Genomic DNA, 215,662 nt, shown 5'->3' with positions numbered 1-215,662 from the left:
TGTTATTTTAACTCGTTTTTATTGTCCCTAACGAAATTCATATTACCTAAATTCATCGCCATGGCGCAGCAGTCAAATCTTAGTTTTGTCTCATGTAGGTGCTAGTGATGCGGATGAGTAAACAGGGTGTAGTTAGACATATGTCATATACCAGTGTTTAGGCTTAGAATTAAATGAAAATAAGTTATAGCACCCTCTGTTTCATATCTTTCAAACGCGAAATAATATACATATTCCTTCGATCCAAAGAAGATGTATTTTTAGAGTGTTCTGCTATCTGCAGAGAAAAATATCATTAGTTCATTCTGTATTAAAAATGTCAAATCCAAAGACAGGTAAAGAAGTTTGCACTTTATAGATATATAATCGTTTATAGATAGAGTGTTTCCGTGCGTGTTTATAAATGAAAATTAGAGTGGCAAAAAATGTTTGTGTTAAATTAGTATTTCATAAAGAAAAGAACCCAGGTATGTTTTTAAAGAAAGTAAGCTTATTCCAGATCAGCTTATGAATTGGACATTTAATGGCTTACATTACATTACATTATATTACATGTTTATAATATCAAAAATGAAATTAACGTGTGTTGCTCTAATTTTAAAATGTTGCTTAGTTAAATAAGACGTTTCTGGTTGAGATTATACGTATTTGAAGTTTAATAATCGAACCCGTTTATTATTATTATTTTTTTAATTCAGTGTACTTTATGATGCCGTTGCAATATCTGAAATGGATTCTTAAGCTGAAACATGAAAAGATATGTTAGCAGATGGAAATTTTATTCTGCTATCAAAATATGTACTTTAAGATTTCCAAGCAGGTGGATTGCTGTCAGGTTTAAAAAAAAAAAAAAAAAAAGAAAAAACGTGTGTGTGAATTTATATATTATATGTATATCGTTTTGTACAAATATATTCCGAATTATGTTAAATTTGAGTGAAGATATAACTTCTATGCTGTGTTGAGATTTATTCTATATATTTGTTGTTTTTTAAAAATAAGTCTATAACCAGCGAACCTGAATAGTAATATAAATACTCCATCTTACTACCAGATTTTTTGGGCCCATTAACTCTTTCCTAGAACTTCATTGCTAAATGGGAAATTTTAGAAAGACATAATTTAATCTTTAATTTCTTGACTTTCTAAATAGAACAATCCATTTAAAAGATTATGACATTTGCCATTTTTTAAATCAAAATTTAACTGTTCTGTTGAGTTTAAAATGGTATTTTGTTAATTAGAATTTAGATAATTTATCTGACTTTTGTTAGAAATTTCTTTTAACACTACATTTTTTCATTCGTCTTATTTACCACCCCACGCTCATTTTTCAGCCTTACATCTGGCAACCTCCCTCCCCTCCTTCCAAAAAAAAAAAAAAAAAAAAAAAGTAGTTTTCAGTAAAAATACACAGAATGAACTTCTAATGTGCCATTGGTACTTATTTCACAAACAAAATACATTTGCTTGTGTGGAGTTTGTCAGATGCCTGTAGTTAACCTCTTGTAACCTTAGTAAATTAAAGTTATAATAGAAAATATTGTATAATTATTTAGAAAATATTAGCAGAGAAAGATACACTGGGAGATTTAATTTTATTCTGGAAATTAAAGCAAGAATTTTTAAAAGTAGTGTCCGACTTACACAAGCACCCCATAGGTTAAGGTAGCAAAACTTTGGAAATATTCAAAATTGCAAAGTGTGTAGTACTTTTTTTATGTGATGTTAACATCTTCATCAGCCTTTTTAACATCAAACTCCCCGATGCTGTCAAGGCAGTGTTTTGGATTGGGGACTCTGCTAGTTTGGGAATACACAGACTAATAGTTTAATGACAGCCATAAGTAGAGATGAAACTGATTCTTTCAGTGTGTGTATTCATACATGCAGTAGCTTGGAAAGCAAGGAGGGGAGAGATTACAGTGGACGCTTGGGGATCCACTTGATTGGGGATGCTCTCGTACAAGCAATTATATGGGCCATGTAAGGGTTATTTCAAAAACAGGCATACATATACTTGCTTGTGTGCTAATGTAGGGAGCACAATAAATACATTCCATGAATTTGAGGTACAGTACGATCTTGATTTTCCAAGGTGGCCAGCCAAAACAAAAAAAAAAAAAAAAAAAGGGAGAGCGAAAGAAAAAGGTGGTAGAGTACAAATTTCATTTTAATAGCAAAATTAATTATGTATCTATTCAAACTTGCAATTTGTGATAACCCACTTAATCTTTTGAAAAACTTTTCTGGGAAGTATTAACATCCAGAATACTTCGTGCATAAATAGCAGCAGAATATAATGTTTATGTCCAATAAAAACAATAACAACAGCATAACATAAAAAGTAAACATACCAGCTGGTGCATTTAGAACTTTGTTTTTAAGCAGTTTTATTAAATACGTTAAAAGAATAACATATAAGGCATATAATTCTTACTGTGATAAAAGCACATTATATATATAATATACTCCCAGGGGCTCACATCTGGTGAGTATGGGCTTGGCACACCCAGGGCCCTGAGCTGGATATCATCATTCTTCTCTTTCTTGGTGATTCAGGGTAATTCAGAATTTTTTTTTGCCTGGTGCAGCATAAGCCTCAGGCTTCCTTGCATCATATGGCTAATAATAATAATAATACAATTATAATGCACCTTTTAAAAGTTACACAGGAGGTTAGGTATGCTAAGGCAGATTATGAGAGCTTTTGGTTAAGAGTGTAAAGAAAAATACCAAGGAAATCTTTGTGTATGTTACTAGAAGGTAAGGGATGAATCACATTATTTCACTGGATATGAATGACATAGCTATTGATGAACCTGGTTGTTGGCAAACTGAATAAATGCTTATGAGAGTATCCATCGATTTAGGGATTCATACCTTACATTCACATCCTTGCAATCATATATTTGGATTCTTGGGTTCATATTGTCATAATTGGATTTATGGATTCATATCTATAAACAGGAAATGAGCTGATATCTGTGTTATACACAAAGGGAGATCTAAGGCAAAGGTAATAATTACAGACCTGTGCTGGAGAGATAGAATTGGTGATTAAAGAAGTAATGCAGTATCATATTTACAGGAATGCAGTTATACAGAAATCATATTATGGATTTGTTAAAGGGAATCATGCTAAACAATCAGATTAAGCATTATGAGGTAAAGGAACTAGATGAAAAAAATAATTATATTGTGTACAGTAAACTCTTAAAAATCCATCACCTTTGGAGATTGTGGTGCCAGATTTTGGAGTGGTTTACCTAATGGTAGAGCAGTTTTGGAGAAGCATATTTCAATAAATATTAACACTAACAACTGTTGAACTTATTTACATCTGTATTATAAAGGTTAAAAGATAGTACCAGTAGTTAAAATGTAAAATAACAGTTCAGTTTATTAACTGTGAACAAATTACATGTAGTCAATACATGTAGTCACACTAAACGTTGTCACAATGTAAGTGCATGTGCTTCAGAGAAAAAAAATATACTTTTTCAATGGAGAATAAGAAAAAAATTAACTATTCTTAAGGAATAATTATAATGAGGCAAAGTTTTATTAGTTTACATGGCATTTTGCTTTTATTAATACATTGATTTTATTAATTTATTAATTGATAAGAGAAATTCCATCAATTTCTCATGTAATAAGTTTTTTTGTAATAAGTTCTCTTATAATAAGTTTTGTAATAAGTTTTGTAATAATTTCTCATGTAATAAGTTTTCTCATGTAATAAGTTTTTTGCTGCCATTATAGAAGGTATAGCAGAGCCAAAAATAGCACACTGCTCAAGGTCACTCATTAGGACTTCTCCATCATGTTAGTAAGTAGTGAGAAGCTAACCTTGAGCCACCTGTTGTTTTAGTCCTTGCTTTACTCATGAGCCATATCAGGTTGTAATGGCAAAATGAGCTATATTACAAGTTGTAATGATAAAAACCCCCTCTATTTTTGTGGAGTGGAATTAAATCTATTGTTTGTGTATGTCAATAAGCTCGTGGAAGAGCTTTACCATGGATTTAATGAAGCATATATTTTTCAATTGTATGCACCCTGGGCATTTTCTAACCCACTCTTTTTTCTCAGCTGCCCCAAAGTGACATCAAACTAGTCACCAGCTCACGCAAACACTGTATGACCAGTAGGGCAGCTGAACTGGATATAATCGGAATTGGTTAACCAGTTTTTTCTTTGAATTTTCTGCTAATTGAAAACCAGTCAATTGTCTGCAGTTAATTAGTTTTCAATACTTTCTTAATTTTTTAATGTTAACAGTAAAAACCTAAAAAAAATCGGATTTCATTATCAATATTTATATACTGCATGTGTGTGTACGCGCCCGCATGCATGCACAGGTGTAATGTACTTAATCTGTGCGCAGTTGCCATATGCACAGTTCTGTCCAGTGCATTCAGAAGATGATTAGTATCTTTAAAGAAACATGTCTTCCATAATGAAATATTTTGAAAACACTTTATTATGTTTCTGATATACTGTGATTTTAGTTTCTGCTCAAGTAACTTCCACTGTTGTTACCTAGAACCAAGGAGTTCTGGCTCCTTAGATAAATTTAAATCACAAACTAAGCCATTCATCTTTTTAATTAAGTGTTTTATTATTAAGTGATTATTAATAAATTTCTTGTTGGCAGTTCAAATATGTTGAAGTGGATGGTCCAGCAATACAAGAATCATAGCTATATTCATCACTGCTTCCTTTATCCCATGATTTTGGAGGATCTTGTATTGGCAGGTCTTCATTACATGGAACAGGCTGTATTGAAGATGATATGTTGGGATATTTGATGCTGTGCTTGCTTTTTCTGGTCATTCTTGATATTTTTATCATGTAGTAATAGCAATCATCAATATGGTTGTGCCATTCTTGCCACACCACAGGAAAGGCATACTTTTAATTTTCCCAGTTATCCACATCTTCAGGCTGTATTGCAGTTGATATGTTGGGATATTTGATGCTGTGCTTGCTTGCTTTTTCTGGTCATTCTTGATATGTTTATCCTGTAGTAATAGCAATCATCAATATGGTTGTGCCATTCTTGCTACACCATAGAAAAGGCATACTTTTAATTTTCCCAGTTATCCCCATCTTCAGTTTGTGGTGCAGATAATAGAGTACATATGTGGAATCCAAGTTTTGTCCTGATAACCAGCCTTTCAATCAAAGTACAAAGAATAAGCCTGTTTAGTAATACTGTAAATTTTCTTTCTCAGAGTTTTTGTTGTAAACTGGCCACACACATGTAGCAGAAATTGTCATAATGATTCAGATATTTCCTTTACTTTTTAAACATTTTAACAATAAAATACAATAACAATTACAAAATAAACAAACAATATGCAATAGATGTACAGATACTGTACACATTCTCACCCTCTTTCCATTACTGAAAGGGAGGGAGTGGGACAGGCAAAAGACAGATGAGTTTGAATATTTTAAACCTCCCGCTTACGTTTTTGCGACGTGTGATATTCATCGAAGGTAATACAACGGATTAGTCATATTTGCTTCCCTAATTTATAGTATGATATATATGTATTATGGGTAAATAGACACCTGTATATGTGGAAATTATGATGTGATATGAAATTTTAAGAATTATATCCAAAATATCTATGCATAAAAATTGACTGCAAACAACTGATATATTGGTGGGGTAAAAAACATGTTAGCCAGTATAACTTATCCAATCTTTCCTTAAATTTATTTGTATAGTCTACTTTCACAACACCAGATGGAAGTTTGTTCCAACATTGAAGTATTTATTCTCTCTGCCTGATAGCATATTTTTGTACATCTGCTCTGTAGCTGTTTTTTTTTTTTTTTTTCCAATTTAAATTAGGTCTCCCCTGTGTTTTGTTCAAGTAAGAGTAAGCATGCCATCAGCATTTAGTTTACCCAATTCATTGTAAAGCCGAAATACTTCAGTCAGGTCTCAGGTATGTAGTTTACAGTTGCTGCAGTTTAGTGAACTCAAGTCCTTCTTGGTAAGAATTCTCCCTGATGTTGTTGCCCCTCTTTGCATTTGTTCCACCTGTTCACATTCTTCTTAAAATCAGACTTTAAGCTGTGTATGCAGTACTCAAGATGTGACCTAATCATTGTCTTATTCAATGGGATACTTGCCTCCTTGTCTCTGCTGCCAAAATTTCTGTATGTAATAGACAGAACCCCATGGGCTGCCCTATCAGCTCATCTGCACTGTTCAAAGAACTTCATGTTGGACTGTACAATTACTCTTAGGTTTTTCATCCTCTACCACCTACCTGTTGTTATTCTGGAATTACTGTTACCTATGCATATGCAGTATCTTGCATATGCATAGGTAACAGTATGCATATGCAAGATCAATTGCATTTATCAATTTAAAGTACCATTGCCACTTCTGAGCCCATGTCCCTAATTTCTTTAGGTCTTTTCAGCAGAATACTCTGATTCCTGCCATTAATGTTTAATTGCAGAAATTAGAGTATTCTGCTGAAAAGTTTAATGTTTCTTGCTGGATCTCCTTAATGTTTTAAAACATATTGAAAAAGAATAAGGAGAGCTGGCATAGAACTCTGAAAGATTCCATTAATAATCACTCATTTCAACCATGCATGCAGTTATGTCCTTATTCACCAAGGTCTCTATGTTGACAAGTGCCTAATTTTGTATACGGGTTGTCTCAAAAATATTGGTACAAACGTTTAGGGGAGGTAGGTAACATCTAAAGGAATGTGAATCGCATAGGAACCCATAACTGGAAACGTCATGGGAAAGTAGTAGCAGAGGCACAAGAAGCAGAAATGACACAAGACAGTAATTAGTGGCAAACATTTATTTGACATAATATTAACAATGGAGTACGAGATGGATGCATTTCATTTATGTTACAACAGATGCTCGAAGGTTCCACCATGAGATGCGATGCATGCATGACACCGATGCAGCATGGATTGGTGAACACCGAACACACCTGAATTTCTTTGACAGTAGAAGCAGCGCAGACGAGTCTCGCCACAAGATCTATTTCCGTCTCCATTCATACACGATAGACTTGAGGGCCTCACAGAAAGAAATCAAGGCTTGATAAATCAGGTGAGCGTAGGGGCCAGGCAACGGGTCCACCACGGCTAATCCATCAACGCCCAAAATGCCTGTCCAAATGGTCACGAACACACCTTCTATAATGGGCAGGCGCCCCGTCATGTTGAAACCAAATGTTGCATCTCACATTTGCTGGAACATCGTCAAGTAACCCTGGTAGAACTTGTTCAAGAAAGATCCAATATTTAGCGGAGTTCATGGGGGGTGGTAACAGGTATGGGCCGACTAAACAGTCACTGACCATACCTGCCCACACATTTATTGCGAAGCGATGTTGTGCCGCATGGGGGCATACACCATGTGGGTTGTTGTGAGCCCACACATGAGCATTGTGCTGATTGAATAAGCCTTCTCGAGTGAAATAAGCCTCATTCGTGACCAAAACATAGGCTGGAAAATTCAAGTCCTGAACACTTTCTTGGAGAAACCACTGCGCAAAAGCCACATGTGTAGGATGATCTTGGGGGAGCAGTAACTGAACACTTTGGAGATGAAAGAGGTGTAAGGAATCGTCGTGCCAGACACGCTGTACACTGCAACGAGACACTCCTAAGGCAGAGGCAATGGCACGTGTGCTGGTAGTAGGATTATTCTGGACGCATTCAACACACTTTCTTCCATGGCTGGAGTTCGCGTCGAACGTGGTCTGCCCGCACTACTGTTGTTTGTTACCTCTAAATGACCCATAATCACACAAATTTTGATGCACATGCGCAAACAAACGTTGGTCCGGTACATGTCTGGAAAGCGTTCTCCATAAATTTGTTGAGCGGCTTGTCCATTGCCCTCTGCTAATCCATACACTAGGTGCATGTCTGCCAGCTCACAGTTCGTATATCAATGCATTCTCTTCGTGCGGCGACTTTTGCTTGAATGAATAAACCAAAAATTTTCCCTCTCTTGAACTGATGAACAATTCTGTCTAACGACTTACAGTGACGTTTCTGGTTATGGGTTCCTATGCGATTCACATTCCTTTAGATGTTACCTACTTCCCCTAAACATTTACCAATATTTTTGAGACACCCTGTATAGTTCATTAAGTTTTTATATCAGTTTTTATTCTTTATAATCCTTTGTAACTAGGTAATTTTGAATTTTTTTTTTTTTGATTCTTGAAGTTTTACGTGTTAATCTATACTTCACTCACACCAGTTAATTATCTGTGCCTGATAAAATCAACTGTTCCAGTTATTGCTAATGGGAAAATAAGTTCGGTACTTGGATTCATCATGTTGATTCTTTTAGCAGTGAGTTATTAATTTCTGGAATAAGTTAAGGCTTGACAGTTTGGAAAATTCATTGCTCAGCTAGCAGGAGTGAAACACTTTTTTTGTTTGTAAAAGCCTATGGCTGCATGTGAAATTAAACATAAGAAATAAAACATTTGTGAAAAAAAAAAATGTATACTACATGTTAATTTAGAGTTTTATGAAACATAACCACCTTATTCCATACCAAAAATCATACTAAGAAATACAACTTTTAGTAACCCTTATAAAATAGTTTTTGTTTATTGTATGTTATTAATAGATATTTAAAAATATACAATTAACAGTATGCAAATATAAACAGGAAACCACCTAGGAACTTCAATAGAGATGCAATGCATATAAAGTATCAACTGAAATTTACCCACTGAAAGCATAATATTTAATATTATTAGTAACAAATTTCATTTTAATAGTTGATTATAAGCGCAGCATAAGCCTCATGCTTCCTTGCACCATATGGCTGATAATAATAATAACATCACTGGAACAGTTGGTAATTATTTTTCTAAACTACATTTTTTTGTATCAAATTATTGTCAGTCTTCAAGTTTTGTTAATGGAAATAGTAGGTCTCTTTTTATTTTTTATTAATTTTTAGGAGATACAAAGACTAATAGATTAACTAGAGCTGCAGGCAGAGATGAAAGTGATCCTTGCACTGCTTCTTTTGGAATATGCAGCAGCCTGGAAAGAAAAGTATTGAGGATTTTAAGTGCTGCTATGGGTCATCATGGAATGAGTAATTTTTTGTGAGCTTTAGCATAAGTAAGAATAAGAACAGGTGCATATATACTTGCATGTACACTAATACTAGGAGCATTATAAATAAATTTGATGGATTTGTAGTACTGATCAAATCATCAAATGCAGACATTGTAGGGTTAACAGAGTATGAACACTTAGTACAGTGTACAGAAAGGAAAGCCAGGACAGGTAGTGGGGAAAGGTTATGCCCTAAGTTAAGAAGCATATTAAATCTTAGGCGGCCCATCCAGTTGACATGGGTGACCAGTGCAATGTTGAGTCTGTTTGGTGTGACAAAACTGGCTGAACATTGGGAATATAAAAATGAGAGCAGTAGTGTTTTATAGGCCTAATGCTTGTGATAAATATAACAAACATCTATACAGAGAAATAGAATGGTCCAGTAAATCAGAATGTCTTATAATGAGGGATTTTAACTTTCCTGGAACTTGTAGGTTGGTTACTCATGCTACCAAGATTTTGTGGATTTATTCAATGACTGTTTTCTACAACACTATGTTGGAGAGACAAAAAGAGGTAGTAATACTCTTGATCTGATTATCAGCAGTGATCCTTCTTTCATTAAGAATCTGCAGGTTAAAGACCCACTGGGTGGCAGTGATCACGTACTGATGTGGGATTTACTTAAGACAACTATCAAGGGTAAAAGGAAGTTTTTGATTTTCTAAGGTTGAATACAGTGGGCTCAGACAGATTTTAAATTTTGTGCAGTGGGACCAACTGATGGTGTTACCAGCAGAAAATTCTTAATGGGAAGCATTCAAGGAAGTAATCATACAAGCTGTTAGGCTTTTCATACAAACTAAGCAATATTGTTCAGGGCTTAGACCTAAATGGATGTCAGATGAACTGATGAGACTTGTAACAGAAGAATAATGCATGAGATGCAATGCATATAAAGTATCAAGTGATACAGAAGCCTTTGGTAGATATACACTAGTCGGCAATGAAGTCACAGAAGAGCTTAGGCAAGTCAAGGTATGTTACAAAAAAGTTTTTGGCAAAGAAAAGCAGCAAAGACTGCTTTACTTATATTAAAAGTAGAAGGAAGGGTTTGAATCGTATTGATCCCCTTGATGTGATGATCCTGCTCGGGTTGTTGACAAACTGAATAGGTATTTTGCATCTACATTCACACATGAAGCATTCTTTAGGGAAGGGAATGTCAAAAAGTTTATCAAACTCTGACAGTGAGCTAAATGACGAATGACATTGTGATAACTGAAGGGAAAGTGGAGGAGAAATTGTTTTTATGTGCAACGGTGAAAATAAAAAGGCACCTGGGGCAGATAGGATCTGTCCAGTTATATTAAGAGAGGTAGCAAAGGGGTTAAGAAAACCTTTAGCCATAATTACATCTTTAGATTCAGGGGAAGACTACAGAGATGTGTAATTATATCCCCAATTCACGAAGTGGGATCAAAAGTTGATATGAGTAATTACAGACCTGTTAGCTTAAATTATGTTCCACAGAAAATAATGGAGTAACTAGTTAAAGAAGTAATACAGGACCATCTAGACAGGAATGCTATTATACTGCAGTTGCAGCATGGATTTATTAAGGACAATATTGTCTGACTAATATGATTTGATACAATGTAGTAGCAAATGAATTGGATGCAGGAAATAAATTTGATATCATATACTTGATTTCAGGAATGCTTTTGATACTGTTGTGCATAAAAAACTGCTATATAAATTGGAGCAATATGGCATCAAGGGCAAGTTACTGCTAACTTTCCATTAAAAGGGATGGGATAGAGGGATGGTTGAGTGGGAAAGACAGATTGGTTATTAAAGGACACTGCTGTTTATGGGCTAATGTTATTAGTGGAGTACTACTTGGGGTAGTACTCCACTAATAACATTGCTGAGTCCATTTTTGTTTTCTGTATTTATTAATGATATTAATAAAGGTATATCACACTTAATGTCTAAGTTTGCTATAATACAAATGTTGGCAGAGTGTTTAATCAAGGTATGCCACTGCATCAAGATCTAGTAAAATTAGGGAGATGGGCTGAGAAATGGCAGTTGAAGTTTAATATTAACCATTACAAAGTGCTGTATATGGGTAGCAGATTAATGATCAGCTGGGTAGTACTATAGTCAGGGTAATGGAAAATGAAAAAGACTTGGGGTAATTGTTTAATCACATATGAAATTCTCTGACTAATGCAGACAGGTTGCCAGGCGAGCCCATGGGATTTTGTCAATGATATACAGAAACTTTGCCAGCAGGGATAAGGAGGTGATTATCCCATTTGTACAAGACAGTGGTTAGGCCAAATCTTGAATACTGCATATAGGTCTGGAGGCATAATTTCAGGAAGGATGTAGATCTGCTAGAACAGTGAAGGGAACAAAAGGATAGTTTTACCAAGAAAGGTTTTAGTTCTGTAAATTGCTGCATCTGGAGACTGGGTGCCCACATGGTGATCTGATTTGAGGTGTTTAAGGCTTTGAATGGATTGCACAAGCTTAATAGGACTGAATGGCATTCTTCCTCTTGTTCAGACTACATTCACGAGGGGACATAAATTCAGATTGAGGAAGGAGATGGTTATAGAATTGACGCACAGAGATTTTCCTTCAGCCAGCAGATAGTTGATTGTTTGAAAATTTCTATATGTTGTAAAAGTTTGAATAAATTCAAGGTTGTGGGTAAGTGTGGGATTTTTTATTATTTTTTATTTTTTTTTGCTGATGCTTTATAAAGTTGCTTTCTTTCTTCATATGCCACTACTAACACACAGCTTAACAAAATTAACAGAAAACTTAGAAAACATGGTGTAACTTGTGCAGCTTGCGATGAAGCATGACAAAATTTGGTATGGTGGTGTACCATAGAATAATGATGAAATTAGGAGACTGAGAAATTTCAGACAGGTATATGAAACGTTTATAAAGACTGTATAAGAATTCCCAAAAAGATCACATTACAGAAGTCGTTATAAGATGTTCTAAAATATAGTCATATGACATCATGTGTGATCCCCTCCAATAGCTGAACAGGCCTGACAGCAGTGATCCATGCTCGATATTAGCATTAGTTGAGGCATATAATGCAAGAAAGCAAGCTTATACGGCATCAGCCAAAAAAAAAAAAAAAAACCCTTCCCATTTCACCCATCCAAATGTTTGTCTAGTTCAGCCTTAAATTTATTTAAGCTATCAGCTTCCACGACAACAGATGGAAGTTTGTTCCAGCAATCAACTACCCACTAGCTAAAGGCAAACTTCCACACATCTATTCTACAACTGTCTTTCCTCAATTTCAATCTATGCCTCCTCTGGTTCTTAATCTGATTAAGTGGAAGTATCCTGTCAGCATTGAGCATGCTGAAACCATCAAGGCCTTACACACCTCGATCAGATCATTTCACAGGTGCCTACTCTCCAGGCGCCACAATTTGCAGAACTTAAGCCTTTCTTTGTAAGCGCACCCCTTTGTTCCTCTCACCAATCTTGTTGCCCTTCTCTGTACTCGTTCTAGCAACTCTACATCCTTCCTAAAATGAGGCTTCCAGACCTGTATACAGAACTCAAGGTGTGGCCTGACCATTGCCTTGTACAAAGGGATAATCACCTCCTTGTCTCTGCTAGCAAAATTCCTATATATCATTGACAAAACTACATGATCCAGTTCCTTTGTGGCCACATCGTAGTATTCAATCAAATTGGTCAGACAAGACTTCACCTTAACAATCCCATGCTATGTCTGAACGGTTACTGCCGTCTTGTCTAGGTGATCCTGTACCTCTTTAACCAGTAACTCCATTATTTTCCATGGAATAGAAGTTAAACTAACAGGTCTGTAATTACTTGTCGCCCTTTGACCCTCATTTGTGAATTGGGGTCACATTTGCACATCTTCAGTCCATGGGGACCTCCCCTGACTCCAAGGATGCTCTCATAATTATGGCTAAGGGTTTGCTTACTTCCCTTGCTGCCTCCATTATAACTGGATAGATTCCATCTGCTTTTTTTATGTTTAATTTCTTGGTGCATTATAGCCTTAGTTGCTAATGCACCAATAAAACCCAACAACCAACCAACCATGTTTAATTTCAACAATTTCTCCTCCATTTTGCTTTTAGTTATTACAAAATCACTTAGCTCCCTGTTAGAGTTTGATAAACATCTGGCATTCCCCTCATTGAATAACTCCTAATGTGTGAATGTAGATGCAAAATGCTCATTCAGTTTATCAGCTACTTGAGCAGGATCATCCCATATATGTTAAGTGGACCAATCTGATTCTTCCCCCTTCCTTCTAGAGTTTACATAAGTAAAGAACTCTTTGCTGTTTTTCTTTGCATCCTTTGCCAAAGATTTTTCGTAATCTCCCTTCGCTTGCCTAACCTCCTTTGTGACTTGATTACAGACCAACTTATATCTGTCGTAGGCTTCTGTGTCACCTGATAATTTATATGCATCCCATGCATTTTTCTTTTCTGCCATGAGCCTCATTAATTCATCCGACATCCATTTAGGCGTGAACCTTGAACAATATTTTTTAGTCGGTATGAAAAACCTAGTAGCCTCCAAGATTAAGACCCCGAAGGCTTCCCATTTAGAATTCACTGTTGGTAACATCATCAGTTGATCCCACCATATATAATTTAAAAACTGTCTGAGACCACTGTAGTTCACTTTTACGAAAACAAAAACAAACCCTTCCCTTTATCTTTGATGGTAGTTACACTGTGATCACTGTCACCTAGTGGTTCCTTTATCTGCAAATTCTTAATGCGTGAATATAAGGGTGTCTATATGATTCTGTGGCAACAAATGCCATTCTTCCACCAGTGCAGATCTTAGCTTGCCAAGTGGCTTAAAATGCGATGCGAAACCTTAATTAAGTTTGGTGATCGTGCTGGCCAAGTCAGTCCTCCACCACTTGAGCTTTATGTGTCGTGGCAAGTGACATTGTGCATGAAAAGAAAATCTGGGCCAACATCCTTACCCCTTTTCACAATTATGCTACTCCTATCAAAAACATGACGAGGGGTGTGGCTTGGGTGTTGTTCATTATCTGCTCCCACCACATGGGAACATTTCCTCCATTGTAAGTGTCCCTTTTCAAATGTTGGAGGGATGGTATACTGCATTCCTCGCCTCCAGATGAAAAAACAGCCAGAATCTTGTTTGTAGATTAAAACGGGACTCATCAGAGAACAGAACTGTACCTTGTTTGTCAGGGCTCCAAGTGACATGTTCATGCCACCAGTTTTGTCGTGCTCTGCAGTGATTTTGGGTTAATGGGATACAAACCACTGGCTTCTTTGCGTGTAGAGTCAATTTGAATCGAGCCTTCTTAACTCAGTCCGGTTGGAAATGTTTTCACCTGTGGCTGCAGCAACCTCGAGATAGTTGATGACAGGACATTGTAGAGTTCTGTCTTGCTGTTAGATCCAGATAGCTGCCTGTTCTGGTTGATGTAACCTTCAGGCGACCTTGGCCAGCTCATCTTGTAATGGTTTCTGTCTCCTGAAACTGCTTCCATAGCGCCAAGATGATAGTGTGACACATTAAGAGAAGAATGATGATGCCAAGCTCATACTCACCAGATGCGAGCCCCTGAGGTTATGTTACCCATCTGTGGACAAATTCAGTGGAAAAGTTTGGTGAAACTCAGGCAGTTGCTCTTGACATTTTAAAGAGTTTTGATCGTGTTTGGCATAAAGGTCTTCTAAATAAGCTTCCATCCTATGGTTTGCCAATTGTTTTTCTAATTGGATATCCAGTTTTCTCTCTGACTGCTCACTGCAGGTGATGGTAGATGGATCTCTGTCGTCAAACCCTTCCACTAATGCTGGTGTTCCCCAAGGTTCAGTTTTTACTCCCACCATTTTCCTCTTGTATATTAATGACCTTCTTCCATTGACTAAAAATTCTATCCATAGTTTTCTCATGATAGCACATTGCATTTTAGCTTTCAGCTTTCTCAAATATCCACTACAAATTCCTCAAATGCTGCATCTCCAGATAATTCTCCAGTGGGGCAAAGATAACGTAGTTGATTTCAGTTCTTCTAAAACTGTCCTGTCATATCTTGCAAAAAGGATTCTTTTGCTTCTGTGCTTATCTTCGATATCTAGGCAAGATCATATATTTCTATTGGGAATTATCCTGACTTCTAATCTATTTTGGGGCGCCTCCGTAGCCAGGTGGGCAGGAGCAGCAGTGCGTAGCACACGCTTCTTGATTAGACCGGGGTTCGAGCCCGTGACCACCAAATACGGAGGATGCGGAAAGGTCAGGGAATGACCACCGCATATCCCCGGAGCAATATGGCCTTAGTTGCTAATGCTCCTAAAATCCAAATAACAAACAAACAAATCTATTTTGGCATTAGCACATTACAAATGTTGCTTCCTCTGCATCTAAAAAACTTGTTTTCTCTTTTGCTCTCGGCTTTACTTTTCTTGCAAACAGCTATTCACTCTGTACAAATCACAATCCACCCTATCCCTCTGCCAATGTTCCCACATCTGGGGCTGTGCCTTCCCTCTCAGGCTTCTAGATTACATTCAAAAGAGGGCGTTAGATTAATTAATGACTCATTTCTAATAGAATCTCTCAACTCTGTATCATAGACTTTGTTTCTGTTGCTTGCCTTTTCTATAGATATTTCCATGGACACTGTTCTTCTGAATTGGCTTCTATAATTCCCCTGTCGCTATTTCAAAGCAGTCCAAACACATTCCACAACCAGTGAACATCCTTTTACCATCCAACTTCAAACTCACAGAACCAACTTTTTTTCTTCCTCATTTATTCATTCAACTTGTTTTCTAGAACAACCTTCATTCATACGTATTTCTTGAAAAATACAATTTACAGAAGTTCAAGTTTAATGTCAATAAATATCTTCTTTTATCTTTACAACCTCCAACCCATGCATGGTACTGAGTAGTATAGATTCTAATACCTCACTTGTTTGGGGTTTTCATAAAAAAAAAAAAAAAAAAAAAGTGGGATTATGACCTCCCTATCTCTACAGGATAATGTACATGTTGGACAGAAAACTTGTGTAATTGAGACCCACTAATATTCATAATATTCATCGGTGAAGACAGGATATTAGAGCTGGAAAAGGAATTAAAAAATGTGAATTGGAATATCATCGGTTTGGCTGAAACAAGAAGAAGAAATGAATCACTTATAAGTTTATCAAGTGGAAATCTTCTGTACACCAATGGAAACAGTGAAAGGAGTGAAGGTGGAGTTGGGTTTCTGATCCATAAAGATTTTAAAAACAACATTTTGGAATTCAAAAGTACATCACCAAGGGTGTCAAGACTAATACTCAAGATTTCTAAGAGGTACAAGCTAAAGGTTATAATGATTTATGCACCAACATCGAGCCATGATGGTGAAGGGGTTGAAGAAATGTACACCGAAATTGAAAGTCTTCTAGATGAGCAGAAAACCCACTACACTATTATTATGGGGGACTTCAATGCTAAGGTTGGAAAAAGACAAACCCGCGCAGAAAGGGAACTATAGGAAATTTTGGAATTGGTGAAATGAAAGAGGTGAAAGACTTGTGGAATTTGCAGAATCTCAAGGACTGTCAGTAATGAACACTTTTTTTCAGGAAAAGGGTGAACAGAAAGTGGACATGGAAGAGTCCAAATGGATTAACTACTAATGAAATCGACTTCATCCTCACTCACAGTAGATATATTGTGAAAGATGTTACCGTCCTGAATAAGGTAAATGTTGGAAGTGATCACAGAATGGTAAGATGTACACTTGATGTAGGAAAGGAAAAAAACTGACTAGTAAATAATACAAAGGTCTTTGAGATAACAGAAGAGGAGAAAAAGCAGTATGTACTGGAACTTAAGAACACGTTTGAGCTTCTGCAGACTGCTCAGGACCAAGATATCGATGAGGAATATTACAACTTTCTGAAAGTGATAAAGCCCAAGAAACCTATAGGGAAAAATAAATCCAAAAAAGAAAAAATTAGTCAAGAAACACTTGTCATGATGAACCGAAGACGACAAATGAAAAACAAGAAAAACACTGACAGGGAGAAAATTGAGTATACTGAGTTATGCAAAGCCATTAGAAAGAGACTCAGAGAGGACATAAGAAGATTTAACACAAGAAAAGTAGAACCAGCATTAAGGGAAAACAAAGGATTTAAATCAGCAGCCATGAGCAGTAATACAGAAACACAAATGATACTGAAACTGAAGAATAGCGATGGTGTACTTATAAACAGCAGAGAAGACATAATTCAAATAGCAGAAGACTACTGGAGAGAATTATACAAGGAGCAGGGGAATGATACCAGCAGTGGGGAAGATGGATTGCAAAGTGGCAACACATACGACATACCCGATGAGGTAGAACATGCATTGAAGAAAATGAAGAATCAGAAACGGCAAGGCTCTTCACAAAGTGCATTAGAAAAGGTGTGTGACGCCTAAGCAGTGGAATAATGCAATCATAGTTTTGCTGCATAAGAAAGGAGATAAATCATAAATTGGAAATTATAGACCAATTAGCTTGTTATCCCACATCTACAAGTTGTTCACAAGGGTCATTACTAACAGATTAGAAAGAATACTTGATGAGAATCAACCGAAAGAGCAAGCTGGCTTTAGGACAGGATTCTCAACTATGTATCACCTTCACGTAATATCACAGCTAATGGAGAAAGCAAATGAATATAAAACACCATTATGCCTGGCATTTGTGGATTATGAAAAGGCATTTGACTCCATACAGCATAAAGCAATGTTTCAGGCACTGGAAAGACAAGGCATAGATACCACTTATATTATGATTTTGAAGAAAATATATGAGAGTGCTACCTCCTTTATTAGACCAGACAAAGACAGTAGGAAACAAAAGCCGAGAATTAGGGTTGAATTTGAAAGTGTCTGCAATTCTGCCCAGACACGATAGGAGGGAGTATATGATGAGAGCCTTGTCGATCAATTCGGCCCTGGAAAGATTGTGCAAGGCTCAAGGGGTAGAATTTTTTTCAGCCTGGACGGAACTTGTTAACAGGAGAGATTGCTTCTACAGGGATGGGATACACTTAAATAGAAAGAGTGCAAGAATATTTGCTGATGCTATCGAGGCAGTGTTAGGTGGGTCGGAAAACTGCTGGTTGGGGGGAGACAAAGACCAATAGATTGACAGTGGCCACTGGCAGAGGTGAAAGAGATTCTTGCACTGCTTCTATTAGAATGAACAGAAGCCTGAAAAACAAGATGCATGGTATTTCAGAGACTGCTGGGAGCCATTGCGGTACTAGTAAACACATGGGTTGTGTTAGGGTAGCTAAGAATAGAAACAGGTGCAGGTATACTTGCATGTACATCAATGCTAGGAGTTTAGTAAATAAATTTGATGAATTTGAGGTATTGCTCAAAACATCAAAGGCAGATATTGTTGGGATATCAGAGACGTGGTGTCACACAGATATATCATCATCATCATCAGCCATTTTCAATCCACTGCAGGATGAAGGCCTCTCCAGCAACTTTCCAGTTCCTTCTGTTTTGAGCACTGGCCATCCATTTACTACTCAAAAACTCATGAATTTCATCTATCCATCTCCGCCTTTGTCTTCCAGGTTTTCTTCTATCTCCTCTTGGGTACCATTCTGTTATTTTCTTAGTCCATCTGTCATCATGTCTTCGAGCTATGTGTCCTGCCCAAGACCATTTTAGTTCTTTAGTTTTGATAAGAATGTCCTTTACTTGAGTTTGCTGCCTAATCCATGTGTTTCTCTTCTTATCTAACAGTCTGATTCCCAATATAATTCGTTCCATTCTTCGCTGTGTAGTTCTTAGCTTCTCTTCCATTCTTTTGGTGAGTGCCCAAGTTTCACTTCCATAAGTCATGGTGGGGAGTGTACATTGATTCATTATTTTACGTTTCAGACAAACTGGGATATTGCTCTTCAGTATGTGACTATATTTCCTGAATGCTATCCATCCAAAATTTATTCTTCTCTTGACTTCCAGCCATTTATCATTATTACAGCTAATAACTTGTCCCAGATAAGTATATGACTCCACCTTTTCAATTACTGCTCGTTCAATCATTATTTCCCTTTCCGTGGCATACTTGTTCATCATTACATTTGTTTTAGCCATATTCATCTTTAGTCCAAAATCCTTACTAACTGTGCATAACTGATTAAGATTTTCCTCTAATTCTTTGGGATCGTGGCTTATGACCACAATGTTATCCTCAAATCGTAAATGGTTTAGGTACTCTCCGTTCACATTGACTCCTTTCTGCGACCAGTCTAATCTTCTGAAAGCTTCCTCAAGGGCAGCAGTAAACAGCTTCGGAGATATTGTGTCTCCTTGTCGAACTCCTTTCTCGATTTTAAATTTGCTACTGTCTTTGTCTAGTCTAATAAAGGATGTAGCACTCTCATATATTTTCTTCAAAATCATAATATATGGAGTATCTATGCCTTGTCTTTCCAGTGCCCGAAACATTGCCTTATGCTGTATGGAGTCAAATGCCTTTTCATAATCCACAAATGCCAGGCATAATGGTGTTTTATATTCATTTGCTTTCTCCATTAGCTGTGATATTACGTGAAGGTGATCCATAGTTGAGAATCCTGTCCTAAAGCCAGCTTGCTCTTTCGGTTGATTCTCATCAAGTATTCTTTCTAATCTGTTAGTAATGACCCTTGTGAACAACTTGTAGATATGGGATAACAAGCTAATTGGTCTATAATTTCCAATTTCTGATTTATCTCCTTTCTTATGCAGCAAAACTATGATTGTATTATTCTACTGCTTAGGCATCACACCTTTTCTAATGCATTTTGCGAAGAGCCTTGCCAGTTTTTGTGTTGTCTCTTCCTCCCAATTTTAACAACTCTACAGTAACTTCATCTTCCCCCGGGGCTTTCCGATTCTTCATTTTCTTCAATGCATGTTCTACCTCATCAGGAAGAATATCGGGTATGTCGTATGTGTTGCTACTTTGCAATCCATCTTCCCCACTGCTGGTATCATTCCCTTGCTCCTTGTATAATTCTCTATAGTAGTCTTCTGCTATTTGAATTATGCCTTCTCTGCTGTTTATAAGTACACCATCGTTATTCTTCAGTTTCAGTATCATTTGCCTTTCTGTATTACTGCTCATGTCTGCTGATTTAAATCCTTTGTTTTCCCTTAATGCTTGTTCTACTTTTCTTGTGTTAAATCTTCTTATGTCCTCTCTGAGTCTCTTTCTAATGGCTTTGCATAACTCAGTATACTCAATTTTCTCCCTGTCAGTGTTTTTCTTGCTCTTCATTTGTCGTCTTTGGTTCATCATGACAAGTGTTTCTTGACTAATTTTTTCTTCTTTGGATTTCTGTTTCCCTATAGGTTTCTTGGGCTTTATCACTTTCAGAAAGTTGTAATATTCCTCGTCGATATCTTGGTTCTGAGCAGTCTGCAGAAGCTCAAACTTGTTCTTAAGTTCCAGTATATACTGCTTTTTCTCCTCCTCTGTTATTTCAAAGACCTTTGTATTATTTACTCGAGTCAGTTTTTTCCTTTCCTTTCCTACATCTATATCAAGTGTACATCTTACCATTCTGTGATCACTTCCAACGTTTACCTTATTCAGGACGGTAACATCATTCACAATATATCTTCTATTAGTGAGGATGAAGTCGATTTCATTAGTTGTTAATCCATTTGGACTCTTCCATGTCCACTTTCTGTTCACCCTTTTCTTGAAAAAAGTGTTCATTACTGACATTCCTTGAGATTCTGCAAATTCCACAAGTCTTTCACCTCTTTTATTTCTTTCACAAATTCCAAAATTTCCTATAGTTCCTCTTTCTGCACTGTTTTGCCTTTTTCCAACCTTAGCATTGAAGTCCCCCATAATAATAGTGTAGTGGGTTTTCTGCTCATCTAGAAGACTCTCAATTTCAATGTACATTTCTTCAACCTCTTCATCATCATGGCTCGATGGTGGTGCATAAATCATTATAATCGTTAGCTTGTACCTCTTAGAAATCTTGAGTATTAGTCTTGACACCCTTGGTAATGTACTTTTGAATTCCAAAATGTTGTTTTTAAAATCTTTATGGACCAGAAACCCAACTCCACCTTCACTCCTTTCACTGTTTCCATTGGTGTACAGCAGATTTCCACTTGATAAACTTATAAGTGATTCATTTCTTCTTCTTGTTTCAGCCAAACCGATGATATTCCAATTCACATTTTCTAATTCCTTTTCCAGCTCTAATATCCTGTCTTCACCAATGAGTGATCGTACGTTATAACAGGCCAAGTTCAATTTCCGTGCATGGCAGCCTGGTCGTACCCAGAGATTCTTAGCACCCTCTGCTTCCACTCTGATCCTCTCGCTGCCGTAAGAGGGAGAGTGAAAGCTGCTGGGGACTGAGGGCCATTTGTATTGTTGTGCTCTCATTGCTGGAGGGTTTGGTCTTTTCCTCTTCACGCTGACCAGGCGTCTTGAAGAGAACCACTTTACACGTTCGTTGCCACCTAAGTGACGTAACAGGGCTTACCATCGAGAAGGTGTGCATGAGTGGATTTTAGGGAGGCAGGCCAACCGGACTTCTCCTAAATCTTCCGTAATAGAGAGATATTGGATCCATCAGTGTTTTAGGCTGAGTGTTTGATAACACACAGGATACCTGTTCCCCTCTAAGCCCCTTAGACACAGATATAAGGGATGCAGAACTGCAATTTGTGGAGTACAACGTCTACAGAAAGGATAGACAGGATAGGAAGGGGGGAGGGGTTATGCTATTAGTTAAGAAACACATAAAAACCAAGGAAGTGAAGCCAGTCGACATCGCTGGACAGTGCAGTGTTGAGTCAGTTTGGTGTGACATAAGCATTGGGAGATCAAAATTGGGAGTAGGAGTGTGCTATAGGCCTAATGACTCTGATGAGTATAATAAGGAACTGTACAAGGAAATAGAGTGGGCCAGTAAATCACAGAGTCTTATAATGGGAGATTTTAATTTCCCAGATATTGACTGGAATTTGGGGGCTGGTTACTCACACACTAGCAGGGATTTTGTGGATTTATTGGATGATTGTTTTCTACATCAGCATGTTCGGGAGGCAACTAGAGGGCGTAATACTCTTGATTTGATTATCAGCAGTGATTCTTCATGCATTAAGAATCTGCAGATAAATGAACCACTAGGTGGCAGTGATCACAGTGTGCTGAAGTGGGATTTACTCAAAGAGGTAACTACCATTAGGGGTAAAGGGAAGGGTTATTGCTTCCGTAAAGGCGACTACGATAGACTGAGACAGTATTTAAATTCTATACAGTGGGACCAACTGATGATGTTACCAACAGCAAATTCAAAATAGGAAGCATTCAAAGAACTTATCTTGGAAGCTACTAGGCTTTACATACAACTAAGAAATATTGTTCAAGGTTCAGGCCAAAATGGACGTCAGATGAACTAATGAGGCATATGGCAGAGAAGAAAAATGCATGGGATACTTACAAATTAACACATGACACAGAAGCCTATGATAGATGCAAGTTCATATGCAACCAAGTTACAAAGGAGGTTAGGCAAGCGAAGGCAGATTACGAGAAATCTTTGGCAAGGGATGCAAAGAAAAACAGCAAAGAGTTCTTTACTTATGTAAACTCTAGAAGGAACGGGATGAATCAGATTGGTCCACTTGATATTGATGGGTCAACTGTTGATGATCCTGCTCAGGTAGCTAACAAACTAAATGAATATTTTGCATCGACATTCACACATGAGGAGTTATTCAGCAAGGGGAATGCCAGAGGTGTATTCAACTCTAGCAGTAAGCTACAGAATCTTGAAATAACTGGGAGTAAAGTGGAGGAGAAACTGTTGAAGATAAACACAAGAAAGGCACCCGGGGTGGATGGGATCTATCCAGTTATATTAAAGGAGGCAGCAAAGGAAGTAAGCAAACCCTTAGCCATAATTATGAGAGCTTCCTTGGACTCAGGGGAGGTACCCATAGACTGGAAATGTGCAAATGTGACCCCAATTCACAAAGGAGGATCAAAGGCTGACACAAGTAATTATAGACCTGTGAGCTTAACTTCTGTTCCAGGAAAATTAATGGAGGCACTGGTTAAAGAAGCACTGCAGGATCATTTAGACAAGACTTCAGTTATAGCTCAGACACAGCATGGTTTTGTTAAGGGGAAGTCTTGCCTGACCAACTTGATTGGATACTATGATGCAGTCACAAAAGAACTGGATGCAGGGAATATCTTTGATATTATATACTTGGATCTTAGAAAGGCTTTTGATACTGTTGCACATGGAAGACTGCTACACAAATTGGAGCAGTGTGACATTGGAGGCAAATTGCTGCTATGGATAAAGGGGTGGTTGAGGGGGAGAAGACAGAGAGTGGTAATCAATGGACACTGCTCATCGTGGACTAATGTTATTAGTGGAGTCCCTCAGGGCTCAGTGTTGGGTCCATTATTGTTTTCTGTATTTATAAATGATATTGATGATGGTATATCAAGCTTAATGTCCAAGTTTGCAGATGATACAAAGGTTGGCAGGGTTGTCAAGGACACTACTGACACTATGCTGCTGCAACAGGATCTGGAAAGGTTGAGCAGATGGGCTGAGAGGTGGCAAATGAAGTTTAACATTGACAAATGTAAAGTACTACACATGGGAAACAGCAACCCCAGAGCAACGTATCAACTCTGTGGTACTACACTGACAGTGGTAGAGAATGAAAGGGACTTGGGGGTGGTTGTGCAGGCAAATATGAAGTTCTCTGTGCAGTGCGTAGCTCATGGTGTATTGTCAATGATATATAGGAATTTTTCTAGCAGGGATAAGGAGGTGATAATTCCCTTGTATAAGGCAATGGTCCGGCCACACCTAGAGTACTGTATACAGGTCTGGAGGCTTCATTTCAAGAAGGATGTAGAGCTGCTGGAATGAGTACAGAGAAGGGCAACAAGATTAGTGAATGGAACAAAGGGGTGCTCTTATGAAGAAAGGCTTAAGTTTTGCAAATTACAGTGTCTGGAGGCTAGGCACCAGCGAGGTGATCTGATAGAGGTGTATAAAGTCTTGAATGGTTTGAGCATGCTCAATGCTGATGGGATTCTTCCTCTCGCTCAGAATAATCACCTGAGAGGGCATAAATTCAAATTGAGGAAAGACAGATGTAGGATAGACGTGCGGAAATTTGCCTTTAGCCAGCGGGTGGTTGGTTGGTGGAACAGACTTCCATCCCTTGTCGTGGAAGTTGATAGCCTAAATAAGTTTAAGGCTCAGCTGGACAGATATTTTGAATGAACAGAGGGGTGAAGTAGTTTTTTTTTTTTTTTTTTTCCTTTGGCTGATGCTGCATAAGCTTGCTTTCTTGCATCAAATGCCTCTACTAATGCTAATGCTAAAATATAATATTTCTGTGATATTTCTTAATAACCTATATATTCTATTTTTATTTGATTAAAATTCAAAATGAGGACACAGACTCTCTACAAGAGAAAATCACAATAAGTTAGCATTTGTTCAATTTTAAGAATATAGCGGGGTCTCGATTACACAAGTGTTTTGTCCAACATGTCTAGTATCAGGTTTTGAGACAATAGGATTCCCATAATCTTTGTTATACAGAATAATGATTGATAAATTATTGAAAGGACACCATGAGTTTTCGTGGCTTCTTGTTTACACTGCTTAGAAAATGTCATATCTGTCTGTATCATAACTCCCAGATCCTTTTCTTCTTCACTTGTTTTTAATTCAGCTCCACCAGGTGTATAATTTATTTTTGGGTTGCTGTTCCCATAGTGTAAGACATTGCATTTTGGTTCATTAAAGCATAACTGCCACTTTTCTGACTATTTTTGAAGGTTGTTCAAGGCACTGATTATTAACGGCTCTACCAATTTTTTCGTCAACTGCAAATTTTGATATCATGTCTTCTAACCCTTCATCGATGTCGTTTATGAAAATCAGAAACAACAGTATTTCAAGAACCAATCCGTGGGGAACCCCACTCCTAAATATTACACCAAACTGAAGAATATCCATTAATCACAACTCTCTGCCATCTGCCGCACAGCCTCCCAGAAATTCATCTTACAATCTTTCCAGTAATCCCAACACATTCCAGCCTATACCATAACCTTTCACACAGGACTGAGCCATTTGCCTTGCTAAAATCCATATAAACTATTTAGAAATTGTTCCCTATATCTAGTTCATACATAACTGTGTCAAAATAGCTTATCAGGTTAGTTAAATGTGATTTTAACAAAACCTGTGTGTTGTTCAGAATTGTTATGCAAAAAAAATTATTGGGAAATCCCTGTGTTAGGTTCCGTGTCATTGAACTTGTGCTTGTTTGAGATCATAAAAAATTGACTTTGACGCAACCACTTCTCATTGCATAACATAAGAATTCAAGGGGAAAGTGCATCAGCTGATAATGAAGCTGCCGAGAAGTATGCTGAGGAATTTCAAAAAATTATTGAAGAGCTTGGATACACACCACATCAAGTTTTCAATCAATGCAGATGAGACAAGTATTTGGTGGAAAAAAATGCCCAACAGAAAGTTTATTTCAAAAAAGAAAACTGCACCAGGTTTTGAGGCATCAAAAGATTGTGTAATGTTATTTATGTGCAGTAATGCATCAAGAGATTACACTATAAAACCTATGCTAGTTTATAGATCCTCTAATCCTCGTGCAATGAAAGGTGAAAACACGTTACTGGTATATTGGAAAGAAAAAAAAAAAAAAGCTTGGATAACTGCCGATTTATTTAAAGAATGGTTTCTAAATTGTTTTGTGCTGGCTGTGGAAAACTAAAGCAGAAAAATTTTTCAAAGTTTTATTACTATTGGATAATGCTTCAGGTATAATGGTCCTGTATAACATGGTTTTACACTACACGAAATTTTATAGGAACCTAACTACTGTGTTATATGAGTGTTACCTGTAATTATTTACAGACACGAGTAATTCTTGATCTAGATGGTATTTTTTGTAGTTGTTTCATTAAATATTCTCTGTTTTCAGAGTCAAATGCCTGCTTGAAATCAATGAAGCACAGATAAAGAAGTTTTTTCTGGTTCTAATATTTTTCTGCAATGATGCTTAGCATGAATATTTGGTCTTTTATTGATCTGTCTTTTCTAAATCTTGCTTATTTTTCCCATATTGTTTTTTCATATATTTTAAGTATCCTATTTTGTAAGATCCTTATTAAAATTTTATATACAGTCCGACCTCTCTTTAACGAACTTCCATATAGCTAATTTTTCTATGTAGTGAACTTTTTTGATTTCCCTTTGGTCATTACATTAAAAACGGTTTCTGTATAACGAAGAAAATTTCCATATAACGATATTTGTTATATGGAAATGCACCTAAAGTGCATTGTTCGCACCTCTGGCCTTTAGGCAGTAAAGCTGATGCTGTAGAAAGCACGAATTAAGAGCTAAAAGGATTAAGCATTAATCCTGTTAGCTTTTGATAGCTAAAGGCTTTAATTCCATGAATTAAGAGCTAAAACATTTTACAATTTAATAGTGCCTGTAAAACCCTGCAGGAGGAAACTGGCTAACCATGGCAAGGGATAGAAAAAGATGGAAGTTTGGGAGAGGTCTTTGCCCAGCAGTTGATCAGCAATGGCTAGAAAGAAGTAAAACCTATACAATTTATACACTACTATGCCAAGAAGTCCTGCTGGTTACTGTCCACAGCCATTAGCAAAGATTAAGGCATATTTCTGACATGGGCATTCACTCTGGTCAACCTATTTTCTACCATAAGCATCCTATTAGAGAATTAGGGAGAGAGAGAGAGATTTTCCTTTATCTTGGAAATTCATCTGTTGTTTCAAAGAAATGAGTCATCCACACTTTCACTAAATTTCTCCTGTCTCTGTTTACATAGTAGCTACAATTGGTCCCTAATTTCAGCTTTGTTTTAACTGCTGTGCAAGTAATGTTATAGTGTCTAAGAGGAAATCCTTGAGTGTAGTGTGAAAAAGTAGAAGTGCTTAATGGTGTAGATCGCAGCATTAAAAAAAAGAAATCGCTTTAAAATTTGATGTCCCTGCCAGTAGTGTGTCACCATTCTGAAAAACCCTGTTTTGATTTTCAAACCGTTTGAGGAAACGGGACCCAGTTGGAAGCGTGCAAAATTATGCCTTTGGGAAGATGTAGATGAAGCAGTTTTTAAGTGGATGAAGTTGATTCAAGGCCAAAACATGCCGATATCAATTCTGTTAATAAATGAAAAGGCTATGGAGTATGCATCTTTTCTGGTGCACAAAACATTCCAAGCCAGTTCTGGTTGGCTGGGCAAATGTAAAGAGCGTCATGGCTTACTCGAAAAAGTTGTTTCTGATGAAAGTGGAATTGCAATCGAAGAAGACTACTGTAAACCCATTGGAAAGAAACAGTTTTTTAAAAAATTATGGACTACGAGTCCAAAGACATATTCAACGTTGATGAAACGTCTATTTTTAAATGTTTGAGAATAAGACACTGACTTTTAAAGGTGATAAATATTTAGGTGGTAAAAATAGTAAGGAGGGAATTACACTCTTGGTTGCAAATATGACTGGCAATGAAAAACTGAAGCTTTTGGTATTAGGCAAAAGTAAATAACCCCAATGTTTCAAAGGAATGAAGTTTTTAGAGTTGGACTACAACAAAAACCGTGAATGACAAGTGAAAATTTTTAGCACTGGATTTTAAATTTCAATAGAAAGATGATGAAAGAAAACAGAAAAATCGCATTGATTATTGACAACTGCCCTGCCCGCCTTCACTCAATAATTTTGAAACTTAACTGCGGCCATTGGACTAATGCATTATCAAGAATTTGAAAATGCACTACCGAAGGCGCATACTGAAAAAAATTATACTGAGAATAGAAATCAACAAACCTATAGATTCTGTTATAGATTTGCGAATGTACATATCAGAGTTGGCGAAAGTGTGAAGTCAAGATGTGACGGAAACAATGATTAAGAATTGTTTTGCCAAAACAGGTTTTGCTAAAATGCTAATTAACAGAGATGAGAGGGATGAACTACTAGAAGGCATTGAGCAATCTTGGGAAGAGCTCCATTTTACTTAAAGAATTTTTAGGAGTCGATAATGATGTCATAGTAGCTGAATATCTGAGTGATGCCAACATTTTGGAGCGTATTTAAAGAACTAGTGACAATATCGAAGAAAAGTTGGATGAAAATGAGGGAAATATTAAACCTTCCAAACAAACATTGGCTGCATTTGAAACTTTGCATTGAGGCCTTCAGTGGGAAGAAAATGTAACAGAAAATATATCTGAGTGTTTAAAGTTTAAACAAATACGAACATTTTTACGAACATTGATAGTAGAATCCAGTGTACAACAAAAAATAACCAAATATTTTACGACATAATTCTTAAAAGTGTACTAATAAATTGTGGGCATCACGTAAGTAGTCATTTCTTAATATGCATGTTTTAATAAATTGTTTTAAAATGTTAGAAAATTTATTCATTCTCACTTCTTTCCCATCTTTTACTATAGTTCTGAATTTACAATATTTTTCATTGTTGAAATGGTCATATTTCTTTATAACGAAATTTCTGTATAACGAATTTTTTCATGGGAACAATCGATTTTGTTATATTCAGGTCTGGCTGTATATAGTTTAAAAGGGTAATGGGTCTATAACTCTGACAATTTTCGTTATCTTCTTTTTTTGTGTATACGATTTTGTGTTTATTCCACTTTTCCAGTGTTCTGGTATATCCTCTGTAAATAGAAGTAGATTAAAGAATTGTGCGAGATGTTTTTCACCTCATTGCTTCACCTTCAGATTTTCAAAGTTCTGCTTAGATACCATCATTTCCAAGTACCTTGTCATTCTTCATTTGGCTAATTGCTTTCCAAACTTTTTTTGTTATGGGGATGCTTTATCTCTCCTATTATCTAAGGCAGGGATTCTCAGTGGGGGTGATATCGCCCCCCCCAAGTGGGCAAAAAATGGTTTTTGGGGGACAAAAAAATCATGGGTATTACAATGATTTGTGGCCCTCAAGTTAACATTACCCAACAACATCTTATTCCTTAATATTTAATTGCTCTCATTGGGTTTTCTTTTCCCCCCTGAGACAACTGATTTTTAACATATGGTTTAACATAACAGATTTTCAACTCTGTCAGTAAGCTAGAGAATCTTGTAATAACTGAAAGTAAAGTGGAGGAGAAATTGTTGAAGATAAAGACAAGAAAGGCACCTGGGGTAGATGGGATCTATTCAGTTATATTAAAGGAGGCAGCAAAGGAAGTAAGCAAACCCTTAGCCATAATTATCCCTTTGACTCAGGGGAGGTACCCATAGACTGGAGATGTGCAAATGTGACCCCAATTCACAAAGAAGGATCAAAGGCTGACACAAGTAATTATAGACCTGTGAGTTTAACTTCTGTTCCAGGAAAATTAATGGAGGCACTGGTTAAAGAAGCACTGCAGGATCATCTAGACAAGACTTCAGTTATAGCTCAGACACAGCATTGTTTTGTTAAGGGAAAGTCTTGCCTGACCAATTTGATTGGATACTATGATGCACTCACAAAAGAACTGGATGCAGGGAATAACTTTGATATTATATACTTGGGTCTTAGAAAGGCTTTTGATACTGCACATGGAAGACTGCTGCACAAATTGGAGCAGTGTGGCATTGGAGGCAAATTGCTGCTATGGATAAAGGGTGGTTGAGGAAGAGAAGACAGAGCGTGGTAATCAATAGACACTGCTCATCGTGGACTAATGTTATTAGTAGAGTCCCTCAGGGTTCAGTATTGGGTCCATTATTGTTTTCTGTATTTATAAATGATATTGATGATGGTATATCAAGCTTAATGTCCAAGTTTGCAGACGATACGAAGGTTGGCAGGGTTGTCAAGGACACTACTGACACTATGCTGCTGCAACAGGATCTGGAAAGGTTGAACAGTAGGGCTGAGAGGTGGCAAATGAAGTTTAACATTGACAAATGTAAAGTACTACATATGGGAAACAGCAACCCTAGAGCAACGTATCAACCCTGCGGTACTACACTAACAGTGGTAGAGAATGAAAGGGACCTGGGGGGGGTGGTCGTGCAGGCAGATATGAAGTTCTCTGAGCAGTGCAGACGGACTGCAAGAATAGTTCATGGTGTATTGTCAATGATATATAGGAATTTTTCTAGCAGGGATAAGGAGGTGATTATTCCCTTGTATAAGACAATGGTCAGGCCATACCTAGAGTACTGTATACAGGTCTGGAGGCCTCATTTCAAGAAGGATGTAGAGCTGCTGGAACGAGTACAGAGAAGGGCAACAAGATTAGTGAATGAAACAAAGGGTTGCTCTTATGAAGAAAGGCTTAAGTTTGCAAATACAGTGTCTGGAGACTAGGCACCGGCGAGGTGATCTGATAGAGGTGTATAAAGCCTTGAATAGTTTGAGCATGCTCAATGCTGATGGGATTCTTCCCCTTGTTCAGAATAATCAACTGAGAGAGCATAAATTCAAATTGAGGAAAGACAGATGTAGGATAGACGTGTGTAAATTTGCCTCTAGCCAGTGGGTTGTTGGTTAGTGGAACAGACTTCCATCCCTTGTCGTGGAAGTTGATAGCCTAAATAAGTTTAAGGCTCAGCTGGACAGGTATTTCAAACGAACAGAGGGGTTGAAGTGGGGTTTTTTTTTTTTTTGGCTGATGCTGCATAAGCTTGCTTTCTTGCATTAAATGCCTCTACTAATGCTAATATGTATATTATTATTATTAGCCATATGGTACAAGGATGTCTGAGGCTATGGTACAAGGATGCTGCACCAGCTAAATTTCCACATTACCCTGAGAGAGAGAGAAAAAAAAATCATAAATATAAGGGAAACACCAAGAAAGCGAAGAATGATGATATTAGGAGTTAGTGAGAAAATTTGATAAAAAGAAAATTATTTTGGTTTTTCTTTTCCCCCTGAGACAACTGATTTTTAACATATATGTATATTATATTAGGAGTTAGTGAGAAATTTTAATAAAAGGAAAATAGTGGGTCTGGTTTAATTCAACCACCTTTGCTTTTCATAGACATTAAATGCTTAAGTGCTTTCATAGGTAATGTCTTCGAAATCCTTGCCGTTTGTGCCTTTCCAACATCTGTGAACTTGGGGGCGGCATGGTTGGTGTGGTTATTTATTTATTCTTTTGTTTCATTTGGTCAATCAATATATGAGGCATGGATGGGAAGAGGAAACGTTTCAGTCTATTGCTTCTACTTTTTAAGTGACAATTAGTATTGATTTATTGTTTCCTTGTGGAAGTTGTTTATTTTTGATCCACAGTGCTTTGAGTGACCTGGGTTATGAGAGTTAAATAAAAATAGTTTATATTTTATTATTTAATTCTTTGTAGTTATTCAACCCATCATCAATCATGTCAAGTGCTGGAAAGAAAAAGTGTCAACAGTATCTGGATCTAGCTTACGGTTTTATTGAAAGCCCATTCTACTCAAGACAGCCTATGTGTTTTATGTGTAATAGTTCTTTTTCAAATGAGGCTATGAAACCATCAAGACTTTTAGATCACGTAAAAAGGAAACATCCTGATAAAGTTGGTAAATATATCCAATATTTTAAAAATGTAAAACAAAATTTTGAGCAATGTAACACTGTTACTTATTTAATAACACACAAACAAATGATGATTGAATGATTGCATCTTATAAAATTGCAGAAATCATTGCAAAAACTGGTAGTGCTCATTAGCATTAGTAGAGGCATATGATGCAAGAAAGCAAGCTTATGCAGCATCAGCCAAAAAAAAAAAAAAAAAAAAAAAAAAATTCCACTTCACCCCTCCGTTCGTTCGAAATACCTGTCTAGCTGAGCCTTAAATTTATTTAGGCTATCAACTTCCACAACAAGGGATGGAAGTCTGTTCCACCAATCAACTACCCGCTGGCTAAAGGCAAATTTCTGCACATCTATCCTACATCTGTCTTTCCTTAATTTGAATTTATGCCCTCTCAGGTGATTATTTTGAGCAAGAGGCAGAATCCCGTCAGCATTGAGCATGCTCAAACTATTCAAGGCTTTATACCCCTCTATCAGATCACCTCGCCGGTCCCTGGTCTCCAGACACTGTAATTTGCAAAACTTAAGCCTTTCTTCGTAAGAGCAACCCTTTGTTCCATTCATTAATCTTGTTGCCCTTCTCTGTACTCGTTCCAGCATCTCTACATCGTTCTTGAAATGAGGCCTCCAGACCTGTATACAGTACTCTAGGTGCGGTCTGACCATTGCCTTATACAAGGGAATAATCACCTTATCCCTGCTAGAAAAATTCCTGTATATCATTGATAAGACACCATGAGCTACTCTTGCTGCCCGTTTGCACTGCTCAGAGAACTTCATATCTACCTGCACAATTACCCCCAGGTCCTTTTCTGCACTGTCAGTGTAGTACCACAGAGTTGGTATGCTGCTCTGGAGTTGCTGTTTCCCATATGTAGTACTTTACATTTGTCAATGTTAAACTTCATTTGCCACCTCTCAGCCCATCTGGTCAACCTTTCCAGATCCTGTTGCAGCAGCATAGCGTCAGTAGTGCCCTTAACAACCCTGCCAACCTTTGTATCGTCTGCAAAATTTGGACATTAAGCTTGATATACCATCATCAATATTATTTATAACTACAGAAAACAATAATGGACCCAACACTGAACCCTGAGGGACTCCACTAATAACATTAGTCCACGATGAGCATTGTCCATCGATTACCACTCTCTGTCTTCTCCCCCTCAACCACCCCTTTATCCATAGTAGCAATTTGTCTCCAATGCCACACTGCTCCATTTTGTGCAGCAGTCTTCCCATGTGCAACAGTATCAAAAGCCTTTCTAAGATACAAGTATATAATATCAAAGTTATTCTTTGCATCCAGTTCCTTTGTGACTGCATCATAGTATCCAATCAAATTGGTCAGGCAAGACTTTCCCTTAACAAAACAATGCTGTGTCTGAGCTATAACTGAAGTCTTGTCTAGATGATTCTGCAGTGCTTCTTTAACCAGTGCCTCCATTAATTTTCCTGGAACAGAAGTTAAACTTACAGGTCTATAATTACTTGTGTCAGCCTTTGATCCTTCTTTGTGAATTGGGGTCACATTTGCACATCTCCAGTCCATGGGTATCTCCCCTGAGTCCAGGGAAGCTCTCATAATTATGGCTAAGGATTTGCTTACTTCATTTGCTGCCTCCTTTAATAAAACTGGATAGATCCCATCCACCCCAGATGCCTTTCTTGTGTTTATCTTCAACAATTTCTCCTCCACTTTACTCTCAGTTATTTCAAGATTATCTAGCTTACTACCAGAGTTGAATGCACCTCTGGCATTCCCCTCTCCGAATAACTCCTCATGTGTGAATGTCGATGCAAAATATTCATTTAGTTTGTTAGCTACCTGAGCAGGATCATCAACAATTGAACTATCGATATCAAGTGGACCAATCTGATTCATCCCCTTCCTTCTAGAGTTTACATAAGTAAAGAACCCTTTGCTGTTTTTCTTTGCATCCTTTGCCAAAGATTTCTCGTAATCTCATACAGTTGCTGAGACTGTTATATGACCTGCATTAGAGACTGTAATTTCAACATCAAAATCCTTCCAGTTTTAAAAGCATTGCCATTGAGCAACGATTCAATTTGAAAATGAATTGACGAGATGTTAGTTAAAATTGAAGAGCAGCTAATTGACAAACTAAAAATGAGAAAATTTTCTATTCAGATTGACAAATTTACAATTACTGACAATAAGGCCCTTTAATGGCACATGTTCGTTATTTCAATGATGACTGTAAATTGCAAGAAGAGATGTTGTTTGTAAAATCTATAGAAACTGACTGTACTGGAGCATCCTTATTTGCTGCTGTAAAAACATGGTTTTATGAAAAACAAGTACCATTGGAAAATTTTGATGGTGCTACCTCCACGGTTGTAAGACAAATGTTTTATATCTCACCTAAAGGAAGTATGTCCCGAAAAGAAATGAAATTCTTGCATTTTGCAATACACTGCATCATCTGGTTGCAAAAATATGTCAATTTAGCATTAGCAGATGCATACGATGCAAAGCAAGCTAACGCAGCATCAGCCAAAAAAAAAAAAACCCTCCCATTTTACTCCTTCACTCATTCCAAATGCTTGTCCAGCTCAGCCTTAAATTTATTCAGGCTATAAACTTCCACAACAAGAGATTGAAGTCTGTTCCACTAATCAACTACCCTCTGGCTAAAGACAAATTTCCGCACATCTATTCTACAACTATCTTTCCTCAATTTGAATCTGTGCCCCCTCAGGTTCTTAATTTGAGCAAGAGGAAGAATCCCATCAGCATTCAGCTTGCTCAACCCGTTCAAGGGCTTACACAGCTCAATCAGATAACCTCACATGTGATTAGTCTCCAGGCACAGCAGTTTTCAGAACTTAAGCTTTTCTTGTTAAGAGCACCCCTTTGTTCCCCTCACCAATCTTGTTGCCCTTTTTTGTACTCGTTCTAGCAAATCTATATCCTTCCTAAAATGAGGCCTCCAGACCGGTACACTTCTTAAGGTGTGGCCTGACCATATGCCTTGTAAAACGGGATAATCACCTCCCTGTCTCTACTAGCAAAATTCCTATATATCATTGACAAGACTCCATGATCAGCGAAATTCATATCTGAAGGCACAATTACACCCAGATCTTTTTCACTTTCCACTTCCCTGAGTGTAGTACCAAACAGTTGGTATGTTTGTCGTGGGTTAATGCTACCGATATGTAGTACTTTACATTTGTCAATATTAAACTTCAGTTGCTACTTCTCAGCCCGTTTGCCCAACTGATCTATATCCATTTGGAGTAGCGTACTGTCTTTACTGTCATTAACAACCCTGCCAACCTTTGCATCATTTGCAAACTTGGATATTAAGCCTGATATACCTTCATCAATATCATTGATGAATACACAAAACAACAATGGGCCCAGCACCGAACCCTGGGGAACTCCACTAATAACATTTGTCCACGAAGAGCAGTGTCCATTGATTACCACTCACTGTTGTCTCCCACTCAACCATCCCTTTATCCATTGTAGCAACTTACCCTTAATGCCATACTCTCCAGTTTGTATAGCAGGCTTCCATGTGCAACAGTATCAAAAGCTTTCCTGAATTCCAAGTATATGATATCAAAATTATTTTTTGCATCCAGTTCCTTTGTGACCACATCATAGTATCCAGTCAAATTTGTGAGACAAACCTCCCTTTAACAAACCCATTCTGTGTCTTAACTATTACTGCATTCTTGTCTAAATGATCCTGCAATGCTTCTTTAACCAGTGACTCCATTATTTTCCTCAGAATACAAGTTAAACTAATAGGTCTATAGTTACTTGTCACCTTTTGAACCCCCATAGTGAATTGGTGATACATTTGCGCACCTCCAGTCCATGGGGACCTCCCCTGAGAGTAAGGAAACTCTCATGATTATAGCGAAGGGTTTGCTTAATTTCTTTGCAGCCTCCTTTAATATAACTGTATAGATCCCATCCACCCCTGGTCGCTTCCTAATTTCAACAGTTTCTCCTCCACTTTGCTCTCAGTTATTACAAAATCACTTAGCTCCCTCTTAGAGTTTGATAAACTTCTGGCATTCTCCTCCTTGAATAACTCATGTGTGAATGTTGATGCAAAATACTGGTTCAGTTTATCAGCTATCTGGGCATGATCATCAACAGTCAACACATCTAAGTTTAGTAGTTCAATCTGATTCATCCCTTTCCTTCTAGAGTTCACAAGTAAAGATCTCTTTGCTGTTTTTCTTTGCATCTTTTGCCAAAGATTTCTCCTAATCTGTCTTCTCCTGCCTAACTTCATTTGTGACTTGATTACAGACATATTTTATATGTGCCATAGGCTTCTGTGTCACCTGATAATTTATATACATCCTATACATTTTGCTTCTCTGCCACGAGCCTCATGAATTCATCTGACATCCATTTAGGCCAAAGCCTTGAACCGTATTTCTTAGTTGGTATGAAAAGCTTAGTAGCCTCCAAGATTAAGTTCTAGAAGGCTTCCCAGTTAGAATTCAATGAAGCCCTTCCCTTTACCCTTGATGGTAGTTACATCTTTAAGTAAATCCAAGATCACTACATTGTGATCTCTTTCACCCAGTGGTTCCTTTTTCTGCAATTTCTTAATGCTGATTATCAGATCAAGAGTACAGTATTACGTACTCTGGTTGCCTCTCGAACATGTTGCTATAGAAAACAGTCATCCAATAAATCCACAAAAGTCTTGCTAGTGTGCAAGTGACCAATCCACAAGTTCCAGTCAATATATGGAAAGTTAAAATCCACTATTATAAGACATTCTGATTTACTGGTCCACTCTGTTTCTCTACACAATTGCTCGTTATACTCATCAGATTCATTAGGCCTATAACATACCCCTATTTTCTCATTTTCCCTTTCCCAGTGCTTATATCACACCAAACTGACTCAACATTGTAATATCCACCAGTGTCAATTGGATGCACTTCCTTAGATTTTGTGTTTCTTAAATAATAGCATAATTCCTCCTCCCTTCCTGTCCTGTCTATCCTTTCTGTACACATTGTACTCCCTAGATTTCAATTCTGCAACTGCTCATATCTGTGTGACACCACGTGTCTGATATCCCAACAATATCTGCCTTTGTTGTCTTCACCAGCACTTAAAACTCCATTTATTTATTATTTATACTCCTAGCATTGGTGTATATGCAAGTATACATGCACCTGTTTCTACTCTGCTGACCGGGCTAGCCAGGTGGGTAAAGTGCCTGCCTGGCACTTTACCCACCTGGTCAAAGGTCAGCGGGTTCGAATTCTGCTTGGATCAGAGTAAAATGCAAAAACTTTGGGAGGTGCATTATGGCCACAGAAGCCGATGTACCAACAACTAACAAAAAAAAAAAAAAAGTTTCTACTCTTAGTTACTCTAACACAGCCTAGGTATTCATTTGTTCCACTACCACTTTCAGCAGTCCTTCAAATCTCCAGCACCTTGCTTTCCATCTCCTGCTCATTCTAATAGTAGCAGTGCAAGAATCACTTTTGCCTCTGCCTGGGGCCACTGTTAATCTTTTAGTCTGTGTATCCCCCAAACTGGCAGTTTTCCGACCCACCTAACACTGCCTTGATAGCATCAGCAAATATTCTTGCACCCTTTCTATTCAAATGTACCCCATTCCTGTAGAAGCAGTTCTTTATCAATCTCTCAGTAGAGTTATTAAAACCATCAATAAAAGAAAGTCACATAGCAAATATGATCTTCTTTTCAGAAAATTTTCTGTTGATAATGAAGAACAGTATTTGAGGCTTCTTTTCCCTACAGAAGTCAGATGGCTTTCTGAAGGTAACTGTGAAACAAGATTTGTAAACCTTTTTGATGCGATAATTAGTTTTTAGAAAATGAAGGGGGAGACAGATTTTGCAAAGGAGATCAGCAAACACAAAAGCAACATGTACTATATGGCTTGGATGTTTTGAAAACTTAATGAAGTATCACTTCAACTTCAAGGGAAATTAATTACAATGATAGACTACAAACGCTTATTAAAAGCCTTCACTGAAAAACTGGAAATATTTGAAAGCAATTTAATGTGAAAACAATTTCATGGTATGCAAGAGTTAGCTGAAATCAATAAATCTCTCACCGAGAAGGACTTAAGAATTTTTCAGATCATTTGTGTTCTTTAAAAGGTGAAATGAAAATTAGATTTTCAGAATTATTTTGGCATTGTGGCAATCAAAAACAACTAAACATTCTTTATCCAACAATGTGGTCTGAATTGGCCAAAGTACTTTGTTTTTCATTGTCTTATAAGGTTGAAAGTGGTTTTAGTTCAGTAAATAAAATATTGTCAAAGGAAAGAAACAAATTGATATGTTCAAGAGGAGACTTTAGAATTAAACTTACTAACATCATTCCGAACATTGAACTTTTAGCTAAGAAGCATCAGGCTCAAGGATTCCATTGGATAAAAGTAGTAAGTATAAAGTATTTTCTTGTTTAAAATTTCATGGGAGGCGATTAGAAAAAAAAATTGTCTAAAAAAGCCCTTTAGGGGGCGATAATTAAAAAAGGTTGAGAAACACTGATCTAAGGCAAGAACAAATTTTCTTTCCCCTTTAAACAGAAGTTTGATAATATTTTTTCCATATTTTTTTAATTGCTTGTATGTTTCCTGTTTTTATATGTTTTTTTATTGTCATTGTCATTGACTATTTAAGAGATTTCCTTTATAACATGGTAAGTTGTTTTAGAGTCATGGCATTTATTTGCTTCTTCACACAACTTTGCTTTATCTTCCAACCATTTACTTTTAGCTGCTTTATATAGGTTGTCTATTTTATTTTTTAGGGTTTTATATTTTTTCTTATTTTCTTTAGTGTTTTATTTGTTTAGGAGGTTTTTCATTTGCTCTTTTTCTGTCCATACGTCTTAAGATTTCCGTTGTAACCCAAGGATTATTTGATTTTAGTTCCTAAGGTTTCTAGAGCTGCACCTTTAATCATTTGTTTAGTGTTTTCCCCTATATTATCCGTAGATGATGTATAGTTTGTATTTTAATTTTTCTTGTAGTGTTTCCCCATAAATTTCCTTTATTTTATCTTCAAATCTTGATATATTTAATGTTGCCCCATTGTTCTTTTGCTTCGTATTTTTAAATTTCTATTTATTTGTTGCTGCTAGCAGTTCGTGGTCAGTGTCAGTATCTGTACTTCTTAAAGTTTTAACATTTTGAATAGATGATTTCCAATTGTTAATTTTTAAGATGCAGGCAATGCAGGGTTTTGTATTTCCATCTGGTGATGTCCATGTACATTTATGTTGAAATCTGTGGTAGCACAGTGCGTTGGTGATGAATAGTTTTTCTTTGCAAAAATTCAAAAGTTCTTCTCCTTCATTTCTATCTCCTATCCTGAATTTTCCTAATATATTGCTCAAATCTGTCGAATAGCCTCCAACTTTTTCTTTAAAGTCTCCCATTATTATTACATATCTTTTTTATGTTATCTGTGATTTATTGTAGGTGTGAATAAAAGGAAGCTGTTTCTATGTCATCATGTGAAGAGTCGGGGGGGCATATACCTGGATTATTTTTTATGAAGATTCCTTTTTACATTTTTATTTTTATTTACCTTTTATTCTTAAGCTTATCATTCTTGAGCTGTTTGGGAGAATTTCTATTATTGAATATAATAGATATTTCTTATGATTAAAGAGGCCTGTGCGCTCTGGATTCATTATTATTATTGCATTACTGCGGACACAGAGCGCAGTTGTTGTAAATTATGACAAGTTTAATAATAGGAAAAACATATATTAAATTAGATACATACAAAAGCTTTCGGTTAGTTTGTTAACCTTTCTCAGTCAAACTGACAGTTAAGAGTGGAACATGAGGGCGTGTACTGCCACTCATGTACATGAACTGCGTGATTAATTGTTGGATGTTGAAGCCTGTGGCTGTGATGCATGTGGACGTTGCCAACGTTTGTCATTGATGAAAATGGTTGCTTTGATGATAGGGTGGACATGACATCCACTGCTCCTGTTGACCGAGGTATTAGAGCATGTGATGTTCAACGACTCCAACCAGGCACATTTTCGGTAGTGGTGGGACCTATCTATGATCACGACATCGTGGTGTGGGCCATTGTCGTGGTGGGTTGACCAAACATGTTCGGCAATGGCCAAGTGTTCTATGTCCGCTAAACGGATTGCTCTTTCGTCTTCCGAAAGACGTTTTCCGAGCCATCTCTCAGTTTCCCCAATGTAGCAGCTAGTGCAGTCACTGCAAGAGATGTGGTAAACTAGACCACTTTGTAGTAAGGTGGGAACCGATGTTTTCACTTTAGAGATGAGGGATCGTAACTTTCTGCCTGGGAGTTGTATGCCTTTTATCCCATGTGATTTTAGGACCCTAGAAATCTGTTGTGATAGGTTTGGGTAGTATGGGATAAAGGTGCTCACAGTTGAGTCATTTCCTTGGATGTTCCTGTTGGTCGTTACGTGGCCACGTGTCTGTAGGTCACACCTGTCAAGGGTATTGACAGGTGTGACCTACAGACACATGGTGTGGGATAGCCACACCTCGCAAGATCCGCCTTGACTTTAGCAATTTCGGGGCGCCTTTCACTACAGAACTAGAGTGGGTCCAGGCATGAGTTAACAAGGTTCGTGCTGGCAAGAAGATGGCTACATGCATGTGCTGACCGGAAGTTGGTAAATTTGCCAGCACACATTGGTTTACAATAGACAATTGTCTTCAAGCGCATGCCCTCGCGTCAGACAAGGGAGTCTAAGTATGGTGTGGTGTTGTCCGATTCTAACTCGAAAATGCTTCAACAAGTAAAGTAGCCCTGCTAGTTGAACTTAGAAGTTTAGTTCCTGATCCTGTTTACACCGATATAATCCATACCTTGTGCTCCCAAGCCGTCAGAGAATTTCAACGCTACTGCAAACATCAAAAACATAAGTTTGCTGTTTAATTGATGAATCCTGTGAATTTCGTCATCAGCATAGCACCCCTTCCACAAGTTTCACACAATTTGTATTGAATTTAAGCAACAAACAGTTATCTGCAGAACAAGTAAATCTGTTGACTCTGGGTATGAAATTTACCGTTCTCCCAAGAAACCCAGCAATTACTGATATTGCCGTAGGCATAGAAGCATGTTTAAAACGTTTCCCTGAAGAAGTGGCAAACACAATTTGCCTAAAAGCTGCAGCAGTTTTGCATCATGCTCGCCCTGCTTCTTCCAGTCTGAAACGCAAATAAATTTCTGCCCTTAAGGCATTGAAACAAGACTCATCAATCGTCATCCTACTGGCAGATAAAGGACGTCGAACAGTTGTAATGAATCAGATTACGAGACAAAATTGCACAGATTACGAGACAAAAACCCTTCTGCTCTTGCAGGACAATTCTGTTTACCAACCCTTAACCGTTCCTCCCATCAAAGCCTTGGAACGATGGGAGTCGAAAGTGAACATTCTTGTCAACAGTTGGTTTAAACAGAAGAAAATAACAGAATCCATATGTAATCACCTCCGTGCTTCTGGCTACCAGATTCCACAATTCTACAGACTACTGAAGGTTCACAAAGAAGGTATACCATTAAGACCCATTGTCTCCTGTTGTGACTCGCCGAGTTATGAATTAGCGAAGTTTGTCTCGGGGCTACTTTCTCCCCTAGTAGGCAAGACCACCAACACCGTCTCCAACAATAGTGAATTTATAGAACGGATCTGAACCCTATCCATCTCACAAAATCAAATCATGGCATCATTTGATGTAGTGTCACTTTTCACCTCCATCCCAGTAGAAGTTGCCATCACATCTGCAAAGCAACTCTTGGATAACGACCAAACCCTCAGCAGCAGGGACGAACTAACACCAGACGATATCTCCACTGCCCTCAGACTGTGCTTAACAGGTGGTGCAATTATGTTTAATGACTCCATTTACCAACAAGTGCACGGCACAGTCATGGGTTCCCCAGTTAGTTCAGTCACGGCAAATATCACGATGGAAGAATTACATGGTTGTGCATTTACGAATGTACCAGATCCCATTACCTTTTGGTGTCGCTACGTGGATGATGTGTTTGTGGTTGTCCCTAGAAATTCGGGTGACCGACTCTTAGACCACCTCAATTCTCTGTCGCCTTTCATAAAATTCACCATCGAGCTAGAATCGGACAACACCACATCATACTTAGACACCCTTGTCCGACGCGAGGGCATGCACTTGAAGACAACTGTCTATCGTAAACCAATGTGTGCTGGCCAATTTACCAACTTCCAGTCAGCACACGCACATAGCTATCTTCTTGCCACTGCATGAACCTTGCTAACTCGTGCCTGGACCCACTCTAGTTCTGTAGTGAAAGGTGCACTGAAATTGCTGAAGTCAAGGCGGATCTTGCGAGGTGTGGCTATCCCACCAATACTCTCGAGAGGTGTGACCTACAGACACATGGCCACGTAGCGACCAACAGGAACATCCAAGGTAATGACTCAACTGCAAGCGCCTTTATCCCATACTACCCAAACCTATAACAACAGGTTTCTAGGGTCCTAAAATCACATGGGATAAAATGCGTACAACTCCCAGGTAGAAAGTTACGATTCTTCATCTCTAAAGTGAAACACCGGTTCCCACCTTACTACAAAGTGGTCTAGTCTGCTGCATCTCTTGCCGTGACCGCACTAGCTGCTACATTGGGGAAACTGAGAAATGGCTCGGAAAATGTCTTTCGGAACACGAAAGAGCAATCTGCTTAGGGACATAGAACACTCGGCCATTGTCGAACACGTTTGGTCAACCTACCACGACATTGACCCACACTGCGATGTCATGATCGTAGATAGGTCCCATCACTACCGATGATATGCCTGGTTGGAGTTGTTGAACATCACATGCTCTAATACTACCTTGGTCAGCAGGAGCAGCAGATGTCGTGTCCACCCTATCATCGAAGCAACCATTTTGATGAATGACAAATGTTGGCAACATCCACATGCATCACAGCTACAGGCTTCAACATCCAACAATTAATCATGCAGTTGATGTACATGAGTGGCAGTACATGCCCTAATGTTCCACTCTTAACTGTTAGTTTGACTGAGGAAGGTTGACAAACTAACCAAAAACTTTTGTATGTATCTAATTTAATATAAGTTTTACCTATTATTAAACTTGTCATAATTTATACTGTCTCCATTTCGCTCTGTGTCCACAGTAATCCAATAGTAATAGATATTTCTTTACTATGAAAGCAACTACCTAAATGTCCTCTAAATATTCAATAAGTGCTGAAAGCGAAAGTCTTTATGTATGTATATCTGGTTTCATCACTTTGTTCTTGTCTTGTGTTTCTTAATTGTGTTGTCAACCTTATTATTGTTTTCATGTTGTATAAATTGGCAAATGAAATTTACTGCATTTTTTGATATATTTTATTGACATAATTATTGTTTTTCCCCTAACCCCGTCTTGCCATTCATGGTACTTTTCAATAATGTGTACTCTGCGGTTGGTAAGGGATTTCTATACTTTGAACTGGCCACTTCAGCTGCAGTCATACCTTAGATTCTATTCTAATTTAATTAATTGATTTATATAGCCAAGTTGGCAGTTTATATTCTGAATTCAACTTATGTCTCCAGTGGCAAACTGCAAGCTCCTTAATAATTTTTTGCACAGTATATGCATCAGAAAGGTCTCACTGCACTTCTTATTTTAAACATGGTTTTGAAAACAATCCTGAGTCCCCCCCCCCCAGAGATGGCCCCCCATTTGTGAGGCCGGTGCCAAAAAAGAACTCTAGAGACCCTTCAGACTTTCAGCCCATATTGATCATTTGTTTGCTATTAAAACTCTGAAGACACACAGGCCTTTCCACCTTCACACTGTGGTACAGAGGCAGTCCGCTACTACCAATTTGATGGAGATCCTCTTCAGAATACAAGCTTTAAATGAAAAGGCCCAAATTGATATCATATTTCTTGATATAAAGGCAGCTTTTGATAATGTTTCCTTACTTGCTTTTGATAATGTTTCCTTACTTGCTTTTGATAATGTTTCCTTACTTGCTTTTGATAATGTTTCCGTACAACATCAAGAATTTTGTGAAGAATACACCCTCACTTGGGGCATCCCTCAGTGAGATGTTTTATCAGCTTTGCTTTTCGTAGCCACCCTGGAACTTTTTCTAATGCAGAATCATAGGTTTATTTCTTATGCTGATGATATTAAGCATTTTGTTGCCTCTAACGAACGAGCCTTTGGTAGGCTTCACGAACTGCATTTATATTTAGGTAAGATTGGTTTATGGCTTAACTATGACAAGTCAGCACAACTGACAATAAATAATAAGAAGATAAAGAAAAGAATTGAGTTATCTATTAATGGAGCACAGGTTAGGAAAGTTTGCACGTACACTGACCTTGGAGTAACTTTGGATGAGGGCCTTACCTTTAAAAAGCACTTTCAGAACACCAGAACGAAAACTCTTGCTGCCATTTGAGCTATAAGACAAGAGATAGCTGGGTTTTGAAACCAGTAACTTGTGACCAATACATCCCAAGATGTATTGTACCTGTTTCCCCTCTGTGCCTCAATTATTTGGTCCTCTGCCCCAAATACCTTCCAGTATTCCAGGCTGAGAAACTTCCTATATTAGGAAGTTTCTCAGCCTGGAATACTGGGGCTCCAGTGGTTGAATAAGATTGCCGGGAACCCCTTTACAATTTCAAAAGCTGTTCTGTATACAAACTTGAATGTTGCTCCTTGGATTCAAAGGGTCACCATGATTAACATCTATACTCTTGCACAACTTCTGACTGGGAGTTTAGATGCCCCTCAAATTGATAATCTTGTGGTCAGACCACGCCCTGGAGCCAGGCTCCACTACTCTCATGGTCTCCGAAGCATTCTCCATCACATGGAGGGATAAAGGTGGCTGTTTCTTGTGAATACTCTGGAGCTCTTTAGAGACTTCAAAATTGATCCGAACAGGTACGGCAATGACAAAACCTACAGGAAGCTTATTGCAGCAGATTTGTACACTACACTACAAATTTAATGAAGAGGAGAATTTTCATTTCTTTGAAATTTGTGCCTATGAACTTTTTGTGTCTTCGAAAGACTCTGTAAGGACTGAAGAAATTCTGTTTTGTGGAAATTCTATGAGATTCATTCAAAATATTATGACTGTTGCTTTTTGACTTTTCCTCTTTATGTATTTATTTATTTTATGTATTTATTCATGTTTTATTTATGTATTTATTCATATATATTTATTTATGTATTTATTCTTATGTATTTTCTGATTTTTTTTGTTGCTATCTAATTTGTTGTTGGATGTACATATGAGCCACCCTCCTAGATATTGTCTGTACATGGGTGTTAGATAAATAAACTGATGATAATAATAATAATTAGTCAGCTGTCTAATTTGAAAATCAGACAGCTGTTGATATATAAAATGGTAACCATGTAAATTTATGAATTTTCAGATATTTCCAAATTTTGCTAGTTTGAAATGTGTTATGGAGATTGTTTCCTAATTTACCAACAAAGCAAAACTTTCATTAAGCAAAACTCTCTTATGCAGAATATAAAATACACAGTAAATCAACTTACAAAGGGGTTGTTCCAGAAGTTAGTTCATAAATCGGCTGTTTAAAACTTAGAACACATTTTCCTTTAGAAACAATACGAACATTATTGTAATTTACAGGAAGCAGTCAACAAGAGAGTACAACGAAGCTGTTTTAGAATTTGGAAATCTTTGGGTGGTTTTTGCAATCGATTTATAGCATGGAGGGGGAAGTTTTTTTAGGTCATGGAATTGTCAGTTGCAGGTCGTGAGATAGCGAATCATTGATAATTAGTAATGAAAAGGTTCTCATCTGGGAAGAAGTTATGTGAAGCAGTCTTTTAAATTGTCATGTTTGTAAATTACACTGACACTGCTTTCATCCATTTGTATTTCAACAGAAAAAAATAAAAATAAAAATCAGTACAGTAAGAAAATAATATCGGCGAAGGCAAAGAAAGCCAACATGATAAAGTGATTCGGCCTTTTATAAACAGTAGTGGGCAAATAGGAATGAATGAAGACTTGTTCAGTGGTGGAGATTCAGAAAGAACAATGAAGACAAGCTTTCTGGAAAGCATAACTGATTCCAGTACTAAAATTAGATAAATTTAATAAAATTTATCTAATTTTATTAAAAAATGCACAAGGTATGTACAATACAGTACAGGAAGTAGTGTACATAAAAATGTTTTCTCTGAATTGAATCCCCATATATGTATTTTGCATGAGTCTAAATTTGCATGATTTTTATTTGCAGTGTTTTTTTCAGAAATAACCATTGTATAATCAAGTGCACTTTAAATATGACAAGTAATAAATTTTTCAAATATGATGCAGGTAATAAATGTTTCAGATATTTATACTTTTCTGTGTGCAGGAAAATTAATTAGTTGTTTTGAGCATAAAAGAAGTGTAACTTTTAGAGTGTGCTGCTAGTATATGCAATAGTGAAATGCAAACTTCACAACCTGAACAACTTTGAATAAAATGCTTTGTTCTGAATGCTCAGGCAGTTGTTTTGATGATTATTTATATACTACTGATACTGATTTTCTATCATTAATTTTCCTCATAATTGTAATAATTAGCAAGAGGTATCAAGCTCAAATATTGGTCAGCCAATGCAAGTTTTCCCACATAATACTGCAGTCTTTAAATGATCTTTAAAAAACTAATTTCAGTATGTTAACTCTTAACACTTGGCAACGTTTTGTAAATAAAGATTGTGAGTACTGAGTGCAATGAATTTTAGTGAAGCCTGATGATGTCAATGTGCAAAGCCTGATCTGCATTGCTAATGAAATTAAAAGAGTAAAGCAACGAGAGAGGAAAAGAAAAAAACTTCTGTAAGAAAGAGAATAGAGAGTGGTATAGTGATAGCATTTTTTAATGTAGATATGGGACTTTAGTATAAAATTCTTGTTCTAGAAAACTACAAGCCAGAAGTCACAGGACTTCTTTCTAATATTCTAAAAATCATTGTTAAAACTTTAAAAGAAAAGGATTTCAGCAAATAATGTTAAAAAATAGATTTTCTGCTACTATACAAGAAAACCAAAATAGTGAATAAAGTTAATTTTTATTGACAGAGATAAAATTAAATTGCAGTATGAAATCAAACAAATCCAGTGGGTGGGCATTTTGGGGGGGGGGGGGGGGAGTAAGGACCAGCATTTTTAAAGTAAAAAAGCAGGGCAAAAAAGAAACCTATTCCATCATAACATGCTTTTTACTCCAATGTAAAAAAAAAAAAACTAAAATTCCAATTAATATTGGAGTTTTCAGTTTTTTTTTTTTAAGTCTGTTATTATTATATTATATAATGTAATACAGTAGGGTAACAAAGTATACAAACTTGAGTATGCGACACTTCTCATATGTGACTGACCCCATGATTCATGTGAATGTTCATGACTCGTAGTTATAGGATGTCTATTTTACCCCTTCTAAATCTCCACAGCCCTCAACTTCTGCAGTGGCGTGCTTATCAGCTGGAGAGTTAATTCTGGTAACAATGCTCGAAAGGTAAAACTTGCTGACATTATGCCTGTCTCCTCTCTCTTTTTGTAATTTTATAATTTTGAAATTTTTGTAATTTTGTACACTTGTAATTTTTCCTGCGCATGAGATAAAAAAATTGAATAATTCTATTTACACGTACGTCGAACATTTCTTTTTTGCTTCTATCAAATTCAGCGTGTATGTTGCGAGTGCGGATTTCTCTATATGCTTATTTAGGGAAATTCTGACTTACGTAAAATTCGACTTACATAGTGTTCTGGGGAACACAACCCTTACGTTAATCGGGGATTGACTGTATTAATTTATAAAAGTATGTGTTCATACCTAATTTTTGTCTGATCTATTAATTTGTACTTATTCTAGAAAGATGGGGACCATGAAATTTATAAAATATTTTAAGCGGGGTCACAAAGTATAAAAATTTGGAACCTCTGAACTAGATGATACCTTATGGATTAATAAGGATGATAATGTGTATTTAGCATAAACCAGAGCCCTTTAGGAGCATGGTCTTATTTATTTAAGATTTATATACATTGAATTTACACAAAGTTTATATACACAAAGTCTATAAATCATACATGGTTTATAGGAGTTCACCCAGTTTTACCTTATTACAATAGTTTTCTGTTGTAATAAGGTAATTTTCACTTAGGTGGGGGGGGTATTAGGAACCTAAGGCCCTCATACTTTGAGATCCTACTGTATTAAGTACAGTTTTATTATATTACATAAATATTATAACATACTTTAAAAATTTTAAATTTAAATGAATATTATTTGTTTGCCTTTGCAGCTGCTATTAATTTTAGTTGCATTCTAGCAAATCTAAAAATCAGAATATTTTTATTGAATTGGTAAAGGTGTAGGTTTTGCTTTTAAAAACTCTACATTTAGTGTATTTTGTTCATCAGTCCAAAAGTTTTTTCATATAGAAAATACCTTTTTCCACACTAGCTTTTTAATATAGTGGGGAGAAATTCTGTGGGCAATTGAAAGTAATTTGTTAGCTTCCTTCCTCTCTCTCTCTCTCAATTTGTAGTTCCTTTCTCTCTCTCTCAATTTGTAGTTCCTTTCTCTTTCTCAATTTGTAGTTCCTTTCTCTCTCTCAATTTGTAGTTCCTTTCTCTTTCTCTCTCTCTCTCTCAATTTGTAGTTCCTTTCTCTCTCTCAATTTGTAGTTCCTTTCTCTCTCTCTCTCTCTCTCTCTCTCTCTCTCTCTCTCTCTCTCTCTCTCTCTCTCAATTTGTAGTTCCTTTCTCTCTCTCTCTCTCTCTCTCTCTCAATTTGTAGTTCCTTTCTCTCTCTCTCTCTCTCTCTCTCTCTCTCTCTCTCCTTAATTTGTAGTACCAACTGCCTGTGTAAGCAGTGCATTTCTTAGACTAACAGTTTCTCAATTGAGAAGGGGTGGAATTGTAGCACGAATTCATTGCAGAATAGTGAATAACTTTGAACTGCCTGTAGAAATTCTCTCTACTATTAGAACTGATAAGACATGCCTTACCATTTTTGTAGTCGTGATGGTCTGCCATTTTAAAAAATTCAACCCACATTTTATCAACAAGCAAATTAAGCCCGATTAAGTTTTGTCTAAGCTGACTGTTGGTTCTTGTAGTCAGCAGCACTGGGAAAGGAATATAAGATTATGAACGTGTTGAAAGCTGGTTGCCCACTTCTTGGGAATTAGCACCTATACATAGTATAAATGACTCCTGCAAAATTATTTTACTTCTTACACCCTAAAAGCATGTCAGAAGTGGTTGGTGCTGGTCTTTTAGTAAAGCTTACCAGAATGTAGCAGATAAGGCAATGGTTAGTAAAATTAGCATAAGCATTAGTAGTGGTAAATAATGCAAGAAAGCAAGCTTATCCAGCATTAGCCAAAAAAAAAAACAAAAACACCTTCCTTCCATCACTTATCCATCCCATCCAATAGTTTGTCTAGTTCTTCCTTGAATTTATTCAAGCTATCCACTTCCACAACAACAAATGGAAGTTTGATCCAGCACAAAAGGTGATAGTGTTGTACATGTTGGCACTAATGACATTAAGAGTAGGAGACCGGCGGAATTACTTAAAAATTAGGTCACTGTTGAAAAAAAGCCATGAATTAGGGTTGAACTTGAAAGTGTCTGCAATTCTGCCCAGACACGATAGGAGAGAGTATATGATGAGAGCCTTTTCGATCAATTCGGCCCTGGAAAGATTGTGCAAGGCTCAAGGGGTAGAATTTTTGCAGATTAGTCTGTACTTGTTAACAGGAGAGACTGCTTCTACAGGGATGAGATACACTTAAATAGAAAGAGTGCAAGAATATTTGCTGATGCTACCGAGGCAGTGTTAGTTGGGTCCGAAAACCGCTAACTTGGGGGGGGGGCGATACAAGGACTAATAGATTAACAGTAGCCACAGGCAGAGGTGAAAGTGATTCTTGCACTGCTTCTATTGGAATGAGCAGCAGTCTGGAAAACAAGATGCAGGGTATTTCAGAGACTGCTGGGAGTCATTGCAGTACAAGTAAACACATGGGTTGTGTTAGGGTAACTAAGAATAGGAACAGGTGCATGTATACTTGCATGTACACCAATGCTAGGAATTTGGTAAATAAATTTGATGAATTTGAGGCATTGCTCAAAACATCAAAGGCAGATATTGTTGGGATATCAGAGACGTGGTGTCACACAGATAAGGAATGCAGAACTGGATTTTCGGGAGTACAATGTATACAGCAAGGATAGACAGGATGGGAGGGGTTATGCTATTAGTTAAAAAACACATACAATCCAAGGAAGTGAAGCCAGTCGACATCGCTGGACAGTGCAGTGTCGAGTCAGTTTGGTGTGACATGAGCATTGGGAGATCAAAATTGAGAGTAGGAGTGTGTTATAGGCCTAATGACTCTGATGAGTGTAATAAGAAACTGTACAGGGAAATAGAGTGGGCCAGTAAATCAGAGAGTTATAATGGGGGATTTTAATTTCCCAGATATTGACTGGAATTTGTGGGTTGGTCACTCACACACTAGCAAAGCGTTTGTGGATTTATTGGATGATTGTTTTCTACATCAGCATGTTCGGGAGGCAACTAGAGGGAGTAATACTCTTGATCTGATTATCAGTAGTGATTCTTCATGCATTAAGAATCTGCAGATAAAGGAACCACTAGGTGGCAGTGATCACAGTGTGCTGAAGTGGGATTTACTCAAAGAGGTAACTACCATCAGAGGTAAAGGGAAGGGTTTTTGCTTTCGTAAAGGGGACTATGGTGGTCTGAGACAGTATTTAAATTCTATACGGTGGGACCAACTGATGTTACCAACAGCAAATTTAAAATGGGAAGCATCTAAAGAATTAATCTCGGAAGCTACTAGGCTTTTCATACCAACAAAGAAATATTGTTCAAGATTTAGGCCTAAATGTCACATGTCTATTTAGTTCAGATGAACTAAATAGACATGTGACAGAGAAGAAAAATGCATGGGATACATATAAATTAACACGTGACACAGATGCCTGTGATAGATATAAGCTAGTCTGTACTTAAGGCAGACAAAGGGTAGTGCAGTTTCCATTATAAATATGACCATTTAGCTTAGTAATATATCAAAATTTTCAACTTCCAAGGACTTGGAATGAATTTAAAAAAAAAAAAAAACAATATGTTATTGCGTTCACATTATGTTATTTTCACTGTACCTCCATTTATTCCTACGGGATGCAAAATATGTTTACACCATTTTTTTAAGTGTGCACCGGCTGGCAAAAACCTATGTAAAATTGAACTTCCATAAGTCGAATATTACGTGTTGAGAAGTTCCTGTATTAGTTTTAATCAATTTTTTAATCAATATGTACAATTTCCATTATAAAAAATCACCTTTTAGAGAGATAAATAGCTTAGTTTTATAGCAAAAAGTTCAACTTCCGTGGTCTTGGAACGAATTACCAAAAAACAGTGTGTTATTGGGTTCACATTACGATATTTTTACGATACAGTGGTGTCTCTGGAACAGATTAATAATGTAAAGCTGGGTCCATTGTACTCTTCAAGATATAGGTCTAAAGAAATGTCAGATGAGCTGATGAAACTCCTGGCAGAGAAGAAAATGCATGGGATGCGTATAAATTATCAACCACAGATAAGCCTATGGTAGATGTAAACTAGTCTGTAATAAATTCACAAAGGAGGTCAGGGAAGCAATGGTATATTATGAGAAATCTTTGGTGAAGAATGCAAAGAAACACAGCAAAAACTTCTTTAATTATCGAAACACTAGAAGGAAGGGGTGAATTGAATTGGTCCATTCAATATTGATGGTTTGACTATTGATGATCTTGTTGGAAATCAGGCTGCTAACAAACTGAGTGTGTATTTTGCATCTATATTCACTCATGAGGAATTGGGTTGCTCTTATGAAGAAAGGCTTATTAAGTTTTGCAAATTACAGTGTCTGGAGACTAGGCACCCGCAAGGTGATCTGATTGAGGTGTGTAAAGCCTTAATTGGCTTGAGCATGCTCAATGCTGGTGGGATTCTTCCTCCTGCTCAGAATAATCGCCTGCGAGGGCATAAATTAAAATTGAAGAAAGACAGTTGTAGGATAGATGTGTGGAAGTTTGCCTTTAGCCAGCGGGCGTTGATTGCTTCAACAACTTCCATCTGTCATTGTAGAAGTTGATAGCTTAATTAGATTCAAGGCAGAACTGGACAAACATTTGGAGTGAGTGGAGGGGTGAAATGAGAAGTTTATTTATTTATTTATTTTTTTTTGGCTGATGCTATATAAGCTTGCTTTCTTGCATCATGTGCCTATGCTAATGCTAATTCTTTAGGGAAGGGGGGGTGCCAGAAGTTTATCAAGCTCTAACAGGGCATTAAAGGATTTTGTAATAACTTAGAGGAAAGTGGAAGAGAAATTGTTGAAGTTAAACATAAGAAAGGGACTTGGTGGATGTGATGTATCCAGTTAAGTTAAGGAAGGCAGCAAAGGAAGTAAACAAAAACCCTCTACCATAATTAACCCCATGGGTTCACATCTGGTGAGTATGGGCTTGGCACACCCAGGGTCCTGAGCTGGATATCATCATCCTTCTCTTTCTTGATGATTCCCTTTTACTTCTAACTCTTGTTCTCTCTCTTCTCTAATAGATTTGCGTATGTATCCCCAATTCACAAAGGGGATCAAAGATTGACACGAGTAATTACAGATCTGTTAGTTTAACTTATGTTCCAGGGAAAATAATGGAGTCAATGGTAAATGAAGTAATGCAGGATCATCTAGACAAGGCTGCAATTATAATTCAAACATAACATGGGTTGTTAATGGAAAATCTTGTTGAATAATTTAATTGAATACTATGATGTGGTCACAAAGGAACTGGATGAAAAATTATTTTGATATCATATACTTGAATTTCATAAAAGCTTTTCATAGTGTTGCACATAAAAGACTGCTGTACAAATTGGAGCAGTGTAACATTAAGTGCAAGTTGCTGCTATGGATAAAGGGTATGGTTGAGTGGGAGAAGACAGAGTGGTAATCAATGGACACAACTCTTTGTTTACTGGTGTTATTTATTAGTGGAGTCCCCCAGGGTTCGGTGTTGGGCCCATTGTTGTTTTTTGTATTTATCAGTGATATTGATGAAGGTATATCAGGCTTAATGTCCAAGTTTGCAGATGATACAAAGGTTGCCAGGGTTGTTAAAGCCATTAATGACAGTATGCTACTGCAACAGGATCTAGAAAAGTTGGGCAAATGGACTGAGAACTGGCAATCGAAGTTTAACATTGACAAATGCAAAATACTGCATGTGGGTAGTAGTAACCCCAGAGTAATGTAAAGACTATGTGGCTACACTCAGGTTTTGACCTTTCATATACAAGAATTTTGCTAGCAGGGATAAGGAGGTGATACAGGTTTGGAGGCCTCATTTTAGGAAGGATGTGGAGTGGCTGGAACGAATACAGAGAAGGGTAACGAGATTGGTGAGTGGAACAAAGGGGTGCTGTTACCAAGAAAGGCTTCATTTTGGCAATTTGCTGTGTCTGGAGACTAGGTGCCTGCAAGGTGATCTGATTGAGGTGTATAAGGCTTTGAATGTTTTGAGCAAGCTCAGTGCTGATGGATATTCTTCCTCTTGCTCAGACTACACATGACACAATAAATAAATGCAAATTGGGGAAGGACAGTTGTGATGTAGATGTATGGAAAATTTGCTTTTAGCCAGTGAGTGGTTAATTTTTGGAATAAACTTGCATATTTTGTTGTGGAAGTTGATAGTTTAAATTAATTCAAGGATGACCTAGACAAACTATTTGAGGGAATGAATAGGTGTTATTTTTTTTCTTTGGCTGATGCTATATAAGCTTGCTTTCTTGCATCATTTGCCACTGATAATGCTAAAATACCATACAGAAAAGCAGCATATATACAATGCATGAAGTGAATCTTGATTCTATTTAGTTTTCTAATGTGAATTCATTTTATGCTGTGCTCTAATATGCAGTGAAGTTTTCTGATTTTGATCAAGTGATTTGCTTTTTTTAGCAATGCACTGAGGGTTCATATTTGGAATTCTACCACAGTTTTTCTTCAGCAAGATTTTTATTTGTTTTTTTATTAAAATATTTTTTTATTTTCATTTTTTTATCGTTTATAGTTCTCGAGAAATGTATATTAATATGAATTTAATGCACCAACCATATATGCTGAGTGTAACGTGTAAAACTTAAATTACAGGTGAATGATATCGAAGCTGAAGATGATGACTGATCCTCTGTTGTAGGTGATAGCCATTTTGGATCAGCTTTTTAGTACTTAACTTTTATTTAACAAAACTGCTGTACCACTTTATTTCATGATATTTAAAATAATCATTTAAATAGTAAATGGGAATAAATGTTATTGAAAATCACAACAGATGTCAGTGAATATGATAATGTAATATTCGTGTCAAGTTAAAAGTGTAGGGGTTTTCAGATCATCAAGTCAGTTGAACTTTACAGTAAACTCTCTAAAATCTGGCACTTCACGATCTGGAATACTTTACAAAAAAAGTCAATCTTTTGCAATCTGGAAATATTAAGAAAGCAATTCGGCACTTGTTCGAACAATTGTATTTGTCTTTAAGAATCCATATGAAAAAGGCTGACAGCTCTCTCTTTATAAGGCTATGTTTGCAGGACTGTTTTGACCTTTCATCTGTTTTTTGTCATGTAATATAATAGTTATAATTCTTGCAGCAGGAGAAACTTGCCTTGGTATTGCACTGCTTTCAAACAGACAGTCTTGTCAAAAGATTAATTAGTCTGTTTTTTTTTTTTTTTTTTGAAAGATGAGACTGTTATGTTATTGGATGAACTGGTGTCTTGCCAGATAGTGGATCGTCTCTATTAGCAACACACAAACTAAACAAAACAGTTGTAAATAAATTCGATGTGAACTGCCATGCAGTATAAGAAATCAGTTTTTAGAGTTGCAATATAGCTGAAGCTATGCTAGGACAACTCGTTACAAAGGGCAGGTTTGTTCTGCTGTGAGAATTAAGGCCATTGCATTATAAATCCTGCTTACTGTAAAAACAGATGAAAGGACATATTCATTATAAATGTTTACAGGTGGAAATAATTCAGTTATTTGTGCTTAATATTTATTGAAATGTGCTCCTTTAAAATTGTAACCGCTAAGTATACCTCTCTAAAATCCAGAAAATTTTAAAATCTGCCATCTCTCCATGCTAGGGGTACTGGATTTTAAAGAGTTTACTGTTATTAATATGTTTATTTTTATGTTTTCTTTAAAACTTTGACCTTACATAATGCAGGACAGATTTTTTCTGAAGAAGGATTACATAAAAACTGTTTAAGTAAGTAAGAGAAGGCAATAGGCTTATATGGCAAGTATGGCACTATATTTAAATCTTTCTTATTATTGTAAACAAAATTATTTTATTTAGCAAAGGATAGTTTAGTACTGTAATATACAGGGTAATTTGTAAGCATATTCCTTAACTTCAGGAGCTGATTTCTGAGGCAATTTTCAGTATAAGGTTACATGAATGTGGATTAGATTCTAAATAATTATGGAGTTATGTCATGTTCATAGTTTCTTGGCAAGGCACTACTGTGAATCATACTTGTATCATATGCACCCATGCGACCTTGATTGAATGTAGTCTGACAAAATGTGCAGTTTGCACGTTTTGTCAGGTCTATCTACAATTTCTACTATCTACTATTACTGTGCAGGTCTATCTACAATTTCTGCAAAACAAATTACTGCAATTAGATATACTTTTGGCTTCACAACATTTATTGTACTTCCAGAGTGATGCAGCTCCTCCACTTTGTTCCTGTGCAGTGGTTATTCGCCTCAACCAGCTCCCCTGGGCAATAGGTTGTCACAGTGATCCACAAAATTGGTCACCTAGATCACTGGACCTAAATCCTGTGGATTTTTGCCTGTGAGGGAGCGGATGAAAGACCTCATATACCACATAAAAGTGCAAACATGAGATGCATTACTTGATCACATATTTAATGCCATTGCATGCAAAAGATGGCATGATGAAGCTTAGGCACACCAGTGGTAAAATCCAAAGAAGTTGAAGGTGGTGTTTTCGTGAATCCACTGTAACCATATGCTGCTATGTATTTGTAAAAACAGACTATAACTTTCCTAAAAATAAATAAGTCAACACTTTATCAGTTATTTTTATGTTTCATGTTGTTATTTTTATTTTATGTCACAGATAATTGCTTTGTTTTTTGTAATATGCAAATAGCCATAGCTCTGTAATTGTTTGGAATCCGACCCATGTTTATATGCACTTTTTAACTCAAAATTACCTCAGAAACCAGCCCTGATAAATATACATATAAATCAAAAATTAAAAAAATATTTTTGTGCGCATGTATGTGAGAGAATGTACTTATGGGAAATTTTCATAGTTTAGTTTATTCTCTAAATAAACTAAAATATATATGTATTATAAAACTGCTTACCAACTGATAATGTTGTAGCATAAATCATTCTAATAATTTCCAAATTACTTGACGTCATAATAATTTCCAAATTATTTAACACCACACTAACAATTTTTTAAAAATTGTTGGTGTGATCTTTTGTTTGATACAGCTGTCACTAGCAAAATGATGCTCCTGTCTGATCCATGATTTAACATAGAGAACTGTATCAAACTCAATGATTTTCCCATTAAATTGATAGTGATTAGGTGATTTATAGTCTTAGTAAGTAGGGAATTTCTCTTAATATAAATGATATCGTTCATGGTGCTGAATCCTCTCTCAATGTCTGCTGAACTAACAGCAGTTACATTCAAAATTTTTCTATCCCTTATAATACAGGCCAAGTCTTTTATATAGTCAGTATCTCTATTATTGACTAAGTGATGAAAATTTGTTTATTGGAATGTCGTATTTAACTAGTTGGCTTAATTTTAAAAATTTTTGTTTATCTTCAATTCATGGAGCTTTACGAATATTATTTAGCCAAGTTTCAGGATTCAATAAATAGAAAAAACTTAAGTTCATTATATTTTTAACTTTTGTCATCAAACAACAAATGCATCTTCATATACTTTATTAGACAATCTAATAGTTTTCTCTTGGAATTGATGGTTTATTTTATTTTGTTTCAAATAGTATATCATTTATTTATTTATTTTTATATCTTCCCTTTTCTCTTTCATAGTTTCCTTTATTTTGTTTTATATGTTCAATCATTTTTATCATTTGTCGAATTAATCTGTCAGCACGCAACTTACAGACAGTATATGTAGAGCAATATGGCCTTAGTCACTGGTGCTCCTAAAACCCTATAACAACAATTAATCAGCTTCAATAACTGAATGATTTCTTTCTTGTAAAGCTAAAGAAAGTATGACATCTCTGTTCGAATGTCGTTTGAAATATTTTTCACTTCTAAATGTTTAACTATTCCCATTTTACAGTTTCTGTTAAAGTAAAAATACAAGGCTTGATACGATTTCCAAACTGCTTTTGCAGCTGTGGCACTACAGGCTGCCCATCGAGGTCGAGATATTCTTCTAATTTTCATTATGTCAATTTAAGGTTCTTCAGATATATTATTTAATTTTTTCTGATGTAAATTTGATGTATGTAGTAAACATAAAGTTTATCTAGAAAAAGAGTTAAATTGATTTACTCGATTTATATCTTTTATTGCATAATTCAGAGCTAACTTAGACAGTGCCAAATTAAAACATCCAGAAATTTTCTAAAATTTTGGCTGAAACTCCAGATTGCCTCCCTAACATTACACTAGCACTGTCTGTGCAAAATCCATCAAGGAATTTCACATTTTTAAGTAAATGATTAAAACACTTATGTGATACAGTTGAAGAAATACTGATAATGATTGAAATTTTACTTGTTTTATAAGTTTTTAAAAAAGTTGTTTTCTAATTTCAGTAGCTTTATGTTTTGAAACAAGCGTGACCATAAATCTAGATTGATATGCGTTAATTTCCATTATTCATTTTTTCAAGTTCTATTAAATTTCATATCTGAAAATGGATGATTATGTTAAATTATACAATAGTTAAAAAAATTCTGATGGTACTTTTTAAATGTTTTTCGTGAGCTTTATTGGCACTCTTTGACAGAGCGTTTTTATTTTTTTTTGAAATATTTTGTTATTTCAAATGCTTTATTATGTGAAACTGATTCATGATGTTCTTTTAATTTTTTTTTTCATTGATGATTGAAAATTTTCTTTATTTGAACCATAAGCTTTTAGCATTAGTTAGTATTAGCTGAGGCATATGATGCAAGAAAGCAAACTTATACATCATCAAAAAAGAAAAAAAAAAAACTTTCCATTTCATCCATCTAGTCACTCCAAATGTTTGTTTAAATTTATTTAAGCTATCAACTTCCAGAACAAAACATGGAAGTCTGTTCCAACAATCAACTGCCTGCTGGCTAAAGGCAAACTTCCGCAAATCTATTCTGCAACTGTCTTTCCTCAATTTGAATCTATGCCCCCTCAGCTACTTAATCTAAGCAAGCGGAAGAATCCCATCAGCATTGAGCTTACTCAACCCGTTCAAGGTCTTGTACATCTCAGTTAAATCACTTCGCAGGTGTCTAGTCTCCAGAAGCCTTTCTTGGTAAGAGCAGCCTTTCATTTATCTCAATAATCATGTTGCCCTTCTTTGTACTCGTAGCAACTCTACATCCTTCCTAAAATGAGGCCTCCAGACCTGTACGCAGTATTCAAGGTGTGGCTTGACTGTGATTATCCCCTTATACAAGGGGATAATCACCTCCTTGTCTCTGCTAGCAAAAGTCCTATATATCATTGACGAGACTCCCTGCTCAGAGAACTTCATATCTGTAGTAACACACAGTTGGTACGTTTCTCTTGGGTTACTGCTACCCATATGTAGTACTTTGCATTTGCCAATGTTAAACTTTAGTTGCCACTTCTCAGCCCCTCTGCCTAACTTTTCTAGATCCTGTTGGCATTAGCAAGGGCACATGATGCAAGAAAGCAAGCTTATATGGCATCAGCCAAAAAAAAAAAAAAAAAAACCCCTAATTTCACCTATACCCTCACTCCAAATGTTTGTCAAGTTCTGCCTTGAATCTATTTAAGCTATCAACTTCTACAACGACAGATGGAAGTTTGTTCCAGCAATCAACCACCCGCAGGATAAAGGCAAACCTTCGCACATCTATCCTAAAACCGTCTTTCCTCAATTTGAATTTATGCCCTCTCAGGTGATTATTCTGAGCAAGAGGAAGAATCCCATCAGCATTGAGCATGCTCAAACCATTCAAGGCTTTATACACCTCAATCAGATCACCTCGCAGGTGCCTAGTCTCCAGACACTGTTATTTGCAAAACTTAATACTTTCTTTGTAAGAGCAACCCATTGTTCTCTTCACTAATCTTGTTGCCCTTCTCTGTAATCTTTCCAACAGCTCTACATCCTTCTTAAAATGAGGCCTCCAGACCTGTATGCAGTACTCAAGGTGTGCCTCCGTAGCCAGGTAGGAAGGAGCAGCAGTGCGTAGCACACGCTTCTTGATTAGACTGGGGTTCGAGCCCATCACCAAATACGGAGGATGCGGAAAGGTCAGGGAATGACCACCGCACCGGAGCAATATGGCCATAGTTGCTAATGCTCCTAAAAAAAAAAACCAAACAACAAACAAACAGTACTCAAGGTGTGGCCTTACCATTGCCTTATACAAGAGAATAATCACCTCCTTATCCCTGCTAGAAAAATTCCTGTATATCATTGACAAGACACCATGAGCTACTCTTGCAGACCATCTGCACTGCTCAGAAAATTTCATACCTGCCTGCACAATTACCCCCAGGTCCTCTTCATTCTCCACCACTGTCAGTGTGGTACAACAGAGTTGATACGTTACTCTGGGAGTACTGCTTCCCATATGTAGTACTTTACATTTGTCAATGTTAAACTTAATTTGCCACCTCTCAGTCCATCTGCTCAACTTTTCTAGATATTGTTGCAGCAAACTGTCATTAGTATCATTAACAACCCTGCCAACCTTCGTGTTGTCTGCAAACTTGGACATTAAGCCTGATATACCATCATCAATATCATTTATAAATTCAGAAAACAACAATGGACCCAACACTGAACTCTGAGGGACTCCACTAATATATTAGTCCACAAAGAGCAGTGTCCATTGATTACCACTCTCTGTCGTCTCCCACTCAACTATTCCTTTATCCATAGAAGCAATTTACCTCCAATGCCACACTGCTCCAATTTGCGCAGCAGTCTTCCATGTGCAACAGTACCAAAGGCCTTTCTAAGATCCAAATATATGATATCAAAGTTATTCTGTGCATCCAGTTCCTTTGTGACTACATAATAGTATTCAACCAAATTAGTCAGACAAGACTTCCCCTTAACCAACCCATGCTGTGTCTGAGCTATAACTGAAGTCTTGTCTAGATGATCCTGCAATGCTTCTTTAACTAGTGCCTCCATTAATTTTCTTGGAACAGAAGTTAAACTAACAGGTCTGTAATTACCTGTATCTCCCTTTGATCCTCCTTTGTGGATTGGGATCACATTTGCACATCTCCAGTCCATGAGTACCTCCCCTGAGTCCAGGGAAGCTCTCATAATTAAGGGTTTGCTTACTTCCTTTGTTGCCTCCTTTAATATAACTGGATAGATTCCATCCACCCCAGGTGCCTTTCTTATATTTATCTTTAACATTTCTCCTCCACTGAACTTTCAGTTATTACAAGATTATCTAGCTTACTTCCAGAGTTGAATACACCTTTGGTATTCCCCTCTCTGAATCTGAATTCTGCATCTACATTCACTCCTGTGAATGTAGATGCAAAATATTCATTTAGTTTGTTAGCTACCCGAGCAGGATCATCAACAGTTGAACCATTGATATCAAGTGGACCAATCTGATTCATCCCCTTCCTTCCAGAGTTTATATAAGTAAAGAACTCTTTGCTGTTTTTCTTTGCATCCTTTGCCAAAGATTTCTTGTAATCTACCTTAGCCTGCCTAACCTCTGTTGTGACTTGGTTACAGACCAGCTTATATCTATCATAGGCATCTGTGTTGCATGTTAATTTATATGTATCCCATGCATTTTTCTTCTCTGTCACATGTCTAATTAGTTCATTTGACATCCATTTGGGCCTATATCTTGAACAATATTTCTTTGTTGGTATGAAAAGCCTAGTTAGCTTCCAAGATTAATCTTTGAATGCTTCCCATTTTAAATTTGCTGTTGGTAACATCATCAGTTGGTCCCACTGTATAGAATTTAAATACTGTCTCATACCACCGTAGTCACCTTTGCGAAAGCAAAAACCCTTCCCTTGATGGTAGTTACCTATTTGAGTAAATCCCATTTCAGCACACTGTGATCACTGCCACCTAGTGGTTCCTTTATCTCCAGATTCTTGATGCATGAAGAATCACTACTGATAATCAGATCAAGAGTATTACTCCCTCTAGTTGCTTCCCGACCATGCAGCTGTAGAAAACAATCATCCATTAAATCCACAAAAGCCTTGCTAGTGTGTGAGTGACCAACCCACAAATTCCAGTCAGTTTGTGGGAAATTAAAATCCCCCATTTTTATATAAGACACTCTGATTTACTGGCTCACTCTATTTCTCTGCACAATTGCTCATTATACTCATCAGATTCATTTGGCTATAACACACACCTACTCATTTTTCCTTTCCCAGTTATGTCACACCAAACAGACTCAACATTGCTTTGTCCACCAACATCAATTGGATGCACTTGCATAGATTTTATGTGTTTCTTAACTTGCAGCATAACCTGTCCTCCCTTTCTGTCCAGTCTATTCTTTCTGTACTAAAAGGGAGATTAGGCTAGGGAGATTAGTTTATTATGACATGCTGGCGTATTCACCATTGCATTTCTTGCATACAGTGGTTTTTCCAATGGAAGTTGTTTTTAGCATTAGCATTAGTAGAGGCATTTGATGCAAGACAGCAAGCTTATGCAGCATCAGCCAAAAAAAAAAAAAAATAAAATAAAATAAAATAATAAAAAAAAAAAAAAAGAGACACCACTTCCACTTCACCCCTCTGTTCGTTCAAAATACCTGTCCAGCTGAGCCTTAAACTTATTTAGGCTATCAACTTCGACAACAAGGGATGGAAGTCTGTTCCACCAACCAACCACCCGCTGGCTAAAGGCAAATTTCCACACGTTTATCCTACATCTGTCTTTCCTCAATTTGAATTTATGCCCTCTCAGGTGATTATTCTGAGCGAGAGGAAGAATCCCATCAGCATTGAGCATGCTCAAACCATTCAAGGCCTTATACACCTCTATCAGATCACCTCGCTGGTGCCTAGTCTCCAGACACTTGTAATTTGCAAAACTTAAGCCTTTCTTCGTAAGAGCACCCCTTTGTTCCATTCACCAATCTTGTTGCCCTTCTCTGTACTCGTTCCAGCAGCTCTACATCCTTCTTGAAATGAGGCCTCCAGGTGTGGCCTGACCATTGCCTTATACAAGGGAATAATCACCTCCTTATCCCTGCTAGAAAAATTCCTATATATCATTGACAATACACCATGAGCTACCCTTGCAGTCCGTCTGCACTGCTCAGAGAACTTCATATCTGCCTGCACAACCACCCTCAAGTCCCTTTCATTCTCTACCACTGTCAGTGTAGTACCACAGAGTTGATACGTTGCTCTGGGGTTGCTGTTTCCCATGTGTAGTACTTTACATTTGTCAATGTTAAACTTCATTTGCCACCTCTCAGCCCATCTGCTCAACCTTTCCAGATCCTGTTGCAGCAGCATAGTGTCAGTAGTGTCCTTGACAACCCTGCCTCCTTTGTATCGTCTGCAAACTTTGACATTAAGCTTGATATACCATCATCAATATCATTTATGAATACAGAAAACAATAATGGACCCAACACTGAGCCCTGAGGGACTCCACTAATAACATTAGTCCACAATGAGCAGTGTCCATTGATTACCACTCTCTGTCTTCTCCCCCTCAGCCACCCCTTTATCCACAGCAGCAATTTGCCTCCAATGTCGCACTGCTCCAATTTGTGCAGCAGTCTTCCATGTGCAACAGTTTGTTACAGTGCAACTGATGTTAAGCCACTGATGCTGTAACATAAAGCCATTGATCTCTCTATGCACTGTAACTATGCCTTAGAATGCAGAGTTCTTCCCTCAATTTATTCAGAATACCTACCTGTACAATGGCTGTTACGATTTTCAGTCACCCCTCTGGCTGAAGACAAATTTCCACACATCTGACCAGCAACCATCCTTCCTCAGTTTAAACAGACACTCAGTCTAAAACACTAATGAATCCAATATCTTTCTATTACAGAAGATTTAGTTGAAGTTCAGTTGGCCTGCTTCCCTAAAATCCACTCATGCACACCTTCTCGTTGATGAGCCCTGTTACGTCACTTAGGTGGCAGCAAACATGTAGAGTGGTTCTCTTCAAGACGCCGGGGCAGCGTGAAGAGGAAAAGACCAAACCCTCCAGAAATGACATCGTGACGAAACAAATGGTGGCCCTCTGTCCCAAGCGGCTTTCACTCCCCCTCTTACGGCAGCGAGAGGGTCGGAGTGGAAGCAGAGGGTGCTAAGAATCTCTGGGTATGACGAGGCTGCCATGGAAACTGAACTTGGCCTGTTACAACTTAAGATCGCTCATCGGTGAAGACAGGATATTAGAGCTGGAAAAGGAACTAGAAAATGTGAATTGGAATATCATCAGTTTGGCTGAAACAAGAAGAAGAAATGAATCACTTACAAGTTTATCAAGTGGAAAATATTCTGTACACCAATGGAAACAGTGAAAGGAGTGAAGGTGGAGTTGGGTTTCTGGTCCATAAAGATTTTAAAAACAACATTTTGGAATTCAAAAGTACATCACCAAGGGTGTCAAGACTAATAATCAGGTTTTCTAAGAGGTACAAGCTAAAGGTTATAATGATTTATGCACCAACATCGAGCCATTATGATGATGAAGAGGATGAAGAAATGTACACCGAAATTGAGAGTCTTCTAGATGAGCAAAAAACCCACTATACTTTCATTATGGGGGACTTCAATGCTAAGGTTGAAAAGAGACAAAACAGCACAGAAAGGGGAACTATAGGAAATTTTGGAATTGGCGAGAGAAATGAAAGAGGTTAAAGACTTGTGGAATTTGCAGATTCTCAAGGATTGTCAGTAATGAACACTTGTTTTCAAAAAAGGGGTGAACAAGAAAGTGGACATGGAAGAGTCCAAATTGATTAACAACTAATGAAATCGACTTCATCCTCACTAACAGAAGATATATTGTGAATGATGTTACCATCCTGAATAAGGTAAATGTTGAAAGTGATCACAGAATGATAAGATGAACACTTGATATAGATGGAGGAAAAGAAAGAAAAAACTGACTCGAGTTAATAATACGAAGATTTTTGAGATAACAGAAGAGGAGAAAAAGCAGTATGTGTTGGAACTTAAGAACAAGTTTGAGCTTCTGCAGACTGCTCCGGAACAAGATATCGATGAAGAATACTACAACTTTCTGAAAGTGATAAAGCCCAAGAAACCTATAGGGAAAAAGAAACCCAAAGAAGAAAAAATTAGTCAAGAAACGCTTATGACGAACCAAAGGCGACAAATGAAGAGCAAAATAAAGACTGACAAGGAGAAAATTGAGTATACTGAGTTAGGCAAAGCCATTAGAAAGTGACTCAGAGAGGGCATAAGAAGATTTAACACAACAAAAGTAGAACCATTAAGGGAAAACAAAGGACTTAAATCAGCAGCAATGAGCAGTAATACAGAAAGACAAATGAAACTGAAGAATAGCGATGGTGTACTTATAAAAAGCAGAGAAGGCATAATTCAAATAGCAGCAGACTACTATAAAGAATTATACAAGGAGTGAAGGAATGATGCCAGCAGTGGGGAAGGTGGATCACAAATTAGTAACACACACATGACATACCGGATATTCTTTCTGATGAGGTAGAACATGCGTTGAAGAAAATGAAGAATCAGAAAGCCCTAGGGGAAGATGAAGTTACTGTAGAATTGTTAAGAGACAACACAAACTGGCAAGATTCTACACAAAATGCATTAGAAAAGGTGTGATGCCTAAGGAGTGGAATAATGCAATCATAGTTTTGCTGCATAAGAAAGGAGATAAATCAGAAATTGGAAATTATAGACCAATTAGCTTGTTATCCCACATCTACAAGTTGTTCACAAGGGTCATTACTAACAGATTAGAAAGAATACTTGATGAGAATCAACTGAAAGAGCAAGCTGGCTTTAAGACATCATTCTCAACTATGGATCACCTTCACATAATATCACAGCTAATGGAGAAAGCAAATGAATATAAAACACCATTATGCCTGGCATTTGTGGATTATGAAAAGGCATTCGACTCCATAGAGCATAAGGCATTGTTTCAGGCACTGGAAAGACAATGCATAGATACCCTATATATTATGATTTTGAAGAAAATATATGAGAATGCTACCTCCTTTATTAGTCTAGACAAAGACCGTAGAAAATTTCAAATTGAGAAAGGAGTTCGACAAGGAGACACAATATCTCCGAAGTTGTTTACTTCTGCCCTTGAGGAAGCTTTCAGAAGATTAGACTGGTCGCAGAAAGGAGTCAATGGAATGGAGAGTACCTAAACCATTTACGATTTGCAGATGACATTGTGGTCATAAGCCACGATCCCAAAGAATTAAAGGAAAATCTTAATCAATTATGCACAGTTAGTAAGGACTTTGGACTAAAGATGAATATGGCTAAAACAAAAGTAATGATGACCAAGTATGCCACAGAAAGGGACATAATGATTGAAGGAACAGTAAATCGAAAAGTTGGAGTCATATACTTATCTGGGAGAAGTTATTAGCTGTAATAATGATAAATGGCTGGAAGGCAAGAGAAGAATAAATTTTAGACGGATAGCATTCAGGAAATATAGTCACATACTGAGGAGCAATAACCCAGTTTGTCTGAAACGTAAAATTATGAAACAATGTATACTGCCCACCGTGACTTATGGAAGTGAAACTTGGGCACTCACCAAAAGAATGGAAGAGAAGCTGAGAAGTACACAGCGAAGAATGGAACGAATTATATTGGGAATCAGACTGTTAGATAAGAAAAGAAACACATGGTTTAGGCAGGAAACTTAAATAATCTTATCAAAACTAAAGAACTGAAATGGCCTTGGGCAGGACACATAGCTCGAAGACACGATGACAGATGGACATAGAATATAATAGAATGGTACACAAGAGGAGCTAGAAGAAAACCTGGAAGACAACGGCAGAGATGGATAGATGAAATTCATGAGTGTGGGTAGTAAATGGGTGGCCATTGCACAAAAGAGATGGAACTGGAAAGTTGCTGGAGAGGCCTTTATCCTGCAGTGGATTGAAAATGCCTGATGATGACCTTCTTGTGTAGTCTGAGCAATAGGAAGAATACCATTAGCATTGAGTACTCAAACCATTAAAAGCCTTAAACACCTCAATCACATCTTCTCACAGGTCTGTAATCTCCAGACATTGCAATTTGCTAAACTGATGCCTTTCCTGGAAAGAGTACCCTTTTGCTCCCCCCCCCATCAATCTTGTTGCTGTTCTCTGCATCCATTCCAACAGATCTATACCTTTTCTAAAATGAGGCTTCCAGAACCCTATGCAGTATTCAATATGTGGCTTCACCACTGCCTTACATGAGGTGATTATGCCAGTGGCATAATTGCCGCACCCCCTACTGACAAAATTCATGTATATCATTGACAAAACCCCGTGACTTGGCTTGACAGCCCGAGTGTGCTACTTAAATTAACTTCATATCTGGTTGCACAATTACCTCCAGGTCTTTTCCATTCTCAACTGCCTTGAGTTTGGTAACAAACAGCTGGTACATTAATCTGGGGTTACTGCTCCCCATATGAAGTACCTTGCCATTGTCATTATTAAACTTCATTTGCCACTTCTCACCTCATCTAGCATAACATAAATCGGCATAAATTCAAACTGAGGAGGAATAGTTGAAGGAAAGACGTGTGGAAGTTTGCCTTCATCCATTGGGTGGTTAATTGTTGGAATAAACTTCCATTAGCTGTTGTGGAAGTGGATAGTTTGAAAGGAAGAACTACACAAAGTGATTGGAGAGATGAATAAGTGATGTGCAAAGGTTTTTTTTTTCCCTTTTGGCCAATGCTGTATAAACTTGCTTTATTGCTTAATTTGCCATTATGAATATTAATAATGCAAAAAATAATTTTGATATCATATACGTGGATTTCAGGAAAGCTTTTGATACCATTGCACACGAAAAACTGCTGTACAAATTGGAGCTGTATCGCATTACGGGCAAGTTGCTACAATGGATGAAAGGGTGGGTGAGTGGGAGACGACAGTGGTTATCAATGGACACTGCTCTTCATGGACTAATATTATTAGTGGAGTCTCCCAGGTTTTGGTATTGGGCCCATTGTTGTTTTGTATATTTATCAATGATATTGATGAAGGTATATTAGTTTTAATGTCCAAGTTTGCAGATGTTACAAAGGATGGCAGCGTTGTTAATGGCAGTATGCTATTGCAACAGGATTAGAGTTGTCAGGTCTTCCTAAAAAACAAAAATTTTGTCGATAAAATTAGTTTTAAAAAATACAAGAAAATTCAAACTGTCTGATATTTTAATTGTACTTATTTTGACATTTTGCCCTTTTTAACAATTGTTTATCCTGTTTTAGATACCAAAGGAACTCCATACATGTAAAAGAGAAATTCATTGCATTCTGCAACTCTGCCTCGATTAATTCTTGGAAAAAAAAGTTTAGAAATTTGGAGTGGATGACTTCTGTTTCTGACATCTGTCCACTTCAATTTCATTAACGAATACACCCTTTCTACTACAGCATTTCAGCCAGGAATACTTCACAAATATCCTAATATTCTACTGATATTGGGTATATTTTCTTTCTTCTACATGATGGATAATGAAAATGAAAGAACAATATGTTCTGCGACTTCTTCCACCTTTCTCATGGTAGGCAACTGTTGAAAAAACGTTGTTGCTAACAATTTTTGAATAGTTGCAGCATCATCTGATGGTTGTGTTAGCAACCAACTTTTAACTATAATTACTGAGATGTTTAAAACATGATTTTCATCATAAAAAGAAAAAAAAAGGAAGAAACCTACTTACAGACAAATTAAAAACATAAACAGTAAAATCAACCAAAAAAATGTAAAGCTTACGGGAGAAAAACGTAAGCCCTGGCAACCCTAAGCAGGATCTAGAAAAGCTGGGCAGATGGGCTGAGAAGTGGCAACTGAAGTTTTAACATTGACAAATGCAAATCAATGCATGTGGGTAGAAGTAATTCCAGAGAAACATACCAACTGTGCGGTTCTACATTCAGGGTGGTTAGAGAATGAAAAAGTTCTGGAGGTAATTGTATAGCCAGATGTGAAGTTTTCTGAACAGTGCAGACAGGCTGCCAAGCAGGTCATGGGGTCATGTCAATGATATACAGGAATTTTGCTAGTAGGGATAAGGAGGTGATTATCCCCTTGTATAAGGGGATGGTCAGGCCACACCTAGAGTACTGTATACAGGTCCGGAGGCCTCATTTTAAGAAGGATGTAGATCTGTTGGAACGAGTACAGAGAAAGTCAACAAGATTAGTGAATGGAACAAGGGGTTGCTCTTACGAAGAAAGGCTTAAGTTTTGCAAATTACAGTGCCTGGAGACTAGGCACCTGCCGGGTGATCTGATGAAGGTGTATAAAGCCTTGAATGGTTTGAGCAGGCTCAATGCTGATGGGATCCTTCCTCTTACTCAGATTACAAACCTGATAGGGCATAAATTCAAATTGAGGAAAGACAGTTGTAGGATAGATGCACAGAAATTTTCCTTTAGTCAGCGGTGAGCTGATTGCTAGAACAAACTTCCATCTGTTGTGGTGGATAGCTTAAATCAGTGGTCGGCAATCTGTTTTGAGTGAAGTGCCATTTTTGATCTAATTAAAAAAAAAAAGAGAATCCAAAAAGCTACATCTCAGCTCAAGGAGTGAGGAAGTTTTTAAGAATGGAATAGTGGAAAGGTGTTTTTTTTAAAAATATATATATTACATAATATATATATTTTGTATATATACAGGGTGTCTCAAAAATATTGGTAAAAACGTTTAGGGGAGGTAGGTAACATCTAAAGCAGTGTGAATCGCATAGCAAGCCATAACCGGAAACATCACCGTAAGTCGGTACATGGCACTGTTCATCAGTTCGCGAGAGGGAAAATTTCTGGTTTACTCATTCAAGCAGTAGTCGCCGCACGAAGAGCATGCATCGATATACGAACTGTGAACTGGCAGACATGCACCTAGTGTATGGATTAGCAGAGGGCAGTGGACGAGTCGCTCAACAAATTTATGCAGAAAGCTTCTCAGACAGACATGTACCGGACCACCATTTGTTTGCGCGTGTGCATCAAAATTTGTGCGATTATGGGTCATTTAGAGGTAACAGGAGTAGCGTGGGCAGACCACGTTCGACACGAACTCCCGCCATGGAAGAAAGTGTGTTGAATGCCGTCCAGAATAATCCTACTACCAGCACACGGCCGTTGCCTCTGCCTTAGGAGTGTCTCATTGCAGTGTACAGCGTGTCTGACACGACAATTCCTTACACACCTTTCATCTCCAATGGTTCAGTTACTGCTCCCCCCAGATCATCCTGCACTTGTGGTTTTGCCCAGTGGTTTCTCCAAGAAAGTGTTCAAGAATTGAATTTTCCAGCTTATGTTTTGTTCACGGATGAGGCTTATTTCACTCAGGAAGGCTTATTCAATCAGCATAATGCTCATGTGTGGGCTCACAACAACCCACACGGTGTGTGCCCCCATGCGGCACAACATCGCTCCGAAATAAATGTGTGGGCAGGTATGGTCGGTGACTACTTAGTTGGCCCATACCTGTTACCATCCCGCATGAACTCCGCTAAATATCGGATCTTTCTTGAACAAGTTTTACCAGGGTTACTTGACGATTTTCCAGCAAATGGGGCGCCTGCCCATCATGGAAGGTGTGTTTGTGACCATTTGAACAGGCGTTTTGGCCGTCGATGGATTGGCCGTGGTGGTGGACCCATTTCCTGGCCCCCACGCTCACCTGATTTATCGAGCCTTGATTTCTTTCTGTGGGGGGGGGCCCTCAAATCTATTGTGTATGAATCGCCTGTGGAGATGGAAATGGATCTCGTGGCGAGACTCGTCTGCGCTGCTGCTACTGTCAAAGAAACTCCAGGTGTGTTCGACCGTGTCCGCCAATCCATGCTGCGTCAGTGTCACGCATGCATCGCGTCTCATGGTAGAACCTTTGAGCATCTGTTGTAACATCATAAAATGCATCCATCTTGTACTCAATTGTTAATATTATGTCAAATAAATGTTTGCCACTAATTACTGTCTTGTGTCATTTCTGCTTCTTGTGCCTCTGCTACTACTTTCCCATAATGTTTCCAGTTATGGGTTCTTATGCGATTCACATTCCTTTAGATGTTACCTACCTCCCCTAAACGATTGTACCAATATTTTTGAGACACCCTGTATATATATATATAATAAAAGTATATATTTTCAGATATTATTTATTCATACTGAAAAAACGTAACATCCAATTAGGTACGAATTAATGTGACTTCTGCTGCTGAGTTTCTTGAGCTATTCTCTCAACATCAGGCAAGTATGCCATAATTTTTACATTTAAAAATGCTGAGAGACTCGCATTGTTCAAACGTTTTCTTGATTTATATTTAAAATAGTTCAAAAAAATGCCCGCAGAAATATGTTGAATCAGGAACTGAGAGCAGTCCAAACGCAAATATTTTCAAGTTATATACATGTCTGGTAAGGTACTCCACGCATTGAACGCAATTTGGTCTTGCATTTTCAACTCATCTATCGTTGTCCATTTGTGTAGAATTGCAAAGGCAACCCTTTTGCCTCTCCAAATCCTCAATTTCAGTTTTAAGGCATTTTAGTCTTACACTCCACGTCTTTGATTTTTAAGTCCTCTTAACTCCATTTCAAATTGTGCTTCATGTGAGCTAAAAGTTAGAGCTGCAGTTACATGTTCATAGAGCTGCATGCAGCTCACGAGCAGCAGATTGCCAACCCCTTAAATTCAAAGGGTTGGCAATCGTTTGGAGAAAATGGACAAACGTTTAGAGAAAATGGATGTGTGAAATGGGTTTTTCTGTTTTTTTTGGCCGATGCTGTATAAGCTTGCTTTCTTGCATCATATACCTCTGCTTTTGCTAATTTTAATAATGAACTTGGATTCAAGCATACAGTCTCTTCAATTAATAAAACCCAAGAAATACCTCACTCCACTACAATTATCTCTCTCTTGAAATTAAATACCTCAAATTTTTCCGTTAACCATAGAAGTCTCATTTGGCACTGTTAATTTTCCAAATGATAAAAGGCAAGGCAGTCAATCACAGTAATCTGGGTATGCTACTATAACAAGGTCTAGACAAATTGATTGAGGTGTTTAAGACGCAGTCTGTGTGCAGTACTTAAGATGTGGCCTGACCATTGCCTTATACCAGCGATTCCCAACCTTTTTGACCCGTGGAGCCCTTTTTAGAATCAATTTCTATGGAGGAACCCCTGTGCTGGAGCCACTATTCTGGTGCTCCGCTCTGCCTCATTGTCTTCCGTCTCGTACTACAATAATTTTGAAGCTAATGCAGCTAAATGACTGAACGTCGTCTGCTAGAGAATGCGCAAAATTCAACTTGGCAAATTTTTATTCAGAATGTGATTTCTAGTTTTCTAATTAATGTTTCTAATTCTTTAATGTCATTCAATTTTTAGCTATTTTATTTTCCTGGAGTGGCTGCGGAGCCCCTGAGAAGTGTACAGAGAGTACCTATGAAGGTACTCTGTGTACACAGAGTACAGAGTACCTATGAGTGTACCTATGAAGTTTAACATTGACAAATGTAAAGTACTACACATGGGAAACAGCAACCCCAGAGCAACGTATCAACTCTGTGGTACTACACTGACAGTGGTAGAGAATGAAAGGGACTTGGGGGTGGTTGTGCAGGCAGATATGAAGTTCTCTGAGCAGTGCAGACGGGCTGCAAGAGTAGCTCATGGAGTATTGTCAATGATATACAGGAATTTTTCCAGCAGGGATAAGGACGATTATTCCATTGTATAAGGCAATGGTCAGGCCACACCTAGAGTACTGTATACAGGTCTGGAGGCCTCATTTCAAGAAGGATGTAGAGCTGCTGGAACGAGTACAGAGAAGGGCAACAAGATTAGTGAATGGAACAAAGGGGTGCTCTTATGAAGAAAGGTTTAAGTTTTGCAAATTACAGTGTCTGGAGACTAGGCACCAGCGAGGTGATCTGATAGAGGTGTATAAAGCCTTGAATGGTTTAAGCATGCTCAATGCTGATGGGATTCTTCCTCTAGCTCAGAAAAATCACCTGAGAGGGCATAAATTCAAATTGAGGAAAGACAGATGTAGGATAGACGTGCGGAAATTTGCCTTTAGCCAGCGGGTGGTTGGTTGGTGGAACAGACTTCCATCCCTTGTGGTGGAGGTTGATAGCCTAAATAAGTTTAAGGCTCAGCTGGACAGGTATTTTGAACGAACAGAGGGGTGAAGTGGAAGTGGGTTTTTTTTTTTTTTTTTTGGCTGATGCTGCATAAGCTTGCTTTCTTGCATCAAATGCCTCTACTAATGCTAATGCTATTTGCAAGAAAGCTGTATGTTATTGGTAAAAATGAATGGTTTCCGTTTTTCGAATTAGCAACATGGGCCATGAAATTTTGAAACATCAAAATATATGCAGACTTGGGTAATTGGATAGATTCCATCAGCATCAGTTGCTCTTTTAGCAGCAGCAATTTCTTTTCCTTCCTTTCAGTTATTATAAAATCATTTAACCCCTGTTCAGCATTAGATAGATTTTCACTAACTCTGTCTCTAAATAGATTATATGGAAATGTAGAAAGGCAAAATACCTTTGTTTATTAGTAATTTGTATATGATATCATCAATGGTTATCCCATTCATATCCAAACTGTTGTTTCATTCTTTCTTTCTGGTTTTAATATGTGCATAGAATTCCTTGAAACTTATCTTTGCATTATTAGCTAAAGACTGCTCATAATCTGTCATAATATGCCTAACCATGTGAGTAACTTGATAACAGACTTGTTTATACTTACTGTTAAGAACCCCTTTTCTCCCAGCAAGTTATAATCATTCCATGCATTTTTATTTTCTGCCGCTAAGCTCATCAGTTCACCTGACATTCATTTTAGTGTACCCCTTGAACAGTAAATACTTCCGTTTGGTATTTACATTTTTTAACATTAGTTGATAATACTGAAAAAAAGAGTTTAAACAAGTGATGTAAAATATGCAGTGCCTTACGTTTCAGACACATTTTCATTTTTCTTAAATTGAGTTTTTCTTTTACTGTGATTTGATAACACTAGCCAACAAAAATATATTTTGTCATACCTCCGCAATGAAAATATGTGATTCTATAGGAAATAAACACGTTGATTCCGAAAATTACCATAAAAAGTCCTCCCTATAATATCTACATCAAAAGATGTACGAACCTTTAATGTTTAAATAAAGGAATAAAAAAAAAAACGTAAACTGCAGCCATTATCAACCCACTGCAGGATGGAAGCCTCCTCAACAATTCATGCTGAGGGAAATGGACCATAATCTGCCACGCTGGTCCAGTTTTTAGTTGGCAGATTGACCGTATTTAGCAGTCAGGGGCTTGAACCCCGGTCTACTCAAAGAGCGTGTGCTACTGCAATCCCGCTCCTAACCACTCCACTACAGAGGCCTGCTATATATAAAGGATATATATATGTATAATTTAAGTTTGTAATACAAGTGTAAAAAAATATATGTTCTCTATAACTCAGAGAAAATATCATAAAACATTGCGAAATAGTTATATTTAAATAATATATAATCAATATACCTGTAATTGTCTTTAAAATGTTTGCTACTAAGGGTTTTCTCTTGTATTCCTGCTTACTCTCCCTCACTAGGAACCAGTAATCCCCCATCATTACAGGATCCCAGCGACATCGGTACCGCTTTTCCATCGTGGAAATATGTTGATGAAAGCACTCCCCCCCTTGTTTGTCACTCACATCTCCGAGATTTTTGGGGAAATATTTGTGATTGGGAATGAAGAAAATGAATTTTCAGTGACATTCAACAACCCATGTTTTTGTAGTACTCGAATAAATTAGACACCAACATTTCATAGTTTTCTTCTTTCCTTTTACTCAAAAACCCATGTACTACTGCCTTAAATGATCGCCAAGATGGCAGTTCAATTTCCTTTAACTAGGTTTCAAATGCATTGTCTTTCAGGAGTTTCCTAATTTGAGGTGCTATGAAAATTCCTTAAGTTTGGCATATGTTAAATTAAGAAAAACACTTCTCAAGTATGCACATCACTTACCTTCTTTATCTAGTCCCTTCACGAAATTTTTCATCAATCCAAGTTTGATGTGCAGCATTGGAAGAAGAACCTTGTTTGATTGCACCAAAGGAATATATTTTATTCACCCCCAGAGGCTCACATCTGGTGAGTATGGGCATGGCACACCCAGGGTCCTGAGCTGGATATTATCATTCTTCTCTTTCTTGGTGATTCCCTTTTTTCTCTCTCTCTCTTTCTCTCAGGGTGACTCAGGAATTTTTTTTTTTTTGCTGGTGCAGCATAAGCCTCAGGCTTCCTTGCACCATATAGCTAATAATAATAATAATAATAATATTTCATTGTCCTGGTATGAACTCGTCCCACTTGTCCTAATGTTGCATAACATAATGTTCTTCTGTCGCACGGCTGTCCCACAAACACAAAAAAACCTCCAATATTTCGTGACCACCCCTCTCCCCGAAAACCAACAAGTAAACCAATAACCTTAAGATCACTGCGTATGTTCCAACCATAATCCTGGTATTTTATAGTATGTAGAACCTTTAAACATGCTTTAATGACTTTCTTTAAGTCCAATTGAGGCACCTATGAATAAACACCATTCATCTGACTTATGCACGATACCTAGTTCTTTCAGAAATCCAATAATGTGTTTGCAGAAATGCATACTGTCCTCCGTAGCAAAATATTTTGAAAACTTTTCATGTCTTTGCAGAAACGCTGAAATCTTTGTACCTGTTGCGAGTATATTCCACTGCTGTAACCTAGAACCTTACAGTTCAGATTGTTCTTTTGGAAACTTTAAGTCTCGAACCAAATCATTCAACTCATCTTGTTTTATTAAATGTACCTCGCTACCTGGCTGATAGTTGACATCTTGTGAAGTGGAGGCTTCCGAGGAATCCTCAGCTTGAACTTGATCACTATTATCTTCCGCACTACTGTTATCTCAAGTTTTGTGGGGAGAGGGGCCACTGGTGCTGCCAAATAGTCACTGTGTGGAATGGGCTGAATTGCAGAAGGTATATTTGGATATATTATAATAGCATGTTTGCTTTTTTTTAGACATACCAGATATATTTGTCATACAGAATTAATGCGGTTAGATGGTTCTCGCCAAACCATGGAGACTCAAAAGGTAACGCTTTTGAGTTTGCCATGTAACCACTTCCTAAGGTTTGTTGTACAAATAATATAACACTTGTGAGGCGGCCAGGGTTTGATCACCAATTTTACATCCAAAATAAAAAGAATATGAAAGTTTTGTAATGTCACAGATATTTTTCCTTTGAGTCTTTGGGGTAAACCATCCACAAACATAACAAAAATTGTCTGGATGATGGATACACTTTCTATGTGTCTGCTTGTTCATTGTAGCATTAAATGAATTTCTGAAAACATAAATTCAGTTTTGAACACTACAATTTAAAAACAACACAAATTCAATTTTTATCACTACATAGTACACAGATGTGTAAACTTACTAGTTCTACTCGTGTGAAAACACTGAAAGGAAAAATATTTGCAAATCAACAGGTAGTAGTAGTGGCACATGATGCAAGAAAGCAAGTGTAGGAGCTTATGCAGCATCAGCCAAAAAAAAAAAAAAAAATGCCTGTCCAGTTCCTCCTTAAATTTATTTAACCTATCAACTTCCACAATGACAGATGGAAGTTTGTTCCAGCAATTAACCACCCGCTGGCTAAAGGCAAATTTCCGCACATCTATTCTACATCTGTCCTTTCTTAATTTGAACTTATGTCCCCGTAGGTTGGCAATCTGAACAAGTGGAAGGATCCCATCAGAATTCAGCGTGCTCAACCCATTCAAGGCCTTATAGACCTCAGTCAGATCACCGCGCAGGTGCCCAGTCTCCAGCCACTGCAATTTGCAGAACTCAAGCCTCTCTTGGTAAGAGAATCCCTTCATTCCCCCCACCAATCGTGCCGCTCCCCTCTGCACACGCTCAAGCAAATCTACATCCTTCCTAAAATGAGGCCTCCAGACCTGTACGCAGTACTCAAGGCGTGGCCTGACCATTGCCTTATACAGAGGGACAATCACCTCCTTTTCCCTGCTAGCAAATGGAGCCAGAAATGATTTTATGGTTACCCGAAGAGTTGTGGACTGTACCCTCCTACTCTCGAAGGGCTGTTTATGTTTGTAGAATCAATTTGCAACCTTGAGAACATGTCACAATCATTTAATACTTGGAGAACCTTGGCACAGCCTACAAAAATCCTCACCAAAAACACTGTGTGCTCTCTTCAAATTGTAAATTGTTCCATCGGATACTGAACCTGAGACCCATAGATAGAAGTCTGATCAATAGCATTAGTAAAGGCATATGATGCAAGAAAGCAACCTTATATAACATCAGTCAAAAAAAAATAATAATAAAATAAAAATAACCCCTTCTCATTTCACCCCATCCATTCTCTCCAAATGTTTATCTAGTTCTGCCTTGAATCTGTTTAAGCCATCAACCTCCACAACAACAGATGGAAGTCCGTTACAGCAATCAACCACCCGCTGGCCAAAGGCAAACCTCCGCACATCTATCCCACAACTGTCTTTCCTCAACTTGAATTTATGCCCTCTCAGGTGATTATTCTAAGTAAGAGGAAGAATCCCATCAGCACTGAGCATGCTCAAACCATTCAAGGTTTTATACACCTCAATCAGATCACCTCGCTGGTGCCTAGTCTCCAGACATGGTAATTTGCAACACTTAAGCCTTTCTTTGTAAGTGCAAACCTTTGTTCCATTCACTAATCTTGGCGCCCTTCTCTGTACATGTTAATCACAAGAAAACTGAAACCAGAATCAATTGCTAAAATTAAGAGAATTAGCTTATATCTGTTAAAAGAAATCAGTTTGTCATACATTACTGGCTAAATTATGCGAAATTGGCATATTTTGGTAAAACGTAACTCCCTCTATTTAATAACTGTGAAGTGATGTGAAACTATCATGGTGATTTTTGAAATCTACGCATAAAAATTGGTTAAAAACAGCATTTAAGTTCTTGGAGCTAAAAATTGTGATGGCTAGTGTAATTAACAATATTAATTAACTAAAAATATATAAAAGTAATTGGTTTCATATTTCTGATTTGACGAACATTTGCTGCTACGTTTTTTTTTTTTTTAGTGCAGCAAATGCCCATGGCTTCCTTGCACTATATAGCAAATACTATTAAAGATACGGGACCATTTACCTGGCAAGCTTGGGACTGGAGGTGACCTGGATTTCAGTAGTGATTCTTCATGTATTAAGAATCTGCAGAAGGAACCACTAAGTGGCAGTGAACACAATGTGCTGAAGTGGGATTTACTCAAAGAGGTAACTACCATCAGGGGTAAAGGGAAGGGTTTTTGCTTTCGTAAAGGTGATTGGGATGGTCTGAGACAGTATATTTGATTCTGTACGGTGGAACCAACTGATGATGTTACCAACAATGAATTCAAAATGGGAAACATTCAAAGAATTAATCTTGGACGCTACTAGGCTTTTCATATCAACTAAGAAATGTTGTTCAAGGTTTAGGCCTAAATGGATTTCAGATTAACTCAAGAGACATGTGGCAGAGAAGAAAAATGCATGGGATTGATATAAATAATCAGGTGACACCTCTGGTCTGTAACCAAGTCACAATGGAGGTTAGGCAGACAAAGGCAAATTACGAGAAATCTTTGGCAAAGATTCATAGAAAAACAGCAAAGAGTTCTTTACTTATGTAAACTCTAGAAAGAAGGGGATGAAACAGATTGCTCCACTTGATATCGATGGTTCAGCTGTTGATGATCCTGCTCAGATAGCTAACAAACTAAATCAATATTTTGCATCGACATTCACACATGAGGAGTTATTCAGGGAAGGGAATGCCAGAGGTGTATTAAACTCTGGCAGTAAGCTAGATAATCTTGTAATAACTGAGAATAAAGTAGAGGAGAAATTGTTGAAGATAAACATAAGAAAGGCACCTGGGGTGGATGGAATCTATCCAGTTATATTAAAGGAGGCAGCAAAGAAAGTAAGCAAACCTTTAGCCATAAATATGAGCGGTTCCTTGGACTCAGGGGAGGTATCCATAGATTGGAGATGTGCAAAAATGACCTCAATTCACAAAGCAGGATGAAAGGGCAACAAGTAATTACACTGTCAGTTTAACTTCTGTTCCAGGGAAATTAATGGAGTCACTGGTTAAAGAAGCATTGCAGGATCATCTAGACAAGACTTCAGTTATAGCTCGGACACAGTACGGTTTCTTAAGAGGAAATCTTGTCTCAACAATTTGATTGGATACTATGATGTGGTCACAAAGCAACTGGATGCAAAGAATAATTTTGATATCATATATTTGGATCTTGGAAAGGCTTTTGATACTGTTGCACATGGAAGCTGTTGCACAAATTGGAGCAGTGTGGTATTGGAGGCAAATTGCTGCTATAGATAAAGGGATGGTTGAGTGGGAGAAGACAGAGAGTGGCAATCAGTGGACTCTGCTCTTTGTGGACTAATGTTATTAGTGGAGTCCCTCAGAGTTCAGTGTGTCCATTGTTGTTTTCTGCATTTACAAATGATATTGATGAGGGTATATCAGGCTTAATGTCCAAGTTTGCTGACGATACGAAGGTCGGCAGGGTTGTCAAAGACAGTACGCTGCTGCAACAGGATCTAGAAAAGTTGAGCAGATGGGCTGAGAGGTGGCAACTGAAGTTTAACATTGAAAAAAATGTAAAGTACTGCATATGGGAAGCAGTAACCCTAGAGTAACGTATCATGTGCGATTACGCTGACAGTGGTGGTGAATAAAAAGGCCTTTGGCTTAATTGTGCAGGCTGATATGAAGTTTTCTGAGCAGTGCAGATGGTCTGCTAGAGTAGCTCATAGTGTCTTGTCAATGATATACAGGAATTTTTCTAGCAGGGATAAGGAGGTGATTATCCCCTTGGATGAGGCAGTGGTCAGGCCACACCTTGAGTACTATATAGAAGTCTGCAGGCCTCATTTTGAGAAGGATGTAGAGCTGCTGGAACGAGTACAGAGAAGGGCAACAAGATTAGTAAATGGAACAAAGGGTTACTCTTACGAAGAAAGGATTAAGTTTTGCAAATTACGGTGTGTGGAGATTAGGAACCTACAATGTGATCTGATTGAGGAGTATAAAGCCTTGAATGATTTGAGCATGCCCAATGCTGATGGGATTCTTCCTCTTGCTCTGAATAATCACTTGAGAGTACATAAATTCCAATTGAATAAATACGTGCGGAAGTTTGCCTAGAATAGTATAGAAGTAGGATAAATGTGTGGAAGTTTGCCTTTAGCCAGCAGGTGGTTGATTACTGGAACAAACTTTCATCTGTCTTTGTAGAAGTTGATAACTTAAAAATAGATTCAAGGCAGAACTAGACAAACAGTTGGAAGGAGTGGATGGGTGAAATGAGGTTTTTTTTTTTTTGGCTGTGCTATGTAAGCTTGCTTTCTTGCGTCATGTGCCTTTACTAATGTAAATGTTAATTTTCCAGTTTTCTGGAACAATGCTTAATATATACTTAAAATATAAAATAAACAATGAAAAGTAAAGAAAGCAATTGTATTTAACAGATACAAATTAATACACTTCTAGATCAGAGTCTGTTTAATCAATCTATAACCATATGAATATAATTCAACATCTGAGGTGATAGGTACAGGAAGAGAAGAAGCACATGTGTTGAAGGTTGAGGCTCAGGCTGAACTTCACTTGAAAGTTTCTGGTTGATCTTTGGAAATATGTCCTGCAGATTCTGTTGTTTCATATACTTTGGTTTTTCTTTAATCAAAGCCTCTTGTATTTTATACATCCACATTATATATGCCACTCACTGATTAGCATTAGCAAGGGCACATGATGCAAGAAAGCAAGCTTATATAGCTTCAGCCAAAAAAAAAAATAAATAAATAAAAGACACACCCCTTTCTCATTTCACCCATCCACTCTGTTATCAACTGTTTGTCTAATTCTGCCTTGAATCTGTTTAAGCTATGAACTTCTACAACAACAGATGGAAGTTTGTTCCAGCAATCAACCACCCGCTGGCTGAAGGCAAACTTCCGCACATCTATCCTACAACTGTCTTTCCTCAATTTGAATTTATGCCCTCTCAGGCGATTATTCTGAGCAAGGGGAAGAATCCCATCAGCATTGAGCATGCTCAAACCATTCAAGGCTTTATACACCTCTATCAGATCACCTCGCAGGTGCCTAGTCTCCAGACACTGTAATTTGCAAAACTTAAGCCTTTCTTTTGTAAGAGCAACCCTTTTTTTCCATTCACTAATCTTGATGTCCTCTGTACTCGTTCCAACAGCTCTACATCCTTCTTAAAATGAGGCTTCCAGACCTGTATACAGTACTCTAGGTGTGGCCTGACAATTGCCTTATACAAGGGAATAATCACCTCCTTATCCCTGCTAGAAAAACTCTTGTATATCATTGACAAGACACCATGAACTACTCTTGCAGACTGTCTGCACTGCTCAGAAAACTTCATACCTGCCTGCGCTGCTCAGAAAACTTCATACCTGCCTGCGCTGCTCAGAAAACTTCATACTTGCCTGCACAATTATGTCTCTTGAAGCTCTTTTGCTCCATTCTCCGAATCAGTTCCTTAGTCAGGCTTAGACTTCTTTCAGTGAACTGTCATCACCATTGTCATTATCACTCTCATCTGATTTGTTCTTATCAGCATTCATTACCGTATCTACAATTTCGCTATCAGTGAGGTGGAGCACAACTGGAGCATCACCATCAATGTTTATACTCTTGTATAGCCAGTGGTGAGCTGCGAATATTTTAACAATGGGCTCGCACTTTTGCCGACTTTTTGATGTGAAACATCCTTTTGGAGGGTGGGGTACTTACCGAGTAAATCTGATCGGTCATGGAAGTGATGTCACCCGCTGCGTCTGTCAGAGGTGCTCCCACGCTCAGAGAACTACTCTGTGTGGGACACTCACTAGTAGTATGATTAGATTAGAGCGCGTGACACATTTTTTGTGACCAGTACGATATCTCGAGTTCTAACTGCTGGGAATTTTTGAATAGTATGACGTCATATAGTGACGCGAAGGATGTTTCACATAAAACCATCTACCGCTCGAGCTCGGCAGATGCGTGACTTTTTTATTATTTTTTTTACAACTAGGGAAATATAATGGATACATTTTTTTCATGATAAAATTTTAATATTGCGAATAAAAAATATTTCCCATATTACAAATAACAAATTATCACAAAACATTCTAGAATATAAAAACAAATATTACATAAAAAACAAACTGTTCTAGAAAAGGTACACAAAAATCATAGATTACATGAAAAAAATATTGCACAAATATTCAAGAAAATTTTCTTTTAAAAATTGCCATATGAAATTTACTTCTTAATTAATATTGACATAACGATCTGGATCAAATTGAAGCAATGGTTTTCCATTTAGATATATGGTGGTCATAATCTGCAACGTGTTTAATTTTCAACATTATTCATTCATTCACACGATATTATTCATTACGCTGAAAGCTCGCTCAGTTTCAGCACTGATAATCGCAATGGTTTCAAAGATATTTCTGGCTTTCTTAATTGTAAAGGGAATTCCACTCAATTTTAAAGATAAACTGTCTTCGACAAAATCACTAAAATCATTAATTTTTATTTCATATTTTATCAAAAAACAAATTTCTTATTCGGTTTTCACAGTCTTGCCACTGGGACGAAAGTTCTTTTAAATTCCACGATTTCCAGTAGAATATGTTTAAAATTTCTTTCAATGGTATGATTATTTTCTTTATTTAATTTAAAATCACCCTGTTGCATTAATAACTTATCCTTTAAGGATAAAACAATGATAAAACATTAAATAACTTGTCACGAGGTAATTTTACTGTTCTTACTTTCAATTTTGATTCCTTCAAATTCTTTCCACTTCAACGTTCTCTGAATTTTAGCTTCATATTTTCCTTCAGAATTTTTCAAATTAGCAGTAGCATTGATAGTTCGAATAATTAATTTATCTGCTTTTTCCATAGTGAATTTGTAAAGCTTCTGAAATGTAAGAGAGCTCCTGCAGGATGTCGATCATTAGTGCTAAATGATTAAGAAATTCCAGATTTAAAAGTCACTTTAACAATCCCAAATAAAAATAAATTTCTTGTTTATACTCCAGGGCAACCATATCATCAGAGGAGTTCCCAAGGTAGAGAGAGAATACAAGAAACAGCACTATATTCAGCAGTCAGGGTGCTTGAATCCCAGTCACTCAAGGCACGTGTACTTATGCACTTGCACACCTGACCACTGGGCTGCGGTGGCATCTGATCCAAAATGTTTGCACAATGCAGGATAATTCCCTTAACTTGCAATTACCATTTGCAAGCTTCAAGCTGCTCTTCGTATCTTATGGATTGCCAACTGTTTTTTGTAATTGAGTATCCAGTTCTCTCTGATGCTTACTATAGGTAGATGGCTCTTTTTCTTCTAACTTCACCAATGCTGGTGTTCCCTAATGTTCAGTTCTTTCTCCCACGGTTTTCCTCTTCTATATTAATGTCCTTCTATCATTGAATGGAAATCCTGTTCATAGTTTTGCTGATGATAGCACATTGCATCCACTTTCCATTTTGAAAAACCTTGCCCTGCTCAATCAGCTTCAACTTCTCGAATATTTGCTACCAGTTCCTTAAATGCCCATATCCAGGTAATTTTCCAGTGGGGCAAAGATAACTTAGTTAACTTCAATCCTTCTAAAATGCAGCCTTGTTATATTTCACAAAAGGATTCTTCTGCTCCTGTATTCATCTTCGAAGACATTCAGATTTCTAGATAAGCACATCACAAATATTACTTCCTTAGCATCTAAAAATACTGGGTTTTCTTTTTCGCTCTCGGTTACTTTCCTGTTTACTCAGACAAATCTCAAATCTGCGCTACCATGGAATATTGTTCCTACATCTGGGACTGTGCACCCATGACCTCTCTGACTTCTAGACCATTCAAAACAGGGACGTTAGGTTAATTAATTGATCCATCTCTTACAAAGTTTCTCCATTGTGTCTCATAGATGTTCTCTTTCTGCTGCATACCTTTTTCGTACATGCTTCCATGGGCAGTGTTCTTTTGAATTATTTTCTGTAATGCTTCCCCTCTTTAAAACCAAGTCCAAACTTATTCCACAACCAATCAGTATCCTTTTAATGTCCAATTGAAACTCACAGAACCAACTTTTCCTTATTTATTTCTTTAACTTTTGTTTTTTGGAACAACCACCTTTCATATGTATTTCTTGAAAATTACATTTTATAGAAATTTTTAAATGAATAAGAGAAGTTATTATAGCTCTGGTTCATACTATCAAGTTTATAGAAATTAAAGTCTAATGTGAACAAGTATTTTCTTTCATCTTCCAAAACTTCATGCCCACGCATGGTACTAAGTACAATAGGTTCTATTACCTTTTGTGCTTGGAGTTTTCTGTAAAAAAAAAAAAAAATTGGAAGCATGTACACGTTATTCTGTATAACCACCTTGTTTATCAATACATTTTTAGGTCCGTAGTCTAACAAAGGACCCTTATAATGTTACTCGGTTGTCTGTCTGTCCATCCGTCTGTCACAGCATTGTATCTCTGGAACCACTCAATCAATTGACTTGAAATTTTGCATGGGGTTGTACATCATGTGGGCCAACACGACGCTGTATTGATCGTTGTCGACAAAAATTGGTCTGAAAAACAGGGGTGGGGGACAAAAATGTTGTTGACAACCTATAGCTTATTATAAACCGTTGGAAAGAGCTCAAAGAGTAATTTTAAAATATTTTTAAATTTAAAAATGGCGGTGCCAGACAGGAAAATGTGAGTAATTTTCGTGTCCTCCCTCTCTATTTCCGTCACTAATGGAGCTAAAAATTTAAAAATTACATTAGCTATGTGTTATTCGATGATTATCAAGGGAAAAACTATTCCAGTTGAAATCTATCATTTACTTAGTGTTAAAATTAAAAAAACAATTTTTTATTGCACTTTGATAGATTCTTTGTACTAAGTAACTCTCATTTTGGTGACAAAAAGGTTGCTAAATAGTTAGTTAATAATTCTATAAAGGTCATTTATAAATTTTGCGATGAGAAGTATTTTTAACAATTTTCAAAGCTGAAGTTGTCCTGGCAATGAGGTACTCAGAGAGCCAGTGTCGAGGTGCGGGGAGGCACCTGCGCGGAGTCTTGCATGGCCCTCACCTGCCAGTCGCCTCTACCTCAAGACTTTAATTGTTTCTCCAGGAAGAAGTCGGAGTCACTTCTCCCATCCTTGTCATTCACAACAACTGGAAAGACTGAAATAGACAATGTTTTCAATAGTTCCTCAGTTTTAGGCCAAGCCGGGGTGCTAGAAACTTTTTTCAGTTACCATAAAGCTCTCTATTTGAGATACTACACTGACAACCATTTGTGACTATGGACCCTTCATCCTGAGTGCCTGGCACTCGGTAGTTGACTGAGTTATTGCCATTGTCCTTTGCAGCTGATAAACTGTGATACACACCCAGAGGGGCTCACATCTGATGAGTATGGGCTCATCAGATGTCACACCCAGGGTCCTGAGCCAAATATCATCATTCTTCTCCTTTTTGGTGATTCCCTTCCACTTCTCTCTCTCTCGGGGTAACTCAGAAATTTATTTCGGCTGGTGCAGCATAAGCTTCAGACCTATGGCTAATAATAATAATATATGTCAGATAATGTATGTTCATTTAATTTTCTTCCTCTTCATCAATGCTAATTGAATCATCCTCAAATGAGATCATCCAGAAATCATCCTCAAATGAGGATGATTTCTCTGTTGCAGAATAACTTAACTTTCTTCTGCAGCATCTAGATCTCATGTATCTTCTGCTCTCTTTAAAAAAAATCAGTAATCTGGATTTGTTTGCTTTTGCCTGATAGATCTTTGTAAATTTCATGGTTATGGAGCTAAGCATGTTTGAAGCTCCCTTTTGAACTTTGTGCTCCTTTCAGTCGAAGGATCTGCATTCAAAAATTCAGATTCTAATTGCTCGGCTAAGTTTTTGCCTTATCATATGCTTTTTTAGCATAAAATTTGTAACTTCAGAATTTTCATCTGCACTGTCATCCTCTGAATTTATTTGGGTTACCTCCGATGCCATTGCTACCAAATCTGCTGCAGCATCTTTTCCTACCAGTAATTTTTGAATGTCTTCAGTAGTCATATCATCAAAACCTTCCTCTCCTATTGACTTAGCAAGTTCTACTATTGCACCAATTCCGTTTTCTGTTGGGTTGGCCCAATTTCCTGATTGAACTGACACTCTGTCCATACATTTTTCCAACACGCATTTAATGTTGGCAGTTTTACTTCGTTGAGCGATAAAGCTATGATTCCAATACAGTCCACAATTGAAATATGTTTCCATGCTTCCATCACTTCAATAGATTCAGAGTCAATTTTTTCTAAAATCTATTGTAATGATTTTTGGAAGTAATGAGTTTTAAAGGTAGATATAATGCCTTGATCTAATGGCCGAATTAAAGAAGTTGTATTAGGTGATAGGAACATTACTTCAACATTTGGATGACTTAAATCTTTTAGATGGTCTGGCACATTATTCAATAGTAATAAAACTTTGAAATCTAGATTTTTCCACCTTAAATAGTTTTCCACAGCTGGCACAAAACAATTTAGAAACTATTCTTTGAATAAATCGGCAGTTATCCAAGCTTTTTTATTTGCTTTCCAGTATACCGGTAACATGTTTTTATTTACACCTTTGATTGCATGAGGATTAGAGGATCTATAAACTAGCATAGATTTTATCATGTAATCTCCTGTTGCATTACTGCACATAATTAACATTACACAATCTTTTGATGCCTTAATTAAAACCTAGTGCAGTTTTCTCTTTTTTTGAAATAAACTTTCTGTTGGGCTTTTTTTCCACCAAATACTTGTCTCATCTGCATTGAAAACTTGATGTGGTGTGTATCCATGCTCTTCAATAATTTTTTGAAATTCCTCTGCATACTTCTTGGCAGCTTCATTATCAGCTGATGCACTTTCCTCTTGAATTCTTATGTTATGTAATGAGAAGTGGTTTTTAAATCGTTCAACCCAACATTTGCAGATGAAAGCACTAAATTACTGTATGGATGTCTTTTGAAAGATTAAATCAAATCAGTGAGAGTGATAATGTTGAGGAAATCTCATCAAACATAAAAAAATCTATTTTGGGAGCTGCTGAAGAAAGTCTTAGATATAAATCTATAAAAAATAAAAACTGGTTAAGAACTTTGAATGAAGAATTGAAACAATTGATGAGAAAAAAAAAAAACTTATAAACTATTCCTACAAACTAAAGACCTACATTTACACATAAAATATAAAAAGCTTACAGTAAAAGTCAGAAAACTTACCAGAACAATCTGACAAGATGACTGGGATAAATTTGTGACATCACTGGCTCACAGGGAAGATGTTTCAGAATTTTTAAGAAATTACATTGCCATCTAATGGGATCCATTTTCACTGCTATCATCAATCCAAATACTGAATACTTTTTCCATTTTCTCAGTTATTGGCACTTGGGAATGAGCTGTCATATTTGTGGAAATGAAAGATCCTGCAGCAACAGCAGTTCTAATTTTCTGTTTATTTTTCCTTATGATCCAGCTTGCTTCATTTAAATTTAAGCTTTTTGCAATGTATATCTTTCCCCATTTTTTAAGATGATCCAAATTTTGAATCTTTGATTCTAGAGAAATAAAGTTTCTTTTGAGCTGTGTTTTTTTACTTTCTTTAGGCATAATTTAAGGCTGGAATTTAATTCACAACAGAGAAATTATTCGAATACGGTTCTTAAGAACAAAGTTTGGTAATACACACCCGGAATAATTTATAAACGATCAAATAAAAACCAAAATAACCTTACAAAATCCTTAAAAGTCACGAACTGATGCTTCAAAGTCACAGTAACTCACAATTTTTTATCATCTGAAACAAGCACAAGTTCAATAGCACAGAACCTAACACGGGGATTTCCCTGTAATTTATTTTGCATAACAACTAGCAAGTCAACAGTGGGGATTCACAAAATAGAATGGAAACGTTTAAAAATTGCATCAAGCATAATGGCAGGGTTTTCCTTGAACAAAACCTGAAAAATACTGTGTCATCTGAGGTTTGCTGTAATTCTCTAACTGTGTTAGAGCAAAACATTGTTGTAGAAGTACCATGTTATACAGGGGGTTGCCTGTGCTGCATGTGGGAAGAAGTAATCCAAAATTAAAGTACCAACTGTGCGATACTACACTCAGGCTAGTAGATAATGAAAAAAACCTGTAGTCAGATATGAAGTTCTCTGAGCATTGTATACAGGTGCCAGGACAGCCCATGGGATTTTATCTGTGATATACAGGAAAATTGCTAACAGTGATAAGGAAGTGTTTATCTAGTTGTATAAGGCCACGTCTTGAATACTGCGTACAGGTCTGGAAGCCTTGTTTTAGGATGGATGTGGACCTGCTGAAACAGGGAAGGTCAATGATATTAGTGAAGGGAAGTAAGAGGTGTCTTACCAAGACAGGCTTCTGTTCTGCAAATTGCATCTTCTAGAAGCTAGACACCTGTGAGGTGAACTGAAAGGTGTTTAAGGCTTTGAATGGATTGAGCAACTCAGTGCTGATGCTGTTTTCCCTCATGCTCAAACTACACACGAGGGGGAATAAATTCAAATTGATGAAGGTGGTTGCAGGATAGATGTGCAGAGTTTTGCTTTAAGCGAGCAGATGGTTGATTGTTGGAACAAACTTCCATCTGGTGATGTTGAAGTGGACAGTTTGAATAAATTTATGGAAGAACTAGACAAAAAAAATTATTAGAGGAGATGGACAGATGTAGGAGGTGTTTTTTTTTTTTTGGCTGATACTTTATAAGCTTGCTTTCTGGCATCTTATGCCCCTACTATTACTGCTATTGCTGCTACTACAAATAATAATAAAATTTGGGTGGCTTGATAAATCTTTCTAAATCAGCTAAATTTAAAATTTCACAAACGTTCATCTTCTGGGAATCTAGTTGTTACATGCAGATAGATAGGCATGGTGGAGACAATGGATGTTTTACGCATATATGGGCTCCACAGTTTCGTATGCTCTATGCACATGAAAATCTTGAGACCATTATAATCACCTTTGAAAAAACAAAATCCCTTCCCTTTTTCATTGATATTAGTTATTTTTTTGACTAAATCCCACAGTGCACTATGATTCCTGCCACCTAAATATTTTCTTAGTTGAAGATTCAGTGAAGGTAAAGAAAGCCAACATGAGAACCACAGAAAACTACAGGAAACTTACCTGACAAACTGGTTTGCCGCTACTGCTGTTTCTCCCTGCATGCTCAGTAAACAAACAGTATATGTTATCGGTAGTGCATTGGAAGTTGAGAACGATGTATTGACTGATACATATGTATGACAGATGATGTACTGATTGATGTGTGAACACAACAGACAATAACATCATAGCATGAAGTGATTATTTGACATTATGACACACACATATATATAAAGAATCTTTCTTTCTTCTCCTATTATTTCCTAACCTTACATTTCAGAGCTTCAGAACAGTGTGCACTCCAGTTTTCACTAGCCTGCTTGAACCCGTCCTGAATTAGTGGTATAAACTAACCTAACCTTTTTTTTTTTTTTTTTTTTCCACTAGCCAAAAATGAATATCTATTTAAAAAAAGCCACACTAAAAACACCTATATAATTAAAAAATGCTGGTAGTCTGGAGTGCACACCTTGTTCTGAATTTTTGCTGTTTCATTAAATAGCAAAAATACTCATGAACTCCAGTAATTTGCTTTTAATAATAAGAAAACACATCTGTCACACCTACATTTCAATCAATATATCGTTCTTGACTTCTACTGCTGCTGCTGCTGTCAATAACACATGCTGTCTGTTTACCGAGAATGCAGGCAGAAACTGTGGTAGTGGCAAACCAGTTTATCCGCTAGGTTTTCTGTAGTTAGCCATGGTTCTTGTGTTCGCTTTCTTTACCTTAGCCGAAGATTCTTAATCCACAAACATGTGCATCCTTGTGTTAAAGCGTGCCAGAGTCCTTTAAGTTAAAACACACAACACACACACACCATAAAAGAAAATCAATATTATAAAACGAAACAATTAGAATTTTAACAAATTCTAATTTAAACACACACACACACCATAAAAGAAAATCAATATTATAAAACAAAACAATTAGAATTTTAACAAAACTGCATTTTATAAACTATTTAACAATAATGTTTGTTAAATTTTTGTATATATTTTATAATTTATTGTATGTATATTTGAAAAGAAAAGCATCAAATAAAATAATAAATTTTGTTTTCTGTTATAAAATAAAGTATGTAATAAAAAAATAATATACACTGTTAAATATATATTCTGTTCATTTACTTTTTATCAATGATATTCAAAATGATTATTTCAGACTGAATCTTGGCATTTTTGCAGTAGTAATGACTGGCTCATACAGAATGTTACATGCCTGTTTGTGAGCAAATTCTCTTACTTCTGTTATGTATATTGCATTGTGCCTGTATGTAAAGGTGCCAGGTGATGATGCCTAGATTTAAAAATGTTCATTTTTGATATAAAAATGTGTCTTTGTCCACTGTAATGTTAAAAGGGAATGATATTAATAAAAGCCAATAATTTGAATTACTTCTTGCGAAATTTTGGTTATAAAATGGCATACCTTATACTAAGGTATGTTCACTTAACTCCTTGTGTTTGTGTGTTATCAGAAAAAGAGTAAAGGTACAGTCAACATTTTGTTTACTTAACTGTTTTAAAGCCTTATACAGCACAGATATTTAATTTCCAGTGATTGCAATTTACTGAACCCAGTCTCACTTCACAGAAATATCCTTTTGTCTCCCCAATCTGATCTTATTCATAAAATGATAAGAGGCCTGACATAGCTTTCTGTTAAAGACAGCTTTCTGTGCTATTGCACTCTCACTCCAGGTCAGGGGTGAGAGTGCAGTAGCACATGTTCTTTAAGTGGACTGGGGTTCAAGCCTGTAACTGTTAAATACGATTAATGATTGTATTCATAATTTATTGTAAAATCTTCTGACATGGTGGTTGTGCTGGAGTATAAACAAGAGAATTTTATGATCAACACTTTGTCCCTAATAGCAAAGTTCCTGTTTGCACTGTTCGGAGAATGTCATCTGAGACTGTACAATTATCGTTAGATCTATTTCCTTATCATCCACCTTGAAGTTTGGTGCTGCTACCCAAGTGGTATGTTATCTGCAATTACTATTACTCAGATGCAGTCACTTGCATTTATTAATGTTAGACCTCAGTTGTCCCTTTCCAGATCTCGATAAACTTAGCAAGTTTATCGAGATCTTGAAGTAGGATACTTAGATTACTGTCATTAAACACTATGCCCAACTTTGTATCATCGGCATAACCTTCACATACTTGTATTAATAAACATTAATGATACTGATGTAATTCATGAGAGCAATGGGTAATTTATAAACACTCACTCTTTGTATCCTATTACTTAATTGTCCTTTTATCTATAATGGTTACTTGCTCCTAAACCTTGAACAGTATCTCTTGATATAAAACATTTATACCATTTGATGATTACCTCTCTGAATGTTTCCCATTTGTCATTTTTAAGAACATTAGTTGGTTCCACTGAAGAGACATATCCACCTGCTCTGAGGCAATTATCAGCATTAGCACTAGTAGAGGCAATATGATGCAAGAAAGCAAGCTCATATATCATCAGCCAAAAAAAAAAAAAACACCTTTCCATTTCACCCATCCATTCACTTAAAATGTTTGTTTAGTTTTGCTTTAAACTTATTTAAGTTGTTGACCTCCACTACAACAGATGGAAGTTTGATCCTCCAACTATCAACCACCTGCTGGTTAAAAGCAAATTTCCACACACCTATTCTGTTTTTTTTTTTTATGTGAACCCCAAACACGAGAGGTATTAGAACCTATAGTACTTAGTACCGTGCTTGGGTTTGAGGTTAAGAAGACGAAAGAAGATATTTGTTGACATTGGTCTTGAACTTCTGTAGATTGTAATTTTCAGGAAATACGTATGAAGGAAGATTGTTCCAGAAAACGGCAGTTGAATGAATAAATGAGGAAGATGAAGAGTTGGTTTTGTGAGTTTGAAGTTGGACAGTAAATGGATGTTGGCTAGTGGCGGCACATGTTCGGACTGTTTTGAAAGAGAGAGCAGGAATTATAGAAGCCAATTCAGAAGAACAGTGCCCATGGAAGTATCTGTAGAAGAGGCATGCAGCAGAAACAGTGTGTCTATGAGAAAGCGAGTGGAGAGACTCTGTTAGAGATGAATCATTAATTAACCTAACTGCCCTCTTCTGAATGGAATCAAGAAGCCTGAGAGAGGTTTTGGGGGCACCACCCCAGATGTGGGAACAATATTCCATGGCAGGGCGGATTTGCGATTTATACAGAGTGAGCAGCTGTTTGGAAGAAAAGTAACACTGAGAGCGAAAGAGAAAACCAAGTTTTTTAGATGCAGAGGAAGCAATATTTGTAATGTGCTTGTGCCAAGAGAGATTAGAAGTCAGGGTAATCCCCAAAAGAGATATATCATTTTGCCTAGAAATCGGAGTGTCACTAAAGATAAGCATAGGAGCAGAAGAATCCTTTTTGCAAGATATAAGACAAGACTGAGTTTTAGAAGGGTTGAAATCAACTAAGTTGTCTTTGCCCCACTGGAGAATTACCTGAAGATTGGCATTTAAGGAATTGGTAGCAGATTTTCGAGAATTTGAAGCTGATTGAGCAGGACAAGGTTTCTCAAAATGGAAAGTTGAATGCAATGTGCTATCATCGGCAAAACTATGGATAGGATTTCCAGTCAATGGAAGAAGATCATTGATATACAAGAGAAAAAGAGTGGGGGAAAGAACTGAACCATGGGGGACACCGGCATTAGTGGAGAAGTTAGAAGACAGAGAGCCATCTACCATCACCCTCAGTGAGCGATCAGAGAAAAAACTGGATAACCAATTACTAAAAACAGTTGGCAAACCATAAGATGGAAGCTTGTTTAGAAGACCTTTATGCCAAACACAATCAAAAGCCTTTGAGATGTCAAGAGCAACTACTTGTGTTTCACCGAACCTTTCCATTGAATTAGTCCATAAATGGGTAACATAAGCCAGAATATCTCCAGTGGATCGACACTGACGGAATCCATACTGGTGATCGTTGATCAGACAGAAGGTTTCTAGGTAGTTTAAGAGTTGGCGGTTAATTGATTTCTCCATTACTTTAGAAAGAGTAGAAGTAATTGCAATGGGACGATAATTGGATGGGAGGGATTTGTCACCCTTTTTAGGAACTGGCTGGATATGAGCAAATTTTCAAGCAGAAGGAAAAACACCTTTGGAATAAGAAAGTGAAAAAAGGCGGCAAAGAATAGGAGTAAGTTCAGGAGCACAGGTTTTGAGAACAAGTGGAGAAATACCATCAGGACCTGGAGCTTTCTTAGCATCAAGATTCATCAAAATCCTTCTGATATCCTTTTGATGGAAGACCACAGGAGGCATTGAATGGAGCGTGTTGGAAATGGTAGGAGGTGTTTTACCAAGATCATTAATACATGAGCTGGAAGAAAAATGGGATGCTAGCAGGTCAGCTTTATCCTTGGCTGAAGTGGCAACAGAACCATCTGGTTTGGACAGAGGTGGGAGCAAAGATGGGCAAAAGTTGCGGCCAATAGCTTTGGCAAGAGACCAGAATGTTCGGCTACCATTAAGGCAAGAAGCAAGTTTTCTACTCTTAGCCTGTTCCAACTCTAGTTTGGACTGATTAATAACTGCTTTACAACTGTTGCGAGCTTTGGTGTAGGCAGAAAATGAAACTGAAGAATTAGAAACAATTAGAATTAGAATCACTGTTAGGAAAGTTGGACTGGAGAAAGTCAAGTTGCAAAGAGAGGAAGTCAAAGGGCATTGTCGAGGACACGTTATGTCAAGGATCTGGATATATTCTTACCATGTGTATGCCATATCCAAAAATTTCATTGCTTCATAGAGCATTCCCCCCCTCACTTTTTCTTACTGTTGAATACACCATGAATTATCAAACTGATAGAGTAAGCTTATCTGCGAAAAGATCTAAACCTCCCAAACACTTCCTAGTTCATTTCACAAATATACGCCGCCTCCGTAGCCAGGTAAGCAGGAGCAGCAGTGCGTAGCATATGCTTCTTGATTAGACCAGGGTTCGAGCCCGTGAGCCACCAAATACGGAGGATGCGGAAAGGTCAGGGAATGACCACTGCATATCCCCGGAGTAATATGGCCTTAGTTGCTAATGCTCCTATAAACCAAAACAACAACAACACAAATATACGTGGTCTCAATTCTAATCTCAATGATATCCATTTCCACTTCCAGTCTGCCAAACCCCATGTACTTTTTCTGACAGAATCTCAGTTATCAGTTGATTCAACTACTGCTTATCTCAGTTGCCCAAATTATTCACTGTATGATTGGAGTACATACACAAGTAGCACCTTTTGCCTCAAAGGTGCTACTTGTGTATGTCCCTTCCGATATTCCCTGTGAGAGACTTGGTAATTTGGAATCTCCTCTTTTCGATCTTCTCTGGCTTAAAATCTCTCTACCTCGTGTCAAATTCATCTGTTGTCTCTACCATTCTCCCAACTCCACTAATCACTTGGAGCTCTTTGACTTCCTCTCTTTGCAACTTGACTTTCTCCCAGTCCAACTTTCCTAACAGTGAGGTAATTTTCCTTGGTGATTTTAATGTTCACAACTCCAGCTAGCTTCCGTTTTCTAGTCACACTGACCCAGCTGGTCGAAATGCTGAGGCTTTTGCAGTTACTAATGACCTTGCACTGATTGTTCATTTACCTACAAGAATACCGGACAATCCTAACTATGCAGCCAACACGCTTGATCTTTTTGAACAACCCTTCTAAGTACACAGTCAAAGTGAGTGGTCCTTTAGGCATCTCAGATCTCAACGTTTGCTCAGATCGTGTCAGTGAAATTATTCTTGTAGGAATGGAATCCTTTATTCCACACTCCACTTTAAAATCTCGTCCTTTATCTAAATCTTGGTGTTCCAATAAATGTGCTAAGGCTGTTCAGAAGAAGAACATTGCATTTCGTGATTGGCTTGTTTCCAAATCTTCAGTTTCATTTTCTGCCTACACCAAAGTTCACAACAATTGTAAAGCAGTTATTAATCAGTCCAAACTAGATTTTGAACAGGCTAAGAGTAGAAAACTTGCTTCTTGCCCTATTGGTAGCCGAGCATTCTGGTCTCTTGCCAAAGCTATTGGCCACAACTTTTGCCCATCTCTGCTCCCACTTCTGTCAAAACCAGTTGGTTCTGTTGTCACTTCAGCCAAGGATAAAGCTGATCTGCTAGCATCCCATTTATCTTCCAACTCATGTGTTAATGATCTTGTTAAAACACTTCCCACCATTCCCAATACATTCCATTCAATGCCTCCTGTAGTCTTACGTTAAAAGGATATCAGAAGAATTTTGACGGATCTTGATGCTAAGAAAGCTCCACATCCTGATGGTATTTCTCCACATGTTCTCAAAACCTGTGCTCCTGAACTTACTCCTGTTCTTTGCCACCTTTTTTCACTTTCTTATTTCAAAGGTGTTTTTCCTTCTTCTTGGAAATTTGCTCATATCCAGCCAGTTCCTAAAATGAGTGACAAATCCCTCCCATCCAACTGATGTCCCATTGCAATTACTTCTATTCTTTCTAAAGTAATGGAGAAATCAATTAACTGCCAACTCTTAAAATATCTAGAAACCTTCTGTCTGATCAATGATCGCCAGTATGCATTCCGTCAGTGTCGATCCACTGGTGATATCTGGCTTATGTTACCCATTTATGGACAAACTCAATGGAAAAGTTCGGTGAAACACAAGCAGCTGCTCTTAACATCTCAAAGGCTTTTGATCATGTTTGGCATAAAGGTCTCCTAAACAAGCTTCCATCTTATGGTTTGCCAACTGTTTTTTGTAATTGGTTATCCAGTTTTCTCACTGAGGGTGATGGTAGGTGGCTCTCTGTCTTCTAATTTCTCCACCAATTCTGGTGTCCCCTCAAGGTTCAGTTCTTTCCCCCACTCTTTTCGTCTTGTATATTAATGACCTTCTATTGGACTGGAAATCCTATCCATAGTTTTGCTGATGACAGCACATTGCATTCCACTTTCCATTTTGAGAAACCTTTCAATCAGTTTCAACTTCTGGAATATCTGCTACCAATTCCTTAAATGCCAATCTCCAGGTAATTCTCCAGTGGAGCAAAGACAACTTAGTTGATTTCAATCCTTCTTAAACTCAGTCTTGTCTTATATCTCGCAAAAAAGATTCTTCTGCTCCTATGCTTATCTTTGGTGACACTCCAATTTCTAGGCAAAATGATATATCTCTTTTAGGGATTACCCTAACTTCTAATCTCTCTTTGCACAAGCACATTACAAATATTGCTTCCTCTGCATCTAAAAAACTTGGTTTTCTTTTTTGCTCTCGGCGTTACTTTTCTTCCAAACAGCTGTTCACTCTGTACAAATTGCAAATTCGCCCTGCCATGGAATACTGTTCCTACATCTGGGGTGGTGCCCCCAAAACCTCTCTTAGGCTTCTAGATTCCATTCAGAAGACGGCAATTTGTTTAATTAATGGCTTCTCTCTAACAGAGTCTCTCCACTCACTGTCTCATAGACGTACTGTTTCTGCTGCATGCCTTTTCTACAGATACTTCCACGGGCACTGTTCTTCTAAATTGGCTTCTATAATTCTTGCTCTCGTTTTCAAAACAGTCCAAACATGTGCTGCTACCAGCCAACATCCATTTACTGTCCAACTTCAAACTCACAAAACCAACTCTTCATCTTCCTTGTTTATTCATTCAACTTCTGTTTTCTGGAACAACCTTCCTTTGTACGTATTTCCTGAAAATTACAGTCTACAGAAGTTCAAATCTAATGTCAACAAATATCTTCTTTCATCTTCTCGACCTCCAACCAAAGCACGGTACTAAGTACTATAGGTTATAATACCTCTCGTTTTTGGGGTTTTCATAGAAAAAAAAAAAAAAAATGCCCTCTGATAGTGTTCCATGTTCTTTATGACTAGAGGCTATTATAAAGGCTAAAGGTTTCAGCACACATTATTAATTTTCCTCAAAATAAACATTATTTGTAGATATGTGGGTGTCTGGGTAATAATGATAGGGCAGTGTATTAGAAGATTGGTAAGTTTTGAGGTGTGGGTATGGAGGAGGAGGATGGAAAGGTGTGTCAATAGAATAAAGTGAGCAGTGAGGAGGTTTTGAGAAGGGTGAGTGAGAAGAGGTGTTTGAATAATCAGAAGGCAGAAGAAAAATTGTGAAATTGAGGGGAAGAGGTTCCGTAGGAGAGCAAAAAAAAAAAAAAAAAAAAGGTAAAAGTAAACTGCAGCCATTATCAATCCACTTCAGTATGGAAGCCTCCTCAACAATTCATGTTGAGGGAAATGGACTATAATCTCCCATGTTGGTCCTGTGCAGGTTAGCAGATCGACTGTATTTAGCAGTCAGGGGCTTGAACCCCAGTCTACTCAAAGAACATGTGCTACTGCACTCACGCTCCTGACCACTCAGCTACAGAGGCTGCTAGGAGAGCAAAATATGTTTAATTGGTGATTGGCATACATTTAACTCAAGATTTAATTACTTCATGATTTTATTACCAAGTTATGTATTTAATTACCAAGTTTATATTTCTATAGAAGTATTTCTATATATTTCTATATAGAAATATATAGAAATACTTCTTTTGAAGTATTTCTATATATTTCTTTATTATTGTCACATAAGTTTCTTTTATATCTATTATAATATGTCAATCTTTCAATACTGCTTTTAGAATCTGATTTTCAGTGTATATTTGGATTGTCTTATCTTCTAAGGCGGTGTTTCCCAACCTTTTCTTTACCATGCCCCACCTAAGTCTTTCTAAAATTCTGATGCCCCCTATGTAACGTTGGGAAACACCGATATACATATTTTTTATATTCAAAAATTGAATTATTCCCTAAATGAAGCCTAATTACAACTTGTTCAGGACATGAGACTTAGATTTTAGGAAGAAATCATTAGGAAATTATTAATAAAAAAATAGTAAGTAAATTTTCAAAACATATAATAGACATTGTGATATCCAGTCGATTTCTTTTCTTTAGTAACAAATCAATTATGGCACTAAATCCACATTCAGCTAAATATGAAGAAGGAAACGGTAACAATAGCTCTCTTGCAACGTTGGTTGAATTTGGGTATTTAATTTCTGTTTCATCACAAAGCCATGCCATCGCTTCTTTTATATTGAATAAAGTTTTAACTGACTCATCATTTTGCATTTCTGAGAATTCTTCTTGGTACTGCATTGATACATCAGACAAATCCACTAACATTGGTTGCATCATCCAGGTTGGAAAATCAATTTGTTTTAAATCAAAAAACCTTTCTTTTAAATCATCGGACAGAATTTTCAGATGATCAACAATAACAAATACAGCGGTATCAGTCACTTCACATTTTTGCAGACAACGAAACTGTTAAAATTTTTTTTAAAAATATATTTTTGACATAATTTAATAGATGTAATGAAACCAAATGTCTTCGCTTTTGCATCGACGAGAGTTTTATTTGTTCCTTGAAGTTGTTTATTTAATATATTTAGTTTTTCAAAGATATCGGCTAAATAACTCACAAATGCTTTACCATCGACCGTTAACAGATGCTTCATTTTAGGTTTATCACTTAAAAAGTCACTAATAGTTCCATAAATCTTTTCAAGCAGTTCCCTTTTGAGAGCCACCTTACTTCAGTGTGAAGTAAAAGTCTCACATAGTCTTCATTTTGTTCTTCACAAAAAAGCTTGAAGAGACACAAGTTTTCCCTATGAATAAAACAATGCACAAGAAGCATTTCTGGATTCTCATCTTTCATCAATTTTAAGCAGCCATTTTTCTTGCCCATCATATTAGCATTAGTAGAGGCATTTGATGCAAGAAAGCAAGCTTATGCAGCATCAGCCAAAAAAAAAAAAAAAAAAAAAAACCACTTCCGTTCAAAATACCTGTCCAGCTGAGCCTTAAACTTATTTAGGCTATCAACCTCCACGACAAGGGTTGGAAGTCTGTTCCACCAACCAACCACCCGCTGGCTAAAGGCAAATTTCCGCACGTCTATCTTACATCTATCTTTCCTCAATTTGAATTTATGCCCTCTCAGGTGATTATTCTGAGCTAGAGGAAGAATCCCATCAGCGTTGAGCATGCTCAAACCATTCAAGGCTTTGTACACCTCTATCAGATCACCTCGCTGGTGCCTAGTCTCCAGACACTGTAATTTGCAAAACTTAAGCCTTTCTTCGTAAGAGCACCCCTTTGTTCCATTCACTAATCTTGTTGCCCTTCTCTGTACTCGTTCCAGCAGCTCTACATCCTTCTTGAAATGAGGCCTCCAGACCTGTATACAGTACTCTAGGTGCGGTCTGACCATTGCCTTATACAAGGGAATAATCACCTTATCCCTGCTAGAAAAATTCCTGTATATCATTGATAAGACACCATGAGCTACTCTTGCTGCCCGTTTGCACTGCTCAGAGAACTTCATATCTACCTGCACAATTACCCCCAGGTCCTTTTCTGCACTGTCAGTGTAGTACCACAGAGTTGGTATGCTGCTCTGGAGTTGCTGTTTCCCATATGTAGTACTTTACATTTGTCAATGTTAAACTTCATTTGCCACCTCTCAGCCCATCTGGTCAACCTTTCCAGATCCTGTTGCAGCAGCATAGCGTCAGTAGTGTCCTTGACAACCCTGCCAACCTTTGTATCGTCTGCAAACTTGGACATTAAGCTTGATATACCATCATCAATATCATTTATAAATACAGAAAACAATAATGGACCCAACACTGAGCCCTGAGGGACTCCACTAATAACATTAGTCCACGATGAGCAGTGTCCATTGATTACCACTCTGTCTTCTGCCACTCAACCATCCCTTTATCCATAGCAGCAATTTGCCTCCAATGTCACACTGCTCCAATTTGTGTAGCAGTCTTCCATGTGCAACAGTATCAAAAGCCTTTCTAAGATCCAAGTATATAATATCAAAGCTATTCCCTGCATCCAGTTATTTTGTGACTGCATCATAGTATCCAATCAAATTGGTCAGGCAAGACTTCCCCTTAACAAAACCATGCCGTGTCCGAGCTATAACTGAAGTCTTGTCTAAATGATCCTGCAGTGCTTCTTTAACTAATGCCTCCATTAATTTTCCTGGAACAGAAGTTAAGCTCACAGGTCTATAATTACTTGTGTCAGCCTTTGATCCTCCTTTGTGAATTGGGGTCACATTTGCACATTTCCAGTCTATGGGTACCTCCCCTGAGTCCAAGGAAGCTCTCATAATTATGGCTAAGGGTTTGCTTACTTCCTTTGCTGCCTCCTTTAATATAACTGGATAGATCCCATCCACCCCGGGTGCCTTTCTTGTGTTTATCTTCAACAGTTTCTCCTCCACTTTACTCCCAGTTATTTCAAGATTCTGTAGCTTACTGCTAGAGTTGAATACACCTCTGGCATTCCCCTCGCTGAATAACTCCTCATGTGTGAATGTCGATGCAAAATATTCATTTAGTTTGTTAGCTGCCTGAGCAGGATCATCAACAGTTGACCCATCAATATCAAGTGGACCAATCTGATTCATCCCCTTCCTTGTAGAGTTTACATAAGTAAAGAACTCTTTGCTGTTTTTCTTTGCATCCCTTGCCAAGGATTTCTCGTAATCTGCCTTCGCCTGCCTAACCTCCTTTGTAACTTGGTTGCATATCAACTTGTATCTATCATAGGCTTCTGTGTCATGTGTTAATTTGTAAGTATCCCATGCATTTTTCTTCTCTGCCATATGTCTCATTAGTTCATCTGACGTCCACTTAGGCCTAAACCTTGAACAATATTTCTTAATTGCTATGTAAAGCCTAGTAGCTTCCAAGATAAGTTCTTTGAATGCTTCCCATTTTGAATTTGCTGTTGATAACATCATCAGTTGGTCCCACTGTATAGAATTTAAATTATTAGGAGCACCATCTGCAGCACAAGATGTTATATTTTTCATTGATATATTATTGTCATCTAAGTAATTTTTAGCTTATTATATATATCTTTGGAGGTAATGGTGCTCTCTAACGATTTACAGAATAACATTTCTTCAGCAAAATTACCTTTATCAATATATCTTACATAAGTTATCAGTACGGCTTCACTGTCTCTCAAAGTTGAGTCATCCATTTGCACTGAGAATTTTCTTGTTTTCAGCTTTCCAACAAGTTGTATTTCAATATCTTCAGTCATTTCATCTATTCTTCCGCTAACAGTATTGTTATTGAGTGGCTTAGCTTTCACGTCTTTGTCATCTTTTTCCAGAACTGTTTTAAGAAATGCTGATATTGATGGTTTGATTAAATTCCCTCCTATAGTATGATTTTTCCCAGATTTAGCAATGAGTAAAGAAATTTCATAACTAGCCTCAAGAGTACGATTGACAGTTGCAGTATGAGCAATAAACAGAGACTTTACCAACAATTCTTCTTTTGTACAAGTTAAGTCATAGTAGGCGGTTGTTTTAAACTCTAGACGAGCAGTTTTTGAATTGCCCCCCTGAACAATCAAATTTCCCCCATGTGGGGCGTGGGACCCACGTTGGGAAACACCGGTCTAGGGTGTTTCTGTAATTATATGGCACAATTATGTGGGTCTGTTCCTCAATCAAAAGCAAGTTAAAATGTTTGTATGATCATGGGTCTTTACTGTTTTATTGCAATACGGTTTTTTTAATTTTCATTGCAAGGTCAGAAATCAAAATCATAAATTTGGAATTTTATGAATAATAGCATTAATTATTACCAAAGAACTAATTAAGTTGCAGTAAATGTGTAAAGTGTCTCTTGCCTGCTTGACCACATCAGCACAAAATAATAATAATCCTTGAATGCCATCAAAGGATAATGAAAGTTGTGCATACTTTCATTCTTTTCAAATTTGCATTCACAAGTATGGTTGACAATTTCTCTTCTGTAAGCAGTGCCCACTCAGGTAAGTTATGTACTTGGATTTCAGGAAAGCCTTTGATACCATTGCACATAAAAGACTGCTGTACAAATTGGAGCAATGTGGCATTAAAGGAAAGTTGCTGCTATGGATAAAGGGTTGGTTGAGGGGTAGAAGACAGAGTGGTTTTCAATGGACATTTCTCTTTGAGGACTAATGTTATTAGTGGAGCCTACTAGAGTTTGGTACTGGACCCATTATTATTTTCTGTATTTATTAATGAAATTTATGAAGGCATATCAGGTTTAAAGACCAAGTTTGCAGATGCTACAAAGGTTGGCAGGGTGGTTAATGACAGCAGTGATAGTATGGTAGTAGTGGAAAATGAAAAGACCTTAGAGTAATTGTGCAGTCAGATATGAAGATTTCTTAACAGTGTAGATAGGCCACCAGGACAGCTAATGGGGTTTTGTCAGTGTTTTTTTGTTAGCAGGGATAAGGAGGTGATTATTCCCTTGTATAAAGTAATGGTCAGGTCACATCATGAGTATACTTTTTTTTTTTTTTTTTCCAAAATGTGCTGTGATCTACCATCTGAAGAATTTCATTGCACATGGTTATAAAAGTTAATCAACACATATTGAAAAATGTTGTTTATAAATTTTAAAATTAAATACAATTCAGAATTCTTTATTTAAATTCATACGTATTTAAATTTTTAATTTATGCAAAGTTTGGGTCTTCATCTGCTAAGCTTCAACTGTAAAGAATCTTCTGTATGCAAGTCTGTAAGAATAGAGTGATTTTTTGTTTGTTTCAAATACGAAAAGACCGATTCACATAGATATGTGGAACCAAAACAGGAATTTAAAAGTTCACTGCATTTTTTTACATTTGGGTACTTTTCTCGGCAAACGTATTTCCAAAAGTCTTTTTCTGATGAGCTGGCTTTTAGGAAGATAACATTTCACAATGTAATAATTTCATTTTCAAATAATACTTTCTCCATGTGAAAAATCTCAACGATTTTTTCTGTAATTTGTTTCATATCTAAGTTGACATTAAATGGATAATAAATATATTATCCATTTAATATATTTATTATATTAAATGGATAATATATTTTTTATATTATCCATTTAATATAATATATTAATATAAGATAATATATTAAATGGTTTATATATTTATTATATAATAAATATATAATAAATATATAAACAATGTCTTAAAATATTTTAAAATCACTGAATGTGGTTTCAGAATCATTTTTTTGGCTGGTGCAGCATAAGTGTCAGGCTTCCTTGCACCATATAACTAATAATAATAAATCATCAAAAACCATATGAATAAAAATGAGCAATTGAGCTGTATGTCCATAACACTTTTAGTATTTAAAGAGAATCTGTTATTTCTAAAAATGCATCTTTGATGAATTGACCATCAGAAAATGGTCTGCATTTTATTGCAAGAAGATGACTCACTTTAAATGATGCTACATTTACTGCTTTAGACTGTAAATTAGGTGTCACGAAGAAATTTTGTTGTGTGAATAATCTGGATTAAGTCCTTATATTTTTTCTAGGGTCACTATTAGGCAGAAAATCCGATTGGTGTTTACCAAGGGGTGCGTTGAAGTGCCTTTCTAAATTTCCTTTTTTGGGTATAGCTGCAGAAGCATTGCAAATCAAACATTTTTCTTTTACCATTACAAAAAAGTATTCTAGTTCCCACTCTTGATGAAAATTATACTTTTCACTCTTTTTCGTAGTATTCATTTTAAATCAAATCAAATTAACGTATAAGTACCGTTCAGTTTTTAATATATATATTTTTTGTCCTCTCCTCTTCCCATTATTATATGGGGTCAGCATTTTTATTGTTTTTGGCATGCAATTTTTACGGCTGGATGCTCTTCCTGACGCCAACTCTCACCCTTTATCCGGGCTGGGAATATGTGGTGGCCATTCCCTGACCTGCTGCATCCTCCGTATTTGGTGGGTACGGGCTCGAACCCCGGTCTAATCAAGAAGCGTGTGCTATGCACTACTGCTCCTGCCCACCTGGCTACAGAGACGCCCCGTTCAGTTTTTAATATTAAGTAAGCTAAATAAGAATTCGACACATACACTATGCTCTCCACAACGTAACTGCGTGAATTTTCGTCATGTGGTTCAACGGATTTGTAATAAGCATATGCAGTGGGGCGCATAATAATAACATTTAGATTTTGACTAATCTTTTTTTTATATATATATTTAAAATTTGTCATGATCGACCAGAATTAAAGCTGCGATTGACTGGTAGATTCCGATCAACTCGTTGGCCACCCCTGGCTTAAATGAATTCGAGGAAGAATTAGACAAACTATTGGAGGGAATGGATAAGGCGTCTTGTTTCATTTTCTGCTACCAATACTAAGTCAAAATCAATTAAATCAAAATTAATGATTCTGGACTCCCTGGCCCAGCTCCTCTGTAAATGGATGGATGAATGCTGTGAATGCAGCTCCTCATGCTGTAAATGAATCTGTGTTACTCCATGGGCCCCTAGGCAAAGAGGCTAGAAGAAAAACAACAGAACCCTACATTACAACATTAACAACACATCACTCACACTTTTGGCTTTTACGGGGAACTGTATCTCAACACAAGAGAACTTATAGTGGAGTTGTGGGTAACCACAAGTGCCACTTGACTTTCAACACAGTGGCCACTGTGTACATAGTGAGGGTTGATCCAGAAGATAATTATGAATGTTTTCCACACTAAATTACATCATAACTGAATCAGAGCAGTTAATCTCCACATGACAGTTCAAGAATCTGGTCTAACTAAATTCAAGGTATTCCGTCCATCATTGTGGCATAATGATAACTTTGTTTTAACGCTACTTAACATGTTGAGTGTGTATTGACACATATGAATGAAGGGGTTTATAATCCACTTGGTTGAAAAACTGCTCAAAGAAAAACTGATGAAAAACCACCTGACTTAAAGAACCTTTTTCTTCTGATCTGATAGAAGAAAAACCAGATATTTTTGTCAAACAACTTTCCCCAGCGGCTGACTAATTCAGTCATAGAAGAAAGCCCAAAAATGTCTCTGTTCTTCCCATTCCATCTCTTAACTCATATATAATTTTTGAATTCCTTTCATAAAGGTCATAGGTTATGCTGGCAGAGAAAGTTTTAAATGGCAAGGATGGAATGAACTTGTGTACCTTAATCTTTCACTAGTCATGCCAAAACACAGTTGCATATGGATAATTTTTACACTTGAACACTTTTTATGAGCATAATTAAAATAAAAAATGAAAAAATAAAATTACGGTACTTGTACTTTTTTTGACAAATGAGTCGCTCACAGACAAGTTAAACTTTGATCACAAGTGAATAAGATTTTAAATGACCTTGTGGCATTAGGAAGGGTTTTTTTAACGTGTTTGCTTGTGTGACTGACCAGTAGTCAGTAAAATAGACACCTTACATTAATGGAATTTTGGTGTAACTTCATTTATAAGGTCTCGGAGATTAATAATTTTGTATATTATGTGGTCATTAATTTGACATCTTCAAAGTCAAATAAAAGTTTATAAATAATGGAATGATGTGAAATCTCCAAAGCTGCAGGACAGTTAGCTGCAACTGAAGCAACTTGTTGATCAAGTTTCTTTTTCAGGATAGAACTAATTGAACCCCAATACAAAGAATTGCAAGTGGTGCAAGAAATACTATAAATGTACATATATATTTCTGTTATGTGTTTCTAAAGAGAACTAGCAGGTCTGTGAAATGATTGAGACCTGAATACGGCCATTAATTTATATGGGTTACACCACTGTCTTGTATTCTGTATTTTTAAATAATTGTATGAGATGAAAATTCTTGTAACAAATGCAAATAAAATTATTATTATTATTATTTTTTTTTTTTTTTTGTCTTTTCCCTGTAGCCTGTCTGATTGGTTAACAGTAGAACTTAATCTAGCCTGTTCTTTTATGGATAAAATTGACTTCTTGTGGTACTAAAAGATTACATAAATCTTTCTGTCGAAATGTTGACTTCGTTTTCTAAATCAAGTTTGTTACTGTGATATTTGTGTGTATTCAAAAATTGAATTGGCTAAATACTACTGTTCATTTGTGGGAAAATGGATGGTATATGGATAATATTATAGTGAAGAAACATGACTGTATTGGTACGATTAAGGTATATTTTTAACTGGCTTAAACATTCTGCTCTAGTAAGTATAAGATTAAGAAAGTTTATAGCATTATTTGATTCTTCCTCTATGGTAAATTTCAACCTAGCTTACCTTATTAAATACTTCCATAATATCCGTTATTGTTTGTGTATCTGTTATGTGCATCAAGATATCTGATGTAATATGTGACTTACAGGATGAAAAGCTGTAATTATGTTTATTTGATCTTGGATAAATATAACTCCAACAAGAGACCACTTAAATTAAGACCCACAGGCAATTCATAAATCTTCCTCTGTACGTTATTTTCAAGGGCTATATAATTTGCTTCAACTAAAAGTTTAATTCAAATACAATCTTATCTGGGAATCCTGTTTTTGTTTTAGTTTGATTGTTAGAAAGTAAGTCCCATAATTTGTACAGTATGTATAGTACATGGATTCTGTATATAATGAGGCAACATCTAGTGACAGTAAGCAGTTGGTGTAGACAAACTCCTATTTCTAAAATTATTAAACAAATGTTCTGTGTTTTTAATTGCAAAATATGCTCTATCCTGATAGGATTTAATAATATGGTATACAGGCTGGCCTCGATTAACACGATTAATTCATCCCGCAAGCGCATTGTGCAAAACAGAAACACGTTAATTGAATATAATAATCAATAGGAAAAATTATAATTGGTCCTTCACCTTCTGGAATGTCCATAAAGAATTTTAAAAATACCTTTAAATAACTTTTTAACTGTATACAATGTAAAAGATAATGAAAATAATTATGGAATTAAATGTTTATTGCATAAAACAGCGGTTCCCAAACTGTGTGCCGCGGAATATTTCAAATTTTCGAGGGATACACAGCGATACTCGACATCTGTCGGACACCGTGTGAACTATTAGCTCGAGGTAGTTCACAATTTCAACATTTCTTATTAAGTTGTTTGGACCTAACTACTTAATAAACAGAACTGTTAGGTATTTCTTTTGGTCTAGGTGCGCCGTGAAATAATTACTGAGACATCAAGGGTGTCGTGAACCGAGATAGTTTGGGAACCTCTGACATAAAATGCACAATGAAGAAATGACTGTTGCGGAAATATTTGAACAGTGTTGACTTTCTCTTTTCATCAATCAATTTCTGATAGCCGACAACAATCTTCCCTGGGCCCTGGTGAGATAAATATTGCACAGAACCTCAAACTTTTTGTTTGAGATTCTCTGTGATACGAAAGATTTCATCTAGTTCTTTTACCGTTATCTCCTTTGCAGTAACATTTTCATCTGGCTCATTTAAAAATTTGAATTTTTAAATACAAGTCTGTATTGACTTTATTAGCTGAAGACAAACAAGTAATAAATCTTCTTCTGATGGTTGATGGAACACACTGAGGCAGGCAGCAGGCAAATGTTTGTTTATTGCCCATCCGATGCGCAGTAAGCTTAACACACGATTCAAATTTTTTTCAACTATCGCATAAAAAAACGATCGTGTTAACTGGAAATTTACATTGTGTAAAGTGAAAAGTGGTATAATTTTTTTCAATTAGCGGTAACTAAAAAATGCATTAATCGAACTCGCGTTATGCGAGGCCTGGCTGTATATGATATTCTAAGGAAGATGTGGAGCAGTTCCTATATGAGCCAGGTTGCATGGTTTACCTTCTTTATACAGTTTAATTTGACTAAATAAGGCAGGGATATTATATGTTCTAGCTTTTAATTCTTTTATCAAAGCCATTGAAATATAGGACTTTTTTTGATAGAGTATTAGTTTTTCATTATACAGGTTGACCATCACTAATCTGGCCACCGGTAATCCGGTTCAACCGCTAATTCGGACATAATTTCCGTGAACGTAATTTCAAATATCCCCGGTCGGTGCACCGACCTGCCATTACTGTTTTGGTGGCGTTGGTTGCAGCATCAGCTGTCGGCACGAACTCATAAACACTGGCAAGCTATTCCTACTTGTTTTTGTGCATTTATTATTATAATCTGCTCACATTTAATCCCAGCCATGGTTTCAGTGCATAAAGGAAGTGCTTTTCGTGGTGTAAAGCGCAAACACTGTACATTATCCAAAACAGGTAAAGTTGAACTTCTCAAAAAACTCGACAGCGGTGTGTCTTTGAGAAGTTTAAGTCTGCTTAGTTGTAAATTCCAGAAATTTATCTCAGCTCCTCTTATTTTAGTAATTTTCTTTTAGCCATTCCTTTTTAGGTTTTTTTTTTTACAACATACTTGTGCAAACTTGCGGGAAAATACAATATGGCGGATAATACAGTGCGCTAACGAACTTGTTTTCACAAATAATAGTGACAAATGTATTGCGGCGTTTGAGAATTTATTTTATTGCAGCGCTTGCCGTGCGTGCAATAAACTAGTCACAAATGACCTTCATATGTATCCGTAATAACAACAAACAACAATGTTGCCAACATGGCCTCTCAAGAAATAAAGTAACCTACTGGGCCATGTCGTCCACATATATACAACACAAAAAAATTACTTTTTTTGATATTTTAAACGAAGAAAAACGACAACACTGACATTACAATATTTATTTTAGAATTACTAATCAAATTATTTGCTAAATATTTTTTGGCTCCTGGGGAATTTTTTTCTTAAACTAGCTTGTTTAAGAAAAAAAAAAAAATCCTACTTTTAATTAACACGTTAAACAACGTATTAATTACTTTTAATTAACACGTTAAACAACGTATTAATTACTTTTAATTAACACGTTAAACAACGTGTTAATTAAAAGTAGGATGAAGTGGTTAGCTGTTGGGTAAACTGTATGTGCTAATATAACCACCGGTGATCCGGCAAACTCACTAATCCGGCACTCCGCAGGTCCCAAGGCTGCCAGATTAGTGATGGTCGACCTGTATCTGTTAACGATGTTGCAGAAAATTGAGACCAAAGTTTCAGAGTAAGTTGAAGTGTCTAAGATAATATTATACAGCTTAATAAATAAAATATTCAGTTTTATTTAAAACTACAACCATATCACCAGTGGTGAGCTGTGAATATTTTAACAATGGGCTTGCAGTTTTTCCGACTTTCTACCCAGTAAATTTGATTGGTCATGGAAGTGACATCATCCGTGCATTCCACCAGAGGCACTTCCCCCGCTCGCACTACTAGTAGTGTGATTAGAGTGCGTGATGCATTTTTCATGACTGGTATGATATGTCAAGTCAGGGGGATGGAGAGATTGGGCGTTACCCCCTTAACCATGCTTTTAGTGAATGTGGAAAATGTTCTTAGGTCTAACTAAAAAAAAAAAAAAAAAATTTAAAAACCTGGTCGTCGTGCCTTCCCTTAGGATGATAACTGGATACAAGTGTCTGGAGTTCTAACTTTTTACAATTCTTGAATAGTATGACATCACAATTGTACTTCCTGAAGTTACTACTGAAGTAAGTTTGATTGCAACAATACAAGTATTTATCATATGACTGCAACAATACAGATATTTGTCAACAATTTCTTTTTTTCGTCTTGCATTTTCATTCCATTGTTAGGTGCCCTTAACAGCTGTGTATGTCGCTTCAACTACAAAGATCAGTACTTCAGTTGACACTGTTTTCCAGAGATATTTAGATACGTTGCAATCGCAGGTATACATCTCTTACTTTAGTTACCATAAATCCATTGCATCTTGTCTTCCAGAAATTAGTAAATTTGTGAATGATCAATAAAATGTTTAGAATAAAAAAGCTCTTCGTAATCAATATATACAAATCAAAATACCTAAAAGAAATGCAAAGGATGTTTCACATAAACCATCTACCGCACATGCTCGACATACGCGCAACTTTTTTATTCAACTTTTTTTTAACAATTAGGAAATATAATGGACATTTTTTTTCATGATAAAATTTTAATATTGCGAATAAAGAATAACATGAAATATTTTCCATATCACAAAACATTCCACAATATAAAAACAAATATCACACGAAAAACAAACTTTCTAGAAAAAGTACACAAAAATCACAGATTACACGAAAAAAAATTATTACACAAATATTCAAGAAAAATTTATTCTAAAAATTACCATATACAAATTTACTTCTTTATTAATATTTGTTGTCGATCTTCTGCTTTGCTCAAAAGCTCAGTGATGATTACAGAGGAATGATTTGACGCAACGATCCGGATCAAACTGAAGCAATGGTTTTCCATTTAGATGTATGGTCATCATAATCTGCAATTTGATTGTCAACATTATCCATTCATTTATTCATTCACTCACTCAATATTATTCATTACGCTGAAAGCTCGCTCAGCCCCAGCAGTGCTAATCGCAATGGTTTCAAAGATATTTCTGGCTTTCTTAATTGAAAAGGGAATTTCACCCTATTTTGTAGATAAACTGTTGTTGACAAAATCTCTAAAATCATTAATTTTTATTTCATATTTTATCAGAAAACAAATTTCTTATTCGGTTTTCACCGTCCACCATCTTGCCACCAAGACGAAAGTTCTTTCATATTCCACGATTTTCGGTAGCATATGTTTAAAATTTCTTTCAATGGTATGATTATTTTCTTTATTTAATTTAAAATCGCTCTGTTGCATTAATAACTTAGCCTTTAAGGATAAATCAATGCATTTAATAACTTGTCATGATGTAATTTTTTAAACGTGTTCTTACTTTCAAATTTGATTCCTTCAAATTCTTTCTATTTCAACGTGCTCTCAATTTTAGCTTCATAATTCCTTCAGAATTTTTCAAATTAGCAATAGCATTGATAGTTCGAATAATTAATTTATCTGCTTTTACCATAGTGATTCTCTAAAGCTTCTGAAACGTAAGAGAGCTCCTGCAGGATATCGATCGTTAGTGCTAAATTGTTACGAAATTTCAGATTAAAAGTCGATTTAATAATCCAGAATATTTAACTTCTGATTTAAAATGTTTGCACAAAGCGGGATAATTTCTCCAACCCGCAATTGCCTTCTGCAAGCTACATCATGGCCCAAGCACACGACCAATCTTTATTGTTTCCACATCACATCAAGTTCTTTAGCAATCATCCTTAATTCGTGATGGTTTTTTGGAGATTGGTAATATGCATACAGTTTTTTTTTTTTTTTTAAATTATTGCCTGTATGCCATTAAAGTTTAGAACATTTTCTACGCGGTGAAAGCCTCGACGAAGTTTCAAAATCTGCCAAAATTTCATCTTCATAAAGTTTATATAATAGTATTCTATTATATTTATATCTATACTATTATATCTATATAATAGTACAACTATTATATACTATTTATATAATAGTTGCCTCAGTCCCCCCCCATACATTATCATTATTACTAGTCATGTAGTGCAAGGAAGCCTTAAGGCTTATGCTGCACCAGCTAAAAAAAAAATTCCAAGTTACCCTGAGAGAGAGAGAGAGAGAGAGAGAGAGAGAGAGAGAGAATCAGAAGTAGAAGGGAATCACCAAGAAAAAGAAGAATGATGATATCCAGCTCAGGACCCTGGGTGTGCCAAGCCCATACTCACCAGATGTCAGCCCCTGGGGTTAGTACGTTTCTACTGTCATTAGTTCTTTGAATACTGTGCAAAATGTCGGAATCACTTGGATATTCAGCTACTGTGACCATGTAAACATAGATGGAAAAATTTACTGGAAGGGATGGATCACTCAATTCTCTGAAAAACATATGTCCGTTTGTCGAGGTAAAGGGGAACCAAAACACAGGTTGACCAGGGCTATGATCCGTGTCGGGAATCTTCTTAAGCCTCTGACTGGCTATGGAAAGCATATTGACTAGCATGACTTCTCGATATGTGACTGCATAGGTTTTACGGACACCACTAACATTGTGAAATGGTAATCCTTTCACCCTTAATTCGCACTTTCTAATTACCTAAAGGCTAGAGGTGAAAACAACGCATACAAAGTTGTCTCTCCTAATCCGTTCGTTACATGGAAATTTTCTTCATTCAGCGGGAATCATTTTAAATGTAATTACCAAGAGGAATTCAAAAAAAATTTGCTATAAAGAAGTTGGTTAAACAGAGGTCCGACTGTAATTAAATCAAAAATTAAGAAATTTTAAAATACATAACTGATTGATTGCACCATTAAAATGCTGGGGATGGGGCCCCGCTCTCGCTCCACTGTAGTTTTGGCTGTGGATACTCAATAATTGCATTCAGGATTTCATTAGTAAAATAAATGATCGTTTCAACAATGGGCTCTCGCCAGCCCACTATAGCTCACCGCTACATATCACCTTTGTCGGCATCGTGTTTATTGATAGCTATACTCTTAAAAAGGGAGGTAAATGATTGACATTCTTAAGCCTGTAAAACTATAGGAATGACTGTTTGTCTTATTTATAACCTTATTTATCTTGGATAAATATAACTTCAAATAATTCTAATTATGTTTTTATTGGATAATTATGTCTTTATTAGTTGCATTTGTTATTTGGTGCAAGGAAACTCAACATAAATTAATGTTTGTTTTTTGAGGAGGAAATTACGGGAAGGTGTGGGTAAACTGACATTTAATTCATTTTGTAACACTAACACAATTTTTTGCTCTTTCTGAGACACTTTGGAGTAAATATAGGAGACAAATTTGAGAATATGCAAATGGTATAATAAACTATCATTACCATTAGTCCTCGAACAATCCTCCCCCATTACCTGCATTAGTCTATAAAGTTTGTTTGCATGGCATTTTCTTATAGCACATGCTTACACTTAAATTCTAAACTTGGTGGATTGTTTTAACAAAACCCAGTTGGTGTTAGGTAGGAATCTTTGTCTAAGTTTTTTAACCTCTGTAAGAAACATCTCTTTCATATTGAATGTGTTTCAGTGGTCATCTGATAACACATCTGGAAGTATTTAGTACCAACTGTTTGATCTGGAACTCCACCATTAATATTAAAACTTTGGGATAATTTCTTATTCAGACAGATTTTTAGAAAAGAATATGCTCTTTCTGAGAAAAATACTTGAGTGTTATTTACGTAGCTATTAATTAGATTACTTAAGAAATGTCTCACTCTATTACCAAATAAAGAGGCTACCAATCCCCCCCACCCCTTTATTAAATATTAGAATGTGTATACATTGTGTATGGGCCCTGAGGAGTATGTATGTTTATATATGTTTCACAAGGTTGTTTCAAAGCACATTATAAATATTCCAGTAAATGCTGGCATTTCTTATCTGTGTTTTTAATTAATTGTGAACAGAGTTTACAATGCATGGCAGTACAAAAATGCATATTAAAACCGTAGGAGGAGATTGCACCTGTCAGCCAGCCATTGTTCACTTTGGCTTACAAAAGCTGGGATTCTTTGGGATTCATATCCACAAATTGATGAAATTGAATTAAGTAATACCTAAATAGATATAGGGGACAGTGTTATATCAAAAAAGAAGTAACAAAGTTTTCTGTGAATTTTTTACAATTTTTTGAATTCTATTGTGAATTTTTTTTTATTTTTAAATTCTGATTTGAAATAATTTTATTCTGATATTGGGCAGCCAAGCCAAAATAACAACAAATTAATTTTCAAATGCATTTAAATATTAATTTGTTGTAAACATTAAAACAAATATTAGTTTGTTTTTATTTTTACAAATTTTCAAAATTCTGAAAATTTTAGGAAAGCTCTCTCTCTCTTCAGAGTCCACACAGTGCTTTTAAACTCAGTTGTTAAAAACTTTTCTTGTGGGTTAACATAGTGATTTTAGAGTGGTATAACTGAAAATGTTGTTATATTTGATTTAGAAATTTATTTTTTTCTGTCATTAATTGTTTCAACACAGTAATTTAGTAATCTAATACATCAGCTATCAAAAATATGTTTTAATTTTTTTCTTTTCTTTCTCCCTTTATAGGAAAGAGTGGTGAGGAAGTTTGCGTAGTTGCCAAATATGATTATACTGCTCAAGGGAGCCAAGAGCTTGATATTCGTAAAAATGAGAGGTTAGTACTTCTTGATGATAGCAAACACTGGTGGAAAGTTCAGAATTCAAAAAGCCAATCCGGGTTTGTTCCTTCTAATTATGTAAAACGTGAAAAACCTTCGATTTTTGATAGCATTCGTAGAAGAGTGAAAAAGAAGAGTGAAGCTAAAATGTCTCCTACTGCATCTCCAGTTACAACTAAAGAAGTTGATATTAATGTGAATTCACCTAATAATACATCTACAAAAAATCAGACTTATTCTAGTTCTTCGGCTGTAGTAAAATATAATTATGATGCTCAACAGTCAGATGAGGTTTCACTTATTAAAGGAACTCGTGTTTTAGTTATGGAAAAATCAAGTGATGGTTGGTGGAAAGGAGAATATAGTGGATCTGTAGGTTGGTTTCCTTCTAACTATGTTCAAGAAGAAATAGATGATGTGAATGAGGGAAGCCACAATTATACACCAGCTGGCTCTGCTAGTAATACCTTACAGAGTAGTCATTGCTTAGACGTTGTGGTAGCATTGTACTCTTTTACATCACAGAATGAAGAAGAGCTTAGTTTTCAAAAAGGAGAGAATTTAGAAGTAATTGACAGACCTGCAAATGATCCAGACTGGTGGAAAGCTCGAAATCAGATGGGAGAAGTAGGTCTCGTACCGAAAAACTATGTACAGATAATTCCGCAAGGAACAAGTATAGGACCATTGGGTGGCTCAGATTCATTGCCTAGTAAAGTTTTTCCAATCTCTAGTAGTGCAGATGGACTAGGATCTGATTTAACAGGGACACAGAAAGAGCTTGCGAGCTTATCACTAGGAGCTAGTGGTGGCTCTCCATTAGTGCATTCTAAAAATAAGAGCAGCCAGAATACTAATATTATTAGGCCTGACTTAAGTGATAAACCTTGGTACTATGGTAATATTACTCGTAGTCAGTGTGATCAGATGCTCAATGAATATGCAGAAGATGGTGACTTTGTAGTCAGAGATAGTGAAACAAATGTAAGTGCTGATTATCGTTATTTGATTTCTTAGCATTATATATTAAGGGTTCACTACTTTTCCTCTCTACGTAAAGAATAGAAATTATTTAACTATATTATTTTCATTTTTGGAAAATTGTGATATTTTCATTAAAGCAAAAATAACTTTCGGTTATAAATAGTGGATATCTTATGCACTTAGTATTACTTATTATACATGAAGTTTTTTGATGATACCCAGAATGATGATAGCTTTGTTGCTCACTAACTCTTGATGATGGTGTGTCAAATAGCACAATGAGACATGGCAAACTACAATGAATGCAACTTAATCATTTAATGAAATGCCATTTTGCTTGTTTGGTGAGCACATCGCCTGCTTTACTTGTAAATTATAATCAAAATTTTTAATGCCCAAAATCACAAAGTTAAAGATGTAGCAGTAAGAAGGCCACAACATGTTTGCATGCATTTGTATCCTTTTTGGTGCATCACATTTTCATATTTGCAGCATGCATAATTGTGGTATGTGATATTTGTAGCTTCTGATGATATTGCTTGGAAAATAATCTTGCAGTTTCTCTAGCATTTCAGCTGCACTAAACACCAAGAAGTTGTACATATAATAAATTTTGTTCCACTCTTCATTCAGTGCATATAACTTGGCTAACAATATGATATGTAAATTTCATGCTTCTGCTTTGCACCAGTGCATATTCTGAATTTTCCTGCATCTGACCCTTAAACTGGTGCAGAAATAGTAGTAGTAGTAGTAGTGGCATGTGATGCAAGAAAGCAAATGTATGAGCTTATGCAGCATCAGCCAAAAAAAATCACACCATTCCCTCCAAATGCCTGTCCAGTTCCTCCTTAAATTTATTCAACCTATCAACTTCCACAACGACAGATGGAAGTTTGTTCCAGCAATTAACCACCCGCTGGCTAAAGGAAAATTTCCGCACATCTATTCTACATCTGTCTTTTCTTAATTTGAATTTATGCCCCCTTAGATTCGTAATCTGAACAAGTGGAAGGATCCCATCAGAATTCAGCGTGCTCAACCCATTCAAGGCCTCAATCAGATCACCACGCAGGTGCCTAGTCTCCAGCCACTGCAATTTGCAGAACTTAAGCCTCTCTTGGTAAGAGGACCCCTTCATTCCCCTCACCAATCTAGTTGCCCTTCTCTGTACACGCTCAAGCAAATCTACATCCTTCCTAAAATGAGGCCTCCAGACCTGTACGCAGTACTCAAGCCGTGGCCTGACCATTGCCTTATACAAAGGGATAATCACCTCCTTTTCCCTGCTAGCAAAATTCCTATATATCATTGACAAAACCCCATGACCTGCCCTGGCAGCCTGTCTGCATTGCTCAGAAAACTTCATATCTGCCTGCACAATTACTCCTAGGTCTTTTTCATTTTCTACCACCTTAAGTGTAGTACCACACAGTTGGTACGTTTCTCTGGGGTTACTTCTACCCATATGTAGTACTTTGCATTTGTCAAGGTTAAACTTCAGTTGCCACTTCTTAGCCCATCTGCCCAAATTATCTAGATCCTGTTGCAGTAGAGTAGCACACTGCCATTACTGTCATTAACAACCCTGCCAACCTTTGTATCATCTGCAAACTTCGACATTAAGCCTGATATACCTTCATCAATATCATTGATAAATATACAAAACAACAGTGGACCTAACACCGAACCCTGTGGGACTCCACTAATAACATTAGTCCAAGAAGAGCAGCACCCATTGATTACCACCCTCTGTCTTCTAGCACTTAACCATCCTTTTATCCATTGTAGCAACTTACCCTTAGTACCATTCTGCTCCAATTTGTACAATAGTCTTCCATGCGCAACAGTGTCAAAAGCTTTCCTGAAATCCAAATATATTATATCAAAATTATTTTTCGCATCCAGTTCCTTTGTAACCACATAATATCCTATCAAATTTGTCAGACAAGACTTTCCCTTAACAAACCCATGCTGTGTCTGAATTATTGCTGCAGTCTTGTCTAGATGATCCTGCAATGCATCTTTAACCAGCGACTCCATTATTTTACCCGGAACAGAAGTTAAACTAACTGGTCTGTAATTCCTCGTGTCACCCTTCGATCCCCCTTTGTGAATTGGGGATACATTTGCACATCTCCAGTCCGTGGGAACCTCCCCTGAGTCCAAGGATGCTCTCATAATTATGGCTAAGGGTTTGCTTAGTTGCTTTGCCGTCTCCTTTAATATAACTGGATAGATCCCATCCACCCCATATGCTTTTCTTACGTTTAACTTCAACAATTTCTCTTCCACTTTGCTCTCGGTTATTACAAAATCATTAAGTATCTTGCTACAATTTGATAACCTTCTGCCATTTTCAAACCTTAATAATTCCTCACGTGTGAATGTAGATGCAAAATATTCATTCAGTTTGTTTGCTATCTGAGCAGGATCATCAACAGTCGAACCATCGATGTCAAGTGGACCGATCAGATTCATCCCCTTCCTTTTAGAGTTTATATAAGTAAAGAAATCCTTGCTGTTTTTCTTAGCATCTTTTGCCAAGGATTTCTCGTAATCTGCTTTCGCCTGCCGAACCTCCTTTGTGACCTGATTACAGATTAACTTATATCTGCCCTATGCATCTGAGTCGCTTGATAATTTATATGCATCCCATGCATTTTTCTTCTCTGTTACGAGTCTCATTAGTTCATTTGACAACCATTTAGGCCTAAACCTTGAACAATATTTCTTAATAGGTATGAACCTTTTAGTAGCTTCCACGATTAATTCCTTGAATGCTTCCCACTTAGAATTTACTGTTGGTAACATCGTCAGTTGATCCCACTGTACAGAATTTAAAAACTGTCGGAGACCACTGTACTGTACTGTAGGAGATCACCTACCCACTAACTGCCTTTACAGAAGCAAAAACCCTTTCCTTTACCTCTGATTGTAGTTAAATCTTTAAGTAAATCCCACGTCAGTACACTGTGATCACTGCCACCTAGTGGTTCTTTTATCTGCAAATTCCTAATACATGAATGATCACTGCTGATAACCAGATCAAGAGTATTACTTTCTCTGGTTGCCTCTCGAACATGCTGCTGCAGAAAACAATCATCCAATAAATCCACAAAAGTCTGACTAGTGTGTGAGTGCCCAACCCACAACTTCCAGTCAATATCTGGGAAGTTAAAATCCCCCATTATAAGACATTCCGATTTACTAGCCCACTCTATTTCTCTGTACAATTGTTCATTGTACTCAGAATGACAAATACCAGACTACAAGGTATTTGTCATTCCCAGTGAACCAGTGCGAAACATGACAGTTCATAGGACATTGAAACTGAAAATCCTCATATTTAAATCAGGCGTTGGCTGCTTATTTCGTACTGGGGTTTACACTTGCTTTCAAAACTATACTGCCTTTAAATTATTAATTGATATGTCATTCCTTCCTATAAACAATGTTGAATGTTTAAATTATTTGTGTGGAGTTTATCTGCTGTTTTAAAATTATTTGAATCTGCTGTTATTGTTATTAGCTACATTGTCCTTTCATTTGTGGAAATAATAGCAGCCATACAAAGTTGTTGAATGTTACCTGACTGATCTTTGATAACAGAAGGCCACTACTATTGCTATGCAGCAATCAGTGTATGGTCAATGTACCTTGCATTTTTCAGCGTTAAACTTCAACATTGACAAAATTAAGCACCAAATATCCACTCCTGTTTACTTCCTCCTTTTTTTTTTCTTTTGCTGATAATGAATTTATTATTGAACATGTGTTTTTCCTTCAATAAACTTCTATTTCATGAAATTGCTGCTTTATATCCCATTATTTTAGTATTAGTAGTGGCAAATGCTGCAAGAAAGCAAGCTTATTATAAAGCATCAGCAAAAAGAAAAAAAAACTACCCACTCACCTGTCCATTCCATCAAAAGATTTGTCTAGTTCTAGTTCCTCTACATCAGTAGATGAAGGTTTGTTCCAGCAATCACCTACCCACTAACTGAAGAACACCTAAAGAATTCCTCATGTGATAATGTAGATGCAGAATGCCTATTCATTTTGTCAGCAGTCTGAGCAGAGTCAGCAGTTAAACTATTGACATCAAGTGGCCCAATGTAATTCAACCCCTAACTTCTAATTTTAATATAAGCATAGAAGTCTATGCTCTGTTTTTTGCATTCATTGCCAGAGACTTCTTATAATCTGCCTTAGCTTGCTTAACCTACTTTGTGACTTCATTATAGACTAGTGTACATGTACCGTAGACTTCAGTATCATATGATAATTTATATGCATCCCATGCATGTTTTTTTTCTGCCACAAGTCTTATCAATTCATCTGACATCCATTTCAATCTAAGCCTTTAACAGTACTTTTCAGTTGGTACGAAGAGCCTAGTAGTTTCTATGATTACCTTTCTGAATGCTACCCATTTTGAATTTGCTGTTGGAAATATAATCAGTTAGTCCCACTGTGTTAAATTTAAAAACTGTCTGAGACCACTGTAGTCACCCTTATGAAAGCAAGTCTTTCCCTTTATCTTTGGCATCCCTTTCCCTAAAGAATTCCTCATGTGATAATGTAGATGCATTCTGCATCTACATTATCACATGAGGAATGCAATGGCTCAGTGTACTGATTGTGGAAATAATAGCAGCCATACATTTTGACTAAATTTTGACATTATTTTGACTAAATAATACATCAGTACACTGTGATCACTGCCACCCAGTATAACTTTTACCTGCAGGTTCTTAATGCAGAATCACTGCTGATAACCAGATCAGGAATACTGCTTCCTCTTGGTGCCTCTCTACCTTGCTGATGTAGAAAACAGTCATCCAATAAGTCCAGAAAAGTCTTTCTAGTGTGTGTGTGAGTGACCAACATACAAATTACAATTATAAGTCTTGTCTGACCAATTTGATTGGATACTATGATGCAGTCACAAAAGAACTGGATGCAGGGAATAGCTTTGATATTATATACTTGGATCTTAGAAAGGCTTTTGATACTGTTGCGCATGGAAGACTGCTGCACAAATTGGAGCAGTGTGGCATTGGAGACAAATTGCTGCTATGGATAAAGGGGTGGTTGAGGGGGAGAAGACAGAGAGTGGTAATTAATGGACACTGCTCATCGTGGACTAATGTTAGGACCCAATACTGGACCCTGAGTCCCTCAGGGTTCAGTATTGGGTCCTTTATTGTTTTCTGTATTTATAAATGATATTGATGATGGTATATCAAGCTTAATGTCCAAGTTTGCAGACGATATGAAGGTTGGCAGGGTTGTCAAGGACACTACTGACACTATGCTGCTGCAACAGGATCTGGAAAGGTTGAGCAGATGGGCTGAGAGGTGGCAAATGAAGTTTAACATTGACAAATGTAAAGTACTACATATGGGAAACAGCAACCCCAGAGCAATGTATCAACTCTGTGGTACTACACTGACAGTGGTAGAGAATGAAAGGGACCTGGGGGTGGTTGTGAAGGCAGATATGAAGTTTTCTGAGCAGTGCAGACGGGCTGCAAGAGTAGCTCATGGTGTATTGCCGATGATATATAGGAATTTTTCTAGCAGGGATAAGGAGGTGATTATTCCCTTGTATAAGGCAATGGTCAGGCCACACCTAGAGTACTGTATACAGGTCTGGAGGCCTCATTTCAAGAAGGATGTAGAGATGCTGGAACGAGTACAGAGAAGGGCAACAAGATTAGTGAATGGAACAAAGGGGTGCTCTTACGAAGAAAGGCTTAAGTTTTGCTGTTGTTGTTGTTTTTGGTTTTTTTAAGAGCATTAGCAACTAAGGCCATATTGCTCAGGTGTGGTGGTCATTCGCTGACCTTTCCGCGTGCTCCATATTTGGTTGTGACGGGCTCGAACCCCGGTCCAATCAAGAAGCGTGTGCTACACACTGCTGCTCCTTCCCACCTGGCTACGGAGGCGCCCTTTAAGTTTTGCAAATTACAGTGTCTGGAGACTAGGCACCAGCGAGGTGATCTGATAGAGGTGTACAAAGCCTTGAATGGTTTGAACACGCTCAATGCTAATGGGATTCTTCCTTTTGCTCAGAATAATCACCTGAGAGGACATAATTTCAAATTGAGAAAAGACAGATGTAGGATAGATGTGAGGAAATTAGCCTTTAGCCAGTGGGTGGTTGGTTGGTGGAATAGACTTCCATCCCTTGTCGTGGAAGTTGATAGCCTAAATAAGTTTAAGGCTCAGCTGGACAGGTATTTCGAACGAACAGAGGAGTGAAGTGGAAGTGGTTATTTTTTATTTATTTATTTATTTATTTTTTTTTTGGCTGATGCTGCATAAGCTTGCTTTCTTGCATCAAACGCCTCTACTAATGCTAACATCTGGAAAGTTAAAATCCCCCATTATAACACATTTTGATTTCCTGGGCCCACTCTATTTATCCATATAGTTATGTAGTATACTTATCATAATCATTAGGCCTATAGCACATTCCTACTCTCATTTTTATTTTCCTGGAGCTTATGTCACATCAGACTGACTGAACATTGCACTGGTCATCCATGTAAACTGGATGCAATGGCTTAGATTTAACATGCTTCCTAACTAAGAGTAACTTCTTGAAATCCTCCCCTATTTTGTCCATTTTTCCTGTATACATTGTATGCCCCATATTCAAATTTAGAATCAATTGTCTGAGTGACATCATGTCTCTGTTGTCTCTACAATGTCTGCATTTGATGACTTAATCACTATTTCAAATTTGTCAAATTTATTTACAATGCTCCTAGCATTAGTGTACAACAAGTATACATGCATTTGTTCTTACTCTTAGTTATCTTATTACAGCCCATGTATTTACTTGTTCCATGATAACCCAGAGCAGAGCTTGCAATCCCTGACCTTTCCAGAAATCCACAGTTCTTTTGCTAGTATACTAGTGACCAACCCTCAAATTAGTCATAATCTGGAAAGTTAAAATCCCTCATTATAAGACAATTCTGATTTACTGTCACACTGTCTGTATAGTAGTTTGGTGTACTCATCAGAGTCATTAGGCTTATAGCACATTCGTACTTTAACATTTCCCCAGGGCATATTAAATCTAAGGCAGTGCATAAGCATTGCCTTAAATTTAATATGCTTCTAACCAAGTGCATAACCCTGCACCCACCTCCTGTCCTGGCTGTCCTTCCTCGAGGCTAGAGGTCACTCTAGTTTCGGTTAAATCTATTTTATTTTGCATTTTGCATTTAAGTTGATCCAGATATTAGGGTATCTGTTTGTAGTTGTAAATTAATTCACTGATTTGACTGTATTCGAAACTAAGAACAGACGAGACCTTGTTGCATATGTGCGGAAGCACAGGGGGCAAATAGGCATATTGGGTTCACTTAAATATAAATGTCCTTCCTGTATACATTGTACTTCCAAAATTCAAATTCTGCATCGATTATGTCTGAGTGTGATGCTATGTCTCTGATCTTCCTACAATGGCTGCATTTGATGACTTAATTATTTCTTCAAATTCATCTAATTTATTTATAATGCTTTTAGCACTAGTATACATGCACCTGTTTTTACTCTTAGTTACCCAAATACAGTCTGTGTATTTGCTTGTTCCGACCCACAGCAGGGTTTGAAATCCCCTCCACCTTGCTTTCCAGAAATCCACAAATTATTGCTAGTGTGAGAGTGACCACACCATTAAAATTACATTCAACATCTGGAAAGTTAAACTTTCCCATTATAAGACATTCTGATTTACTGGCCCACTCTATTTGTCTGTATAGTTGTTTGGTATGCTCATTGTAGTCATTAGGTCCATGCACATTCCTACTGTCATATCAGACCGGAAACTCTGATGCATTCAATTAAGAAATGTGGTATATGATGCACTTGATGAAACAGAGGATACTGTCTTGTGGAATAATAATGACGGTGATTTAAGATAATAATAATACAGCATATCCAGTAGAGACAATAATTAGATTTTTAATAACTAAAAAGGCTAATTCGTAGCTTTCAGGGTAAATGAACTCATTCTTCAGCAAGTGAATAAATTCATACAGAATACTAACAAAATACAGATGCTAGAGATAGAATAAAATAATATGTATACTAAATGAGTTATGTGCACTCAGATGCGCACATGGTCACGAGATTGTGCAAACATTCACTCACTAGATCAGTGTTCATTGTTGGTGCACAGACGTGTATGGGATTGCTGCCAGCATTTGTCGAGTTTCAAAACTGTTGATTCAAAGATGGGGTGTAACCTTGTACCCTTGCAGTGATTTAAGGCTTTTGGACAGCTCAATATATTTAGCGATTCTAGCCAAAGGCGGTGACGGTAGTGCTGGGATTGGTTGATCACCTCACAATCGCATCTGGGATTAAGGTCTTGATGGGTTGACCAGAAATGTTTTGCGATTGTGAAGTGATCAGTGTTACCTAGGCCAGTGCCGCGCAAACTTATTTTGCTCGCGACCCCCTTTATTAAATATAAAATTGACGTGACCCCTCAATGTAATCCCAGAGGTAGGATGACCAGATTTTTAGAGAAGAAAAATGGCATTTTATAGTTGGTTGGCATGTTGTTTAATGGCACAAGGGCTGCTAAGGCCATATTGTACTTAATTATGGAGTAGAAAATTTTATTTGAGTACCGAGAAAGGAATAAAAAAAATTGTTTACATTTTAATTTACATATTAAAATAATTGTTTAATATTTTAATTGAATACAGCAAAAACAACAAATCAAATTCTTATTCTTCAATTAAGATTACAAAACGAAACAATTAATGATAGGGATGAGCCTGGATAACCGATAATATTTGGCGCAATGTTTGAAATTACTAATCTCCTGTCATCCTCTGGATCAAGTCTGGAACGCTTTTTTGTTTTTATAGCTGTTAATTTTGAGAAACCAACCTCACATAAATATGTAGACCTGAAAGGTAGCAATGTTTGTATTGCCATTTTCGATAATTTTGGATACTCTCGAAGAGAGAGCCAAAATTTTTCACAAGTTGTCACTTGAAAGAAGCACTTATTGCTTCGTCAGATGACAAGTCGATGAGATCTTCCTTTTTCTGAATGGTAATTTTGGGGTATGAAGAAATTTCAAAAGCAAAGGGATCACGAATCCAATACTTTTTTTCTGGAGATTAGCATTAGCATTAGCATTAGTAGAGGCATTTGATGCAAGAAAGCAAGCTTATGCAGCATCAGCCAAAAAAAAATAAAAAATAAAAAATAAATAAAATAAAATAAATAAATAAATAAAAAATAACCACTTCCACTTCACCCCTCTGTTCATTCGAAATACCTGTCCAGCTGAGCCTTAAACTTATTTAGGCTATCAACTTCCACGACAAGGGATGGAAGTTTATTCCACCAACCAACCACCTGCTGGCTAAAGGCAAATTTCCTCCCGTCTATCCTACATCTGTCTTTTCTCAATTTGAATTTATGCCCTCCCAGGTGATTATTCTGAGCAAGAGGAAGAATCCCATCAGCATTGAGCATGCTCAAACCATTCAAGGCTTTATACACCTCTATCAGATCACCTCGCCGGTGCCTAGTCTCTAGACACTGTAATTTGCAAAACTTAAGCCTTTCTTCGTAAGAGCACCCCTTTGTTCCATTCACTAATTTTGTTGCCCTTCTCTGTACTCGTTCCAGCATCTCTACATCCTTCTTGAAATGAGGCCTCCAGACCCGTATACAGTACTCTAGGTGTGGTCTGACCATTGCCTTATACAATGGAATAATCACCTCCTTATCCCTGCTAGAAAAATTCCTATATATTATCAACAATATACCATGAGCTACTCTTGCTCATGAGCTACTCTTAATCTTCAAAATGAAGATTAAGCTTCATTTTGAAAATTTCTATTTCATCACTGAGTATTTATGTAGTTGTTCCCTGTCTTGGAGACTTAAATTTAAATCATTAAGTTTTGACAATACGAAATTTTTAGAAATCTTCAAGTACCGTGTTAGTAGACTAGAAAAGAATAGCGAAAGCTTAAAAAACAGTACTCACCTTGAAATTAATCTGCGATGGTTTACTTAGGTAGCGTGGTTAATGTTTACGTTGAATTGTTAAATTGAAAAATTAAAAGGGAGGGAAGTAAGTAAAGGTTGACTGAGTTAAATGGGCCCAAGGAAACAGAAGTGTACACATCCAATCCTTGGTTGTCATCGAAATAAAAAAAAGAAGAATAATTAAAAACTATGTAAGTGAAGCCAATAGTCTTTACGAGGACTTTCGTTAGTTAAAGAACGTCTTCAGTTGGCAATGTGTGGGGAGAGAACGCGTATGGTATTTTAAGAATAAAAAATTATACTCTCGTGATGCCTTTTTTGACATGTGGGAACTTTAATCTCGAGAGGTTCCAAATTGGGGAAAGATTGAAGGGGAGTTTAGAATTCAGAATTTGGAGGTTAGAGTGGTGCTTGTACCATTCAATAACTAGAGCTTCATATTGAAGTATTCTGTAGCTGGATTTTAGTTTAATGATGGAAATGGCAGAATCGATGAGCGGGTTGTGGTTGTGAGTCTGGGCATTCATTCATACAAAGACATAATAAAAAATGGAATTCCCTCACGACTCGCTCCCCCGCAAAAAATCACCACCGTTAACCTCTCTTCCAGATCTTTTACACCCGCTGAACTTTCTGGCCTGGAATATGGCTTTAATTTTGCCATCAAAAATCAACATTACCCTATAAAAGACTGCATTGTTGAACTCCAGTCCAAACTCGAACATCATCCCGATAAATGGTGTCTAATGCACCAAACAAATAGTATTATTAATACCAAACTATCTTCTTGCTCTAATATAAAAAAACAACAGCTTATGGATTTACACAAACTCAGTAAAACTTCCAACGTTATTATTCAAAAAGCCGATAAAGGTGACACGATTGTTATAATAGATAAAGACACCTACACCGAAAAATTAGAATCCATCTTAGCAGATCCAAACACATATATAAATGTAAATAACCATAACATCGTCAGACTCAAAAATAAACTCGACATAACTCTCAGAAAACTCAGGCAAAATAAGGAAATCAACCTTTCCACACTACAACAAATTGGAATCCGCAATAACATCCTCCCCCACATGTTTGGGATTATCAAGTTACATAAAGCAGACCACCCTTTAAGACCAATTGTATCATATAGCAATTCAGCTTTCGCTAATTTATCCTCCTTCCTGGTCAAAATTATAACCCCCCTTACAAAATTTTCCACATTCAAGATCAATAACACCAATCAAGCTTTTCAAAAAATTAATAACATCACAATATCCGATACAAACATCCTAGCTTCCTATGACGTTACTTCTCTTTACACAAATGTCCATATTCCATTTACTTTACAAGCCTTACGCAAGTTCTTAGAAACAGACGATACCTTAACAAAACGTACCCCCCTTTCTATAGACCATATCCTTGAACTCACCACCCTCCTATTAGAAGCAAGATTTTTTAGATTCAACGAAAAAATCTTCCAACAAATATATGGCTTACCAATGGGACTGGGGATTTCGGCCCCATTGTCCGAAATCTACCTAGCCGCCATTGAAAGCCAAATCCTACACCCCTTTCCCCCTGAACTAAAATTATACATGCGCTATGCCGACGACATTCTTGTAGTAGGCAACAGACCCATTATTAATAACCTCTTCATAAAACTTAACTCTGTACATGATAGACTTAAATTCACCCTTGAAATTGGACAGAACAATCAGATAAATTTCCTTAATCTCACTATCTATATAACAGGCACAAAATTAAATACGAAAATTTTCAGGAAAAATACAAACACTGGTAAATACTTACATTTTGCTTCTCATCACCCTCTAAACACTAAAAAGGCAGTTTTATATAACCAAATTCACAATGCACTAAAGTACAATTCCTCACCCACCGACCTTCACAATGAAATACAGTATATTACCGACAAATTTATATCCAGAGGTTACCCCCACCAACTCATTTTAAATACAATCCTTCACGCTAAAAATAAAATTAAATCTAACATCCCAACCAAAGACAAAAATAAAACTAACATCCGCATAGTCCTCCCTTACCACAATGAACTAGCAGGACAGTTCCGACGCCTATTTAACAACACTGATATCTCCCTTGTGTTTTCCACCTACAACAAATTAGGATCCTTCTTCAGCACCTATAAAGACACATACAAATATTCTACAAACGACCTTAATAATATTATATACCTCATTAATTGTCAACCAAACTGCAACACATGTTATATCGGAAGTACCACTACCAAATTTGGCTCATCAAAAACATCCAACACCCGTGCATACTACCATTTCCATAGTCTCACGTCTAACCAATCTGTCACAGAACTTACAACTCGTGCCCAGACTCACAACCACAACCCGCTCATCGATTCTGCCATTTCCATCATTAAACTAAAATCCAGCTACAGAATACTTCAATATGAAGCTCTAGTTATTGAATGGTACAAGCACCACTCTAACCTCCAAATTCTGAATTCTAAACTCCCCTTCAATCTTTCCCCAATTTGGAACCTCTCGAGATTAAAGTTCCCACATGTCAAAAAAGGCATCACGAGAGTATAATTTTTTATTCTTAAAATACCATACGCGTTCTCTCCCCACACATTGCCAACTGAAGACGTTCTTTAACTAACGAAAGTCCTCGTAAAGACTATTGGCTTCACTTACATAGTTTTTAATTATTCTTCTTTTTTTTATTTCGATGACAACCAAGGATTGGATGTGTACACTTCTGTTTCCTTGGGCCCATTTAACTCAGTCAACCTTTACTTACTTCCCTCCCTTTTAATTTTTCAATTTAACAATTCAACGTAAACATTAACCACGCTACCTAAGTAAACCATCGCAGATTAATTTCAAGGTGAGTACTTTTTTTAAGCTTTCGCTATTCTTTTCTAATCATTAAGTTTTTCAAATATATCAGCAAGGGAACTAAATTTTCCAAGCCATTTTTGATTTGTAAACAATTGAGCAAGGTTCTCATTTTTATCCGATAAAAATAATAAAATTTCGTGTTTGAGATCAAAAAGACGTGACAACACTTTGCTACTGGACAACCACCTCACTTTCACATATAAAAGAAGCATTTCATTACAAAGCATTGTGAAAAGTCTTCTATTTCAGCTTCTACTTTTTAATAAAGTTGATCACACTTATCGTATCTTTCAAAACTTCGTGCAAATCAGTTTGCATTTCCTTTGCTACTAATGCTTCCCCATGTACTGAATAATGTATAATTCAAAACTATATGTGGAGCAGTTTTCTTTACTTTTCCTTTTAAACCTTTATTTTATCCTGTCAATGCAGCCATACCATCAGTACAAATTGCAAAGCAGTTGTTTCACGTTATATTATTTGTTTGAAAGAAAATCTTCTCGCCCGTTGTTCTTCCTTCCAAAGCTTTGCAAAATAGAAAATTCTCTAAAATATCTGCTTGTAGCAGTATCTCATATACAATAAATTGAACAAAGTTTTAAATATCTGTGAATTCATCTAACTGTATTGCAAAAATTAGACTTTCTCTCTCAATCGATTTAATAAACTGAATTTTATGTTGTCCGTAATAACTGTAATATGCTGCGAGACTGTAGCGGCTCTGGATAGAGGAATAGTATTTAAATCGTTGCTGTACCTTTCTCCATGCGTAATTGAAATCATTTTTAATTGCAGCAAGCAGAACAAGAGATTCAGCAACAGTATGCAATTTAAATTTTTTTCCCATTAAATATGAAACTTCCAACAATGCTCTAAAGCTTTACAAGGAACTGCCATATGTTTCTTCTTGAAAGATTTCAGACCTTGTATGGTATTGCCGTGTCTTTTGAAAAGGATTCAGCATTTTTCATTAGCTCGAAATGTTTCACATGTAAGTGTCTTTTTAATTTAATATGTTTCATGCTTTTGCTAGTAATTTTTTTTAAACATATTACGCACAAAGGGCTTTGCTCATCAACAACACTGTAAGTACAGCCATGCTTCATAAATTCTTCTTGATATTTTCTATTCTTTTTCATTCTTTTTGATTTGGAATATGATGGCTCTCTACCAGAAATTGGTGGTTGCACTACACTTGAAATAACTTTAGTGTCCAAATTTTCACATGATACATTTCTTACCCTTTCAGCTTCTGAACTATCTGTAGCAACATTATTGCATCACTCCTCGACCATTTTATTCTGATTACCCAATTGTCCATGGTAAAATATATTTTTTTTTTTTCTTCTTAAAAACAACGATAATATAAAAAGTAGCAAAAGAATGAAAAGCACATCCAAGTTGACATGAAAGCACCGAATTACAAAGCAGAATAAAGCTTGCATGCAACAGGCTCACTATTTACTGCCACATATTTGCAATTCTGGTCTTCGGGCAGTTTCAGAAATTTTTGCTCTAGGATGCATGAATTAAGAGCTAAAGGGATTATGATTCAGCATTTGAGTAGTACTGAGAAGTATTAATACATACCGAGAAGTCCCACTAGCCAGTTGCTTTCTGTGTGTTCACAGCTAGTGAGCAAATTAAGGCATATTACCCACAAGGAAAATAAGTAAGAAAGCCACCTGAATCACACTTGAAACCACCCTAAAAATTAAACAGTGGCAATAGGATTGATTCCACGTGGATTCCAATAGGATTCATTCGTATCTCAGACTTAGTAGTAAGGTCTCTACACCTACAGTATTGAAAAAATAATTTTAGCAACAGGTTTTTTAGCTTTTATGTACACAACAACTAATTTTACTTAAAAACTACTGCAATCCCATTAATTTATCCCGCGACCCCCCCAGAGGGGTTGCGCCCCATAGTTTGCGCACCACTGAACTAGGCGAATCAATCTGTCATGCTCTGCGAGGCGATCCTGAAGGTTTTAAGCTCTCCCCTACATAGCAACTGCCGCAGTCATGGCAAGTTACGTGGTATACTATTCCACTACATAAGAGAGGGGTGATGGGAGTTTTTACATTTGAGACCAGAGAATGTAAGCTCCTACTAGGGAGTTGTACGCATTTCATGCGGCACTCGTGTAGGATCTTAGTAATTTGGTCCGATGTGCCCGGATAGTAAGGAATGTAGGCAGTAGGCATACTGTCACGTGGGGACGATGGCCTTGGATGAGTCGCAAGTTCTTGTGCTTGTAGCAAGCATCTGTCTAATACATTGGTTGGGTACCCACAATTGACTAGGTCAGCTTTTACTCTGGAAATCTGGAAATGAAGTTGCTGATGATTCAATGATGACTGAAGGTGCTGATGATCTGTATGATGATCAAGTTCAAGCAGAAGGTTGGTACATGTAATTTGGTAATGAAGACAATGATGAACAAGTTTTTTAATGAATATTCAGTAAGAGTAGGTACTATTTTTTTATTATAAGGAATTGAATTTATTCCTCTATTATATCATACCTTGTGTATACTATATAATAATGCTCTCAAATTAGTGTTAATTCCTAATAATATTATTATTGTATAAATAAAGGCACTAGAATTAAAATATTTTTATTGTATCAATGCAATCACGATTCATATCACTCTTTATTAAAAGCTTTAGGAATAAGATACTTGACTGAGAGGAATAAGATTGTGTGTGTATGTGTGTGTTTCTTACTACAAGTGTTTTGGACTGGCTTTGCACAAAAACTTCTACAACTTCTTACATCTTGCTACAAAATATGTCTGGGATCATATCTAGTACTGAATCGTCCCACTATGGTCGGCCTATCAGTACTGCTCAGAAGCTGGTGTCTCATTATACATGAGCTATATGAAAAAATCAGAGGCCATGCTGTACGTGGAGTTGACTTATACATGAGTGTATATAGCAAATTCCACGACATCAGATGGCAGTTTCGCCATCTGATGTCGTGGAATGCCATCATCATTTAGCTTACTCACTTTGTTCAAAGCCTTAAACCTCAATCAGACCTCCTTGCAGGGGTGCATAGTTTGCAGAACTAATTTTTTTAGTGAAAGTATCCTTTTGTTTTCCCCCTTCCTGAGTAATGTCATTGCTCTTCTCTACATCTGTTTCAACAGATCTTTAGCCTTTGAGGATGTGGCCTAACCATTGCTTTATACGATGGGATAATCACCTCCCTATCCCTGCTGCCTAAATTCCTGTATATCTTTGACAAAATCCCATGAGCAGTCCTAGTAGTGTGTGTGCATGCGCACCGTTCAGAGAACTTCATGCCTACTGCATAATTACCCAGATTTTTTCATTCTCCACTACTTTGAGTGTGGTACCACATATTTGATATGTTATTTTGGGTTTATTCTACTATTTGATATGTTATTTTGGGTTTATTCTACTATCCATCCACTGCCAACTCTGGAGTCGTCTTTCCTATTGACCCAATGTTTATGTCTTTTCCCCTAGCCTTCAGTCTCCTTCCCCTACTCTGCCTAAACAGTGTATGCCCCACACAGCTATCAAAATTCATAAGTGCAAATCTAACTGCGTTGATATTAACCTTTCGGCTTCCATTTTATACAGCGATTGCCCCAATTTTTTTTTTTTTAGGTCCTAGCCACTGAAATCTCAAGAAATTAGGTGGCAGGACCTGCCAGAGTGAAACTAAAACTACTGGGTTCCTGATCTGCCTCCACGGGGCGAAGGTGGGGCAACGTTGGGACACAGCAGGGGTCCAGTGGCTAAACGACCAGATGAACAACGGTACACGATACTACACATATACAATATCCATACACTTTAAATCTCTGGCATTTCCAGCGAACTGGTACACCCACAATGAAAACTACGCAAGATTAGAGAAACCCCTGGTGTTGTCTGACACTAAATACACCTTACTCATGTTCAGTATATTGCATTTGTCAATGTTAAACTTCAGTTGTTACTTCTCAGCCCATCTGCTTAAGTTTTCTATATATTGTTGCAGTAGCATACATTGGTTACTGTCATTAGCCACTCTGCCAATCTTTGTATAATCCACAAACTTAGACAATAAGCATTCATCAGTGTCATTGATAAATACAGAAAATAACAATGGGCCACATACTGAACTGTATGAGACTCATACTGTGACTGCCATATAACTGCATTCCTCTCTAGATGGTCCTGCTTTTAACCAGAGACTCTTATTACCATTATTTTCCCTTGAAGCGAAGTCACGCATACAGATCTCTGATTACTCACTTCACTCTTTGAGGTACTTTTGAGCATCTCCAGTCTATAGGGATCTCTCCTGAATTCAAGGATGCCTCATAATTATAGCCAATGGTTTGCTGCCATGTTTTACTGTCTATTTTAATATAATTGGATAGATTCCATCTGCTCCAGGTGTCTTACCAAGTGATCTGTTACAAAATAATTTAACTCTCTGTAATTTGTTATACTTCTGGCAGTCCTATTCCTAAAAAAATTCCTTATATGTTAACATATTGTGTTTGTTTTATTTTTTCTTAAAAATAAAATCAGTTTACATTTGTTTTGCAAGTACAGAGATGATGTTTTTACAATGTGTTAGCCCCAGTACTAAACCGAAGACAAGAAACAACTTTTTCCATAGAAAAAAAAAAGCAGCTACGATTAGGCAAAGTTTTAATTAGAAATTGTAACAGCTAAATTAATCTAATCTGATTTTAATATCAAATTCAAAAATTTAGCTCAAATATGACAAATAATATTGATGTCCTACCATTAATATCTGGAAATAATACTGCCCTGCCATTAATATCTGGAAACGCCTCTTGTGATCACATTATACCAAAATGCCACTTGTCACATAAAACTGTAAAGTGCTCGTTGGCCTTTAAGGAGAGAGTAGTATGATTGTAAATGCAAGATGCCATGATCAACAGAGTTTTCAGATTCCAGCACAGAATGATAGAGTGGCAAATAAGCAATCGGTCTGCATGTAACATTTCAATGGCTCCGAAGAGCTCTAGGTTGTCAGCTGGTGATGTGATCTGTAAATGGAATCACACTGGTGCTGAAACTGTCGCAGAAATGGCTCAGAGGTGAACAGAAGGTGAGAGGAAAGCTCTGAAAATAATTGTCTGTTTGGACTGCAGGCCTTTGGTGATACGTTTGAGCATCACTACAATGTGCAGAACACTACATGATATGAGTTGCCATGTTTGTGTAATCACAAGCCAGACAGCATCTAGTTTGGTGGCGGCAGCATGATGGTATTGGGGCTGATTTTCATGGTTTGGCCTAGAAGCATTCCATGTTTTGAACAAAACCACGAATACTGAGGTACAAATGTATCTCAATTCACAAATGGCGACCAAAGGATGACACAAAGAATTACAAACCTGTTAGCTTAACTTCTGTTGGCGGGAAAAATAATGGAGTCTGGTTTTTATTTTATTTATTTATTTTTTTTTTATGAAAACCCCAAACACAAGAGATATTAGAACCTATAGTACTTAGTACTGTGCATAGGTTGGAGGTTAAGAAGACAAAAGATGATGTTTGTTGACATTAGCATTAGTAGAGGCATTTGATGCAAGAAAGCAAGCTTATGCAGCATCAGCCAAAAAAAAAAAAAAAATAAATAAATAAATAAATAAAAAATAACCACTTCCACTTCTCCCCTCTGTTCGTTCGAAATACCTGTCCAGCTGAGCCTTAAACCTATTCAGGCTATCAACCTCCACGACAAGGGATGGAAGTCTGTTCCACCAACCAACCACCCGCTGGCTAAAGGCTAATTTCCTCACGTCTATCGTACATCTGCCTTTCCTCAATTTGAATTTATGCCCTCTCAGGTGATTATTCTGAGCAAGAGGAAGAATCCCATCAGCATTGAGCATGCTCAAACCATTCAAGGCTTTATACACCTCTATCAGATCACCTCGCTGGTGCCTAGTCTCCAGACACTGTAATTTGCAAAACTTAAGCCTTTCTTCGTAAGAGCACCCCTTTGTTCCATTCACCAATCTTGTTGCCCTTCTCTGTACTCGTTCCAGCATCTCTACATCCTTCTTGAAATGAGGCCTCCAGACCTGTATACAGTACTCTAGGTGTGGCCTGACCATTGCCTTATACAAGGGAATAATCACCTCCTTATCCCTGCCAGAAAAATTCCTATATATCATCGACAAAACACCATGAGCTACTCTTGCAGCCCGTCTGCACTGCTCAGAAAACTTCATATCTGCCTTCACAACCACCCCCAGGTCCCTTTCATTCTCTACCACTGTTAGTGTAGTACCACAGAGTTGATACAGTGCTCTGGGGTTGCTGTTTCCCATATGTAGTACGTTACATTTGTCAATGTTAAACTTCATTTGCCACCTCTCAGCCCATCTGCTCAACCTTTCCAGATCCTGTTGCAGTAGCATAGAGTCAGTAGTGTCCTTGACAACCCTGCCAACCTTCGTATCGTCTGCAAACTTGGACATTAAGCTTGATATGCCATCATCAATATCATTTATAAATACAGAAAACAATATTGGACCCAATACTGAACCCTGAGGGACTCCACTAATAACATTAGTCCACGATGAGTAGACACTCATCGTGGACACTCCTTCATACGTATTTCAGGAAATACGTATGAAGGAGTGTCCATTGATTACCACTCTCTGTCTTTTCCCCTCAACCACCCCTTTATCCCTAGCAGCAATTTGCCTCCAATGCCACACTGCTCCAATTTGTGCAGCAGTCTTCCATGTGCAACAGTATCAAAAGCCTTTCTAAGATCCAAGTATATAATATCAAAGTTATTCCCTGCATCCAGTTCTTTTGTGATTGCATCATAGTATCCAATCAAATTGGTCAGGCAAAACTTCCCCTTAACAAAACCATGCTGTGTCTGAGATATAACTGAAGTTTTGTCTAGATGATCCAGTGCCTCTATTAATTTTACGGGAACAGAAGTTAAACTAACAGGTCTATAATTACTTGTGTCACCCTTTGGTCCTCCTTTGACATTAGATTTGAATGTCTGTAGACTGTAATTTTCAGGAAATACGTATGAAGGAAGGTTGTTCTAGAAAATGGCAGTTGAATGAATAAAAGAGGAAGATGAAAAGAGAGTTCTGTGAGTTTGAAGTTGGACAGTAAATGGATGTTGACTGGTGGTGGCGGCAAATGTTCAGACTGTTTTGAAAGATAGAGAGTGGGAATTATAGAAGCCAATTCAGAAGAACAGTGCCCATGGAAGTATCTGTAGAAAAAGGCATGCAGCAGAAATAGTACATCAATGAGACAGAGAGTGGAGAGACTCTGTTAGAAATGAGTCATTAATTAACCCAACTGCTCTGTTCTGAATGGAATATAGAAGCCTGAGAGAGGTTTTGGTGGCACCGCCCCAATGTGGAAACAATATTACATGGTACGGGGATGAGTTTACGATTTGTACAGAGTGAACAGCTGTTTGGAAGAAAAGTAACGCTGAGAGCGAAAGAGAAAACCAAGTTTTTTAGATGCAGAGGAAGCAATATTTCTAATGTGCTTGTGCCAAGAGAGATTAGAGGTTAGGGTAATCCCCAAAAGAGATATATCATTTTCCCTAGGAATTGGAATGTCACCAAAGATAAGCATAGGAGCAGAAGAATCCTTTTTGTGAGATATAAGACAAGACTGAGTTTTAGATGGATTGAAATCAACGTTGTCTTTGCCCCACTTAATCCTTGGCTAAAGTGACAATAGAGCCATCTGGTTTTGACAGAGGTGGGAGCAGAGATAGGCAAAAGTTGCAGCCAATAGCTTTGGCAAGAGACCAGAATGTCTTGGCTACCATTAGGGCAAGAAGCAAGTTTTCTACTCTTAGCCTGTTCAAACTCTAGTTTGGACTGATTAATAACTGCTTTACAATTGTTGCGAGCTTTGGTGTAGGCAGAAAATGAAACTGAAGAATTGGAAACAAGCCAATTACGATATGCAACATTTCTTCTCTTGAATAGCCTTAGCACATTTATTGGAAAACCAAGGTTTAGATAAAGGATGAGGTTTTAAAGTGGAGTGTGGAATAAAGGATTCCATTCCTACAAGAATAATTTCACTGACACGCACAGAGCAAACGTTGATATCTGAAGTCTCAAAACAGTAATCCAACCAATGAAAAGAAGAAAAGAAATCTCACAGTTCATCCCATTTTGCATTCTTTTAATGGCAAACAACACAAAGTTGGAAATAGCCATGAGATAAAGGCTCTGTTGGAGAAGAGACCATCACCAAGTTGTGATGTGAGGTGCCTGAAGGACCACTCACTTCGACCGTGTACTTTATTATTATTATTATTAGCCATACAGTGCAAAGAAGCCTGAGGCTTATGCTGCACTAGTTAAAAAAAAAAAAAAAAAAAATTCCAAGTTATGCAGAGAGAGAGAGAGTAAAAAGGAATCACCAAGAAAGAGAAGACTGATGATATACAGCTCAGGACCGTGGGTGTGCCAAGCCCATACTCACACGTGTATGATTAGGATTGTCCAGTATTCTGTTAGATAAATGAACAATCTGTGCGAGGTTATCAGTAATTGCAAAATCCTCAGCATCTCGACCAGCTGAGTCTGTGTGACTAGAAAATGGAAGCCAGCTGGATTTGTGAACATTGAAGTCACCAAGGAAAATTACCTCACTGTTAGGAAAGTTGGACAGGAGAAAGTCAAGTTGCAAAGAGAGGAAGTCAGAGTTCCAAGTGATTAGTGCAGTTGGGAGAACGGTAGAGACAACAGATGAATTTGACAGAACGAGGTGGAGCGATTTTAAGCAGAGGAGATTCCAAATTACCAAATCTCTGACACGAAATATCGGAATGTACCACAAGTACCACCTTTGAGATGAAAGGAATCATACAGTGAATAATTGAGCAACTGAGATGGGCAGTGGTTGAATCAACCGATAACTGAGATTTGGTCAGAAAAAGTACATGGGGTTTGGCGGACTGTAAGTGGTAATGGACATCATTGAGATTAGAACTGAGACCGCATATATTTGTGAAATGAACTAGGAAGTTTTTAGTTAAAGAAGCATTGTGGGATCATCGAAACACAAGACTGCAGTAACAGTTCAGACACAGCATGGGTTTGTTAAGAGTCAAACACAAGACAAACAGACACAGCATGAGTTTGTCTTGTCTGACTAATTTGATTGGTTACTACAATGGGTCACAAATGAACTGGATGCAAAAAATATTTTTGATATCATATATTTGGAATTCAGGAAATCTTTTGATACTGTTTCATATGGAAGACTGCTGTACAAATTGTAGCAGTATGGCTTTAAGGAAAAGTTACTACAATGGATAAAAAGATGGTTGAGTGAGAGAAAACAGAGAGTGGTAATCAATGGACGCTACTCTTTGTGGACGAATGTTATTAGTGGATCCCTCAGGTCTAGGTATTCGTCCCATTGTTGTTTTCTATATTTATCAATGATATTAATGAAGGTATATCACTATTATGTCTAAGTTTGCAGACGATATGAAGGTTGGCAGGGTTGTTAATGACAGTACACTACTGCACAAGATCTAGAAAAGTTGAGTAGATGGGATGAGAGGTGGCAACTGAACTTTAACATTGACAAATGCAAAATACTGCATATGGATAGCAGTAACCTCAGAGTAATGAACCAACTGTGTGGTACACACTTTGGGTAATGGAGAAGGAAAAAAACCTGGGGATAATTGTGCAGTCAGGTATGAAGTTTTCTGAGCTGTGCAGTCAGGCTGCCAGATCAGCTCTTGTCTTATATCTCACAAAAAGGATTCTTCTGCTCCTGTTTGTTTGTTATTTGGTTTTTAGGAGCATTAGCAACTAAGGCCATATTGCTCTTCGGATATGCAGTGGTCATTCCCTGACCTTCCGCATCCTCCGTATTTGGTGGTCATGGGTTCGAACCCCAGTCTAATCAAGAAGCGTGTGCTAAGCACTGCTGCTCCTAACCACCTGGCTAAGGAGACACCGCTGTTCTGCTCCTATGCTTATCTTTGGTGACACTCCGATTTCTAGGCAAAATGATATATCTCTTTTGGGGATTACCCAGACTTCTAATCTCTCTTGGCACAAGCACGTTACAAATATTGCTTCCTCTGGATCTGAAAAACTTGGTTTTCTCTTTTGCTCTTGGCGTTACTTTTCTTCCAAACAGCTGTTCACTCTGTACAAATCAGAAAACCGCCCTACCATAGAATATTGTTCCCACATCTGGAGCGGTGTCCCCTACACCTTTCTCAGGCTTCTAGATTCCATTCAGAAGAGGGCAGTTAGGTTAATTAATGATTCATTTCTAACAGTCTCTCTCCACTCGCTGTCTCATAGACATTCTCTTTTTGCTGCATGCTTTTTCTACAGATATTCCTTGGGCAATGTTCTTCTGAATTGGCTTCTATAATTCCCATTCTTTCTTTCAAAATAGTCCGAACACTTGCCACCACCAGTCAATATCCATTTACTGTCCAACTTTAACTCACAGAAGTCTCTTTTCATCTTCCTCTTTTATTCATTCAACAGCCATTTTCTAGAACAACCTTCCTTCATATGTATTTCCTGAAAATTACAGTCTACAGACATTCAAGTCTAATATCAACAAACCTCTTCTTTTGTCTTCTTAACCTCCAACCCATGCACGGTACTAAGTACTATAGGTTCTAATATTTCTTGTGTTTGGGGTTTTCATAAAAAAAAAAAAAAAAAAAAGAAAAGAAAAGAAAAGAAAAAAAGAAGCTCATGGGGTTTTGGGGTTTTATCAATGATATACAGGAAATTTGTTAGCAGGGATAAGGAGGTGATTATCCCTTTGTATAAGGCAGTGGTCATACCTTGAGTACTGCATATAGGTCTGGAGGCCACATTTTAGAAAGGATGTAGAGGTGCTGGAATGAGTACAGAGAAGGGCAATGAAATTGATGTGTGTAATAAAGCTGTTACCAAGAAAGGCTTAAGTTTTGCAGATTGCAGTGTCTGGAGACTAAGCAACTGTGAGGTGATCTAATTGAGGTGGCCTTGAATGGTTTGAGTAAGCTCACTGCTGATAGGATTCTTCCTCCTACTCAGATTGCGCACCTGAGGAGGCATAAATTCATACTAAGGAAAGAGAGTTGTAGAATTTGTGGAAATTTTTCTTTAATCAGTTGATTATTATTATTATTATTAGCCATATGGTGCAAAGAAGCCTGAGGCTTTTGCTGCACCAGCCAAAAAAAAAATTCTGAGTAACCCCTGAGAGAGAGAGAGGGGGGGGGGTCAGAAATAGAAGGGAATCACCAAGAAAGAGAAGGATGATAACATCCGGCTCAGGACCCTGGGTGTGCCAAGCCCATACTCACCAGATGTGAGCCCCTGGGGGTTGCTGGAACAAACTTCCACGTGTTGTTCTGGAAGTAGGTAGCTTAAATAAATTCAAAGAAAAACACGAAAATCTTTTGGAGCAAATGGGTGAAAGAGTTTTTTTTTGGCTGATACTGTATAAGCTTGCTTTCTTGCATCATATCCTCTACTAATGCTAATGCAATATCAAGCATGAGTAGATTAGCACATTATTTTTATTTTCATGCTGGACAATAATGTGCTACCTACATTGTGGTGGCACTTCAGGGAAGGTCCATAACTGTATCAGGCAGGACTATGTTCTATGTAGTAGTAGTAGTACTAAGTACAAACGATGCGAGAAAGTAAGCTTGTATAACAATAGCAGAAAAAAAAAACACTTCACCCATCCATACCCTGCGAGAATTTGTCTAGTTCTTCCTTGAATTTATTCAAACTATCCACTTCCATAAAAACATATAGTAGCTGTTCCAATAATCAACTGCCCACTAGCTAAAGGCAAACTTCTTATCATTAGCATTAGTAGAGGCATATGATGCAAGAAAGCAAGCTTATGCAGCATCAGCCAAAAAAAGAAAAGAAAAAAAAAAAACCCTTCCACTTCATCCCTTCATTCATTCGAAATACCTGTCCAGCTGAGCCTTAAATTTATTTAGGCTATCAACTTCCACAACAAGGAATGGAAGTCTGTTCCACCAACCAACTACCCGCTGCCTAAAGGCAAATTTCCGCACATCTATCCTACATCTGCCTTTCCTCAATTTGAATTTATGCCCGCTCAGGTGATTATTCTGAGCAAGAGGCAGTATTCCATCAGCATTGAGCATGCTCAAACCATTCAAGTCTTTGTACACCTCTATCAGATCGCCTCGCCGGTGCCTAGTCTCCGGACACTGTAATCTGCAAAACTTTAGCCTTTCTTCATAAGAGCAACCCTTCATTCCGTTCACTAACCTTGTTGCCCTTCTCTGTACTCGTTCCAAGAACTCTACACCCTTTTTGAAATGAGGCCTCCAGATCTGTATACAATACTCAAAGGTGCGGCCTGACCATTGCCTTATACAAGGGAATAATCACCTCCCTATCCCTGTTAGAAACATTCCTGTATATCGTTGATAAGACACCATGAGGTACTCTTATAGCCCGTCTGCACTGCTCAGAGAACTTCATATCTGCCTGCACAATTACTCCCAGCACCTTTTCATTCTCTACCACTGTCAGTGTAGTACCACAGAGTTGATATGTTGCTCTGGGGTTGCTGTTTCCCATATGTAGTATTTTACATTTGTCAATTTTAAACTTCATTTGCCACCTGTCAGCCCATCTGCTCAACCTTTCCAGGTCCTGTTGCAGCAGCATAGTGTCAGTAGTGTCCTTAACAACCCTGCCGACCTTTGTATCGTCTGCAAACTTGGACATTAAGCTTGATATGCTATCATCAATATTATTTATAAAAACAGAAAACAACAATGGACCCCAACACTCAACCCTGAGGGACTCCACTAATAACATTAGTCCACGATGAGCAGTGTCCATTAATTACCACTCTCTGTCTTCTGCGAGTCAACCATCCCTTTATCCATAGCAACAATTTGCCACCAATGCCACACTGCTCCAATTTGTGCAGCAGTCTTCCATGTGCAACAGTATCAAAAGCCTTTCTAAGATCCAAATATATAATATCAAAGTTATTCCCTGCATCCAATTATTTTGTGACTACATCATAGTATCCAATCAAATTGGTCAGGCAAGACCTTCCCTTAACAAAATCATGCTGTGTCTGAGCTATAACTGAATTTTTGTCAAGATGATCCTTTAGTGCTTCTTTAACCAGTGCTTCCATTAATTTTCCTGGAACAGAAGTTAAACTCACAGGTCTATAATTACTTGTGTCAGCCTTTGATCCGCCTTTGTGAATTGGGGTTACATTTGCACATCTTCAGTCTGTGGGTACCTCCCCTGAGTCCGAGGAAGCTTTCATAATTATGGCTAATGGATTGCTTACTTCCTTTGCTGCCTCCTTTAATATAACTGGATAGATCCCATCCACCCCCAGGTGCTTTTCTTGTATTTACCTTCAACAATTTCTCCTCCACTTTACTCTCAATTATTACAAGATCATCTAGCTCACTGCCAGTGTTTACTTCATCTATGGCATTCCCCTTCCTGAATAACTCCTCATGTGTGAATGTAGATGCAAAATATTGATTTAGTTTGTTAGCTACCTGAGCAGAATCATGAACAGTTGAACCATCGATATCAAGTGGACCAATTTGATTCATTCCCTTCCTTCTAGAGTTTACATAAGTAAAGAACTCCTTGCGTTTTTCTTTGTATCCCTTGCCAAAGATTTCTCGTAATCTGCCTTCGCCTGCCTAACCTCCTTTGTAACTTGGTTACAGATCCACTTATATCTATCATAGGCTTCTGTGTCACATGTTAATTTATATGTATCCCATGCATTTTTCTTCTGTGCCATATGTCTCATTAGTTCATCTGACATCCATTTAGCCTGAACCTTGAACAGTATTTCTTAGTTGGTATGTAAAGCCTAGTAGCTTCCAAGATAAGTTCTTTGATAAGTTTGAATGCTTCCCATTTTGAGTTTGCTCTTGGTAACATCATCAGTTAGTCCCACTGTATAGAATTTAAATACTGTCTCAGACCATCGTAGTCGCCTTTACGACAGCAATAACCCTTCCCTTTACCCCTGATGGTAGTTACCTCCTGGAGTAAATCCCACTTCAGCACACTGTGATCACTGCCACCTAGTGGTTCCTGTATCTGCAGATTCTTAATGCATGAAGAATCACTACTGATAATCAAATCAAGAGTATTGCTCCCTCTAGTTGCCTCCCGAACATGCTGATTTAGAAAACAATCATCGAATAAATCCACAAAAGCCTTGCTAGTGTGTGAGTGACCAACCCACAAATTCCAGTCAATATCTGGGAAGTTAAAATCCCCCATTATAAGACTCTCTGATTTACTGGCCCACTCTATTTCCCTGTACAGTTTCTTATTATACTCATCAGAGTCTTTAGGTCTATAGCACACTCCTACTCTCAATTTTGATCTCCCAATGCTTATGTCACACCAAACTGACTCGACACTGCACAGTCCAGCGATGTCGACTGGCTTCACTTCCTTGGATTTTGTGTTTCTTAAATAATAGCATAACCTCTCCTCCCTTCCTATCCTATCTATCCTTTCTGTAGATGTTGTACTCCCCAAATTTCAGTTCTGCATTACTTATATCTGTTTGATACCATGTCTCTGATATCCCAACAATATCCGCCTTTGATGCTTTGAGCAATACCTCAAATTCATCAAATTTATTTACCAAACTCCTAACATTGGTGTACACGCAAGTATACATGCACCTGTTCTTTTTCTTAGCTACCATAACACAACCCATGAGTTTACTTGTACCCCAATGACTCCCAGCAGTCTCTGAAATATCCTGCATCCTATTTTCCAGGCTGCTGCTCATTCCAATAGAAGCAGTGCAAGAATCACTTTCACTTCTGCCAGTGGCTACTGTTAATCTATTAGTCCTTGTATTCCCCCCCCCCCAATCTAGCAGTTTTCCAACTCACTTAACACTGCCTCAATAGCATCAGCAAACATTTTTGCACCCTTTCTGTTTTTTTTTTTATTTTTATGAGAACCCCAAACACGAGAGGTATTATAACCTATAGTACTTAGTACCGTGCTTGGGTTGTAGGTTGAGAAGACGAAAGAAGATATTTGTTGATATTGGACTTGAACTTCTGTAGATTGTAATTTTCAGGAAATACGTATGAAGGAAGGTTGTTCCAGAAAACGGCAGTTGAATGAATAAATGAGGAAGATGAAAAGTTGGTTCTATGGGTTTGAATTTGGACAGTAAATGGATGTTGGCTGGTGGCGGCACATGTTCGGACTGTTTTGAAAGAGAGAGCGGGAATTATAGAAGCCAATTCAGAAGAACAGTGCCCATGGAAGTATCTGTAGAAGAGGCATGCAGCAGAAACAGTGCGTCTATGAGAAAGCGAGTGGAGAGACTCTGTTAGAGATGAATCATTAATTAACCTAACTGCCCTCTTCTGAATGGAATCAAGAAGCCAGAGAGAGGTTTTGGGGGCACCACCCCAGATGTGGGAACAATATTCCATGGCAGGGCTGATTTGAGATTTATACAGAGTGAGCAGCTATTTGGGAGAAAAGTATCGCCAAGAGCGAAAGAGAAAACCAAGTTTTTTAGATGCAGAGGAAGCAATATTTGTAGTGTGCTTGTGCCAAGGGAGATTAGAAGTCAGGGTAATCCCCAAAAGAGATATATCATTTTGCCTAGAAATCGGAGTGTCGCTAAAGATAAGCATAAGAGTAGAAGAATCCTTTTTGCGAGATATAAGACAAGATTGAGTTTTAGAAGGGTTGAAATCAACTAAGTTGTCTTTGCCCCACTGGAGAATTACCTGAAGATCGGCATTTAAGGAAATGGCAGCAGATTTTCGAGAACTTGAAGCTGATTGAGCTGGACAAGGTTTCTCAAAATGGAAAGTTGAATGCAATGTGTTATCATCGGCAAAACTATGGATAGGATTTCCAGTCAGTGGAAGAAGGTCATTGATATACAAGAGGAAAAGAGTGGGGGAAAGAACTGAACCTTGGGGGACACCGGCATTAGTGGAGAAGTTAGAAGAAGAGAGCCATCTACCATCACCCTCAGTGAGCGATCAGAGAGAAAACTGGATAACCAATTACTAAAAACAGTTGGCAAACCATAAGATGGAAGCTTGTTTAGAAGACCTTTATGCTAAACACGATCAAAAGCCTTTGAGATATCAAGAGCAACTACTTGTGTTTCACTGAACCTTTCCATTGAATTAGTCGATAAATGGGTAACATAAGCCAGAATATCCCCAGTGGATCGACACTGACGGAATCATACTGGCGATCGTTGATCAGACGGAAGGTTTCTAGGTAGTTTAAGAGTTGGCGGTTAATTGATTTCTCCATTACTTTAGAAAGAGTAGAAGTAATTGCAATGGGACGATAATTGGATGGGAGGGATTTGTCACCCTTTTTAGGAACTGGCTGGATATGAGCAAATTTCCAAGCAGAAGGAAAAACACCTTTGGAATAAGAAAGTGAAAAAAGGCGGCAAAGAATAGGAGTAAGTTCAGGAGCACAGGTTTTGAGAACAAGTGGAGAAATACCATCAGGACCTGGAGCTTTCTTAGCATCAAGGTTCATCAAAATCCTTCTGATATCCTTTTGATGGAAGACCACAGGAGGCATTGAATGGAGCGTGTTAGGAATGGTGGGAGGTGTTTTACCAAGATCATTAATACATGAGCTCAAAGAAAAATGGGATGCTAGCAGGTCAGCTTTATCCTTGGCTGAAGTGACAACAGAACCATCTGGTTTTGACAGAGGTGGGAGCAGAGATGGGCAAAAGTTGCGGCCAATAACTTTGGCAAGAGACCAGAATGCTCGGCTACCATTAGGGCAAGAAGCAAGTTTTCTACTCTTAGCCTGTTCAAACTCTAGTTTGGACTGGTTAATAACTGCTTTAGAATTGTTGCGAGCTTTGGTGTAGGCAGAAAATGAAACTGAAGAATTAGAAACAAGCCAATTAGGATATGCAACATACTTCTCTTGAACAGCCTTAGCACATTTATTGGAAAACCAAGGTTTAGATAAAGGACGAGATTTTAAAGTGGAGTGTGGGATAAAGGATTCCATTCCTGCAAGAATAATTTCACTGACACGATCTGAGCAAACGTTGACATCAGAAGTTTTGAAACAGTAATCCGACCAAGGAAAAGAAAAGAAGTCTCGCAGGTCATCCCATTTTGCATTCTTGTAATCCCAAACAACACGAGGTTGGGAATAGCCATGAGATAAAGGTTCCATTGGAGAAGAGACAATCACCAAGTTGTGATCTGAAGTGCCTAGAGGACCTCTCACTTCGACCATGTACTTAGAAGGGTTGTTTGTGAGAAAAAGATCAAGCGTATTGGCTGTATGTTTAGGATTGTCCGGTATTCTTGTAGGTAAATGAACAATCTGTGCTAGGTCATTAGTAACTGCAAAAGTCTCAGCATCTCGACCTGCTGAGTCGGTGTGACTAGAAAATGGAAGCCAGCTGCAGTTGTGAACATTAAAATCGCCAAGGAAAATTACTCACTGTTAGGAAAGTTGGACTGGATTAAGTCAAGTTGCAAAGAGAGGAAGTCAAAGAGCTCCAAGTGATTAGTGGAGTTGGGAGAACGGTAGAGACAACAGATGAATTTTACACAATGAGGTAGAGAGATTTTAAGCCAGAGAAGATCAAAGAGAGGAGATTCCAAATTGCCAAGTCTCTGACAGGGAATATCAGAACGAACATATGCACAAGTACCACCTTTGAGGCGAAAGGAATCATACAGCAAATAATTTGGACATCTGAGATGAGCAGTAGTTGAATCAACTGATAACTGAGATTCAGTCCGAAAAAGTACATGGGGTTTGGAAGACTGCAAGTGGAAATGGACATCGTTGAGATTAGAATTGAGACCACGTATATTTGTGAAATGAATTAGGAAGCCCTTGGGAGGTTTAGATCTTTTCGCAGATAAGCTTGCTCTATTATTTTGACAATTCATGGTGTATTCAATAGTAAGAAAAAGTGGGTGGGACATGCTGTATGAAGTAATGAAATTTTTGGATATGCCGTACATTTGGTAAGAATATACCCAGATCCTTGACATAACGTGGCCTCGACAATGCTCCCCGCATACACAGTACTTGGACTCCCTCCAGTCACTATCTGGCAGAGTAGAGGTAGCAAGATTATACACTAGCTGATCCGGAAGTTTCCTAGAGAGTTACCAATAGGTTCAGTTCGGTGTACTAACTAGCGGCCGGCCTGCGAACACCGTTTTAGAGCTGTACCTTCGAAATGTAAGCAATATTGGATCTCGCCACGACATTCATCATAACCTCAAAAATCATCAATCATTCTGCATGATGGAAGAGATAGGGAAGGGTTGGCCGGAACTTAGCTCTAGAGACTAAACATGGGTTCCACCACTTCAAGCCTCCAATAAGCAAAGTGGTGGTATTTCACCGATTGATGAGAGTCATCTACCACCTAGTACTGCCTGGTAACATAGAGGGGCGGCGTTCCTCCATGTGGTGTGGGCGCCACACTTCGACCCCTGCTTACGTTTGTTCACACCTGGGTGGTCACCCACCATGTACTTGTGCATGAAGGTTATACCCAGGATTACTAACAGTCCCACCATCGTGAAGGTGCAAGCAGAGGATTTGGCTGTCATAGACCGTCCGGATTTCGCCGAAATTGGGTCCACTTTGACTTGAGTGTCACCCGAATATCAGGTCCATCAGCGTTTTAGACTCCCAGGTAGCAAGAACAGCTTTTCTGGCATATCTGAGAGAATGTCTGTAACAACCTCAAGGACCAAATTTAAGTGTATCCCATCCCTGTAGAAGCAGTCTCTCCTGTTAACAAGTACAGACCAGGCTGAAAAAAATTCTACCCCTACTTATTTGCATATATTGTGCAACCATCTCTGCTCAACTTAAATTTATGCCACCTCATGTGTGTTGTCTCATCAAGAATAAAAATGCCATTCGCATTCAACTTACTCAATCCATTCAAGCCCTTAAATACCTCAATCAGATGACTTCACAGGTCATAGGGATGCTGCAATTAGCAGAACTGAAGTGTTTATAAGTAAGACCTAGGGCTTCGATGGCCTAGTGGTCAGGAGCAGGAGTGCAGTAGCTCACGCTGTTTAATTAGACCAGGGTTCAAGCCTCTGACTGCTAAATACTGTCGCTCATACAACCCGCATTGGACTAGCATGGCAGATTATGGTCCATTTCCCTCAGCATGAATTGTTGAGGAGGCTTCCATCCTGCAATGGGTTGATAATGGCTGCAGTTTACCTTTTTACCCTTTTGTTCCCTTCACCAATCTGGTTGCTCTTCTCTGCATCCATTCCAACAGATCTACATTTTTCCTAAAGTGAGGTCTGCAGACCTGTATGTAATACTTAAGATGCAACCCAACCATGCTCTTGTAGAAAGGGATAAGCACCGCCTTATCCCTGCTGGCAAAGTTTCTATATGTCACTGACAAAAATGCATGAGCTCTCCTGGCAGCTTGTCTGCACTGTTTAGAGAATTTCATATCTGACTGCACAATTACCCCCAGATGTTTTTCATTTTCCACTACCCTGAGTGTAGTACCACTAAGTTGATAAGTTACTTGGGATTACTGCCAGCCATATGCATTACCTTGTATTTGTTAATATTAAACTTCAACTGCCATTCATAGATCCAGTTTTCCTAGATCTTGGGAGTAAGTTTACCATAAGTACTGTGGTTAACCACCATGCCAACCACCTTTATCATCTGCAAACAGGTGCCTCCGTAGCCAGGTGGGCAGAAGCGGCAGTGCATAGCACATGCTTCTTGATTAGACCGGGGTTCGAGCCCCATGACCACCAAATACAGAGGATGTGGAAAGGTCAGGGAATGACCACCGCATATCCTTGGAGCAATATGGCCTTAGTTGCTAATGCTCCTAAAAAACCAAATAACATTGCCTTTGTCAGTATTATTAATAAATATTTAAAACAACATTGGGCCCAGTGCTGAACCCTGGAGGACTCCACTGATAACATTAGTCGCCAAAGAGCAGTGCCCATTGATGACCACTCTCTATCTTGTTCCATCCCTTTATCCGTAGCAGTAATTTGCCCTTAATACCACATTGCTGCAGTTTATATTAAAAGCTGTTTTGAAATCAAGTTGTAATAGCAATGGGAGACGTATTCACCCTATAGTGCAAAGAAGCCACAGGCTTTTGCTGCACTAGCAAAAAAAACCGACACCAAGTAGATGAGAAAATACAAATTATATGCTTCCCTCCTCAACCAGTAAGTATCCAGTTGACCTTTGAAGTTATTCAAACTGTCAGCCTCAATCACCTGTTAGGACAACTTGTTCCAGAAGTGAATGACTCGCTGCCTAAAAGAAACCTTCCTACAATCTAATCTAAACCTGAACTGCTATAATTTGAAATTATGGCCCATAGTTCTGGAATTCTTTATAACAGTGAAAATTCCATCCTCATTCATTTTACTAATCTCTTTCAGATCCCTTATAAACTCTAATCAGGTCACCTCTGAGGTGCCTGGTTGGCAAGCCCTGTAGCCCACATAATCAGTCTTTTCTCATATGGTTGTTCTTTTGATGATCTCATCATTCAAATTGCCTGTGTTTGGACCCTTTCAAGAAGCTCAATGCCTTTTTTTAGATGAGTTCTCCATACTACAACACAGTGTAACAAATTTGGTCTTAAACTGCTTTATACAGTAGAATTATCACCTCCCTGTCTCTACAGGATAACATTTTATACTTCATTGATAGAACACCATTGGCTTTCCTGGTTCACTGTCTATGCTGTTCAGAAAACTTCATATATGCTTATTTCATAACTTCCAGATCCCTTTCCTCCTCTGCTGATTTTATTTCAACCCCACCAAGTGTATAATTTATTTGGGCATTGCTATTCCCAAAGTGTAAGACCTTGCATTTAGCAGCATTAAAACGTAGTTGCCACTTCTCTGACTATCCTTAAAGTCTGTTCAAGTCATCCTGAAGGTGTGCTGCTTGTCATAATTAACGGCTCTACCAATTTTTACATAATCTGCAAATTTTGACATTGTGTTTTCCATACCTTCATCGATGTTATTTAAGAAAATGAGAAACAACAGTGGCCCAAGAATTGATCCTTGAGGAACTCCACTCCTGATACTACACCAATCTGAAGAATATCCATTAATCACACCCTTCTATCTTTTGCCCTATAGCCACTCAGCAATCCATCTTAGAATCTTACCAGTAATCCAAACCTGCTCAAGCTTGTATAGTAACCAAGACCACAACAAAAACAACTCTTAAAAACTACTGCAAACCACATGTCAGATATCACTGTGTGCCCTGCAAAATTAAATTTAAGAAAGATGATTGACATTTTAGAAGAAACCTAAGCCACGTGGACTGAACAAGGTCAATTCAACACTAGAAATGAGTTTCCGTTTGTTTTTTCTGGATCTGACCAAGCAAAAGAACATATGTCGCTGTTATATTGAATAAGGAATGTTCACAGGCTCTTCTTGGATACAATCCTATTAATAGTAGAATGATTATGGTTAGACTTGAAGTGGTGGAACCCATGTTTAGTCTCTAGAGCTAAGTTCTGGTCAACCCTTCCCCATCTCTTCCATCATGCAGTTTGATTGATGACTTTTGAGGTTATGATGAACATCGTGGCGAGCTCCAATATTCCTTACATTTTGAGGGTACAGCTCTAAAACGGTATTCGCAGGCCGGCCACTAGTTAGTACACTGGACCGAACCTATTGGTAACTCTCTAGGAGGATTCAAGATCAACTAGTGTATACTCTTGCTACCTCTACTCTGCCAGATAATGACTGGAGGGAGTCCGAGTAGTGTGTATGCGGGGAGCATTGTCGAGGCCACGTTATGTCAAGGATCTGGGCATATTCTTACCATGTGTATGCCATATCCAAAAATTTCATTACTTCATACAGCATGTCCCACCCTCTTTTTCTTACTATTGAATACGCCGTGAATTGTCAAACTAATAGAGCAAGCTTATCTGCAAAAAGATCTAAACTCCTAGGCACTTCCTAATTCATTTCACAAATATACGTGGTCTCAATTCTAATCTCATTGATGTCCATTTCCACTTGCAGTCTGCCAAACCCCATATTATTTTTCTGACAGAATCTCAGTTATCGGTTGATTCAACTACTGCTCATCTCAGATGCCCAAATTATTCGCTGTATGATTCCTTTTGCCTCAAAGGTGGTACTTGTGCATATGTCCGTTCTGATATTCCCTGTCAGAGACTTGGCAATTTGGAATCTCCTCTCTTTGATCTTCTCTGGCTTAAAATCTCTCTACCTCATTGTGTCAAATTCATCTGTTGTCTCTACCGTTCTCCCAACTCCACTAATCACTTGGAGCTCTTTGACTTCCTCTCTTTGCAACTTGACTTTCTCCAGTCCAACTTTCCTAACAGTGAAGTAATTTTCCTTTTTTGATTTTAACGTTCACAACTCCAGCTGGCTTCCGTTTTCTAGTCACACCGACCCAGTTGGTCGAGATGATGAGGCTTTTGCAATTACTAATGACCTTGCAAAGATTGTTCATTTACCTACAAGAATACCGGACAATCCTAATCATACAGCCAACACGCTTGATCTTTTTCTCACAAACAACATTTCTAAGTACACGGTCGAAGTGAGAAGTCATTTAGGCACTTCAGATCACAACTTGGTGATTGTCTCTTCTCCAGTGGAGCCTTTATCTCATGGCTGTTCCCAACCTCATGTTGTTTGGCATTAAAAGAATGCAAAATGGGATGACCTGCGAGATTTCTTTTCTTCTTTTCCTTGGTCGGATTACTGTTTCAAAACTTCTGATGTCAACGTTTGCTCAGATCGTGTCAGTGAAATTATACTTGCAGGAATGGAACCTTTTATCCCACACTCCACTTTAAAATCTCGTCCTTTATCTAAACCTTGGTTTTCCAATAAATGTGCCAAGGCAAGAATGCAAGAGAAGAATGTTGTATATCATAATTGGCTTGTTTCTAATTCTTCAGTTTCATTTTCTGCCTACACCAAAGCTCGCAACAATTGTAAAGCAGTTATTAATCAGTCCAAACTAGAGTTTGAACAGGCTAAGAGTAGAAAACTTGCTTTTTGCCCTAATGGTAGCCGAGCATTCTGGTCTCTTGCCAAAGCTATTGGCCGCAACTTTTGCCCATCTCTGCTCCCACCTCTGTCCAAACCAGATGGTTCTGTTGTCACTTCAGCAAAGAATAAAGCTGACCTGCTAGCATCCCATTTTGCTTCCAACTCATGTATTAATGATCTTGGTAAAACGCCTCCCACCATTCCCAACACGCTCCATTCAATGCCTCCTGTGGTCTTCCGTCAAAAGGATGTCAGAAGGATTTTGACGAATCTTGATGCTAAGAGAGCTCCAGGTCCTGATGGTATTTCTCCACTTGTTCTCAAAACCTGTGCTCCTGAACTTACTGCTATTCTTTGCCGCCTTTTTTCACTTTCTTATTCCGAAGGTGTTTTTCCTTCTGCTTGGAAATTTGTTCATATCCAGCCAGTTCCTAAAAAGGCTGACAAATCCCTCCCATCCAATTATCGTCCCATTGCAATTACTTCTAATCTTTCTAAAGTAATGGAGAAATCAATTAACTGCCAACTTTTAAACTACCTAGAAACCTTCCATCTAATCTATGATAGCCAGTATGGATTCCATCAGTGTTGATCCACTGATGATATTCTGGCTTATGTTACCCATTTATGGACTAATTCAATGGAAAGGTTTGGTGAAACACAAGTAGTTGCTCTTGACATCTCAAAGGCTATCAATCGTGTTTGGCATAAAGGTCTTCTAAACAAACTTCCATCTTATGGTTTGCCAACTGTTTTTTGTAATTGCTTTTCCAGTTTTCTCTGATCGCTCACTGAGGGTGATGGTAGATGGCTCTCTGCCTTCTAACTTCTCCACTAATGCTGGTTTCCTCTCAAGGTTCAGTTCTTTCTCCCTCTCTTTTCTTGTTGTATATTAATGACCTTCTTCCATAGACTGGAAATCCTAACCATAGTTTTGCCGATGATAGCACATTGCATTCCACTTTCCATTTTGAGAAACCTTGCCCTGCTCGATCAGCTTCAACTTCTAGAAAGTCTCCTAGCAATTCCTTAAATGCTGAGTAATTCTCCAGTTGGGCAAAGACAACCTAGTTGATTTCAACCCTTCTAAAACTCAGTCTTGTCTTATATTTCGCAAAAAGGATTCTTCTGCTCCTATGCTTATCTTTAGTGACACTCCGATTTCTAGGCAAAAGGATATATCTCTTTTGGGGATTACCCTGACTTCTAATCTCTTTTGGCACAAGCACATTACAAATATTGCTTCCTCTGCATGTAAAAAACTTGGTTTTCTCTTTCGCTCTCGGCGTTACTTTTCTTCCAAACAGCTGCTCACTCTGTATAAATCGCAAATCTGCCATGTCATGGAATATTGTTCCCACATCTGGGGTGGTGCCCCCAAAACATCTCTCAGGCTTCTTGATTCCATTCAGAAGAGGGCAGTTAGGCTAATTAATGACTCATTTCTAACAGAGTATCTCCACTCGCTGTCTCATAGACGTACTGTTTCTGCTGCATGCCTCTTCTACAGATACTTCCATGGGCACTGTTCTTCTGAATTGGCTTCTATAATTCTCGCTCTCTCTTTCAAAACAGTCCGAATATGTGCTGCCACCAGCCAACCTCCATTTGCTGTCCAACTTCAAACTAACAGAACCAACTTTTCATCTTCTTCGTTTATTCATTCAACTGCTGTTTTCTGGAACAACCTTCCTTCATACATATTTCCTGAAAATTACAGTCTACAGAAGTTCAAGTCCAATGTCAACAAATATCTTCTTTTCTCTTCTCAGCCTCCAATCCAAGCACGGTACTAAGTACTATAGGTTCTAATATCTCCTGTGTTTGGGGTTTACATGAAAAAAGAAAAGAAAAAGAGAATTCAGAGCCAACCAGTAAATCTCACAGTTTTAGTTGCTTATTTTTCAACAGCTACGGATGAAGATATAGATGTTTATTAAGAAAACCTGCAAGCAACTCTTGACCTGGTCCCAAAAAAAAAAAAAGGCTGTTTTGATACTCATTGGTGATTTCAATGCACAAGTAAGCAAGACAGTTTTTCCTAGTCCAGAATGTGGAAGGTGAAAAAGATTTACTGAATTTTGTCATCTGAACAGTTTTGTCATTTGTAAAACCTACTTTCAGCAACATCCGAGAAGACTCTACATATGGAAATCTCCTGATCATAAAAAGAGTAATTAAATGGATTACTTCCTTAACAGCAAAGATGGCATTCCAGTATTCTCACAGCAAAGATACTTCCTGGTGCAGATTGTGGCAGTGATCATCAACTACTTCACATAAAGCTGAAGCTGAAAAAGATCATGAATATGGTATTTCCAAGATGACTGGATGTAGAAAACATTCCAAATGATTATATAATTGAAACAAGCAATTGTTTTTAAGCTGTTTGAACTGGATGAAGAAATGCTGCGGAAAATACAAAAAGCATCATTAAAGATTCAACAAATAGATACATTAGAAAATGGAAAAAGATTAGCAAGCCATGGATTACAGAAGCCACTTTTAAACTTATTGAAGAGAGAAGAACTGGAAAAGCCTGAGGTATACAAGCAAGGTCATCAAGTGCTGCTTAAGTCATGATAGACAGGATTATATCAATCGAAAGTGCAAAGAAATTGAATTCCACAAACAAACAAACATAACAATACTATGATGTTGTTAAGTCCTTAAGACAAAAGTTCCGTCCAAAACTTAATGTAATTAAGTACTCCAAGGGCAAAATTTTAATAGAGGAGAACACAATTAAAGGAAGATGGAAAGAATACTGTTAGCAGCTCTTCATATCACAGGCTGACACTAATGATCTGCTAACCCATTTTCAAGAGTGTAATCATGAACCAGTTCCACTGAAGGAAAAAGTCGAAAAAGCCATCAGAGAACTGAAGTGTGGCAACTGGCAAGTCACCTGGAATTGATGAAATCCCAGCAGAATTGATTTAAAGCTACAGGTGTAAAGTGCACTGAGTTTTTTCATAAAATGATTGTAAAGATTTGGGAAATGGGGCAGTGGCCATCAGACTGGAAGAAATCAATTTTCATCCCCTTCCCAAAAAAAAAAGTAGATCTGAAAATTTGCTCAAATTACAGGACTATTAGCCTAATTTCTCACACTACCAAGATTCTTCTTAAAATCATATTAAACAGAATCTCAAGAAAACTCGAAGAAGAAATGCCAGGAGAGCAAGCAGGTTTCAAAAGGGGTAAAGGAACCAGATCAGATCTTAAGTCTACGACTGATTATTGAAAAATGCAAAGAATTCAATGTTCCAGTTGTTTTGTTTTATAGATTATGCAAAAGCACTCGATTGTGTTCAGTGTGAGAAACTATGGGAAACGATGACTATTATGGGTTTCCAAATCCACATAATTCAGATGATCATGCTACTTTACCAGGAACAGGAAGGAACTGTGAGAACGAACATGGGAAACACAGACTTTTTCACAAAAGGTAACTGTGTCGGGAATGGCTAGATTTTGTCACCTCATCTTTTTAATCTTTATGTCGAAGATATCATGCGTGAAGCTTTGGAAGATTTAGAGACTGGCATCAAAATTGGAGGACTGAAAATAAACAACCTTCGTTATGCAGATGATACTGTGCTAATTTGTAATTCTAAGGATCATCTTAAATTAACTCTGAGGAGAGTATGTGAAATAGTAAGAAAAAAGGATTGTTTATGAATGTAAGTAAAACTAGTAAAACTAAAATTATGGTGATTGGTGATAATCTTGGTTCCAGTGAAGTGAATGTTAATAGGCAAGGTATCGAAGAAGTTGATGAATTTGATTACTTAAGATCAAGAATAAATAAAAATAGTGACTGCTCAAATGATGTAAAGAGATGACAGGCAATTGCTAAAACGTTGGTCACTGATCTGACAAAATTATGGATGTGAAGCATGAAAATCTGAAAAGAGTTGCCAGGAAGAAAATTAAGGCATTTGAAATCTAATGTTACAGGAGAATCCTGTGTATTTCTTACCTTGATCGAATAAAAAATGAGTGGGTATTGAATAAAATTGGCAGGCCTAAAATTCTTTTTCATATCATCAACAGAAGACAACTCAAATATTTTGGACACATAGCAATAACTTTCTGTTGAAGAATATAATGGAAGGAAAAATTGAGGGGTAGAGGAGCACAGGAAGACCTGAAACTAGGTGGAAGGATTGGATCAGTGATCTTCTAGGCATGACAGTTTGTGATGCCGCTTGTAGAGCACAGTATTGATGATGCAGTTGGAGGAAATTGATGGTGGCCACAACAGCTCCTCAGAGAGCTATGTGACTTGAAGAAGTGGGATTATCTCTTCAGGATAACATTTGATAAATGGTTGATAGAACACCATTGGCTTTCCTGGCTGCCTGTTTACACTGTTCAGAAAACTTCATATCTGCCCGTATTGTAACTCCCAGATTCCTTTCCTCCCCTACTGTTCTTATTTCAACCCCACCAAGTGTATAATTTATTTTGGGATTGCTATTGTTAATTACATAGTGTATGACCTTGCATTTAACAGCATTAAAACAAAGTGGCCTTCTCTGACTATCTTTAAAGTCTGTTCAAGTCATCTTGAAGGAGTGCTGCATGGCACCAATTATTAACGACTCAACCAATCTTTATGTCATCTGAAAATTTTGACATTACACCTTCCATACCTTCACTTTGACATTATGCCTTCCATGTCATTTATGAAAATAAGAAACTAACAGTGGTCCAAAAATTGATCCTTGAGGAAGCCCACTCCAGATGCTACACCAACCTGAAGAATATCCATTAATCACAACCTTCTATCTCTTGCCCTGCAGGCACCCAACAATCCATCTTAGAACCTTACCAGTAATCCCAAGCCTTACTGTTCAAGCCTTTACAGTAACCTCTCATGAGAGACCAAGTCAAATTGCTAAAATCCAAATAAGCTATGTGGAAATTGTTCCATAAATACAGCTCATGAGTAACTGTTTCAAAATAGGCTTCTAAATTAGATAAACATGATTTTCCCTTAACCAAGCCATGTTGTTGTGTCCTTCAGAATGCTATATCTATCTAAGTGTTCCTGGATTGCACTACTAATTATTTCCTCTAAGATTTTTCCTAGCACTGAAGTCAGGCTAATCAGTCTGTAACCTCCTTTATGTATTAGCACTATGTTGGCACTTCTCCAATCTAAAGGAATCTCCTCTGAGTCCAAAAACACCTTCATAATTAATCTCATTGGTTCAGTAAACTCCCTGGCAGTCACTGAAACCACTGGGTATATGCCATCAATACCAGGAGCCCTGTTGCCTTTATGCTCAGAAGTTTTTCTAATAAACAATCATCTGTAATTATGACATCACCAATTTCATATGGCTCAGCCTCACTTCCATAGCCTCTTCTCAACATGAAGGGTCTTTCGTCAGTAAAGACCAATGCAAAGTATCTATTCAATTCATCTGCAATGTCAGCTGTGTTATCTAAAACTTTCCCACACCTTGTGCACAAGGGTCCGATCTGATTAGCTTTCTTGTTCACTGTACTCGCATACATGAAAAATTCCCTGTCCCCATTTTTTGCTCTTTTTGCCAATGCCTTCCTCGTGCGCAGCCTTGGCTTCCCTAACTTTATTTGTGGTACTATTACAGATCAGCTTCTACCTGTTGTATGCTTCAGTACTTTTCATCACTCTGTAACTATCCCATACTTTCTTTTTTCTGCTCTATATGACAGGCCAGCTCTGTAGTCATCTATTTCAGCATCCTCCTCCTGCAATATTTTCTTAAGTTTCTATGATTTTTGCTTTAAAGTATTCCATAATTCAGATGTATTCGATCCCCCTCGACAATCCATCCAATTCATAGATACCATATAGCACCTTAAACTGTCAAAATCCCCTCTTCTGAAGTTAAAACCCATGCCTTTACCTTTAACTGCTACAACGTTTTTCTTCATCTTCCAACTGAGCATAATCACTTACTGACTGTGGTTCGGGTAAGCCTTGTGATGTCATCTGATTCTTTAGTAATGATGAGGTCAAAAATATCCTCACCCTTAGTACTTTAACATTCTGTACAAATAATAATCATCTACTTTATTTAAAAAATTTTTCTTCATGGTTGAGTTCCCTTCCCCTTATTTCATTCATTCTAGGTAGATTAAGGTCACCCATAATAAAACATTCACTCTTGCTTGCCCATTTCATCTGCATTAAAGACTATCGTCGTGTTCTTCACAGTCATCTGGTCTGTAGATTACGCCCACTCTCGTTATACCTTTGTTTCCAACTAACTCACACCACACAGATTCTATGCTGGCAGACATAACTTCAGCCTCAGCAAAGGTCTTTTTGTGCTCGTGCTGCTTTTGATAAGAACTGTGACCTATCCACCCTGTCTTTCCTAAATACATTATATATATTTTGTAGTGGAACTGGTCATCCCCAATTTCCAGGTGGCACCATGTTTTTGTTAGCCCTATTATATCAGCATTAGTTAAATTTTTAAGCTACCGAACAAAAGTTATGCAGTTCTCACCAAAATACTGATAGCAAAGGCTATCTGAATCAAGTATATGATATCAAAATTATTTTTTGCATCCAGTTCCTTGGTCACTGCATCATACTAACTTATCAGATTGGTTTGATAAGACTGCCCCTAAAGGGATCCGTGCTATACATTGACTGCAGTATAATTACATTCCTATTCAATAGGGCCTGCATTACTTCTTTAACCAGTGACTCCATTATTTTTCCTGGAACAGATGTTAAGCTAACAGGTCTGCAATTACTAATGGCACCTTTTGTTCTCACTTTGTAAATTGGAGATACATTCACACATCTCCAGTCCATAGAGACCTTACTGAATCCAAGAATGCTCTCATAATTATGGCTGAAAGTTGGCTTACCTCCTTTTTTGCCTCCATTATTATGATGGGGGTGGATAGGTCCTATCACCCCCAAGTGCCTTTTTAGCATTGAGTTACAACATTTTCTCTCTCACTTTCCTTTCACTTATCACAAAGTTATAGCTCCCCTTTGGAGTTTGTTAACATTTGGCATCCTCTCCCCTAAGGGTATTTTGTTTCAACAATCAACCACCCACTGGCTAAAGGCTAATTTCCACACATCTATTTTTGCTGCTTTTCTTTGCATTCTTTACCAGAGACTTCTCATAATTTGTGACTTGATTACAGACTAATTTATATCTATCAAAGGCTTCTGTATCCCATACACTTTCCTTCTCTGACACATGTCTCAATAGTTCATCTGACATCCATTTAGGTCTAAGCCTTGTACATTATTTCTTTGTTGGTATGAAAAGCCTAGTAGTTACTTTGATTACTTTCCATTTAGAATTGCTTTTGGTAACATCACCAGTTGGGCCGACTGCACACATTTTAAAAAGCAAAAACTTTCCGTTTACCCTTTACAGTAGTTATGTCTTTAATTAACTTCCACATTAGTACACTCCGATAACTGCCACCCAGTGGATCTTTTACCTGCAGATTCTTAATGCATGAAGAATCACTGCTGATAACCAGATCAAGAGTATTGCTTCTTCTTGTTGTTGCCTCTCCGACACATGCTGCTGTGTAGAAAACAGTCGTCCAAGAAATCCACAAAAGTCTTGCTAATGTGCATGACCAACCCAAAAATTCCAGTCAACATCTAGAAAGTTAAAATCCCCATAGAGCTGACCTACTCTATTTCCCTGTATAGCTATATGGTATAATCATTACAGTCATTAGGCCTATAACACACTCCTACTCTCAGTTTTGTTTTACCAGCCAGGGCAGTGGACATCAGATTGGAAGAAATCAATTTTCATCCCCTTACCAAAAAAAGGAGATCTGAAAATTTGCTCAAATTACAGGACTATTAGCCTAATTTCTCACGCTAGCAAGATTCTTCTTAAAATTATATTAAATAGAATCTCAAGAAAACTTGAAGACGCAATGCCAGAAGAGCAAGCAGGTTTCAGAAGGGGTAAAGGAACCAAAGATCAGATCTTAAGTCTACAACTGATTATTGAAAAATGCAAAGAATTCAATGTTCCAGTTGTTTTATGTTTTATAGATTATGCAAAAGCATTTGATTGTGTTCAACATGAGAAACTATGGGTGCTTATGGGTGCTAAGTGCTTATATTACACCAGACTGACACGACATTGTGCCAGTCATTCATGTCGACTGGATGCATTGCCTTAGATTTAATGTACTTCTTAACTAAGAGCATAACCCCTCCACTTCTTCTGTTCTGTCTCTCCTTCCTGTATACATTGTACTCCCCGTATTCAAATCCAGCATGATTTTTTCTGAGTGACATCATGTCGCCGCTGTCCCAACAATGTTTTCATTTGATGACTTAATCAGTACTTCAAATTCATCAAATTTATTTGATGAATTTGAAGGTAGTTTGAAGGAACAAGTGAAGGTAGGCCTCTTTTACTTGTTCCATGATAACCTGCAGCAGGGCCTGAAATCCCCAACACCTTGCTTTCTAGGCTGTTGCAATTTCCAATATAAGCTGTGCAAGGATCACCTTCACCTCTACCTGCAGCTCTAGTTAATAATCTGTTAGTCTTCTATGAACCCCCCCCCCTCCACTTCCAAGCTCGCACTTTTCTGACCCATCTATCACTGCATCAGTAGCATCAGCAAATATTCTTGCATTCCTATTTAAGTGTATCCCAACCCTGTAAAAAAAGTCTGTCCTGTTAACAAGCACACACCATGCTGTGAAAAATTCTACCCCATGAGCCTTGCACATTCTCTCCATGGCCAAAATGATTGACAAGGCTCTCAACACATAGTCCTTCCTATCATGCCTGCACAGAATTGCAGACACTTTAAAATTCAGTCCTAACTTGCAACTTTTTCTCAACTTTGCTTTGTACTTCTTATGTAAGTCTTCAAATTTTGTACTCTGAATATCATTAGTGCCAATGTGTACAATAGTATAACCTTTTGTGCCCTTAAAGATGATGTATATGCTCTATGTAATCTATTTTTGGCTCTGGCAGATATATTCTGCTCCTATTCCAATTCCACTTGTTCTTGCACAACATATTTCCTGTTTACCTGATAATAGAATCACCTACAGTAAACACCTCCTGTAGGACCAGCACATTTCTGCCTTAGAGATTGCTGCTGTTTAGTCTGATGCATAAGAGTGAGCTCTGGTTTGTCGTTTGTTATTTGGTTTTTAGGAGCATTAGCAACTAAGGCCATATTGCACCGGGGATATGCGGTGGTCATTCCATGACCTTTCCGCATCCTCCGTATTTGGTGGTCATGGTCTCGAACCCCGGTCTAATCAAGAAGTGTGTGCTACACACTGCTGCTCCTGGCTACGGAGGCGCCGTGATCTCTGGTGTTCATTTGGGTAGCTTGATGGGTTTCCCCCCATTTTAATTCCTTCCTGAAGATCTGCTGTTTTGTGCTTATTGCTTTGATGCTCTAGTCTGAGGAATGATGTCTGTTTAAATACAATTTAATTGATCAACAGTGAAAATAAAATTAATAAATTTAATTGATAAATTGGCAATACTACACTTAGCTAATAGATGCCTAAGTGCAGTGATACATACTATACTATCAAGTTCAAGATATACTGTTACAATTGCAGTTTTAAATTGTGATATCCATACTAAAAAGTAAAATTTCTTAGCTAAAACAAAAAATATATGCCTACAAGTGATCAGAACCTTCGAGCCACTTATTTATCACCATAAAAAACCCTATGATTCCATTGCACTACTAGTTATGTGTTACGATATTTGTGTCAAAACCCCAATACAATACAATAGCATTACAAATAATGAGTTGTAATAAAAAACCCTATGATTCCATTGCACTACTAGTTATGTGTCACGATATTTGTGTCAAAACACCAATACAATAGCATTACAAATAATGAGTTGTAATTTACAAAATCAGTAGCTAAATTTAAAAATAAGCTAATGAACATGACTAAGACTATTAAACTATTTGTCAAACAATTTAATGTTAATTAATCAAAAAGATGTTAAAATTTCCAGAAAATTTGTCCATTCCCACAAGCTTAAAATTCTTCAACTGCACATGTGTATTCTTGTACTCAAGATCTGATGTCATACTCTTTGGATTTTGATGGAATGGTTTGAGGATATGAGCATCAAAAAAGTTGGACTTGTCATCTCAAAGCACTGACCTCAATACTGGGGAACCTCTGGGATGAATTGGAACATCATGTGAAGAGAGACTGCACAAGAAACAGAGCTGAACTGGTCACTGCTTTGAATGCTGAATGGCAGAAAACATTGGAGGATATTTACAAAACACTGGTAGAGAATATTCCATATAGACTAGCAGCTATCATAAAGGCTTCAACACACATTATTAATTTTTTTGTAAATAAAGGTTTTCTGTAGATGTGTAAGCATCCAAATATAAAAGCAATGTAAGTGATGCTCCCTCAAATATTATTTTACATTATGTTGTTTTTCCCTCATAAGTAATGTAATTATTGTTTATATTACATCATACAACTGGAGAAATAAATGGCCTAAATGTAAGCATGCACAATGAGATACACAGTATTTCTTGTTGCTAGAAGTGATACTTTTACAGTTGAGCTTTGCGACATGTGAAGCATGTTGCAAAATACGTAGGTTAGACAAAAAAAAAAAAAAAAAATCCCTCACATAGAAATTATTATTTTCTTTAACCTGGCGGTGGTTCCACTGGACTTGACAGGTGCTGCTCTGAAAAAATTGTGGGTTAATTATTGTTGCCAAGTTTGCTCAAATTTTCTGTAACTTCTTCAACATAGATAATTTTACTTGAGTAATTTTGGAAGTAAACAGTTATTGTTTATCCAGAATTATATGTGGAATTTTTAATACTATTTTTGCCTTCCGCTTCATCTTGCTACTTTTGGTTTCAGCAAAATGGAAACAAATACATTTCTTGCCCAACGGTTGCTGCTTCTACAGAAATTAGGTACTTTTTGTTTATGTTTAATTATTACATAAGATGGTTTCTTGTCTCGATTTTTATTATTGTTATGTGAAATGGTTTGTCTGGATTATTATTATTTATTTCTTCATATATTTAACAAAACAGATTAATATATGCACATGCATAAGTTCAAATTTTCATACACTTAACTGTTTGATAAACTGGGAAATGGAAATGACTAACGGTTTCATGTGTATAATTTATGTTTAAAATGTTTCTTTTTACTTTTAACAGCATTAAAAGTTTTATTTTAAAAATAACATAAAAAAACACGTGTGAATAAGTATTGCAATCCTTAGTAAAAGATCAAGGATTTGGTTTTCCATAAATAAAAAAGAAAGTTGAGTCCCACTGAGGTGCCACATGACTTTTTGTTATAATTGCAGCTCAACCAGTATCATGTTCAAACAGCTGTTCACTCTGTACAAATCTCAAATCTTCTCTACCATGCAATATTGTTCCCACATCTGGGGTGGTGTCCCCCCCCCAAAACCTTTGACTTCTAGATTTCATTCAAAAGAGGGCAGTTTAGTTAAATAGTCTCTCCACTCTGTCTCATAGACGTTCTGTTTCTGCTTCATGCCTTTTCTATGTACTTCCATGGGCACTGTTCTTCCGAAATGGCTTCTATAATTCCCACTCTCTCTTCCAAAGCAGTCTGAACATGTGCTGCAGCCAGTTCAAGTCTAATGTCAACTGGTATCCTCTTTCGTCTTCTCAACATTCAACCCGTGCATGGTACCAAGTACTATGGGTTCTAATACCTCTCGTTTGGGGTTTTCATAAAAAGAAAAAAAAAAAGTTCACATTGTTGGGGAAAAAACTCAATGCTATCTGTGTGCTCTTTCGCAGCAATGTTTCACCAATTGCAATGTACAATAAGCACACAAAGGTGGTTAGCAATGCAACATGCTATAATGCCAGAACTCACCACATTAGCTCAATGAAGCAGTACCTATAAGCACAAAGCTGTACTGTATGTTTCCCATTCTCATACTTCATAGTCTGAGAACATTAGGCTTGCACCAAATATATTCTGAATTTTCTCATTGCTGAATTTGTAAACAAAAGATAAGTTTTGTCCTCGTATGTCTTTAACAGTACAGTGAAACCTCTTTGTAGTGGACACCACTGGGTGTCCACTACAGAGTGGGGCAGAAGAAAGTGTTCACTATAGGAGATGTCTGCTTTGCTGAGGTTAGTGTACAAGTAGTCAGTTTCAATAATTTCATTTCATTTTCATTGTGGATAATTAGAGATTGCTCACTAGTTTTATTCCATATTCATCATTTTTGCTTACAAAAAATTCTTTTAATGTGTTTAGGTAATCTAATGCATCAGCATATTTTTTAAATTTGGGGTCATGCTACTGTTCACCCTTTTCAGGTTCTTCCTCTTCGTCCATAAGTTCTTCGTTGTTCATAAAGTCACTTACAATGTCCTTTAATTCATACCTTCCATGACTACATATACAATTAAACATCCTTTGTTATTTAATTTGATTAGAAATTATGAAATAGATACAAAAAATCACACGTAGAGAGAAAAATACACTTATGTTGCCTAAAGTGTTCACTTGGCTTGTGGGTGTCTGGTTGACACCCACAAGCCAAGACTGGATGAAGGAGATGGGACAGGCATAATGTCAGCAAGTTTTACCTCTTGAGCATCATTGCCAGAATCATCGTCTCCAGCTGGTAAGTATGCTGCTGTGGAGGTTGATGTTTGTGGAGATTTAGAAGAGATCGGCTGCTCACCCTTATGAATGAACATATTAATGAATGACTGGACTGTAGTTATTTTCTTTTCTACATAGATTTCTTTGTAGCCAGCAAGCATATCATTCACTCCTCTGAACTTTTAAGAATTGTTTGCTGTCCGGATCCATCTTCTGAAACCTCATCATTGCTGATGCAATTTCACGAAATGCCATTGCCATCTCTCTGGTGATGAAGCATCATGCTCCACATCTTGAGTGTCGTCATCATTTTCTCTCACTATTGCTGCTTGCAAGTCAATAAGTTCTTTGCTAGATAATTCTTTCTCTTTTTCCTCTAATTCCTCCCCATTGCTGGCATCAACCTCCAACTGAAGTAGCTCAGCAAGCGTTACAATCTTATCTGTAACTTCTTCGTATGATTTGTCTTTTTCAAATCCTTCGAAGCCTTTTATGTGCCATGGGCATATTTTCTTCCATACACCATTTAAACAACTTTTAGTAATTTCTGTCCAGCCCTTATTAATGTTTAAGATGGCGTGGTAAATATTGTAAGATTTTCAAAAGTCTCTTAAAGTAAAATTTTTCTCACGATCTACTGCAGATAATGCCTGAGCAAATGTTTTGCATAAATAGTATGTTTCGAAATTTGAAATTCACCCCGATCCATAGGTTAGATGAGTCAAGTTGTGTTTGGCGGTAGAAATATAACTCTCACGTTAGAAGTGAAATCATCTAGGTGCGTAGGATATCCAGGAGCATTATCTAATAGAAGCTAAATCTTGAAAGGAATGCCGTTGTCTTTACAATATTTTTAAACCTTGGGAATGAAGCAGCATTTAAACCAATCCTTGAAGAGAGATATTGTTATCCATCCTCTCTGGTTCGATCGGAAATGCATGGATAAGATGGCTTTATCGATGCCCTTAAATGTGTGAGGATTTCCAGAATGGTACACAAGCAGTGGTTTTAATCTGTAATCTTCTGCTGCATTAGCCCCAAGCAAGAGAATTATTCTATCTTTTGAAACCTGGCATCGTCTTTTCCTCTTTGGCACGTTTAAAAATTTATGTTAAAATTCAATGTTAAAAATTTGCTGCATTGAATAGCTGCTTCATCAATAATTTTTTCCAACACATCACAAAATTTCTCTGCAGCTGCAGAATCAGCATTGGCAACTTCACTGCATACTTTAATGTTGCGGAAACCAGCGCGATGCTCAAACCTATTAAACCACCCGTTTCTTGCCACGAACGTGGCTTGGGGTTCGCCGTACATATCCTTAATATATTCATAAATGCTTGCTTTTGCTTGAATGGCCATTCGACTTAGTGATACTCACTTCCGAATCTGATTTTCCGTCCATATTATTAATAGCCTTTCCATCTCCGATATAGCACCCGAACGCTGTTTTGTGATCACTGTTAATCTTAAATGCATTGATTCTTTAACATGTTCTTTTATGCGCACACTGTCGTTTGAAATAGTATTCACTGTTGAAGTAGCGAGACTTAATTCCCATGCAGTAGATGACAACCTTTGGCCTGCTTTGTACTTCTTAATCATTTTCATCTTCATTTCTAAATCGATTTTGTTTTGTTTTGTTTCCTAGCACTGCCATCACTTGCACTTTCCTCAGGTTGCTTTCCCTTCATCATTGTAATAAGTACCATTTAATACGCAGTCATTATCAAGGTAGATTCGACAACTGACACGAGGTTAAAAAGAACGCTGATGACACAACTGCAGGTCTCCATTCTGAAACAGTAGTAAAGTAAGCATTCGTTCAACTAATTCATTATCGGTGCTAACTACCGCACAACTGCTGACGACAGCAGACGATTGGGTGACTATGATCTTATGGGTGTGCAAGGATGGGAGCATTGTATGGAGCACATTCAGCATTTCATTTAAAGAAGAGATGAATGTTGTATGTACTGTTTTTTTAAGACACTTGGCTTATGGAATTATGTCATCTACTTTTAATAAAAGACTTTTTAGTTTAAACTATTTTAAACCATCAGGCATCTCTCATATTTTGGAGTTATACCTCATAACTGGTTTGTCACTGTTGCAATATCAGGGTACCTGCCCACCCACCAATGAAAAGCCAAAAAGCCTGAAACAATGCCCTCTGGGTGGTGGTATCTGCCGAGAATAAGTAACAATAGTCTTCTCCATTGATGAAGCATTACTTATTCGAGTTAGTGCAATATTATAGCAACTCGTGTCAATATGAAATATAATTAAACCGATGCCTATTTATCTACCATTTTTGTTTGTTTACTGCATATAAAAATGATGCGTTGCACATGTGTCAGCCACATTGATACACTGGGATCACTGCTATCTAGTGGTTCCTTTATTTGCAGATTATTAATGCATGAATAATTGCTGCTGATAATCAGATCAAGAGTATTACTGGCTCTTGTAGGCTTGCAAACGTGCTGCTGTAGGGACACAGTCATTCATTAAATCTACAAAAGTCTTGCTAGTGTGTGAGTGTTCAATCCACAAGTTCCAGTCAATATCTCGAAAGTTAAAATCTCCCATTATAAGACATTCTGATTTACTGGCCAACTTGATTTCCCTGTACAGTTGTTCGTTGTATTCACCAGAGTCATTAGGACTATAACACACTCCTGCTCTCATTTTTGCTTTCCCAGTGCTTATGTCACTCCGAATTGACTCAACATTGCACTGCCACCCATATCAACTGGATGCGCTGCCTTAGATTATATGTTTCGTAACTAACAGCATAACCCCACCTCCCTTCCTATTGTGTCTGCACTTTTTATATATGGTGTTCTCCCCATATTCAAATTCTGCCTTCCTTTTATCTGTCTGACATCATGTCTCTGTTATCCCATTAGTGTTTGCATTTGATGCCTTGACCAGCACTTCAAATTCATCAAATTTATTTTCTATGCTCCTAGCATTGTTGTTCATGCAAGTATACATGCACCTGCTCTTACTCTTAGGGCACAAACACACTATTATCATGTTATGTGAATCTCGTCATGTCCCTGTCACAGAGTAGTACTCTGTGGTCCCTGTTTAATGTAAACTGCGAAGTTGGTTGTAGAAGGAACATCGTCACTGTAACGTAGGGTGGCCAGATTAAAAATTTGATCTCTAGGTACTCATGCTTATGTTTGAGGTATTCATTCCTCGTTTAGGGGATACTCGCATTATATCTTAAGAAAACCGAACAATTTTAATAACAACCATTTTATTTATATATTTTGTTGATTTTTACAAGTTCGTGGAATGCAAAATTAGTCAAATTTAAATAAAATTAACCGAATTATAGCCCATGCCTTAAAGCCAATCAGCAATTAGCGCATTCGTATCAGATACAAGAAAGATTCCCGTCCTCAAAGTAACCACTCGGGGATGCGGTAGTAAAGGTCAATGCGGTGAAGCATTCAGTTGGTTGTTGCTTATGCTATTTACACGTGTTGGAAATTTATTATGCTAAAATTTTTTTATTAATTGTGCTATTAATAAATAAAATAATAATAATAGTGATAGCCATGTGCAGTTATTTTCCAATCATGTTATAAAGTTTTTAATTTAATAGAATAAAGACACGCCATGTCTGGTAAAAGTAGGTAATTGAATCCTAGTGCAATATTCGGAGGATAGAATCTGATAAAAGCCTCGCTAATTTGTGTAGGGCTATGAATATGCCTCCATCTACTATTACTACAACTCTGAAGAATGCTAATAACATAAAACAATCTGTGCAAAGTGGTAGGTAAAATTTTTGGTGCCCGGAACCTAACCCTGTGATTTCCGATTGACTCCATTATATAAAGGGTTCCATTTGCGGCGATTCCATTTGCACCTGTCCCCCCAGAAACCTAACCCCGATATAAATCGAGGGCTACCTGTATTTACCTAGCAATACTTTTCATTTGAGCGAATTTTCTTTAACAGTTTTTCATTTTTTAGTACATAATGCGTGAATTCTTTGCATGACATATTGTGATTGGTTTTCTGCAACAGTTCTCCTTCAATTTTCTTTAGGTCTAATTTATTTCTATCCTTTTTCCATGCGTTAAACATTAAGCTAAATACTCGATCACCCATTGCATTTAAGTGCAGCAAAGCAAAAACAAAATTAATATTTTTTTCGTACTTTGTACGCATTTAAAATTTTTATCCAAACATTTGTGGTATTTTTAAGGTCTTCTGTCTCAATATCTCTACGGAATGATTTCAACAGAACATATCCTTCACACAGCAAACCTATATTGATATTGGGAATTTTAAATAAAAAATGTTTGTTGCCTGAGCCTACAAGTAGAATGTAAAAGGTTACAAAGTAAGCATAATATAAATATTCTACAACCCTCTTTGTGTGGGAAGGAGCAGCAGTGCGTAGCACATGCTTCTTTATTAGACCTGGGTTTGAGCCCGTCACCACCAAATACGGAAGATGTGGAAAGGTCAAAGGAATGACCACCGCATATTCCCGGAGCGATATGGCCTTAGTTGCTAATGCTCCTAAAGACCAAATAACTAACTAACAACCCTCTTTGTAAATAGGATAGAATGTCATATTTGAGTCTTTAATTAAGTGTGCATTTCGACAACAACTTTATCGTCACTTAATTATTCCTTCCTAAATAATCATCTCAACAGGGTGTTTTATGATTTCTGCTTTTTTCAAATGATGTGTTGTAGTAGTGGCATGTGATGCAAGAAAGCAAGTGTATGAGCATGCAAGATTATTTCTTTGAATGCTTCCCATTTGAATTTGCTGTTGGTAACATCATCAGTTGGTCCCACCGTATAGAATTTAAATACTGTCTAAGACCACTGTAGTCACCTTTATGAAAGCAAAAACCCTTCCCTTTACCCTTGATTGATGGTAGTTACCTCTTTGAGAAAATACCACTTTAGCACCCTGTGATCACTGCCACCTAGTGGTTCCTTTTTCTGCAGATTCTTGATGTGTGAAGAATCACTACTGATAATCTGATCAAGAGTGTTATTCCCTCTAGTTGCCTCCCGAACATGCTACCGCTGTAGAAAACAATCATCCAGTAAATCCACAAAAGCCTTGCTAGTGTGTGTGACCGACCCACAAATTCCAGTCAATCTCTGGAAAATTAAAATCCCCCATTATAAGACACTGATTTACTGGCCCACTCTATTTCTCTGCACAATTGCTCATTATACTCCTCAGATTCATTAGGCCTATAGCACACACCTACTTTCATTTTTCCTTTCCTAGTGTTTATGTCACACCCAACAGACTCAACATCAATTGGATGTGCTTCCTTAGATTTTGTGTGTTACTTAACTAACAGCATAACTCTTCCTCCGTTCCTATCCTGTGTATTCTTTCTGTACACATTGTATTCCCCAAATTCCAATTTTGCACTGTTTATGTCTGTGTGACACCATGTCTCTGATATCCCAACAATATCTGACTATCAAGCTTAATTCTTGATAGTCAGATAAGTCTTGACTAGCACTTCAAACTCATAAAATTTATTAACTATACTCCTAGCATTGGTGTACACACAAGTATACGTACACCTCTTTCTACTCTTAGTTACCCTAACACAGCCCATGTATTTACTTGTTCCACTATGACAACCAGCAGTCCTGGAAATCCTCATTACCTTGCTTTCCAGGTTGCTGCTCAATTGCATTTCAATAGAAGCAGTGCAAGAATCACTTTCGCCTCTGCCAGCGGCTACTGTTAATCTATTAGTCCATGTAACCTCCCAAGCTAGCAGTTTTCTGACCCACCTAACTCTGCCTCGATAGCATCAGCAAATATTCTTGCACCCTTTCTATTTAAATGTATCCCATCCCTGTAGAAGCAGTCTCTCCTGTTAACAAGCACAGACCAGGCTCAGAAAAATTCTACACCTTGAGCCTTGCACAACCTTTCCATGGCCGAATTGATCGACAAGGCTCTCATCATATACTCCCTCCTATCGTGTCTGGGCAGAATTGTAGACACTTTCAAATTCAACCCTAACTCATGACTTTTTTTTTTTTTTTTTTTTTCAACATTGACCAGCACTTGTTAAGTAAATCTGCCGGTCTCCTACTCTTAATATCATTAGTGCTAACTTGTACAACAATATCTCCTTTTGTCCCTTAAAAGATGATATTCACTCTACAACTTCATTAACCTTTGCCCCTGGCAGACATACCCTGGTCCTGTTCCACCTATCCTTTTTACATACCATGTTCCCCATTTTCCTGACAATAGAGTCACCAATAACTACTAGTTCCTGTGGGACCAGCGCATTCTGCATTGGGGGTTGCTGCTGTGTTACGTGATGATCAAGTGCAAGCTCTGGCATTGGTGTGGGCAGCCAAGAGCTTGATGGGCCCCTCAATTTAGGTCCTTCGAGGGCATCCACCCTGTCCTTCAAGCTCTCATATAGGCCCATAACAACACTGAGTTGTCACCGCATTTCCTCACACTCCTTACATTGCGCACACACACACACACACACAAAGACATTCCCCTTGGCAATATCATGTCTCGTACTTGATTGCTCCACATACATCAAGCTAGCAGTGCATTTTAAAAGGCTGTGATTCAGAGGGCAACTGCTCCCCTCAGCCCTGCCCTGAGCCCCAACACTCCTATTAGCTTGAGCCTTTTGCTTTGCTGCTCTGGTCTGAGTCATGATTTCTATTGAATTTCAAATAAAATTCCAATACAAAACATAATCCTAAACTTATATCCTTATGCAGTAATAACACTATGTATATGTATTCCAGTATCGAATATTATCTCCGAGTTACGTTATATGATTTTCTTCTCTCCTGTAAAGTTATATGTATTAATTTATAATGTTACATTTGTAAAAACTAGATACAAACTTTTAACTAAATACATTTTATGTATTTAGTTATAAAAGTACAATTTAATTGACACTAAAATTTAATAAGATTAGTAAATTTTACTGATTAATTTATACTATGGATTTCAGGAAAGCTTTTGATACTGCTATATATGGAAGACTGCTGTACAAATTGGATAGGTATGATATTAAGGGTAAGTTGCTACAATGGATAAAGGGATGGTTGAGTGGAAAATGACAGAGAGTGGTGATCAATGGACACTGCTCTTCGTGGACAAATGTTATTAGTGGAGTTTTCCAGGGTTTGGTGTTGGGCCCATTGTTGTTTTGTATGTTTATCAGTGATATTGATGATGGTATATCAGGTTTAATGTCCAAGTTTGCAGATCATACAAAGGTTGGCAGGGTTGTTAACGACAGTATGCTATTCCAGCTGGATCTAGATAAGTTGGGAAAATGGGCTGAGAAGTGGCTACTGAAGTTTAACATTGACAAATGCAAAGTACTGCATATGAGTAGCAATAACCGAAGAGAAACGTGCCAACTGTGTGGTACTACACTTGGGGAAGTGGAAAGTGAAAAAGACCTGGGGTAATTGTGCAGTCAAATATGAAGTTCGCTGAGTAGTGCAGATTGGTTGCCAGAGCAGGTCATGGAGTCTTATCAATGATATATAGGAATTTTGCTAGCAGGGGCAGGGAGGTGATTATCCTGTTATACCTGGCAATGGTCAGGCCTTGTATAACGGGATACAAGAGTACTGTGTGCAGGTCTGGAGGCCTCATTTTAGGAAGGATGTAGATTTGCTAGGATGAGTACAAAGAAGGGCAACAAGATCGGTGAAGAGAACAAAGGGGTGCTCTTACCAAGAAAGGCTTAAGTTCTACATATTGCTGCGCCTGGAGAGTAGGCACCTCTAAGGTGATATGATTGAGGTGTATAAGGCCTTGAATGGGTTATGCTAGCTGAATGCTAATGTGATTCTTCCTCTTGCTCAGACTAAGAACCTGAGGGGGGGCACAGTTTCAAATTGAGGAAAGATAGTTGTAGAATAGTGGTGAGGAAATTTGCCTTCCAGTGGGTTGTTGATTGTTGGAACAGGCTTTCATCTTTTGTTGTGGAAGCTAATAGCCTAAATAAATTTAAAGCTGAGCTGGACAGGCATTTGGAACGAATGGAGGGGTGAAATCGGAGGGTTTTTTTTTTTTTTTTGGCTGATGCTGCATAAGCTTACATTCTTGCATCATGTGCCTCTGTTAATGCTAATAGTCTGTAATAGATTAACAAAAGCTAGCAGTTTTCTGATCCACCTACCAATGCCCTGATAGCATCAAAATATTCTTGCACCTTTCTATTTCAGTGTATTCCACCCCTGTAGAAGCAGTTTTTCTCTCTCTCTCTCTCTCTCCTATTGATAAGCACAGACCACGTTGAGAAAAATTCTGTCTAACAAATAATCTCTCGGGGGCTGAATTGATTGACATGGTTCTCATCATATATTCTCTTATCATGTCTGGGCTGAAGTGCAGATGCTTTCAAATTTAACCCTAACTTGCGACTTTTTTTTCAACATTGACCTGTATTTGTTAAGTAAGTCTGCAGATCTCCTACTTTTAATATCATTATTGCCCACATGTACAACAATATTGCCCTTTCTGCCCTTAAAAGTTGATGATGCTCTATAACATGATCAACTTTTTCCCCTGGCAGACATGCCCTTGTCCTATTCTACCTATCTTTTTTGCACATTATATTTCCCATTTCCCTGACAATAGACACCAACAACAGCTTGCTCCTGTGGGACTAGCACATTTTGCTTTGGGGGTTTGCATATGTGCTACATATTTACTAATTTTAAATCTTTGCATTGGTGTGGGTAGCTGAGAGTTTGATGGGCCCCTCAATTTAAATCCTTTGAGGGCATCCTCTGTTCTTCAAGCTCATAAAAAACCATAACAATGCTGAGTTGGTGCCCAATATCCTCACACTCTTTAAATTGAGCACACACACACACACAAAGACATCCTTGGATATACCATACCCCATTCCTGATAGCTCTGTAAATATAAAACAACCAATATTTCATAAGGTTGCAATTCAGAGGACAACTGCACTCCTCAGTCCCCCCCACACACACACACTCACACAGCACTCCCACTACCATGAGCCTTTTGCTTTGCTGGTCTGTTCTGAGGCATAATTTCAGATCAAATTCAATATAATTTAAAGTAGTACACTAAACTTGTATCCGGTAAAGATTCAATATGGGGTACGGCCACCAAAAATGGCGGCGAGGAGAGGAAGGGGGAAAGCAGTGATTGACGGGTTGTGACTCCACCCACTCACTGCGTTCCCCCTCCTCTCCTCGCCCGGCGGATGCGAAGTGACACGCAGATGGCACGTAGCACAGCACGAATGTTGCGGCTGAAAACAAAGAATAAACCCGATAATCAGAAAAATACAAATACCAAAATACACGTTTCTACGGTTTCGCGAAATGTCACGTGACATTTGAATAAGTCTGATTTTGCTAAAAAGAAGATGAAAAAGGAAAGGGGAAAAGGTAATTTAAACCGAAATTTCGCTAAAATGAAAGGCAAATAAACTGAACAATTTAAAAAAAACTAACCCTTTACTCGACCGCAGGTAATACAGCACAACGTAAAATTCGACCGGGAATTGCAAAAAAGATTATTTCGCAAACATCAATTAACCACGAAGAAACACCACGAAATTGAAAATTGCGCAATAAAAATAGGTTAAACACAGAACAAAAAAATTAGAATACATACCTAAAACAAAGGAATACGGCAGAAGCACTTAGGAATTACTAATCAGTGATTAGTAATGAGAAGGCTCAGAAGAGGAGGAAAGTGGCCATGTCACTTTCATCAGTCGACATTTAAAAATTAATTTAATTTTTTTTTAATTTATTTTTTATTGCACTTTTATTGCACACTTTTATTTTTTATTGCACATTGAAATTCGGATAAGTAATTTTTTAAATTACGAATGTAATTAAGAATGTAATTAGGAATTACTAATCAGCCAATGAGAAGGCTCAGAAGAGGAGGAAAGTGGCCACGTCACTTTCCTCAGTCGACATTTCGAAATTACTTTATTTTTCAGAAAAAAAAAATTAATTTAATTTTTTTTTCTGGGGGCTCTGCCCCCAGACCCCCGTCTATGTGGGGGCTCCTGTCCCCCACACCCCCAGATTTTTTAACTTTACCTTTAATTTACGAATGAAAGTAAGACCAATTATTATACCGCAACCACGTGACATCAAAACACTATTAACACGTGCGGCACAAGCTACACACACAACTAACACGGCGCGGCACAAGGTGACACGCACTGCGTGTCAGTTGTGATCGTCTGACGTCATTGACTCCGCCCACTGGGTGGAGCCGGCTTCCTTCTTTCACTTCGTTCTCATTGGCTGTACCCGATACTGAATCTCGACCTTGTATCCTAATGCAGTAAACACTATGCACCGGTCTTGCCATGATGTTTACATTATCAAATATATATACAGTAAACCCCCGCTATTCGCGGTATCTGTATTCACGGTTTCGCGTATTCGCGATCGCCAATTTAATATAAAATGAAACCTAAAAAAATGTGAATTTTAAAGCACCGTGAATATTTTCCGCCATAAAAAACATGGGCGTGGCTAAAATTATCTTTCTCGGTCAAAACAGCGCTCAGTGGGTGGGGGGAGAGGGGTGACAAACTCGCGAGCGTGGATGTTTCTCGCTAATCCTTGTTCAGTATGTGTTATGCGTTTGTCATGGAAGGTTTCGTCGTTTGCTTTTAATTTATATGTTTATAAATTGAATAAATTTATCAATTTATAAATTGATATGCTTACAAAAATGATAAATCTGCCATTTTGCAGTGTAAAACAGACTTTTTCGAGTGTGTTAACGGAAGAAAGTGACTATTGTGGACAAGTTCTTTCTAACCCCTACAAAAATATGGCTACGAATAAAAAGAGAAATGTGAAAATATCAAAGAAGGTGATGACATTGGCGAATAAAATTGAGTTATTAGACAAACTTTCTAATGGTGAAAGTGTCTCCTCAGTGGCAAAACATTATAAAATCAATGAGTTAACGGTACGATCAATCAAGAAATCGGAAGAAAAAATCTGCCGTAGTGTCCGTGAAAACGCGCTAATTGCTTCAAAAAATTGCTGTGTAACTCGTGATGTTAAATTAGAAAAAATGGAAAAAGCTTTAAATCTGTGGATAGAAGACTGAACTCAAAATAAAATTCCATTAAGTTCACTCATCATTCGCGAAAAGGCAAAACTCCTTTATCAACACTTGAGCGAAACTGGTGATAGCACTGGCGAGATAAGTTTTTTAGCTAGCAAAGGCGCTGGTTTGAAAGATTTGTTTGAAATTTCTAATAAATATTACATTTAATATTGAACTGTTTCTTATTTTCATTTCGATGCCATATGCTTGCATTTCACTATGTACTGTCTATGTACATAGTCATATTATGAAGGTACATATAATACATACGTAGACAAAATTTTAAACTAGTTTTTCTTATATATTTCATACTTTGGAACGGAACCTCTTTATTACTATGGGAGCCATAACTCAGTATTCGCGTTTTCGTTATTCGCGACATTTCTCAGGAATGTAACCCCCGCGAATAGCGGGGGTTTACTGTATATATATATATATATATTGCAGTATTGAGCTTACAGTACACATGTTTCATATCTCCTATCAGATTTACTTTATATGTATTTAGTATCAAGTTTAAGTTATATGTATTATACTATACCATTACGTTTGTAAACTCTAAGTGGTTATAACAGATAATAAATTTATCTATCTATCGCCACCCTACATGATTTGAACTCTCCAATGACCTATTTGCAATACTACATACTTAATTGTTTGTTGTCTATATATACAATACTATATCTATTGTACCAAAACGCATACTAAAAGCTCTATGAATATTAATGCCATACATTACGGTCTAGGCAATAAAGTTAAGTTATTAAAACATGTATGTAGTGCTATAAATTATAGTTTATAAACCTCTTCTAATACTGATTACACTGCTACAAAGCTACATATAGAAACTTCCAAGTATCTTCTTTATTAGTACTAAAACAATGGCAGCAAAATTCGAACATTCTCTTCGATAAAACTCAGTGCCAGCGGACGTTGACTGTGGTTTTTAAGTAATTGCGAGGGCCAAGTAAAGAACAAATACACCAAATTAATCAGGTAATTACAAATAAATACTACACTACTAATTTTAAATCAAAAGTTAGAGAAAAATAATAATTTCAAATCAATAAATAAAATTCCACTTAGGAGCTCCCAAAAAAACAGCCATTCAGTAGAGGCCAACAGGACTCTTTGACTCTGACTAACACTTAAATCAGATCCTGCTTTGTGGACAGATTTTAATTGTAGAGGGTCTCAGCTGCACTGATCCAGATTATAGCTTATATTATACTTTATTTTATAATATAAGAGTATAATATTATTTTCTTATATTATACTCTATTTGCAAACTTTTGAAGATGAACAACTTTTTTTTTTTTCCTTCAAGTTTTGAAATCAGGTGTTCAAGAACCATTTGTTGACATTTCAGCTTAAAGGTTGCAGTTATTCCTTCGTATCCAGTTTAAGTTATAAGTATTATGCTGTACTGTTATGTTTGTAAATTCTAAGTGGTTATAATGATAATAAATTTATCTTGGAGATTATAGCTTATGGTATATCTATACTTTTGCAAACTTTTGAACAACTTTTTTTTATTCTTCAAGTTTTGAAATCAAATTTTCAAGAACCATTTGTCGACATTTCACCTTATAAAATTTGCAGCTTTTCCTTGATCTAGTGGTCAAGCAGCAAATGTGATGTTCGGAGGAAAAATCACCATTTCAGCATTATTCAGTTTAATGTGTGGGTGAGATGTGACATTGTCAAGAAATAAAATAAGTTTTCTATTCTGACAAATCATTCTTTTATCCAACTGGATCATCAGTTCTGTCATTATCTTTCTAGTCATCCAAGCCATATTGTTTGATTTCTAATGTACACTGAGTTTGCTTAAATTCCAACCTTTAAAACACATTGGTTTCGTAGGTTTGCCCATAACAAGAGTTATTTTGTGAGTGCTCATCATGCTTGTACACAAAGTAGTTAGACACTCCTTTGCCACTTTACCTCAAGCACGTTTCCCCTTCTAAGGCATATTGTTTTATCTGGAACTGTAAGACAAAAAAAAGACCTGTTTTGTCAGAATTCAGTATGTTTTTCTGCTGAGTATGCAACAAGTATTGATGGTAGCCTTTTGTTTTCCACCCAACAACAGTTTCCAAATTAACATCCGTAGACTCCCCACAACTTGCCTTGAATTCCTTAGCAATTTCTAAAGTTTTGTTTTGAATCAAATATGGGAATTTTTTGACTTTGTACCCAACTAAATAACTGCAATGTCAAAACACCGCCGCCTCTGTAGCCAGGTGGGAAGGAGCAGCAGTGCGTAGCACACGCTTCTTGATTAGACCGGGGTTCGAGCCCATCACCACAAAATACGGAGGATGCGGAAAGGTCAGGGAATGACCACCACATATCCCGGAGCAATATGGCCTTAGTTGCTAATACAACTAAAAACCAAATAACAAACATAACCACCAATAGTTTTAGTTTTTCCTTAAATTTATTTAAACCATCAACTTCCACAACAACAGGTGGAAAGTTGTTCAAACAATCAACCACCCACTCCTAAAGGCAAACTCTCCTGCACATCTATTCTAGGCGCCTCCGTAGCCAGGTGGGCAGGAGCAGCAGTGTGTAGTACACGCTTCTTGATTTGACCGGGGTTTGAGCCCGTGACCACCAAATACAGAGGATGCGGAAAGGTCAGGGAATGACCACCACATATCCCCCGAGCAATGGCCTTAGTTGCTAATGTTCCTAAAAATCAAATAACAAACAAACATCTATTCTGCAAACATCCTTGCTCAATTTAAATTTATGTCCCCTCAAGGTGAGTAATCTGAACAAGAGGAAAAATCCCATTTGCATCGTGCTTGCCCAATCCATTTAAAGCCTTAAACACCTGAATCAGATGGTGGTGCCGTTGCCTTTTGGGAGCTAATCTGTAAGGATGATACCTTTAGAGTCCCACTTGGTAAACAATTGAACTTGGCTTTTTTTGAAGTTGATGAAGTTTCTGGGTCATTGTGAGTCAAAAAATTATCAACACGCTCGCTGCCTACAAATCTTCACAATTGTCTGGAACACTCTTTCCTCTGGGACTTTTGAGACATCATCAATCTTGGAATTCATTCGGCTGCCACCTTAAAAGTGCAGGAACTTGCACATTATGGTGCAAACTCGTTACTAATATTCACTTCATTTGTTATAAAATTTATAGTCACACATCTTCACTGTCTTCAAGGGCTAGCTGTCTCACTCTAGCCATAATGGCAGGGACTGTGGTTGAGGTGGGTCTTCCATCCCTTCGGTCATTTTGCGCACTGCTTTGCCCACACCTGAACTGCCTTTTCCAGTTTTTTGTAGTCTTATTATGATGGGCAATCCTACCCGTACATAGCTTTCATTTTACTGTGGATTTGTTTTGTTTCTTTGCCTTGAAATATGAGATTTTACAATGAATCAGACCTGTCTTCTTCAGCAATGAATACAGAGAACTGCTGTCTGTATTCATTGCTCTAGTTTAGAAACTGATGGATTCAGAAAAAACAAATAAATCTACATTAAATCACGAGACTAAGTAGTATTCAGGCAACCCCCGTATAACATGGTATTTCTACAACACCATTTCGCTCTAACACGATTGATAAATTGCGGAAAACCTCGCACAATACGGTACATATATAACACGGTTGGAGAATTTTGGTAAACCTTGCATAGTAGTAATTTTGAGCTTTTGTGCAGGGAAAACTCTGCTATTATGTTAGATGTAATTTTTCAACATTTCCACCCTTTTGAATCCCCGCTGTTGATTCGGTAGTAAAAAAAAAAAAAAATTGAGAAATCCTTGTATTTTATTTTGTTGGGAAATCCCTGCGTTGCATTCTGCGCTATTGAATTTGTGCTTGTTGAAATTGTGCAAAAAATGAGTTTTCAGTTTTATTACTATTGGATAGTACACCAGGCCATTCAAAAGGTTTAAGTCATCCAAACATTGAAGTTATGTTCCTACCACCACAGTTGTACTAGGTCAGTGGTGCGCAAACTATGGGGGCGCTGACCCCCACAGGGGTCGTTGGATAAATTAAAGGGGTCATGGAAATTTTTAAATAAAATTAGTTATTGTGTACATAAAGGCTAAAAAACCTGTTAAGATTATTTTTTCAATATGTAGGTGTAGAGACCTTACTACTCGAACGAAGTCTGAGATACGAATGAACCCTATTGCCACTCTTTATTTTTAGGGTGGTTTCACATACAACACTGATGGATCCAATATCTCTATTACAGAAGATTTAGGAGAAGTCCGGTTGGCCTGCCTCCCTAAAATCCAGTCATGCACACCTTCTCGATGGTAAGCCCTGTTATGTCACTTAGGTGGCAACGAACGTGTAGAGTGGTTCTCTTCAAGACGCCTGGTCAGCGTGAAGAGGAAAAGACCAAACCCTCCAGCATATGAAAGCACGACGAAACAAATGGCCCTCAGTCCCCAGCAGCTTTCACTCTCCCTCTTACGGCAGCGAGAGGATCAGAGTGGAAGCAGAGGGTGCTAAGAATCTCTGGGTACAACCAGGCTGCCATGTACGGAAACTGAACTTGGCCTGTTATAACGTAAGAACACTCATTGGTGATGACAGGATATTACAGCTGGAAAAGGAATTAGAAAATGTGAATTGGAGTATCATCGGTTTGGCTGAAACAAGAAGAAGAAATGAAACACTTATAAGTTTATCAAGTGGAAATCTGCTGTACACCAATGGAAACAGCGAAAGAGTGACGGTGGAGTTGGGTTTCTGGTCCATAAAGATTTTAAAAACAACATTTTGGAATTCAAAAGTACATCACCAAGAGTGTCAAGACTAATACTCAAGATTTCTAAGAGATACAAGCTAAAGATTATAATGATTTATGCACCAACATCGAGCCATGATGATGAAGAGGTTGAAGAAATGTACGCCGAAATTGAGTCTTCTAGATGAGCAAAAAACCCACTACACTATTATTATGGGGGACTTCAATGCTAAGGTTCAAAACAGCGCAGAAAGGGGAACTATAGGAAATTTTGGAATTGGTGAAAGAAATGAAAGAGGTGAAAGACTTGTGGAATTTGCAGAATCTCAAGGACTGTCAGTAATGAACACTTTTTTTCAAGAAAAGGGTGAACAGAAAGTGGACATGGAAGAGTCCAAATGGATTAACTACTAATGAAATCGACTTCATCCTCACTAACAGAAGATATATTGTGAATGATGTTACCGTCCTGAATAAGGTAAACGTTGGAAGTGATCACAGAATGGTAAGATGTGCACTTGATATAGATGTAGGAAAGGAAAGGAAAAAACTGACTCGAGTAAATAATACAAAGGTCTTTGAGATAACAGAAGAGGAGAAAAAGCAGTATGTACTGGAACTTAAGAACAAGTATGAGCTTCTGCAGACTGCTGAGGACCAAGATATCGACGAGGAATATTACAACTTTTTGAAAGTGATAAAGCCCAAGAAACCTATAGGGAAAAAGAAATCCAAAGAAGAAAAAATTAGTCAAGAAACACTTGTTATGATAAACCGAAGACGACAAATGAAGAGCAAGAAAAACACTGACAGGGAGAAAATTGAGTATACTGAGTTATGCAAAGCCATTAGAAAGAGACTCAGAGAGGACATAAGATTTAACACAAGAAAAGTAGAACAAGCATTAAGGGAAAACAAAGGATTTAAATCAGCAGCCAAGAGCAGTAATACAGAAAGACAAATGATACTGAAACTGAAGAATAGCGATGGTGTACTTATAAACAGCAGAGAAGGCATAATTCAAATAGCAGAAGACTACTATAGAGAATTATACAAGGATCAGGGGAATGATGCCAGCAGTGGGGAACATGATTGCAAAGTAGCAACACATACAACATACCCGATATTCTTCCTGATGAGGTAGAACATGCATTGAAGAAAATGAAGAATCAGAAAGCCCCAGGGGAAGATGAAGTTACTGTAGAGTTGCTAAAATTGGGAGGAAGAGACATAACACAAAAACTGGCAAGGCTCTTCACAAAGTGCATTAGAAAAGGTGTGACGCCTAAGCAGTGGAATAATGCAATCATAGTTTTGCTGCATAAGAAAGGAGATAAATCAGAAATTGGAAATTATAGACCAATTAGCTTGTTATCCCACATCTACAAGTTGTTCACAAGGGTCATTACTAACAGATTAGAAAGAATACTTGATGAGAATCAACCGAAAGAGCAAGCTGGCTTTAGGACACGATTCTCAACTATGGATCACCTTCACGTAATATCACAGCTAATGGAGAAAGCAAATGAATATAAAACACCATTATGCCTGGCATTATGAAAAGACATTTGACTCCATACAGCATAAGGCAATGTTTCGGGCACTAGAAAGACAAGGCATTGATACCCCATATATTATGATTTTGAAGAAAATATATGAGAGTGCTACCTCCTTTATTAGGCTAACAAAGACAGTAGGAAATTTAAAATTGAGAAAGGAGTTCGACAAGGAGACACAATATCTCCGAAGCTGTTTACTGCTGCCCTTGAGGAAGCTTTCAGAAGATTAGACTGGTCGCAGAAAGGAGTCAATGTGAACGGAGAGTACCTAAACCATTTACAATTTTCAGATGACATTGTGGTCATAAGCCATGATCCCAAAGAATTAGAGGAAAATCTTAATCAGTTATGCACAGCTAGGATTTTGGACTAAAGATGAATATGGCTAAAACAAAAGTAATGATGAACAAGTATGCCACAGAAAGGGAAATAATGATTGAAGGAGCAGTAATTGAAAAGGTTATTAGCTGTAATAATGATAAATGGCTGGAAGTCAAGAGAAGAATAAATTTTGGATGGATAGCATTCAGGAAATATAGTCACATACTGAAGAGCAATATCCCAGTTTGTCTGAAATATAAAATAATGAACCAATGTATACTTCCCACTATGACTTATGGAAGTGAAACTTGGGCACTCACCAAAAGAATGGAAGAGAAGCTGAGAACTACACAGCGAAGAATGGAACGAATCATATTGGGAATCAGACTGTTAGATAAGAAGAGAAACACGTGGATTAGGCAACAAACTCAAGTAAAGGACATTCTTATCAAAACTAAAGAACTAAAATGGTCTTGGGCAGGACACATAGCCCGAAGACATGATGACAGATGGACTAAGAAAATAACAGAATGGTATCCAAGAGGAGCTAGAAGAAAACCTGGAAGACAAAGGTGGAGATGGATAGATGAAATTCATGAGTTTGTGGGTAGTAAATGGATGGCCAGTGCTCAAAACAAAAGGAACTGGAAAGTTGCTGTTGAGGCCTTCATCCTGCAGTGGATTGAAAATGGCTGATGATGATGATTCACATGCAATACAAGTGGCTTTCTTACTTATTGTCCTTGTGAGTAATACGCCTTAATTTGCTCATTGGCTAATAGACACACAGAAAGCAGATGGCTAGTGTGACTTCTGAGTATGTATTAATACTTCTCAGTACTACTCAATTGCTGAATTGTAATCCCAAAGGAGCAAATTTTCGGTGCTTTCACATCAACTCGGATGTGTTATATTTTTATATTTTACCATGGCAACTGGGTAATCAGAACAAAACGGTCGAGGAGTGACCACAATAATGTTGCTACAGATACATCAGAAGCTGAAAGGGTAAGAAATGTATCATATGAAAATTTGGATGCTAACGTTATTTCAAGTGTATGCAACTACCAATTTCTGTTAGAGAGCCATCATATTCCAAATCAAAAAGAGTAGAAAATATCAAGAAGAATTTATGAAATACAGTGTTGTTGATGATGAGCAAAGTCCTGTGTGTAATATGTTATGAAAAACTGGCTAACGAAAGCATGAAACCTATTAAATGAAAAAGACAGACACGAAACATCCAGAGATAATGAAAAATACTGAATCCTTTTCAAAAGAGACGCCGACGCCATACAAGGTCTGAAATCTTTCATGAAGAAACACTGCAGTTCCTTGTAAAGCTTTAAGAGAATCGTTGCAAGTTTCATATTTAATAGGAAAAAAATTGAAATCACATACTATTGCTAAATCTCTTGTTCTTCCTGCTACTATAAAAATTATTTCAATTATGCATGGAGAAAAGTACAGCAATGATTTAAATACTATCCCTCTATCCAGAGCCACCACAGTCTCGCAGCGTATTACAGTTATCGCGGACAACATAAAATTCAGTTTATTAAATCGATTGAGAGAAAGTGCAGTTTTTGCAACGCAGTTAGATGAATTCACAGATATTATAAACCTTGCTCGACTTATTGTATGTCAGATGAGAGAGATACTTTGGAAGATTTTCTATTTTGCCAAGCTTTTGAAAGAAGAAGGACGGGCGAGAAGATTTTTGATGTTATAAATATTTTCTTTCAAACAAACAATCTAATGTGGAACAACTGATTTGCGATTTGTACTGATGGTGCGGCTGTATTGCTGTAAATTGTTTTGAATCATTGAATTATACATAGGGAAACATTAGTAGCAAAGGAAATGCAAACTGATTTGCACTAAGTTTTGAAAGATGTGATAAGCTTTATTAAAAAGTAGATGCTTAAATAGCAGACTTTTTACAATGCTTTGTAATGAAATTAAAATTTCTGTTTATACTCCGGTGCGACAACCAAGTCAGTAGAGTTTACAATAAATCGTCAATAAAAATATTTATCGTATTTAGTAGTCACGGGCTTGAACCTCGGTCCACTCAAGGAACACATGCTATGCATTCTCGCTCCTGACCACTTGGTTACGTCAGGCCAGCAAGTGCTTCTTTTATATACGAAAGTGAGGTGGTTGTCCAGTGGTAAAGTGTTGCTTTGTCTTTTTGACCTCAAACATGAAGTTTTTTCTGTTTTTATTGGATAAAAATAAGAACCTTGTTCAATTGTTTACAAATCAAAAATGGCTTGGAAAACTTAGTTCCCTTGTTGATATATTTAATATTAATACTCAGTGACAAAATAGAAACTTTCAAAGGGAAGCTTAATCTTTGGAATACTGAATTTGAGCAGTATAATACTGAAATGTTCCCATGCTTTTCTGATTTTATCTATCTATCTATCTGTGTTCGACTTAATACAGCAGATCGCCACCTTGTCTTTCCCATTTTCCAAAATCACTGGATGTGGGCATCTTCAGCTTTCAAAATTCTCTTTCTCATGGCTGATAGTGCACCTCCCTTCCATGTTTTTCTAGGGCATCCTCGCCTTCTCTTCCTTTGTGGGATCCACTCATATATAATTTTAGGCCACTTCATTCATGTGCAGCAGATGTCCAAACCATCTCACCCCCCCCCCCTATTTTCTATTTGTTCTATAATATCTGATTTTGTTATAATATTGACATTTTACTATTTAAGGATATCATTGCCACCCACCTAACAATGCTAATTAAGAATTTTTCCAAATGATTTAATGTATCTCCAGAAAAGAAAAAGTTGTATTGGATTCGTGATCCCTTTGCTTTTGAAATTTCTTCATGTCCCGAAATTACCATTGAGCAAAAGGAAGATCTTATTGAACTTTCATCTGACGAAGCAATAAGTGCTCGTTTCAAGACTACAACTTGTGAAAATTTTTGGCTTTCTCTTCGAGACGAGTATTCAGAATTATCGAAAATGGCGATTCAAACATTGCTACCTTTCAGGTCTACATATTTATGTGAGGTTGGCTTCTCGAAATTAACAGCTATATAAATCAAAAAGCGTTCCAGGCTTGATCCAGAAGATGACATGAGATTTGTAAATCAAACATTGTGCCAAAATATGAACCAAATATTATTGGTTATCCAGGCTCGTCCTCATTAATTGCTTTGTTTTGTAATTGTTAATTTTTTATTGTTTTGTAATCTTAATTGAAGAATAAGATTAGATGTTTTTTCTGTATTCAATTAAAACATTAAACAAAATTTTTTTATTCATCTCTCAGTACTCAAATAAAATTTTCTACTTACATAATTTATAAAATGCCATTTTTCTTCTAAAAATCTGGTCATCACCTCGGGCTTTACATTGAGGGATTGCGTCAATTTTATATTTAATAAAGGGGGGTTGCGAGTGAAATAAGTTTGCGTGCCACTGTACTAGGTTAATACAACTTCTTTCATTCAGCCATTAGATCAAGGCATTATATCCACCTTTAAAACTCATTAAATCATTTAAAATCAGAATCGGTTTTGCGCCATAAAAATTAAATCAATCAATCAATCAATCAGAATCGGTGTGATACTGTACTAGGTATCATACAGTATTGTAACTTGCTACGTCGGTACTAGGGGAAGGTTTTGATGATATGATTACTGAAGCCCTCATGGGTAGCACAGTTGATAGAATCGCCCTCCGCCCCACACCGGGTGGAAAAGACCTGAGTTCGAATCCTGTCTGACAGGAGGAATTTTTATGGGTCTTTTTCACAACATGGCTGAGTTAGTTGGGCTCAGGCGAGGGTAGCATGATTTTTCTCCCGGAAACTCGGGATTTTCACCCAGCAAAACAGAAAATTGACCTCAGGACACAATTTATAGTCAATATACAAAGAGTAATATTTCCTTTGTTGCTGATTCTCCTCCTAAAAAAATAAAAAAAAGATATGATTACGGAAGACATTCAAGAATTACTGGTAGAAAAAGAGGATGGCAAAGTGGATTTGGTGGAAATGGCATCGGAGGTAAAACCAAATCAATTCAGAGGATGATAGCACAGATGAAAATTCTAAACTTCCAAATTTTACATTAAAAAGCATATGGGAAGGCAAAGTTAGCCGAGCAATTAGAATCTTATTTTTTGAATGAAAGGAGACTAAAGTTCAAAAAGGGACTTCAAAAATGCTTAGTTCCATAGGATGAAATTCACGCGGATTTATCAAACAAACAAACAGATTACTGATTTTTGAACAAGAGCAGAAGATACACGAAATCTAGAATGGTGTATTTTTTTGTTAATGAAATAGTGTATTTTTGTTAGCTTTTGGAACGTATCCCCCCCTTTTGTACTTTTTCTTAGTCCTGTATAACACGATTTTGCACATGATATTTTATGGGAACCTAACTACTGTGTTGTACGAGGGTTACCTGTATATATACATAATATCAGATCATTAACTTAAATATTTCTAGGTGAGGTTAAATAGTTATTGACCTCATTGATGAATTTGCATTCCAGAGAATTTTGAAAAGATGTGCTAGGGTCGCCTTTTTCTCACTGTTCTGCTCTTGCAAATGTGCGTGCGAACACACAAACACACACCATTTTTCATTGTTTCGTAGTGGTCAAATTATTGGTGACCATAATTTGAGGCTGTCGCAGACATTCTCTCAGATATGCCTAGCTCTATGCTTGCCACCTGGGAATCTAAAACGCTGATGGAATTGATATTCGAATGACACTCAAGTCCAGTAGACCTAATTTCAACGAATTCTGGTTAGTCTGTGACAGGCAAATCCTCTGATTGCACATTCAAGTGGTGGGACTATTAGTAACCCTGGGTATAATCACCATGTGCAAGTCTTGAAATATGGCACTTAGCACACTGTAGGTGACCACCCAGCTGCAAACCAACGTAAGCAGGGGGTTGAGGTGTGGTGGTAGATACATTAACGGGTGCAATACCACCGCTTTGCTTACTGGAGGATTGACGTGTTGGTTCAGTCTCCAGAGCAAAGCTTGGGCAACCCCCCCCCCCCATCCTATTTCTTGCAGCATGATTGATGTCTTTTGAGGTTATGATGTAGATCATGATGAGATCCAGTCTTCCTTATCCTTACATATCGAGGTTACTGCTTTATTTTTAGAGGGTCCGAGTAGGGTGTATGTGAGGGGGGGATCATTGTTGAGGCTATGTTATGTCAGAGCTGGGTATATTCTTACCATGTGTGTGTCATATCCAAAAATTTTATTAATTCATATAGCATGACCATCCCAGCCTTTCTTTACTCCATGAATTATTATTATTATTAGCAGCCATATGGTGCAAGGAAGCCTGAGGCTTATGCTGCACCAGCCAAAAAAAAAAAAAAAAAAAATTCCCCTGAGAGAGAGAGAGAGAGAGGAATCGCCAAGAAAGAGAAGAATGATGATATCCCACTTGGGACCCTGGGTTTGCCAAGCCCATACTCACCAGATATGAGCCCCTGGGGTTAAATTGCCTAACTAATAGAACAAACTTATCTGCTAAAACATTTAAACCTCCCAAACACTTCCTAATTCATTTCACAAATATATGTGTCTCAGGTCTAATCTCAATGATGTCCATTTCCACTTACTCTGCCAAACCCCATGTACTTTTTCAGACATAATCCCGGTTATCAGTTGATTTAACCACTGCTCATTTCAGTTGTCCAAATTATTCGCTGTATGATTCCTTTTGCTTCAAAGGTGGTACTTGTGCATATGTCCGTTCCGGTATTCCCTGTCAGAGACTTAGTAATTTGGGATCTCCTCTTTTTGATATTCTCTGGCTTAAAATCTCTCTGCCTCATTCATTTGTTGTCTCTAGCATTTTCCCAATTCCACTAATCATTTGGAGCTCTTTGACTTTCTCCAGTCCAACTTTCCTAACAGTGAAGTAATTTTTTCCTTGGCGATTTTAATGTTCACAACTCCAGCTGGCCAAGATGTTGAGGCTTTTGCAATTACTAATGACCTTGCACATATTGTTCATTTACCTACCAGAATACCAAACAATCCTAACCATACAGCCAATGCGCTTGATCTTTTTCTCTCAAACAACAACACGAGGTTGGGAATAAGTACATGGTCGAAGTGATGGTACTTTAGGCACTTCAGATCACAACTTAGTGATTGTATCTTCAACAACACTCCACTCTGATTTCCAGGCAAGATCATATATCTCTATTGGGGATTACCCTGACTTCTAATCTCTCTTGACATAAGCACATTACAAATATTGCATCCTCTGCATGTAAAAAAACTGGGTTGCTTTTTCTTTCACTCTCAGCATTATGTTTCTTCCAAACAGCTGTTCACTCTGTACCGCCATGGTATATCTGGGACAGTGCCCCCAAAGCCTCTCTCAGGCTTCTAGATTCTCTTAGGCTTCTAATAGAGTCTCTGTGTCTTATAGATGTTATGTTTCTTCTGTATGCCTTTTCTATAGATACGTCCATAGGCACTGTTCTTCTGAATTGGCTTCTATCATTCCCACTCTCTTCTAAAGCAGTCTGAACACATGCCACTACCAGTTAACATACTTTTACTGTCCAACTTCAAACTCACGGAACCAACTTTTCATTTTCCTCATTTATTCATTAAACTTCTGTTTTCTCTCTTGATATTTTTGCTGTGTTGTACAGTAAACCCCCGCTATTCGCGGTTGCCGATTTAATATAAAATGAGACCTTAAAAAATGTGAATTTTAAAGCACCGTGAATATTTTCGGCCTTAAAAAAACATGGGCGTGGCTAAAATTATCTTTCCCCGTCAAAACTGCACTCAGTGGGTGGGAGGGTGACAAAATCGCTAGCGTGGATGCTTCTCGCTAATCCTTGTTCAGTATGTGTTATGCGCTTGTCATGGAAGGTTTCGTTGTTTGCTTTTAATTTATACACTTATAAATTGAATAAATTTTTCAATTTATAAATTGATATGCTTACAAAAATGATAAATCTACTGTTTTGCAGTGTAAAACAGACTTTTTCGAGTGTGTTAACGGAAGAAAGTGACTTTATTGTGGACAAGTTCTTTCTAACCCCTACAAAAATATGGCTACGAATAACAAGAGAAATGTGAATATATCAAAGAAGGTGATGACATTAGCGAATAAAATTGAGTTATTAGATAAAATTTCTAATGGTGAAAGTGTCTCCTCAATGACAAAACATTATAAAATCAATGAGTCAACGGTACGATCAATCAAAATATCGGAAGAAAAAATCCGCTGTAGTGTCCGTGAAAACACGCTAATTGCTTCAAAAATTGTGCTCTGTAACTCGTGATGTTAAATTAGAAAAAATGGAAAAGGCTTTAAATCTGTGGATAGAAGACAGAACTCAAAATAAAATTCCGTTAAGTTCACTCATCATTCGTGAAAAGGCAAAACACCTTTATCAACACTTTAGCGAAACTGGTGATAGCACTGGCGGGATAAGTTTTTTTGCTAGCAAAGGTGCTGGTTTGAAAGATTTGTTTGAAATTTCTAATGAATATTACATTTAATATTAAATTGTTTCTTATTTTCATTTCGATGCCATATGCTTGCATTTCACTATGTACTGTCTATGTACATAGTCATATTATGAAGGTACATATAATACATACGTAGACAAAATTTTAGACTAGTTTTTCTTATATATTTCATACTTTGGAACGGAACCTCTTTATTACTATGGGAGCCATAACTCAGTATTCGCGACATTTCTCAGGAACGTAACTCATTGGAATGTTGACTTATGAATATACGTAACTGTATATTCATAAGTCAACAAAACAGTCATATGTCACTCTAAAATTGGGTCTCATTGTTATGTATAATAAATAACCTATGCATATGTACCTTATGCATTTGGCATTTCAAAGTTTAGTAGTGCTTTGAAATGCTGAAGAAAGATTAGCTCCAGTTTGTGGTCTTGCGTGCTATTTTCATTCAGTGTTTATTTGCTATGAATAAGAAAAAAAAAAGGTTAAAACTTTTCATTACTTATCTCATGGTAAATTTGCAAATATATGATTTAGACAGACCTCTAGCTGATTTAATTGTGGTATTCCAGCATATTTAAATTTTTTTTGGGGGGGAGGATTTGTTTGTTATTTTGCTACTACCAAACTACTGGCATTTGTAATTTGGCAATATTTTGCCACATTACAATAATGGAATACCTTAAATCTTGCCATGTTCAAATATTGAAGGACTCTTTGATCTCTCCTGTTGGATTGGTCTGAACCTCAGTTCTTGGTGAGCATAACATTTATTCTGTGGCCTGAAAAGACTGCTAAGTTCTGCATTTTTATCATTATTCTCACTTGTAATGCAAGTTTAGTTTTATATTTGTGTATTCTGCAGTGATGAAAATCTTGTTAGTAACAATCACATGTCTGTTTCCATGATTTAATAATAAGTCAATTTATTATTAAGAAATTCTTTATTTACATAAAAACTATTCTACAATAAATTCATACAGTGCAAAGCCTATCTTATGTTTAGATTTGCTTTGTCAAGGTATAATGTCTTCTAATCCTACTTATTTTATTAGTTTCAATGTGGAAAGAACTAATTGTACTTTATTATTTGTAGGTGGGTGATTATTCTGTTTCACTAAAGGCACCAACAAGGAATAAACATTTCAGAGTCCACGTGGATGAAGGTGTGTTCTGTATAGGTCAGCGTAGGTTCAATACTTTAGATGAGTTGGTGGAGCATTATAAGCGTGCACCTATATATACTAGCCCTCGTGGGGAAAAGTTATATCTTATAAAGCCTTTCCAAAAACCATCAATATGAATTGGAACAGCAACAACAGTAACCTGACAGTTGGAGCTACTGCAGTCTTTTAGAAGTGGTTATCAGATGCATCCTGGTAGAAGCATTTATTAATGTTACAAAAATTTGTCAGAGGTTATTTTCATCTGGCAGTGTGAGCTAAGTCAGTTTGATTGAAATGGTATAGAATGACATTATTGTGAATAAACTATATATTTAGTTTTAATATTTTTATAATAATTTACAAGATTTACATAGATGTAATTAGTTATCTTAAAACATTCGTGACTTTAATATTTGTGAGTTTAACACATTTTGCACTTTTAAAGGAGTGTGTACAGAACTTCCTTTGAACCCCTTGTCTGGAATAGTATGTTGTATTATGCACTGGAACTATATAGCTGAAATTAGAGCCACATGCAGTTATGCTCTCTACTTTTTAATTATCTAATTTAGATAAATGCTGTGGTAACCAAAATACAAGAAATATTGGAATAATTATATCTTTCTGCACTGACTTTTCATTTGCGTTAATAAGAATACTTCATTCCTCAGTTTTAAATAGTTTTGGGATTTATGTTATTGTGATTTTTTGCAGTTTGCAATATATTCAAATGGTGCAAAAATAACAATCTATGCAGATATCTATATTAGAACTAGTCAAGTAATAAAAATATGCAGTTATGGAGGTTTCTCACATTGAGAGTGTCACATTCTATTGTAATTTGCATATTAAGCTTTGTATATCTAGAATCCTATTTAATCAAAGTGTAAATATATAAGATAACAGTATATTTTTATTTAAGTACAAAAAAGTTACATATTGCATTTTTTTAAAATTATGGTTAAGAATTATTTTATTTTGTAAATATCTGATAAGGAAAGAAGTCTTCCGTGATATATTTCCCTCAGGGATATATCTTTTAATTTTGTTCATTCTATGACTTTATTGCAGTATGAAAATATTAGAAAAGAAATAATAGGATAAAAAAAAAATTATAACCAGAAATACAGTAGTAACTACTAGTTTATTACATATAAATAACTGGAACAGTTTCAGCTGTAACTTGTTAATTTTGATAATAATCTTGTGTTAAATGGAGATACATATATAATTAAGTTTTAATTTAAATAATTTATGTCAAAACTTGAATTGTAGTTATACTGCATTTCATTCAGAACATATGGGTATTTGTGTGCATGCATGTACTTATAAGCTGAATTCAGGTTTGTGCACAAAGAGGAGAGTGAAACCCTTACATAAAATACAGAGTTGATGAAATGTAAAAAGAACAAACTACTTAGTTACGTGCTTTGTGTTTGAACCATGTTAAGGAAATTTTTGATGGCATAAACAAATTGAGGGGCATCATTTCCATAATTTGTTTATTCTCTTTGGGTTATCTGCATTTAGATTTTTGTAGGATTTCAAAAGATTATTGCACACTTCTCAAGCTTTTTAAGAGTTTGCAAAGGAAATAAAATATAATCTCAGAAAATTCTTCCAGTTATTTCAGTTGTGTTTTCTTATTAAAGTGTAGTACCTTTTTAAGGTTGCATAAGCCATGGCAGAAGAGAAAAGATAATTAGCATTTGTATGTTCTTTCATTTATGTCATTAAAATTCATTTAACATCTGTTAATCATTCCAAGAAGTTAAACTTTATATAATCCAAATAAAGATAATTTTTTAGCTAAATATAATTACAAATAATATGCAGGGGGATTCTGAACATTAATCTATGTGCATACTTATTAAAGCTCTCTTTCTCATTTGTACAAGAAAACATTGTCATCTTATCCTACTCTGCTCATCATAAATGCAGACGTGAAGGTAATAGATATATTTTTTACTCTGTACTAAATTACAATAGACAAAATTTAATTCTTCATGGAAATATATTCAAATTACAGAAAAGCATTATGCTGTGTTTTTTGAGTTGGTAAAATTAAAAAAAGAATTTCTGTAAAGTTTATACTTTGTTTTTCTATGTAGCTGAAAATTTTTCATTGCATTACATATTTGTTACTGTGTCTTCCAGCAACATAAATGATTTAAAAGTTACCAGACAAGGGGTTGTGTGAACAGTTGATTTCATAATAAAGAAACAACTCAGAAACCTCATTTTTTTAAAAACTTTCTTTACATTTATATCGTACGTATTGCCCTCCAAGCAGCTATATTATTACAAATGATTTATTTGAGATAATTTATTTTAATGTTTCTATTAGTAATGTATACTAAGACAAGTCAGTTTTAAGAGTGTAATTTTTATAAAACAGAAATGGCAGGCTTTTAGCACAGCACTTTTATAGTATTGATTTACTGATGATATATAAGAGAATTTAAATGTATTGTCAAAATGCATGGATTATTTGTGCCATTTCATCTATGAAGTCTAGTCTATCTGGGTGTTCTTTAAATACTTATTTAAAGATATTTATTTGAAAATGCAGCTTTTAACCATCAAGTAGGTGGCATGCTGGTGAAAACTTTTATTTAAAAAAAATTCAATTAATATGATTAAAACAGGAAGTTCAGTATTCCTTTGTTATTTTGACTTACCATGTGTATCGTGTTTTGTTAAAATTTTAAAGCATAGCCTTAGAAAAATCAAATCTTTTGCTTTTGGCATACTGCAACCAATGTTAAAATGAGGAGGAAAATTTCCTTTATTTGAAATTGTTTTATTCTCATGATGTATGGTGTAAGCCCTGCACCTTTGGTCAAAAAGTACCACTTTTTGGCTCAAAGAGGAGGACTGCGATTAAGAATATACTGCTAAAAAAAATAAAATATTCATAATTGCATCTCATATACAAGCAGTTCCCAAACTATGTGGCCTCAGCATTTTAAAATTATAAAATTTTAATATTTTGAGGGTAAACAGCAATACTCAATATCTATTGGATACCGCACAAACTACTAGCTCGAGGTACTGCATAGTTTCAACATTACTTAAGTTGTTTGGACCTAACTACTTAATAAACGGAACTGTTAGGTATTTCTTTTGGCCAACATGCGCAGTAAAAAAATATCTGAAACACTAAGGGTGCTGTGAACTGAGAAAGTTTGGGAACCTGTTTTATACTATTAAAATAGTATAAGACTGGTTCTGAATTATAAAGTACACCATAAATTTTTAACATTTCTAGCCTTTTTTTTTTTCAAAAACAATGGTAACTTTGTACACCAGTGTGGCTGGTGGCCTTACTTTTTGTTCATGTGCTTGAGGGTTAAAGATTAAATTTTTTTTGCAGTTTTATTTCAGCAATTATGCCTTAGTTTTTTTTACATGGAAACTGTACATTAACTGAGCCATGTGAATGTCAATATATGTATATATAGATGATTAAGTGCCACTCCAGACTGTTAAATCTGTGCCAAGAGATTTACCCCCCCCCCCCAAATATATGTAAGAATACTTTTCATTTTTTAGCAGCTGTGTTGGACAGTTTAAATGCTGCCACTGTTTGTGTTAATTCATTTCATGTATTATTTATTGAACTCATGACATTTTTGTTACAAATGGCCATCAAGCCTATTGTGACTGGCATTACTGCTACTTAGTAAGTACTGTTGTTTCAATAAAAATCTCGTCACTTTGTGATTTGTTTATTATCCCCAAAATAAACAAAGCCAAATCAAAACTTTTGTATGAAAAATAAAGTTATAACTACTGGATATAATTGTGAGTACTTATAATTCTGTTATGAATGAAATATTTGTGCACTGTTAGTTGTAGAACTAATCCACATAATAGAGACAAAAAGTTCCAGAACTTTTGTAAATGTTGTTACTTGTTAGGTTGGACAGTTTTTATTGAATGTAACATATATTACTCTTAGCGTGTAGTGAAACCTCATAAATCCAGTATTCAAAAATCTAACATAATAAAAAACTTAAAAAAAAAATGACAGCTTTAAGAACTGTAGATATGAAGTGTGATTAGGAGCAATTAATGAAAGACACATCAGTTTCATAATCAATAAACTGTCCAGTCATCATATCATATAGCTTGTGTTTGGTTGACATCAAGCATATTTCTAAAACATTAGTTTCGAGAATCTCCAGCAGTTTTTTTTTTTTCCAACTTTATATGAAAAGGTTTCCAAACATCACATTTTAAGTTTAAAGAAGAAGAAAAATAAAAATAGCAATCGCAGTTGTAGAGTATAAGAAACATGAGAAACTTTGCTGCAGATTCCGAAAGAAGCATGTTTCACCAATAATAGTCACACATATACACAAACACTGTGATATTTGTTTTTCATTCATTGCTCTCAATTATGACTGATGTTTTCTGATCTTCAACTACGTTCTGATATTCTATAACTATAAATATAGCAACATTGCTTTGCCTCCATCAGAACATTAAAAAAATTCTCTACAGTAGTTGAAATCTGTTGTTGGTATTTGGTTTTTAGGAGCATTAGCAACTAAGGCCATATTGCTCCGGGGATATGCGGTGGTCATTCCCTGACCTTTCTGCATCCTCCATATTTGGTGGTCACGGACTCGAACCCCGGTCTAATCAAGAAGCGTGTGCTATGCACTGCTGCTCCTGCCCACCTGGCTACGGAGGCGCCAGTTGAGATCTGTGCACTCAACTATCAGCAAGGACTAAATTGCAGATCGAGGTTCTACTGTAATTGCATACCAATTTCATACACACTTTTGTCAGCAGAAATATTGAGAATAGCCCTGCAGGCCTTTTCCTGTGATTTCTTTTTCTCTGCCTCTGTCGTAATACATTCTAACGATGGTGTTTTATAACTTGCTAAATGTATTATTTTTTTGATGAGGTAAATGGAAAACCATCACTTCAATACTCCTGCTACAAGAGCTTATATTTCAGTCAACTCTAGCATATAGTCAAATCACTAAAGGCCTTCCCCCCCTTTCTTTTTTTCAACATGTAGTTTTAAAGAGTTACTTAAACAATTTGAATTAATAGTAAAGTGAACTCTGACACAAATTGAACAAATAAAATTAATTTGATTACTTAATGAAATTTACTAATTTTGTTAATAAATTAAAATTAATTTATGCAATTAACATAAATTTTTTTGAAAGATGGCAAAGCACTACCCACACACAGCACTGAGGTGTGGGAGGCAGACTTGCATGCTGTGGCCATCTACAGACTTATGCTATATAATTAATTGTGTTATCTTATTATTAAGAACCAAGTACCTAAGATTTTTATATATATATATATATATATATTGATTGCTATGTATACAATTATTTTAACTCCATTACTGTTTAACATGTTTGCTGCCACTTACATGGGATGCTGGGACAAGTAGGCATTGCTTTTTAATAAATAGAAGGGATTTCATCCATGAAGAATCATCATTCCAAGTAACACCATTTGTTGTTGGTAAACAGATGCATTTGAATGAAATGGAGAATCCACATCACTTGAATAGAATTCTATTTCAGTATCAGATGACATAAAAAAAAAAAACTCTTATCAGTTTCAACATACTATCCATCCCTGATATCCCAAGCTGTAAATCCATCATCAGCTATTTTCAATCCCCTGCAGGATGAAGGCCTCTCCAGCAACTTTCCAGTTCCTTCTATTTTCTGCAATGGCCATCTAGTTACTGCCCACCTCCGTTGTCTTCCTGATTTCCTTTTAGCTCCTCTTGGGTACCATCTGTCATCATATCTTTGAGCTGTGTCCTGTCCAAAACCGTTTCAGTTGTTTAGTTTTGATTGTTTATTATTTTTTTATTTTTGATTGTTTATTATTTTGATTTTTTGATAAGAATGTACTTTTTTTTGAGTTTGCTACTTAATCCTCTTGTTTCTCTTCTTATCCAAGAGTCTGATTCCTAACATACAAGTTAGTGCAATAGCATCATTTTTGCACTAAAGCAATTACAAATTGACATAATTTAAGTATATCTCATATTGTGAATACCTATTTTGAGGTGTGTCACCCACATCACATGGAGGAATGCTGCCCCTCTTTGTTACCAGGCAATACTAGGTGGTAGATGACTCTCGTCAACTGGTGGGTGCAATACCACCACTTTGCTTATTGGAGGCTTGAAGTGGTGGAACCCATGTTTAGTCTCCAGAGCTAAATTCCGGTCAACTGTTCCCCATCTCTTCCATCATGCAATATGACATTACTTTTGAGGTTATGATGAACATCATGGCGAGATCCAATCTTCCCTATTTCAAGGGTACAGCTCTAAAACTGTGTTTGCAGGCCGGCCGCTAGTTAGTACATCGGACCGAACCTATTGTATAATCTTGCCAGATAGTGATTGGAGGGAGTCCGAGTAGGGTGTTTGCATTGTCAAGGCCACGTTATGTCAAGGATCTGGGTATATTTCTTACCATGTGTATGCCATATCCAAAAATTTCATTACTTCATATAGCATGTCCTCCCCCCACTTTTTTTACTATTGAATACACCATGAATTGTCAAACTAATAGAGTAAGCTTATCTGCAAAAAGATCTAAACCTCCCAAACACTTCCTAGTGTGTTTAGGAGGTTTCATCGTTATGTCACACTGAGGTGTTACATAATATGATGAAATCCGTGATTTTTTGTTAATCTTTGGAATACTTTTAAATATGATACTACTGATCCATGAAGTTTCAAAGCTTTTTTTCAATGGAAACCCCAAATAAGAAGTATTAGAGTTTATGTTGAAGTTTAAGAAGCCAGAAGATTTGTTGCCATTAGACTTGAATTTCTGTATACTGCATTTTTCAGAAAATACATGTTAGAGAAGGCTGTTCCAAAAAATGAAAATTCAAGGGAAAAAACAATAAATGAAAAATAAAACAAATTCAGAATAAAAGTGCCTGTGGAAATATCTACAGAAAATGCATGCAGCAGAGGAAGAATGTCTGTGAGACTGTGTTGGTAAGAGAAGGGTCATTAATTAACCAGCCCACCCTCTTGAATGAAGGTCTCCCAAACACTATTAGCCAACTCTAAGCCTTGAGTTGCACCTGTGTGGGCACCACTTTACATGTAAGAATCGTATTCCATGCTAGGGCAGATATTTGAGATTTGTACAGAGTGAATAGTTGTTTGGAAAAAAAAATAATGCAGAAAGTGGAAGAGAAAACCCAGTTGTTTTACACACAGAGGAATCAATATTTGTGACAGAAGTCAGGGTAATCCTTAATAGATATGTTATCTTATCTAGACATACCAGTTTTTGTGGAAGACAAGCATATGGGTAGTAGACTCCTTGTTGCAAAAAGAGGACAGAACTGTGTGACCAGGATCGTAATAAATTAAAGGAGGATCAAAAGGTGACACGAGTAATTACAAACATGTAATTCTAGCTTATCTTCCAGGAAAAATAATGGAGTCACTGGTTAAAGAAGCAGTGCAGGATCATCCAGACAAGACTGCAGCTATAATTCAGCATGAGTTTAAGGGGAATTCTTGTCTGACCAGTTTTGTTGGATACTACGATGTGGTCACAAAGGAACTGAATGCAAAAAATAATTTTGATACCATATAATTGGATTTCAGGAAAGTTTTTGATACTGTTGCACATTTGGTTATTTGTTTTTTTTTTTTTTTTTTTAGGAGCATTAGCAACTAAGGCCATATTGCTCCGGGAATATGCGGTGGTCATTCCCTGACCTTTCTGTATCCTCCGTATTTGGTGGTGACGGGCTCGAACCCCGGTCTAATCAAGAAGTGTGTGCTACGCACTGCTACTCCTTCCCACCTGGCTACGGAGGCGCCCCTGTTGCACATGGAAGAATGCTGTACAAACTGGAGTGGTATGGCAGTGAGGGCAAATTGCTGCTATGGATAAAGGATCTGATTGCAGTGTATAAGGCAGTGATGGCGAACCTTTTTGAAGAGTGGGTCAATTATTTTTATTTCTTTTTTTAAATACTAGCCCGTGAGTCATAAGTTAGTGGCCTCAATTAGAAAGGAGGGGGAGGGGGGTGTAAAGGGTACCAATTATTTGGAAACATCAAACATTTTGTTAAGAGATAAAGTTGACAGTTGAATCTTTTTGGTTCTCACTTTTGAAATATTCCAAAAAAGGTTTTAGTTTCCTTTTTGATTTATAACTTTAACTTTTGCAAGTGAAGAGCTAAAAAAAAAGTAAATATCGAAGCTTGATTTGATACCTTGTACCGCACCAGGTGACATCATGACCAGTATTGCCTCTGCACAAAGTATTTGAATGGGCAAGGAATAAAAGAAAACGCTTTTATTTTGAAATATTCTTCATTAATAATTAACATAATTACTTGTTTGTTTGTTTCGGGATTTATTGGGCGCATCGGCAACTATGACCATAGTGCGCCAAACATAATTACAGATACAGTATGTGTAATAAAGTTGATAAAAGTATATTTAATGCGAAATTTGTTGTTGCTTACTTTCAGACAGTTTCTTAATATTAGGTACATACTTCATGTTCATTACTTTAATACATTTTGCAGTCAATTCATTTCCAAGTTTATGCCTGTTGGAAGATTTAACAAAATTCATTGAGGAAAACAATATTTAACATGAATATGTGGACCCGAACATTGTGAGAAGAGCGTTAGCCAGTTTCCTCATACATGTAAAATTGTTCGGTAAAGAATACCATGCGTTTAATATAATATTTTCAACTTTTACTGTGGAATCTTCGTTAGGCCTATCTGCATTACTTTCTGAAATTTTTCCTTCTACTTCGAAAATAAAGTTTTCAAATTTATTTTTCCACACTATGCTGCTTTGGAATTCAATTAATTCCATTTCTAAGTTAGTGATACCTAGCCACATAAAATCGTTTAGCTGCATTGTATCGTACTCTGCTTTATGTGGGCATAAAATAAAGCGAAATGTATTTTCCAAACTTTTAAATTGATTATATCTCTCATGGAAAGCTTGTTTTATTTCTTGCAAAATGGTTAAATATTTTTTAATTGCATTTTCTTGAATGTCAAGAATATTTTCAAAATCTTTAGTGTTTTGAAAATGTTTTTGTAATTGAGGAAAATATTTCATGGTGCTCATTTCCAAATCTTTAGTAAAGATGTCAAGTTTTTTCATAAATATTTTCAAACATCATTAATGCAATTTGTCCATGTCCCTGAAGGTTTTTATTCAGTTCATTGAAATGCTGAGTGATATCACATAAGAACATTAAATCATTTAGCCAATCTATATTTGAAAATTCGTCATAACTATTGTTTTTTTTTTATTCAAAAAGAGCTTTATTTCGTCTAATAAAATGACGATTAAGAACTTGGCCGCAACTGAGCCATCGAACATTGTATGTCAAAATCCCAGAATATTGGCACTCAATTTCCTCTAATAATTGCGCAAATTCTTGCTTATTAAGTTTAAAAAGTTGATAACTTTAATTACAACAGGCATTACACTTGGCGCGTACGTCAAGTGTGCCTCTTAGTCCAATACTGCGAGAGTACGAGCTGGTAACTTTGTATTAGCCCGATACATCTCCGTTCTTCAATGCAACGACAAATCGCACCAAGTTTATGTCAAAATGTAATGAGTCACCCACACGTGTAGTTTAATACAAAAGAACGCTGTTTGCCGACGCGCGACGTCCACATTCCACTTGGATTTTTGTTATTTTTTATTTATATATTTTATTTATTTTTTTATAAATCTGACATTACATATTTATATTTTATAATTGTTTAATATTTTCGATTATCTTTTCTCTCTGTTATAATTTAAAAAAAGTAGGCCAATATTACAATAAACGCGTGCGCGTTGGGTTACTTACAAAGCCTTCGTGGGTCAGTATCTGACCCACGTGTCATAGGTTCGCCACCACGGGTATAAGGCATTGAAGGGTTTGAGCAAGCTCAATGCTGATGGAATTCTTCCTCTTGGTCAGATTAGAACTGAGGAGGCATAAATTGAGTGGGAGAAAACAGAGCGGTAATAAATGGACACAGCTCTTCATGGACCAACATTAGTAGTGGAGTACCCCAGGGTTTGGTGTTGGGCCAACTGTTGTTGTCTATATTTATCAATGATATTGATAACTATATCAGGCTTAATGTCCAAGTTTTCTGATGATATGAAGGTTGGCATGGTTGTTTATGACAGTTCGCTGCTGCAACAGGCTCTGGAAAAGTTGGGCAGATCAGCTGAGAGGTGGCAACAGAAGTTTAACATGTACAAAGCAAAGTAACGAAATGGGTACAGTAACCCCAGAGTAACAACATATCAACTGTACAGTCTACACTTAGGGCAGTGAAGAATGAAAAAGACAAGGGTAAATGTGCAGTCAGATATATGAAGTTTTCTGAGTGGTGCAGACAGACAGAGGTGATTATCCTTTTGTATAAGGCAATGGTCAGGCCTTATGCAGTCTTGCATACTGCATACAGGTCTGGATGGCTATAGAGCTGCTGGAATGAGTACATAGGACAACGAGATTGGTGAGGAGAAGAAAGGGTTGCTCTTACCAATCAGGTGCCTTTGTCTGGAGACTAGGCACCTGCAATGTGATCTGATTGCAGTGTATAAGGCATTTAAGGGTTTGAGCAAGCTCAATGCTGATGGAATTATGAACTTAGGAGGCATAAATTCAAATTGAGGAGAGACAATTAGAATAGTTGTGCAGAAAAATGCCTTTAGCCAGCAGGTGATTGATTGCTAGAACAAACTTCCATCTGTTGTGGAAATTGATAGCTTAAATAAATCAAGGAAGAACTGGACAAACTTCTGGGGCTAAGTGATGTGTGAAGTGGAAAGTTTTTTTTTTCTGCTGATGCTGCATAAGTTTGCTTTCTTGCATCATATGCCTATACTAATGCTAATTCAAATTCCAGGGGTTGAGGTTCAGATTGGATTGCAGGAAATTCTTTTAGCCAGTGAGTTGCTTGAATAAATTCAAAGGACAACTGGATAGTTACCTATGTGAAGAAGGATATAATTTGTATTTTCTTATCTACTTTTTTTTTTTTTTTTTTTTTTTTGTCAGTGCAGCAAAATCCTGTGGCTTCCTTGCACTATATGGCAAATACTATTCCTATTTCACCTATACATCTCATCTAACGGTTTATTTAGTCTTTCCTTGAATATATTCAAACTACTCACCACCACTACACCATATGGCAGTTTATTCCAACAATCAAGGATCTAAATTGAGGGGCCCATCAAGATCTCAGCTGCCCACATAAACGCCAGAGCATGCACTTGGTTATCATGAAACACAGCAGTAACCCCATGCAGAATGCACTGGTCCCACAGGAACTAGTAGTTGTTGGTGACTCTACTGTCAGGGAAATGGGGAACATGCTTTGTAAAAAGCATAGGTGGAACAGGACCAGGATATGTCCGTAAGGGGCAAAGGTTGATGACGTAGAGCAGATATCATCTTTTAAGGGCACAAAAGGTGATATAGTTGTACACATTGGCACTAATGATATTAAGAGACGGCAGAATTACTGAACAAGTACAGGTCACTGTTGAAAAAAAGCCGTGAATTAGGGTTGAATTTGAAAGTGTCTGCAATTCTGCCCAGACAGGATAGGAGGGAGTATATGATGAGAACCTTGTCAATCAATTCGGCCCTGGAAAGATTGTGCAAGGCTAAGGTAGAATTTTTTTCTGCCTGGTCTGTACTTGTTAACAGGATAGACTGCTTCTACAGGGATGTGATACACTTGAATAGGAAGGGTGCAAGAATATTTGCTGATGCTATCGAGGCAGTGTTGGTAAATGGAAAAGTGCTAGCTTGGGGGGGGGGATACAAGAACAAATAGATTAACAGTAGCCACTGGCAGAGGTGAAAGTGATACTTGCACTGCTTCTATTGGAATGAGCAGCAGCCTGGAAAATAAGATGCAGGATATTTCAGAGACTGCTAGGAGTCATTGGGGTACAAGTAAACTCATGGGTTGTGTTATGGTAGCTAAGAAAAAGAACAGGTGCATGTATACTTGCGTGTACACCAATGTTAGGAGTTTGGTAAATAAATTTGATGAATTTGAGGTATTGCTCAAAGCATCAAAGGCGGATATTGTTGGGATATCAGAGACATGGTATCAAACAGATATACGTAATGTAGAACTGAAATTTGGGGAGTACAACGTCTACAGAAAGGATAGGAAGGGAGGAGGGGTTATGCTATTAGTTAAGAAACACAAAATCCAAGGAAGTGAAGCCAGTCGACATCGCTGGACAGTGCAGTGTCGAGTCAGTTTGGTGTGATATAAGCATTGGGAGATCAAAATTGAGAGTAGGAGTGTGCTATAGTCCTTAATGACTGATGAGTATAATAAGAAAATGTACAGGGAAATAGTGGGCCTGTAAATCAGAGAGTCTTATAATGGGGGATTTTAATTTCCCAGATATTGACTGGAATTTGTGGGTTGTTCACTCACACACTAGCAAGGCTTTTGTGGATTTAATATGATTGTTTCCTATATCAGCATGTTCTTGATGCAACTAGCAGGAGTAATATTCTTGATCTGATTATCAGTAGTGATTCTTCTTCATGCATTAAGAATCTGCAGATAAAGGAACCACTAGGTGGCAGTGATCACAGTGTGCTGAAGTGGGATTTACTCAAAGAGGTAACTACCATTAGGGGTAAAGGGAAGGGTTACTGCTTTCGTAAAGATGACTACGATGGTCTGAAACAATATTTAAATTCTATATAGTGGGACCAACTGATGATGTTACCAACAGCAAATTCAAAATGGGAAGCATTCAAAGAACTTATCTTGGAAGCTACTAGGCTTTACATACCAACTAAGAAATATTGTTCAAGGTTTAGGCCTAAGTGGATGTCAGATGAACTAATGAGATATATGGCAGAGAAAAAAAATGCATGGGATACATATAAATTAACACATGACACAGAAGCCTATGAAAGATATAAGCTGGTCTATAACCAAGTCACAAAGGAGGTTAGGCAGGCAAAGGCAGACTATGAGAAATCTTTGGCAAAGGATGCAAAGAAAAACAGCAAAGATTTCTTTACTTATTTCTTTACTTTACTCTAGAAGGAAGTTGATGAATCAAATTGGTCCACTTGATATTGATGGTTCAATTGTTGATGATCCTGCTGAGGTAGCTAACAAACTGAATATTTTGCATCAACATTCACACATGAGGAGTTATTCAGCGAGGGGAATGCCAGAGGTGTATTCAAATCTGGCAGTAAGCTAGATAAGCTTGTAATAACTGAGAGTAAAGTGGAGGAGAAATTGTTGAAGATAAACACAAGAAAGGCACCTGCGGTGGATGGGATCTATCCAGTTATATTAAAGGAAGTAAGCAAACCCTTAGCCATAATTATGAGAGCTTCCTTGGACTCAGGGGAGGTACCCATAGACTGGAGTTGTGCAAATGTGACCCCAATTCACAAAGGAGGATCAAAGGCTGACGCAAGTAATTATAGACCTGTGAGTTTAACTTCTGTTCCAGGAAAATTAATGGAGGCACTGGTTAAAAAAGCACTGCAGGATCATGTAGACAATACTTCATTTATAGCTCGGACACAGCATAGTTTTGTTGGTCTTACCTGACCAATCAAATTGGTGAGGCAAGACCAACTATGATGCAGTCATAAAAGAGCTGGATGCAGGGAATAACTTTGATATTATATACTTCGATCTTAGAAAGGCTTTTGATACTGCTGCACAAATTGGAGCAGTGTGACATTGGAGGCAAATTGCTGCTATGGATAAAGGGGTGGTTGAGGGGGAGAAGACAGAGTGGTAATCAATGGACACTGCTCATCGTGGACTAATGTTATTAGTGGAGTCCCTCATTGTTTTCTGTATTTATAAATAATATTGATGATGGTATATCAAGCTTAATATCCAAGTTTGCAGATGATACAAAGGTTGGCAGGGTAGTTAAGGGCACTACTGACACTATGCTGCTGCAACAGGATCTGGAAAGGTTGAGCAGATGGGCTGAGAGGTGGCAAATGAAGTTTAACATTGACAAATGTAAAGTACTACATATGGGAAACAGCAATCCCGTGCAATCAACTCTGTGAATAGAGAATGAAAAGGACCTGGGGTAGTTGTGCAGGCAGATATCTCTGAGGAGTGCAGACTGGCTGCAAGAGTAGCTCATGGTCAATGATATACAGGAATTTCTAGCAGAGATAAGGTGATTATTCCCTTATATAAGACAATGTTCAGGCCACACCTTGAGTACTGTATACAGGTCTGGAGGCCTCATTTCAAGAGGGATGGAGAACTGCTGGAACGAGTACAAAGAAGGGCAACAAGATTAGTGAATGGAACAAAGGGTTTTCTCTTACGAAGAAAGGCTTAAGTTTTGCAAATTACAGTGTCTGGAGACTAGGCACCGGCAAGGTGATCTGATAGACGTGTATAAAGCCTTGAATAGTTTGAGCATGCTCAATGCTGATGGGATTCTTCGTCTTGCTCAGAATAATCACCTGAGAGGGCATAAATTGAAATTGAGGAAAGACAGATGTAGGATAGATGTGCAGAAATTTGACTCAATAGCAGGTAGTTGGAACAGACTTCCATCACTTGTTGTGGAGGTTGATAGCCTAAATAAATTTAAGGCTCAGCTGGACAGGTATTTCGAACAAACAGAGGGAAGTGTTTTTTTTTTTTTTGGCTGATTCTGCATAAGCTTGCTTTCTTGCATCATATGCCTCTACTAATGCTAATCCACCGAGTGGCAGATTGTTGGAATAAAGGCTGAAGGAAAAATTCCACACATCCTTCCCTAATTTGGAATTATGAACCCTGCTGTGTAGTCTGAGCTAGAGAAAGGATTCCATCTGCACGGTGCTTACTCAATCCATTCAAAGCCTTAAACATCTCTCAGATATCTTGTCTCCAGGCACAGTAGAACCTCTATCCAAGAGGGAATGGGACCAAGACCATGACAGATAATAAAGACAAATAATAGAATATGTATGTTTATATATACAATACACCGGATCATGTAACTGGTTTATTTTATTACATAATCTAATGAAATGTAATTAAACTTTAATTATTATTTATTTTTGACCAGGTCATCAAAAAAATTATAGTACAGATTTTTTTTTTTATTTGATACATACATACCTATTTTTAATATTTTTACTTGCACGTGTCTAATAATGTCATAGAAAAATTTAAAAGAAAGCAATATTACATACAAACATTGTTTGTATATTAGAACAATGTTTAGTATGTAATATTAGAACAAACATTAGAACAATGTTTGAACAATGTTTGTACAACATTGTTCTAATGTCATTAAAGAAATTTAGAAGAAAACAATATTACAGTATGACCTATACCGTATCTGTCCGCGGAGGATACGTTCCAAACTGATTTTCTTGTACATACACATGTATAATAAAGTTTAATTGATAAATTAAGCACAAAGTAAGCATTACCAACATTAAATACGGTAATAATAAAGTGCAGCATACTTTATTTACTAGGACTGGTTTAACCAGGGCACTTCACGACTCCAAATTATTAATAAAAAAAAAAAAAAATCCAACCAGAAATCATAAAATTCAAGTAATAAGATATAAACAGATATTTTGCAAGTTGTAAATAAATAAGTGACAAGAACCGGCATTATAAGTCGTCATTGGGAGATTAGTGTATCTATTACCTTGCAACCTCCGCTGTCTTCACACCTACTGCTCAAAACAAAGAGGGGGGGAAAAAAAAAGAGACCAAATGTTTTAATGTGTTATGTCGATTGTTTTGTTCCGTTGCACCGTAAAAGGACAAATTTTGTTTCATTATTTATGTCAAGGATGTCTGAATTTTTTTTTTTTTTTATAGTAACTATTTTTTTTTTGTTTAGAAATTACAAAAATGATGGGCAAATCTAAGAGCTGTGCTTTCAAATTAAATAAAAACTGGAAACTATTCAAAATTTTGAAAATGGTGCACCCATTAAATCTCTAAAGCTAACATGGAGGAAAGCCATTATCGTACCGATCCACAAGAAAGGTGATAACCGGGACTGCAAGAACTACCGTGGCATCAGTCTCCTTTCCATCATCGGAAAGGTCTTTATGAAGATCATCCAGTCAAGACTGCAAAAACATCGCGAGCAAACCAGTCGAGAAGAACAGGCAGGATTTAGACCCGGGCGAGGATGCTGTGATCAAATCTTTGCCATTCGTCAGCTGATGGAGGAGAGGATCCGGTGTGGACAGCGAACCGTCATTGTTTTCATTGACTTTAAGTCTGCTTTCGACTGTGTCCACCGGCCTGCCTTATGGAAACTACTAGAGGTTGAACATGTACCTCGAAAAGTCATCACACTCCTCCAAACTGCATACAACGGTTTAACCAGCCAGGTGCGCATCTAGAACGATTTATCTGAGGAATTTACCATCCAAACTGGAGTCCGCCAAGGGGATGTAGCCTCCCCGTTGCTTTTCAACATCGTGGTCGACGCCATTATGAGGCAAGTATTCAGAAACAGACAGGGCATACAATATGACAAGGATCACTATGTGACTGACCTGATGTTTGCTGATGATAGTGCTATCCTTGCCGGTAACGACGCTGAAGCCACGGACATCCTCTACGACATTGCCCGCATTGCCCGGCCATACGGTTTGAAGATCAATGCTGATAAGACAAAGGCCCTGACAACAGATGGGTCGCAAGCCACCATCTATCTCGAAGGCGTCCAGATCGAGCAAGTGCAGGACTTTAAATACCTTGGGTTGCTGGTCCAGGAGAAGAAAGTTGCATCCACCATGGAAATCCACAGCAGAATTGGACAGGCGGCCATTGCGTTCGCCTCGCTCAAATGGTGTCTGTGGAAGAGGACCAACATTTCCACAAAGACTAAAATCCGACTCTTCCGGACTTTGATCCTGCCCATTCTTCTTTACGGATCGGAAACATGGATTTGTCTCAAGTTAGATTTGAACAAACTTGAGGTATTCCAAATGCGATGCCTGCGGCAGATCTTGGGCATCTCTCTTCGCGACCGCATCACTAATGATACCATCCGTGCCAGATGCCAACAGCAACCAACCATTGCCGACCAAATCCAGAAGCGAAGGCTTAGATGGTTTGGCCACGTATGTAGAATGGGCACGAATAGAATACCATCCACACTCCTTTGGAGACAACGACCCACCCAATGGAGCATCCAACGGACCGCGCCTAGGAAAATGTGGGCCAAGCAAGTGGAAAATGACTTGAAGAGCCGACGTCTCGACCTTAACCAGGCTAGGACTGACACCATGGATCGTAAGGTATGGAAGAACATCACAGAGCAAGTCCGAAACCCTGCGGCACCTACAGCAGCATACTGGTTGCGTGGCCAACCGCCTCCCCCAGCTGCCAGCTAAGGACCGAAGAAGAAGAAGAAGAAGAAATCTCTAAAGAACCATTATAATGTTGGTGACCAAACCATATGGGACAAAGGGAAGCATCGTATTGGAGACGCTTTTAGTAAGTGTTAAATTTTTCGTTTTTTTCCCTCGTGAACTGAATCAGCGGATATGGGGGCACAACTGTATATAATCAAATTTCTTCCTAAAAAAAAGTCAATTTCTTTTGTTTCATTACTCCTCAAGCCGATATAGAGGTCGCTGACTGAATCTGGCCAGATGCACAGTTCTTATGCTCCTCAACATTATAGTGTTAATTAGCTATTCAAAGTGAATTTATTTTGTGTTCATCAAGTTCTATCTGTAGATGGTAATGAGAAGTTATGACTATTTCAAAATTTTGACTTGTAGCGTGTGATTACTATGTACAACGGCACACAGCATGGCGAGACACCATATAGGTCCGGCCGTTATTCAACATAGGTTTTTAATTAAGGAGTTTGTAACTTTATTATCTATTTAGATGTTGATATTATGCAGGACAGAAGCCGCTTCATTACGGTTTAATGATTGGCTTTGTCATTAATGAAATAGGTACTCATGAAAATTTCGTTGAAATAATTATGTACATCGGCGCGGCCATAACTTCTTCCCCAACCACTAAGATCAAAGGGAATTGTCTCCATTGTTTTGGTCACGTGACCATCAGCAATACCTCTCATTGGTCGGACCTAAACGCCAATATGGCTGCCTATGTTACGGATACATTGTCTATCACACCTGATTTTGTGCTTGATGTTAATATCTAACTTCCAGCTAATTTTGACCACTGTATGCCAAAAGAATCAACAGTGGACTTTATAGGCATAAAACTTTTTATGTTTGAGAGGGGGTTTGCACCATATCCGCTTTATTTACCTAGTCCTTTCTACGGCACTTCTGAATTAACTATTCCCCACCCACACACACGTGACCAGTGGGAAGAGACCAGAACTTCTAGTGAACACTATGACTGCACTACTAATCCCACAGACATGTGGCTGCTGGCGCTTCACACCTCCTGAAACTTGCCATCAACAAGAATACTTAAAACCCCGATAGTACGGAATCCCGTTTATCCAGAGATTTTCATTAAAGAATGATCTGACAGCACTGAGGAACAGGAAGGATCCATGCAGGGAAAAGAAAGCAGAAAAGACTCAATGCCAAGGTCAAATAGAGAAATGCAAAGTAATAGCAAAGTCAAATACTCCCAAGAGACAGGAAAGGGAACGGAAGAACAGAGATAAGGGGAAAAGAGAGGCAAGGAGAAAAGTCAGCCCCTCTCGACCCCACCCTGCCACAGGGGACAGTCCTGGAGCAAATGCTTGCGATAAAGGCAGCCTTTGAAATGATTATAAAAGACAACAGCACCCAAATCTCTGCCACACTTAGAGCTAATATAATCCTCCAATGGACTAAAATGGAGACGACACTGTTCCATACCAATGTGGAGCTTTAGAGGCTTACCAAGCGGATGGAGGCAACCAAATTCCGAAGCACACCCCCATCATACGCAAGCATGCTGAGGAATCCATCACCTGACAACGGGGAAACAAATCACGATTTAAACCAGAAGAAAAAACGACAATAAAACCTCCGAACTTGGCAATTCTCCATCCCATAGATGAAGAAAATCACTGGTGAGAAAATTAAACAGAGTCATGGAAAACATGGACTTTCAAAACACCAGGATAAAGTCAATACGAAAAACCCGTAACCTGAAAATACTGATAAGAGACCAAAACCAAAGACCACAATTACCAATAGCAAAATAACCTCGCTTAGACTTACAGCCGAAGCCCTAATCATATTATTTGAGGTGAACCATGAACTGCAACCTGAACAACTTGCAGAAGAAATTTACAGGAAGAATCTACAACACAAATTGCCTAAACTGGAACCAGCCAACCTAATAACTCCCAAATACAAGATAAGATCAAAAAACGGAAAAGACAACAACTGGACAGACAAGGTAACACAGTCCGCGTGGCAAGTTCTTAAGTCACAGAGCACTTTGTGGAGTGGAGCAGCCTATGGTTCAGGGAGCATGTGGCCACACTGAAATGCAAGTATGACCACACTTGCACCCAAAAGGAATCGACTTGTAGCCACTGCTCAAGTAAGGGACAAACAAATTGTCCAAACAAAGCCAGTGAACCCATATGTGCTAATTGCAAGAGCTTGAAGCTAGAGCATACACATTCATCCAGGAATCCAGAATGCCCAACCTACCTAAAAACCAAATCAAGCAAGAATAGACTATGGGGATTCTAATTAAAAGATTCAACTCTGCAGTACTTAGAATACACCAACTCAATGCCCAAAGAGCCCAAGCAGTGGTGGAGCAGGTGAGACAATAGGCGGAAGAAGACAACGTGGATGTTATCGTGGCCATGGAACCATACACCCACCAAAAGCAAGTGAGAGAATATCTGCTTTGCTATAAAGTTGTACAAAGCATGGAAGATGCACCCTGGGCAGCGATTCTAGCAAGAAACACAGAACTCACAGTCACCAAAATTCCCTAGCTGTGCACTCCTTGGGCAGCACGTGCCCAACTCATTTCTCAGTGGGAACCATATACACACATATATATATATATCATAGCATTATACCACAGGCCAAGTGCAGAGATAGACACGGCCCTTGTCTACCTGAAAAATGTCCAGACAACTCTGGGCGGAGAATCATAGTGGGTGCTGATGTGAACGGTAGGTCACAAGTCTGGCACAGTACAACACCTGAATGCAGAGGAAGCAGAAACAGCCAGACTTTCTAGCCAGTTCAACATTCACAGTAAAGAATCAGCCATTTTGCCTACTAACATACAGTAACTTAACCTGGGAAGCAACAATTGACATTACACTAGCAACAAGAAACCTAGAGAAATATGTAACTGGCTGGACTGTCCAAAATGAATGGAGAACCTCAAGACCACAGAACTATTATCAGAAGAAATCTTGCAAGAGTGCCGACTGCAAAGCACATGCTATACAGATTTAATGTCCAGAAAGGCATCTGGGATGAATACAAGAACAACCTCCACATCAATACGCAACTAAACAAGGAGGGATGGAAAATCCTTATCAAATGCAAAGGAAGGTGACTAAAATAATTACCACAGCGGCAGAGACCTCCATGAAAAGAAAAATCCCCTTGGCAGGGGCGACATCCTGGTGAACCACAGAGCTCCATAGAATGAGGAAATTAGTCCAGGAAAAAAGAAAACAATTTCAGAGAGCTTTTAGGACCTCGCCGCCGGAGGTGGTGACGGTACTGAAAAATCAGACAAGATCAAGAAAAACAAAAAAGAATCTTAGGAAAAATTTGGTCCAAACAACATGTAATGAAAACCTCACATAGGATCACCACAAACAAGCTCCTCGAGGGGGAAGTAGTAATGGCAACCAAAACTCCCATTACCATGACTTGGGAGGAATCTGTAGGAAACATACTCGATACCATTTTCCAGGAACCACCCAACCAGCTGACATTGGAACAAAGAGATATATGCCAAAGCAATGAACAATACAAAAGTAGACAGAACCCTCATTTACAATGGATGAAATGCAAAGAACCAAGAACAGGAAATGCCCAGGTCTGGACCAAATTGAACCGGAGATGGCAAAAAAGGCCATTTAATTCGTACCAGATCTGCTCCACCTCTTCAATACCTGCCTGGCACAGGGCAATGGAAAATTGCAACACTCAAACTAATCATCAAAAGCCCAACCAAACCCTTACAGACCTATAAGCACTGCTATCCACGCTTAGTAAGATCATGGAAAGAATGCTACACAAAAGAATAAATCAACATTACCAAAATGCCAAGCTGAACACACCCAAACAGTTTGGCGTCATTCCCGAAATGTTGACGGTTGAAGTAATCCAAAATCTGCTCTGCAAAGCAAATCAGTGCATCAAAAAATATTTTCTGGCCATCATAATTGACTTTGCTGGGGCATTCGACATACTGTGGTGGCCGAGCATCCTAGCAAGGCTCAGTGGCACGACTCCCTCAAAATTGTTTTAAGATCATACCTACAAAATAGAAAAGTCCAGATTGTTGCTCTTTATGCCAGCACCTGTAGAACGGTCTGTCCCAGGGTTCTGTTCTGGGGCCGCTCCTATAGAACATTGTTTTCGATGATTTCCTCTCCAAGGATCTGGGTGATGTTGATGCCCAAAGCCTTCGCAGACTATCTAATCCTGACTCGAGGACCTGCCTGGAGACCCAAGCTAATCGGGCACTTCTGACACTTCAATTGCTCATATACGCTTCAAAACGCTCATACTCTTAGAATTGCACCAGAGAAAACTAATTCCATCTTACTTCGGGGTACCTTGGACCCGAGGAGGCCTTCACAGATCAAAGTTGCGGGAACCACAATCAAACTGTCCAACTCAAATACTGGACAGCAACTTATCTTTCACACCCCATATCACCAACTTAAAACAGAAAATAAGAAGATATACGGCTCAAATTGCAAGAGTGACATGCAGGAATGGGGCTCAACAGGAGAATCCTATCCTTTAACTACCAAAGACTTTTTACACTAGTCATAACCTATGGAGCCCCTGCCTGGTTCTTGAAGGCAGAAACCGCAGTCAACAGACGACTACTATAGACAACCCAAAGGAACATCCTCCTCGCAATCTCCAGGGCAAGCAGCACAACAAGCACTATGGCTCTTCAAGTCCTGACGGGGGCTCTCCCACTGGACCCAGAGGTACTCCGATTTGGACTGATGTACCACCTTTCATGGAAAATAACCATAATGAATGGATACACAATGGATCCTAAAGAGTACAAAAAAGAAAAAGCAAGAATATCAGATCATCTGACGCAACAGTGGCAGACTAGGTGGAGCAAGATAGGTAAAGGCGAGATCACCCGTAAATTCATATATCACGAAACTATATCCAAAGGCTCCAAAATGGCTTTGACCAGGACTGAACACCACCTTCCTCCTCACAGGACAGACTTTTTAAAGATAAGCTCCACATTATGGGTGTTATTGAGGAATGTCACCTGTGGCAAGATAGAAACCTGGAAGCATGTTATCCATGAGTGCAAATTATATGAAGACCTAAGAGAACTCATCATGAGAATAAGATGCACTCCCACAAACCAAGAATACCACCTACTTGACTGCATGGGGCAATTTGCTGCCCTCAGCAAATTTTTGCAGGCATTATTTAGTAGATGAAAAACAATGATAGCAATTTATCAAGAAATGCACTAAGAGGCAAACATCAGATGTGGTGTTGCAACACCTAGACAGAACTGTTGAAATGGGTGGTCCCCTAATGATAGCAATCCAACAAGGAATATGCTAAACAGACAAACCTGAGATGAGAGGACATGACACCCAAATAAGACTGGCAAGACTAATGATTCCCCATTGAAAGTAATCCATCAAGGAATGAACTAAAGAGGCAAAAACCAGATGTGAAGACATGCTACTCAGACACTACATTAAAGATCGCAGATTCCCCAAAGACAGCGAATCAATGAAGAATGCATTAAAGAGAGACACATCAGATCTGATGAATAGCCATATGGAGCAGTAGGCTGGATATCCTTATCTCAGCCTGCTTTCTTCCTTCTTCCCTGGCAGGATGATGGTCCTGCTTTCTCCTCCCCCACTCTTCCCTCTGGCAGAGCATGGGCATATCCTGCTGCTCTCTGGAGGCCATCTTCCCTGTCGGCCTCCTTCTGCCTCCCCACCCACTACTTTCTCCTTACACAGAGGACATTTCTTTCGCCACAGGCCCAAATTTAAACACACCAAAATTATTGCCCAACCTATTAGGCCTTTAGAAGTTTTTGGCAAATAACCCTACAAAAGCATTTTGAAGAAACCGCAATCTAGTTTTTTTTTTTTTTTTTTTTTCAAATCAGGTCCTAGCCACTGAAATCTCAGCAAAGTGGCGGGACCACAAGAGTACTTTACAAAATACTAGTAACACCCGGCCAGCCTCCCCTGTTGGGTACCAGCTGGAGACCGGCAGCTAATAGGCCGGGAAAGACAAGGGGCACAACACATTACAATTCCCCACACACTTTTCAAATCTCGGGCTTGTCCAGTACAGCGAACACAGGCAGAGATGGGAGAAACCCAGGTGCCGCTAGAACCCAAACATACCTCATACCTCTCAAGCCTTTTGGGAGGCAATGTCATGAATTTTATGCACACGTAACACTTTTTTGTTGCCTGTTTATTTTACATCTGCTTCTTCTTGTACCTTGAACCACTCAATGCACTTTGACAACATAGTTTCTGCTTCGCAGTGGCTAATTAAAGTTTGTTGTTTCATCAGCAGCAGCTTTTTCTTGTTCAGTTTCAGAATCACCTGAAATTGTCATCACCTTTTGCACAATTTCATCGTAGTCTAAAATTTCACATCTGACGTCCATTTTGTCCATATCTACCCAATCATTTACTTCCTCCATCAAAATATTTTTAAAACCAGGAACATTCAAACATAACTGCAAAATTTCAGTTTCTTTTGCAGTGGTTTCTGTATGTTAATATATTGCTGGCCACAACTTATTCTAGCTTCTTTGTATTGTTTTAACTGGAACATCATTCCAGGCATCAGCAACACTGAAAATTGCATCTTTTATAGTGTAGCTTTTCCAAAACTCTATCACATCTAATTTATTTTCTGCCAAAACAATTTTCTGAATGAAAATTTTGCAATAACGTTTCATACTCTCAACCATGCCTTGGTCCATCAGTTGAATGAGAGATGTGTTTGCTGACAGAAAGTGGCATGTATTTTGCCATCATCAATTTTTAAATCACACACGTGTATGGGATGAGTAAGCACACTGTCCATCAGTAGCACTGCTTATTGTGGTAAACGTTTTGATGCCAAATGTGATCTTGCACATGATACAAACCAATCATGAAATATATCTTGGCTCATCCGCATGTTTTGTGAGAAATATTTAACTAAACATTTAAATTAATATTTTTAAATGATCTAGGCTTTTTTGGTTTTCCTATAACAACCAAAGGCAATTTATGATTACTTACTGCTGGCATTAGCACATACCATTATAGTGATGCAATCTTTTTTCATCATCATGTCTTTGAGCTGTGTCCTGCCCAAGACCATTTTAGTTCTTTAGTTTTGATAAGAATGTCCTTTACTTGAGTCTCCTGCCTAATCCATGTGTTTCTCTTCTTATCTAACAGTCTGATTCCCAATATAATTCGTTCCATTCTTTGCTGTGTCATTCTCAGCTTCTCTGCCATTCTTTTGGTGAGTGTCCAAGTTTCGCTTCCATAAGACATGGCAGGGAGTATATACTGGTTCATTATTTTATGTTTCAGACAAATTGGATATTGCTCCTCAGTATCTGACTAAATTTCCTGAATGCTATCCATCCAAAATTTATTCTTCTCTTGACTTCCAGCCATTTATCATTATTACAGCCGATGACTTGTCCCAGATACATATGACTCCATCTTTTCAATTATGTCCCTTTCTGTGGGTGCCTCCGTAGCCAGGTGGGCAGGAGCGGCAGTGCGTAGGACACGCTTCTTGATTAGACCAGGGTTCGAGCCCGGGACCACCAAAAACGGAGGATGCGGAAAGGTCAGGGAGTGACCACTGCATATCCCCAGAACAATATGGCCTTAGTTGCTAATGCTCCTAAAATCCAAATAACAAACAAACAACCCTTTCTGTGGCACACTTGTTCATCATTACTTTTGTTTTAGCCATATTCATCTTTAGTCCAAAATCCTTACTAACTCTCTATAACTGACTTCCTTTCCTTTAATTCTTTGGCTTATGACCACAATGTCATCTGTAAATGGTTTAGGTAATCTCCATTCACATTGACTCCTTTCGGTGACCAGTCTAACTTCTGAAAGCTTCCTCAAGGGCAGCAAACAACCTCAAGCAGTAAACAACTTTGGAGATAATGGGTCTCCTTGTCGAACTCCTTTCTCAATTTTAAATTTGCTACTGTCTTTGTCTAGTCTAATAAAGGAGGTAGCATTCTCATATATTTTATTCAAAATCATAATACATGGGGTATCTATTATCTATTCCTTGTCTTTCCAGTGCCGAGAACATTGCCTTA

At 37.4% G+C, this 215,662-nt stretch overlaps 1 protein-coding gene across 2 annotated transcripts; it reads left to right on the top strand.

The window, feature by feature from the left end:
- The first annotated feature begins 214 nt into the window (after positions 1-214).
- Positions 215-190,368, top strand: dock (SH2/SH3 adaptor protein dock). Of its 2 annotated transcripts, none has more exons than XM_090382192.1 (3): positions 215-335; positions 113,835-114,910; positions 190,039-190,368. In XM_090382192.1, exons 1-3 carry the CDS (start codon positions 317-319, stop codon positions 190,243-190,245), a joined length of 1,302 nt encoding a protein of 433 aa, XP_090238318.1. In that variant the 5' UTR covers positions 215-316; the 3' UTR covers positions 190,246-190,368. The 2 variants fall into 2 exon arrangements, with proteins under 2 accessions (XP_090238318.1, XP_090238315.1); XM_090382189.1 differs by lacking the exon at positions 215-335 and adding an exon at positions 31,698-31,796.
- The last annotated feature ends 25,294 nt before the right edge of the window (positions 190,369-215,662 follow it).

The sequence above is a fragment of the Mastigoproctus giganteus genome, chromosome 1 (genome assembly GCF_048544385.1).
Source record: "Mastigoproctus giganteus isolate SK-2022 chromosome 1, ASM4854438v1, whole genome shotgun sequence".
Classification (NCBI taxonomy): domain Eukaryota; kingdom Metazoa; phylum Arthropoda; class Arachnida; order Uropygi; family Thelyphonidae; genus Mastigoproctus; species Mastigoproctus giganteus.
Note: the sequence above shows the minus strand (reverse complement) of the source record. Positions and strands in the feature narration are given on the sequence as shown.

Bases quoted from the DNA above. Each gene is read 5' to 3' on its own strand.
- dock (XM_090382189.1), top strand. From the start codon at position 31,703: ATGTGTTTTATGTGTAATAGTTCTTTTTCAAATGAGGCTATGAAACCA. The intron at 31,797-113,834 runs GTAAATATATCC...CTCCCTTTATAG, and splicing joins GAAACATCCTGATAAAGTTG to GAAAGAGTGGTGAGGAAGTT. The intron at 114,911-190,038 runs GTAAGTGCTGAT...TATTATTTGTAG, and splicing joins TCAGAGATAGTGAAACAAAT to GTGGGTGATTATTCTGTTTC.